The sequence below is a fragment of the Lissotriton vulgaris genome, chromosome 5 (assembly GCF_964263255.1).
Source record: "Lissotriton vulgaris chromosome 5, aLisVul1.2, whole genome shotgun sequence".
NCBI lineage: Eukaryota > Metazoa > Chordata > Amphibia > Caudata > Salamandridae > Lissotriton > Lissotriton vulgaris.
In genome coordinates, this window is record NC_141693.1 from 99,849,559 (window position 1) to 100,132,488 (window position 282,930).

Sequence of the window (282,930 nt, forward strand, 5' to 3'; positions counted from 1 at the left end):
TCGAAGTTGCAGTATTGCCGCCAAGAAGTGACCTACTTAGGTCATCTCTTGTCGAAGACCCCTTTGAGAGGCTTCCGGTTTCCACAGCTTCATTCAAAGCTGTCTTCTGCCACATATTGAAGCCACAGCTGCAGAGGCTTTAAAGATGTGTAGTGTAAAGATCATGTTAATAATTAAATTTTTAGAAAGGATTTCCATAGGATCCGGCTTTTCTTGTCAATATCCTGTTCTTGTCAAAATGTTGTGGCCAATCCATAAATGCATTTGTGAGTACGGGAAGTGGTACTACAGAAGTACTCTTTAACATACTCTTTGACGCCTTTGTGAACAGGCCCCTAAACAGCCAACTCCCTAAAAGTAAAAGTTAAAAGTGCTTAATTTGTACTCATTGCATATGAGCATTTCATAAATATTTCCATGATAAATGTTAATGGGCAAATTCACAAAGTCATGTAACAGTAATAATTTCCTTACTACAAAATGCTTTAGGGACTAGGCCCCCACAGACTTACTTATCCACCAGTAATTTAGGGGTGAGAACATAAATCAGCACTCATCCACACCTGAAGGCTGGGAGATAGGTCTTCAAATACAGGGTTTGGGATACAAATAAAGGACTTTTCTGTCCTTGCATACATTATGCCTTCGCCTGCATGAGCCCTGTCCTGTGCCAGGATTGGCACAGATGAATGAAGGTGCCAGGCACACATTTCAGAGCATCTTTCTGCGAGTCTTGAATCTATCCCCGCCATACTATGGTAAACCACAAGAGTGCAAAGTATCCATGTTAGAAAGGCGACCTTCGGGGCTCCCTGCCGGACCACCCCAAGTCTCACCCCTCCTCTGAGAACTGGCCGAGCGCGGTCGAGAGGCCTCTGAGGGAGGTTCCCCTCTTAGGATCGTACAGGTGGAACCCTACACCACCACAGACGGACACCACACAAGGATAGGTTCTCAAAGTCTTTATCAGGAAACTAGGCAGGTTATCTTAGCAATACAATACAAGGGGATCGAGGGATCCTCGAAGTCTTTGGTAGTTGGGGGGATCGGGTAGCGGGACAGTCTTGGTACCAGTCGGGTACGGGAACACCCTGCGCTCAGCTCTCAATCCTCGAGCCGGGAGGTTACTTAGGGTCGGGCCGCGGCAGCGCCAGCAGGGCTCCAAAGATGGTTTCAGCGAGGTTGGACCGCGGCAGCGCCAGCAGGTCTCCAAAGATGGTTTCAGCGAGGATGGGCCGCGGCAGCGCCAGCAGGGCTCCAAAGATGGTTTCAGCGAGGTTGGACCGCGGCAGCGCCAGCAGGTCTCCAAAGATAGTTTCAGCGAGGATGGGCCGCGGCAGCGCCAGCAGGGCTCCAAAGATGGTTTCAGCAAGGTTGGACCACGGCAGCGCCAGCAGGTCTCCAAAGATAGTTTCAGCGAGGATGGGCCGCGGCAGCGCCAGCAGGGCTCCAAAGATGGTTTCAGCGAGGTTGGACCGCGGCAGCGCCAGCAGGTCTCCACAGATGGTTTCAGCGAGGATGGGCCGCGGCAGCGCCAGCAGGGCTCCAAAGATGGTTTCAGCGAGGTTGGACCGCGGCAGCGTCAGCAGGTCTCCAATAAGTTCTTCTCTGTGTCTCTCGACTCCAGGATACAACTCCCGACCCATTCCAGGGCTGCCCCAGATATAGGTCTGAAGTCCTTTGATGTCCGGACCCTCACACCTGGGGGCCAGAGGGGCCGGGATGAGAGCGACCAGACACTCAGCAGGGGGGTGGAGCCAGCGCCCAGGGAGGTAGGAGGGTGATCGAAACCCGGCGTCCGGGGGTGGCTGAAGGCCCATCGAAACTCTCGTCCTCCGTGAGGTGCCAAGTGGCCGATTTACCACCTGGGCGGATCTTGGTGCCTCGATGTCGGGGCTGCGTTGGGGCCGCGGCCGAGGTCGGGCCGAGGCCACGAGGCCTGGATTAGGGAGGCCCAAGATGGAGTCGAGGCCTGTGAGGGTGGCCCAGGATAGGTATCGGGCCCGTAGTGTGGGCGAGTCGGAGTCGCCATGTCTGGATGGGGGGAGAGCGGGGGTCGCCCATGGTGGCGGCCCTCATGTAGGGTTAGAGAGGGTCTCTTCAGCCCGGAGGACAGGGGCGATGTTGGCCAGGGTCCGCCAGGCGAGGGGAGCGGGACCACGCCAGGAGGCCGGTTCCAAGAATCCATGATTAAAGTAATTGAAAGGACGCATCATCTTTTGCACACACACACAAATTCCATTTAATTCTGGTGCATGCAGCGTAATGCCATTGAAAGTGAGCCCCCCTCAGAGCACGGAAAGGGACACAGCAATCATGTCTCGTTCACAGAGCAATGAGTAAATGGTGTGTAAGGTTAACTATAATCTAATTTACCAATTTTTTCTTCACACGTTTTTTTCTTCTTTTTTTTCGTCCTTTGCCATTCAACAATGCAAACAAAATTAACTGTAACTGTGGATAAGTGATTTTAGTCATTTCGTTTCAGCCGCAATACACAATGCTGTAATTAGCCTTTTTGGATCATCATATTACATCTTGCTTTTTTCATTGTTCATCGAGCACGTTGTTTACACTGTTATAGTGCATAGTAGGTTTGCTTTTTCTTTTCAACCGATGCATAGAATGACATCGCAAAACAAGTATATTGTTATTATATATAGTTAGTTCATACATTATAAATGAATCTCGACATGATATCTCACCTGCTGCATCAATTGCGAATGAGCAATACATTTACCTATAGATTCATCAAGCATCCATTTTGCGATTCCTTATTAGCGAAAAACAAGGATTCGCTAATAAGGAATAGCAAAAGGCCTAGAGACCCATAGGAATGAATGGGAAGACAATCTCAATTTGCAATTCTCAATTAGAGAATCACAAATTGAGATTGTAATTTCAAGGCCGCCAGGGTGTCAAAAGGACACCCTGTTGCACCCCTGAAATCTGCATATGGGTACATCTTGCACACACACATGCCCTAAGGGCATGTTTGTATGTAAAATGAAACTTTGAAAAATGCACTTTAGTGCATTTTTCAAAGTTTTTGCAAATTACCATGAAGTTTAAATTCATGGTAATTTCCTCCCCCTATTAGCCAAATCGCTAATTTTTTCACTTTAATGCATTGCATTTAAGGAATCTCAATTTGAGATTCCTAAATGCAATAGCAATTTAAGTAATCGCAATTTTGAAATTTCTTAAATTGCGATTTTTGCATTTGGGATGATACATCCCAAATGCAGAAATACTGGTCGCAAAGGGGCAGATTCTGAGAATCTGCCCTTTTGCGAGCGGTTTTTAGCTTGCTGTTAGCGAGTCGCAAATGGATACGGAGTCGCAATCGCTATTAAGAAAACGTATTTAAGAAATCACAAAATTGCTATTTCTTAAATAAGAAATCACTAATTGACAAGTGGCCCAAACTGCAGTGAGAGCAGGTGGATGTTGTCAGAGGCCAGGTAGAAGATGATTGCAGGGTGTGGCTCACAGAGACAACACACCCCTACAGGAAGCAGAGAGTGGCTCAGAAAAAACATTTGGCAGCACAGGGAGAGCTCTGCTCACCCACAACATGGCGGCAGAGGAAGGAAAGTAAGGTGGGAACCCCAGAAAAAGCAAGACCACATTTTCAGAGCGGGAGCTGGAGATGCTCACTGAGGAGTGTGTGGCCCATATGGACCTGCTTTTTGGGAAGGCGTCCTTTCCTGTCGCAGCTGCACAGAAATATGGCATTTGGAAAGGAATCTTGGAGAAGATAAATTCCCTGGGGTAACATGGTGACCATCCCTGAAATCAGGAAGAGATGGTATGATCTTGGCTCACGAGCAAAGTACAAGCTGGCCACCAGGAAGTCGAATGGACAGAAGACCAGAGGTTGACCATCCATACATCCCCCTCCTAACTGCCATGGAGAGGCTGGTTGAGGGGACTCTTGAGCCAGAGAGTGTCAGTGGGCTTGGGAACATCAACACCTCCATTGAGGCAGGCACCAGCCAAGGCAAGTCATTTATGTTCATGTCCAGCCCACAAACTATTCCAAACCACAGCATATACAACGCAGCTAGCAAAACTCCATTGAGGTACTAGGCCCACCCAGGCAATGCATCATGGCAGTTGTAGTGCACTCCATCAGTGCATTGTACTGAGTGCTGATGACCAGACCAAAATCATGTTCACATCACCTACATGCCATGCACACGTGCAGCAGTCACAATATCATCGTGCCAAACGTGTTTCCCATTTATTTATAATAAATGATGTACAGATATATCCCACAGATCACAACCTGGATGCGACTGCACCTGGGACACCTGATGGGGATGCAGAGACTGCCTCCCAGCCAGACCCTAACACACCAACATCAACCACACCTGAGACATCAACACCAACCCGTAGGAGAGCCACCACCACCCCACGGCCCCACTGTACAAATAGTGAGGGCAAACAATCCACAGTAGTAGACCTCGGCACAACAGAGGTCAGGCCTTTGAAGAGCCACACGGACACCATGGCTGGAACTGCAGGAACACCTTCCTTCTATGGTGGTCTTGAGCGATCCATCTTGCGTACGCAGTGACTACAGAACAAAAATATTGGTGGGGTCATCTGAGAGGTGCAGCACCTGAGCAAGGCAATTGAGAAGGGGCAGGAGCAATGGTAGATGTAAATGGAGTATGAGCACAGGGCATACCGTAAAAGTCACAGACAATTTAATAGGGCGCATTGGCACATTCACACGGTCAATCAACCACCTTGCAAATGCCACTTCAAGCCTGGCCAAGCGTACAGTCAACATCCAACCGGACATGTCCCACTGGTGTCAGGAAGTTGCTCGTGGCCTGGTGCAAGTCCCCACAGCCCCGGAAAGTATACAGACACACAACCAGTGTCTGCCCCACATTCCCCCATCACCTGTGAGTGAGGTGAAATCAAGTATAAATGGTGTCTCTGCAGAGGAACCTCAGCCACCAAGGCAAACAAGGCACCATGCATTTGGGTCTGACATGGCATCTGCCACCTAAACCAGCACATCAGTGAAGACCACCCACACAATAGGTTGCAAAAATAAACCCTATGCTGAGTTCCTGTGGTGTTACCTTTTTCTTATTTTCACACTTTTTTTGCACTATGTAAAATTATGTTTATCCTGTTGTGGTAGCCACCTGAAGAAAAAGAGACCACTGAGATGTGCACCCAGCATTTCCCCTTTGTGTCGCATCTTTTTTGCTGTGTCATGTCTTCACTTATTTCACATCCCTCAGCCGCATGTGTTCTATCTTGCTGCCCCTGTGGTGGTTGTTGGTCATCATCAGAGTGATCCTCAGAGTCTGGCTCAATGGTGACATTGTGCAATTTCCTTCTCATGGCAATTTTGTGCTCACTGGCACAGGTTGCTATGATTTTGCAGCATGTGTGTGGCTTGTAGAAGACTGCTAAACCTGTCTTGTGTAAGATACATAAACTGGACTTCAGGATGCCAAATGTGTGCTCAATGAGTGAGCTTGTTGCCCTGTGTGTGCTGTTATAATGTCTCTCCCTTGATGTTCTTGGGGTCAGATAAGGTGTGAAAATCCAGGGTCTCAATGTGTAGGCGCTGCCACCTGAGGGCAAGAGGGGGAATATATTAGCTCACATCACACATACACTCCTGGCCAGGCATTCATTGCTTCTCTGGTCGCCTTACCTAGCAGGAAGCCATCTCCTAACTCGTCCTGTACCACCTGGGTGTTACTGCTCCTGTGGCGAAAGATGAAGGAGTCGTGACTGCTCCCTGAATATCTGGCCTCAAGGTCAGTGATGGCACAGAAGGCATCGCACACCATCTGCACATTCAGGGAATGTGTGCTCTTCCTGTTCTGATAGATGTGTTCTGGGGTGGCACGGGGGTATAGGGCTATATGTGTCCCATACACACAACCAATTACACTGGGGAAATGTGTTACCCAGTAGAACTGGAGTTTTGTCTGCTACAATGATTGGGGTGTTTCAGGAAAATAAATATGCTGGTTTACCTTTCCTACCATTATGTCAAGAAATTTGTTGAGAAACCTAGAAAGTGTGTTTTGTGACACCCCCTGACACTGCTATCAGTCGCTCCCTGATACTAGGAGGTGCAGGCAACACAAAACCTGCACATGGTAAGGTATGGTGTTGCTCCGCAGTGTTGATGCCTGTATCTGGAGATGTAAATCAACAATCAGGCCAAGTATGACCTGACTACTCAGTCTATACCTATCTCTGATCTCCTTTTCTGTCAGGTTAAATAGGGTGACCCTCAACTAACCGTAGGTGGAGAACACTGTTCCGCCCACAAAGTGGGTGGAGTTTTGCCTACTCCTCGTTCCGCGGAGAACGAGGAGTAAACAAAACTCAGCAGTTCCACAGTGGAGCAGAGTTGGCCCGCCACCCGCCTCCACCCCCTAGTATTAATATAACTTAAAAGTATATTTAAATGACTGACCTTTAAACCGCAGCGTTGCCGGGCTGTCCTCTTCTTCAGCGTTAGAAATGCTGATAAGAAAACTGCATGCGCGCACGCTCCGCATGGGCATTTCTCATAAGAAAGGCGCATGTGCATTCTTGTCTTGAAAACGGAGTGCCAATACAGCAATAAAATGTTGTAAGGTAATATACAAATTGTCTGTTGTAAAGAAAGCTTAAAAGTATTACTCAGATTGAGTAACATATACCAGCTATTTGGGAAAGATGGATAAAAAAAACTTTCTCACAATCATGAGATATGCACAAATATCAACCCATATTTTAAATGCAATATTCAATACTTTTTTTTTAAATAGGATGTTAATGAGAAGGTCATGATAGGCAATTTTTATTATATATAACAATGACCATTTTGACAGCATATTTATCTATATGGAAGATTTTTATGATATGGAATATCCTAATGAACTAGAAAACTGTGATGTATAGCAAAGACCTATGAAAAATTGAATGATACAAATGCAAGGCATAGAATTAATATGATGTATCCCTAACAGGAGTAATATCAGCAGGCAACCAACCAGTGCCAAACAAGAGAGACACATTCTTGTCTTGAAAAAGATGGAACAATAAGCTGAAGCCATCGAAACGCGTCAACGTCATTGTTTGACACAATCCTTGGGACAGTAATCAATTCGTTAAGATAAGCTAAGAAAATGTGCTACTAGGATTGGTTTTAAAAAAATACTCTGACCCTGATGTGTCGTTGAGTGACAAATTGTATTGTCTATTTTTCTGTCTCTCTATTTCAATTGTTTTTGTTTAAGATAGATACAGGGTTTTAAATGTGTTCCTATTAGTTTCCACATTTGACAAATGTGTTTCGCTTACTTGGGGGCTAGGAAAATGTTGTTCTCATGCACTTTGTGATCAATTCTCTAGTAGGACATATGTATAGGTTAATATAAATTGTGTTATGAATTGTGCACCTTATGGTAATATATGTTTTTAGCTGCAAACACCACAACAACATTCTGTTTGTTAATAGAAATACTTTGAAATAGTTTAATTTAGACTTGGACTGATTATATTTTAAATTAGGTAAGATGTCACAGTATGGGTTAATATTGTGTGATATCCAGTACTGCAGCTAACTCTCATGATTTAAATTAATTTTCCGCCAAGGGATAACTTTATATCTACTTACGATATTTCAAGCAATGTGTACGGCAAATATGAACTTTCCTTTAAATATGTGACTTCAAACAATATCAAGATAAGCAATCACTTGTTGTGTTTCCAGTTATAACTAGATCAAGTACTTGCAATGGGATGCTTTGTTAACAACTCGACCGATCACAGTCTGCTTTCTATATCCAAGAGGTTTAAGTGAACACATATTACAACATTTGTACTTGTATATCTACGATTAATAGAGTGGTGATTACCAAGAATGTATTTAATGGGTTGTTGCATTATGTTACAGACTAGTAGTTAATTCGCCATCAATTACTATGTATTTGCATTGGATTGAGTGTGATGGGGCCTGGTTTCCTGATCCAATTTACTCTGGAACCCTTGGTCAATGGACCGTTGGTGCCTGCTTAGAAGTGTGGAGGGGAGAAATAACTTTTCACATCAGGTTCAAAAGCACAATGAATATGACTCAGAAGAATCACAGTCTCCAGGTTCTAGGTTAGTTGCTTTATTACAAAGCCAAAAATAACTGAACATACAAGCACCTCAAGATGAGGTTGTAGAAACACATTGGAACTAATACAAAGCCAAATCTCTGGAGCATGTACAGAACAACGAATTCCAAAATATGAACACAGCCAATAAGTGCCCCCACAACAAGATCAGACTTCATTGGGGTTTCGTAAGTAAAAAGCATTAGTCCAGCCCTACTCTACCACTAATGTGACATCCCTACTTAGCATTTCCCCAGGTAAGTCGGGAAAAGGAATCAGCGTGTGCAGACTTCCTAAGAAATGACTCACGTTGTATGGCTCAAGTAGCCAAAGGCAACAGAGCTCGTTGTAAGATGCTCCTTTCCTCACCATCGATATCCTCTCTTCTCCTGACTCAACACCGGGGCACTGTCCCTAATTCCAACACCAAAATTAGAGAACACGCCCATTGCTCATCTTCCGATACCCTCATCCTGCTGGACAACTCCTCATAGGTGATGTTCCGCTCAGTTTCGATACTCCCAGCTCCTGGCTCGATGACCTTGATTCCAAGGCCTTCTTCAGTGAGAAAGAACGCCATCTCACATTATCAGCACTGCTTGTACAAATGTATCCGCTCCTTCCTAAGCCTAACTCCTAAAACAAAAGCATTGTTCAAACTAACAAAGACGATTTTCTCCACCTGCAACAGAAACGTGAGAAAAAAACAAATCCAACAAGCACACAAAATTCAGCTTGTTAAACCTAATATGAGAGCTTCCAGGGAGAATGCAATTCAGGCCTACAGAAATCGGCCAACATAAAAGAATAGCACATAGGCCTCATGAAATTATATATAATATAAATGAACTCTTTTACCGAGCATTTCTGAGTCAACACATCACATGAGTACATCAAATATATGAATAAGTGTAAGCATCTGACAATTCTACACGTTAATGTTTTCAGGTAAACACACCTGTATTGCAACTTTAATTTCTTCACGTTTATATGGAAAATATACATAATGCATCACTTTTCATATTATTACAGTACACATTCTACTGTCCCGTGTTAATACGACAAAAGAATAAATGTAGGTGCGAACCACTCATGATTATAATGCACCCCTACAAATGAAAGAGCACAGTCACCCTCTATGAACTATGTGTCACATAACAAGTCTATTATCTAGATCTACTATTTGAAACATCATTTTAAAAGTGGTTGAGTGCATTTGTTGTTTAGTTTGATGAAGGCATCTCTGCTGAAAATGTTGCAACTATTAAAGCAGTATTACTTTGCTGGACTGCCATTCTTGTTCTACGTGGGACTTGTGAGTAAGCGCATGCTGTATTATTTTGAGACAGTAACTGCAACCGCCCTACGATCACCAATGCTGCAAGTGGAAGTGACTAGGTTATCTCTCAACATTGGTTCTGTTTGATTAAATAAATATTTTTGCATAGATTTCACTTCCGGTGCTAATTCACAAAATAAGCATTGTGAACTCATGAGGAACCTCTGCAGTGTGATAAGTACATGAGTCTTCACAGCTGCCTGTGTACACAGACAGATGCTGTGCAGTGTAACCTGCGTTTGCAAGTTGGAAGATGAGACCACCACAGAATCAGCTAATTATACTGATGAAGATGGCGACCATGCCAGGCTTTGAAGGTAACATATAAGGTTAGAAAAATTGACTCCTCCCAACCGTTTAGATAGTTGGAGACGAGAAAGTGAGATCCTGGGCTTATGATTGTTCCAAAGAAATTTGGACAAGGAACTATTAATGGGACTGAAAAAGGAATTTGGGAGAGAGACCAGAAGCATGGGAAGCTAAAAATTGATAACTGGGAGAAGCATCATTTTAATCATAGCTAATCTACCCCACCAGGAAAGGAAAAGTGGAGACCAAGTATCAGTGAGAGCGGAGAGCTTTTTAAGTATGTCAGCAAGGTTAATTTTAATAGTATCCCTAATATTGTTAGCATACCGAATGCCTAAACATTTTACACTTCTGGAATTCCATTTGAAACCTTTTATCGTGAAACATATGAGGAAGGCAGATCTTATTTAAGGGCATAACTTCGGATTTGTCTACATTCAATTTATAGCCGGAAACTATAGAATAATCTTGTAAGAGAGAGAAGAATAGCGGCAGGGAGGTGGATGGATTGGAAATATAGAGTTGAATATCAGCTGCATATGCAGCACATTTGATGTCAATATTATTAAATTGAAAACCCGTATAATGTGTTGAACATCTAAGTTTTTCTAAGAAGGGCTCCAGAGCAAGAATATATGAGAGGGAAAAGAGGATAGCCCTGCATTGCCCCTAACCCTGGGTATAGTACTACGCAACGCTCACGGAGCGTGCGTAGTTTGCGCTACTATGCACTACGCAAAGTGCATGTAGCACAGTGCAAAAACGCATAACATAGCTGCCATTTTTTGCTTGATCGTGGTCCTCAACGTCAAGTTGGCGACCGCGAGCGAGCAAAATCAACATCCCGGTGAGACTTTTTCCCCGTTCGCGATCAGCAACATCAAGTTGCCGATCGCGAGCGTGGAAAATAAACCTCCCGACGAAATTCTCAATGCGGGGAGGTCAGGTTTCTCATTGCGAGTGGTCGCGTATGCTTGTGAGCGCTCGCGATGAGAAACCACCAGTCCACTTTGAGAAAGCTGCCGCTCGAGTACAAATGTATTCAAGCAGCAGAAAACGACCGCTTGCACTGTGCAAGATGCCGTTTGCAATGATTGCATAGTGCAGACAAGCATCTGGCACAGTGCAATCAGTGCGAACAGCATTTCCCTACCGCACTAAGTAGTTCGCATAGCTACGCGTAGCGTGCGTAGTGCAAAGTGCACGGTGCGTAGCTACGCGTAGCGCTACTACGCAAACTACGCCCAGGGTTACAGTGGTCCACCTAAGGAGTGGGAAGTATCTAGATTGACAACCATTCACCCAAATGGAAGTAGTGGGGCAGAATATGACAACTGGATATATTTATTACTAGGAGGGCTAAATCCATGCCACTTTAATGCACCAAAGAAAAATTCTCAATTAACCCCATCAAACGCTTTTCCAGCATCTAATGTAAAAGCGGCAATAGGTGAGTCAATTTTAGAGGCCAGATGGATGATATTAAGACAGGTTCTTGAATTGTCTGTGGTAGAACATCCCTTGACGAAGCCTGACTGGTATATATTGATGAGGTCAGGGATTACTTTATTGATGCGAAGGGCCATCAGTTTAGCGAAGATTTTACAATCAGTATTGATCAAAGAAATGGACCTGTAGTTTTTACAAAGAGAGGGATCCTTATCTTTTTTGGGTATTAAACAGAGGATTGCCTGAGTGAAAGATCCTCGCGGTTCACCAATGAGAAAATGATTAATCAATGAGAGTAACTGAGGGACCAGAAGTTGTTTAAAATGAAGAAAAAAACGGATGGCAAAACCATCAGGGCCAGGTGTTTTGTCTTTGGGCAAAAGGGTGATGGCATCAATGATTTCCTGTTCAAAGATGGGATTATTCAAAGATGTAAGATCAGTGTGATTCTCAGGGGATTTGAGAATATTTTGGAAAAAGGTGCCAATTTGTTCGGGAGAGGGGGGGAATCTGGGGTGTACAGGGAAGTATAATATTAAGTGAAGCAATCAAGGATCGTCTGAAATATGCCGAACTCCAGAGTTATCTGTAATGGACGCTTTTTAGGATTTTAGTTTTTTGAATTTGAGATAGTTGGCTAAAGATCTTCCTGCCTTGTTCTGCCCGCCGTACATCTTAGCATTGAATTTGAGGAGTTTATTACAAGCAGAATCCCAAGACTGTTTATTGTATTGTATTTTTGCTTTGATAAGATTTGACAATGTATCAGGGCAGTTGGTGGTGAAATATTTAGGTTCTACAGTTTTAATTTGCTTCAGGATAGATGTTGAGTCCAAGAAAGTCTTCTTTTTTTCCGGGACACCAAATCAATTATGAAACCCCTGGCAGTAGCTTTAAAAGCGTCCCAAATAAAATGATACTGAGAGACAGAAGAGAGATTATTATTAAAGAATTCTTGAGCAAAAAGCATGAATTGATCGACAAATTGAGAATCCAAAAGGAGGGAATTGTTGAAACACCAACGCCGGGATGTAGGGGCCAATTGTAGGGGCATATCTAAAATAACTGGGGCGTTATCTGAGATGAGAATGGAGCCAATCTCTGCATTAGTCATGAATTGCAAGGCTGGTTGTGTGAGAAATAAATAATCTATACGAGAGTGAGATTTATGAACAGGGGAGAAAAAGGAAATTCTAAAACGTCAGGGTGAGAGGTTCTCCATGTGTCTACCAGTCCTCTAGAAGTGATAACCTTAAGAAAAATCTTTTGAATCTTGTTAGGGACATATTTCATATGAGATTTCCGGTCGAGGAAGGGATCCATAAATTGGTTACAGTCACCACCCACAATCAAATTTTCAGCAGCGTGTGAGGAAAGAAGGTCAAGTCATTCCAAAAAGATAAATCAATACCATTAGGGTCATAAACATTACATAAAGAGAATTGAGTGTTATTAACTTTAGTATTTAAAAAAACAAAAAGACATCTACCATTAGTATCTTTAAGTTCATTTTGTAAGATAACATTCAGTGATTTATGAAATAGAATAACTACACCTTTCTTATTATTCACAGCCGTGGAGCAGAAAATATCTGCTACCCATTGTTTACGCAATGAAGGCAGATCTTGTAACTTGAGGTGCGATTCTTGTAACAACGCTACATGACATTTCAATTTGGCAAGGTGAGACAATACACAGTGTTTTTTGACAAGATAACGAATACCTTTAACATTCCATGAAATTATAAGGAGACCATCATCCATAAAAGTTATGCAAAATTAAACACAAACAAAATATAACACCTAAAGAATGAATAATAAAAAAAATGTCAAAGACCACATGAAGAGAAGATAAACCACTGAAAGGAAGAGAAACAAATATAGTTAAAATATGACCTGTAGATTCTATATGGAACAAAAAATAGGAGATTACCAAGAGGAAGAAAAATAGAGAAGCTAGCTTGATGTAACCATAGAGATAAACGAAGGACAGAACAATAACGTACTATAAAGGGAAGGTGGAGAAAGATATGTACAATAAAATAAATAGCGGAACCACGAGGGAGAGAGAAGAGGAAAAAGAAAAAGAAGAGGAAGAGGAAAAGAAAAGAAAAGGGGAGCATAGTCGCCCAATAAGAGTTATCAAAGAAAAGATGATCATAATGCTCAGCAACAAGAAGAACATTAATGAGGGAGGGGGTGAAAAACAAGACGGTCACTCCAAAAGGGGGACACCGAGGGGAAACAAGTTTACTATAATAGAACAAGGTAGAGATGAGAGAAAAAATCCAAAGACAAAGTAGTAAACATATAAAACCAAAAGGAAGGGAACTTACCAAACATTAGGGTAACAATGCAGCGGAGTGAGCCATACATGACAGACATAAGGAGAATATGGGTATGAACATCAGCAACGAAACTGCACAGAGACATGAAACATGAAAGAGAACAAACAAGACAACAGTTAAGGCTTGCTCAGTTCCATATCTTCTCCTTTGTGTACATGGATGAATTTCCGAAGTTCAGCATGGTCTTCAAAAGTGAAAGTTCTATCCTTATAAGACACTTTAAAGAAGCATGGACGGATGATACCGTAACGAGCATTCATGGATCTCAATGTTGGCCTGAGGTCTAAGAACTCCTTCCGACGGTTGGCGGCTTGCTTTGAAACATCCTGACTGAAAAAGATTTCGTGGTCGGACCATAGCATCTGTTTGTGCTGTTTAGCACCATTGAGAATTGCCATGAGATCAGAGTACAGTAGAAAATAAGTTATGATGTCCCTTGGTTTAGTAGCGGAAGATGAGTTCGGAGGTCCTAATCTATGCACCCTTTGAATGTTAAATTCCATAGGTTTCGGGAGACCAACAATTTACAGAACTTGAGACTTCAAATAGGATATCATGTCCGAGTCTTCAGAATCTTCTGGGAATGCATAGATTGTTGAGCCTATTACGATTTTCTAAATTCTCTGTAACCTTCTTAAGATGAGTAACTTCTTTAGTGAGGATATCGACTCTGGCGACAACATCCTGTGCATCACTTATTTTTTGTTCCACGTCTGAAAGTCTTAATTCAAGGCCGGACCATTTATTTTCCATTCTCTGAGGTGAAGCTGTAGTTACCGTCATGAAGGGTCTGATGTGGCGCAATTCTTCCATAATATCTTCTAACGTCAGAGGAAGAGGTGGTTTCGATGGGGAAGACGGATGTTTTTTGGCACGCTTTTTGGTATTGACAGCTGAATCTTTGTGACCTCCTGTGGTGGACATTTGCCCCATGGGTCTTGCTTGAGTGTGGAGAGTCCATGGCGGGGCACAGTGTACAATACGACAGAAGATATATACTCGTTGGACCAAATAAGCACAAGGGAACAGTCAATGCCAGCCAGTATAAAGGAGTGCCAACAAACCGCGTGAAGAGAATGAAGTATGCTGAAATGCCTTAAAGGGGCAAAATAGGAAGAAAAGACAAAAGTGCAGATGCCCGGTGAAAAATGCATAGAGCTTCATTTAGAAATGACATCCTCCAAAAAAGACAGAGGTTAAGGAAAGACTTACATTTTAGTGACTCTGAGGCGTTGAAGCTGATGAGGCAAAGAGCCGATAATCAAGGACGACAAAATGGCGGCCGCATCAGAGCCCTGTCAGGCAGAAGGTAATTAAGCAAATAAATGGTAAAAAAGATCAAAAGGTCAGAGAAATTAATTTTTTCTCCACCTGCCTCGAGCGAAAAAACAAGCCCTTCGAAGAAAGAGGCTCCTCCGTGTCGCGGAGCTGATTCAAGGAGCGGCCATCTTGAATCACTGCCGCCACGCGCCTTTTCCTGTGTGACTTAATTGAAAGTTTGACTTAATGTCTTGCTTTGGAGTCATAGTGGTTCATTCACTTTCTCTTTTTATTGTGACCAGGGTGTAAGCCCCACATGGGGCTTGGTAGCTAGTACATAAGCTCTAATATTCTTACAAATCATACCTCTGGTGCACAATTTAGTAGGCTGCAGACTTATCCAGAGCACCAGGAGAAAGCCAGGTTCATGCCAAAAAGCCCATGGATGGGTGAATTGTGGCTACAGTTTTCGAAAGTCTACGCTTTCAACAACCCAACCATGTTTTTCATAACAATCCCGTATGGAATTAGAATTGAGACTCAAATCCCTTTTTTTTAAAGGTCCAGTGACTACCTTTTGAACACTTTTCCCTACCTTTTTCTTAGCCTGTATATCTCACAACCTCTTATCGATTCTACGGTGTTTCAGGTGATTGCTCACAAGTAATCCCAATTATCTTTTCCTCTTTCCACATTACAGTGACCAGATTTTGACACCAAAAAAATCAGGACATGCCACAGACACTCTCATTAGTTGACAGTACCCACTGAAACATTAGGCACATGAGTTTTACAATGGCAAATTATACAGGTATTGTGGGAAAGCCATTAGGATTCACCGACTCGAGAGCTATTGGCTTTTGCCAATCTCTATTAGCCATGTTGCACTGCAGCGTGGAGTGGCATAGAGTATAGTGGTGTAGAGTGGCTTGGAGTAGCGCAGAGTGGCTTGGATTGGCAAAGGGTGGCGTAGAGTAGCACAGAGCAGAGTGGCATACAGTAGAGTGGTGTAGACTGGAGTGGCATAAAATGGGCTGGATTAGCATAGTGTGAAGTATCATGGAATAGAGTTGAGTGGCAAAGAGTAGAGTGGAGTGGACTGGCATAGAGAAGATTAGCGTGCAGTGGTGTAGAGTGGATTGGCATAGAGTAGAGTTGAGTAGAGTAGCGTACAGTGGTGTGGGGTAAGTTAGAGTGGCATAGAGTGGAGTAGGGTGGAGTGGCATAGAGTGGAGTGGAGTAGAGTGGCGTAGCGCAGAGTGACATAGAGTGAAGTGGGGTAGAGTAGAGTGGCATTGTGTGGAGTGGAGTGTAGAGGAGAAGAGTGCCATAGAGTATAGTGGAGTAGAGTGGCATACAGTGAAGTGAGGTAGAATAGAGTGGGAGAGGAGTTGGCCTAACGGCTAGGGCGGTCGACCTCGAATTTGGAGAACTGAGTTTGAGTCTCGGCAATGACAGCTGAACATCCTGTGATTCTGGGCAAATCACTTAATCTCCCTGTCCCTAACAATCATCCCCTTTGGTATCGCTTTGTTCACCCTGAGTTGGCAGGGTATGCCCAGACGTGGGTCCCTGGCTCACTCTACCACTGGATTTAAGATAGCCTGGCTGATGAGGATTATGAATCCGAAACCAGTCCCAAATGCTTGTTTCTGGTCCAGAGAAGACATGGCTTGGCAGTTCGGGCTGGACTGTTCCCATGAGGCACAGGGCCAGACGGATTTGCATACAGCCATGTCTGAACTGGGATGGTGGAGTGAGCTAAAGAATGATGATGGATTAAACCCAGATCAGTTGACTGGGGGTGATTGTTTGATTTGCTCAAGCACTCCATCCATCATCCTCTTTGGTATCAAATATGAATGTAATGCAACTGGTGCTATTTAAAGTGCTCTGAGACCTGATTCAGGTCCAGTTTGCGCAATATAAAACTCTGTAAAAAAAAGAGTGGTATTGTGTGAAGTGGAGTGTAGTGTAGTAGAGTACAGTGGAGTAGAGTGGCATTGTATGGGACAGAGTGGCACTGTGTGGCATGTCGAGGCAAAGAGTAGTATGGTGTAGAGTGGAGTGTCATGGAGTGCTGTGGAGTGACAAAGGGTAGAGTGGAGTGATATAGAGTGGACTGGCGTAGAGTGGAGTTGCATGGAAAGCAGTGGCATAGAGTTGAATGGCAGAGAGTAGACAGCAGTGGTGGAGAGTGCAGTGGCATAGAGTGGTAAAGAGTAAATTAGAGTAGCGTATAGTGCAGTGAAGTAGAATGGAGATGAGGGCAATGGTATTGAGTACAGTGGTGCAGAGTAGATTAAAGTGCATAGAGTGCTGTGGCATATAGTGTAGTGGCATGGGGGCATGGCTAAGCGCACGACAGGGATGGACGCCTGCGGGTAGAGCTCTGTGCCGAGCTCCCCTTCCCGGCGTAATTCTCCGCAATATTGCCCTGCACAGCCGGCCGAAAACCACATGCGCGGGGACCACACACCGAGACCCAGCACCTGTCCGACTTTGGTGAAGATCGGAACTGCTGCCCTGCACCGCGGTATCCTGAGGAGCCGCGGCGGCACACGTCGACCCTGGGCCCGGCAGACGCCTAGGACACACCGGGGCTCCAGCGGAAGTGGTAGGCCCGAAGGCACGGCCTGCAGCGGACACTTGCGGCACGAGTGCGCCCACGAATAATTCACCCGCAGCTTGCCCTCGACAAGAGGTGGGCGCCGCGTCCTGTGTGCGGCAGGACCTGGGATCGCCCCGACCGACAGGAGGCAGAGGAGAGGAGCTCTGGGGCCGGAGGCTGAGACCGGACGCGAGTGGAGGCCCGGAACCGGACCCCCGTTACCAGGCACCACGAAGCCGGCACCGAAGAGTAGCAGAAGGTGAGCGGTAAGGGCTTGGGTGATCGAGAGGGCCAGAACTGGGAGAGAGGCTCACACACAGCTGCAGCAGGCCTCCACCGAGGGCCGCACACACACAGATAAATGGCAGCGGCACAAAGCGCGTGAAACCCTCACCTCCAGCAGCGACCGGGGACACGAAGTCACCCGAGGAGCGAACAACGCATCACGGGATCGGCCACCACAAACACTCTCTGCCTGGAGTGGGATCCCAGAGGCCATACTGTGCACGCAGGACCGGCACACACAGACACCCGAAACTGGACCCCAGGCAGGAAAATAACATGGCGCCCGCAGCGCTGCACTGGTGAGCGTAAGCGACAGCGACCTGGGTGAAGGGGGAAGCCAGAACCAGGAACACGACCCACTGGCCAACAACAGCATATGCGGCCACAGGCGACCCGCCTGACCACTGCTCACGTGTGAAGAGCCTCAAACACACCTACGGCAGGGGCCCGATCGGGCAGGACAGCAACGAAGCCACGAGGTGAGCGCAGCCCACCCCACTAGCGGTGCCACGAGGTGCGGTGCACCAAGAGGGTCCACTGACAACCGGCGAGTCTGGTCAACACACAACACACTGTCTGGAGATAAAACTCTGTGGCCGACCAGCACACGTGGACCGGAAAGAGTGATCAACTGGCTCTGAGCACCACCATCCGCCAGCACGCGAGCGAACACACTGACCGCTGACCACTCGCTGACCGCCACCATAGAGTCACCACCACGGCCTCCCTTCCCCCACTGACTCGTGCCTCCGACCCACCTCCCAGGGGCCAAATCGCTGCAGATCTCGCTGAAGGAGCTGGCCGCAGACCAGGGCACTGATGTCTAACGGGACCAGGGCGCGAACCGGGACCGGAGGAGCAAACCACAAAGGCAAAATGGACAAATCCGGCAAGACCGCCGATCAGGACCAGACAGCGGCCAAGCTTGACACCATGCTGGCGGCCATGGAAAGGCTGGAGGAGTCCATCCAACTCACGCGCACTTCCCTAGCCACCAAAATTGACAGCGTGGCCATAGACCTTACGCACCTACCGGCGGATCATAAAAAACTGGCGGACCGCACCACATCTCTGGCAAGCAATATGAAGGAGCTCCAGCCCCAAGTATGACAATCGAGTAAGCACATACAGGACCTGCTGAATAGGGTGGAATTCCTAGAAGACAGGGCCGAGGATGCGGAAGGCAGGGCGCGAAGAAACAACGTGCGACTGGTCGGAATTCCGGAGAAATGGGAAGGAAGGAATCCGGAGGAACAAATGGAGCGATGGCTGAAAACTATCCTGCTGGAGGGATGGCTCTCGCCGCACTTCGTGGTGGAGCATGCCCACAGGGTTCCCACCAGACCCTTGATGTCAGGCTCTAACCCGAGACCCATGCTTCTCCGCATATTGAACTATAGAGACAGAGACTCAATCCTACGCGAGGCGCGCAAACTCCAAGAGGTGCGGATTGAAAACGCGCTGGTGATGTTCTTTCCGGACTATACAGTACAGGTGCAGAGGCAAAGGCACTCCTTCCTGGCGGTGAAACGACGTCTGCGACAACAAGGCCTACAATATTCTTTGTTGTTTCCAGCAAAACTAAGAGTGGTGGCCGGCGAACGGACACATTTCTTCACTGACCCAAACGAGGTGGAGGCTTGGCTGGACAGTGGCACAGACACGGCCCCCAGAGCGGCTGCGGACCCCGCTGGCAGACACCAACCTGGCGGGAGCCGGAGACGGCGCTGACCTCGACAGAGAACGCAGACAGGCACAAGAGGACCCATGTCTGGGCATACCAAGCGCACTTAACTTAGGTTGCTTCTGTCAATGGAAAGCATACTTCAATGGCCAGAAGGAGTAGGACATTACCCTGTCTGCTTTATTTAGCGGGACGGTGTGAAGTCCTTTTTTCTGCCCAAAACCTGGTAGTGAATGACAGAGAAAAAATAAACACCCCATCCTCGTGGAAAAGTCCTTCAGTGCTTCCCACCGTCACACATACAGACACCAAAAAGGTCTTCCTTGAACTAACTCATTTTACTTTAACACTGGCTCAAACAAACCATTTCAAAGAATGACGCTCAGCAAAATCTACACACAACTAAACACCAACTACAGAACTGGTTGTATGTCAAATATCAAGTATCTAATAATGCAAGACCATCATATCATTGCCAAAAGATTTACAACCAAAATATTGAAGACATAAGTATATATAGGTGAGCATAGATTTGCTACATTTAACTCCATATCTATGTACCTTGATAATACATGTATAGTCAAGGTACATAGATGTGGAGTTAAGGGCCTGATTCAGCAGTCGGTAGAGGGAACAATCGGTCAGAAATGTGATGGATATCCTGTCCACTGTATTACGATCCCAACAGGATAGAATGTGATTGTAATACGGCAGACGGGATATCTGTCACATTTGTGACTGAGTGTTCCCCTTCACGACTCCTAAATCAGGCCCTAAATCAGTACTTTCAAGTGTACACTTACCTTGTTGATATATTGGTCATCGATATTTTGACAACGATATTGAGGTATCATGGAATTTAGCACTTCACATTCTGGTACTATAACAAAAAAAACACTATAAAAAATGGCTCCTCAAGTTTGATTAACGGCCTCCCCAAATCCACATGTAATTACACCCAAATAGAGAATATGCTACAACATGTCAAAGGTGGTAGCACTATACTAATCATCATCACAGTACATCATTGTCCATCAAATGTAAAAAGCAAGCACAGACATGGGGGTCTGCTGTCCCCAGCAGGCCACCATCCCTGTGTTATTGCCCATTCCCAATGGGTCGTAAATTGCGCCCTGCCTCATGAATATTGCTGAGGCAGGTCATTTGCGACCCCATTGGAAATTGCTAAATGTGTATGAGAAACATTAGTAAATTGTCTTTTACGACTCGCAAAAGGAAATGGTAATACATGTGGCCGTAAATAACTACATGAAAGATGGAAGCGAGCACCTGTTCTTAGGAGGCAACCTTTAAATTTCTGGTTTTCTGTCAGATTTTATCTTTCACTGCTAAGTACTACCCTCTTTACATGCCCCTGGCCACACACAGTGAGCCGTACCTACTTCACTACAGTTAAGAATGTACCCATGGCACACCTTAATATATGGGGCCATATTAGAAAAAGTACATCTTGGGAGCAACAGGTGTTTGCACCCGATTTGTGCGCCCCAGGGCATATCAATATTACAGAAGTGGCCATAGACGCTTGTGTGGTCCCTTCTGAAATACAGATACCATTGGTGCACATGTAGCACCAGCACTCTCGAGAGGCGGGGCTCCCTCAATTGCATGGGGGCACAGCTCCATGCAAATGAGTAACTCACTTTGCCTGTGCACCCGCCCGCATTTCTAGTATTTTGCTCAGAGGTGCAAATGCCCATAGGAGGCCACAAAATGTCAGTGCGCTCTGAGTGCATCCATCCTAAGGGATAAAAGGGGGTCCCTTGGATCTCCAGACATCCTGCTGCAGGAGGATGCAGACACTCACCACACCCGCCTGCAGGGGGATCTCTAATCCCTTTTGAAAGTGCAGGTGGGTTACCGCCTGCACAGTGAAGCACGGAGCAGCTTCTAAACAAGTGCTCCGTATTTCGCTTAAATTATATGCACCCATTGCACTGCGAGTTCACGGCTGCCCTGAGGCCAGCCCATTCTTCATAATAGGGAGCACTTTTGCTGTTTGCACATGGTGCTCCTGCTTAAACGTGCGATGTGGCACAAACAGGAAAATGTGCTCCCTTTCAGTGATACAGCCCATGGATTTTCAAGATAGCCAAGGGGTCTAATTTACTCGTGGGGCTGATCAATCACTATCTTTTGCCATAAAGTCTTTCTGAAGCAGTGACGTGAATCCATAAATGACGTCTCCTTTCACCTATAGCATCCCTCTGCTTGGTAGCCTACTCCAACAAGTAGACATTGGGTTAAGGCATCGAATAGGTGATTAACCCTAGTGTATCTTCACCCTCCCATTACCATAACCCACTCTCCTTACTAGGTTGCGTCAGATCCATTTGTGGGGTATCCAGATTACTTTCTACAAACTGACTGTGTGTAGTAATCTTCTTCTTACGTAATGTATTTTTTTATTTATTTTTACTAGGAGGTTTTGTGTTTTCTTATCAGGAGGTTACTGTGCTTTAATGCGTGTGTGGTCCTGCATCAGTATGCAGATGGAACATTATAATATGTGTATTAGAGGGTGTTCTTGTTAAGGGACAGTATATTATAGCGTGGACAGTATATTATTTGTGTGTGCAGTAGAGGGTGTATGGTATTCCCTGGTCCTGTTTAAGTTGTTTAAGTTTACGACTTTTATATTTATACTTTATTGCTTACAGTACTATTATTATATTTTCTATGCCATTATTATCATTATTATTACATACATTACATTTCTCATTATTGCTTACATTATTATTACTATTACATTGTATTTATTATTAGTACATAGGCAACGACATTTTATTACTTACATTTCTCATTATTGCTTTACTTTTACATTATTATTATTATTACATAAGAAGAGTTGGTTAATATTATTATGGTGTTCTTTTATGTGTACTTTTGGGATGTTTATTTTCTCTTCCTATGTTATACTATTTCGTTTTGTTGAATATTGTAAGGAGGAAGATGTGTAGCAATCTCCTGCTTATGTAATGAATCTCCTTGGCTCTGATGCTTTTGCTATGTGATGTCTTTTAGAATGTTTTGGAGATTTGTACTTGAAGTGAGAGCAGTTAGAGAAGATGGGCTGAGCAGCCTGGAGGGCGCTCCTGGTGGGGCTTACATTTAGGCTTATATTGGAACTTCCTAAGCTGTAACCTAAGGAATAAACTACAACTACAAGAACTGTCTGTGAGACTTCCTTATTTCTACACTGTGAAATGCCATATGCAAATAAAGTTGACAGATGAAATTGCTTGTGAGAGATGGTGGGTGGGAAGGGTAAAGTGTACATGGGGAATAAAATGCTGTAGACCAGGGGTCTTCAAACTGGGGCGGGCCCCCCTAGGGAAGCCTCAAGTGACCCCGGGTGGGGGGGGGGGGGGGCGCCTAGCTCTGGCTAAATGAAGCATTACGCTAATAACAGTACTTTGTTTTCAACAGAAAAAAAACGAGCAGCAGTAATTGGCCATCACTAACCACTTTTGTCATTTATATTCTGGCTAGGAGAAGGTGTCAAAAGGAAAGGGACTTTAAATATTCTTCAAAACCCTCACCCCCTTTTCTAATAATCGTATTAAAACGTTTGAAGACCACTGTTCTAGACAATTTCAGCCCCATGGCCTCACTTTTCAAACTGCATTGGAACAGTTTCTTAATTGAACGCAAGGTGGCAGCAGTTGCCATAAAATGTGAAAAGAGAATTATCAGACTTCAAACACATGCCTGCGCCTCGAATGTTATGGTGAATCAGCACGGTTCACGTAAATCAGAATCGGGTTTCCTGACGTTGCCTAGAAGGGCAACTGATGAGCCAATAGATGGCAGGTGTGGCTCCCTCAACAATAACTTCCCGTACTACTACTGTCTGTTAAAGGATAGTTTCTTGTATAATCGCAAAATATTTCATAAAAAGCGAGAGTTACAACTGCACAAAATATGCATGATTCACAAATGTAAAAAAAAAGTGAAAGATGCACAAGGCACGGCTTGCACTACACTTGTGCAAACTACGCACGTTCGTATTGTAAGCATCCACAAAATGTGGGCGCAAAATGTACTGGTGCAGGAAAAAACCTTATTGAGTTTTCAGATATGGGAGTGAACTAGTGGCCAGACCACTCGTGGGGGCAGGGTGGAGGGGGTGCCGGGGATGGCTGACTGGCCCTGGGGAAACACTGTGTTGATAATCCCATTTTGCGAGTCGGAAACTCTGTTCTGACCCACAAAATGACTTTCGTACGTAGCTAAAATCATTTTGCAGTCCCAAACACTCTGATTTTACAAACTTTGAAATCGCAAAATGGCTTTGTACATCTGTCCTTGGCAGTGGCCAAGGGCAGGCAAAGTAAATTATATAAACACCCACAAATATGCAGATCACACAAAGAAGTTTAGAGATTCACAAAAATGGATTGCACGTGTTTACGCTGTTCTACAGTTGCCCCTTTTCAGACGTTGAATTGTTATAGCCAAGAATGTAGAAATTCTTATTTTAGTTCTTCATTACATTTCCATGTACAGGCGCCCTTTCTCATATTTTTCTTGTGCACTTCAGTGGCAGCGTCATTCCATGTTTTTCCATTTGACTTGTCAGTGAAAAAGGCCTAGCTTGGTTCTTGAGCATGTGGATGATTTGTGCAATTTATCAAAAATGCGTGTTAGTTCTGATCCCTGTGGAATCTATTCCAGGAACAGAATAACATTTTTGTGAATCATAAAAGTATGAATAATTTGCTCCAAGTCAATGTGCTTTTGATCGATCTCGCTCAGTCGTCAATGCTTTTTGAAGAGTCTGGCCCTCTGTTACATAGACCCAACATGCAGGCATCCTGCCACTCTGGAGAATGCTCATGCATCGCATGCAAACAGAGGGGCATATTATCAAGAAACGGTGTTGAAAATATGGCCGCTTTAGCGCCAGAAAACTGCCTCTAAAGCGACGATAATGGGCTTGATAATATGCCCTTGAGAATTCCCATAGAAGCCCATGTTCTGGTGTCAACATGGGCTTCTATTGGAATTCTCTACGGCATATTAACAAGCCCATTATCGCCGATTTAGTGGTAGTTTTTTTTTTTAACGTCGTGCTTGATAATATGCCCCAGAGAAAGTAAAGCAGAAGCAGCTTTCAAGCAGTCACAAGCCATCGAGCAAACCTTTTGCATCAAATGCATTTACTTAAGTTCTATTATATAGAATATATATAAGTTCCAATATAGCCTTATAGCCCCCCTAAGCCCACTCCAGAGTTAAAGGCCCGAGCCGAAGGTGGGAGCCTTGAACAAGGGAGCGGGCCTTTAATGGCCGGTATAACCCAGCTGCGGAGGGCTATAAGGCTATTAGAAAATTCCACCACTAGACCTCAGGAAGCCTGAGGGGATTTAAATCCCTGTGTATCCCTTCAGGCCTTTGTTCACAGCAACAGCTGTGAACATCAAACATTGGAATGTTGGAGCTCCAGGCCTTTACCAGCCATTAGAAGCCCAGTGCTACGCTATTGTCTTCAAGGCAGTGCTCAACATTCCAATGTTCTAATATAGCTTTGTAGCCAAACTTAGCAGGCTGTACTGGCCATTAAAGGCCCCATCCAGCATTTAAGGCCCGAGCTAATGGCGAGGGCATTTAACAAGGGAGCAGGCCTTTAGTGGCCAGTACAGTCTGCTACGGATGGCTATAAAGCTATTAGAACATTCTGCCCCTAAAGGGCAGAATGTTCTAATAAGTAAAACAAAGGCCACACGAAGCCAGAGGGGGTTCAAATCCCCTTGGGCTCCATGAGGCCTTTGTTCACAGCAACAGCTGTGAAAGGAAAACATTGGCATGTTGATTCTTCAGGCAGTTGCGGGCGACATGACTTGCGGGTAAGAGGCGGGGGTCACGCAGGGAGGGGGTCACGCGGGAGAGGTTTAATCTTAATTATATTTAAAAAATAACTTACCTTAGCCGCCTGGTCCGGTCCCGCGTTGTCTCTGCTCCTCGCAGCCACAGGAAGCAGGCAACCTCCCTCCCCTCCCCTAAGCCAATCAATCACAATGCTACAATATCAGCGTTGTGATTGGCTGGGAGGCCGACCGCACAGGTGTCTATGGGGAGGACGTTTTCCCCATGCAGGCTGCATGCAGCCTATATGGAGAAAATGGCAGAGTGCGCATGACTGGTTTGGTCAGAGGGCCTACCAAAGAGTCAGGGTCCGCAACACTGGGCTAGCACTCCTCCCCCACCCTGTTGCAGGACCGCCCACCCGCCTGCCCCCAACCAAACCCTTCTGCTTTCTCGCAGTGTGAGAGGCAGGAACATAAAATGGTATACTATTTTATGTTCCTGCTTTTCGCACTGCGAGAAAGAAAGTGGGGCAACGCTCCTCCGCCCACATGGAGGAGCCGCCCCTGGCTCCAGGCTTTTACCAACCATGAGAACCCTGGAGCAGTCCAATATTTCAATGAAGCGCTCAACATTCCAATGTTCTAATGAAACATTATATCATGTTTCCTCAGGCTATAAAGGTTGTTAAAGGCCCTGAGCCAGTTTATAGGCCTGGGCAGCAGGTAAAGGCCTATAATGACAGGTGTAGCCAGAGGCAGAAGGGCTATAATGCTATAAGAGCATTCCACCCACTGAGGACAGAATACTCTACTTTGAACAGGAAGAAAAAGAAAGACAACCCTTGGAACATTGGAGCAGAAGATCTGTACCAGCCATTATTGGTGCAGAGCACTTCCTTGTTTTTAATTCCACTTTCAACATTCCTATTTTTTAATAAGATTTATTGAGCACTAGCTTAGTGCCCAATGTCAGCTTCAGAAAACTTTGTGTTCAGTCCATGTTCTTTCAGTACCATTAGTTGGGAATTGCACAGTTAGGTAGGTCAGGCCAGTTTCACAGTCCTGTCCTTCTCTTTAACCAATCATGTTGCTCTCTGGCTAGCAGGATTGATTTGCTTCAAATGAGCCAACTGAAATAAGACACCCGGTAATCACACCCGTCGAGAGTTACACACCACAAAGGTGGGGAATTGTCAGGCACGGTTTTTCGCAAGAGTCGATATGCTGCATTTAGAAAAATTCTATCCTTTCTTTTCGATGACCCTATGACCTGAGTTTAGCCATTAAACACAGAGTGCCCCAAATCAGTCTTTTTGACAGATGGCAAAAGACAGCTTCCATTAAATCTTTGTTCATGTACACCATCTTCTCAAAACGAAAATCAAGTCAATCCTACTTTTGTGACTGCAGACATTCATTATACATTTGACTGAATGAAAGTAAAAACGAATATTCCTCAATACCCCTCCGTAGCAGGCTATACCAGCCTTTAAAGGCCCGCTCCAAAAGGGAGTTGGCCTTTAATAGCCGGAATAGCCCACTACTGAGCACTGTAAGGCTATTAGATCATTTCGCTCTGAGAGAGTAGAATGTTCTAATTAGTAAAGCAAAGGCCTCATAGTGCCTGAGGGAGGTTGAAATCCCCGAGGGCTCCATGAGGCCTTTGTTCGCAGCAACAGCAGTGAAAGGAAAACATTGGAATGTTGGCGCTCCGGGCTTTCACCAGCCATTAGAAGCCCGGAGCACTCCATTGTCTTCAATGGAAACTCAACATTCCAATGTTCTAATATGGTCCGCTGCCTACTCTTAAAAAATTAAACTGAAAAGTTTCATTTTCTTGTTCCTTTCTATGATAGTTCCCATTCTGGCTCGTGAGGCCTACTGAAAAATGGAGTCTCTCGATTACTGTGACAGCGAGAGATATGCACGGCTGAAAGACGAGAATGAATGCGAGCTGTCTGTGCCTGAACGAAAACAGTTCAAGGCCAACATGCCCTGGAAGTCCTGATGACTGCCAAAAAAATGGACGTTTGAATTACTGAACGTGGGAAAGATCCGTAGAGTTGCTAGTTGAGGATGTGACTAGGCCAAAGACTTTCTTAAACAAAGGACCCTTTAAAATCCAGCTGACACAACGGAAAGAGAATATTAGAATGATGAGGTGATGCTCATCCACCCCTAAATTGTCCAATCAGAACTCAAGTTTATGCTGATAGGTACTTTTGTAGATAGATAAAGTTAGTGAAAAAGGTATACAAAGTGCTGATTTTACTTAAGAAAAAACTCCTCTTCAATTTCCTCCACAGATGCTGTCGGAATGCTGATTTTCCTGAGATGGAAGACTTAGAATTTTTTTTCTATTTCCTTTGAATGAGAACTGATCTTTAGATGAGGTTATTAGAAATTAATTTTGGGAACTATCTGTCTTTTGCTAATACTTGTATCTCTAAAATCTAAATAATAATGTCTATTTCTGAATTTTCTAAAATAAATTAATATAACTGTTTGAGATAAAAATTCTTATTCCTTTAATGTTGTTTTGAAGAAAGAAAATAAATAAAGTGAATACATTTTCAGACATGCTAAAGTTTGCTTTTGATAAAAATTAGATAAATGGAGAATTAAGCTGGTCTTGTATTTTCCTAAGCCTAATTTTTTACTAGCAGATTTGTCGACCATAATGGTGGCGTGTCTAAATAAATGTTTTATTAATAAAAACCATGGTAAACTCATTTAAACTGCAGGTGTAAATAGTATAAATATCCAGTTTTTAGTTTAGACACCCCACTATGATTCAGCAGCTCTCCTTTGAATCTCTCTGATCCATGAAGTAGGATGGAAGTGTTTTGTGAGTGACTCGCGGTGTTATGGGTCCCACTGACGAGTAAAAGTATGATTTTTGTACTTCAGAGAAAGGTGACATGGTTTTAGAAATTATTTCTGGAGTAGTGCTGCATCACAGCATGCATTAAAAAAAGGACTTTGCTGTATTTACAAGCAGTCACAGACATGGAGGTCTGCTTACCCCAGCAGGCCACCATTACTGTGATAGTGGCAATGCCTAACGAATTGCAAACTGCGACCTACCTCATTAATATTCATGAGTTAGGTTGATTTGCAACCCATTAGGAATAACGATTTAAGACCTGTACATAATGGCGATTTGGTAACAATCACCCATTGGCCCATATTTTCTAAAATGGTGCCTTTGATGCACTCATTGCACCTACCTAGTACTACTACTAGTACAAAATATATTTTAAGATTGAAAAGAAGTGGATTTAAAACCTATTTATCCATAAATAAACAAACAGGGATTTTCAAGAGCAACTTTGTTTTAATAAACACTGGGGAAAGAGGCGCCAGAGTGTCTCATGGACTTCCTAAATTAATCCTCCTTCCCTGCACTAAAGTCTGACTCACAAGCAATAAAGAGTTACCTTACTAGTCCTCTATCTCTTCAGATCAGTATTATGAAGTCTGTCTCCTCGCCTGATCCCTCCAAACCAGTCTATTTAGTCTGTCTCTCTCATCTGATCCCTCTAGACTAGTTTGATGTAGTCTGTCTCCCCCTCCTGATCCCTCCAGACCAGTCTTATGTAGTCTGTCTCCCCCTCCTGAGCCCCAGATCAGTCTTATGTCGTCTGTCTCCCCGTCCTGAACCCTCAAGACTTGACTTATGTAGTCAGTCTCCCCTCCTGATCCCTTCAAACTAGTCTTATGTTTCTGTCTCCCCAGCCTGATCCCTCCAGGCCAGACTTATGTAGTCTGTCGCCCAGCCTGATCCCTCCAGACTAGACTTATGTCGTCTGTTCCGGCCTAATCCCTCCAGACCTGTCTTATGTCATCTGCCTCCCCCTCTTGATCTCTTCAGACCAGTCCTATGTAATCTGTCTTCTCGCCTGATCCATCCACACCTGTCTTATGTAGTCTGTCTCCCCTCCTGATCCTTCCAGCCTTGTCTTATGTACTATGTCTACCTCTCCTGATCCCTTCAGACCTGTCTTATGTAGTTTGTCTACCCCTCCTGATCCCTCCAGACCAGTCTTATGTAATATGTCTCCCCCTCATGATCCCTCCAGACCAGTCTTATGTAGTCTGTCTCCCCAGTCTGATCCCTCCAGATCAGTCTTATGTAGTCTCCCCTTCAATCTAGTCTTATGTAGTCTGTCTCCCCCTTCTGATCCCTCCAGACCTGTCTTATGTAGTCTGTCTCCCGCTCCTGATCCCTCCAGACTAGTCTTATGTAATATGTCTCCCCCTCCTGATCCCTCCAGACCAGTCTTATGTAGTCGCCCCTTTAATCTAGTCTTATGTAGTCTGTCTCCTCGCCTGATCCCTCTACACCTGTCCTATGTAGTCTGTCTCCCCCTACTGCTCCCTCCAGACCTGTCTTATGTAGTCTGTCTCCCCCTACTGATCCCTCCAGACCTGTCTTATGTAGTCTGTCTCCCCCTCCTGATCCCTCCACACCTGTGTTATGTAATATGTCTCCCCCTCCTGATCCCTCCAGACTAGTCTTATGTAATATGTCTCCACCTCCTGATCCCTCCAGACCAGTCTTATGTAGTCTGTCTACCCCTACTGATCCCTCCAGACCTGTCTTATGTAGTCTGTATCCCCCTCCTGAATCCTCCAGGGCTGTCTTATGTAATATGTATCCCCCTCCTGATCCCTCCAGACTAGTCTTATGTAATATGTCCCCCCCTCCTGATCCCTCCAGACCAGTCTTATGTAGTCTGACTCCCCCTACTGCTCCCTCCAGACCTGTCTTATGTAGTCTGCCTCCCCCTACTGATCCCCCCAGAGCAGTCTTATGTAGTCTGTCTCCCCCTACTGATCCCTCCAGACCTGTCTTATGTAGTCTGTCTCCCCCTCCTGATCCCTCCACACCTGTGTTATGTAATATGTATCCCCCTCCTGATCCCTCCAGACTAGTCTTATGTAATATGTCTCCCCCTCATGATCCCTCCAGACCAGTCTTATGTAGTCTGTCTCCCCAGCCTGATCCCTCCAGATCAGTCTTATGTAGTCTCCCCTTCAATCTAGTCTTATGTAGTCTGTCTCCTCGTCTGATCCCTCTACACCTGCCTTATGTAGTCTGTCTCCCCTCCTGATCCCTCCAGACCTGTCTTATGTAGTCTGTCTCCCCAGTCTGATCCCTCCAGCTCAGTCTTATTTAGTCTCCCCTTCAATCTAGTCTTATGTAGTCTGTGTCCTCGCCTGATCCCTCTACACCTGTCTTATGTAGTCTGTCTTCCCCTTCTGATCCCTCCAGACCTGTCTTATGTAGTCTGTCTCCCGCTCCTGATCCCTCCAGGGCTGTCTTATGTAATATGTCTCCCCCTCCTGATCCCTCCAGACCAGTCTTATGTAATAATAATAATAATAATAATAATAGGGAGACTTGTAAAGCGCTTGGTGACGCACAACGGCGTGTCCCGCGCGCTGAGAGAGGTGCGAGAGTTAGCAGAGGAGAATACTTGAGCGTGGGGCAGCTACCGGGCGTACAAGAATGTCTTTAGCTTCGCTCTGAAGATGGACTCTGAGGGTTCCAGACGCAGCGCGGTGGGGAGTTTGTTCCAGCTTGAGGCTGCCAGATACCTAAAAGATCTGCCGCCCATCCGAGCTTTGAACACTTTAGGAATGGACAGGCGCCCTGAACCAGAAGATCTAAGAGAGCGGGAGGGTTCATATCGTGTCAGCAGACCTTGCAGAGGCCGAGGTGCCCTGCCATTAACAATACGATGGCAGGTGCAAAGCGCTTTAAATTCCACCCTGCTTCTCACCGGAAGCCAGTGCAGGGCTTGGAGCGCGGCTTTAGACGCTGATCTTCTGGGCAGTCTAAGAACCAGGCGGGCTGCGGCATTTTGCAAGACCTGCAGGCGACTCAAATTCTTCTCCAGAGTCCCTAGGTAGAGTAGGTTGCCGTAGTCCATTTTGGACGTTACTAGTGCATGCACTAGTGTTTGGCGGGCTTTAATGTGAAGGAGCTCCTGAACCTTCCTGAGACTCTTAAGGATCCCGAAGCAAGTGCCAACCACTCGATTAACCTGGGGACCAAAGGTCAGATTGGTATCAAACCAAACACCTAAATTCCTCGCCTCCTGGCAGGGAATTGGTGCCGGGCCCAGGCATGGTGGCCACCACGCCGACGTCCAGGCCGCTTGGTCTCCACCCACCACCAGCACCTCAGTCTTGCCTCCGTTGAGCTTGAGGCAGTTAGCGGACATCCAGGCAGCAAGATCTTGCATGCATGCTCTGAAGATGTCCACTGCGAGACTGGGTGCGCGTGATAGGGAGATGACCAACTGCGTGTCGTCGGCGTATGACACCAAGCGCAGACCGTGGCTCTCCACTATGGTAGCCACCGGGGCAACGTACAGATTAAAAAGGGTAGGACTCAGGGACGAGCCCTGCGGCACTCCCTAGTCCAAGGCTACTCACTTGGAGTAGCAGTCGCCCTGTCTGACTTGGAAGCCGCGGTCAGCCAGAAACGTTTGAAACCACTTTAACGCTGCACCTCCTACCCCTCCTTTGTTCAGACACTGTAGCAAGGTGGAATTTGCTACAGTGTCGAACGCTGCCCTCAGGTCCAGAAGAATCAAGGCCATAGTATGGCCCTCATCGGCGCCTTGCCTGATGGTTTCAGATGCCATAAGGAGCGCTGACTCTGTCGAGTGCCGTGGGCGGAACACAAACTGGGTGGGATGTAGAAGGTTGGTATCTTCCACAAATTGCATTAACTGCAAATTAGCCACCTTCTCTGCCACTTTGGAGAAATAAGGTAGTAAGGAAATGGGGCGTAAATTCTCCAGCTTTTCGAGGCTGATGTTGGGCTTCTTACGAAGGGGGAGCACCACAGCTTGTTTCCATTCCCTAGGCAACTTGCTGGACCTGAAAGAGACATCCAGCAGGTGTCTAATATAAGGTTCAAGTGCCGTCAGACTGTTCCCCAGCCGTTTAGGAGATACTGGGTCCCGTGGAGAGCCTGATTTCACTGACCTACATATTCTGATCAGATCTTCTGCTAGAGGGCAGGTCAGATTGAGCAGCAAGTCCTGGTCATCTGCCTCTTTTATTAATTCTTCAAACTCACCCCCTGCAGAGGGTGGAGCAGGGAATGCCAAATAAATTTTGGCTACTTTGTCGCCAAAATATTCTGCAATGCGATTACAGGTTTCTACTGTGCAGTCCTCCGTACCTGCTGAGAGCTTGGGGATGGTTAAGGATTTGTAAACACAGAACAACTCTTTCGATGAGTTCTCTGCACCCAGGATCCTGTCGGCATAGTGGGCAGCTTTCACTATCCTAATCAGGTTATGATATGCCCGTCTATTTACGAGATATCTCTCTCTTGCCTGATTGTCATAGGCTACCCTCCACTGCCTTTCTGCTCGCTTGCAGTCCCTCTTAGCTCCGCACAATTCCTCGTTAAACCAAGGTGCCGTTCTCTGTTTCCGGCCACCCTCCTTCGTCTGGCCAAGAGGGGCCGTGCGATCCAGGGCAGCCGTGATGCGGTCATTGAGTAGTATTATGTAGTCTCCCCTTCAATCTAGTCTTATGTAGTCTGTCTCCTCGCCTGATCCCTCTACACCTGTCTTATGTAGTCTGTCTACCCCTACTGCTCCCTCCAGACCTGTCTTATGTAGTCTGTCTCCCCCTACTGATCCCTCCAGACCTGTCTTATGTAGTCTGTCTCCCCCTCCTGATCCCTCCACACCTGTGTTATGTAATATGTCTCCCCCTCCTGATCCCTCCAGACTAGTCTTATGTAATATGTCTCCCCCTCCTGATCCCTCCAGACCAGTCTTATGTAGTCTGTCTCCCCCTACTGATCCCTCCACACCTGTCTTATGTAGTCTGTCTCCCCCTCCTGATCCCTCCAGGGCTGTCTTATGTAATATGTATCCCCCTCCTGATCCCTCCAGACTAGTCGTATGTAATATGTCTCCCCCCCTGATCCCTCCACACCTGTGTTATGTAATATGTCTCCCCCTCCTGATCCCTCCAGACTAGTCTTATGTAATATGTCTCCCCCTCCTGATCCCTCCAGACCAGTCTTATGTAGTCTGTCTCCCCCTACTGATCCCTCCAGACCTGTCTTATGTAGTCTGTCTCCCCCTACTGATCCCTCCAGACCTGTCTTATGTTGTCTGTCTCCCCCTTCTGATCCCTCCAGGGCTGTCTTATGTAATATGTCTCCCCCACCTGATCCCTCCAGACCAGTCTTATGTAGTCTGTCTTCCCTCCTTGTCCCTCCAGACCTGTCTTATGTAGTCTATCTCCCCTCCTGATCCCTCCAGACCTGTATTATGTAGTCTGTCTCCCCCTTCTGATCCCTCCAGACCTGTCTTATGTAGTCTGTCTCCCCCTCCTGATCCCTCCACACCTGTGTTATGTAATATGTCTCCCCCTCCTGATCCCTCCAGACTAGTCTTATGTAATTTGTCTCCCCCTCCTGATCCCTCCAGACCAGTCTTATGTAGTCTGTCTCCCCCTACTGATCCCTCCAGACCTGTCTTATGTAGTGTGTCTCCCCCTCCTTATCCATCCAGACCAGTCTTATGTAGTCTGTCTCCCCCTACTGATCCCTCCACACCTGTCTTATGTAGTCTGTCTCCCCCTCCTGATCCCTCCAGGGCTGTCTTAGTAATATGTATCCCCCTCCTGATCCCTCCAGACTAGTCTTATGCAATATGTCTCCCCCTCCTGATCCCTCCAGACCAGTCTTATGCAGTCTGTCTCCCCCTACTGATCCCTCCAGACCTGTCTTATGTAGTCTGTCTCCCCCTACTGATCCCTCCAGACCTGTCTTATGTAGTCTCACTCCCCCGACTGATCCCTCCAGACATGTCTTATGTAGTCTGTCTCCCACTTCTGATCCCTCCAGGGCTGTCTTATGTAATATGTCTCCCCCACCTGGTCCCTCCAGACCAGTCTTATGTAGTCTGTCTCCCCTCCTGATCCCGCAAGACCTGTCTTATGTAGTCTGTCTCCCCTCCTGATCCCTCCAGACCTGTCTTATGTAGTCTGTCTCCCCCGTCGGATCCCTCCAGACCTGTCTTATGTAGTCTGTCTCCCCCTCCTGATCCCTCCACACCTGTGTTATGTAATATGTCTCCCCCTCCTGATCCCTCCAGACTAGTCTTATGTAATATGTCTCCCCCTCCTGATCCCTCCAGACCAGTCGTATGTAGTCTGTCTCCCCCTACTGATCCCTCCAGACCTGTCTTATGTAGTCTGTCTCCCCTCCTGATCCCTCGAGACCTGTCTTATGTAGTCTGTCTCCCCTCCTGATCCCTCCAGACCTGTCTTATGTAGTCTGTCTCCCCCTTCTGATCCCTCCAGACCTGTCTTATGTAGTCTGTCTCCCCCTCCTGATCCCTCCACACCTGTGTTATGTAATATGTCTCCCCCTCCTGATCCCTCCAGACTAGTCTTATGTAATTTGTCTCCCCCTCCTGATCCCTCCAGACCAGTCTTATGTAGTCTAACTCCCCCTACTGATCCCTCCAGACCTGTCTTATGTAGTGTGTCTCCCCCTCCTTATCCATCCAGACCAGTCTTATGTAGTCTGTCTCCCCCTACTGATCCCTCCACACCTGTCTTATGTAGTCTGTCTCCCCCTCCTGATCCCTCCAGGGCTGTCTTATGTAATATGTATCCCCCTCCTGATCCCTCCAGACTAGTCTTATGCAATATGTCTTCCCCTCCTGATCCCTCCAGACCAGTCTTATGTAGTCTGTCTCCCCCTACTGATCCCTCCAGACCTGTCTTATGTAGTCTCTCTCCCCCTACTGATCCCTCCAGACATGTCTTATGTAGTCTGTCTCCCCCTTCTGATCCCTCCAGGGCTGTGTTATGTAATATGTCTCCCCCACCTGGTCCCTCCAGACCAGTCTTATGTAGTCGGTATCCCCTCCTGATCCCTCAAGACCTGTCTTATGTAGTCTGTCTCCCCTCCTGATCCCTTCAGACCTGTCTTATGTAGTCTGTCTCCCCCGTCGGATCCCTCCAGACCTGTCTTATGTAGTCTGTCTCCCCCTCCTGATCCCTCCACACCTGTGTTATGTAATATGTCTCCCCCTCCTGATCCCTCCAGACTAGTCTTATGTAATATGTCTCCCCCTCCTGATCCCTCCAGACCAGTCGTATGTAGTCTGTCTCCCCTACTGATCCCTCCAGACCTGTCTTATGTAGTCTGTCTCCCCTCCTGATCCCTCAAGACCTGTCTTATGTAGTCTGTCTCCCCTCCTGATCCCTCCAGACCTGTCTTATGTAGTCTGTCTCCCCCTTCTGATCCCTCCAGACCTGTCTTATGTAGTCTGTCTCCCCCTCCTGATCCCTCCACACCTGTGTTATGTAATATGTCTCCCCCTCCTGATCCCTCCAGACCAGTCTTATGTAATATGTCTCCCCCTCCTGATCCCTCCAGACCAGTCTTATGTAGCCTGTCTCCCCCTACTGATCCCTCCAGACCTGTCTTATGTAGTGTGTCTCCCCCTACTGATCCCTCCAGACCTGTCTTATGTAGTGTGTCTCCCCCTCCTTATCCATCCAGACCAGTCTTATGTAGTCTGTCTCCCCCTACTGATCCCTCCACACCTGTCTTATGTAGTCTGTCTCCCCCTCCTGATCCCTCCAGGGCTGTCTTATGTAATATGTATCCCCCTCCTGATCCCTCCAGACTAGTCTTATGCAATATGTCTTCCCCTCCTGATCCCTCCAGACCAGTCTTATGTAGTCTGTCTCCCCCTACTGATCCCTCCAGACCTGTCTTATGTAGTCTCTCTCCCCCTACTGATCCCTCCAGACATGTCTTATGTAGTCTGTCTCCCCCTTCTGATCCCTCCAGGGCTGTGTTATGTAATATGTCTCCCCCACCTGGTCCCTCCAGACCAGTCTTATGTAGTCGGTATCCCCTCCTGATCCCTCAAGACCTGTCTTATGTAGTCTGTCTCCCCTCCTGATCCCTTCAGACCTGTCTTATGTAGTCTGTCTCCCCCGTCGGATCCCTCCAGACCTGTCTTATGTAGTCTGTCTCCCCCTCCTGATCCCTCCACACCTGTGTTATGTAATATGTCTCCCCCTCCTGATCCCTCCAGACTAGTCTTATGTAATATGTCTCCCCCTCCTGATCCCTCCAGACCAGTCGTATGTAGTCTGTCTCCCCTACTGATCCCTCCAGACCTGTCTTATGTAGTCTGTCTCCCCTCCTGATCCCTCAAGACCTGTCTTATGTAGTCTGTCTCCCCTCCTGATCCCTCCAGACCTGTCTTATGTAGTCTGTCTCCCCCTTCTGATCCCTCCAGACCTGTCTTATGTAGTCTGTCTCCCCCTCCTGATCCCTCCACACCTGTGTTATGTAATATGTCTCCCCCTCCTGATCCCTCCAGACCAGTCTTATGTAATATGTCTCCCCCTCCTGATCCCTCCAGACCAGTCTTATGTAGCCTGTCTCCCCCTACTGATCCCTCCAGACCTGTCTTATGTAGTGTGTCTCCCCCTCCTGATCCCTCCAGACCTGTCTTATGTAGTCTGTCTCCCCTCCTGATCACTCCAGACCTGTCTTATGTAGTCTGTCTCCCCTCCTGATCCCTCCAGACCTGTCTTATGTAGTCTGTCTCCCCCTCCTGATCCCTCCAGACCTGTCTTATGTAGTCTGTCTCCCCCTCCTGATCCCTCAAGACCAGTCTTATGTAGTCTGTCTCCCCTCCTGATCCCTCCAGACCTGTCTTATGTAGTCTGTCTCCCCTCCTGATCCCTCCAGACCTGTATTATGTAGTCTGTCTCCCCCTCCTGATCCCTCCAGACCAGTCTTATGTAGTCTAACTCCCCCTATTGATCCCTCCAGACCTGTCTTATGTAGTGTGTCTCCCCCTCCTTATCCATCCAGACCAGTCTTATGTAGTCTGTCTCCCCCTACTGATCCCTCCACACCTGTCTTATGTAGTCTGTCTCCCCCTCCTGATCCCTCCAGGGCTGTCTTATGTAATATGTATCCCCCTCCTGATCCCTCCAGACTAGTCTTATGCAATATGTCTTCCCCTCCTGATCCCTCCAGACCAGTCTTATGTAGTCTGTCTCCCCCTACTGATCCCTCCAGACCTGTCTTATGTAGTCTCTCTCCCCCTACTGATCCCTCCAGACCTGTCTTATGTAGTCTGTCTCCCCCTCCTGATCCCTCCACACCTGTGTTATGTAATATGTCTCCCCCTCCTGATCCCTCCAGACTAGTCTTATGTAATATGTCTCCCCCTCCTGATCCCTCCAGACCTGTCTTATGTTGTCTGTCTCCCCCTACTGATCCCTCCAGACATGTCTTATGTAGTCTGTCTCCCCCTTCTGATCCCTTCAGGGCTGTCTTATGTAATATGTCTCCCCCACCTGATCCCTCCAGACCAGTCTTATGTAGTATGTCTTCCCTCCTTATCCGTCCAGACCTGTCTTATGTAGTCTATCTCCCCTCCTGATCCCTCCAGACCTGTCTTATGTAGTCTGTCTCCCCCTTCTGATCCCTCCAGACCTGTCTTATGTAGTCTGTCTCCCCCTCCTGATCCCTCCTCACCTGTGTTATGTAATATGTCTCCCCCTCCTGATCCCTCCAGACTAGTCTTATATAATTTGTCTCCCCCTCCTGATCCCTCCAGACCAGTCTTATGTAGTCTGTCTCCCCCTACTGATCCCTCCAGACCTGTCTTATGTAGTGTGTCTCCCCCTCCTTATCCATCCAGACCAGTCCTATGTAGTCTGTTTCCCCCTACGAATCCCTCCACACCTGTCTTATGTAGTCTGCCCCCCCTCCTGATCCCTCCAGGGCTGTCTTATGTAATATGTATCCCCCTCCTGATCCCTCCAGACTAGTCGTATGTAATATGTCTCCCCCCCTGATCCCTCCAGACCTGTCTTATGTAGTCTGTCTCCCCCTCCTGATCCCTCCAGACTAGTCTTATGTAATATGTCTCCCCCTCCTGATCCCTCCAGACCAGTCGTATGTAGTCTGTCTCCCCCTACTGATCCCTCCAGACCTGTCTTATGTAGTCTGTCTCCCCTCCTGATCCCTCAAGACCTGTCTTATGTAGTCATTCTCCCCTCCTGATCCCTCCAGACCTGTCTTATGTAGTCTGTCTCCCCCTTCTGATCCCTCCAGACCTGTCTTATGTAGTCTGTCTCCCCCTCCTGATGCCTCCACACCTGTGTTATGCAATATGTCTCCCCTTCCTGATCCCTCCAGACTAGTCTTATGTAATTTGTCTCCCCCTCCTGATCCCTCCAGACCAGTCTTATGTAGTCTGTCTCCCCTCCTGATCCCTCCAGACCTGCCTTATGCAGTCTGTCTCCTCCTTCTGATCCCTCCAGATCAGTCTTATGTAGTCTGTCTATCCTCCTGATCCCTCCAGACCTGTCTTATATAGTCTGTCTCCCCTCCTGATCCCTCCAGACCTGCCTTATGTAGTATATCTCCCCCTTCTGATCCCTCCAGACCTGTCTTATGTAGTCTGTCTCCCCCTTCTGATCCCTCCAGATCAGTCTTATGTAGTCTGTCTCCCCCTACTGATCCCTCCAGACCTGTCTTATGTAGTGTGTCTCCCCCTCCTTATCCATCCAGACCAGTCTTATGTAGTCTGTTTCCCCCTACTGATCCCTCCACACCTGTCTTATGTAGTCTGCCCCCCCTCCTGATCCCTCCAGGGCTGTCTTATGTAATATGTATCCCCCTCCTGATCCCTCCAGACTAGTCTTATGCAATATGTCTCCCCCTCCTGATCCCTCCAGACCAGTCTTATGTAGTCTGTCTCCCCCTACTGATCCCTCCAGACCTGTCTTATGTAGTCTGTCTCCCCCTACTGATCCCTTCAGACCTGTTTTATGTAGTCTCTCTCACCCTACTGATCCCGCCAGACATGTCTTATGTAGTCTGTCTCCCCCTTCTGATCCCTCCAGGGCTGTCTTATGTAATATGTCTCCCCCACCTGGTCCCTCCAGACCAGTCTCATGTAGTCTGTCTCCCCTCCTGATCCCGCAAGACCTGTCTTATGTAGTCTGTCTCCCCTCCTGATCCCTCCAGACCTGTCTTATGTAGTCTGTCTCCCCCGTCGGATCCCTCTAGACCTGTCTTATGTAGTCTGTCTCCCCCTCCTGATCCCTCCAGACTAGTCTTATGTAATATGTCTCCCCCTCCTGATCCCTCCAGACCAGTCGTATGTAGTCTGTCTCCCCCTACTGATCCCTCCAGACCTGTCTTATGTAGTCTGTCTCCCCTCCTGATCCCTCAAGACCTGTCTTATGTAGTCATTCTCCCCTCCTGATCCCTCCAGACCTGTCTTATGTAGTCTGTCTCCCCCTTCTGATCCCTCCAGACCTGTCTTATGTAGTCTGTCTCCCCCTCCTGATCCCTCCACACCTGTGTTATGCAATATGTCTCCCCTTCCTGATCCCTCCAGACTAGTCTTATGTAATTTGTCTCCCCCTCCTGATCCCTCCAGACCAGTCTTATGTAGTCTGTCTCCCCCTACTGATCCCTCCAGACCTGTCTTATGTAGTCTGTCTCCCCTCCTGATCCCTCCAGACCTGCTTTATGTAGTATATCTCCCCCTTCTGATCCCTCCAGACCTGTCTTATGTAGTCTGTCTTCCCCTTCTGATCCCTCCAGATCAGTCTTATGTAGTCTGTCTCCCCTCCTGATCCCTCCAGACCTGCCTCATGTAGTCTGTCTCCCCCTTCTGATCCCTCCAGACCTGTCTTATGTTGTCTGTCCCCCCCCTCCTGATCCCTCCCGACCTGGCTTATGTAGTCTATCTCCCCCTTCTGATCCCTCCAGACCTGTCTTATGTAGTCTGTCTCCCCCTTCTGATCCCTCCAGACCTATCTTATGTAGTCTATCTCCCCCTTCTGATCCCTCCAGACCTGTCTTATGTAGTCTGTCTCCCCTCCTGATCCCTCCAGACCTGTCTTATGTTGTCTGTCCCCCCCTCCTGATCCCTCCCGACCTGGCTTATGTAGTCTATCTCCCCCTTCTGATCCCTCCAGACCTGTCTTATGTAGTCTGTCTCCCCCTTCTGATCCCTCCAGACCTGTCTTATGTTGTCTGTCCCCCCCCCTCCTGATCCCTCCCGACCTGGCTTATGTAGTCGGTCTCCCCCTACTGATCCCTCCAGACCACTCCTAATTAGTCTGTCTCCCCAGCCTGAGCTCCCTTACAAGGCTTCTGTTACTCCGTCAACGTCCTATGCACTGTGACACCCAATTCCATTGTATACGAGCGCTGTCTTCTTTGGTTCAACATTTGTAAAAGCAAAAAAATAATGTATCCAGTTTCTCTAGCACCCTAAACAGGCACACCCTGGGCAGTAATAAGATATGCTTTCCTGACACAAAGAACAGGGGCAAGGCCAATGGCAGCAGTAGTTATAGTAAAAAGGTTCACAGACACACAAGTACACACACACACACATAAAAAACAAGTAGCAGCAGTTCACACTTCCTCACCTGCATAGCTCAGATGCATCCTGGGGCGACACACACCCTGCAGCCCCTGTGGCGCAGGGGGTCCCACTGCCCTTCAGGCCCCCTAACCTGTCAGGAGTCCCCCATCCAGATAAAGGTTAATGAGTATCAGTGAGAAATGGAGATTCATGGACCCCTCATCAAATTCTGCAGCGAGGCGGGGTCTTGTTTGTTTTGAAATTGGTCAATTATTTTGAAAAAGGCTTGTTTGTTTTTATAGCCTCACTAGTTTTGAAAAGGGTTACTTGTTTTTACTAACTTTCTGAAACAATCTCAGTTTTGCCAAATTGTTTTTATTAACCTTCTTAGTTTTGAAAAGGTCTTCTTTGTTTTGTAAAAGTTTGTTTGAAAGACCTGTTTTGATTATGTTTTTGCAATATCATAACAATACTTCAGAATTTTGAGTTATTTTTTTTAAATATAGTTTTGTGGAATAATTAAACAATGACTAAAGGACTTAACATAAGTGAGAAGGGTGGAGATGCCTTGAGACCGACTATTGACAAGCTGATTTAAGATTAAATCCAACAAACATTGACATGGCAAATATATCTCGCCTTTTGGACCTTACAAGTGTGTAGCCAGCCGGCACATATTCTGGAGTGCTCTGCCACCAGGGATGGAAGAGCTATACTGCATTGTTAAATTGCATTCTTAAAGTGCCTGTTTTTTGTGCAGTGTTGGTTGGGAAATAAGCAATTGTGGAGTTCTGTAAAAGCCCTGAAATGTCCATGTGGGAACATCCCCATCCCTCTCATGGCTCACTTTTTTCACAGACTCCGCTCACTTATAATCTCCCTTGTCTGGGACGGGCACCAGCCCAGAATCGCATACAACATTTTGGTTGCACCCGACACTTTTTCAGCCTCACGCTGTGGTGGAGGCTGACATCGCTGCCACCTGGCCAATCCTGATTGCTCTCTTTGCCCCTCTAAAACCCCGCACGGCTAAATAGACACGGTGGAAACCTTGCGCTGGGCCTGGGATGAACTCAGTAGATTCTCTGGCTCTAGTATGCTCTCCGCTAATGCCATGCCCATTGCACACAACCCGGCATTCCCCCCTCTGCAGACTGCCGGAATGATTAAGCATGCAACCCGCCTTGGTTTAACCATGGTGTCGGACCTTTATCCTGATAATACCTTCTTCACTCTTGCTTCCAAGTCCGGCCCCATGGACAGGCTGCTATATTATCAGCCCAGAGCGTCCTGCAGGGAGATTCACCCCACGTTTCCCCAGCCCCACCTTTGATGGCTGTCCTTGACTTTATGTGCACATCCAGCTCCCCCCCGCAAGCTGGTCACCAAGATCTACGCCCTCACGCTGGCGGCGTTCCCGACTACTGCTGATCATGCCCGCGTCACCTGGAGCGAGACTTAAGGGGAACATCCTTTACAACGCAACTTTTACCACGCAGAGCCTTTACGACGCAACTATAACAACGCATTGCCCTGGGGGGCGCTCTAGGATAGGGAATAGATTTAATTTACTATCCAACACCTTCCCTACTATCCACGGGGACTGGAGTTGGAATACTAAATTAAACTATTCACTATCCAGCACCCCTCAACACTATGCGTTGTAAAAGCATGCGTTGTAAAACTTGCGATGTAAAGGCATGCATGGTAAAAGCATGCGTTGTAATGTCATACATCCGAGACTTAAGCACCAATCTTTCTAAAGAGGTCTGGCTGTACTGCCGTAATCAGACTAAAAGCCTGTGCCCCAATTACCGCCTGTGCCTAATACATTTTAAATACCTACATAGATTATACCGTTCCCCTGTCCTGCTGCACAAAATGGGCCTCATTCCCAGCGACAGATGTTTACGATGCTCCGCTCCCGCTGCCGACTTTTCCCACCTAGCCAGGCTCTGCCCAAAGAAAGGTCTCTGCCTACTGGCACGATGTGTGTGCTGCCATCACCGAGATTGCCTCCTCGCCTGTCACGCCAGACCCACTGCTCTGCCTCTTAGGCTTTGTGAAATACTGCCCAGATGTCTCCCGCAAGCTGATCGCCATGCTGCTCGTCCATGCTCAGCGTAGGGTCTCCATGCTCTGGGGACGAAGGTCTGGACCCAAGGTCAGCGCTTGGCTCGAAGACGCTGCACATTGTCAGACACTTCTGTCGGAATTCTGGGACCTGGTGCGGGCAACCAGCCGTCCGATTAACATATGGGGTCCCCTTGTTTCTTACCTCCAGTGACAGAGCGACGTGCCCTCTGTGGCCTCTCCCACGCCCTCTGCTAGCACTCCGCTGACGGCGACGGCTGGGGATGGCTCATGATGTGCGGCCCCTCCATGCACACACCCTACTGATTCCTTGCTACCATTTTCATCAGCACTTGGTCTCTCCCTGGTGTTCCTCTGTCCTTCCTGCCTCGTTCCACATATCTTTTCTCCATGTAATATACCGGGTTGTTTATGTATGGTTGTCCCTACAATGTATGTAACAGATGTGGCCTTCTTTGTTGATTGAGGGATTTCCTCCTGCATATATTGTAACATGTTGCGCAACTTCTTAATAAAGATCTTTTTTTTAAAAAATAGTCCATGTGGTCACGCAATAACACGGCAAAATTTAGGGGTTCAGTCCTGAGTAGAATTTATTGTCATTATGTTCAGTTATTCTTAAAAAAAATTTTTTTTAAAAGGACAGCAGAATTGTTGCTCTCTCGTAAGCTCATCGAGGTAGGGCTCCTTCCTAGGATCTTCTTTCGGTCCCGCAATGAGAAGTATTTTTTTCCCTTAAAAAATAAACAAGACGGGAGAAGTGTTTGGCTTTTGCAATGAAGGTCTAATCTCCTATAGTGCTATAACCACACCCGTGATTTATGGTGCTTGTGATCTATTATCTGTGACTTCCAATCTGTGAAAGTGCCCTTTTTAGGGCTCGGCCTACGTCAACCCTGCGTCAGCAGGGGAGGCGGAGCTCCGAGCTCTCATGCTATAAAAAAAAAAAAAAGTTTCTTTAGGGGTCCGGGCTGCAACATTCTTTAGTGCGCGCGCGTTTTTATGTCATCTGCCTAGTGATTCGTCTTCGCTGTGCTGTCTATTTAGTAGCCTTGACGTGAAAGGCTATAATTACTTTTCGTCCGACCATTTTTTTCATTTTCATGGCATTTTCTGTGTGGTTACGCGCACAGCAGACTTATTAATCTTAATTACGAGCTGTCAGAGTGCCCGTGTAATGCAATCCAGATGGTCTGAGCGGTGCAAGTGCTTCCAGACTAGGAGCAGGGTAGATCCGCGAAGATGAGAAACACTGAGCGCGAGACGGGCGCGAGAGGTGCACCCCGGGCCGTCTCAGCAGGAGGCGTCCACAGGAGCGTGTTTTTGTGCGACGGGTTCGATTCCCCGCCTGGCACACCACAGCTCCTCGTGCCCCATGCGTGCACGCAACGTTGCACATCCTAATTAGCAGCGCTTGTGAGCAGAGCTCGCTCGCATCCCAAGAAACTCGAAAGTCATCACTTTGGGATTTGGGATTTCCTGGCACGAAGCAAATTGCCACCGATGGAGCGGCTGCTGGAGGTTGCCAGCACCAAGGGGCCCTTTGTGCGCGGTAAGCAGCTCTCTGGTCTGCATGAATGGGCTCAGCCGAGCATGGCGCTGGCAGAACACCCCGGTGGTCGTCTCGTGGAGATAGGAGCCGCAGGTGAAGGTGTTTTGGAGATTTACACATTTCACAGAGAAATGATTTACTTGTTGGTATTCTGCCCGTGTAGTTAGGAAATCGGTGCTTTTGCCATTGTGTCTCAGAAAGAGGGCCGCTCTTGAACTTTTGAACTCATGATTCACAATTTCGTCGGGAACCTGATTGATTCCGAAGTGATTGCACATCTGAAACCTCAATTTCAGCTGTGTGTGAAATATTTTCCCACCATTTTCACCCCAACACAGTGGGTCCCTGAAAGCATCCCATTTTAAAAATAGATTTTCTCAGATTGACAGGGAACAAAGAGGTTCCTGGGATTTTGCCTCGCGTGGGTCAAGTCAAGACATTGTGTTGGAAAGCGCTGTTACTCGGTACCACACAACAATGTGAGTGCAGAGTGAGTGTGCAGAGTAGTGAGTAGTGAGTGCAGAGTGAGTGTGCAGAGTAGTGAGTAGTGAGTGCAGAGTGAGTGTGCAGAGTAGTGAGTAGTGAGTGCAGAGTAGTGATTGCAGAGTAGTGAGTAGTGAGTGCAGAGTAGTGAGTGCAGGGTAGTGAGTAGTGAGTGCAGAGTAGTGAGTAGAGTAGTGAGTACTGAGTGCAGAGTAGTGAGTAGTGAGTAGAGTAGTGAGTGCAGATTAGTGAGTAGTGAGTGCAGAGTAGTGAGTAATGAGTAGAGTAGTGAGTGCAGAGTAGTGAGTAGTGAGTGCAGAGTAGTGAGTAGAGTAGTGAGTAGTGAGTAGAGTAGTGAGTAGAGTAGTGAATAGAGTAGTGAGTAGAGTAGTGAGTAGTGAGTAGAGTAGTGAGTAGAGTAGTGAGTAGTGAGTAGAAAGTAGTGAGGTGAGTAGAGTAGTGAGTAGAGAGTAGTGAGTAGTGAGTAGAGTAGTGCGTAGTGAGCAGAATAGTGAGTAGTGAGTGCAGAGTAGTGAGTAGAGTAGTGAGTAGTGAGTAGAGTAGTGAGTAGTGAGTAGAGTAGTGAGGTGAGTAGTGAGTAGTGAGTGCAGAGTAGTGAGTAGTGAGTAGAGTAGTGAGTAGTGAGTAGAGTAGTGAGTAGAGTAGTGAGGTGAGTAGAGTAGTGAGTAAAGTAGTGAGTGCAGAGTAGTGAGTAGAGTAGTGAGTAGAGTAGTGAGTAGAAAGTAGTGAGTAGAGTAGTGAGTAGAGTAGTGAGTGGAGAGTAGTGAGTAGTGAACAGAGTAGCGAGTGCAGAGTAGTGAGTGCAGAGTAGTGAGTAGTGAGTGCAGGGTAGTGAGTAGTGAGTAGAGTAGTGAGTAGTGAACAGAGTAGTGAGTGCAGAGCAGTGAGTGCAGAGTAGTGAGTAGTGAGTGCAGAGTAGTGAGTAGTGAGTAGTGAGTAGAGTAGTGAGTAGAGTAGTGAGTAGAGTAGTGAGTAGTGAGTAGAGTAGTGAGTAGAAAGTAGTGAGGCGAGTAGAGTAGTGAGTAGTGAGTAGTGAGCAGAATAGTGAGTAGTGAGTGCAGAGTAGTGAGTAGTGAGTAGAGTAGTGAGTAGTGAGTAGAGTAGTGAGTAGAGTAGTGAGTAGTGAGTAGAGTAGTGAGGTGAGTAGTGAGGTGAGTAGTGAGTGCAGAGTAGTGAGTAGTGAGTAGAGTAGTGAGTAGTGAGTAGAGTAGTGAGTAGAGTAGTGAGGTGAGTAGAGTTGTGGTAAATTTAAATTACCTATACTTAATTTATGCGGTAAAGTTCAATAAGAATAACTCAGTCAAAAATAAGAGGCAGAGTCCGTGGCATCTGAGTTTATGAAGGTTTTATTCCTTAAAAAGGAATTGGTTCGAACCAGGTATCATGTTCCATCACCACAAGGGTTCAGGAAGGGAATGGACATGGACATGTACAATGCTTTATTAACAGAATATCATATATATATAGTACATACATACAATGATGATGAATGCAGAAGGCGTAACAGCTGAGAGAAACGAGATAAGAACACATGTGCGTAACAGAAGGCGTGCATGAGGGCGTACACGGAGGTGTGTGCTAGACAACATCATATGAAACGTATCACAGGTGGGTGGATCCATAGAAGAATCCTGCAGTGTCAGCAGAAATACATGGCAGAGATGCGCGCGCAGCAGCATGACGTGTGATTGACGTGGAACTGGAGGGTGAAGGGGACTTGACATTTAGCCCTACATGAGGAGACAGAAGTCTGGGGTGTCAGAACAACCTAATCCCAAATCATATCTAATATCTGGTGTTTGAGGAACTGTATTATCTAGAAGGAAAGGTCTCTCGGGCAGAGGCTATTCTATACTGACTGCTAGTGCGTGCATATGCGACTACGTGTCTACGTGTAAAGCAAGGGGGCCATGGGCCTACCATGGTAACAGGAGCTATGAATTACTTGCACGGAGACAGGAAGGCCGGGCCCTTTGCTCTGCAGCTGGGGAGATGTTTTCCTAAATCACTAGACAGGAATGAATTTTCGAGGAGCGGAGCAGATAACTTGAAGGCTGAATACAGTCTTGGCAGGCAAGCAGGTCGAGCCAGGCACCGCTCGCCGCACAGGGAGTAAGGCAAGGGTCAGGAAGCAGCAGACTGCAGCTTTCAGGGACAGAAGGCAGAAAGGGCTCGATGACAGGAATCAGGGCCTAACTCACCAGAGCCAGGAAAACATGAAAGTGCAACATGTAAAGACGGTGGCAAGGCATACTTAGGAAATGAATATCCGACCCATTCATGGTGGATCTGAAAGAGGACATGTTAACGTTGGACGCAAATGTATTTGCGTCTTCATAGCTGGTTGTGGAGGGAACATACATGTACTTGAAGCACGTACATGGAGCCGTTGGGGTCTACGTTAGGGGACACAATTGACCATAAAAATTCATATTACCTCATTCCCTCCTTGTCCCCTACGGACCCTTCATGATATATCAATCCTCATTAATCTATCAATCTGTTCATGTAACATCATTTGCTCTTCTTTCTTCTTACGGTGTTTTGAACGTGGACTTGAATGAGGAATACCTGATGTGGCGCACAAGCCGCAAATCGCTGGCCCACATTGTAGACATAGTCAAGTCAAAGAGTCAAGTCAAAGAACTTATATAGCGCACTACATACCCAGAGGGTCTCAAGGCGCTTAGGGAGGGGAAGAGGATTACTTGTCAAATATCCACGTTTTAAGTTGCTTTCTGAATGCTAGGTGGTTCTGGGTAAGGCGAAGGTAAGTGGGGAGTGAGTTCCATGTTTTAGCAGCCAGGTATGAGAAGGATCTGCCTCCCATGGTTGTCTTGTTGATGCGAGGTACAGTGGCGAGGGCTTGGCTGGAAGAACGTAGTTGGCGGGAGGGGGTGTAGAAGGACAGTCGTGAGTTGAGGCATTCTGGTCCGATGTCGTAGAGTGATTTGTGTGCGTGGGTTAGCAGTCGGAAAGTGATCCTCTTATTGACAGGTAGCCAGTGGAGGTCTTTCAGGTGACCAGAGATGTGTTCGTTACGCGGGATGTCTAATATGATCCTGGCTGAGGCGTTTTGGATTCGTTGGAGTTTCTTCTGGAGTTTAGCGGTGGTACCTGCGTAGAGGGTATTTCCGTAGTCCAGTCGGCTCGTGACCAGAGCATGGGTGACTGTTTTTCTGGTTTCAGTGGGGATCCAGCGAAATGTTTTTTTGAGCATGCGAAGAATGTTGAAGCAGGATGAGGATACAGCGCTGACTTGTCTGTTCATTGAAAGTGAAGAATCCAGGATAACGCCTAGGTTCCGTGCGTGGTCTGTCGGGATGGGTGCTTTTCCAAGGGCTTCCGGCCACCAAGAGTCGTCCCATGCAGAGGGGGATGTACCTAAGATGAGGACTTCAGTTTTATCTGAATTCAGTTTCAGACGGCTGTGTTTCATCCATTCGGCGACTTCTTTCATTCCTTCGTGTAGGTTAGTTTTGGCGGTGCTGGGGTCATTGGTGAGAGAAAGGATCAGTTGAGTGTCATCCGCGTAAGAGATGATGTTGAGGTTGTGTAGGCGTGCAATGGCCGCGAGGGGGCTCATGTATACGTTGAAGAGGGTGGGGCTGAGTGAAGATCCTTGTGGTACGCCACAGATGACTTCAGAGGCCTCGGACTTGAATGGTGGAAGGCGGACTCTCTGGGTTCTTCCGGTGAGGAACGAGGTGATCCATTCGAGTGCTTTTCCTTGTATTCCGATGTTTCTGAGGCGTTGTAAAAGGGTGCTGTGGCAGACTGTGTCGAAGGCTGCGGAGAGGTCGAGGAGGATGAGGGTGACTGTGTCTCCATTGTCCAGTAGAGTTAGAATGTCGTCTGTTGCTGCGATGAGGGCGGTCTCAGTGCTGTGTTTTGCTCGGAAGCCAGATTGTGAGGAGTCGAGGGATTTGTTGGCTTCGAGGAAAGCGGCGAGCTGGTTGTTGACAGCTTTCTCGATGACTTTGGCCGGGAAAGGAAGGAGTGATATGGGGCGGTAATTTTTGAGTTCGGTGGGGTCCGCTGTGGGTTTTTTCAGAAGGGCGGTGAGTTCAGCGTGTTTCCAGCTTTCCGGGAAGGTGGCGGAGTTGAAGGAGCAGTTGATGACGTCTCGGAGGTGCGGTGCTATGACGGAGTCTGCTTTGTTGAAGATGTGGTGAGGACATGGGTCTGTGGGGGATCCTGAGTGGATGGAGTTCATCAGGCGGATGGTGTCTTCAGTGGAGATTGGGTTCCAGTCGTTAAGGGTGTTCAAGGGGGGAGAATGTTCATCATATGGTTGGGTGGGTTGGTCTCCGGGTTGGTTGTCGAAGCTGTTGTGGATGTCTGCAATTTTGTTGTGGAAGAATGAGGCTAGGGAGTCGCAGAGGGCTTGAGGGGGGGTGATGTCGTTGGAGTTGGCCGAGGGATTGGTAAATTCCTTGACGATGTTGAAAAGTTCCTTGCTGTTGTGGGCGTTGTTGTCTAGTGGATCCTTGAAAGCTGTTTTCTTGGCCTTTCGGATTAGTTGGTGGTGTATGCGGGTGGCGTTTTTGAAGGCGTCCTTGGTGCTGGTGGTTGGGTCTTTTTTCCAGGCCTTTTCAAGGGAGCGGCAGAGTTTCTTGGACTTCTTAAGATCATCGTTGAACCATGAGGCCTTCTTGCTGCCAGGTTTGCTTTGACGTTTTTTAAGTGGTGCTAAGGTGTCGGCGGTGTTGGATAACCATAGGGTGAAGTTGGCGGCGGCTTGGTCTGGGTTAGAAGAGTGGGCTGGGGTGTTTAGAAGGAGCGATGAGAAGATCTGGTCGATGGTGATTTTGTTCCAGTTTCTTTGCAGAGTTGGTTGGAGGTGGTTGATGGGTTTCGGCTTGTTGTAGGTGAAGTGAACGCAGCTGTGGTCGGTCCAGAGGAGATCCGTAGTATGGCTGAAGGAGACATGATTGCTGGAGGTGAAGATGGGGTCGAGTGTGTGGCCTGCGATGTGGGTGGGGGAAGTGACCAGTTGTTTAAGTCCGAGGTTGGCGAGGTTGTCTAAGAGGGTGGTGGTGTAGCGGTCGTTGTTCTTTTCAAGGTGAAAGTTGAGGTCTCCCAGAAGGATGTAATCTTTGGAGGGGAGCGCGTGTGGAGTGATGAAGTCCGTGATGTCTTCACTGAATTTTGCGCGGGGTCCTGGTGGTCTGTAGAGGAGGGTGCCTCTGAGTGTGGTCTTGGGGTCGATGTGGATCTGGAAGTGAAGGTGTTCAGAGTTGGCGAGGTTTACGTCAGAGCTGGTTGAGATGCGGATTGATTTTTTATGGACGATAGCGATTCCTCCTCCTGTGTGGCCGGTACGGTCCTTGCGTGTGATCTTATAATCTTCAGGGATGGCAATGGTGATGTCTGGGGTGGAGGAAGCGTTCATCCATGTTTCTGTTAGGAAGGCGACGTCTGGAGAGATGGTGTCTAGTAGATTCCATAGGTCGATGGCGTGTCTGTGGACCGATCGGGTGTTGAGAAGGATGCATTGTAGGTGATTGGGGTCGGGAATCTGTGGTGTGGTCGTAGCGGGGATGTTGTCGGTGCCGATGAATTTGCAGGAGTGGCAGGAGAAAGGTCCATGAGTGTGTCCTGGAGCGGCTTGGACGCAGTTGGGGGCGCGACCGGGGTTAAGGGCTAGGAGGGTGGCGGCATCGTAGGTAATGCGGGAGGGCTGGGCAGTGCGAGGGGCAGGGGGTCTGGCGCTGGGCGCGGTCCAGGCGCGGACGGGCGTAGACGGGCTTACCTTTGGCGCACCTTCGGCGCGGATTGGGCACGAACGCTGCGCGTAAACGCTGCGCGTTGGGACATAGGGCATAAATGAGAAGTGGTAAGGGGAGGGGCGAGGGCGTCTCAGCTGGGAGGCGGGGCGGGCTGACGAGGACAACAACAATCAACAAAATGGCAGCAGAGGGGAGGGCAGAGCACAGCGCCGGGGGTAAACTCGCTCTGAATATAAATTAAAAATCAATGCAGTGGAGGCGATGCAAAGCGCTAGCAAACAACAACAGAAGCAGGCAACACGTGGGAGCGAGGCGAAGCGCTACAATGTAAACAACAAGTGCAGGCAACACACGAAAAAGCAATTTTAAATGAAGGCAGCACACGATACCAGGTCTCTCAAGAGAGACTAGGGGAGCGACCTCTCAGTGAGCAGCAGTGAGGGGATCACAGCGCTTCCTGCTACGGGAGCGCTGTATATGCTAAGTGGGAGGGCGTCTCAGCTGGGAGGCGGGGCGGGCTGACGAGGACAACAACAATCAACAAAATGGCAGCGGAGGGGAGGGCAGAGCACAGCGCCGGGGGTAAACTCGCTCTGAATATAAATTAAAAATCAATGCAGTGGAGGCGATGCAAAGCGCTAGCAAACAACAACAGAAGCAGGCAACACGTGGGAGCGAGGCGAAGCGCTACAATGTAAACAACAAGTGCAGGCAACACACGAAAAAGCAATTTTAAATGAAGGCAGCACACGATACCAGGTCTCTCAAGAGAGACTAGGGGAGCGACCTCTCAGTGAGCAGCAGTGAGGGGATCACAGCGCTTCCTGCTACGGGAGCGCTGTATATGCTAAGTGGGAGGGCGTCTCAGCTGGGAGGCGGGGCGGGCTGACGAGGACAACAACAATCAACAAAATGGCAGCGGAGGGGAGGGCAGAGCACAGCGCCGGGGGTAAACTCGCTCTGAATATAAATTAAAAATCAATGCAGTGGAGGCGATGCAAAGCGCTAGCAAACAACAACAGAAGCAGGCAACACGTGGGAGCGAGGCGAAGTGCTACAATGTAAACAACAAGTGCAGGCAACACACGAAAAAGCAATTTTAAATGAAGGCAGCACACGATACCAGGTCTCTCAAGAGAGACTAGGGGAGCGACCTCTCAGTGAGCAGCAGTGAGGGGATCACAGCGCTTCCTGCTACGGGAGTGCTGTATATGCTAAGTGGGAGGGCGTCTCAGCTGGGAGGCGGGGTGGGCTGACGAGGACAACAACAATCAACAAAATGGCAGCGGAGGGGAGGGTAGAGCACAGCGCCGGGGGTAAACTCGCTCTGAATATAAATTAAAAATCAATGCAGTGGAGGCGATGCAAAGCGCTAGCAAACAACAACAGAAGCAGGCAACACGTGGGAGCGAGGCGAAGCGCTACAATGTAAACAACAAGTGCACGCAGCACACGAAAAAGCAATTTTAAATGAAGGCAGCACACGATACCAGGTCTCTCAAGAGAGACTAGGGGAGCGACCTCTCAGTGAGTAGCAGTGAGGGGATCACAGCGCTTCCTGCTACGGGAGCGCTGTATATGCTAAGTGGGAGGGCGTCTCAGCTGGGAGGCGGGGCGGGCTGACGAGGACAACAACAATCAACAAAATGGCAGCGGAGGGGAGGGCAGAGCACAGCGCCGGGGGTAAACTCGCTCTGAATATAAATTAAAAATCAATGCAGTGGAGGCGATGCAAAGCGCTAGCAAACAACAACAGAAGCAGGCAACACATGGGAGCGAGGCGAAGCGCTACAATGTAAACAACAAGTGCAGGCAACACACGAAAAAGCAATTTTAAATGAAGGCAGCACACGATACCAGGTCTCTCAAGAGAGACTAGGGGAGCGACCTCTCAGTGAGCAGCAGTGAGGGGATCACATAGACAACAACTGAACAACTGAACACGATGAGAAGGGCTATTCCGAGGAAGGATAGGACTTTCCATCCCCAGGCTGATAGTACACTCCTGGCCTGAGTGTGACTCGAAATGGTGTAATGTGCATACAACCTACATCAGTGGGGCCTTGTGCCCATAAATGTGCAGGAACATTCTGTAATCTGGGATCAATATCTCTCAATACATAGTGACCCTTAAAGTCACGTAAGAACAGTCTTACTCCTTCCGGAGAACAGCAAATCACAGCTCCTAGAGCTTTCAGTGTCTTGATACCTAACAAGTTTTCTGGACATGATTTTGTTAATAACAAATCTGTGGTGCGAGACAACGGACCAACTAAAAGAGGTACTGGTTTCGATACTTCATTTACAATAGGTTTTCCTAAAAATCCAAGGGAAACATTCTGTGAGCCTGAGAGGGGTGCCCCTGGAACCTCGTCATGACTTATTGTTGTTCTGCTTGCCCCTGTATCAATCAAAAACTTTCTATCTTTTCCTAACACTTGGCTATGTACGTAAGGACCCTCTTGATCTACAGGAACCTCTATAAGAGGCAAGCCAACTTCCCTCTCTAGGCTGTTTCATGTGTATCGCTGATAATCGGGATAATCAGTTTGGGCATACTGGTACATCTGTTGCGTTGCATGTTGTGTTGCGGCAATCGGTTGTGGCTGTGGTACCGCTACGGTCTGTACTGTCTGTTGTGAAGCCTGCATAGGCTGGATATTCTGTGGTACTGGTTGTTGGACCTGGTCCTGTCTAGGTTGACACGGTCTTTCTTTAGTTTTACCTGTAGCTATATTGTGTTTCAAAACTGCACAATCATTTATATAGTGACCTGGCTGTTTACAATAGTTGTATGTCCCTTTAACAGGAGCTGCTGAATTATTGGACTGTGTCATACCCTTTTTCTGACCGTCAGCTGGAACTGACTGGGCTACTAACATTTTCATTTTCGTGTCTTTCATGCGTCTTTGTTCGTGATCATGTTCTTCTCTAATTCTGTTCTGGTGGTACTGTAACATTTTTAACATTTGGGAAGGCGTGTTTGCTTGCCATGTGCTCTCGACTTTCAGAACACGATTCTTGACTTGGGGCAGAGAATTCTCGACTAACTTGGATACAAAAAGGTGTGGATATGACTCGCTACTTGCTTTCAGGCCACTATTAATAATAAAACATTTCTCAAATCGGGAATAAAAATCACTAGTGTCTTCATCAGGTTTCTGTTTGCAGGCTGAGATTGCATCCCAGTCCTCCTTTTTCGTTGCTAATAAACGTGGCAATACTTGTACTAACAATCCTGGTAATGCTTTAGTTTTTGTCCCCAAGCCCTAGGCCTGGGGTTCTAGTATTCTCTTCGTTCTCTAATGCAGCCCAATCAATCTTTTGCTCTCCCACCTCCCATTCTTTTTCTTTGAGTTTCTCGTAAATACCGGCAGGCAATAATACTTTCAATATTTTCATGATGTCAGGATAGGTATAATCACCCATGAGTAACATGTCTTTTATTTCACGGTGGAAACCTGCAGGGTCTTTATCGTGACTGGGCACTAGTTTCTTCATTTCCAGTAATTCCATTTTAGTTATGGGCGTGTACACAAACACACGTCTAAAGGTATTATCATCATTCCTGACTGGGTGCACTTCTCGTAAGGGATTTTGTCTGTCTATGTAAAACATTTTTCTTTCTGGGGGTGGAGCTGACACAAACTGTGGATTCAGGAAAGCACTATATCTGTGTCGATGTTCTAGAATTACCTTAATTAAATCAGTACCTAGGCCTCTCCATTTATTCATGAGTAGCTCTATTAATATATCAGGTAAGGGACCTGGATCAGAATGTTGGCTCTTATACAATATAAGGAGGTGCTGTATCATATACATACTCGCTAGTCGCTGTTCGTCTGGGGAAAGATTCAAAAAGGTCTGCGCTAATGCGTCATCACTATATTTATCAGAATTGTCAGCCCATTGTACTGCTGACCTGGCTAATTCTTGTTCATCCATGGAATCGAGTACATGGTACCCCATTCGTTCTTGAAGTATTTTATCGGTAGCCTGAAATAGATGTTCAGGAGTCTTCGGATTTAACATAGCGGAGTGAAAAAGTCTCTTACTTTCTGGACGTATCGGTTTATTAAAGGATCTACCCCTTCCTACATATGCTATCATTCCTCTATCTTCTGTCTCTGTCTCTGGCTCATCCTCTGAGGATTTATTTGCATCTGATTCTGCTTCCCTTTCAGCTTTCGCTTTTGCATGGAATACTACTACTTCTTTACGAATTTTTCTGTACATGCTTTCTATACAACTTTGTCTATCATGTTTTCCGTCTGAAATATTCTGACTCCATGCAGTTAGTACCTTCATCTCTTCTTCATTTACACCAGGCCGGTCTCGTTCTCTTATGAAACAGTTTATGAAAAATCTTAATAGTAGGCTCTGAATGTCTACTTTCTGATGCGCCATGGCGTCCTGAATACATTCCGGACCCTCCCCTGTCTGAACAAAATGATATATCCTGTCTAGATTAGCTTTTATTTCTGGAAACAGAACTAAAAAGTCTGCAGCACGTCTTATACGTATTGAGGCTAATAACATGCAACCATCTTTGCCTGGTATGGGGTCATATCTACAGTATGTGATAAGTTCTTTCGCCTTTTCATTGCTAATCGGTCTCGGAGTACGTTGCATTGCTATTTCTTTAGTATTTAATCGATGTACTGGTGGCGGGGTCTGGAAACCCCCTGTTGCACCTCCTGAAGCGGAGGCTTGACCATGATCTGTCGGTAGGGCCGAGTCATGCCCAAAAGGATTGGGCGGATTAATAGGGTTAATGGGGGATGCAGGAAGTGGCGGAGGAGTGGTCTGTCGTTGGGGAAGTATAGGTGCAGGTGGAACATTTGTGTATGCGGGTGCTGCATTGTCTAAATAAGAAGAAAGGAAAATCTCTGCTGCGGTCTTGTGACGTGATTTAGTCGGAGCCAATGGAGGGGGCTGATCTTTCGGTACTTCTGGGGTCGCCTTGGGCAGGCCCTCGGCCAGGACTGGATACAATCCTGTCATAATAGCATTACTACGTCTATCGTGTTGTTCTATCCTAACTTGTTCTCCTTCTTCTAGTAGTTCTTTTTCTTTGGCTTTTTCAGAATCCTCCTTACTTCTCTCTGCTTTTCTGAGTGCTTTCTCTGTCCGTCTGTGCGATTCTTTACGCCATAATTCAATGGCATCTTTCTGTGACTGTCTGGCTTTCTTTTTCCATAACGCTTCTTCTACTCTCATGATGCACTCGGCATCCCATGTCCCTGTAGCGGGCCATCTCTGATTCTCTGCTAAATCTTTGGTGTAATCCACCCATAAGTCGAGATATAATACAGCATCTAAGCCGTGTTTGTGGTACATAAAATATCCGGGAGTGTCCCTGGGTGGGATGGGAACAGCTTCCTCGAGTATCCCTTTCCTAGTTCCTATCTGTTTCAGTTTAGAAAACAGCGGCATCTTTCAGCCGTGATACTTGGTACTTGATACTTACTCGTATTTGGACACCACTAATACAGTAAACACAGTAACGAAAATCAAACAATCACTCATACCACGACATTAAAACATACTAAAAACATTTCGGAAAACGAACAATAACTTGATAGCGGAATACTGGATATACTGCTAAACAGTACAGATACACTGCTAAACAGTGCAGACCGGGTCTGTGTACCCAAACCCGCCTTGACCGGACACAAATTAATGCACCCGTCTAGATACGTCCCCAGCAACGGTACTCACCGGGAAGCACGGAAACGGAAGGCCTCGGAAACTCGACACTGGACTGGACCGGACTGGACTCGACGACTCGTGACGTAGGCACTTCGGAACTTCGGAACTGGTGGGCCTCTGAATACCTCGGACCTTGCTCTCTCAGCTAGGCTATGGTCGGGATCCTCCGCACTCCTCACCGCCTCGTCTGGGTGTCGATCGCAGCCTCAGTCACCTCCGTTGGCCTGAGGGAGGTACAGGAAATCCTGTGGGTACGCATAGTTGTCCGTCCGGCTGTGGCAGGGGACTAGGCCTGCAACGCACCGCCGGCGCGTAAGGTGGGGGAGGGGTCCCTATTCGGGCGCCAATTATGTGGTAAATTTAAATTACCTATATTTAATTTATGCGGTAAAGTTCAATAAGAATAACTCAGTCAAAAATAAGAGGCAGAGTCCGTGGCATCTGAGTTTATGAAGGTTTTATTCCTTAAAAAGGAATTGGTTCGAACCAGGTATCATGTTCCATCACCACAAGGGTTCAGGAAGGGAATGGACATGGACATGTACAATGCTTTATTAACAGAATATCATATATATAGTACATACATACAATGATAATGAATGCAGAAGGCGTAACAGCTGAGAGAAACGAGATAAGAACACATGTGCGTAACAGAAGGCGTGCATGAGGGCGTACACGGAGGTGTGTGCTAGACAACGTCATATGAAACGTATCACAGGTGGGTGGATCCATAGAAGAATCCTGCAGTGTCAGCAGAAATACATGGCAGAGATGCGCGCGCAGCAGCATGACGTGTGATTGACGTGGAACTGGAGGGTGAAGGGGACTTGACATTTAGCCCTACATGAGGAGACAGAAGTCTGGGGTGTCAGAACAACCTAATCCCAAATCATATCTAATATCTGGTGTTTGAGGAACTGTATTATCTAGAAGGAAAGGTCTCTCGGGCAGAGGCTATTCTATACTGACTGCTAGTGCGTGCATATGCGACTACGTGTCTACGTGTAAAGCAAGGGGGCCATGGGCCTACCATGGTAACAGGAGCTATGAATTACTTGCACGGAGACAGGAAGGCCGGGCCCTTTGCTCTGCAGCTGGGGAGATGTTTTCCTAAATCACTAGACAGGAATGTATTTTCGAGGAGCGGAGCAGATAACTTGAAGGCTGAATACAGTCTTGGCAGGCAAGCAGGTCGAGCCAGGCACCGCTCGCCGCACAGGGAGTAAGGCAAGGGTCAGGAAGCAGCAGACTGCAGCTTTCAGGGACAGAAGGCAGAAAGGGCTTGATGACAGGAATCAGGGCCTAACTCACCAGAGCCAGGAAAACATGAAAGTGCACCATGTAAAGACGGTGGCAAGGCATACTTAGGAATTGAATATCCGACCCATTCATGGTGGATCTGAAAGAGGACATGTTAACGTTGGACGCAAATGTATTTGCGTCTTCATAGCTGGTTGTGGAGGGAACATACATGTACTTGAAGCACGTACATGGAGCCGTTGGGGTCTACGTTAGGGGACACAATTGACCATAAAAATTCATATTACCTCAGCGTAGTGAGTAAAGTAGTGAGTGCAGAGTAGTGAGTAGTGAGTAGAGTAGTGAGTAGTGAGTAGAGTAGTGAGTAGAAAGTAGTGAGTAGAGTAGTGAGTAGTGAGTAGAGTAGTGAGTGGAGAGTAGTGAGTTGAGTAGTGAGCAGAGTAGTGAGTGCAGAGTAGTGAGTAGTGAGTGCAGAGTAGTGAGTAGTGAGTAGAGTAGTGAGTAGAGTAGTGAGTAGAGTAGTGAGTAGTGAGTGCAGAGTAGTGAGTAGTGAGTAGAGTAGTGAGTAGAGTAGTGAGTAGAGTAGTGAGTAGTGAGTAGAGTAGTGAGTAGAGTAGTGAGTAGAGTAGTGAGTAGAAAGTAGTGAGGTGAGTAGAGTAGTGAGTGGAGTGTAGTGAGTAGTGAGTAGAGTAGTGAGTAGTGAGCAGAATAGTGAGTAGTGAGTGCAGAGTATTGAGTAGAGTAGTGAGTAGAGTAGTGAGTAGTGAGTAGAGAAGTGAGTAGAGTAGTGAGTAGTGAGTAGTGAGTAGAGTAGTGAGTAGAGTAGTGAGAAGAGTAGTGAGGTGAGTAGTGAGTAGAGTAGTGAGGTGAGTAGTGAGTAGTGAGTGCAGAGTAGTGAGTAGAGTAGTGAGTAGAGTAGTGAGTAGAGTAGAGTAGTGAGTAAAGTAGTGAGTGCAGAGTAGTGAGTAGAGTAGTGAGTAGTGAGTAGAGTAGTGAGTGCATAGTAGTGAGTAGAGTAGTGAGTAGTGAGTAGAGTAGTGAGTAGTGAGTAGAGTAGTGAGTAGAGTAGTGAGTGCAGAGTAGTGAGTAGAGTAGTGAGGTGAGTAGTGAGTAGTGAGTAGAGTAGTGAGTAGTGAGTAGAGTAGTGAGTAGAGTAGTGAGGTGAGTAGAGTAGAGAGTAAAGTAGTGAGTGCAGAGTAGTGAGTAGAGAAGTGAGTAGTGAGTAGAGTAGTGAGTAGAGTAGTGAGTAGTGAGTAGAGTAGTGAGTAGAAAGTAGTGAGTAGAGTAGTGAGTAGTGAGTGCAGAGTAGTGAGTAGAGTAGTGAGTAGTGAGTGCAGAGAAGTGAGTAGTGAGTAGAGTAGTGAGTGCAGAGTAGTGAGTCGTGAGTAGAGTAGTGAGTAGAGTAGTGAGTAGTGAGTAGAGTAGTGAGTGCATAGTAGTGAGTAGAGTAGTGAGTAGTGAGTGCAGAGTAGTAAGTAGTGAGTAGAGTAGTGAGTAGCGAGTAGAGTAGTGAGTAGGGTAGTGAGTGCAGTCTAGTGAGTAGAGTAGAGTAGTGAGTAGTGAGTGCAGAGTAGTGAGTAGAGTAGTGAGTAGTGAGTGCAGAGTAGTGAGTAGAGTAGTGAGTAGTGAGTGCAGAGAAGTGAGTAGTGAGTAGTGAGTAGAGTAGTGAGTGCAGAGTAGTGAGTCGTGAGTAGAGTAGTGAGTAGAGTAGTGAGTAGTGAGTAGAGTAGTGAGTGCATAGTAGTGAGTAGAGTAGTGAGTAGTGAGTGCAGAGTAGTAAGTAGTGAGTACAGTAGTGAGTAGCGAGTAGAGTAGTGAGTAGGGTAGTGAGTGCAGTCTAGTGAGTAGAGTAGAGTAGTGAGTAGTGAGTAAAGTAGTGAGTGCAGAGTAGTGAGTAGAGAAGTGAGTAGTGAGTAGTGAGTAGAGTAGTGAGTAGTGAGTAGAGTAGTGAGTAGAAAGTAGTGAGTAGAGTAGTGAGTAGTGAGTAGAGTAGTGAGTGCAGAGTAGTGAGTAGAGTAGTGAGCAGAGTAGTGAGTGCAGAGTAGTGAGTAGTGAGTAGAGTAGTGAGTAGAGTAGTGAGTAGTGAGTAGAGTTGTGAGTACTGAGTAGAGTAGTGAGTAGAGTAGTGAGTTGAGTAGTGAGTTGAGTAGTGAGTAGAGTAGTGAGTAGTGAGTGCAGAGTAGTGAGTAGAGTAGTGAGTAGAGTAGTGAGTAGTGAGTGCAGAGTAGTGAGTAGAGTAGTGAGTAGAGTAGAGTAGTGAGTAGGACATCACAGGCAGGAGCTGTGCAAGCTTCTTACACTCACAAGGAGACCACAGGCAGCTGAGGTGCAATATTCTCCCACTCACAAGAACGACATCACAGGCAGCAGCAGTGCAAGCTTCTTACACTCACAAGGAGACCACAGGCAACAGAGGTGTAAGCTTCTCACACTCACAAGAAGGACATCACAGGCAGTAACGGTGCAATATTCTCACACTCACAAGGAGATCACTGGCAGTACACACCACAGGAACACACTCCATAACACACAGTAACAATACATTGGCATTTACAATGCCATTAGCTCAAACTCAAATAAATCCGAGCCCGATTGCATTTCTAATGCTTGTTTTGCTAAGCTTTTCCCTCCCACCACCTTCATAATGGAAGTACTGAAATATTGGTACTTGCCCCAGTCAACGGTCCTCTGGAGTTATGGCAGGGGCCGTCACATTTCCTTCTCTCCGCCAGAACCACTGGACTCAAGAATGTTGTGGGTGAACAAACACTGGATGGTCAATGTTTTGTTTCAACGAGGCAGCAGCAGCGGTCATCTTGGAAGCCCGCGGACTGTGAGGGCTGGATTACTGTGCCTCTCTTCTAGGCATGGACGTTCGGGCAATGTTGAGCACAGACAACGGGAAAGAAAGTCCACGTTCCCCTGTAGTTTTTCTGGGACATGGTAAGCCTGAAAAGAGAAAGGCTGCATAGCAAGGAGCCATGGTAATATTTTGGGATTGGTGCTTTATGAGTGGCTAACCAAGTGAGTGGGGTGTGGTCTGTTAGAAGGATGAATGTTCGACCTAACATATAGTATTGAAATTTCTCCATGGCTCATTTATTGGCCAAACATTCTTTTTCCATGGTTGCGTAATGAATTTCCCGCAGAAATAGTTTCTGACTGATAAATAAGACAGGCCGTAAATCACCTTGTTGGTCAGGTTGGGACAACGCAGTGCCCAAGCCTTGACCGGAGGCATCAGTTTGAAGAACAAAACGTTTGTTGAAATCAGGACATATGAGTAAGGGAGCATGAGAAAGAGGTATTTTAGTTGTTGGAAACAGTTTTCTTGTGATACAGTCCATTCTTTTTTCGTGCCAGGGTATTTTTGAGTGATGAGGTCAGTGAGGGGACTGGCAATTTCCAAAAATTGGGGTATAAACCTATGATAATTCCCGACAAGGTCTAGAAAGAACTGAATTTCTTTATTTGTTGTAGGGCAAGGAATATTTTTGTAGCTTCGAGCTTAATGAGTTGCGGTTTTATCGTACCTGCATCAATGGTATAGCCCAAATACACTTTATGGTCAACAGCAAGGGTCGCATTTTTAGAGTTTAATGTCAGTTCTGTTTGTTTTAGGGTATTGAGAACCTGGTTTAAATGTTGTAGATGTGTCTCCTAGTCGGGGATATCAACAACTTTCTCATCTAAGTAGGTGACAGCATATTGGTTGTGTGCCTGTAATACTATGTCCATGAGTCTCTGAAAGGCGGCGGGGGTGCCATGACGACCAAAGGGCATTATTTTAAAGTTGTACAATCCCGAGGGAATGGAGAAAGCGGTCTTTCTCTAGATGTCCATGTAAGGGCCAATACACCTGGGTTAGTTCTATTGTTGACATAACTTTGTCTCCTCCCAACATTTCAATTAACTCATCTACCCTCAGCATTGGATATGTGTCGAACTTGGAATAGGCATTCAGTTGTCAGAAATCAATACAAAATCGAAGACTCCCATTCAGATTTGGAACAAGTACCACAAGAGAACACCAGGCACTTTGAGAGGGGTCTATTATGTCGGCTCTTAGCATCGCCTCTACTTCTTCGCTACATCCTGATGGCTGAAGGCAGGGATTCTGAAAGGTTTTAGCTTGACAACTCGCCCTTTTTCCGAGATAATATCATTGGTTATCAGAGAGGTTCGCCCAGGGTTACTAGAGATACGGCCAGGATACTGTTGCTGGAGTTGGAGTACTTGTCTGTTCCAGAGTCAATTTGGTTCCCATGTTAGGTGTTTCTCCTGGTGAAGACAAAAAAGGTTGAGGAAGGTTAGCCTGCCCTACCCGTACCACCTGATTTTTTTTTTTGTTTAGGGCGTTCTTCCTATTTTTTTAACAGATTTCTATGGTAAATTTATCCTAACCGTCCTTTCTGTGGTACTGTTATCCAATATGTTACTGGTGTTACTTTCTCTATTACTTGATATGGTCTTGAACAGGTTGCTAGGAGCTTTTTTTTAAGAACTGGGTAAGAGAACAAGGACTTTTCCCCCATAGCTAGTTCCCTGACTTTGCTTCCTTTGTCATATGCTTCTTTTTGATTTTGTTGGGCCTTTTCTAAGTTGTTATGAGCCTCCTCCTGTAACGTAGCCAATGTTTCTTTCAAAGATTCACTACATTCTCAGAGGGGTTCGCCCTCATCCTCTCATTCAGACCACTGCTCAGCTGCCATATTCAATAGGGTCCAGGGCTTCCTTACGAACAATAGTTTGAATGGAGTGAAGCCAGTAGATTTCTGTTTGTGTGTTCTTATGGCAAAGAAAACAAGAAGTTATTTAACGGTCCCAGTCCTTTCCAGTTTCTGTACCCACTTTCTTCATCATAGTCTTAATAGATTTGTTATATCTTTCTACCAGTCCGTCAGATTGTGGGTGGTAAACAGTCACCCCAATCTGGTGAACACCCAGGAGTTTTCACACCTCCTTCATCAATCAAGACATAAAAGGGGTTCCTTGATCTATTAGGATCTCGTGAACCCATCAGAAAAAGGAGATCATAGTATGAGCAACAGAAGGTGTCGTCATAATCGACAGGGGGATGGCTTCTGAGTAGCACATAGCGGTATCCACAAGTACCAGTATATACTGGTGACCTTGAGATGACAGGGTTAAGGGTATTTCGATTTCTATTTTGATAATAGGGAGGGGATACAAGGGTGCTTTTTTTTTATTTCTGAAGGATTTATCAGCTTCCCTATATACCCCAGAAGAATTGAACCACTCTAGAAAATACTTAGGGGTGTTTTCTTGCCCATAGTGCCTACCCCCTGCTTTGCTATGGGCAAACAGTAAGGCTTGCTTACAATAGGCAAGGGGTACCAACAGCTGTTCTATTCATTTATTTGGGCTCCCTGTGATTCCATATAATATCCTTTGTTTATTACAGATAAAAGGGTCCACCTTATCTGGGTCTTCTTCCCGTGCTTGTTTCCAAGTATGATGTCGTCTTTTTGGGCCGTTCGGAAATTTGTGAAGTAGAGTCCTCCTCTGTGATTAAATAAAACAAGTAAAATAAGGTTTGGACAACATTTGACATCTCTCTCGGTCCCTTCCCTGTTTTTGTTTTGGGGTTCCTCCCTTCTGGGACGGTTATCTCAGTTGCACAAAAAGGGGCTTTCCTCAAACACTCAGTAACCATGTTTTCTTTTGTCATTCCTACTAAATATTCATTGAAGCGAGGTAATGTCTGTTCCCAGCAAAACATTTTCGGCCAAGATGAGACTACCCTGACTTTATGCACCTGGGGTTCCTCGTCAATCTCGAACAAAACTTTCACCAATGCATAAGAGTGTATATCTCCGTGGACACACAACACCTGTACCATTTCTTTATCTTTGACTTGGACCATGGGTATGAGATACCTGCTAACTACCATGTGATGACATCCCGTATCTTCCTTGATCCACAAACCTTACAGGTTTGTAGATCGTGTGTCAGTTTTTATAGCCCTCCCTACCTTCATCTCCTTGCTGCAGATGCCTCAAATTCTTCTACTTACACCTGCTTGCTTCTTCTCCCAAAGTGTTGTAAAGTAGTGTTCTGCCCCTCATGTAGGGAGTAGCCAAAACATAAAATACCCCAGTGTAAAAAATACATCTAGAAGCACTGAGCCCACGAACCAAGAATTGTTCTCTCGATCTTACATTCTTCCAGTGTTTATGCTAGTTAAAAAGATGTCAAGCAATGGCAGGTCTAACCCTCCGCACTTTACATCCCTGCATAGATCCTACCTGAACACAACAAAATCGAACAAAATAAACCCTGGGCACTTGTTGGAGTGTCCCAGGTGCTTAGAGACAGATCTGGGACTTTCCCATATGTCCCTGTCCTATCCTAAAATTAGAGAACATTGGGCAGAAGCGAGGCTTGATTTATTTAGTCACTGAAGGAATGCCTGCACTGGACCCAAGCATGGGATTCTTGGGGTGGTCCCAAAAAAACAGGACAAACTGACACAAATTTGCAATGCAAGAGGTGACATTGGCCTGGAGAAGAATTGCCTGGTACCAGCTCCAGCCACTCAGATCACAAACAGCCAACTGGCTGACGGACACGCGGGAACGGGCTGTGGCCAAAGAGGGTCAGGTGAAGCTCACTGGACTGATGACAAACTGACGGAGCGCCGGGTGAACTGAAGGAAGCAGCCTCAGAAGTGACTGGATCACCAGAAACTAGGCCTCTCCAAGAGGGACAATGGCAGGATGATGGAATCCACCTGCAGAAGACACACCAACATCCACTGGGGTGAGGAAAGCACCAGAGATGACCAAGGTAAATCCAGGTCATAATGAGTAAAATACCTGAGACAGGTGGGGTGGGAAGATGAACTTTGAGGATAGCTAGGGGTGAAGGGAAGACTCAAGGTCCTCAATAAGTAAGGACCCCAAGACAATTTGAAGAGCAGTTATTGCAGGGCAGGCTGTTGGATTGGGGACACTACCTTGCATGTAGCCGGGAACAACTGAATATGTACGCTGAATTGTACCTAGCTCTCTCTCTATTATGCGCCTGAATAGCTTCTTATTTGTGCACTTGTTTTTGTTTTATTTACCTACAGTAAAACTGAAATTAACTATTTTTTAAACATTTTTTTTAAAAATGTTTTATTCAATTTTGCACAATAAGACATAACATTCTCCAGAAATGAACTATTTTTTAAATTGAAACAATAAAATCATTCCTTCCTTCTGTTAATCCATCTTTTTTCATCCATTCATTCAGTTATCCCTTCACCCTCCCTCCATCCTACCATACAGCCACCTATAAAGTCACTTTATATCTTTCCGTTATTTCTCCCTTGGATTAGTTCACTCTTTAACCTTTCTTTTCACGTTTCCTGTTAATCTCCCTTCCATTTATTTTTTTTATTTTTCAATCTTTCACCCTTTCTTTCTTTCACTCTCCCCTTTCATTCTTTTTTCCTTTTACCCTTCTTCCTTTCACCCTCCTTCCTCTCACCCTTCTTTTCATCCTTCCTTCTATTCTTCCTTCAATTAACCTTTCTTCTCTTTCAAATGAATGAAATGAAATGAATGAATGAATGAAATGAAATTTGATTTGTAGAGCGCATGGCTGACCGAAAGCGTCCCAGCGCTAGCTTAGGGAACCCGTCCTGGTATTCCCCTGCGAGATAACCCATTACTGGGCATCCCCAAGGTGAAAGCCAGGCATCCCGCTGCGAGGGGCCGTTGTGGAGATTAAGCAAGCTATTGCCCAGAGTTGCAGAGTGGGACTCCTTGATTGGAATAGGCACCGAGGCGAGAATTGTCAGGTCCGGGGAAATTTGAGCCCAAGACCCGCCGAGGCGGGGAATTGAACCCTGGTCCGGGCCAGACCTCTGCATCAGGGTCTGCCGCTCCAACTACTTGAGCCACACTTCTCCACAATTTCCTTTTACCCCTCTTTTTACCGCTTTCGCCAATTTTTTTTTTCTTTCACCCTTTCATGGTGCTGGCAGCAACCCGGCCTGAGTTTGAAAGAGTGACAGAGATACCCCTGCAGATGGGTGTAGTGACTGACTGCACCTGCCTGAAGTGAGTCAGCGAGACACCCTTTCTCCCTTTCTTTTAAGGGGCATTCTTGGAGGACGCACTGACTGTGCCCAAACTCTAGGTGGCAAATAATCAGTGCGCCTCCTGATTGCCTCTTTGCCTCTGCACCTGGCTCTGTAATATGGTGTGGGCTCAAAAACAAAGGAGGCATTTCCATGGGGTCCCTGCACCCATGCATATGATGGAACTCCACCCCTTTGAGATCTTACCAATGCACACATATAGCCCCCGCATGATCTGTGTTACAGAAGGGGCTGAGCAATAATCTGCAGTGCCCTTCTGCAATACCAAAGTGACCCAGGGGTGGTAGAAATTAAGCACATATGTATCTTGCACTCCCAGACCACTTTCTATAATACAGCCTCAAGTGCATATGGACTTTGACAAATGATGGTCCTAGGGAGCTTGCAGCCACAACCCCACACCACAATTGAGAATAGATCTCAACTTTTTTTGGGGGGGTGCAGTTTTATATAGCTCAAACTCAACCCGAAGGTATTGGAGCGCTTTACATGAGCATTATTCTTTACATCCAGACATTTGTTGTTTTGTGTTGTCAGGGCACGTATAAAAACGCAATCGAAATGTCGGGTTAGGAACGTCAAACTCACATATTGTCAAGCCTGGTTGTATACAGGGTTCTCTTCGGTTCACATACTCCTGGGAAACAGTTATATATTATTGCGGAGGGTCCATGCTATATAAAAAATAGTTTGCTCATGGACATTGCTTTGTTATGTCTCAAGTCAAGTGAATGGCATTTTTAAATATTATACCAGATACTACTCAAAATCCTGTTCACAGCTAGGAGTGTGCGCGGTACAATGTTTGTATCTTTTAAACTCTTACAGTAGGGAGGTGTGCTGACATTGCGTAGTGCAGAGCCTGCTTGCTCTCTTTATTGCAGTACTACCCTTTTACCTGTGTTTGGTACTCTTTTGTAACATGCACACGTCACTTTTCTCTTGTAACACACTTTTTGCTACCTCTTACTTTTTGTTTGCTTTCGATACTTGCACAAGTGCCACCATTGCCTACGTAACGTTTGTTTTTGTGTTTGAGTGTCCTCCATTTATTGCAGTATTATACCTCTACTTGTACTTTGTACGCTTTTGTAACCTGCACACGTCACTTTTTCCTTCTGTAATGCACCGTTTGCCACCTCTTGTATTTTGTTCGCTCACGATTGTCACTTTTGCCTCGTGTAATGTAACTTTTTCTTTTGCAATTTGTTCACTTGTAATGTTCTCTTGTATCAGTTCTGTTCCTTTTGTGAAGCGCTCTTACACCTTGGGGTAAAGTCTGCGCTATAAAAAAGTGCATAAATAAATAAATAATAAATAAATTTAAGCGACTCATTCAAGTTTGAGTCCCAGAATCGGCACCAGGCTGCTTTGCAGTGCAGGTAGTAGGGCCATGCATGCAGTGGACAGGCCAGACTCTGGTTGCGCATGTGGGGGGCGAGTGCAGCTAGGGGCGAAGAACCGCCCGGCGCCGCATGCTCTCACCTAGCACACTCTATAACTCTTGGCCAACCTAAGAGGGCTACCTCCTGGTTCCGTGACACTAAAAATATTGACACTGTTTCCCTCTGTGAATCAGCTTTGCTGTCACTTCCAAGGCTAGACCCGAACCTAGATGTTGACGATCTCACCTCCCAATTCCTCTCAGTCCTTGCAGTCGAAATCAATAACGTTGCTCCTCTCCAAAGCAAAAAGAAAAGGCCCATTCCCTCAGCACCTTGGTTCAACAAATCTCTCTATGAAGAAAGGAAGCACCTAAGACTCCTGGAGAAACAATGGGGGCAAGCACCCTCCCCGATAATTTGGCCGCGCTTAGTTCAGCAAGATCCAAGTACCACAAGCACATCTTCCTTGGGAAAGCGTCGCACTTCAGAACTGTCCTGGACTCAGTCAAAAATAGACCCAAAAAACTATTTGATCTCATCAAGAATACTAACTGCTCTCCCCCAACCTCCAAGTTGGAGGATTCTACAAAGAAAGCTGCAGATTTCGCTGTATTCTTTGATGAAAAAGTGAAATCACTGGTGGATCAGGTCGCTCATCCTACCCCTCCAGAGGAGCGCAAATCACTAGCCATTTGGCAGAACTTCGACCCCATCTCTGAAGATGTCCTCCTCAAGTGCATCCTCGAAACAAAGCCCTCCAACCATTCTCTTGACCCCATCACTAGTGCCATTGCCATTGACTTCTATACCCATTCTCTTCCCTATTGGACCACTCTGGTCAACCTCTCCCTCTGTCAAGGCTCCCTTCCTGTTCCCTTCCAAACTGGGCAGGTCACCTCTCTGCGTAAAAAACCCACTGCTGATGCGAGTGACCTCAACTACTTCCGCCCCATCACTAACCTACCCTTTCTTGCGAAGATCACAGAAAGATGTGTTGCGAAACAACTCTCTCGTCTTATCAAGGACAATGATCTTTTTGACAATTTTCAATCCGTCTTCATCCAAAACTGTAGCACTGAAACAGCCCTGCTGCAAGTGATTGATGACGCGCTGCAGATACTCGATTCGGGGGGGTCTTGTCTTCTAATTCTTCTTGTCCTTTCGGCAGCCTTTGAGACTGTCAATCACATCACCCTTGTCAACACTCTTCAACAGAGAATGGTCATGGAGGGCACTATGCTTAAATGGTTTGCTTTCTTCCTCTCTGATAGATCCCAAATGATCAAAACAGCGGACAGTCTTTCATCTCCTTTGGCGGTGAGTCAAGGTGTTCCTCAAGGCTCTATACTTGCACCCACATTGTTCAATCTCTATTTGGAACCACTGGGAAATCTCCTAAGTAAATCTGGGGTCCACTATCATCTCTACGCAGACGACACTCAAATCTACCTCAAGGTTGCCTCCACTCATGATCTCACCGTCCTAAGCTCTACTTTGGACTCCATTCAAAACTGGATGTCAACACATCAACTGATTCTGAATCCCTCCCAAAACTGAATTCCTCCTCCTCTCCTCCTCACTTTCTCCTCCCCTGGTTCAATCATGAATGGACCAGATGAATCTACTGAACAAAAAAACCATCATTGTCGACAGCGCAAAATCCCTTGGTGTCATACTCTACACAAAACTCAATCTACTCTCCCACATTAATTCAATTGCAAAGTCTGCTCGATACCAACTGCGACTTCTTTGGGGGATTTGTCGCTTCTTCCTGGAGCATGACCTTAAAACACCTGTCCAATCGCTGGTCCTCTCCAGACTGGACTACTGCAATTCTCTTCTTACTGGCCTCCCCAAATCCCACCTGTACCCCCTTAAGTCTGTTCTCCATTCAGCAGCTCGTTTCACTTATGGGGCCAAAAGAAGCGACCACATCACACCCATGTTATCCACCCTCCGCTGGCTTCCCATCGAGGCAAGATCTATCTACAAGACTGCCTGCATTACCCACAAAGCCTTGCACTCCTCCTCTCCTCGCTACCTGGCGAATAAACTGAAACTCTCTGGCGGCTCTAGACCATCACGAAATGCGGAAAATCTACTGCTTGAACCTCCCACTTTAAAGAAGGAAAGATCGATGGCCCAATCCTTTTCAGGCAGCGCAGTGAGAATCTGGAATTCACTTCGGCATCAACTCCGGACCACCACCTCCTCCCAGGCCTTCAAAACTGACCTCAAAGTTCTCCTCCTTCAAAGACACTTCCAAACTTAATTCACGCCCTCTCTATTACCTGAAGGAAGACCTTCCATTATAGAAAATTCTACTTTACATGACTATGGAAGTGCCTTCCCAGTGTGTTCTTGTGGTTTGAGAGTCTGCCATTTATTGCAGTATTATACTTCTACCTGTGTTTGGTACTCGTTTGTAACATGCACACATCACTTTTAACCAGGGCCGGACTGAGAACAGGAACCGGCCCTGGCAAACTGCTCAGCTGGCCCCCCCTGGGGTCAGGGGGAGTGCAGGTGAGTAGTTTGCGACGGCCGGTTTCGGCCGATTTTGTTACCGAGGGCCGACATTGCCGACGCCCGGTAACAAAAACGGCCCCCCTGTAGAAAATTAGAAATATTGATGTACATAAGCAACGTTCATTTCCCTTTTCCCACTCCTCTCCCTGCGCGTACCATGAATACCGTAAAGCATTAACTACATCCTACTGCCAGCAAAGGCCTGTACCCATGTATACATGACAGCCATTTTAGGCACCCTGGCCCTTTTGCCCGCCTAAGATTAGAATCACCGGCTCCCCTTCTGCGTGTACACGACCCTGCCCTGAAAGGCAGCCCCTTTTGCTCGACCCACGCAAACCCCCCATTCCCTCTTGAAGAGGCATCCTTCGCCTTAGCGGACATAGCCCTCCCCAGCTGCACCCGACTGCCCCCGCTCTCTCATGTACGGGTCATAAGATCTATCTCTCTCTCTCTCTCTGTGTGACTCTGTCCCTGTGTCCACCCTGGCTCCCCCCTCCCTTCTCCTCACACAGGCAAGTCATAAACCTTCTTTTGCAAGACCCTGTCCTTGAGAGTCGCGGCCGCGCCTGACCAACACCTCCTTCCCTTCCATGAATGCCCCTCTGTTGACAAGCCTTCCCTCCGCGCTCGATTGTCCACGCGGCATGAATACCACTCCTTTGATGACCCTTTCCCCCGAGTCCGGCTGACCACACATGTCCGAGGCCATCGCCTGGGCCAGGAGATACCATTTACTGCCCTTATTGTACGAAGTCACTCCTCTTCAAAGGATCCTCTATTGGTCTTAGCCACCCCACCCCCCGGGCTATGATCCGGCGTACACATCCTACAAAACACCCAGCTGCGTGATTGCCCTCCCCTCTTATCAGCAGGTCAAGGGTCCCCATTGTGAATGTATATGGGTAGGATCACCACGAGGATTATAGGATCACCACGAGGATTATAGGGATGTCTTTCTTTTGCGTCATACAGTCCTGATTGTGTTATCAAGTGTTCTGTAGAGTATAAAAGCCAGAGTCTCAGCTCACTTGTTAGAGCACCTCCCGAAAGACACTGTGTTTCGTGTCCGAAATGACATGCTCTCCTCATGAGAAATAAACTCTGCTCTTGATTCCTGCTTCCAGCGCCCGTCTCTTTATTTTGGTAACTGATCAACATGGGAACTAAGAGGCGGTTTGCGCCAGCGGCCTGGGCATCGATAGGATTATGGGCTCGTGTTCCACAATTGGCGTCCCAACGCGGGGTCCATCAGTGACATGGGGTGCGGTAAGAGAGATCCAGACGAAGAAGTGAACATCTAAATGATCGGAGCATGCCTGCCTTGAGAGGGCTCTCGCCCGGCTGCCGATCGACAGAGCTTCACCAATTCTGAACGGACCTCTCTTGAAGTGACCTATTGTCCTGACTGGAAACCCACAGGAATGCTACATGGAGTAAGAGAACGAACAGGCGCTGGAGGAGGAAATCGAAGAACTGTCCGTATGGTCCGGTCCGGGTAAGATTAAGTAGGGCGTTTTTACGCCTGATTGGTAGGGTGGTTCTATCCACCTGATTGATTGATTGTTTGTATTGAAAATCGGTATTTGTATACCGAAATTGTTGGCATTGGTTCATTTAGCTTTGAGGGCTACTTGACATATTGGTTCTCTTCTGAGAACGAGACATTCTCTGTTTTCAAACAGCGGCGAATAGGAACGTCGTCCCTCTTTGCAGATAGAGAAGGGTAGGTAATGTAGACTTTTGTCCCCGGTATTAATCCGTCATGCCTACTTTTCTCCCCACTGAATTGTTTGAAGTCGATTGATAATCGATTGTTGTTCTTTAAGAATTGTTGAAGTCGATTAATAATCGATTGTTGTTCTTTGAGAATTGTTTGAAGTCGGTTGATAGTCGATTGTTGTTCTTTGAGATCTTCCCTGTCTACAAACTGAGACGAGTAGAAATATTCTGTCTTCCTTTTTGGATAGCGAAGGGCAGGTAATGCAGACATTTGTCCCCGTTGTAATCCGTCATGCCTGTTTTTCTCCCCACTGATTGGTTGGTTGCCTGGACATTGTTGTTCCAGGAATTGTTTCGTTTGAGGTATTTTCTGCCTGCAAACAACGTGGAATAGAAATATTCTATCTAGTCTTTGCAAGTAGTAAAGGGTAGGTTATGCCCCTTTGTGAATTCGTCAGTCCTACCCACTCCCCACTGTTTGGGGGGTAGCTCGCATGGTCCGCCCAGGAGACTACCCTTATGGAGGACATATGCTCCCCGCTCATGGGCCATTTAGTGGAGGTAGACCATCTGGTCCGTCCAGGAGGCTACCCTAGTAGATGGAAATACATCGCTCGGTCTGTCCAGGATGATACCCCAATGAAGGAATATATGTCCCCCTTTTTTTTGATCGATAATCTCGTTCCACCCCGGACCATTTATTGGAGGGAACTCGTCTGGTCCGCCTAGAAGTACCCCCTAGTGAAAAGGACACATAAAAATATGAAGTGATCACCGTTCCCTACTAACAGAAAGCCTTAGCTCGAAACACGCTAAGGAAGAGAAAGAAAACTAAAAAGAAATCAGGCTAAGTCAGTAACCCCCTGATGAGCTTTTGACTTCACTAAAAATAAGAAACATTAGAAATAGTTCATAATAAGAAATATAAAATGGCGAAAAGTTTGGCAGCAAAGATAGCCACGAGGTAGCTAGGCTTCAACGCCTGTTCCTGCTCCCAACATGCCTGCCTCATTGCCCGCCACGCCCAAATAACGATCACATGAAATAGAAACAATCCGATAGGTACCTACCCTCATTCCGGAAGCTCCCAAAATGCAACAGGTCCGCGGTTACGCCCATCCGGAAGGTGAGGCCTCGAGGCACGAGGGGCTCGCCTGACCACGGTCGGGAGGAGATGATGTTGGGCAGGCGGTCCAAAGAATGGCAGAGTCCTCTCCTTCTCTCCTCTTCCGCTGCCCTACAGGCCACGGGGGGGGGCTGTCTTGCTTCAGCCACCGACCACCCACCCCCCCCTTCTGTCTCTCGCCTGGTCCGACCCACGAAGAAGGCAGAAGCCGAAGGCGAGAATGGCGGCGAATCAAGTAGTCCCGCCACATGTCAAATTCCCTGGATAGTTACAGGTAGTGCTACCACATGTCGACGCCTGGACAGTTCCAGATAGTCCCGCCACATGTCAAGGGAAAGGGGGGGCTGTCTTGCCTCAGCCGCCGACCACCCCCCCATCTTCAATAGCCAGCACGGCCAATATCGAGACGACGGAGCCGAGTAACGGCGCGGGGTCGCTGGAAGGGGGAGGTGACGCGAACGAGCCTCCCCCACCTCCCTCCAGGTGGAGGCTTCCAGCGACACCCCAATGCTCTTACTTAAAGAGGGTCAACATCATAAAGTGGTCTTCTGCCCAGGATGGGCACACGCTCCATGCCTTCTCCCCTCAACCTTGAAGATTCTATAAGAGCCGGGGGGCACCTCGATCCCTCCGCATGGGTGCCCCCGCCCCCTTCACTGGGAACCACGACACCGGTGCAACTCCTGTCGGCACCAGCCTCGGATTGGAAATGGCTAAAATGAAGTCACGGCACGGGCTTGTTCAGTTCCGGAGGAACGCCAGGATGACCCGGTAGGAAAATTATTGCCGCCCTTCCCACTCTTTTGACTCATGGTCCACATTTGCTAAACTATTAACAACATAGCGCAAAACTTTTTGAACTACCAACGGAAAGTTCTGGGCCAACAACGCGAGACTAGAGACTCTCTGACTGTACTGGAACTTGCCTGACCCCACCTAAAATGGCGCCGCCGCAAAATGAAAAGTACTTTGAATAAACTTTGTTGCACCCAGGTTGCGCAGCTTGTTGTCCCGAGATCTATGTGCAGTTTTTGGGATAATGAAAGTAGATATGAAGGGCGTTGAGTATGTGCTTGGATAATGAATTGACTTAGGGTGGGTACTGATTATGATTTGGAAAACGAATTGGTGTAACTTAGATAACGAATGAGTATTGGATAAATGAATTTTTGAATTAATTAAAATGAATTCTTGACATGCATCATGTTTGCTCTGTAAGGAAATTTTAATACGATTTTATTTGCACTGCTGCACTTTATGCAATGAACTGCCACCAATTTCGTTTATTAAAAGTATTTTGAAGAAGAAAGCATGGTCGTAGCAGTTGCATTAATGAGTTTTGGATGCCTTACTACTGTGAGCGAAGAGTAAGTATGATGAAGGATGTAGATCAAAGGGGATCAGACATTTAGCAACCACCTTATGTGCCACAAGCAGCCGGAAAAGTGTTTCAGATACCCTTAAAATGATACCACAGAAAATGCCACCTGACCATCACCCTTGCACCCGATAAAGAGGGTTACGACCAAGTAGCTCATGTAGATACTCAGGTCGTCAATGATTATCTATCTGACACCACTGGTCCCTCTGGGCTGAAATGCCGAGATGGCAAGGGAATGCAGTACGAGGAGATCGGGCGAGTATATGGTAGGTAAAAAGATTTTCAAACTACTGCATGATGATGTGCTTTGAATGCTGCCCCCCACCCCTTCTTTTCCTCCCTTCTGCAGGTCACGTCAGAACGTCGGCTGAGGTGTGGAAGAGCGACGGTTGGACCACCGACGAAAAAGGGAAAGGGGGAACATGTGTTTAGTCGTTGTAACGATAAGTTTTTAAAAGACGTAGGCTTAACATGACTGTTCCTCCTTAGGACATAACGACTGAGAGGATGGACTGACATAGAAATTGGACAGGTACTGAATGACGAAAAAATTGACTAGAAATGACGTGTTAAAATAATGTAACTGGACGTTTGACTACGTAGGGAAAGGACAAAGAAAAATTATACGGGCAAGGGTTGCCACAGCACCACCCGTCTAGGAAGTTCGAAATGTTGCTGATGTTCAAAATGCGCTACCCCCTTTTCTCACACTCTTATAGATATAGCCAAGCTGTCCGACTGTTTCCCCGATCAATACTAGCCGTTGCCTCAGCCTGAAGAACTTCCCACCAAAGGAGGAAACAGAAAGATGGCTTAAGATCCTACCATGGGTAACTAGCACGACCAGGTTAATTACTGATCGACCAACCGAGGTGTGAGTATTGGTAATAGGGAACGCTCGCAGGCGTGACAAGCGAGAAGGGAAAAGGGGGGGAAGGGTAGAAAGAGCTAGGCACGTAAATAAATAGGATAGTAAAGATACGTGGGATATATATATATATATATATAAACAGATCTTGTAGGCTAACAATTGTTTCCTGTCTTATCGTGAATGTCTTATATATGTGTAATACATGTGCCGTCTTCCCTGTCTGAGTTTGTGTATAATGTACGGATTTATGTCTTCCCTCTGTTTGTATCTGCACGTTACCTAACCTTTGCTGTCCTGTGTTGTGAGCGCACTAAATGACCTATTTTTGTACACGTCTCTCTCTCTCTCTCTCTCTCTCTCTCTCTCTCTCTCTCTCCCTACATGTCATACGTGTACCGAATGGCTCGTTTAGATTGCGGACGACTCTCACTCTCTATGAGAGTCTCCCTATTCTCTCTCCCTCATTGGTAAAATTGTGCCCCACCGGCACCAGTCTGATTTGATACATATTGAACGCGAAGGTGTTCAGCGAAATTGGCCGAAACTAAAATGATTGTATCTCGCCATATTACTGCCTCTCCTTTCTGCAAAAATGAATGAACTTGAATTGGCTGAGAAGGAAAGGACAGGTAAGACGACTAAAGTCCCCCAAATCTGGCCATTTATAGGGGAACTGTATGTCAATGGCACCTTATGTCTGTTTTTCAGAGACGAACGCCAACGTCCAGATTGAACACCCAACGCCCGGATTGCCCCACCCCCTTTCGATTGAACACCCAACGCCCGGATTGCCCCACCCCCTTTCGCACCCAAGCGCAAGCGCCCGAAGCATCCCCGCCCCATTTTTTTGATAAACCCCAATTGCTGTCCCGAATATAAACTTGATGCACATGAGTAGCTGTTGACCCTCAAAACGCTGTTTTGCCTGACTCTCGATAATGGCACCCCCGCCCTGTTCGAAAAGGTTAGCCAGTCCTGATGGGAAATGCTCTGTAAAATGCTGAATATGATGTAATGCACAGTTGATGGGAACCTCACTTGATTTATAAATAAGACAATGAATAGACCTGCCATGAACCCAGTAGGAATACTGACGCATGCACTGCTTGGTAATGGACCTCTGACTGTGACCAATGAGCGTATCTCCCAAATGCGTAGAGTTGAGGGAGGAATTCACATGCATAGATATCTTCTTTTGCCATTTCACTGAAACCTTGTCTTGTACCTATTCAAAGATTCACGATCACCGAAGGAGATGGGTCAGAAGTGACGTACAGCCTGGCTGCGGATCTTGGGACTCGTGTGACCTCGACCAAAGGTGGAGCCGCAGGGCAACAGGATACGGGACGAGACCGCAACTTCAACGTGGAAAATGAAAAACGGCGGGCCACCTCGAAGCCACCCGCCTGCTAAACCCACGTGTGCCTGGAGTCTCCGTCCCCCTTCCTTGAGCCCGATGGATGGGCCTGCCTGCTTGTTATCCTTTGCTCCCTTGGTCCCTTTTGTGTGTCCCAGGAACTCTGACCCAACTCCACCCTCTCCCCTATCGACTATTTGGACCACACTCACCCTCTTTTCCACGTGACTTTTTGCCAAAGGAACGAACAGCATCCCACTGGGAATAGGGTGCTGCCATAGAACTATGGGTGCCGAGCATGAGGCGCCACCAACCGGATTGTTTCGGGAACAGGACTGTGGTCTAACAGCAGAGGACTGACCGCACCCTGCAACGCGAAAGGATAGAACAGAGCTGGACCTATAGCTCCACCGCCGGTGCTCAACAGCGCCAACGAAAGTACTCGGACTAGAGCCTACCAGTGATGGCTCACTGACAAAAAGACACTGGGACGAAGAAATATTGTATATTGAACTGAATTCCGCTCTCAACTACCTGGTCAAAACTGTTCATTGGTTACATTTTTTTAATCAGAAACATTTATGCTATGTAGTGCTTTGAAATGGTAGGAACTCGACAAATGCAATATCCTATGTGCCGTATTCTACCAAACACATCAACTGTCCATGATTATATACCATATGCTAATATTGACAATGCTAATTCTGCGACCGTGCCTGTTTATATGTACCATCATCGATCACGAAAATGAACTTTTGCTATGTAAAAAGGGGCGACTGTAGAAAATTAGAAATATTGATGTACATAAGCAACGTTCATTTCCCTTTTCCCACTCCTCTCCCTGCGCGTACCATGAATACCGTAAAGCATTAACTACATCCTACTGCCAGCAAAGGCCTGTACCCATGTATACATGACAGCCATTTTAGGCACCCTGGCCCTTTTGCCCGCCTAAGATTAGAATCACCGGCTCCCCTTCTGCGTGTACACGACCCTGCCCTGAAAGGCAGCCCCTTTTGCTCGACCCACGCAAACCCCCCATTCCCTCTTGAAGAGGCATCCTTCGCCTTAGCGGACATAGCCCTCCCCAGCTGCACCCGACTGCCCCCGCTCTCTCATGTACGGGTCATAAGATCTATCTCTCTCTCTCTCTCTGTGTGACTCTGTCCCTGTGTCCACCCTGGCTCCCCCCTCCCTTCTCCTCACACAGGCAAGTCATAAACCTTCTTTTGCAAGACCCTGTCCTTGAGAGTCGCGGCCGCGCCTGACCAACACCTCCTTCCCTTCCATGAATGCCCCTCTGTTGACAAGCCTTCCCTCCGCGCTCGATTGTCCACGCGGCATGAATACCACTCCTTTGATGACCCTTTCCCCCGAGTCCGGCTGACCACACATGTCCGAGGCCATCGCCTGGGCCAGGAGATACCATTTACTGCCCTTATTGTACGAAGTCACTCCTCTTCAAAGGATCCTCTATTGGTCTTAGCCACCCCACCCCCCGGGCTATGATCCGGCGTACACATCCTACAAAACACCCAGCTGCGTGATTGCCCTCCCCTCTTATCAGCAGGTCAAGGGTCCCCATTGTGAATGTATATGGGTAGGATCACCACGAGGATTATAGGATCACCACGAGGATTATAGGGATGTCTTTCTTTTGCGTCATACAGTCCTGATTGTGTTATCAAGTGTTCTGTAGAGTATAAAAGCCAGAGTCTCAGCTCACTTGTTAGAGCACCTCCCGAAAGACACTGTGTTTCGTGTCCGAAATGACATGCTCTCCTCATGAGAAATAAACTCTGCTCTTGATTCCTGCTTCCAGCGCCCGTCTCTTTATTTTGGTAACTGATCAACATGGGAACTAAGAGGCGGTTTGCGCCAGCGGCCTGGGCATCGATAGGATTATGGGCTCGTGTTCCACATTGTGGAACACGAGCCCATAATCCTATCAATGCCCAGGCCGCGTGGAACACGAGCCCATAATCCTATCGATGCCCAGGCCGCTGGCGCAAACCGCCTCTTAGTTCCCATGTTGATCAGTTACCAAAATAAAGAGACGGGCGCTGGCAGCAGGAATCAAGAGCAGAGTTTATTTCTCATGAGGAGAGCATGTCATTTCGGACACGAAACACAGTGTCTTTCGGGAGGTGCTCTAACAAGTGAGCTGAGACTCTGGCTTTTATACTCTACAGAACACTTGATAACACAATCAGGACTGTATGACGCAAAAGAAAGACATCCCTATAATCCTCATGGTGATCCTATAATCCTCGTGGTGATCCTACCCATATACATTCACAATGGGGACCCTTGACCTGCTGATAAGAGGGGAGGGCAATCACGCAGCTGGGTGTTTTGTAGGATGTGTACGCCGGATCATAGCCCGGGGGTGGGGTGGCTAAGACCAATAGAGGATCCTTTGAAGAGGAGTGACTTCGTACAATAAGGGCAGTAAATGGTATCTCCTGGCCCAGGCGATGGCCTCGGACATGTGTGGTCAGCCGGACTCGGGGGAAAGGGTCATCAAAGGAGTGGTATTCATGCCGCGTGGACAATCGAGCGCGGAGGGAAGGCTTGTCAACAGAGGGGCATTCATGGAAGGGAAGGAGGTGTTGGTCAGGCGCGGCCGCGACTCTCAAGGACAGGGTCTTGCAAAAGAAGGTTTATGACTTGCCTGTGTGAGGAGAAGGGAGGGGGGAGCCAGGGTGGACACAGGGACAGAGTCACACAGAGAGAGAGAGAGAGATAGATCTTATGACCCGTACATGAGAGAGCGGGGGCAGTCGGGTGCAGCTGGGGAGGGCTATGTCCGCTAAGGCGAAGGATGCCTCTTCAAGAGGGAATGGGGGGTTTGCGTGGGTCGAGCAAAAGGGGCTGCCTTTCAGGGCAGGGTCGTGTACACGCAGAAGGGGAGCCGGTGATTCTAATCTTAGGCGGGCAAAAGGGCCAGGGTGCCTAAAATGGCTGTCATGTATACATGGGTACAGGCCTTTGCTGGCAGTAGGATGTAGTTAATGCTTTACGGTATTCATGGTACGCGCAGGGAGAGGAGTGGGAAAAGGGAAATGAACGTTGCTTATGTACATCAATATTTCTAATTTTCTACACCCCAGGGGCCCAAAACCGGCCTCCACCCTAGCGGCCTACCGGGGAAACGCCCTGCTTGCAACACACTGTTTGCTACCTCTTACATTTTGTTTGCTTTCGATAGCTGCACAAGTGCCACCATTGCATACGTAACGTTTGTTCTTGTGTTTGAGTATCCTCCATATATTGCAGTATTATACCTCTATGTTTACTTTGTATGCTTTTGTAACCTGCACATGTGTCACTTTTTCCTCCTGTAATGCACCGTTTGCTACCTCTTGTATTTTGTTGGCGCACGATTGTCACTTTTGCCTCATGTAATGTAACGTTTGCTTTTGTAATTTGTTCACTTGTAATGTTCTCATGCAGGGCCGGCGCTAGCATGGGCAGCGTGGCGGCTGCACAGGGCCTCGCACTCAGCCCACCAGCATGGGGCCACGCACCAGTTATGTGTCCTGTTGTTTCCCTGGCGATCTATTACAAAGAAAGATGTTGCCTGCAATTAAGGTCCATTGGAGGGGGCCCCCTCCCTGGGCCTCTCATGGATGGTGTCCGGAGGCATAGGGGAGGGAGACGGAGACGCTCCCTCAATTGCAAGGAGACCATTCACAGACACTGTTGGGGGCCCATTGCCCAGCATTTTGGCGCCCCCACAGTTTTAACTTTTAGGTTTAATGCATTTTTATTAAGAAAAAAGAAACATGGGGAAGGGGAATAGGAGGTTAAGTTTACATACAGTATGATAAGGAAGTAGTGCATCTCAGGAGCGTTGGCGAAAAGTAGTCCAGTGGTCCAGAGGAAAAATACAACAAATGTAAGGCAAATAAGCAACCTGAGTAACCCTCGCGTGCACCTCAACACCCCATCCAAAGCCGAGCGCGGATAGCCATCAGCGATTCATCAAAGCACCACCCAGCCCCTCCGATCCCCCCACCCCCAATAAAGGAAGAAGAAAGAAAACAACACCCCAACTCCCCCGTCCAATGGCCCAGCAATAGGATAACCCGCCCCAAGCAGCCCACCCCCCATCCCCTAAGATCCTGTCCCCAGTGCAGTCTAATCCACCGGGGTCGCCGGCGGCGTCAGCCTGAGAAGTCGAAGGTACCTCGGGCAGGTGAGCTCCCGGAATTCCGTGGACAGTAGTGCTAGGAAGGGTTGCCATAGCTCCTCAAATTGATCCACATCCCCAGCCACTGTAAGCGACATCTTCTCCATACCCAACACCTGCCAGAGCCTATGTAACCAACCCGTAATGGAGGGGACAGTGGTGGTGCTCCAGTGGACAAGAATATTCTGGACCGCGGAGCCTAGCGCGATTGCAATCTGTCTACCCCTGCGGGACTTCAACGGGTACATGAGATCATTGGGAAGGCCTAACAAAACATACGCTGGGAAGCGCTGCAGCTCAATCTCAAAGTGCCTATCCACCTCATCCAAGACCTCCTTCCAATAAGCGGTCAGCACCGGGCAAGCCCAAAGAATGTGTGAGAGGGTACCCTCCTGTCCGCATCCCCGCCAACACCCCTTGTCAGTGTGTCTGTGCATTTCATACAGCCTCTCCGGGGTGTAGTACCAATAAGTAGACACCTTAGTGAAGGTCTCCGTAAGTCCCGTGTGGTATGCTGAGTGCCGCGCCCGATATGCAATTTTGTCCCACTCCTTATGGCTGAGTGTCCTACCCAATTCTCTGTGCCAGCGCTCCCTCCCCGGATTGTGATAGTGGAACGTCGGGGGCTGAAGGAATTTATACAAATCGGTAATTAGCTTGGCGTCCGAGGTCCGGGTCACCAACCACAGCTCGTATGATGTGATTTGGCGAGCAGCGGTGTCGCGAACCTGGGGTTGGAGAGCCCAGTGTCGGACCTGCATATAGCGCAGTCTGTCCATCTCCGTCAGGCCGAATTCCTGTCGAAGTTGTTGGAAAGGAATCACGCCGTCCGGCCCGTAGATCTGGAAAAGTGCCCTACAGCCCGTGCTCACCCAATGGGAAAAGGCTCCCGGCTCCATCCCTGGGGCAAAGTCCGGGTTACCCACTATGGGTGTGAACGGCGAGGGAAAGGTGGTCAGGTCATGAGTTTCGCAAACCGCATCCCACACCCTCAGGGGGACCCGCGTGAGGTTCCGTGACAATTGTAAGTGGTGCTTTCGACTCGCACGAATATGGTCGAGTCTGGTATCTACGAACCGCAAATGACGAGTTTAGTAAGTGTGCGCAGTTTCGCTGTGCTAACTTAAACCGTTCGTTTGTTACGTGGGTTTTTCATCTGTACCCACGGGTTCCATCTTAGATACGGCATCCATTTTGTCTCTTGCCCTCAAGTAGCCAGCGAACGGACGTTGTCCGCTTCGCGACCCTGGGACTCCCAAGATATTTGCGGAAGACACATGTTCTTTGTAAGTGTCTTTATGACGAGGGGGTTGCTGCTGTAGGGCAGGTGGCGCCGCTCGAGGCTCATCTTGCCGCACGGACTTATTGTCTCAGCCGTGCATCTCATTAGGCACGTCCCTTTGATGCCTGTATCTCGTGCTTCCCGATACCTCCCCTTTTACACCCTTTCCGATCTCCCCACTGTCTCCGTCTTCCTCTGCACCTGTCTTCGTTCCTATTTTCGATCTACTTTACTGCTGATTGGAGTTTGCTAATGGTGGGAAGATGGGTTTTTACAGTTGGGAACCGCCAAATGTTTCCGCACTTATGTTCCGGACCTTGTGTGTTTCAAAGTGACCAAAGCGACCCCTCTGGGGGCTAAATGTGGGAACTGGGTTGTAAACTTTTGTGTTCAATGTTATCCTATGGGTAAAAACTGTATAAAAGGAGCGATCCACAGAACCAATTTGAAGCAGTCTCCCCGAACTACACTCGATGTACTTCCTGTGACTTCTGTGTTCCCTGCAGCAAATAAACCTTGAATCTTTGACACCCAAGGAAGTGTCCCGTGTCTCTGTGACTTGTACGCCGGAGCAGGTTACCCACGAAGGTTTCAGGTGTTGTGCCCTGGCACCGCTGGGTCCAAAAGAACCCAGTCCTTCAGTTGGCGCCCAACGTGGGGCTGCATCAGTGGTACCGGTCCAAGCCCGACGATCGTGAGGAACTTCGTGTGAAATCTCCGAGGGAAGGTGCACCCCGCTTCATCGATCCTGTTGTCGAAATAAGTGGCCCGAAGACTTTTCCCGCGAAGATTCCCGCCTCCGGACGGCTGCGACGGACTGCTGCCCTGACTGTAGACCTGTTTTGGCGCCTGGCGTAGACCTTGGTATAGCGAGACGATTGACGGGCCTTCCTGGGGACGCCATCGATCTTTGAGTTAAGTATTTGTGGGTCGCTCCCAGAGTTCTTGGTTGTTGACACTTTAGCGAGTGTCTTTGTTGTAAACGCTGTGTGAGTGTTTTTGTCGGTGACACTTTGCTAGCGTACTTTGTTGTTGTATTGTTTGACGACTGCAGCCGCCAAAAACCGAGGGTTTTGTTCTTTGCTGGGACTTGGTAAATCCCGTAACCCTTGAAGTTCGTGAAACTCGGCTAGCGTGCAAGATGCCTGGTCGCAGTACTTTGTTCAGTTGTTTTAGACCTTGTGGTGCGGATTCCCTGCTGGAGGACTCGTGTCCGATACCTCCGGTTGGAACTCCTACTTATGACTTATATAGCAAACATGGGCTAGGCCCGATTGCTTTTAACGATTATTGGATTAAATATACAAAGAAAGACGGCGACCTTCGTTGGCCACCTCACGGTAGCTTCGAGGCGTCGATCTTAGACAATCTAGAAATAAAGTTGTTCGAACGTAAATCAAGGCCGGCCATGTTTGATGCCTTTCGGTTGTGGCGCAAAGAAGCCCGACAGAAAGAAATCAGACAGAATAAACGTAGTCAGCGAGATAATGTTGCTACCATAGTGAAGAAAGCTGAGCAGTTCCAGCGTGATAAGGAGGATAAGGATAAGGAAGTGTTTGAGAGGCTACAGCGTATGTCCATAGATAAATGCTATCCTGCTTTGCCTACGGAGTCGGATAAGAAGGAAGAGGCAGTTGAGGATCCTTTAATGTCCTATCTTATGAAGTCGCCACCTCCGTACGTACAGGGTACCGCAGCTCCTGTGGTCCCTGCCGTACCTGTTCTTCCACCTATTGTTCCTCCACCTGTTCCTCAACCTGCACCCGCTCTTCCGACTGTTCCTGCTCCTTTGTCTGTTTCTATTCCTACTGCTCCTCCGCTTCCACATACTCCTGTTCCCGCTACTGTTCCTGTTACCGCTCCTGTGTTGTTAACCCCTGTTGCTGCTACTGTTTCTACTCCTTCTCTTGTTAGTCCTGTGTCTTACTCTTCCCCCTCTACTCGTAATCGTAATTCTCCCCTTGCGACAAACTTTTTTCAGTCACTCGGACCTGTTTTTGGGTCTGCTGGATCTGACGGTCCTCAGAGACGTAGTCAGCTTCCTGGTAACAGAGAACGCGTTGCACTATATAATATGGCGATGGGTTGGATGGTAAACCCTCTTAGAAATCCACCTCGTGTTGTCCTCGAAACGTTTGATCAATTCAACATACCAACTCAGAGATACGTGTTTGACGAAATGTGCAAGTTCCTACATGATCAGATAGCGGCCGTTGCGCCTGACGAGGTGCTAACCGCCCTGTCTGAGCTTCGACTTCAGTTCGCAACTGGACTGATAGTAGATACTAATGTCCGACGTGCTATTGAGCGGTTACTATCTTTCCGTCCCGCTCCAATACCTCATGCATTGTTCGTTGAGGATATTGAAAAACAACAAGACGGGTCTGGCCAATACCCTATGCGGGAAGTTCCACCAGTGTGGATGCCTGGCGATGCCGCTGCTATTCCTATTGTTCTGCCGCATTTCCAGCGAGTATGGATACATCTCCCATGGAAACGATCGGAAGTGCTACAGGTGAAGCAATCTTTGCCTGACCCTCGCAAAAATCCTACAGGGTATTACAAGGAATTATCGCAGCTCGTAGACGCTACGATAATGAATCTTGCCGATATCGACATGTTGTTCGGTAATGTTGTACCGCAACCGGTATGGGCTAAGATTCGTCACGAAGATCACGCAAATGAATTAGGTGGTGATTGGGCTGCCATTACCGCGGCGGACGCTGGACAAGTGGCTGCTACTAAACCCGATCAATTGATTGCTGCTCTTCCTCAGCGAATAATAACGTTAATGAAAACGCTTATGCCAGCCATGAGAGTCAATTGGGACAAACTGTCAGCTTGTAAGCAAAAGAAAGATGAGAGTGTTTCCGACTTCTTTACGCGGTTCGAGGAAGCATTCATTGATCATAGTGGACAGGATATGGGTACTGAGGGTGGACAGAGGTTGTTTGTGGACAAATTTGTGTCGAACTTGTTGCCTGATCTAAGCAATAAATTAAGGAATTCAGAAAGTGCATGGGCCGTTTCTACCTCAGCTCAGATATTGGCTACGGCACAATATTATGAGAATAGAGAGAAAGAAGAAAATGACCGTGCTGATAAAAGGACGAAAGAGCTGAAAACTAAAGTGTTGTTGCAACAAGCGTATCCGCCACGTTCTAATCAGAATGCGCCCCAACAGAATAGATCGCAGTCGCAATCGAATCGATCGCAGCCGCGTAATGATTCCTCCTTCCAAAGATCGTCGTTAGGGTACAATCAATGTGCTTATTGTAGACAGGAAGGACATATTAAATTCAATTGCCCTGCCTTAAATGAACGTAATAGTGGTAATTCGTCTAAAGGAGGCCGTGGTGGTTCACAGCACGCATCACGTGGTAGAGGTCGTGGTGCTCAGAATGATCGCTCTGATAATTCATCGAATTCTAATAACTGTTTCGATCAACGTGGATCATCGCAAGGACGATCTGCGCAGTACAATGTAGACGATTATTACGTCGATCAGGGAACTGACGACAGTAATTACTAGGATAGCCAAAGACAAGGAGAGGGAGTGGTATCAGTTCCGGTTGATCAGAGAGGGCCTTACGTCGCAGTTGCTACATCGGGCGTCGTTGAGCCTTTTCTGTTGGACACTGGTGCAGCGAAAAGTTCTATCATGCATTCGAAACTCCCTGGCGCACCTTTGTCTGGCTTAACAAATGTTTCCGTTGGATTCTCTGGCGCCCCCGTTAGCAATCCAGTTTCGCGCCCTTTGCCCCTTCAAATTGGGCCTCGTGAGCTCGAAGCTCCACTGATTTTGACCACTGGTTGTGGCGAAAATCTTTTGGGTCTGGATTTGCTCAAACGTTTGTATGCAACTTTGTATTGTTCTCCTGCGGGTGTAAAGCTTACGTTAGGAGAGAGGGTTGTCTCTCCTATGTATTTGTCCCTCGATAAGCTTCCACCGGAATTGAGTTCTCTTCCTGCGTCTTTGTGGGCGACGGGTCCAAATGACGTGGGCCTACTTGATATCTCCCCTTATGTTGTGCAGTTGAAATCTAATGTGCGATTGCCACGTATTCCCCAATATCGTATCTCCCTTGATGGTGAACGAGCTTTGTTAGCGATCATTTATGATTTGATCGAGAAAGATGTTATTGAGGAGACTCGGGGAAACGTGTGCAATAGCCCTGTACTGCCCATTCTTAAACGTACTGATCCTACCAAACCGCCTGTTTATCGTTTTGTTATCGATTTACGGGAGGTAAATAAAATTGTGGTTCCTCAATTCCCTGTTGTGCCTGACATCACGGCGCTACTGACTCTGATTCCAGCTACTGCTTCATGGTTTTCGGTGATTGATTTGAAAAATGCATTTTTCAGCATCCCGATTGCCGAAGAGAGCAGGGACCTTTTCGGTTTCTCTCTTGGTGGACGTAGCTTCCGGTTCAAACGCGCTCCTCAGGGCTACTGTGAAAGTCCATCGATTTACAGTCAAGCCTTGAAGGGTCAACTGGATGCGTTTCGGTTGCCGGTTGGTGCGGCTTTAATCCAATACGTCGACGACTTATTGGTGGCTGCTGATACTCAGGACATTTGCAAAATTGCTACAGTGTCGTTGCTGCAACATCTCTGTGAGTTAAATCACAAGGTGTCACCTTCTAAACTCCAATATTGTTGTCAAGAAGTAACCTATCTAGGTCACTTATTGTCAAAGGAGGGACGGAGATTGACCCCAGAGAGAATTGCACCGATTGCGCGAATGGCTGTGCCACAAACCCAAAGAGATGTGCGTGCCTTTCTAGGTATCACATCGTACTGCAGGCAGTGGATTCCTAATTTTTCATTGCTAGCGAAACCATTGGTGGCTCTTACGTGCAAGGATGTTTCAACTCCTTTACCATGGACGGAAGAATGTCAGAGAAGTTTTTCTGAACTGCGTGATTCATTGTGTTCGGCCCCTGTGTTAGGTACCCCTGATTACAGCAAGCCGTTCACGTTATATGTTCACGAGAGGGAAGGTTGTGCTTTGAGTGTTCTAACGCAACCTTTTGGTGGTAAGCAACGTCCATGTGCATATTTTTCCTCGACCTTAGACCCAGTAGCTAGAGCATTGCCGAGTTGTTTGAGAGCAACTGCGGCAGCTGCGGTCTCCATCCGACAATCAGCAGGATTGGTCATGGATAATATGCTTACAGTGATGGTTCCGCATGCAGTCGATACTCTGTTGAATCGAACGAAAACTCAGCACTTGACGAGTGCGAGGTTGTCTGGGTACGAATTGACGCTCTTGGCAAGCCACATTCAGATAAAACGTTGTAATGTCCTAAATCCGGCAACTTTGTTACCAATTAGTGCAGAGTCAGATGAAGTAGCAGAACATGACTGTTACTTGCGGACAGAAGAGGAAACAAAAGGTCGAGTGGACCTTAAAAACACCCCATTGGAAAACTGTATAAAAGGAGCGATCCACAGAACCAATTTGAAGCAGTCTCCCCGAACTACACTCGATGTACTTCCTGTGACTTCTGTGTTCCCTGCAGCAAATAAACCTTGAATCTTTGACGCCCAAGGAAGTGTCCCGTGTCTCTGTGACTTGTACGCCGGAGCAGGTTACCCACGAAGGTTTCAGGTGTTGTGCCCTGGCACCGCTGGGTCCAAAAGAACCCAGTCCTTCACGCGTAACAAAAGAGGCGTAGAGATTAGCAGGGCGATGCGCGCGGCGTAAGAACGGAACCTCCTGGAGGGTGCGGCCCGCCACCGCCTGGTCTTGAAAAAGCCAGTGTTTGTCGGACTCCCATCTGCTCCACTCCACCAGATATCGCAATTGCGCCGCCTGAAAGTATTTACGGAGGTCCGGGATGCCGAGACCCCCCGCCTCCGGAGCGAGCGTGGAGAGAACCCTCTTCATCCGCGGCTTGCGGCCTTGCCAAACGAAGCGGGAGATGTCAGCCTGCGTTTGCCGTATCCAGCCTACAGGGGGCTGGAGAGGCAGAGCGCGAAAGAGGTATAGAATCTGGGGCAGCACCGTCATCTTGACCGCCGCGATGCGGCCCAGCCACGACAGCAGGCCCTTGCTCCAGCGGCCAAGTTCCTCCTTGATCTTCCTGCCGAGGGAAGTGTAATTGGCTGTGACCATCTCAGGCAGTGTGGGCGCGAGCAAGATCCCCAGGTAGGGCACCGTAGACGAGGACCACTGCATGGGAAACAGGCGCTGAAGGTCTCTCCTGGTATCCGCCGCCAGTGACACATCCAACGCCACCGACTTGCTCATATTCATTTTAAAGCCGGCCACACGCGCAAAGGCGTCCAGTTCCCGGACGCAAGCAGGGAGCGACCTCTTGGGGTCGTCTAGGGTCAGCAGGACATCGTCCGCGTAAAGGCTAACCGTGTGGACATATTGGCCCATCTTGACCCCAATGGCGTCCGGGTTGTTGCGAATCCTCTGAGCAAACGGCTCCATGTAGAGGGCGAACAAAAGCGGCGAGAGGGGACAACCCTGTCTCGTACCGCGTTCGATGGCAAAACTACCGGAGCTGCACCCATTGACCCGCACCGACGCCGAAGGACTTTTGTAACAGTTGAAGACCATGGTGCGGAACTTCTCGCCGATACCCAGTTTCCTGAGAACCAGCTCGAGGTACGGCCAATGAACTCTGTCGAAGGCCTTCTCCGCATCAACTGATAGCAACATTCGCTCCCCCGGAATACGCAAGGACTTCTCTAGTACATGCGTCACCCTCTTGGTGTTGTCCATCGTCTGTCTACCGGGCACAAAGCCAGCCTGGTCCGCCTCCACCAGTCCCGGTAGGTGTAGGCCAAGCCGGGACGCCAGAATCCCCGTATAGAGCTTGAGGTCGACATTTAAGAGTGAGATGGGCCTGTACGAACCACACAAGGCCCGGTCCTTCCCGGGCTTCAGGATGACCGATACCGTTGCGTTCAGGAGGTCCGGTGGGATAGCGCCAGGCTCGGAAAAGGAGTTAAACAGCCGAGTCAGGATTGGGGCCACAGCGGTGCAGAAGGTCTTATAGAACAAAGACGTGTAGCCATCCGGGCCCGGGGCCTTACCATGCTTCAGTCGCGCAATAGCGGAGATGACCTCCTCAACATGGATGTCCCTCTCTAGATGGTCTGCCTGGGCGGGATCCAGCACCGGGAGGGCCACTGACTCCAAATAGTCCTCAGTGTCTCGCGGCGAGGAGGGCTCCCCTGCATACAGTGCTTCGTAGAAGCTGCGAAAAGATTCCGCCACCTCTGCGTCACCAGAAACAACAACCCCGTCCGTGCCCACCAGTTCCTTCACGACACTACGCTGCTGTGCGACCCGGAGCCGGTGGGCCAGGAGCTTACCACACTTGTCTCCCCCTGTGTAAAAGGCATGTTTCAGACGTTTCTCCGCCCTATCAAGATCCAGTGCCGATAGGAGCTTCCTCGCCGCTTTCAATTGCCTCCAAACTCTCGGAGCCCCTGTGCGGCGATGGACCTGCTCGAGCTCCCAGACCTGCGCAGTCAGTTCGTCCCTCTTACGTTGCCGTTCCTTATTGTCGGCAGAGGAGATGGAGATAAATTCCCCCCGGAGGACCGCCTTCAAAGCCGCCCACTGCGTTGCTTGGGACGTTTCAGAGTTGCCATTGTGAACCAGATAATCCTGAATGACCTCCCCTATGCGCTTCACAACAGACTTCTTATGTAAAAGGGGATCGCGAAGGCGCCACGTCCCCCGATGGGGAGAGGCCCCCGGCCACTTGAAAACGCCGGAAACTGGCGCATGGTCGGACAGAGACAGGACCCCAATGTCCGCCGCTGTGGCGGCAGTGCACAGTGGGCCGCTCACCAGGAGGTAATCCAGCCGCGAGTAAGTGCGGTGCGCATGGGAAAAGTAGGAGTAGTCCCTATCAGTGGGGTGCAGAGAGCGCCAGAGATCGTGCAAATCCATCTCCACAATCCGATCCTTCACCGCGCGGGAAAGTTCCCCCGCCTGCGGGGAGCGTTGCGCCGACCTGTCCATAGCAGAGTCGAAAACAATGTTAAGGCCCCCCCCCCAGGATAACATGGCGGTCGGGAGAGGCAGTGACGTCTACCAACACTGAGTCTAAGAAACGATCCTGGTGATCATTCGGGCTATAAACTGAGCCAACCGTAAAAGCTATTCCCCCTAGTCGCATGCGATATGCAAGGAGCCTCCCCTTTTGTTCGGCATACTTGTATAGAACCTCACCTCTAAAGGAGCTCACTAAAAGAATGGCCACCCCCGCAGTCTTGTTCGCCGCTGAGGAGAAGAACTGGGTGGGGAACTTGGCGGAGCGCAGCCTATGACAATCCCTGGGCAGCAAATGGGTCTCCTGCAAGAGGCATATATCCGCCTGCGTCCCATCCAACAATGATAGGATCGCCCTTCGCTTCACTGGGTTATTCAGACCCTTAACATTAAGGGTCACTACTTTTAAGGACGGCATTCCTCCCGGGGAACAGAAGCACTATGTAGCAAGCAAGGGATCCGCGGGCGGGGCGCACGGGGCAGGCGCGCGGGAGAGGCCCAGACAGGCCAAGCGTGGGCATGGACAACATCAGACGGGACCCCCCCAACAACAAAACAACCCTTACACCCTCCCAAAACACACTCAAGGCAACTAGCCCAAAACAAATGTAAACACCCCATTGTCTCAGTCAAGCCCCAAAACGGGCAAGTCCGTAGGAAACAGCAAAGTGGACGTTCAGCCACTCACCTCCAACCGCCCCCCCCCCCCCCTGGCCCCCGGCCCCAAACCCAGCATCATAGAGGCTAAGAATCTCTCCCCCCGGAGTGAAGTTAGGCCGTCAAGGCCACGCCATTGGAGTCGGCCAAGTCCCTGGCCGCCGCCCTCAAAGCATCAGCCATGTCCGCCCGGATGGTGGGGGAATCAGGACGACCTGCACTCGCCGGCGACTGTCTCCTCGTTGACCTCCGTCGGCTCCGTCTCTCCGGGCGCCTCCACGACGGTGTAGCTCCGTCCTCCTCCGTGGCCGTGAGCCCCAGTACCCCACAGATGTCTTGTAGGGAGCGCAGTTGGTGCAGCACCCCGTTCCATCGAAAGATCAGATGGAAAGGGTGTCCCCAGGAGTAAGGCGTCTCGTGTTCGCGCAGAAAGTCAGTGGTGATCCTGAAGGACCTGCGCTTCTGCAGCGTGATGGCGGACAGGTCTTGGTAGAGCGCCACAGGCCGTTCCCTGAAAGTTAAAGGCTGCTTCCTGCGGGCCTCCGTCATGATGCGCTCTTTCAGTGGGAAATCGGGCAGGAATGCCAAAATGTCCGGGGGGGGCGCCGATGGCTGGCGCTGTCGACCAACCCTATGCGCTCTGTCAATGCGTACAGGGAAGTCCGCATCTTCCCCCAGGATCTCTCGGAACAGGTCCTGCAGATAGGCCACCAAGTCGGACCCCTCGGCCACGGATGGGACACCCCGCACCCGGATGTTATTCCGCCGGGACCTGTTCTCAAGGTCTTCAGAGTGGGCCTGGAGCTCGACACATTGCTCCCGGAGGCGGAGAACGTCCTGCTGAAGATGGACAATCTCTTCATCCCGGCGCTGGCCCGCCGTCTCTGCTGTTTCAACTCGCTCGCCAAGGCCCTCCACCTCCCTGCGTACTTCACGGACCTCACTGGCCACTTCTCTCTTCAGCGTTTGAAAGTCTTCCTTGAGGGAGCTAAACAGTTCCTCCATAAAGGACCTCGTGACCGGTGGCTCGCCCCCAGCCGCATCCGCCGAGGCCCGGGAGGATCCCGGCGACGGCTGTGTTCTGTCCCGCAGCTGCTGGGCCCTGCCAAGCATATCCGGCAGAGTGCGGTCCCCCTTCCTCGAGCTGCCTTTCCCAGCCATCGTAGTCGCTGCAGTGGACGGGCGGGCTCAGGTCCGGCCGCCCCAGAGTTGCCCAGTCGCCGGTGGGCGCCAGACGTGGGGACCACTCCGCAAGCAAGGGTGCCGCGCCACAGGCGACAAAATGGCGGTCCGGTCCGGGCACTACCAGTCGCGGTGCCCGGTCAGGGCGGCGATCGGGAGCCAAAGCAGGGGTCCCCCCTCAGCACGTCCCACAGGAAGTTAGTTCAGTAGCGGAGGCGACAGCAAGCGCCCGCCAGCCAAAGGCACTGACGGAGGCCACCAACACCAGCTCTTCGGGGACAAGATGGCGGCAGGGCGGGGCCAGGTAGAGCGCCCGGGCTGGCGACACCGCCGGGGCCCCCTCGGAATACAGCGATCAAAGAAAGTCTGCAGCCAATGTCCCACAAGTCCACCGAAGGGCCTAGGTGGCCCGATCCCAGCGTTGAGGCCCCTGATTGTCGTGCATGGGGCCGGGGCCTGCACAGCACAGTGTATCGCTGTCGCTAGACGGGGGGCCAAGGCGCAGATCTTAAATCCCCCCCCTTAGGGCTCCGCTATCCTCCGGCACGCGGCGGGTTCGATCCCCTCCGGATCATCAGCGTTCAGCACCAGGCCCAGCCGAGGCGTCCGGACAGCACCGCAGTTCGCTCCGCCTCCCAGGCTCTCCTCCGTACCTCGATCTTTGACCAAACTTTTGAAGCGCTTCCTCCGAGGCGATTAGGGCCAAAGTGACATCAATGTGCGCGCCAGGTCCTCCGGCACACTCCTCTCACTCGCTGAGCATCAGCGGGGGGAGAGAAGCGAAAGAAAAGGGGCTCGAGCTGAGCCGGGCCGGAGGAGCTACGGGAGGAAGCGTCCGCTCACCCCGCCATCTTGGCCACGCCCCCCACAGTTTTAACTTTTAGACCACAATCAATTCTCACACCTATCGGACTGAAGGTGTGAGAAATGCTTGTGGAGTAAAAGTTAAAACTGTGGGGGCGCCAAAATGCTGGACAATGCCCCCCCCCCCACAGTGTCAGTGAATGGTCTCCTTGCAGGGGGCCACTTATCTAAATTAGAGGGGGCCTCGCAGGTTCCCTTTTAGCCCAGGGCCTCGCAGATCCTAGAACCGGCCCTGTTCTCATGTATCACCGATACACTGCGAGGACAGTGCCTCTGGATTGTTTTGGTTTTCACTGGAACTTGTTATGTCCCGGCTGCCGTGGCAGCGCCCCACGGCCAACGCGTGACCGCACTAACACCTTCACCACCTTGCGCACTCTCACGCCCACCGAGCCGGATGACTGCAAGCTCTCCAAGATGGCGACGCGCCTGCGGCTGGCCTCCAACTCCATCTCCCACCTGGGCTCCCACCTTCTCTCCTGGACTTCTTGACTTTTGTGCTGTCCTGACCGACACTTTGCTGCTGTTTTCGGACAGTTTTCTCTGGACTCTAGCCCTCCTCCCACTCCCTCGTCCTTTAAATCTTTTCCCCTTGGATGATCCTCAAATGTTTCCTCCCTTTTCTGCTTTCCCTTCCCTCCATACCCTTGCATCCCACCCACCCTCCCTTTGTGCTGTGACTGCATCCACACTTATGGAACTCTGCTCTTTGACTTATTGTAATAACTCTAATCATTGGTATTTGCTTTAGTCCTTGCACCATCTACCATTCCTATGCGACTCTTAGAGTATACCCAGTCATATCCCTTCCTATGTATATAGAGATAACTCTAACTCTAATGACTAGTCACCTATGAGACTCTTAGAGTATACCCAGTCTTATCCCCTCCCTATGTATATAGAGATAACTCTAATCACTAGTGTATGCAGTAGACCTTTGTACTCTCTGCCTTTCCTATGTGACTCTTAGAGTATATCCATGTGTATCCCCTCCCTGAGTAGATAGAGATGTCACTAGTACATGCCTAGAATGTATCCATTTGTATCTCCTCCTTGTGTGACTTTATCTCTTGTACATTTGCAATTTTTTCTGTTTGTACCTTTTAATAACGTATGTAATCCTAAATCCGTATGTTTTCAACTGGTTTTTATGTAAGTCAAAAATTTGCAAATTCTTTTGTCCGCTTGTAACCTTCAGTCCTTATGTTTGAAACTGGGTCCTATGTAAAGCGCTCTGACACCTTCGGGTAAAGTTCGCGCTATATAAAATCGCACAAATAAATAAATAAATATCAGTTCTGTTCCTATTGTTAGGCGCTCTGACACCTTCGGGTAAGGGCCGCGCTATATAAAAACGCTTACATAAATAAATAGGACTCAGGGCTGTACTGGGGGCTGGAAGAGGCTTTAAAACCCTCGGTTGCCCCTGGCGACAGTGGAGCTGGCGGAGGGGGGGGGGGGGGTGGGGGGGGAAGGGGGGCACTGACAGGCCCCGAAGGGAGCGGGCCGGGTTTAGGATAGGACGATTCCCGGCGGCGGGCGCATAGAAGCCCTAGTAGTGAGTGTAAACTGGCTGGAGCGACGCTTCCCAGGGCCGGAAGGCTTGAGGAGGGGGGGGGGGAGGGGGCGAACCCAGGGCCGTAAGACAGCCGGGCACAGCCTCTCTGGGGCTGAAAGGGGACAGCTCGGTGACGTGTGGGACGGACCCAGGGCGGGGTCACTCCGGCTCATGACATCTGGGGCGGGATGAGCTCTGTCCCTGGGAGGGGCACAGTAGGGCAGAGGCGGGTGACGCCAGTCAGTGGGCAATTAAGCGTGGTCTGGGTGGAGACACAGCTGGGGGCGACAGACACCTCCCAGGTGGGGAATTGGACAGAGAGGGTAGGGGCGAGTGCGCCCTGCTGCCGGCTTGAGGGTGGGGAACTGGGCATGCCTGGGGTTGGGGTGAGATAGGGCCGAAAAAGGGTTGCCGTAGCACCCAGGGTTTTGGGGAGCCCAACGTGCGGGGTGAGGTAGCGTGGCGCCCAGAGGGAGTTAGGGCACCCCCTAGGGTTTGGGCAGGGCTGTAGGGGGGTGAGGTAGGACCTGAGACAGGGTTGAAGTACTCCCTGTGGCAGTGGGCGTGTTGAGGCAGGAAAGATAGAGAGTTGAGGTACGCCCCCGTTGCTGTTGGTGGGCGAGGCACGCCCAGGAGACGTTTGAGGTACACCCCGGTAGTTGTGAGTCACGCCTGCAAGTGTTGAGGTACGCCCCTGTAGTGGAGGGCGTTGTGAGGCACGCCCAGGAGAGGGTTGAGGTACGCCCCTGTGGGCCTGGTGAGGGACGCCCCTGTAGTGGAGGGCGTTGTGAGGTACGCCCCTGAAGCGGTGGGCGTGGTGAGGCACGCACTGAGGAGGGTTGAGGTACGCCCTTGTGGGGTGTTGAAGTACCCATGCAGCAGTGAGTGTGGGGGGGCACGGAGGATTGTTGAGGTACGCCCCTGTGGGTGTGTTGAGGCACGCACGGAGGAGGGTTGAAGTACCCATGCAGCAGTGGGTGTGGGGGGCACGGAGGAGTGTTGAGGTACGCCCCTGTGGGTGTGGTGAGGCAAGGAGGAGAGTTGAGGTACGGCCCTGTAGCGGTGGGCGGGCCCAGCACTGACACCCAGGCTCGGCCCCCTTGCTCTGTATTGCTCGCGGCGCTGTCCGTGCTGGAGCTGCTCACAGTCACACACCCCCTGCAGCGGAGCCGGGACTCGGACGGAGGCAGCACCTAGGCCATGGCGGACAAGGATCCCGAACAACCCAAGGCCCGCAGGGCGAACGAAGGCGTGGGCCACTTCGAGGGTAAGAGGGGGCGCGATCTGTGGGAGATCGGAGAGCTGGAGAGGGGGCCTGGCTGGGGAGGTGTGTGACGGGGAGAAAGGCAGGGGAACGGCCAACGGGTGTGTTGTGGAGACGCGCAGTTGGGGTGGTGTGTGGAGCAGGGTTCAGAGGAGGAGAAGAGGGTCTGAAGTGGGGAAGATGTGTCTGTGGGATCCCCACGGGAGATCAGAACTGGGAAAGGGGCGGGTGATATTTGCAGCAGGGCCCAGGGGGCGAGAACGGTCAGTAGTTGGTAGGGTTTGCAGGGGGAATGTGTGGGATACTCTTGGAGACGAGTCATGACAGGGCACGAGTCGGGGGTACACATGGGTGGACGGCGTACACCCACTATTTTCACAGGGTGAACGCCGTCCACCCTGCCAAGATGTTGGGCCCCACTAAACAATGTGCTGAACTCCCTGGTGTCATTTCCAGACACCGGGACACTTTCTTCTGCTTTCAATAAGCTACAACGTGCACGCTGGGTGGGGATGGGGCTTCCTTAGTTCAGACTCCTGCTGGGCCCATAACAAAGGCTGGGGTCATCTGGCCTCCTTATGTTCAGTCTCTTGGCAGGCAGCAGTCTGGAGCCTCACACCTGAAGCAAATTAAGCGGAGGGGAAACAATGGCTCACCTTGTTAGCACTTTCAGAGGCAGCTTTTCACTTTGTCCAGGCTCTGTTTACTAGATTTGCATGCACTGTAAGAATGGCAGATGTGTTGCTCTCCCAGTATTTACACACAAGAAATGTACTTTTTTATAGAGCTTACTACCCCTGAGTAGGCGTTGAAATAATTTAAGTACCACTGTTTTTTTCTTGTATAGCGCTATTCCCCCCAAAGCTGTGTCGGTGCGCTTTAAATATTAAAGTCGTGGCTTGTAATGCCACTTCCTATAGTGTCAACTCCTGTGATGCCACTTGAAACGTCATGCACCGTATGTCACATGCCGTGATGTCACGACTAGGTCAGCCCCCCCCCCCCCACTTCTGTTTTTTTAGGACTTGTGCCCTGCTGGTGAAGGAAGGGACGTGGGTTGTGTAGAGCAGGGATCAGGGGAGGGGAGACTAGGGTCTGAAGTTGGGAAGGAAGGTATGGGGCAGGTGCGGTTCTAGCAGGTGGGCTGGGTGGGCCAGATCCTCGGAAACGTGATCTCTGGCCCATCCAGTCACAGCACAAGAGGCCGTGGAGAAGGCACCTGTTAAGTGCTTCCTCCCTCCACCTCGGACCCTGTAATGTTTTTTCACTGTCTTTAAAATTGTAAGTGGACGGTGTGTGCCAGAAGTAGTGGTGGGTAACCAATCAATTAACAGCGAGAGCCGAGCCAAGGGTCCGGCTCGACACTCGTGGAAGGGTTCAGGGCAGAAGAACCGGTCTGGATTGGGGCCGGGATTAGGGGAGGAGAGCGGGTCTGGATTGGGGAAAGTTTGTTTGGTGTTACGTTACGGGGTCATACACGTGTGTGCACTGATGAAGTGTTCGGTGCGGAGGGGGCGGCAGGAGGAGTGTCGACCACTCAGGGTCGAGTGTGTAGTGAAAGTCCCACAGAGAGTGGATAAGTGGGGATGTGACTTGCACGAGGGCTGTGGTGTACGGACGCAGAATCCCTTACCAAGAACTGGGAAGTTATTTTTGGAGGGAATTTGGTGAGGTGGACCTGGTACTGGCATTTCAAGAGGGGATGGTTGTACTTTAAGGGAACTCGAGGTTGTTGAGGGGAGGGTTCGGGCTGCCGCGCGGGGGGGGGGGGGTGGAGGAGACCCCGAGGGAGTCTGGAATGAGTACAAAGCATGCAAAGACTGTACAAAAAGATCTGTTTTCAATTAAACTTTGGAAATGCTTGTGTTAGGGTGACCAACTGGCATAGGGGCAAATTCAGGACAGTGAGTGCAAAAATTCAGAACAAAAGGTCAAAATTCAGGACAAAACTTCGGGACAAAAGGTAAGTTTTACAGACACATCAGAGGTGGTCGCGCAATAGTAAATAAGTAAGTAAATAGACAACCACCTAAGTAAAAGTCAAAATAAGTTTATATTGGGTTGAGACATCTCGCTCCAGAAGGTACATTAGTCACTAAACACTGGTGAACCACGCCTGAATATAAGTGAGGCCGCTTTTATTGTTGATCAAAAACTACTGGATACAAGGAACTTTGGAGTGCCAGCCCCCAGTAACATAACTGCTCCCCCCTTTTTCCAGCCTCCCAAGAAAACACCTGATGCCTGGTCCGGCCAATCCGGCTGCTACAACCCTCCAATGGTGCCCTTCATCTTCACTTAGACCATCTCTCATGTGCATTTAATTTCTTTTATAGTGTTACTCATCCGAAGTATGAAGGGCAGGGTGTCGAAGTACATTACTTCACACACACATTATATAGAGACAATGACTCATATTAACGTGAAAGTCAATGTATAGGAAATGTTACTTAAGATAATGGATGCTACAAGGTGTATTAATTCTTTCATCCATCATTCAGTCTTTCACCATTCATTCTGTCCTTCCATCTGTGTGCCCATCTATATCCAAACATATTCAACCATTTGCAAACTTATCCACCATATATCCTTCCATCCATCATTTCACTCATCCATCCCTCCATCCACCCTTTCACTCATCCATCCATCATTCATCTACCCACCCTTTCACTTCATCCATCCGTACAGTCATCCATCCACTCTTCCACCCATCCATCTATTCACTCACCCATCCAGCCATTTACCCTTTCACCCATCCAGCCATCAATTCACTTACTCATCCCTCCACCCAGTCACTTATCCTTCCACCCATTCACCCTTTCAGTCATTCAATCAATCAATCAATCATTTCATTTGTAAAGCGTGCTACATATCCGTGGAGAAGTGTGGCTCACCGATTAGAGGCAGACCCTGAGGCAGAGGTCTGGTCCGGGACCAGGGTTCAATTCCCGACGCGGCAGGGTCTTGGGCTCAATGTCCACGGACTCTATAATTCTCGCCTAGGTGCCTACTCTTATCATGGGTCCCGCTCTGCAACTCTGAGCAATAGCGTGGAGGCGTGCTGTTAGGGTGTGGTGGCAGACCGTGTCGAATAATGCTGATAGGTCCAGAAGGATGAGGGCGGCTGTTTCTCCTTTGTCCATAAGGATCCTGATGTCGTCGGTGGCAGCGATGAGGATGGTCTTGGTGCTGTGGTTGCTGCGGAAACTGGACTGGGATGGGTCCAGGATGTTGTTGTCTTCGAGGCAGCGAGTCAGCTGTCTGTTGACTATCTTCTCCGCAACTTTCACCGGGAAAGGGAGCAGGGAGATGGGCCCTTTCTCTCTCCATCCCCCTTTCACTTATTCATCCATACACCCACCCACCCATCTACTCATCTATTCATGAATCCATATATTGATCCTATTACTTATCCATCCTTTTACTCATCCATCCATCCGTTCTCTCATCCGTCCACCCTTTCACTTCTTCACTCATTTATCCATCCTTTTGACTTTCTACCCCTTTCACTCACTCATCAATCCTTACATCCACCTTTTCACTCATCCATCCATTCACCCCTTCACTTACCAATTCATCAATCCGCATCCTTTCACTCATCCATCCACCCATTAATTCGCCTATCATCTACCATTTCACTCATCCATCCTTCCATCCTTTCACCCACCCATCCACCCTTTTACCCATCCATCTATCCTTTCACCCATACATCCACCTATTTACCTTTCTCTCATCCATACTTCCACTCATCTATCCATCCTTTATTTCATTATATATCCATTCACCCTTTCATTCATCCATTCATCCTTTCAGTAATCCATCCAGCCATTCACACATTCCTTCACTTATTTACTCACCCACCTTTTCACATTATGAGCTAAGCCTTTGTCTGCAGAGTTGCAGACAGAAGAGGCTCATCAAGAACTCTACCTTGCTGTAATTCCTAAAGCAAGGGGTGGGGTGCGGGAAAGTTCACTATGCCCCTGCACATAGGCAGTCTGAAAACATAGAAGTCATGCATGATGCACAGTGCCAGGATGTGAGGTGATTGTAACATGGTGTTGTTTCCAGGGCTTTAAGTGGTGTAAAAAAAACTGGGGGGTCTCTTCAAAGGGGATGTTTGATGTAATTAAAGGCACAGTTTAAAACAAATAGGCAAAAAATCCGCGCTTAGCATAGTGTTCTGCCCTACTGGTATTATGTTGTTTCTGTCATTGCATCCAGATGTATAATACAGCAAGTATCATCACACCAACAACAAGCCAGGACTATTGGCTTTGTCAATGGGTGTTAGTTGCTTAAAATAAAAAAAGCAGTAACCAGGGCTTTGTTGATTATAATATTGAAAATACTTCGGTTCTAAAATGATGGGAGAGTAAAGAAACTATAACCCGTTCTTTTTAACTTGTTTTTCAGGCTTCTTTAAATAAACTATTTTTTCACATTGCAGCCTGGGCATTTTACCTTTTATCTAACAGAATGCCCTGCTGCACACTGAGGCAGGAGGAGGCCATCACATGCTTTAACACCCCGGACTGCCCCATTGACATTCTGTCTGTGGCAATTACCCGGCATACAGAATGACAGTGGGAAGGTGGGGCTGCTCTTGTGCCCCAGGAGGAGTGCGAGGCGGCCCTATCAGGGGGGGTGAGGCCTCTTGCAGGGGAGCAGTGCTGCTCCCTGTGATGGCAAAAATGACGGACAAAAGGCGTCCGTAAAAGGGATCCTCACGGACAACGGAAGCAAGGTTCCAATTACGGACGGTCCGTGAAATTTACGGATGGTTGGTCACCCTAGCTTGTGTGTGAGTGCCAATGCATAATTGTTGTACTGTATCTGGCGGAGAGAGGAGAGGCGCACGTGGGGTATCCACACGGGGGTGGGGAGAATGGGGGGCAGGGAGATCGGAGTTCAGGGGTGTAAAAAGTTCCAGCAGGGCTGGGGGGAAGGCGAGCGGAGGAGAAGATGCTAGAGACATCTCGAGGCAGCGCGGAGGGGTCTAAGGATCCGAGTACTATGGGAGGAAGGGCTCCTCAGAGGCAGACCACCCCAAGGGGGCACTGAAGCAACCAGCTGAACTGAGAATTAACCCAAAAAGCATAGAGAGGGACCGGGGTTGGGTACCAAGTCACAGCGTGAACTTGTCCAGAAGCAAGGCGAAGGAAGAATAGAGCCAGTCCTATGGGACAGCTGTGGGAAGCGCCATGGGGCGCAGGCGCACCGGATCTACGTTTAAATAGTTTATTTCAGGCAATGTGTCCAGAAAATCATTTTCACAAAAAAGATAAGGTCTTGGAGGGCTTGGCATGTCAGCAGAAGTCAATATACCGAGATAACCCGCATATTTATTAATAAAAAATGTATGTATCTCATCACATTTCTGAATTTATCAGACCGCATTTTATGTTACAAAAATCATAGATTAAAAATGTGTACCTCAGAAAGTTCGCCCCGATACCCACCGCCATCCTAATATGTCGGGGGGTTCCTTGTTACGCCATCGTAATGAGCCTCAAAGTCGCAGTAATACAATATTATGTTTGAGCCATACAGCGACATAACTATAGGTCCACCCCTTGGGGTGAAGTCTTTAGTGACCTTGGCATGGAGTGAATTTTATTTGTATGTGTTTTTTAATCGTGTTGTCTCGTCAGTTTAATCACAGCACGCTTTAGGAGAGGAGACCATACCTAAATTGTAGACAAAGGACAGCTTTGACACTTTACTAATACATGTTTGCAGATTATTTTACAGCATTTACATTTGAGATAGAATGGGCATCCCAACGAAGCTTCTTATGAGTTGTATTCTTTGTCGCAGGGCCTTTTCGTTTGAGGAACTGTCATCACGTTCTTAGTTGAAGGGGTCTCAGTCGCTTCAACATCCGTTCTTTTATTCCTTTCTTAAATCAGATGTAGAATGGGCTTTTCTCATTTTTGGAGGGATGCTGTTCCAAAGTTTGGCATCCGCCCAAAGAAGGGTATTTGTTTTTTGATTATTACTTTTTTTGTAGAATTACCCAATCTGTGCTCTCGGAGTGGTTTTCTCCCCAGGAATTTGAGCTTCTGAGCTAAGTCAGTAGAATTATTGTGTACTGCCTTATACATGATGCCGGCCGTCTTCAGAATGCAGAAGGTTTCTATTAGTAGCCCATTCTGAAAGCTTGGTGCTGGTTACATTTTGTCAGTATTGTTTATTGTTAATGATTAAGCTTATAGAGGAGTTAAGGGCTGCTTTTAGGAGAGCCACACTAGCTTTAGCAAGGCATGCGAGCTGGGCAATCCCACAATCCCAAATTAAGACAACAAAGAATTGGACCAGTGTTATTAGGTTTAGTTCACTGGCTAGGTGTTTAAAGTTTCAATGATACACAGTTACCAATTGGCTTTTTTGCAGTATTGTTGTTAATAATTCCTTGCAGACACAATGTGTTGTCAAAGGTGAAACATAGAAAGCTTATAAATAGTCAGTTTTATTCTTAATGAGTTCAAGTCAATTATCTACTTGTGAGTGAGGGGAGGGTTTTCATTAGAGGTGACAAGAAGGATCTGTTTTATTCAAATTCAATTTTATTAAGTATTTGACATAACCACACCCTTCTTGTTCAGTACTAATTTTAAAATATAGCTTAGTATAAGTCAGCCTACTTGTGCATTTTAGCCCTTGTTCTTAAATTTTCATTTAACGGTCCTACATGTTGGTTGAAAACTGACCACAAGGATCAATTTTGGCCTGGACACATAGTGGATTCAGATGTTTGTTTACTCATTTTCACCGTGTAGGATATGTACCGAAGGAAGAAGTCCATCTAGTTCAACATAATAATGTCAATTCCCATCCTTTCACGGAGAGTCGATAGGAGGGTCTAGTGGTTGGCAGTGCTGAATGCAGCTGCAAGATCCGGAAGGACTAGTAGCCAAGATTCTCTTGTCTAGGATCTTTATTGCGTCCTCTATTATCAGTAAAGTTGGCATTTCCGGTTTACGGCCGCAGCACAAGCTCCCATTGGGAAATGGGAGTATGCGACTGCAACATGTGCGGTCACATTGTAATTGCGGTGTCGGGTCTGACGACTGGAGGTCTGTTGGTCCCCCGACCTCGACGGTGTTAGTCGGAGGCAACTCCGACCGACATCAATTCAAACCCATCAAGTTTTTCTGCATAGATGGTCAATCAATCAATCAGTGACACTTATATAGTGGGCTACCTACCCGTAGGGTCTCAAGGCGCTGGGGGGCGGGGGGGTGCCGCTACTGCTCGAACAGCCAGGTCTTCAGCTTCTTCCTGAAGGAGAGGTGGTCTTGGGTCAGGCGCAGGTCGGGAGGGAGGGAGTTCCAGGTCTTGGCGGCCAGGTAGGAGAAGGACCTTCCTCCCGTAGTCGCTCTTCGGATGCGGGGGACGGCGGCGAGGGCGTGGTTGGCTGATCGGAGGTGGCGTTTGGGAGCGTAGAAGTTGATTCGGCTGTTGAGGTAGCTCGGGCCCTGGTCGTGTAGGGCTTTGTGTGCGTGGGTGAGGAGGCGGAAGGTGATTCTTTTGTTGACGGGGAGCCAGTGAAGGTCTCTCAGATGTCCGGTGATGTGGCTGGTTCGTGGGATGTCGAGGATGAGTCTGGCTGAGGCGTTCTGGATCCGCTGGAGTCTCTTCTGGAGCTTGGCGGTGGTACCGGCGTAGAGGGCGTTGCCGTAGTCCAGTCGGCTGGTGACGAGGGCCTGGGTGACGGTCTTCCTGGTCTCGTGGGGGGTCCACCAGAAGATCTTCCGTAGCATGCGTAGGATGTTGAAGCACGCCGAGGAGACGTTGTTGACTTGCCTGGTCATGGAGAGGGAGGAGTCCAGGATGAAGCCCAGGTTGCGTGCATGGTCTGTCGGTTTGGGTGCGGTGCCCAGGGCGGGGGGCCACCAGGAGTCGTCCCAGGCGGAGGGTGAAGAGCCCAGGATGAGGACCTCCGTCTTGTCAGAGTTCAGTTTCAGGCGGCTGGTCGTCATCCACTCGGCTACCTCTTTCATCCCTTCGTGCAGGTTGGCTCTGGCGGAGGCGGGGTCGTTGGTCAGGGAGAGGATCAGCTGGGTGTCGTCGGCGTAGGAGATTATGCTGAGGTTGTGTTTGCGTACGATGGCCGCGAGGGGGCTCATGTAGACGTTGAAGAGGGTGGGGCTCAGAGATGATCCTTGAGGGACGCCGCAGATGACTTCGGAGGCCTCTGACTTGTACGGTGGTAGGCGGACTCTCTGTGTTCTTCCGTCGAGGAAGGAGATGATCCATTCCAGCGCCTTGTCCTGGATTCCGACGTTGCTGAGGCGCTGTACTAGGGTGCGGTGGCAGACAGTGTCGAATGCCGCGGAGAGGTCTAGGAGGATGAGGGCCGCTGTTTCTCCATTGTCCATCAGGGCTCGGATGTCATCGGTGGCGGCGATGAGGGCGGTCTCGGTGCTGTGATTGGCTCGGAAGCCGGACTGTGAGGGGTCGAGGGATCCGTTCGTCTCGAGAAAGGCGGCCATCTGCTTGTTGACGGTCTTCTCGATGACTTTGGCTGGAAACGGGAGGAGCGAGATGGGGCGGTAGTTCTTGAGTTCGGTGGGGTCCGCTGTTGGTTTCTTGAGGAGAGCGCTGAGTTCGGCGTGTTTCCAGCTCTCAGGGAAGGTGGCGGTGTCGAAGGAGGTGTTGATGATGTCCCGCAGGTGGGGTGCGATGACAGCGTCGGCCTTGTTGAAGACGTGGTGAGGGCAGGGGTCGGTCGGTGATCCGAAGTGGATGGAGTTCATTGTGCGGAGGGTGTCTTCGGTGCTGATCGGGGTCCAGGCGTGGAGGGTGGTGGTGGGGGGTGGTTGTTCGGTCATGGTGTGCGTTGGTTGGTTGTTGAAGCTGTTGTGTATGTCCGCGATCTTGTTGTGGAAGTATGAAGCGAGGGAGTTGCAGAGGTCTTGCGATGGGGTGATGTCGTTGTTTCCTGCGCTGGGGTTGGAGAGCTCTTTCACGATGTTGAAGATGGTTGAGAGGGCTTGTATGTTTTCTGATTATGTCACTGACTATGTCAATAGTCTGTTTTTGCTTAATTAATTCATGAAATAGTTCTTTTTTACCTTAATTATAAATTGTATGTATTTTTTTAAAAACATTATTTTGTTCTTAACTGCTTTTAGGGTGTTTTAAGTTGGCACACAATTGATTTTCCCATCATATCAATGTTTGCCTCCTCACTGACTTTCTCCCTTCATTGATGTCTTTGGAGAACCACAATGCAAATTGTTTGTCTTTTTAGGACTACTGGGATTATGGAATACAAGGAGGATGTTGCAATGTGGTAGTCATTTGTAGCTCAGTGCTTCACTTTGTTGTTACTTGCTTTCCATAGTGATTACCTTGCTATATCCTCACCCACCTTTTGTGGGTAAATTATTTTTGAAGGGCTGTTTGGGTTGGCCTTTAATAGTTGAGGTGAAGAAATGGATGTTAAATTGTATTTATAGTTAGGCTGACAAATAAACTAAACTATAGTTTTCTTATCAGTGTTTGCCCTTTCTGGTGAAGATCAACTCGAAATAAGTACTTATTGAAGTTCCTCTCTTCCTTCCAAGAATGATTCTATAGTTTTAGATGTTCTGTTGTTTTTGTTTGCCCAGTGGTCGCTTAAGGCTCTTACAAGACAGACATTTGTGTTTTGAGCCTTAACAGGATGACCTTTGTGGGGAGATGAAGTGTTCTATGATTTCCGCAAGGAAGTTAATGTTCTACCACATGCTTCTCCAGACCCTTTCACCTTCCTGCCAATGTTGCTGTTGGCAATATCCCCAAACAAATATTTAGCAAAATGATTTGCCATTCTGGGCTGGGAAAGTGTGTAATAAATGTTAATGTAAACCACCCCTTCTCAAGATGGCTCTGTATTTTTTTTTTAACACATTTTTCAAGTGTTTGGACACCATCGTTATCCATTTTATAGTGTTTACACTTGAAGTAGCATTCTTCACTGCTTCGCTTTGTTTGCCCACACGCCAGAGCTTTCAGCTTGAGGAACCTTCGGTCATGCAAAACCATAGGCGGTTGATAGTGGTGATAGTTGCGTATCAAGACTGACAAGACAGGTCTCTAGAATCCATGCTGCCTTTCTTTATGAAGTGTGAAGGATAGCAAGACCACATTAGATTTTAGTACAGTTTAGAACTTTGCGTAGCAGGGCTCTAGCCAGCAGTGGCCTTGTAGAAAATACATAAACGAGCTCCCAGAGTCATAAGGCTCTGGCCTCCAGCACTAGATTTTCAAACAAGAGAAATTATGAGAAAAAAAAACCTTTATTAAAAATGTGATGTTCTCCCACAAGATCAGTTTATTTTGCAAGTAAATTAGAGCAACCATAACTACACTATTGTGCACTAACCAAACCCTTTACTTCGTTCCTGACATTAGCCAGTGCAGATTTATTTTTTAGCTTCAAAAACCTGGTTTCTGCTTTTTATCCCAACCTTTGATTGGACCCCCATCAACCCAAAGTCTTGCTCTCTAAGTGCTGTATACTCTTTGTGTAGTTAGTGTTAGTTGACTTCGATTCTCACTCAAAAATCTATTTTCTTGGTTTGCGAAAGTCGGTGTCCACTCAGCATTGAAGAAAGGAGTACATCATTTGCTTGGTGGAAAGACCACTGCTATATATTTTAATACATACCACGCAAACGTTAGAAGTGATAGGACTCTGTTACCAAATGTTTTTGCGCAAAACCAATTGGATGCATTGAATGCAAATGATATATATTTTGCTTAATATTTCTTCCCACTGTGGGGTATCTGCAAGTTTTTAAATTAACACAGTTCATCAGGGCGATCGAGCCGTGATTGAGCCTTATTACATCACTCCCAGCAATGAAAACACAACAATATGAGCTAGCCTGGCCTAGAGCTGGTAGGGAGAGGCCTGTCCCTTAGCACTCACCTTAACACAGCTTTTAACCCACACGTAAGATCATTTAAAACCATTTTCAGTCAACAGAAAGTGCAGCAGACCTGATTTCAGCATTTCTTTTGAACTCTGCACAACAGCCGCGTTGAAATAGTAAGGGTGTATATGTGGCCTAGTGACTTACTTTGGAACCTGAGGGCCTAAGTTCGAATCCCATTGTTGATGCTGGTCTCAACATCATGTGATTCTGTGTAAAACACATACAGCCAGATTCATCAAAGACCCGTTTTGCGATACATAAGAAATCGCTATTACAGACTCGCAAAACGGGATTCTTGTAGGAATCGCAAAATAAAATGCGATTCCTACACATTCCTTATTTGCGATTAGCAAATTGCTAATCGCAAATAAGGAATAACTCCCCATTCATTCCTATGGGCCAAAAGGCCCATAGGAATGACACATGCAAAAGAAAAAAATGCACTAAAGTGCTTTTTACTCTTTTTTTCGCAATTTACCACGAAGTCAGACTTCGTGGTAAATTGCAACCAAATATTGCGAATTCGCAATTTCAAATTGGTTGATGAATTGCATTTAAGGAATCTCTATTAGAGATTCCTTAAATCCAATTCCTCGCAAATATGCGATTTCGCTAATAGCGATTTTTGCATTTGGGATGAATCCCAAATGCAAAAATTGCACTCGCTAAGGGCCAGATTCTCAGTATCTGGCCCTTTGCGAGCGCAATTTCGCTTGATGAATCGGGCTGTTAATCTCCGACTGCCTAAAAACCGGTGGAATGTAATGTGTGAATAGAATGTGTGTGATCCCATTCCAGCAAGTAATGTACAGCTCTCTGTTGCTTCCTAGCTAGGTTTGTGCGATGTTAATACTATTATCTGCTTTTGGTAGTTGGGAACACACAATGACCCCCCTACGTTTTATTCTGTAAAGTGCACCCATCATTTCTGTGATTCAATTTTTCGGAACTGTGCATTTGTTGAAGTGTCACCAAATCTTCACCTAAATTTGAATACCTCCTGTCTCTTGCGAAAGTTGATGATTTTATTTCTAAGAATCGAGCTTCCGAATATTCGCACATTTTATACAACTCCAGGCAGTAACTCATCAGAGAGGGTCAGGATTTCATGTCCTCAATCCCTGGGATACAGTCACTTTACTTTTGGTCATCTTTATCATAGTGACATTTATGAAATAGCTCCATCCAACTCTGCAGACCTTCAGTTTCTACTGATAACACTGCGTCATGGATAAGTGAAAGAAGCTGGGCTCAGTTCTTGTGCATCACCATCCGTAGTTAAAGTAATTCAGATTAGGAGCAGATTGAATTTGTATGGGGTAATTCGCAAGATATTCATCCAGATTTATCAAGAACCACCAAGTTACTGATACCTCCCCATACTAACGTGATCCATGGCTTCAATCTTCCATGGTTGTCCTGATGCAGTCATTGAATAAAGATGTTCTGAGACTGGTGCCAATTCTGTTTGTTCAGAGCTTTCCAGCAATTTTTATTTCACTAGAATCAAAATCAGTCCTGAGTCCACCAGCTCACATCCTCCCCACCCTTCCTCTAAGTTCGACATATTTCCTAATTGATACCATTGACCTCAAACACTGTGCTGAGTTACTGGTGCTTGTTTGATCCAATTTCCTGCGTTGGTGAGATTATATCATTGCCTTCGATCCATACCCGACAACGCCCACCATCGTAGGTGCCTGCTAGACTTTAAGGGAAGGAGAAACAGGGCTAAGATGCAGGTGGGAAACCTTCATTCTGGCGGAATTAATACGGTGAAGCCAGCACCGCACTGCAGAGAGCAGCAGTCATGAGACTTTGCTTCCAGTTGATTCTCTGTTTCCACATCTCTGAATTGACCTTTTCCTTCTTCAGTGTATTTATTCCTAATCATCTGAAGATGTCCCACCTTTCTTCCCTTTCTAAAATCCCCAGGCTGTGTGCAGGTTTCTTCCTGGCTGCTCTCCACAGCTGCTGGTGACACATTCACAAGGCCACTTGCCTGGTGCTGGGTTGTGGCCAATTTCCCAGATCCATTGCTAAACAGGAAGCTTGCACCGCAGGCATATTCCCAGCACGGCTTACTTAACAAGTGTAACTCCAGTGTGTGGTTGTGCAATGTTAGAATTCCCCCAGGATGTGCAGTTTTCGAAATCCTGTGATGTTTTGAAGTTCCTTATGAAATATTCTATTATGAATTAAATATTTGGTGGCGTGTATTGTATATATGTAGTGCATTTTATTTGCTTGCTGTATCCTTCTGTTTAATTTTCACCAAAAGGTCGCCAGTCAGTGTGCATGCTGGCACACAGTGCACTGCACTAGCATGGAAAAAAATATACAATTTGTTTTCAAATTTAGGATTATGGACCCTCATGCACGTAGATGCAGATCGCAAATTGTAGGTGTAAATTACACAGCGACTTTTTGCGACCTTTCTGAAATGTTGTGATGCAGCCTATGTACAAATAGGTTGTGTTGCCAAGTCGCATTCGCAGGAAGTCGTACAGCAATATCCTACAGAATATTGGCTCGGCAGATCACCGTTTGCGATCCCTTGTGATTGGTTATGAACGCAGGGGTAGTGGCCTACAAGGGAGCGTTGACTACCATCCCTCAATCCCTATTCTCAAACAAGAATATTTTTTGAAAGCATCTTGTGTTCCTGAAAGGAAAGTCATTTTAAAATAAAAATAAAAAAATACTTCCTGCATGGGAAGTGGGAAGACTTCATGGTCACAGACTGGGTTTCCCTGCATTTTCCCAGCAGCTGCCCAAAACAATTTCCGAGTAGCAAGCTGTCCAACGGAGATGGCATCCCCTATGTGAGCAGGAACCATTTCAATGGCTTGCACCAGCGAGTATGGTTGCAAACCATTGGTACACACTGTTGCAAACCAGAATTAGGAGGCAACATCTCTTGCACTACCTTTCCCAATCGCTATTCAAAATGACCCTCAGGATGCCCTTTGTGTTAAAGAAAGGGTTTGCTCCCAAAAGGTATTAAGTACATTGTCAGAAGTCTATGATTTTGCACATCACAGAGTTTGCGGCCACAACAGCGCTTTATACAGGAGGCTCCTTGTTCGTTTATGTTCAGCGAGTACGACAACCGTTGTGATTTGAAGAGATTTTTTTTTTTTACTTAATCCTGTTTGCTTTTTGATCCTAATTTAATATGGTTGTATTAGTTCACTGTGACATTTAAAAACGCATCAGGTCATTTGTAATTTTGCAAACAGGATTTAAATGTTTTATTGCCTATTTGATTAGATTATAGTCCATATAAACTGTAGCACAGGGCGCCCATTTGGAACTGTAAACAGCAAAATGAATGGAACAAGGTTGTCGATGTTGGCCGAAGTCAATGACGGAAGAGTCCAGAAATAGGATTTCTGTTTTAGCTGACCCGTTGTGACGCCCAGTTAAAAAAAGACGGCTGTTCCACACCTTCTCCTAAAGTAATGTCAAATGCAGATATTGACTTTAATGTTTGTTAAAGGATCATATGCCATAGTTTTGAATTTAACATGGTCTATTACTATTTCTCAGTGTTTTTAAGTTGCAAATCTTGGCCAGAAGCAGGAGAGTGCTTTAAAGCAGACATTTTATTTTTTATTTTTAAAAAAATATATTTTTATTTCTGCGTTGATACATATTCATACAATCTTTATCTTCGTATAATCACTTACAATTCGCCTTGTTATGCATTACAGATGTGAGTATGTTGTACATTGCAGTTTTCTTTTTTGTAAACTCCCATATGTTTATAACTCCCCTCTCCCTCATTTCCCTAGCACTTAAAGTTTTGCACACATATTGTCTTTTCTGGTAACGTCACATAAGTCCATCCTGTGGTGTATTCCTGCCTGTACTGCTTTAAAGTAGACATATATAAAACCCTACAAAAATTGTCAATGAGACAAACACTTGAAATAACTAAAGAGAAGCAAAACACTCATATGTTTTAATGATATGGGCGCCCTAAACAATGCTCCTATTTCATGACTGTGCTGTTAAATATAAGATACAATTGATGAGTTGATTTGACAAATCTACATCTGCAAAAGCAATATGTGGCTTCACAGAGGCACTAAAATAGTAACTATCATAGATGTCAGAAAGTTCCATTTCTAGTTTGATTACATTTCTGTTAAATTGAGAAGCAAGCAGGATGGTTGTGTTTTAGTGCTTATGCAAAGCTCATTATACTATTAGTTGGGAGATCTTTGAATGTTGTTGAAAAGAAGTGCTAAGTGCAAATACATCATATTAATTAAGGAGTGTCCCGTTACCACCAGCAGCATAAACAACCATGTGCCAGAGATCTGCCTTGGTGCGGTTCTCCTCTACCATCGGCATCAGCATTTATTAACAAAATGCCTTGTTCCCTCCAATTATCTGACATCACTTGTTATGTGCTAAACTGAACCATGTCATATCTGCACCATGTCATTAGCTGCTTGTGGTTCCTCCGCAGCTGATCTGTCCCTTTGCGCGGATTCAGGTAATCATTCTGAAGTCGTTTCCATTCGTTGCATAAGTGCTCATGACCATTTAAAGTCACTTCTGAGATCTTTTACAGTTGGGGGGATAAAGAGGCGCTGGAGTTAGTCTGTGGACTTTCTTTGGTCTGTTTCAGTCTAGTGGCAAAGAGGGCCACATGTGTTGCCAGCACTTCACAAACCTTGGTGCTGTCAACGTTATATCTTAGATGGAGAGGGAAGGAGTTTGAGAAGTTGGGAGTTTGAGAAGTTGGGAGAGAACCCACCAGAAGGTCCATACTGAGTCTTGCGTGAAGCCAGTAGGATGCTCGAGGCTGACCATGGAGATCTGGTTGGCTGGAACAGTGATACCATGGTGAAAAGCCCATGGCCCGGCTGTACAGACCTTTGTGTAGTCTGTGGCCTCAAATTGCTGCCTTTCCCTTTTCAGGTGCCAGTGCACATATTTCGGAACAGGTGAACTATTGAACTATGTATATTGTGATGAAAGCCCTTGCTTGGGCAAGAAGCAGGTCTCTGCTGTTATCTTTTGTATATGGATTGAGTGGGAAGGACTGTTTAGGTTGTGTTGCAGTAGAACAAGTTGGACAGTAGCACAACACAGACCTAGCTATCTTCTGTGGTAAGAGCAGCAAAAGTCTTTGTGCAGTTAGCGTAGATCGTAAAATCCATATTTTACAACTACTTTCACAGGGGGGGATAAAGGATTAGTCAATTTTTTTGCAGAAGGGACATAGTGACATTTGCCAATCAGGCGATCATGTTGTGAGACATACTGGAGCGATGGGTACCATCAATTGATGCCATCTGTAGTAATACAGCCAGTTTTAACACATCTATTTCTATAGAAATGTTAGGCAGTTCACCACGGCGATTGTCCCAACATCCGTCCCGCGTCCACCTTTGAGTTGAATCTGGGCATTGTTTGTGTACATGTGGTAGCCATTCTTGTTGGGTAATGTACAATGTGACACACACCACTATCACCCATGGAAATACAGTTGTTTTTAGAGGGGCTCTGGAACTCCTTGTTTTCTTTGGATCCTGATAGGCAGGCCATGTTAGTCACAGCAAATTTCATGCTATTTGATTGAAAAGTTCGTGCAGATTCATCAAACAATGCCAAAGGTATAAGGCAAAGCAAAAAAAGGCCTTTTCAATAGAAAGTCCAAACTAACCATAACTAGACAGTCGCAAATGCTATAACTTCCATTTACACATATCATATATGACCACATTTTGAAACAAAAAAATGGGAGATTTTGGAAAATAATCTGTAGAATTACTTTTCCCCATTGACTAATAATGAAATGGAGGGAATTTTAGGTGGGATGTAGCTAAAAAGTCATTTTTGGCTTCAAAAGTTGGGAGTGACCACCTTGAATCGGGTCTGTTCAATGTAAGCCTTTTGTGAGTAATTGCACCTCCACGCATTTGCAAATCTTTAACCCTTTCTGGGTCCTGCTGAGCTCCCTGGGTCTTCAGAGTCATGAAACCGGCCGGTGAATTTGTGAATCCTGTAATCTTTTTTTTATTTTATTAAATAGAATTTTGTGCATTAGATATGGGCTTGGCCCCCCTCCACCTGCATGGTCTTCATGCTTTGATGCATCGTTGTTTGGCCTTGGTGGGTTTGGCATAGGCTCTACCCAGGCCGACACCCAAACCCAGCTGCGCATGGGGGAGGCGGACTGATCACGAGTAGGAGGTTAGCAGCAAAGAACAGTTGGATGATGTGATATATGGTAAAGAAAACTTGAAAAAAACAAAAGGTAAAAGTGAAGCTATGGTTAGCTTTGATTATAAGATATAAACATCCATTGAAGAAACTCATAGAAAAACAAAGTTAAAGTGTGGGTATGGCTACAAAACTAAAACAAGGTCTTGAAAGTTTTAGACTTAGTTGTGTACACTTGCACCCTGTTTATATTATCTATCCATTATGCATTTTTTCAGCCAAGGGCTTGTCTTTTCTTGCAGGGTGGATTGTGTGTGGGATGTTAAGTAGTATGAGGTAGCCAACAGGCTTGATAACATCATCCGCTATTTGGTCATATAGAAGACTCTTGCATGTAGATAAATGATTTCTGTTTTGTGTTCAGTGTGTTTATTTTGTGATATTTATATTTGGATAGTGCAAGCATACTGCCTTGCACCTGCTGAGAATCTAAGGGGCGCAAAGTCCGCCCGTCATCCTGTCGTGTGTAGGGACCGCCCACCGTAAGGGCGGGGGTCCCGTTGGGGGTATTTGGATGCACCCGTCACAGTGGCAGGCGCATCCTGTATCTTTAGCATTCCTGCGGGCGGTGCTGAAAGCACCGTCAGCCGCAATGCTAAAGATACATGTTGTGCTTTACGAAGCACAATGTGACAGGCACTGCGCGGTGCCTGCCTCGTTGTACTTGGCAATGCTGGGGGGTACCATAGGTACCCCCCCATGTGCATCCCCCACCCCCCGGAGTACCTGAGGGTCCGCAACGGGCCCCCGCAGGGTGTCTCCGCATTCCTTTCCGTGGCGGCATTGCCGCCACGGAAAGGCATTGGAAAATGACCATGCTAATATGGCTGGTGGTGTCTGATAGACATCACCCCCATATTAAACCTTTTCCGCCCCAGCCGCAAGGTGACCGGGGCGGAAAAACGGCGGACGGCCCCCCCCCAGCCATACTAATATGGCGGGGTCATTCCGGGTAGGATGGCGGGCGGATCGCCCCCGCCAGGCCGGCGGTGACTACCGCCAGCCTGGCGGGGGCGTTCCGCCCACCATCCTAATGGGCCCTTATGTGTTTAGAGTACTTGATCAACCTCTGATTACTAGGGAGTGAGGTGCTTTGGAGCCGGCTTCTGTGTTCTGCCGCATTTAAGTTCAGATGACCTAACTCTTGTGTCTGTTCTGTGAGATCTGGTGCCTTCAATAGGAGGAGTCGTCCCTATGGGAGTAATATGGTGTACAAATGATGGTGTACAAATGAATCCATTACTAGTTGTGCCTACAGGGCTTACCTAAAGGATTGAGGAGTGGGGAAGATTCTCATGGAAGATTCTGTCTGTTCCAGCACCATGAGACTTTTTCCTCCATGTTCTTGAGTTGAGTTTTGAGAACTGTTTTATCCTTATGAGATCCTACACCTCAGGATGCACCATATATTTATTTAAATACTACCTCATGCAGGTGTTCTTGGCCTCTTCTTTTGAAAGCACTGTAAAGGACATACAGTAGTTTGAAGTTTATGTTCCTCCACAAGCCAAAAGAGCTCTTTCCAGGGAATAGGTGATGTAACAACGCAATCAAAATGATCGTGGTATGTTACATCGCAGTCTTTACAACGCAAGGCACTGGACTTGGGAGTAGTAAGATTTACTGTTCCAACACCAGTTTACATACCGTAGGGAAGGTGTTGGAATAGTAAATCTTACCATTCCTTAGGTTATAGCGCCAGCCAGCGCAAGTCGATGTAACACTTGCGTTGTAACGGCTGCGTTGCAACTACATCGCGGTGTAATCACCGCAGTGTTACGGATGGGATGGGGCCGAATTACCTAAGGTTCTCGGTTAGGCCTGCAGCTCAGTTTTTATTCCATTTGGTGTCAAGGTACTCCAGAAAAGATGAAATCATATCCCTGATGAGTTCAATTTGATATTTCATCCGGAGGACAGCATGGTTAGTTGAACAATGCTGTTTGTCCTGACCTCTGTAGGCTACGATCATATCCTCAAAGCCTTCATCTTCTGTGGCAGTAGAAGTGGGCTTAGGTTTTGAGTCCAAGGTGGGGGGGAATAGGCTGGCCTACCAATTGCCATGATTTCGTCTATGGTACCCTTGAAGCTCAAGAGCTTTTTCACCCAGTAGTAGATACACCGAAGGCATTTGGTAATTTAACTCTTGTATTCTGCTGTGTTTTGCTTCCGAATATAGTGTTAGGATCAATCCACAAACTCTAAATCATAGTTGCTTTTGTCTCATCGGTTACAAGTGCGGCATGTAGATATTTGCGAGTGAGTTGCGGATTGAGCCTTGTTGAAAGATGGTGTTATCAGACTGACAATGTCTTGTATCAAGTATGTGGTGTGGTCTTTGGTAGTTGATGCAGAACAGGGCTCAGTCTGTATGTTACATGTATGTTTCATGCTTTCATCTTGCATCACTTAGCACAAGTTTCTTGGTTAGCGATAAGTAAATTCTGGGGTGCGTGATCATTCAAATGGGGAGTTCCCCATGATATTGTTACTTACTTTCTTAATCTTTGATTCAAAGGAAGTCAGAGGGTTATCAAGTGTTGGAGTGATATGCATAGAACATTCTTAGTTGATTCTGCTTCACTCCTTCCTATAAAAGTTTTGAAAAAAATGCATTTGCTTAGTTTGAGCGTGGTCAGTCAATGAGGAGTGGTATGTTTTATGAACCCTATATGTGCCGTGCAGTATCCGCTTATGGGGTGACCTAAAGTAGTCTCTGGAAGAAATATCCAAAGTTTTCTCCAGCATTATTCACTGTTTTATCCTGGTCTTCATACTGGGGCTTGTCTGTCCTGCTTTGGTGATGAAGTTTCTCAGGAGCTGTTCTAGGTGAGCACTCTCCAATTTTAGAGATGGGCATAAGGTGATATTACAGAAGGGGCTGTGCAAGCGTCTGCTGCCCTTTCTGCAATCGCTGGAGACCCCAGGGATGTAAGAAAAAAGCTCACACGTCGGTTGAGCCCCAGGGGCACTTTCTTTAATAAAGCCTCAGGAGTTTGGTGGGATGATAATATCCCAGGTCTGCAAGACATGCGACAGTGCTTAATTTGTGCCTGTGGCTGCTTATGGGCGCCGGCACTCTCTTTTTGTGGGGACTGTGACTTGTTTATCATCAGCAGACTTTGACACTGGGCAAGAGAGAGAGAGAGGCAGACCAGGGAATAAAGAAGGAATAGACGGGACAACTTGTCAAAAGATGAAAGCATGGATGACGAAGAACCTTCAAGAGTTAAATAAAGAGCAAGGGAGTGGTGAACATTGCCCACTCACTCGTTGGTGGTGCCCAGAAGTGGGCGTTGTTTCATATATGGTGGTCGAGCGTGCTTTCCTCTCTAACGTCGTCTTCTGGAAGACGAAGAAATGTGCAGGGGGTGGAATCAAGAACAGGCAGCCTTGGTGCCTGTCTATTTTGCAAATAAAGCACTATATCTGTGCGTACAAGGTTTCAGTGTCGTAGGCTTTGTGAGTAGGGCTGGAGATTAGCGCTATTATCCCAGGAAATTCCAGGTTACGTCCACTTGCTAGGCTAGCCTATTGCAAGTTTGATGAACCAACGTTTCAAATTTATTACCAGAAGGATATGTTTTTGACTAGTTTTTGTAGAGGTAGGTAGTTTGACTTCTGTTTTTATTGTTTTCTTTCCACCCACTTCTACTTTTTGTTGAAGATGTTTTTTTTATTTTTTTACTCTGCACCTACTTTTCAAGTCGGCCACTGAGAACCACTGTCTCGTACAGCTAACCCTGCCTTCTGCCCTTTACATGAGTTCATACAGCTAATTATCACAACTCGCGCTTGTCAACAAAACACATATTAGACCCATGGGAGTGCCAGCTCTAAATCCATTGGCAATTCTCCATTTGATGCCAGCAAATGATATGTTTGTCTTGGCAGTGCCAATGCTCTATTTTATTTACCTTTTAAAATGAATCTCTGATGATCACTGTGGGATAGGCTGGTTTACAGTTGATTTTCCATCATCATCCTTTGGTTAATTCTTGCATCAGTGGAAGAAGGATGATGGGCTGAAACAGCAAATAACTGTGTGAAATCACATTCGACAAGAAAAAAAAAAGTATATGCCTATGTTATGTGATATCTGTATAGCGCGACAGACAACCGTGTGCCATTAGAGACCCATTTACTGAAGAACAGAGACATCCAAAAGTAAACATGAGCCAGGTCTAGTGGCACAGTTGACTCGTGCTTCTCTGCAGAGACCTGTGTTTGACCTCAGTGGCTACTGCATCTCTGCAGGGACCTGTGTTTGACCTCAGTGGTTAATGCTTCTCTGCAGAGACCTGTGTTTGACCTCAGTGGCTACTGCATCTCTGCAGGGACCTGTGTTTGACCTCAGTGGTTAATGCATCTCTGCAGGAACCTGTGTTTGACCTCAGTGGCTAATCCATCCCTGCAGGGACCTGTGTTTGACCTCATTGGCCACTACATACCTATAGGGACCTGTGTTTGACCTCATTGGCTACTACATCCCTACAGGGACCTGTGCTTGACCTCAGTGGCTAATGCTTCTTTTCAGGGACCTGTGCTTGACCTCAGTGGCTAATGCATCTCTGCAGTGACCTGTGTATAACCTCAGTGGTCTAATCCATCACTGCAGGGACCTATGTTTGACCTCTGTGGATTAATGAATCTCTACAGGGACCTATGTTTGACCTCAGTAGATTAATGCATCTCTACAGGAGCCTGGGTTTGACCTCAGTGGACTAATTCATCACAAAAGGGTCCTGTGTTTTACCTCCGTGAACTAATGCAACCACTACAAGGATTTGTGTTTGACCTCAATGGACAAATGAATCCGCACAGGGACTTGTGTTTGACCTCTATGGATTAATGCAACTCTCCAAGGGCCTGGGTTTGACCTAAGTGATTTTATGCGTCACTACTGGGCCCTGTGTTTGACCTCTGTGGACTAATGGATCTCTACAGTGACCTCTGTTGGACCTCTATTGACTAATGCATCCACCACAGGGACCTCTGTTTGACCTCAGTGGACTCATTTGTCACTACAAGGACCTGTGTTTGACCTCCGTGATCTAATGCATCATTACAGGGACCTCTGTTTGACCTCATGATCACAGGTTCAAATCCGGCAGGTCCACCCAGCCTTTCATTCCTCCGAGGTCTGTAACAGAGTAGCCTTGAATTGGGCAACAGTAAACATTAGAGCCCAGATACCTTTCTGGGTGAACCTGCTCTTTACAGAGTGCTGAGACAAAGTTAATACCCGGCACTCTTTGGAGAATGTTCATTTGTCTTTAGGTATTTCATGCTCTATTTTCTTTTAGTTCTTGTTTACTGTTGCACACAAAACATTGACAGATCCTGCCTTAGATCCACAAACACATGAATGCAGCTTCCAGAGCCTACATGTGCGCTGCTGGAGCTCGCTTTGTCCGGTGGGCTTTGCATCCTGTCTGAACCAGTAGGACGGAGAGCCCCAGATGTGTTAGTTGTCATAGGCATGTGCCAGAGGTAGCTGAAGAGGTGCACTTGGAGCAGGATTCACTAAGGATGCACAGGGGATTCTGTGTGAGTTTCTGTTACTGTAGAGGGGGCCCGGGCCCTTATAAGGCACTAGGAGCTCAGTGTTTCGCAGGATGGCAAATAATATGATGGCTTCCACTTTCCCACCTGAGGGGGGGAAGGAATAATTATTACAGAACTCCTTCTTGGATTCCTTCACTCACAATACTTTATCCCCATGCAGTGAGCTTGTGGCCTATGGATAGGCACTGAGAGGGGCTTGTTCTAACATGGAGGCATGTAGCCTCAAGGACCCTTAATCTGGGGAGAGGATGTGGTCTCACAGCTAGACGGACGACTTCGGAGCTGGTAAACCAAGGTACGAGCCTCAGGGTCGACTCCACATCCTGTGATTCTGGGCAAATCACTTAATCTTCAGTGCCTACCAAAAAATGAATCTGTCCTTGTGTAACGTAACTGGTGCTCATGTAAAGCGCTCCAATACCTTTGGGTTGAGTTGGCGTTATTTAAATCTGCAAAAAAAAAATCTGTCGATGCTCATGGAAGAGTTCAATGCACCTAGAAGCAGTTCTGCTTGTGAGATCCTTGATTAACAGTGGGTGAATGTTAAGCTCCTAGTAGGTTCTCTTCAATATTGTCACGGGGCACACAAAGCTACCCAGAAACTGGACCGGCGAGTGCAGTGGCACAACTCCAACTTGAAATGGAATGCTACGATGTTAAGGTATTCCGGCAGAGTTATTCTGTAAATTCATAATTCTGGATCTTCTTTTCTGTACCTCAGGCCGTCTTTAGTTCACTTGACAGCTCCTCCAGGCCAGCCATGGATCCACCTCCCATTCTGTGGATTTCAGACAGATGAATCTTATTCCACGGGTTGCGGCCTCTTTTGGAAGTTCATGATGTGTAATTTTCAAATGCTCTGTATCCAATCCTCCCCCTAAATTTGCTTTTTGAAAGTATTGCACCCCAGTTTATGAAGAGTGTTGACCGTTTAGGGCCATTGCCTCCTTCGGAGTTGGAAAAACCTCCTTGAAATTCCAGGATTTAAGAAGCCTTAATCTCCAAATCATTTGATCTAATGATGTCCATCTAGTGTGTGGCACTCGTCCCACTGCGCATGAGGCCAAACCCGTCCCATGAAGCTTTGAAAAAAAAGAGCTGATATCAGTCTCCCCACCCCACGCAACTGTGAAAAGATTTTTCTTATTTTGAACTAGGCACTATATTTGACAATCCTTTGATCCTACGGTTTACTATGGGATTATTACTACATATTATACCCTAGTATTTTTTGGTTTTTAAAATCACATTATACACTGCATTGCAATTTACTGTTTGTTCAACATTGAACATCAGTGTTTAAGCCACACGTCATTTTCCTTTGCAGATGCTATATATTCCTTTTCAGCAAGCATAATAGAAGCTTCCCCAACGAGTAGCTCGTGAGCTACTGGTAGCTGTCCTCCTACCTGTGAGTAGCTCTCCAGTGTACCGTCCACTCTACTAAATTTCACATTTTTACTTGATTGAATTAGCATACGTGTAGCAAAATTAAGAGTGTGTATTTGAGATAAAAAATATGTGCATTTTCAGAGCTCAGTATCTAATGCTTTGAGAAAAATGGCTCAATGTATATTAATATATTTAAAGGTGATATTTGAGTGATAAATCCTGTGGCGTTGGGCAGACTTATTACTAATATCAGAACCTTGGTGCCCCGGGTTATGCAGTTATTGCTGCTATGGAATACCCCACTGAGGCCTTGGAAATTGTTAAAGCCTTTCGTACATTACTGCTGGCAATCCGGCCTGAGGGGATCACTGCTAGTAATCTTGTATATGGTGGCCACTAATGAAATCTGGTCCTGTGGTCCCTATTACAACACTAATAATATTAATAGCTCGGGATGATTTTCATTGAACATAATTAGCTCGGTTACAGAAACAGTTGAGACCCGGGGATAATTAATATATGTAAAAAGGTAGAGACTTTCAAAGGTAAGAGCTTGGGTGTAAGTGGAGGAAATGGAAATAGAAATATATAATTCAGAACCACCCAGTCACTAAAGAAAAAGAAAGCACCAAGATAAATGATAACATGAAAAAATAAACTATATACAAACTAGCTGTAAATACATTTGGTAACAGTGGGTGTCCTAAGAAATCTTGTATGATCCGATCAAAGACAAAAAAGCCTAACTAACATTCAGTTCTGATTGTTTTTAAATAAACCCCACCAACTAAAAATAGTCCCAAAATCAGAACACGCATTGCAAAGCCTGTAACTTTGAGGTTTCTGTAGCATGAAGGTCAGCAATCATACACACTCCATCCAAATGTCAAACCTTTTGTTTGTGCTAATGCTTTTATGCACGGAAGCACTGAACAGCAAGCACAAGGAAAAATGTCTGAAAATGTGTGTTGCAGCATTCTTTTTTTTAAGACACTTTAGTCGTCTATACAGGGGTGACAAAACATGTGGCTTATATGTAGCTAGTACGTTTTACCCTTAGAATACATATGCTTCGTCGCCCCTGCATTATCTCTATAACAATGCTGGAAAAGCCAGCCTGGAAAGAGATGATGCCAACCATGGGCCAAGTCTTGTCTGACCAGGTTGAGACTTTCTAAACTCCTTATTCTGTTGATTAAAAATAAAACATCTTATTCTATCCAACTATTGTGGGTAGGAGATCAACTACCAGGTTCCTGAAGTCCCAAGACAGCATAAACTACAGCCAGTCGATGGATAGAGGAGGACATAGCGGTGTCAGCCTGGTGAGGACGCAGCACTCCCCGTGGGATGGTGATCGGACTGGGCCATTACTAATTAGCCGGCCTTTGGGGAAATCCAGTTACAGGTGGATACTGTCGGTAGCACTGAATTGGTTCAAGGCGTAAGCAAGTAGACCATTTATGGTGCCGTGTCACTGGGGATGTCGGCTCCTCTTTTACCAACCATTGTACGCTGGTAGTGTTCTGCGCGTAGTTCCATTGAAGTAAAGCAAACGTTCACCCGCAAGAAAGCATTGAGTTGTCATTATTTTTTTATGTACCTATTTAGTGTTTTTTCAACGTGATTCCTTCCGGTTGCTTCAATATGTGGACTATAGAAGTATAGGGCGCGGCTCATTTGTTTCATCCAACAATTCACAATACACGTTGCGTGTGAGCATAATGTGCTATGTACTTGCAGTTTGCCGTATCTGGCTCTCGTGCAAAGCTTCCCCATGCTCTTATTCCAGGAAGTGTGCAAAGCGCAGTTTCCAGAGCCTCACTTGTACAAAAAGGGGGTGCACCGAAATGTGCTCCTCATGGAACTCCTTTCCCCTACTGTCCTTTACTTCAGGGGAAGTGGCATTGCAACCAGGGAACAGAATTGACCCCTGCTTGTGTTTGAGATGCCCATGCTCTTCCAGTCACTGAATCCATGAAATGTGTACTGTAAATGTACTTTTCAGCACATAAAACTGCCCATTGCCCTCCGGATAAGTCATTAAATTCCATATTCAGTGAGAATGAATTAGTGCTTCAATCAACGCCAGCCTCCTCAATACAAGCAAGAGAAATCTCTTTTCCAATATAACAAGATGTGGCAATGTCCCCATTATTAGCATTTTTAAAAAGTTAACCAGTCTGCTGCAATTTGTTTAAGTTACTGTACAAAAATCTCATGAAAAATTGTAAAATAATAGCGATTAATTAGCATAGAAACCTTTTGCTCTTAAATTCATTTACTCCATCTGCTACAAAAATTCATTTTAAAGATCCATCATGTCATTTAACAAACAGCACCGTAGTCAGTCATGAAAAGGACCATGGGCAGCTTTCTCCATCCAATGCTTATGGAGCTAATACAGTGGACCTTGGTGCAACGTTTCGGTGATTCTGTCATTTCTGCTACCTTCGTCAGGACAAAACATGTTGCTGAAGGGCTTGTAGGTATCCCCTCTCTTTATGTACTGGGTTCTTACTTTTATAAATTCTCCACTCCAGATTCCTGTATTTAGATAAATCATTGGCCCTTCACATCAGAGTTTTTATATCAAACACTGATGCTAAGAAGCCCATTACTATGAGATTGATATCTGGAATAAAAGTAGGACTTTTCAGAGGACTCCTATCTAGTGTTCTGTTGAAGAACACACTTTTGATATTTAGAGAAGTATTTATTGCTCATGCTGGGTAGAGCATTATACACAACTGAACAGTGATTTACCAAAACAACTGGCACCAGGAGTGCTTCTGAATGACCAGCATTCTAACAATAAAAAACAGCAATTTAGCTACTTTTAAATCTTCATATATTTTATACAATGACCCTTGCTAGCATAATATAACAGTAATAATAAACCAATTCTGTTTCAGAGACTTGGTAAAAAGGCTTGAATTCATTTTCAACGTTGGCTTGAATTCATTTTCAACGTTTTTCAAAACTTGTTCTTGTAAAATGTACAGACTTTTTCATCTACAAATGTGTTATGGCTTTATAAAATCTATTAATTACAGGTATGTTTTAACCAACCATTTACAACTTAGAATAGAATGGTTAGTTTAGCAGACATCATTTGACTTTAATACATGTTTGTCAGCCAAGTCCAACTTTGGGATTGTGTGGCAAAAATAAAATTCATAAATTACAGTTAAGACTTTAAACCACCTGCTTTATAAATTGCATAAATCTGAAAATTAGTTTAATTTTTTTCCCTACACAAAACATATTTTCATATTTATATTTTAATTTGCAACATGTTGAGTTTTTAAAAAAAGCCATATTTCATGACATTTTAAATATTTTTGGCCCTATTTTGCGACACTTTTTGTTGAATTTTCCCTCTTTACGCATCCCATAAATTTGGTCTAATTATATGTATTAATTCATTACACTTCTTGCATTCATGTTTAGCACATTTTAAACAGATAGCTAGTTAAATAGAAAGTGATTCCAGAAAAAACACAAACATGTTATCACCTTTTGTTCAACCTGGCCACCAAACTTAGCAACTGGTTTTACCAGAATTCCTACTACATTAGGAGAATTGAAAGTATTTGAGGCATGATTCTTATCTTGCCACTTTTGCCTATGAATTTGATTTTGGGATCACCTGCAGAGTGCTGCACTAGACTTATTAGGGCCCTATGTCATGATCTGAGTCAGACCTTGATTTGTTTGTCTTCAGTGAGACAGAATATTCTAAGAAAGAGAGTGGTCCGCTGCTGGGATCCCAGTACTACGAAAGACATACCACCAGGGCACTGGATGGGTGGGATGACCAAGAGGCCGTGGTTGGCAGACTTAACTTGTCAGCAAGGAATACACAATGCGAGTCGGTGTCTGGCGTATGTCAGACAGTCTTCAGCGGATCCAATTTTTGAATGATGTCACAATACTACTAAAACGATCAGCAGACTTCATCCAAAAAAGCTACATTCTAGAATGGCTATGGATCATTGTTAGCCAATCAGGATTGTTGAAAGAGAACTGCATCTTCTATATACACAATATGATGAAAAAAACAAATTAGGAGAAAGATCACGTGCAGGGTCAGTAGACTAATAAGCAAGTGATTACCACATCATTGACTTGGAGTTATAAAGACCAAGGGTCAGATGTATCAATTTTAGGAATAGTAATTACCAAATTACCATTTTCTGCGAATCATAATTAGGAAATCGCTATTCCTAATGTATAGAGTTTCATTTAGCGATTCCTAGTGGATCAAAAATTGACCTACCTCATAAATATTAATGAGATAGGTTGCAATTTGCGACCTATTAAAAATTAACGTCCTCACAGGGAAGGTGGCCAGCTAAGGTCAGCAGACCACCATGTCCGAGACTGCTTTTAAATAAAGCAAATTTTTTTAATGCAACACGTTTACCCTAAAAATAAACAAGATTTGTTTAAAAAGAAAAGTTTCTTTAAAAAAAATAAAGATTTGTGTTTGTTTTAAGAAGACGCGGTGGTCCGTGAAGAAATTCAGATCAGGCTGTGTACCATATCAAAACCTTGCATGTAGGGTATAATGTACAATAATTTTGCTCCACATACAACAGTGAATGCCATATGTGCAGTGCGCATAACAAACAGGTTTATTCCTTACAGCATTGTCTAAACATGTAGGGGGAAAAGTGTCAATTTAAAAAAAAACTTCTTTTAACTGATGTCAGAGTACTGTAGCGAACCACAGGCATTCAATAAATGGCCCATTTTTAATTTGAAAGTGCTTTTAACATATTGTTACTTGACATTTGCTGTATCATTGATTAGGTGACTTTTTATGGCTCGGCTCGAGTTAGGACTGTTGGAGCCACACCAGAGCCCTGGCTTGGCTCTCCCAAAGAGCTTCATTCCTCGTCCATCTGTGTCAACCCCTTTGATCACATGTTTGACACACCAGAGCACACTGCGTCCCATTCTGTAGAGGCCAGTTTCAAAATTGTGTTCAGTGCTGGTTGAGACACATTTGTTCAGGGTAATTTCTTCCTTTGTGATTCCACCGCAGTCCCTTCACTTTGTTACATATATTTTGTATAGCGCATTGATTGCTGCCCCAACACCGGGGCGTCCCAGTGCTGGCTGTGAATATAAAATATATATATATTTATATATATATATATATATATATATATATATATAACACACCCAATTCAAGAAACCACGAACTCCCACATCCGTCGGAGCACCTTGAGGCGAGGAAAGATATATATATATATATATATATATATATATATATATATATATATATATATATCCACAGAATCCTCTCGTTTTGATCAAGGATGACAAGCCACACCATCAGGTACTTCAGAAGGTTGTTTATTTGGGCATAAACAAACGACGCGTTTCGAGCTCACGGGCTCTTGGTCACATGACCAGCATTTTTTTACTCATGTATATATACTGTTGCATTATCATGGAAAGGGAAGAAAGGTCTCCCTGTTTACAAACATCACACGGAGATCCCTTTAAAAGCAATGCGTTTTATCTCAGCAGAAATAGAAACTCAAAGAGTATCTAAATTAATGCATTTTCCCAATTGTTTGGTTTTAAAGAAAAGATATTTTGTAAATGACAACATAACATTTCAAGTTAACAATGTCACGTTTCAAACTGCACATTAAGGGTGTAGTACCCATGGTATGTTTACCAAAAAGAACAGGTTGTAAAGCTAGGAGAAATTAATCAAGAAGGGATGAAAATTATAGTTAGAGAGAGGATATAAATATATCTATAAAGACTAAGATCACTTGGGTATAGTACCCTCTATATCAACATCTGATGTATTCCAATCTCATTTCATTCATGTTAAGGTAAGTGAAAAAAGGAGCTATGTTCTATGTCTAGTCAACAATGTCAGATAGTGAAAAAAATGATTTAACTCTACCCTCCCCTAGAAAGAGAAATGGGAGAAGGATCTCGTGCTCATAGTTGTATTTAATATATCCAAGTGAGGCAGTGGTGCTCATAGCAATACTTTCTATCAGTGGTTTGTCGCTTCATATCAAGACGAGGTCTTATACTCTAGGGAGAGGGAAAAGTGAAAACAGAACATATTAGTACATTGAAATCAACTGTACATTTTTATTTAAGAGACAACATAGCAATCTTCACGAAGTCATAACTTTCCAAAATTACAACCTGTTTAGAATTTTCGAGATAATAAAACCTATATTCAGCAAAGAACCAAACAATACTGAAAAACAAACAATATCGGTTAAAAGACATATTTGAAGAGATATGTCATGAAATCAGAGTACCTTAAGAGGGAGGTTGGGAAGCCTGCCGAATAGTAGTTTATAAATGTACATACATTTCTTCGTCAATATTCATCCCAAAAGGAAAGATACACCCTGCCTGTAAAATGAATTTGGACTCTGCTCTGCGTAAAGCTGTCAAACGATCCCCTCCTCTGATATGTTTGGGGATAGAATCCAGTGCGAAAAATTTCGCCTTGGTCCAATCTCCATCATGGTATTGGTGGAAGTGTTTGGCCGTACTGTATGCAAAGTCCTTGTTTGTGATTGCACGCCAGTGCTCCAAAATTCGCTTCTTCACAGGGAAAGTGGTTGAGCCTATGTACCATTTGCCGCAAGGGCAGGTCACAACATAAATGACATGGTCAGTGGTACACTGGATGTTTTTAGTTATTTTCCATTTCCTTTTTATTCTTTTAAGCTCGACCTCCCTTACGTTAGAGCTGTGGCTGCAGGCCTTGCACTTCCCACACTTAAAGAACCCACCTTTTGCTGACAGCCAGGTCTTCTTTTTTTCTAGGTGACTCTGTACTATTAGGTCTTTGATAGACTTTCCTCTTCTATAGGTGATGGAGGGATGTGGATCTAGCCTTTCTTTTAGTACCTTGTCTTGTAAGAGGATGTCCCATCTTTTCCTTATGATCTGGCTGAAAGCTGAGGACTGGGTATTGTAGGTGGTTATCAGTCTTATAGGAGCTTTTGGGTTGGGGGGACTGGCTCTGGAGTCTTTAAATAATGCCTCGTTTCTCTGGATGAGGGCTACTCTGTCTTCGCCTTTTTTCAACATATTGGCGTGGTAACCTCTCACTTTGAACCTATCATGCATTATTTTCTTGTGTTCCTGATACTTCTCTTCAGTGCTGCAGTTCCTCCTGGCGCGTAAAAACTCGCCAAAGGGGATTGCCCACCTAAAGCTAGGAGGGTGGCAGCTATTCGAATGGAGCACAGAGTTGCCTGCTGTTGTTTTTCTAAAGATCTCTGTTTCGATCGTATTGTTCTTAATCACTAGTCTGATATCAAGAAAATCGATCGTCTGTTGACTATGCTGCATAGTAAATCTTAGATTCAGGTTGTTCGTGTAAAGTGCTCCTACAAAACCCATTAGGTCTCTCTCGCTCCCCTCCCACACAAAAAAGACATCATCTATATAGCGGAGCCAGACATTCACGCATTTGGTCCAATGTTCCAGTTCGTCGTTCCTGAGCACCTGCTCCTCCCACCAGCCCACCAAGAGATTGGCGTAGCTGGGGGCAAAGCAGGTGCCCATAGAAGTCCCCTGGATTTGTTTGTATAGAGACCCATTGAACAGGAAGACATTTTCATCTAGGCACAGTTCAATCATTTGAAGCAGCATTTTAGAATGAGCTTCCAAATGCCTGCTCCTTGTCTTCAGAAAATATTCACAGGCCTTCAGACCGTCTCTGTGTCGAATAGAGGTGTATAGACTTTCAACATCTAGACATACTAGCCAAAAATGTGCCTCCCAATTTATATTTTCAACTTTCTGCAAAAAGTCTTTAGTATCTTCTAGATGTGAAGTTAGGTCTTTGACATAGCTTTTTAGGAAATGATCGACATAATGTGAGACGTTCTCTAAAAGGCTGTTTATAGAAGATACAATCGGCCTTCCTGGGGGTTGGGTCTGATTCTTGTGCACTTTAGGGAGTAGGTAGAATGTGGGGGTGGTGGGATTCTCATTAATGAGGAATTTGGTCTCATCCCAACTGAGTAATTTCTTTTTTTCTCACTCTCGAATGTTTTGGTGAACCCTATTCAGTAGTTTGCCTAGATAGGAGTGATCTACCTTTGTGTAGCATGTGGTGTCAGACAGTTGTCTCATCGCTTCACTGATATACAGTTTCTTGTCCCACAGAACTACATTTCCTCCCTTGTCAGAGGGTTTTATGACGATCGAATCATCATCTTTAAGCTGATTAAGTGCCAACCTCATCCCCGCTGTTAGGTTCTGTCTTTCCTGAGGTCTATTCAATAGTTTCAACATGTCATTGTTTACAAGATCATGGAATACATCTATATTGTCTCTAGGTAGCTGGGGTCTGTATCTGGATTTGGGTCTGAAGGGCGTGGTCACAGTGCAGGAATTAGGTTCAATATCACTAGATGTATCAATAAGTACGGGGATATTATCTACAACCTCTTGTGTGGTAGGGACCTGAGATTGAGTTAGATCAACCATACCTTCTTCATGCAAGGAGACTAAAGCATCAGGCAAATTTATGATATTGACAGGAGAATCAGTGGCAACGTTAGGCAGTTCCGCGTTAATCTTTTTGTGAGTGTGTATTTTATGCAATTTGAGCTTTCTCACAAACATATACATGTCAATACGTGTTTGAGTATAATCAAAATTCAGATCAGGACAAAATGTTAAACCAAGTTTAAGAACTTTTTCTTCATCTTCAGTTAAGGGTCTATTAGACAGGTTCATTACCGTAAGTTCTGGAGTCTGTTCATCCATTATTTGCCCTTCTGTGTCTGGCCTCTGTTTCCCACACCAGTAGTTCCTGAGGTTGTTGCGTCGCTGCCGTCGCTTTTTGCTTTTACTTTGCCTCCTCGGCCTTGATAACGGGTTCTTCCCCGTATAGATTGTTTGTTGGCCTCTGTTACCAGGAGCAGTTCGTCGGAAAAAACCGTTACCCCTAGGTTTTCTGCTGTATTTACATCAGTTAAGCTTGCTTCAGAGCTCAGGCTGGTCCCAGATTGCCACCGATCTTTATCTGCCATTCCCAATGCCTTGTCCCTTAATAGGGTGGAACGTGCTTTGTCAAATTTCTTTGCGAATGTTAAAATTCTTCCAAGCTTGTAGTCTCTCTCATCGCGTTCAAATTTGCGTTGCTTCCTTGCAATAAGATCCTTCTCAAATTTGTTTATTTTTTCATCCACATTCTTTAGAATCTTTGATACCTCTGTTTGTTCCTTCTCAGTGGCTAGCTCGTCTAAGAGTGTTTGTATTTCTTTCACTAAATCCTCATGTTCCTCCCAGGCGTTTTTAACCAAGATCTGCATCATCGTTTTGGAGCAGGCATTAGTGTTCTCTCGCCATGCTTTTAGTACTTCCGGTTTTGGTTTGTTCAGGGTAGGAACAATAAAGATACGCAAGCCACGGGGGACACGATCCACTTCTATATAGTTTTGTAGGGATGTAGCTTCCCACCATCGGCTCAGTTCTTTCTTTCTTAGACGTTCCAGAGTGAATCCTTTCTGTTTCAATGTAACCACGCCAGGGGGAGTGGTTTCTGCTGACCCGGCTGTTGTATTTCCATCGGGTCCCTTTTGTTTCTTAAATACATTTTCTGCAGAGGCTTCCCGCCCCTTAAGGTACTCCATTGCCCACAATGCAATTCGGTCCTCCGACCGTTCCAGTACCTGAATGCGCGTCTGACAATCGTTGTCACGCGTACCCTGGCTGCCGTTTCCGCTGTGTCTACTGCACTCTGCCTCGTACCACTTTTCCCGCGGTCAGTGCGACCCGCTCCGTGATTGACACCACGGCCCTGCGGCTCCACGTTACCGCGGCGGCTCCCCGGCGTCTCAAGTGCAAATACTCGCGTTGTGTCTTCTCCCAGCGGGTTTCAGTTCTCAGCGCAGCCGGCGGGCGAGGATATTGACTCCACGTCAAAATAGATTTTGCGCTATTCCTCACCCTTCCAAACGGGTAGGGGCTGGTCACTCGAGCGGGCGCCACCGCTCACGAACATCCACAGAATCCTCTCGTTTTGATCAAGGATGACAAGCCACACCATCAGGTACTTCAGAAGGTTGTTTATTTGGGCATAAACAAACGACGCGTTTCGAGCTCACGGGCTCTTGGTCACATGACCAGCATTTTTTTACTCATGTATATATACTGTTGCATTATCATGGAAAGGGAAGAAAGGTCTCCGTGTTTACAAACATCACACGGAGATCCCTTTAAAAGCAATGCGTTTTATCTCAGCAGAAATAGAAACTCAAAGAGTATCTAAATTAATGCATTTTCCCAATTGTTTGGTTTTAAAGAAAAGATATTTTGTAAATGACAACATAACATTTCAAGTTAACAATGTCACGTTTCAAACTGCACATATATATATATATATATATATATATATATATATATATATATATATATATATATATATATATATATATATGTGACTCTTTCTGCCAAATAAAGATCTGTGAAGCACCTCGAGGTCCGTGTCCGGAGTCTGCTTGCTGGCTGTGCGAGCTGCGCGAGCTTGGAGACAAACGGAGTTCAGGATATATATATATATATATATACACACACACACCTCTACACACACACCGACACACACCTACCTACACCTACACACACACCTAGGCCCTGTATGCCTAGTTTGAGGCTGCAACCTTCATTCGTGCCGCTTAGGACTGTTAAGAGCCAGGGCTTTCTTGCTCCATAACAAATTATTTTTTCGGCCTGATAGCCCTGCTGGTTAAAACATCTGCTACAGAATTCGTGTACAAATTGGCGTAACGTGGGCAGGGGTGGTTGCCCCTGGCACCAAAGTCATAGGGGTGCAGGGGCATTCTTAGGGTCGCCAAATTTTAAAACCAAGTCGAAGGATACTTCCTTGACCTGGGACCAGGCAACCCCGCCTCACCGCTTTGTGCAGTGCATTACATGCTGCCAGTGGGGGCATATGGCTCACAGCCAATACTCAGACCAGTCAACGGACCAGTGTGTTTGGACAGGGTACCACCCAGCGTGGAACACTACCTTGTAAGGATGCTCTCGCCTCTCTCCACATCGCTGGGGCCTTCAAGTCCTTTGGTATCTCGATCCTGTTTAAAGGGGAGGTCGCGACTATTTACATTAACAGGCAGGGCATTCTTTCTAAAAATGGTTTGCACCGTCCAACCATGGAATACCGCAGCAGAACCTGCGCTTGGTTCACGCCGCTCGGTGACGTTGTGCCTAATGCGGCCGCCCCTTCTCAATGCTTCCAGATAGAAGAGCACAGTTGCAAAACCAGCATTGGTCTGTGGGTGAGAAATAGAAACATTGTATCATTACATTACTAGACAGGACCTAATAAAGTTACTTTTCACAGTTTAGTTTTTGTATTCATATCCACAGGTTGAATTAAAGGGCAATACACTGATTTACCCGAAATCATATGCTGATTGGTCACTTATCACAGCTGGGATTAGAACCCGAGTCTGCAGGTTCCAAATTTAGAATATTTATATATGAATATCGCTGTAATAACAGAAGCTTGGGAGCAAAGGCATTGGAAGCCTGTGGCAAATTAACATGTTGCCTCTTCCCCCTCCATTCTCCAGGAATTCAAAAATGTGAATCTGAGAACCTTCAGGTAGCTGATCAAGTGTTAAACAGTGAAAAAGTCTTTGGGAAGCTGCGTTTAACAACTGTAAGTGTGTGGGAGGGGAGAAGGGGTCAACATTAGCACTTTGACGATTAGTGGGGGGCGTAACAAATTAGGCATCCTCATAATGCGCATATTCTACCCAAAGGGGACATCTTGGCGCTATAGACTGATACCATATGTCTATTCTTGCCCAACCCAGTGGAAGCCATATTATTGACCTCTGGAGGGAGGAGTTGACCCTCTAGGGGTCAGACCTTGTGTCAATGCATCGGGTGCATTAGTCCCCTACACGTGCAGCTGTGCATTGAGCGCTGCTGATCCGAGGTGAAGCTTGAGCGGGGACACAGACACACCCGAATCTAAGGCTTGTACCGGACACCCGTCACAACCATTTATATCTGGAAGTGGGTGACATCTAGCAGTTAGGCCCCGCCTACATGTCATAGGTGCCAATCCCGGGTGGGATCTTTCATTCTTTCAAAGTACATCAAGCGAGTGTCGTCGAACTGAGCAGCGCTTTTGACTCACAGCGCTACGACGCAACAGGACTGTGAAACCAATTTACTGGAATTATTATTTTCAAACAGTAAATTTGTGGAAAGTGTAATCCGAATATTGTATTTTTAACACCAGCTTCTGTGGATGATTGATTTGTGTGATGCTGGGCAACTTTTTCTGTGCGTCCCTTTCCACACCTGAAGTCATTGTTATCCATTAGGAAAAGAGAAACCCACTGTAGGTAGCAAATCATAGACGTCTATACATTTACAATGAATTCGTCAATGCTTCATTTAAATATCATAGGAAATAACTTTACAGGGGGAATTTTTCATTGTGTCTGTGCAGTAGTGTAAATAGGCCACTGTAGGTGGAAATTTAATTATAGTGAGAACATTTCTGAGCTGGCTTAACCACACACATAAACACTCACACAAGTTGTGATGAGTCACACCTGGAAATGGACCGGACATCATATACTAAATGGGGTCAGAACCATGGGCCTTTGGGAGAGGGATAAAAATCACAAATGCATACAAAACGACCTCCCCAAACACACATGGGCCATAAATTCAAAACAGCGTAGTCTAATGCAGAAAGGCTTTAATCATTGCATATAAATACCCTTACTTTTTTGGTGTTCTAACGAGAAAAGTCTCTCAGCACATAACATGAGTGATTAAATTCATACAACAGAACATAAATTAAACAGTTGACATAAGACAGTAAAGAAACACACTGTAAATAATAGTGTTTTACTGATTACACTCAGATTTTACACTTAATCAAGCACTTCTAATCTGCACTACCACCATTATTACCTCCTTCAGTACTGTTACCATTATCAGTCCCTCCACCTGCACTGCATTTGCGCGTGACTCGTGTTTTCAAGCTTTGCTGCATTAACGCCTGACCTATTAGCTTAGCCAGTGTGTTTAACTTGTTGTTTTTTTTTATTTTGAAAAGCTTGAAAGATGATGTGTTGTGATTTTTACATGGCAAACAAAAATCCGCTCCTAGCAGCAGTTAAGTTTGTTGTGTTTAATGCACAATAACATATTTTTTCAATGAGCCTTATCATAAACCTTCCTTAAATTTAAATGTACTTACATGTTTAGAGCACAGGGGTCTCTCTCGCATTCCCATCTCCCCACTGACAATATGTTCAGCTCAGTTCAGGACCAGGAATACCAGTCAAAAAAATCCCAAAGTATGTTTTTTTTCCATTTAAAATGCCTCAAACTCCATTAGTACAATGGGTTTTTGCTTTTATAAGAGTAAAATATCCAATAGTGGTGGTCTTTTCTTCGAAAAAACTATACACTCGGATGCGTTTCAACCTGAAGGCGAGACAAAAAGCGCCCCCATGCACAGAAGATCCAGCCCATGTAGAGCGAAAAGTAAATGGCCGCACTATCACTTGTCACCACCACGAATGAACAATGGAATGGGCAGCACAAATGTAAATCGTCACTGTGCAAAAGATGGATGCTGGCAAAGACAGCATTTAGAACCCGAAGAGAGGAAACTTCTACACAGTGTACCAACAGATCAGTAGAACACCCGCGATCTCTGCCACAATGAGATGGAAAGGGAACAAACGCAAGAGGGACCCAGACTGGGCCTTCCCAATTCTGTATATCCATGCACACTGCAGCAAGCAGTAATTCAGTAAATGATACAACTAAATCAGAATGCAAGCACTTTGGAAAGACTTTACCGGTGCCCTACCATGAAAACAGGTTATCACCCTGAAGAAGACCTCTTTCTAAGATTGTCTCCTACTTTCAGGGGGTCGAAACTCTGTTGGTGTGCAGAACATCAAAAAGTAATATACTATACTCATACACATCTTGATTGAAAGCCTTTGTGTACTAGACAGAGTTGTTTTTTAATTTATGGCCAGTGGGGAGAAATGAACAGGCAGCACCAGTGGGCTTGTGACCTGGAACGCATAATATTCTCTCAGCATCCTTGGTATGCTATGATTCGCCACTTTGTATAGCTATTCCACGTGATATATTATATGTACCATGGCTCCACGCCTTTTTTAGGCTTGATTTGGCAGGGCAACTGTCTGCACGATGTATTCTTACCATTTTTTAACAATAATATACTATGTATCCCAGTCCAGAGAAATATTACTCTCTCACCTCATTCTATTGGTTGCTTGATGAAACATTCCGCCTCCTATGAAGTGTTTCAATGCACGAAGGACTATTTAATATATGAAAAATACACTCAATCTTCACAAATTTTAATTATTTCGCTCACATTAATTGTATACAGAAAAAAATCCATGGTTTTATATTTTTGCCGAGTGCAAGCCATTATCACCACCCCCTTTACACCCAGTACCATTACCTCCACCAATCATTCCACTACCACCATCACCTCCTTCAGCACTGTTACCATTATCAGTCCCTCCACCTGCACTGCATTTGCGCATGCCTTGCGTTTTCAAGCTTTGCTGCATTAACGCCTGACCTATTAGCTTAGCCAGTGTGTTTAACTTGTTATTTATTTTTATTTTGGAAAGCTTGAAATGTGATGTGCTGTGATTTTTACATGGCAAACAAAAATCCGCTCCTAGCAGCAGTTAAGTTTGTTGTGTGTGATGCACAGTAACATATTTTTTTTTAATGAGCCTTATCATAAACCTTCGTTAAATTTAAATGTACTTACATGTTTAGAGCACAGGGGTCTCTCTCACATTCCCATCTCCCCACTGACAATATGTTCAGCTCAGTTCAGGACCAGGAATACCAGTAAATAAATAAAACATGCATGAATTTGCGCATCATGTGTGTTCAGTGCTTCTACTGCTGTTGCCACAAGCAGCAATGTATGACTTTTTGTTATGGTGTAGATTTTTTTTTAACTTACTTTGTCCAACGACCTGTTATTTTATGTATAACTTAACCGATGGGTACTTGCAAACATTTTCCATGGGGACAAAAAGTATGGTCTGTATTGTCACAGAGGGTCGGGCTGATGCCAGCGGGATGTATGTTTGGCCAGGAGGAGCGAAGCATCTACATTGTGTGGACTGTGAGTCATTAAGTTATTTTGAGTGTTTCATTCCCTACTGTTCTCTAAATTAAGCCCCTGGTCTCTCGAAGAGACGGACGATCCTGTATTATCTTCTATGTGACTTGTTATCCCTCTGCCAATCCTAGAGTCAGCCTTCTCTGTTTGCTGTTCCTATCTTTAGCGACTCAGGAGCAGAAAAGAAGCAAGTTGATTATTGAACTGGAATAAATGACTATCTTAAGCCTCACAATCTATCACCTGTAAACATTAGGTCGGCTTAGGCACAGGCTCAGTTAAGATAGCGAGCACTATAAAAATTATTGGCAAAGATTCCCCTCCCCCTCCACAGAGGTGTGCAATTCACTGAGGCAGGCACAAAGACTAGCCAAGTAAGGATGGAAAGGCTTAGCCGTGACACAGGGAGACTTGGCGTTTAATCCTGGCTTTACCAATTTTTCCAAAATACGCTGGTTGTAAACTCTATTAAAAGTCTGGGCAGGTTGCACAACACCAGGGCATTTCTTTGGCGAGGGTAGTCCCTGAGGCACACCATTGGAACAGTTCACACCCGAGTTGTTGTGTAATGAGCTATGACGCTAGAAGACATAGTTTATATTAATCCTGGCTACCCCTTGTGACCAATTGTGTGCTCTTGGGCAGTCCCAGTTTGAGCATATTTATCTGCTCCTTTTTTACAGAGCTAGAAAGAACTTAAATCAAACTAAACACTATAAGTAAGTATATGATGATAAAACAGGCTATACAATGAACTATCATTTGATATTATTCACGTGAGAGAGAGCACCCAGTCTGGTATCCCACTCACTAAGATGTGGTGTAGTGAGAAAGTCCGAGACCTTCAAACATGAAGTACCGGACTGTGCCTGTGTTCCCTTAAGTAAACCTTCATATGCCTCTGTTCCCTCACTTACCAATATGTAATGCAGATGAGTGAGCCACAAAAGGCTGAAGCCACACACAAGCCACATGGTTGGTTCTGGCCCAACCTGAGGTCCCATTGGATCCTTGACCTAAAACAAGCTGACCCTCCATGAGTCTTTTTTTCTGCCACCCACCCTCTAAAACTCATGTGCCAAAATCTAAAGACAAAGCATTAGCTTTTCTGTATAACAGGAAAAGGGTGAAGATTCCCATCCGGTGGCTGAGTTGCACAGTCAAACCGGAAAACCTGGGATCACTCCCGACTTCTACACTTTATTTACTACATTGTGTGATCTTAGGCAACTGTTTTATTTCACCTTGTCTTCTTTTTAGGTCTCGCCAGAGCCAGTGCGCATGCGCTCCTCTGTGAGATATTTAGTAAGGGCTTTTGAACTCTAAACACACGCTTGTGTGTGTGCTTTTTTTTAATTCACCTGAAATTGGGCTGTGCATGCGTCTTTCTAAAAAAGACAGCACGCAATTGGTCCAAGGTGGGTGCATGTCCCGCCTTCTTTGTTCCCTGGCCTAGGGTGCTCGGGAGCGAGCAGCAGCGCCATCTGTTTCCAATTTAGCGGTCAGCGCTGGTCGCACTGGTTATCTTGTTTTTTTTGTTACTTGAAGGTATGGCAGGCATTCAACCTCTTCTCTGCGGTGCCGTCTGTTGCTGCGCACATTTTCTGCACAAATTGATTTATCCTGTTCTTACTGCCAGAGCCTTACTTCTTGGTATGTGGCAGGAGACCCCCCATTTGATCAGCAAACTGAGGAACAGCTTCAAGCGGGTCCAGTGCACTTCCTGGCCATATGTGAAGTATCAGATCACCGTTCTAACAAACAACAACAAAATCCCGGCATCTCCACCACAGCTAAATATGATGTGCACACCCTGGGGCAGATGTCGTTCAATGTGCAGCTGCTCTATACTTGAGACAAGCCAAGCTGCACTTCGCACCCCCGCATTTTTCCTTGCAACAAACATAACGAGGCGCAGGGCAAAGATGGGCTTCTCTGGTGCTGCTGGAAATAGCAAGGCAATGAAGTTAGCATTGCTGCCTTTGCTACATAATATTCTGTGTCATACATCTGTTTCAGGTTTCCTTGATGCCAGATATGAAACCATGATTCAGAAAAGGGGGTGGTGATGGACAGAGTATCTGAATTAAGCAGACTACTCCTGCCCAGTCCAAAGATCAGGGCTTGATCCATCACCGTTTTTTAGCTCACTGCACCATCCCAGCTCAGAACCTGGCTATATGCAAATTAGTCTGTCCCTGGCCCAGTGCATCATGGGAACAGGGCAGACCAAACTACCAAGCCAATTCTTATACTGGGAAGGAAACAAGCTTCCGGGGACCGGTTTCTGGCATTACAGCCGTCTTCGGCCCGGCTTGCTTGAATCCTGATGGTGCAATGAGCAAGGGACTCACATCTGAGTATACCCTTCCACGCTTATGGTGGACAAAATGATTCAGAAAAGGGGGTGGTGATGGACAGAGTATCTGAATTAAGCAGACTACTCCTGCCCAGTCCAAAGATCAGGGCTTGATCCATCACCGTTTTTTAGCTCACTGCACCATCCCAGCTCAGAACCTGGCTATATGTAAATTAGTCTGTCCCTGGCCCAGTGCATCATGGGAACAGGGCAGACCAAACTACCAAGCCAATTCTTATACTGGGAAGGAAACAAGCTTCCGGGGACCGGTTTCTGGCATTACAGCCGTCTTCGGCCCGGCTTGCTTGAATCCTGATGGTGCAATGAGCAAGGGACTCACATCTGAGTATACCCTTCCACGCTTATGGTGGACAAAATGATTCAGAAAAGGGGGTGGTGATGGACAGAGTATCTGAATTAAGCCGACTACTCCTGCCCAGTCCAAAGATCAGGGCTTGATCCATCACCATTTTTTAGCTCACTGCACCATCCCAGCTCAGAACCTGGCTATATGCAAATTAGTCTGTCCCTGGCCCAGTGCATCATGGGAACAGGGCAGACCAAACTACCAAGCCAATTCTTATACTGGGAAGGAAACAAGCTTCCGGGGACCGGTTTCTTGCATTACAGCCGTCTTCGGCCCGGCTTGCTTGAATCCTGATGGTGCAATGAGCAAGGGACTCACATCTGAGTATACCATTCCACGCTTATGGTGGACAAAATGATTCAGAAAAGGGGGTGGTGATGGACAGAGTATCTGAATTAAGCCGACTACTCCTGCCCAGTCCAAAGATCAGGGCTTGATCCATCACCGTTTTTTAGCTCACTGCACCATCCCAGCTCAGAACCTGGCTATACGCAAATTAGTCTGTCCCTGGCCCAGTGCATCATGGGAACAGGGCAGACCAAACTACCAAGCCAATTCTTATACTGGGAAGGAAACAAGCTTCCGTGGACCGGGTTCTGGCATTACAGCCGTCTTCGGCCCGGCTTGCTTGAATCCTGATGGTGCAATGAGCAAGGGACTCACATCTGAGTATACCCTTCCACGCTTATGGTGGACAAAATGATTCAGAAAAGGGGGTGGTGATGGACAGAGTATCTGAATTAAGCCGACTACTCCTGCCCAGTCCAAAGATCAGGGCTTGATCCATCACCACTTTTTAGCTCACTGCACCATCCCAGCTCAGAACCTGGCTATATGCAAATTAGTCTGTCCCTGGCCCAGTGCATCATGGGAACAGGGCAGACCAAACTACCTAGCCAATTCTTATACTGGGAAGGAAACAAGCTTCCGGGGACTGGTTTCTGGCATTACAGCCAGGGACAGACTGATTTGCATATAGCCAGGTTCTGAGCTGGGATGGGGCAGTGAGTTAAATAACGGTGATGGATCAAGCCCTGATCTTTGGACTGGGTAAGAGTGGTCTGCTTAATTCAGACACTCTGTTCATCACCACCCCCTTTTCTGAATAGATATGAAACCAGACAACGCAGAAAGTAAAGTGAACAAGCATTGGCATTGCTAATAGGTCTGGCTTTTTATAGGTGAAAGCAACCTTTTTTGTAATTGATGTATGTTATGTGAAATTGGGAGTGGGTGTACAGATTGCTGCCAGGGCCTGCAGCCAGTGAACAAGGAGAGGCGGCACTCAAAGTGGTCAAGCAAGTAGCTACCACAGTTGTGGTCGTGCAATTCAATCAGAAGCCCACAGAGGAGAACTCTGCCCAAGGGTCAGCCATTTTACTTACAGAGCCAGGAAGGGAGAGAAGAAGCCTGAAGAGTATTGCTTTGGTGCAGCGTTTTATGGTGGGGCAGGTCATGCCATGGTGGGCTTGAAATCACTCGACTAAATGAGGGTGGCCAGCTCAACAAGTGAAATAATTAAAGGGTTACTATGCAAGTTGCAAATTCACAATTCCATCATGCAGATTGACTATAAACCTGCAAGCTATACTAACTTCTTATTTATGCTACTTTTACTAGCATTAAGAAAGCCCATTCTTCTATCAAGCCCGTTTGCGGAACATGTGACATTTGTAGATCACTGCATACATGAATTTAGCGTTTAGCTGTGCGTCTTCACAAAAAAAATTAATGCAGTGTTTCCTTCACAATATAAGAACTGAAAAGGAATAATAACACGAGGATAAGTCAAAATCAACATGGTACACAAAACAAGAGGGCTCTGCATTTTTTAAACTAAATTTACTGCCTTCACCAATAGCTGCTCAATGACACCATATGACAGTGACCCGAAGGTCATCGGAGGAAGGGACGTGCAAGTGATCACATTTGTATTGCAACATAAATACACATAATACCACTCAGTACCACATAATTACAGGCCACATAATTACACACTACTCAATGCAACATAAATACACTCCACATAATATATCTAAGTGCCACATTATTACACTCTACTCAATGCAACATAAGTACACTCCATATAATACCACTAAGTGCCACATAATTACATGCCACATAATTACATTTTACTCAATGCAACATAAATATACTCCTCATAATACCACTTACTACCACATAATTACATGTCACATAATTACACTCTATTTAATGCAACATAAAAACACTCCACATAATAACACTGTGCCACATAAATAGCTGCCACATAATTACACTGTACTCAATGCAATATGTATGCACTCTACATAATACCACTCAGTGTGCCACAGTTACACGAGACCTAATTACACTCAAATCAATGCAACATAAATACACACCATATACCATTAAGTACCACATAATTACAAGCCACATAATTACACTCTACTCAATGCAACTTAAATTCACTCCACATATTACCACTCAGGACTACATAATTACAAGCCACATAAATACACTCTACTCAGTACAACATAAATACACTCCACATAATACCGCTCAGTACCACATATTTACACAACATATAATTACACTATACTCCATGCATCATAAAAACACTCCACATAATACCACGCACTACCTCGAAAATTACATGTCACGTAATTACACTCAACTCAATACAACATACCACTAAGTACCACATAATTACAATGCACATAATTACACTCTACTCAATGCAACATAAATATACTCCACATAATACCACTAAGTGCGATATAATTACACGCCTCATACTTACACTCTACTCAATGCACTCCACATAATACCACACACTGCCACATAATTACATTCTACATAACTAGACGGCACTCAATGCAACATACACTCCAAATACCACTAAATGCCACATAATTACACACCACATAATTAAACACTACTAAATACAACATACACTTTAAACAATTCCATTCAGTGCCACATAATTATATACAACATAATTGCACTACACTCAATGCAACATACACTCCAAACAATACCACTTAGTGCCACATAATTATATGCTGCATAAATACACTGCATTCAATGCAACATACACTCCAAATAACCCCAAGTGCCACATAATTACGCATCACATGCAAGTACAAAAAAATAGAAGTCATTTTTTATTTAAAATCTTTTTTTAATAAGGTTTTTCAGTTATATATAATGTCAACTTCGTTGCTTTAAAGTAACAAAAATGCTTAACACTTTTTATTATAACTTTTCAACATGATGCACAGCAGCCACAATGCTCTACAACATAACCAAAAATTCTGCCTAAACACATAAGGTCCCAAAGGCGAGACCTATTGGCTATGCCAATGCTTGTTCTTCGTTATCACATATGAGAGCACTTTGAAATACATGAGCTCATGATGACCACTGCACGAAAACATCTCTTCTATATCATTTAATAGACTGTAATATTGTTATATAACATCTCAGGCTGCACAGAGGGTGCACCTGACGTACCTCTTTGTTCACTAATGGCATTAACATCCGAGATGAAGGCGGGCGCGAACATTTCTAAGTTCACTTTCTAATAAATGCTTCTGAGTGCAGTGATGTAATCTGATTTAATGAGGTGTAACGCTTCCACGTGTTTGAAAAATACACTTTTAAAACATTGAAAAAGACACTTTTAAAATGTTTTAAAGATGTTATCATTTAACATAATTGTTGCACAATGTCTTTCAACATGAAACTATTCCTAAATATACGTGGTGGAGGACGCCTTCTGTGCTTTCTTTACTTTCCCTCAGCTAATGATTGCTCTTCGTTAACATATTTTGTTCACCAGGGGCCACAAGTCGAGGTCCGGAGGACCCATGCAGTCCCCGCACCATACACTGCCTACCCCTGCCCTGCTTTAATGTGCATTTGTAAAGAACAGGCTTACCCCTTGTCAGTAAATAACGAATGCTTGTTACCCAAATCTGTGGTGCTTGTTTTATCGCCCTAGGAAGGAAGAAAGGGGGAGTGACTGTGTCAGAGAGTTGAACCTGTGACCGTGAGGCCCCACACAGTTCCCTGGAGAGGATGCATTAACCCACTGGGCCACCAGACTCGGCATCTCCAGTCCATTTCTTTAAAGGAACCAATGTTCTCGCCTCCCTCCTTTACCCAGAGTTGTTGCAGCTAATGGTAATTAGCAGAGCTCTCTCGTCAACAAAGTACACCCGGGACCGGAGGGAATTGTGGCGTGGAAGCCATTGGCAGCCACCACATCGCTGCCAGGAACCGAGGGTGTGTTTATAAGCGCAAACCGAAGCGTGGCCTTTCTGAGGAGGGATCGAAGCTGATAGAAATACAGCAGAGTTCTCATATTAGCATTACACGGATGCAGAACAGGCAATAACTGCTGGACATCCAGATAAGACCTATAGGAAAGATAACGTGTCGTCAGGTAGCACTTCAAACCGCACGTCTGCATTCCAAGCTTTGTAAATAACAGGTGTTAGTTTTACACAATTTAATGTTTATTCAATTTTCCGACACAGAAAAAAACACAAGAACTTAACAGAAAATAAATATTTATTCGTTGGCGAGTGTTTAACTTGCTGAGCTATATGGCCGGATCCAAAGTAATCGTGTATGCATTCATGGCTTGTTTCGCAGAGCTTCCTGTCCTTTATTTTCTTTGTTGGTACATTCATACAGAGCTCGGGATGATGTCGGGACACTTTATCAAAATGAGATTGATTGAGGCAAGATACATGATTTGGAGAATAAATGGTCTGCAATTAATATAGAACATTATTATTGTCGTTGTGGGTGTTTCGCTGTTTGCTGCTGCACAGCCGGGGTGGGGGTGTCTCTGGTGTGTTTTGATGGTGGTTAGTATGTGCATATCATGGGGTTAGTGCTATTGTGTGCACAGATATAGAACAATTTCGGCCTAATAATGACTTTCACTGTAATTTTGGGTAGGAGGGAGTGACCCCCCCCCCTGAAATTACAGTTACAATGTGTATCACCTGTGACTGCTGTAGTAATACCAATTTTGGCTCACAATGGGGAATACCATACTGAGTGCGAAATTACTGGACCGCTTGCTGCTGTTTTCCCACCGTTACTGGGTCAAATACCTGCTTTTGGCAAGTGGATCTATGTCTGGGTTTTACTGTACTCAGTAATACCAACTTGTATGTCCATTTCAGCCGAAAACTTGAGTTTTGATGGAAATAGAATTACCACCCAACTCCTAATCTGGCCTTAACCGGTATACCTGCTCAATGCAGTTCAGTCCATCAATATGCCTATGAAAATCAATGTCCAAAACAAACCTTTCTAAATATTGCAATGTTTTTGCCAGTCCTTATTGCACCTATGGACTCCTTCAGATCAGACACCCATGTCATATGGGTATTGCGTAGCATAGACACCCCCATCCGGTCCATTAGAAGGATTTTGTAAGTCACTTTGGAATTCTGTGTTTGTTTTAAACACTCAGCATGCAAGTGATTGATAAAATATATAACCGCGCACAGGTGGGGCACATTATTTTATATATTAGCATCCTACCTAATAGTACTTGAGTGACCATAGAAGGATGAAGGGTTAAGCTGTCCCTCAGGGTTTTTTAACCTGTAACATGCAGATTAAAATCAGTTCGCTGCAGCAACGCAAAATCCACTGGGGTGTTGCCAATCTTTCAGAATGGGAAAGGGTGACATGATGGCTTATCATATTGGCTGACTTTCTTGCAGGTCTGTCTTTAACGTTGAAGCTGCGTTTTTAGGTTTTGCGTTAGACAATGCGTACTCTCTGTTGCGAGACATACTGTAGCTTTCCAAGAACATATAGCGACTTGGAGCCTGCTCGTTACTTACTATTGGTTGGCTTTCCTGTCATTCTCGTTTGCCTGCTTCTTATTCGTGTCACAGCTTCTCAATCTTGCATTTGTTCCTCCCTTGAAGATTCGCTTCTTTACCATTAAAATTGATTGACTGAGCTCCAGGGGGCCCCCTGAGCAAAAGTGGTGGTGGGCCTCAGTGTAATTTGCAGGGTGGCACCCTCAAGTTTGGTTACGCCACTGCCCCCTCCCACTCCGCCTGCTGCTTGTCTTCCCCACCACTGTCTTCCACGTTCCTTACCCCAGCTCCGCCCTCCTCTCACCCACTGCTTCCTCTCCACGACTGTATTCACCCTTTGCCCTGCTTGCCCTTATGCAAGTTCTCCATTGCTTGCTCCACATTTCTCTCTAGACTGTTGCTTCGCTGCGTCTCTGTATTATTTCCACCCCAACCCCCCCAGGTAGCTTTCACTCTCCCTGTTGCTTCCCTTCACCCGCTGGCCACGAGAGAGGCCACGTCACAGGCTTTTTAAATTCTTTTATTCTTTAGTTCCGCTTCACTGTATGAAGGATGCTGTGCAGCTTGACTGAAAAGCATTGACCAAATCGAATAGGTCCCAAAAGCGAGGCCTATTGGCTTTGCCAGTGCTTGTTATCCTGAAGTGATCTTTGGTTTTGAGCCAGGCCCCTAGAGTTTTGGTTTTGCATGCAGGTGTATGCCTCCACCGCGGGCCTGCTAGTGTTACATTTTCCCATGCAAACGACCTTTCAGCTTTGAATGCGGATTACTGCAGATAGAATGATGTGGTTTCACTTAATGGAAAGTTGTGAGTCAGAAACGAGCCCGGATCTTTGCACTTCTGAAATGCACAAAGAAAGGCCTTAGAGCCTTTCATAATGCAGAGACCTCAGTGGCCACAACCAGATGCTGGCAACCTTTCTCTATCTCCTGATGCAAGTGAGAGCATAGCTTGTGAGTTGATATCGCCATAACCCCTTCGATGCTCATGACGGAACCGTTCCGTCATGACCACGCCCGTTTTCATTAGGGCCCAGCACTGGCGGTCAATATGCACCGTACGGATGAGGGGGGCTTTAGAGCACTTTAGAAATAGTATGTTTGTTTTGCTGTTGTGTCTTACACACCTGATTGTAAAGGAGAGGGCCAGGGGCAGTACACATAAATGTTGCTACACATGTACATTGCACTTTTTTACAATTTCAAGCTCGTGAGAGCGGGTGAAGCGCCTAGAATCAATGGACTTTTTAATCTAGCGCCTAAACCTGGATTAGAACCCATGATTTTTAGGTCGAGCCTGGGCAGCCCATGTTCTGCTCTGAGGCATGCTGTATTCATGTATGGACTTGAAGCTCCACCCACTCTCCTCCGATATTTTTCATTGGCTTGTGTCATTGTCCTCTAAAAACTGCTGCTTTTCATTGGTCAATAGGTTTAGTTGTCCCTCCAGGGGCGGCCTTAGGCATGTGCAAGCTGTGCACCAGCACAGGGCCACCAAACCCCAGGGGGCCACCACGCCAATATATATCCTTAATATAATAATCGTCTGAGGATGGATAAATGTTTGCGTGGCGGCCCCAGGCAGGGATTTGGCGGCCTCCGGCTCTGTTCCACTTCCAAACACGCTGACCCCCCCTTCTTCACTGGCCTCCGCGCTCTGCCCCACCCGGACCCCTCTTCCGGGGCCCCCTACCTGCACTCCCTGCCCAGGGCCGCCATAAGCCTAGAGCCGCCCCTGGTCCCTCCTTAGTACTGCCTTGTCTTATTTTGTAACCCCCTATAAGGACACCCCCTGTTATGTGTGTTGTTACTCTGGAGGCTTTAATTACAGCTTCTGAGCACTATTTTCACAAATGGCTTTGTTCTGCCTGCTGTTGCTGGCAGGATACGCTGTCTCCTAATGTTTTTTTTAAAATCTTTATTTCGCGGGCCCTGAACGCATTTGCAATGCAATAGGTCTCTATTAAACTATTGGCTTTGTAAATTACAATGCTTTTTATTTATCTGTTTTAAATACCACACATAATTAAAAGGCATTGTCATTTACAATGCCAATAGCTCAAACTCTTGTAAATGCGAGACCTATTGCATTGCAAATGCTTGTAACAGTACCATGTCCTTCATGAAATGCTGCACTTATGGGAAAAACAGAGTGCCTGTGTGTGTGTTGGGGAGGGAGGGGTTGGTTAGGGCCAGATTACTGGAGTCAGGATGTAACAGGAATGGGGCAGTATGAGACCGCAAACCAAACAGTTTTTCTTATTCATTTACACATATTTCCAATTTTAGGGTTAAGGAGTTGAAACTACATGCCCAAAATAACAGGGTTTGTTGGTTGAGGGTAGACGCTGGGATTAGATTCCACACCGGTTACAAATTCAGTGGGTTGGAAACGCGTGGCTGCTAGAAACAGTTATTTCCATGCATGGACCAAACATTTCTACAGCATTCGTTTTAAACCCAGTCTGGGTATATAAAAAGCCTCATGGAGGTCATGTAGCTATAGCTAAATTTACATACAGTGGATCAACTTGAGAGTACTTCACGAGGTAAGTGCGCCAACGAGCTGCTGCTATTGTGGAATGGCTAGGACACCAGTGCTGTAGTGCCTTGTGCGCGCACGCACAGTTAAGGAAGCGGTCCAGTTATCAACAATTTGACGTTGTTTCTCAATGTGGGCGCAATTGTGGCTGCGCATGACCGTGTCACAGTGCTTAATTTGAGCCAGTGGTTTTAAGTGCTTGGCACCGGCACCTAATTGTCAACACGGGCGCTTATGACAGTTTGCCACAAGGTGGCGCTGCCTGGCTAATTTAGCGAAGACCACAACAGTCAATTACTAATTCAATAAAAATAAAAAATGACTATTACCTGTCACCCAAGCCATTCTTATAGCTTTGGGGTCCTGAAATTATCACGGTTGTAGGACTGTGATGGTTAGTAGTTGTGTTGTTACCAGCATGGCAGGGGCAATGTGTGGTGCAAGCTGCAGTGGCCTAAGGACGAGAGCCCTGGCGTGTATTTGTTTACAAATTAAGCACTGCATTGTCAGTATTTGTGTCGTACATGACAGCGCAAGAAGTTTAACTAAAGTAGGTACAGCGCCTAAAAAGACCATGGGGGAGAAGGAAACATTAAAGCCCGACTATACACTGGAGGAGAACATGCACAGATTTTACCAAAAGAATTATGCCCTGGGAGTATCCTGGTACGAGCAGATGCACCTAATGCATGTAGTTCTGTCTTTAATTTTGGGTTTGTTGAGGGCGGGGGGTTATTGCAGGTCTTTGCTTTTCTAATTTGTTTCATTCGACCAGTTTTACTGCTAATTGAACCATTTTAAATGTACTTCCTGTGAGATGCGATTGCTAATTGACAGCAGTCTTCCACCACAGAACCGCGGAGTCCCCGGTGAGCGCCTCCGTGGAGCCCAGTATGGAAACCCGGGCTTGTTTTGTTTGGTTACCGTGCGGTGTTTGCGCGCTTCCATGGTGGCTGGAGTTGGTTGTGCCTGCTGTGGTCTCCATAGTGCTCATGTTGAGTCACCAGTCCCAGGCCACCCTTTGCCAAGCACCTCACCCCATGTTGTTGGCCTCCAGTGCCTCCTTGTGTCTCTGCTGCAGGGGGTGGTTGGTTTGTTTTGCTGCTGCTGCTGACAGTTTACAGTAGAGCAGCCGTCGTGGTGTTTTACCTGTGACTGTTTGCCCAGCACCTGCGTGCGCCACCTGAGAGCCAGCTTCCAATCTCTTTGAGGGTTTATAATCCATTACTTGTGATTTCTTGGTGTGATAGTGAAACCACACTCTTGTGACGATAATGAGGGTGGCAAGGCCTGCAGGCTTCTTGATGGGCAGAAAAGAATAACATTAACCGTATTGCCATGAATACAGCGCCCACCTCAAACTGAATGGCCACTTGGCACTTTTAATTACTGGCATTGTATTTACCCACCTCGTTGGCTATCATTTTATTTATCTATGAAGGATGAATGGTTATGTCCGTGCTGCCAGGATTCAAGCATGTGGTTAGAAACAGGTCTCTGGAGTGGGTGCACAAACACTCAGGCCTGTTACTGGCCTGGTTATGAGGGGTCTTTTTAAGCTCTTGTGTTTTCTGTTGGGAGCTGCAGAATATTTCTGATCCCTGGAGAGATTTTAGCCATTCTTACTTAACTTCCACAGTAGAGAATATACTCGCCAGCTGCATGTCATGAATCGTAGACTCCTTCTATTGGTTTGCATTGCAGGCATTTCTTACGCTCAACTCCGAATCTGACCAGAGGCTGCGCATTGTACAACATATATATTTGGAGAGGGCGGAGGCGGGGTACTTAAGGGATTATACTTGTGTTTATTTTCATGACAATCAAAACCACGTTACCTCAGGGAGGCTCTCGTTTCTACCCAGCCCCCCCTATATTTCATTCATTTTTTCGCAATTCCCCAAGAGAGATTTATTTTGCGAAGAAAAGGAGCACGGAGCGTGGTGTCCCCATTTTATTAAATTGGGCCCACAAGGCTGTGCAAACTCTCTGGCTGCAAAACAGCTATTGTCAGTTTCCAAGGATCTTACAGTGGGCTTAAAGGCCCTCCATTTCTAATCATTGGTTGGCATTATTCTCGCTCTCATTTTCTTGCTACTTATTTGATGACTTGCCTTGTCCATCTCAGCTTTATCCATACCCAGGAAATTAACCTCTTTACTTGTGTCCATCCACTGCTCACTTTCAAGTAACTACTTTTTTCTTTTTGCTTAAGCACTCCTCAAGAGTGCATATGTTTTCCAGCTGTCTCCCTTGTGTGCTTCTCTCCGCTCTCTGTATTGCTCTCACTCATCCATGTGCTTCTCATTCCCGCTCATGCTGCTCTCTCTCATTGTGTGCTTCTCTCTGTCCACCCGGTACTCCCTATAGCTCTCTCTAGACCACGTGCTTCTGTTGTGTGATGCCCTTGTTGGGCTTTTTCCCCATACCCTCCATGGACTGCTTTTCTACATACTGTACTCTTTTTTTTTTTTTTACTTATTTGACTCCCGTAAAAAAATGTTTTATTTACTAATCCAAGTGGCATCTGCCAATATGGATTTATTCATAAAAATAAAGCCATAGCACCTGTCTCATTGCGTTGGGGACCTCTTTAGGCCTGGTCGGAGTTTGCACAGTGACCAAAAAACTCCGCCACTCTAAGCTGAGTTCCGCAAGCATTGGAGTACGTTTGGCCACACCATTCAAGTTGATTTTCAGCGGCAGGTGTTTGTCCCATGCTGTAAAATCAGTGCAAATTACACCATGCGCAGCGCAGGAAGACGCTGCTTCTTTTCTGCTACTCGATTTAGGTTTTCTACTTAAGCAGCAGCTTTATCAACGCGAACGGAAGGCTTCTCAACGCGAACGGTCGCTACCATCCACAACTGCCCACGTCGAGAAATCCACCTGCATTGAGAAATCTTGCCGGGAGGAGGATTTTCCTCACTCTCACTCGCCAACTTGGCATTGGCGAGTGAGGAAAAAACTCTGCTCTGTGTTTTTCAGCACTCTGCGTGCTCTGCGGAGTGCGGAAAACTAAGCAAACTCTGCGAACCGAGTGAAATTCACCACCCAGTCCTAGCCCACGCGTGTTCTGAATCCTGCATTTGTCAAGTGACTGACGCGACCACCATCTACTCTTTTTTTTATGTTACAATGCTGCACAGTGCTCAAGGCAGTATAGCACTGCCTAAAGCAATTGGCAAAGCTAATAGGTCCCCAGGGCGAGACCTGTTGGCTTTGCCAATGCTTAATGACTGAGGGACGTTTTTACCTCTTTAAGGGGGACTTCCTGTTCCGCTGTTGCAGGACAGGTCATTGCACGCTTGCACCGAAACATTCCGCATTAGATCTGCTCTGTCTGAACTTCGATTTGCAAGACACGCCCTTTGCAATATTCACTCATTGAATATGATGCTGGGCGACTTTTGTCATTCAGAACGTTTTACCAGGTCAAAGCCCCTCGATGGGTTCTAAAAGGAAGGGGTAGCCAGCCATTAAAAATATCTCTCGATTTCGACCTCGCGCAAGAAATCATTGTCCACCTCTTTCTTTTAGGAGCAAAAAAGGCCACTTTATTTTAGGACAGGTGCATCATCATTTCACGAAACACATTTCATTATTTATTTATTTACAAATTCCAACTGTACAATGATCTTGCAAAAACTGAATCCCAAAACCCAGAACGAAAACTCCTACCTACTACCCCTAACCTACCCACGCTACCCTTCAGGATGGCCAACCCGCTCCAGGCTGCCCACCCCCCCTACAAAAACCCCGCCTCTAGTTAGCACACCTGCACCCATCCTAACTGTGGCAAGCTAAGGAAAGGAGCAGCACCTAAAGTACCGCAGAAGAAGAAAAAAGACCCCCACCCAAATGTAAAAGAAAAAGAGGGAGGGTGGGTGGGGCAAAACAAACCTCCCTAATAGCCACCCGCTACGCAGTTCCCAACCGTCAGCCTGACCCCTTTATATCTGTTCCCTAATCAGTCCCACCTGATTTCCTGATTCTCGCGCGAACCTACCCAGGAAGAGACCGGCTCGTGCCTGGCTCTCCCTGGGTCCCCCCTCGCGCAAGAAATCATTGTCCACCTCTTTCTTTTAGGAGCAAAAAAGGCCACTTTATTTTAGGACAGGTGCATCATCATTTCACGAAACACATTTCATTATTTATTTATTTACAAATTCCAACTGTACAATGATCTTGCAAAAACTGAATCCCAAAACCCAGAACGAAAACTCCTACCTACTACCCCTAACCTACCCACGCTACCCTTCAGGATGGCCAACCCGCTCCAGGCTGCCCACCCCCCCTACAAAAACCCCGCCACCCAGGAAAACCTTTAGTGTTTTCCTGCCCCACCAAAAGAACAGGAAGGGGCACACCATAACTGAACTTGAAGAACTTTACTAATCAAATCCCTGAGCTCCAACAGGTAAAAAGAAAGACCCAAAGCTGAAAGATGCACTCCGTCCTCACAAAACAAATGATGTTCCGAGACCTGTAAATGATAATGATTCAAACAATATATACCCAAATTATGACAAAAAGGTCGCATCGTCCTGTTCACTTTTCTCCGGGCCTTTTCGAGAGCAGAATGGTTCCTCGCTCCACGCCATTGTAGACGAGGTACAAATTCAGTCCATATCAACATGGTGTTCACCCATGTGGTTCTTATAATTTCCAGGTCTTGCTTCATGAGTTTCAACAAAGTCAACCCCGATAAAGTAACCAGGTCATTCTCTCCCAGATGTAGCACCAGGAGATCCGGAGGGCCCCCCAAACACTGGGAAACCAAAGCTGCCAAGGCGGGAAAAAGCCCGCCCCAGCGCATGCCCCCAGTTCCATGCCAGGAGACCTCGTGTGACGTGCTGTTGAGACCCAGCGATCTCCCACAGAGCTGATTGGCAGCGGCTAAAGCTGCACGTTTAATAAAAGAGTGCCCCAGTATCCACACCCTCCGTTTGCCTCCGGCGACCGACGGCCAAGGACCTAGGAGAAAAAGAAATGTTAGACAAGCCAAAAATGCACTACTTTCGTACATATTTCTCACAGCATTTGGAACGCCAGCGCCCAATGCGCCGGATCTGGGACCAGTCCCACCCCAAACGAGCGGCCTCCGTTGCCGCACCAATTCTAAATGAATGTGTACCAAACAGAACCGGATCCTTCCCCAGGCGCAACAACACCTTGCGCAAGACAGCCAACAATTGGGATGCCACAATGGGACTCCCATCCACATGACAAAATATAGACCCTTGTACAAAATGCGGAGAGGAGACAAACCCTTCCCATTCCCCAACCGGGCAACATGCAGAAACTCCACTCCTGCCAAGGAACACCCACTTACCCCGGCCCAATTGGTCAGTTTTGGAGGCCCGCAGCCACAGCCGCAACCTCTCACTTTCCAACACCACCTCACTACTAGTCATGCCTACCCTACCCCGTAACCCCAACAATTCAGATGCCCGGAATGCCCCAAAGAACAACCAAATGAAACACAAACGGAATTTGGCACACTCAAAGGCATCGTGACAACACACCTCCAACCCTGGTAACAACAACTGAAGCAACTCAAAAGTAACAGGCTGCCGGAGCTGGGGACCACCAGCCCGAAGCCTGGCCAAACCTTTCAACATTTTACGAACCAACACCCCCCCAACCGGATCCCTTCCCCACCAAAGCTGCCCATAAAAAGAAATCCCAGCCAATTTGCCCGAAATGGTAGTGGGCGATAAACCTTTGTCAGCCAAATGCAACACAAACTGCAAGATGCCCTGTTCGTCAGACCAAACAGCCCCAGGCGATCCCACCCAATCCTTACCGAACTGCAGAAATTCACTCCAAGCCTTCACATACCCCCGCCTCGTGGAGGCAGCCACCGACTGTTCGACCAGTTGGTGAACCCTCAATCCCCCAGGTCCCATACGTACTGTGGGATCGCTGTTGGTTCCAGGTCCGCCCCAGGAGCTAACTTGCGGAACTCTGCCCACTGAAATCGAGACAAAGAGTCAGCGATGCAGTTAGAGGTACCGGGAACATGCCGTGCTTTAAACACAATATTCAATTGCAGACACCGTAGCATGAATGCGCGCAGTAAGCGCAACACCCTCAAATCACGAGCCTTCTGGTGATTGACCAGATGTACAACTGCCAAGTTGTCCACATGAAACAGAACTGATCTATTCCTAAACTCATCCCCCCACAGATACAATGCAACCAGTAGTGGGAAGAGCTCAAGAAAGGCAATGCTACGGCCTTGTTCCTGCCAGTGCGCCGGCCATCCGGCCGCACACCACCGACCGTCCCAAAAGATCCCGAAGCCGTGAGCCCCGGAAGCATCAGTGAACAACTGTACTTGCCACACCATGTCCTCATCCGCAAAAAACAAGGACACGCCATTGAAATCCTGCAGAAACTGAAGCCAGACTGTCAGATCGGAACGGACAGCGGCGGTAATGCGAACCCGATGATGGGGAAGGGTCGCACCGGACATGGACAACCCCAGACGCCTGCAGAAAGTCCTACCCGCCCGCACCACCCGACAAGCAAAATTGAGGTATCCCAACAGCTTTTGTACCATTTTCAAAGCAACTTTCCGTTCCCCCAAGACCAGTTGTATGAAATCTGACATTTCTTGCACTTTAGGTGCAGGCAATCTTGCCATCATAGATAGCGTGTCAATTTCAATCCCCAAGAAAACCAGGGACGTACAGGGGCCTTCAGTCTTGTCAGGCGCCAAAGGAACGCCCAATTCCTCCGCCAGTGCCTGAAAGCCGTTCAAAGCCGACTGACACTGCCCGGAGCGACCTTCCCCAATGAAAAGAAAATCATCCAAGTAATGACAGACCAGGGAGTGGCCAGTGACAAAAGTGAATCTCCACTGCAAGAAGGTACTGAAAGCTTCAAAAAGGGAGCAGGACACGGAACAGCCCATTGGCAACACTCGATCCACGTAGAAACAACCCTCAAACTGCATTCCCAAAAGACTGAAATCCCAAGGATGGATGGGCAGTAGCCGAAAAGCCGACTGAATGTCGCTCTTCGCCAGCAACGCCCCAACGCCTGCCAGGCGCACGAGCCGTAAGGCATCGTCCACTGAGGCATAAGTAACGGTTGAGTCAGCTGGATCGATGAAGTCATTAATGGAGGTACCCTCTGGCCAGGACAGATGATGGATAAGACGAAACTCCCCTGCCGCCTTCTTGGGCACCACGCCCAGGGGCGAAACAATCAAATCAGGCAGAGGACAAGACACAAAAGGACCAGCAATTCTACCAGCCGCAAGTTCGGCGTCCAGCTTTTTTCTCACAACCTGGGGACTCTCCTTCACAGACTTCAAATTGTCCGACCACCTACCCACCCTGGGCCCCTGGTACCCGATCCGAAAACCAAGTTTGAAACCCCAAGACAAAATCTTAGCGGCTTCAAAATCCGGATAATCCACTAGCCAGAGATCGAGAACCGTCTGTCTAATAGGAGTAGGAGCCCTTGTGAACAGACTGCTGCGGCTGGCCCCTACCCCCTGAACCTCGTCCCTGGTCGCCCACTCGTTGTCCAGGAAAACAGTGGGTGAGGGGGTGCTTCCCTCCACACTGAGAACACTCATGCTTGTACCGACAAGCTGGCCTGTTGCAGGAACCCCGGTTAAAGTGCCAGCAAGTGCCAGTGGCGGCTGATTGACCTCTGCCCCAAACCCCCGCCCCAGACTGAGCGGGGCGAGCTGGAAAGGGCCGATAATACACTGGCTGTCCGCTAGCCGTGTGGGTCGTAGCAGACGGATTAGCCGATGCCATCCACTGTAACCATAGTTCAGAATCAACCTCACCCCATGAACGCTCGGGAAAGGCGCTCATGCGGGCCCTGAATTCATCATCATAAGACAGCCAGGCAAAACCACCAAAATAACTGTGGGCCTTGCGGACAATATCAGCATATTTAAACATATCAATAGCTTTGTCAGGATGACGTTGACAATAAACACTGGCATAAATCAAAAAGGCTGAAGTCCAGTTCTCTATAGATTTCGGAACACGAGGCCTCCGAGCCAGTTCCAACTCTTCCTCCTTCGACCCCTCTTTTGCCTGAACATCTCTATGGAGGAGACGAAAAACATCCACAAAAGCCCCAGACCAAATCAGATTCTTCGTTTTTTCGGACAAATGAGATCCCAAAGGCATCCCCACCCCAGAATAAGGTAACTTTTTCGGTAGGATACTATCCTCCGCAACCTGTGTGGCAACCTTTCCCCCAGTCCCCCCAGTAGAAACTTCATTGGCAACTTGCCCCACAGGAAAATTCGAAATTACCGGCCGCTCAAGCCTTGGTGCCAGAGCGACTCGCTCAACCACAACCCCATCCCCAGTAGAAACATTCGAAAATACCGGCCGCTCAAGCCTTGGTGCCAGAGCGACTCGCTCAACCACAACCCCATCCCCAGTAGCAGCATTCGAAAATACCGGCCGCTCAAGCCTCTGTGCCAGAGCGACTCGCTCAGCCATAGCCCCATCCTCAGTAGAAACATTCGAAAATACCGGCCTCTCAGGCCTTGATGCCAGAGCGACTCGCTCAACAACCCCAACTTCCGTACCAATAGACCTTGTACTCTTCACAGGGAGACTCTCCCTAGGTTGCCACACAGACCACCACCCATCCTTACCTTTGGGCAACTGCTCGGACGGCAGCGTGACAGCCCCACGATCTTTCTGCGAAGGTCCAGACCTCACTGCCCCTCGTACACCTGCATGGTCCGCTCGAGACACCTGCAAAACACGAGAAACAGTGGGTTGCCCCATCCCACCCCCTTGGGCCCGTGCTGCCAAAAGCCCACAAGTTGAGTCTCTCAATTCCCCCTCCTCCAAATCCTCAGCATGAAAATTCCCGCAGAAAGCTTGATCAGAAAAGAAAACTTGGTCACTGCCACTGGGCATAGCCCCATCACCAATACCCCCGTCATAACTCTGCCAATCAATAGGCTGAAAGCTGTTTACATTGAAAACTGTAGAAGAGCTATCCGCTCCAGACAGCCCCCCGTGAAGCCCACCACTGGAAACAGCCGTATGGACAGTTCCCGGGCCCGCAGATACAGCCGACAGCCGCCCAGCCGACGGCGCAGCATGAAAACCGCGGCCGCTCAAGCCAGACAAAGAAGAAGATCCCGTAACCTGGTCCCCGAAAACGAAGACGCCATCCTCCCCCGAGGAACGAACCCCCGACGCCAAACCATGGTGACCCATCGACCCATACGCAAGTCCACCCGCACTGGCACCCGGCCGACCCCTGGGGACCGGGAACAGGGAGGGACCCGCGCCAGTGTGCGCCCCCCGGGGCAACGGACCCCCCCCCACGCGGAGCCGAGGGGGTGGAAACGGCGGGTCCCAGGTCAGACACCCCGGGGTCCAAGGACTGGGCAGCCGGGGGTGGCAGCCCAAAAGCTGCAGCACCCGCAGCATGAACAACTTCAGCAGGGGGCGGGTCGTCATTTAGGGAGCAAGCCGGCAACTCGCCCGACAGGAACCGGGCATCAGCCCCACCCTGGGGAGTGGGGGCAAAAGAGGGGTGGGGGGCAGTACCGGGCCCTGGTACAGCGGGAGAGAGCAGGAAACATTGACCGTTCAGCCACAGGTAAGGCGAGGCCCCGGCCGACAATTGGGGAACCTCAGAGGCGGGGGCGGGGGGTACCCCCAAAGGGGGGGGGAAAAGGCACACGCCCAGGCACATCCAAGCTCCGCCCACGCTTGGGCTTGGGGCCCGCCTGAGGCTTCCCCGACTTCCCTCGTACCAGCCCGCTGGGGCTCGGAGCCTGCCGGCCCGCCGAGCGACCCCTCCTCCCCCCGGGCGCCCCACGTGTGCCAGCACTAAAATATGGTAACGCACATACCTGCTGGGAGGCGCCCGGGGCATCCGGCGGGGGTTCCACATCAACGGCGGGCAACACTAGCCCAGGCCCGTCAGCCGGCATAGCCGCATCTCCGTCGTCCTCATCCTCCAGGTCCTGCGATAAACAAGCCTCCACCGCCCGGGATACACCCTCAGAAGCCTTGCGAGGTGGGCGAGCCATGCCGACCCACGCCTCCGCCGGGACACCCGGCCGCAGCAAGTCTTCACGCCCTGCCTCACAAAGGATTTGCACCGCCCTCCGGACCTCAGCCGCTGCCTCCATGACCCAGGATACAAGGGAAACCACGAGCGTCGCAAAACAAACCTCCCTAATAGCCACCCGCTACGCAGTTCCCAACCGTCAGCCTGACCCCTTTATATCTGTTCCCTAATCAGTCCCACCTGATTTCCTGATTCTCGCGCGAACCTACCCAGGAAGAGACCGGCTCGTGCCTGGCTCTCCCTGGGTCCCCCCATGTGCACAAACAAGTTCAGTGGGTTAAAAAACAAATAAATGCTGCTGTTTCAAAGACCTGTGTTTGGCCTCGCAGGTTTGATCACTGCTAAGGCCGATTTACGGAAGCAATGTATCCAAAAAAACTATCTTTAATATAATTTACCTTGGGCTACACTGCCTGGTGGGGTCTACGACCTCAGCCCCTCCCCCCGAATCCCTGTGACTGGCAGGTGTGTCGGCGCCTCGGTGATGACTGCGGAGCCGCAGCTAAAAGGAGTGCTTAGCAGGCTAGCAGCTGAAGGAATGTGAGGTGATCTGAGGCGAGTCATCCTGTGCTCCCAAAGATTAAAGAGAACAGAAGAAACCCGAAGGGGGAGGGGCGGGGGGGGGGGGCGATAATAAGCCGTCTAGTCTCAGGAAAACATGGGAGACAGGAAACGCTTTAAGTGGTTCTTGTTCTGTGGGCCGGAGACACCTGGGGGTGGTCCTCGAAGCCTCTTCAGGGGGTCCGCGGATGTTTTACAAAGTGAAACAATATAAAACATATAAATGAAAATGAATAAAGTATATCCAAATAAAGATTGAAAATTTGAAAAACTTTCTAAATGTGTTTGTGAATGAAACTCTTATTTGGCCATTTGTTTGGTGTCTACCTGTTTTTTTTTATATTTTATTTATTTAATTGGATTGTTTTGAGGTTGACATTGAAATCCTAGAAATTGCTTAGGAGAACCCTGTGCGACGGCCCGGCCCCTGGTGCCAGAACCACTACCGCCACTAAGAGGTGTCCGTTTCCGGCATTAACCTTCACAGCCCAGATGGAAACTCCGCGAGTGGCGGCTTTACTCCGCACTTGCACCCACGGCTCCAGTGTGTCCAATGTGGACTGTGGCTATTGGGCCATAAACGTTTAAAGCAGCGGTTGCTATGGGTTAACGTTTTAATACTCACACTTTCTTCTGTTTTCACATGCTCTCTGGGTAGGTTCGCTTTGTGCACATACAACATACAATTGTAGCTGTTATCGAACAAGTACCCGAAATGTATGTGAATTAAGGAATTACTTCGGAAGTTTAAACTTTTGTGTTAGATTAATCAAAAAATGTGAAATACGTTAAATGTAATTTCATCTAAGTATTGTTTTACTGCACATTTTCTGCGGACTGTAGTTCTTTTATTTTTTTATTTTGTTTAATTTAAGTACTTCTGTTTTTATTTTGTATTTTTTTCACACAGTGACGGTGTTTGGTAATCCATATTGAACTTTTGTACAGCTCATTGGGGGCTCAGTGTGCCTGGTTAGTTTCTGGGGTTTTCTTTGTCCTGTGATGTCTCCTAACACACCTGAAGGACACACACCTGCCTGGGTGCCACAGACGATTCCCAGAGGGCCACCGTGTTGGTTAGTTCGGGTCGCTCCATGTTCAGGCCATTTCTTGGGGTACAGAGGCTTGTTGAAGGCCCTGGAGACATCAGGGAATGCAGCATTATACCATTAGGAAATGAGTCTCTGGGGTCACCATGTGACTGTTTGTTCAGAAGGTGTAGGGCCCTAGTGGTTATTACTCAGTCCTATACCAGCCGTGTAGGCGGTTGACTGGAGCCCAGGCAGATAAGCATCTGTTAATCTGGGACCTATGTGAGCAGAAGAGCAAAGTCTGAGTACTTCTCACTCAACGTATCCACCCACATACAGCTGTGGCAGCTGTGGAGGGTGTCATGATGTTCAAGGGCAGTGCCATTTCATTGTATAACTTTATGGTTGAAGGCACACCCTCTCCACGGGTTGCACTTGAGTAAACATGCCACATTACAGGAAATAACAGACAATATTAATTCATCTCATGCTTGATGACGTCAGTAACAACTTCCTGAGCTTTCCCTAACCAGAGGCAAAAACTCCTTCTGGCTTCCTGATTCCAGCATTGCTACCTGAATAGAAGGAGTGAAAAAGAGTTTGTGCATGTCCCAAGCGGTGAGATCTGTGACTCCGTTGATTGGACATATGACTTCAAGCCCAAGCAGATAATATTTAAGAGAGGGTTTGACAGGATGTAGCAGGTTGGTTTCCATCATCTTGGGGCGGGGTGCTGTAACTCTACGGTTGAGCAATGGCAGCTGCACCCTGTTGTAAAGTACCTTTGGAAAGATCACCCGCTTGCTCCGGCAATGGAAAACCGATAAGCAGCGAAGATAATCTCTCGGACTCCTGACCAGTTGTGTTTGTACACCATATACTTAAGGTTATTCCATTGCAAAGCATGCTAGACTATCTTTCAAAACAACTTTGCAATCACATGATCCTGTGTAGCAAGATCCTGTTTCTGAATGAGGGATCATGACCATTTTCATCCCTCTACAAACATTAATCAGGATTATTAAAGACCCAGGCGATCGTCGTGAGTAAGCAGTGCTGCAGATCAGCATCCACACTCAGATGCTGGAGGAAACTAGCCTCCCAAATTAGGACAATAATTCAAGCTCCATTATTCGACTAAAGTTGAATGATGGGAATAAAACGAACAAGGGATTTTCGATCTTCAGAATTTCGAGTTTCTGAAGCGGGTTGATTTAGCCAAAACATTGTCGCTAAATAGAATTTCAGGTATTGAATGATCCCTTCCTCTGTTACCTCCAATTAAACTTTTTGTTTTATCTAAGACCAGTGACATTGCACATCCAGGCAGGTGCTGGCTTAGCGAAGAATTCCCACCCCTAATGCACAAAATGCCTCACGTCTCATGCATGCATGCTTGTGTGTGTCTATTTGTCTGTGGCGGAGAACGTTTTTGGATCCCTAGGACTAAGTGTCCAACGTCAGCCCTAAGGTAGACGATACTTGATTTGATTTTCAAGATAATCACAAAATAAATCTACATTACTTAAAGAACCCAAATGGAAGTAATTTGAATAGTTGCAATTATTCTGAAAATCGGTTGGACTGTTCCTATTAGAGAAAGACAAAGACTGATTTGCATATGGCAGTTATCTATATAAAGTGGCATAGTGGGTAAAAAAACGATGGATTGGAATGCGACGTGAGGGATTGCCAGTGGCAGAGATTTATTCAAACGCGTTGTTGTTTGTTGCACTAGATGCTCTGAATGCGACGAGCATGCCCATACATGGGTCCTGTCCTCACTGTGCAACAGGACTCGAGCATTATCTCAGTGATGAGGTATAGGTAGGCCAAAAAAGGTCTGGGGTTGTTTTTGTTCTCATCTGGAAGGATCCTGGTCTGGTAGTATGGGCTGAACTATTGCTATTTGAGTAGGAATAAAACTGATTTGCATGTGGCGGGTCTTTAACTAGAGTGGAAAAATGAGTGAAAATATTGGACCGTAATATGTCCAGTGCAGTCAACAGTGGCTAGTTCAAGCATTCCTTTTTATCAACTTGTTGTTTGATAGTGTGAACATCTGGCTTAGATCTCCCATATTGACGAATGTTGAACAACCCATTCCATATGCACAAGTGATGTCCCTAGATGTTTGCAACCCGTGGCATGTGTTACCCTATGGCAGCATAAGGATAGATCAGAAACATGGTGGCAGGTACAGAACACAGCCACTTGTTCCTCTATGTACCCTCAAATAGAAGCATTATGGAAATCTCTAGATATTAAAGATAGGCTTGCAGCTAGTGAGGACTGAGAGTTTTCATGCTCCCCTACAACTGATACATATTGGAAAGCTAGCTTAACCACCAGACATGCCTTACTTCTGTGGTTGTCACAATGCAAACTACTGTTGCCGTAGTTGACCTTTGCCAGATACCAAACCTGTGAGACGTGAACTGCCAGATTTAAGGTGGGTTGAAACGTGTCATCATCTTTAGAGGGCCACTGTAATGCCCACTTTGCCCTCTGTCCTTCAAGCTGCAGCAGAGCTCTGGTGTATCTGCGGGCAGGAGCCATTCAGAAGGCACACAGACACAGATTGCTAACAGGTTACGATCAGATTGGTATACTCCGGTTGGTGGGCTTCGCTGTATTTCATGTAACACAGCCCAAAATGTCTTCTCAAAGACTTTAGTTTTTATGATTTGATTGTAAACTAGTTGATAGAAGGTGATTACAATTCCAGCACGGACTATGACTTTCTCGGCTCACACATGCAGAGATAATCTACATGAAGTAGATCAGTGGATATGTACCATTGATACGACTGCACGGTTAGAACATTTGGATAATCCAACCTCCTCTTCCCCACCACCAAATTGCCTGCCAATGGCCTTGCCAAGAGCAGAATGGAGCACTGTAACACCTTTGTCATGCTTAGTAATTAATCTCTCCTCTCCTTGCCGAGTGTGGTCTCTCCTTGCCGAGTGTGGCCTCCTTGCTGAGTGTCATCTCTCCCTGGTGAATGTCACCTCTCCTTGGTAACCTCTCTTTGCTGAGTGGCGCCTCTCTTTGCAGAGTGCCGCCTCTCTTTGCAGAGTGCCGCCTCTCTTTGCAGAGTGCTGCCTCTCTTTGCTGAGTGTCACCTCTCTTTCCCCGAGTGACAGCTGTCTGGTTGTGTATAAATCACTGGGCCGTCAAAATCTACTAATTTAAGTCTTTGTTATGTTGTGTTGTGTTATGTGTAGTTATGAAGCGTGGCTATCGCCTTTGTAAATGACAATAGCTTAAACTCTCGTAAATGTGTGACCTATTGCATTGCTAATGCTTGTTTTTTTTCTTGACTGTGTTCTTTGCAGGGCGCCCTGTGTGAGGAAATGTGGTGTTTTATATGGTGTGGTTGTAGGACTTCACTGTGGAATACATTCACATTACCTATTTGGGTCCAGTCAGGCTTGTTTGGTACACCTCACCTCAGCCCTGGGTAGCTGTGGCTTCAAGCAGTCAGGCTGAAACAAACGAACAAGTGCAAAGCATCTAGAAGTACCAAAGCAACAGAATGAGAAAGTCCCGCACATGAAAGGAATCCGACAATTAAAATACATCTTATTTTTAGACCCCAAAATCCACTGGAGGGTTCTAGAAATAATGACTTAAAAGTGAATCGTAAATCACATTTTTTTACTCAAACGTGAACAAGCATTGGTAACCGCAAAGTTTGGAAATGTTTTAAAGAGTTATGTTCAGTTATTCTGGCCCACCTTGGGCAACAAAATCTGACTGGAGGATGGGCAGGGGACACTGAGAGGTAATACCAGCAGCATCTGTCCAAAACTTTTGGGGTGATCCTGCATAATGAGGAATTTCCTTACGCCCTATGTCCACGGTGAATCCAAGTGACTCACAATTTGAAAGTTGGGATTCAAAGCTTCCAGGGCTCATGTTATTAAGTCAGGTTTGGGTTAGTTATTGACTGTTGTTCTTTTGTTCTTGGAAAATAACAGGAATTCTGACTTGGTGGGGTTGAGTGTGGGGTAGGTGGTGGATATCCAGGTATGGATGAGGTGCAGGTAGAATTTCAAGCACTGGATATCTGGATTTGCGAAATGTTCTGCTATTATCTGTCTCTAGAGTCACTAGCAGCTCCATGTAGAGGTTGATGATTACGGTGGACAAGATGGAACCATGGGTGACTCTGCAGTTGATCACCATCTTCTTGTACCTGGAGGTGCCCATGTCAATGAACCTTTGTTGGTTGCCTAGGTAGGAGGAGAACCAGTAAAGGACATTGGCAGTGAATCCAATTTGAGACTTAAGGCTGTGGACGAGGGTGGGATGGTCAACTGTGTCAACGGTGGCTCAGACAGAAGTCTATAAATATCGTGAGGCAGTGGTCAGGGGCCGTCATCTATGATGTGCAAGGTAGCTGTACTTTTGCTAGAGAGTGACATAAGCCATAATAATAGTTGTGCAGAAGATGACTGGTGTTGATATGATCTTGGAGTTGACCATTACCTGTTTTTCTTGGTGATCGTGCCAAGAAAGGGTAAGTGAATTTTGGGCTGGAAGGTGGTGAGGTCATCTGGGTCCAGTGCGGTTTCCTCTAGAGTTTGTCTAAGAGAAGTAGAAGGCTTGGTGTTGTTGATATGCTGTCAGATCTTCTTTATTTTTTCACTAAAAAGGTCTTGACTGTTGTCCAGAAGTTCACAGGAGGGAGGAGGGACTGTGGTTTGTGTAGTTACATAAGCTGAAATCATGCTGTTTGTATTTTTTTTCTTTTTCAAGGAATGATCTTTCACTGTGAAATCCTAGGGATTTTGTGGTAAATTACATCTTAAGTTCATGTTGTTGATTCACTCCTGTATAACTGTTTCAATCTCTGTAATTTTACACTGACGTTTTCATGTTTTATAATATTCAGCTAACCTTGAGTTTCAAGATATCTGTAGCCGACAACACTTTAAAGTGCAGTTGAGTGCTTTCAGCACAGTGCTTGATAGTTATATTGTTGGTTGAAATTTCTCCCACTAGTTCCATGTTCAGGTTGAACATCTTAGTGGCTGATTTGTGGAACTCAATCCCTGAATCCTGTTTCTGATGAGAAGCCGACTGGGGGACATAAGACCAAAGCCAGACGAGACTAGATGAGATTTGTAATGTTCAATGGAGCTTTGATACGAGCGTGACTCATGGGGGACAAAAGACCAAAGCCAGAAGAGACAAGATGAGTTGTGTAAGTGCTTGAATACGTGGGGTGAATCTTGGGGGACAGATGACCAAAGCTAGAAGAGACAAGATGAGTTGTGTAAGAGCTTGAATACGTGGGGTGAATCTTGCGGGACGGATGACCAAAGCCAGAAGAGACCAGATGAGTTGTGTAATGTTCAATGGAGCTTGGCTACGTGGCGTGGATCTTGGGAGACAGATGGCCGAAGCCTGAAGAGATAAGATGGGTTGCAATGTTAGGGTTCGAGTTGTTCAACGTTTGGGTTAGGGATAATGGAAAATTGACAAATGAGGTAAGTAATCATTTTAGGGGATATGCGTAGGGCTAGTGTAAGGAAAGGATAGTGTAGGGAAAGAGATCACGTCAGGTCAAGAATTCTGGAGAGAGTAAGGAAAACGTAGGGAAGTTAGGAAAATCGTAAATGAAAGAGAAAAGCTGATGTTTAGGATTAGAAATAGAAAAGAGTGAAGAATTCTCCCCATTTAAAAAGAAAAAATAAGCAGATTTTCTTAAAACAAAGCTACAAAAGTAATACAAAAAATGCAAGGCCAGGCATAGGACCCCCAGACTATTCCCCACATTATTGACCTCCATGTGGATTTGTTTGAAAATGATTAATGCTCGCAATAATCCCTATTGTAAATCTGTTGGTTTCATCTTTGGCAGACTGTCAGGGCCTTTCTACCGCTCTACTATTTACTATGGCTGCAGAGTAGGACATTGCTTTTAGAACTGAATTTACTGCAAACCCTTGTGGCCATATTCTTGTTGTTGCTACAAATGTGGTAGAGACTTCAGGACCTAATACTCAAATAATGCCTTATCCAAGTACCTCCGATAAGGATGTAAGTGCAACCCCTTGAGGGCAGAACCCCTTCCCCTTACCATGTATTGTAAAAAAAAATCAAATTTTAGGAGATACAACGTCACACATTTAATAATTTCTCGTAATTCTTATATACATCAAATGGCAAAATAGTTTTCCACAAAATAGCTTATATAATTGTATAAAAGATTATATCATTCATCATTTTTGCAGAGATGATAGTTGAGATCCAGTTCATGATGGGGAAAAAGTAACAAATGCTTTTATTCTTGTGTAAAATCATATAAGCTGTTTCGTGGAGCACTATTTTGTTATTTGATATATATAGAAAATACGAGAAATTGTTAGATGTTTGGCGTTGTTGCCCCTAAAATTTGAAAAACTGTTTAAACTGTTCAAGTCGTTGCCTACAGCAGGAGCGTGGGACAGGTAATAGTTTTTTAAGTTTATTTTTTATACTTTTTTTGGTCGAGCAATTTATTGCTCTGAACTATTGGGTTGAAAACAACTCTTTGACCAAGCGGATTTCTCACAATGCATGTTGTCAAATAAAGCGTGAAGCTTCGCCAGGCGCGCGCTTGGCCTGCTCATTCCCTCCCACTCTTGCTTGCTCCCCTGCTCCCCCTCCCCCGCCCCCCACTCCCCACCAGACTTCATTGGAATGCGCTCCCAAGCTGCTCCCCAGCCGCTCGCCATATGCTGATACCCTCCCACTCGTTCTTCCAAAACTTGGCTTAAATTGCTTTTATTTCGGATGGAAGGGCTTTTGTTTTCCTGTTTGGGACGGACTGTGTTTTTCTCTCGAGAAGGAATTGTGCTTTGTTTTAGGAATTGTTTTCCGTTTCTTAGCTAAAACTGGTCTTATTTTGTGTTATAGAGAAGTTGGCAGTAAAAAACGGTGTGCTTTTTATGCAGCTCTCCCCTTAAAAGTGCTTGGCTGTTTTTTCCAGAATGGATTCTGTTGCTTTGGTTGAAACGGACCATTGCTTTATGTTTAACATTATTTACAACAGTAACCAGTAGGTACATATAAACAATTAGCAATTCTTTACCCCCACCCCAAAAAAGACTCGCATGTAAGCAATTTAACTTAGCTCGCACAACACCAACAACAACTTTTAAACCTGATAAAAAATAGCACATAAAGGCAGTGCACACATAGTTAATACATAAGGTCCCCTGACTGCACTCCGCTCGTTCCCTCCTACATGCCCCCCAGCCCTCACCATGTGTTTTCGGTTGACAAAACACAGACATGCTTCTTACAAGGACGAAACAAAAGCATCTTTAGAGCTCCGCACAACTACAAGCCTTCTACCTGTTCCCGCTGCTCCGCCCTTTTGTTTTGCTAATTTACTATCTTTGCAACCAAAGCTTCCTAAGTTTACTTGCAAAAGTAATTTGGTATTCAAACACTTTTAGGCTAAAGCAGTAAAGGACCTTTTTCTGTCCTTACACCTTCATTTTTTCAAACAAAAAACGCTACAAGAATCCATTTGCATCCCCAGGACATGGTGGAATAGCCCCTCTGTAGCCTCTCCCCCCCCCCCCGCCCCCCACACCCCCTTGGATGCGAGCACTTTGTTACGGGAACTTTTACTAACACGTGCTCAGGGTGCAATAAAACACAGATGCTTCTTTCTACACCGATAACAATCTGTACTGCGTGGCAGACTTACAAGGGATTGTACCATCTCCTACTACTTCGCTAATGTACCGTTTTTTGTGCAATTGCTTTATTTATGGTGATAACAAAGCACAGCAGCCACAACATTTACAAATTGCATTTTAACTACAAACTAAGGTTTCAGTTTTTGTGAACGTACAATAAAATGTAATTCAATCTCGAAGCATGGCCATGTTTTTTACTAAAATAAGTATGGCCTGCGATCGGGCCATTTTTCGCTCTCCAAGCATCTATTAATCCTAGGTCTAGCAACATATTCTTCATTGCATGTTGTGTCTTTGGAGCCACTACCACCTGACAGTGGTTGGAACGATCCTGCCTAGGGTCAAGAAGAACATTGAAGTCTCCGCCTATAAGGGACATTGAACTGACTCCTGACAGGTTGTCCTGGACCTTATGTATATATGCCGGATCGTCTATATTGGGGCCATAGAATGAAACCGCAGTCAGATCCCTCCCCCTGATATTAATCAGAGCCTGGACCCATCTGCCTGAGTGGTCAGTTAAGAATGATTTTATTGAGCCGCCAGAGCCACCCTTAACTAATATCGCTACACCTTTATTAGTGACGGATTGATCTGAATGGCAAAAAGCATCAATCCATCTAACTCTCCCAAAGGCCTCTTTAGCTTCTACTGATGTCAGATGGGTTTCCTGGAGCAAGATCACTTTAGCTACTGACTGCTCTAGATATTTAAATATCAATCTTCTACGTCGGACACATCTGAGCCCATTAACATTCCAAGATAAAAAAACCTGTATCACCCTGCACCATATTTTGTAATCCCCTACCCCCCGCTTACTCCAGCAACTGACTGAGCGATACAATAATAGGATGTTGCTTGGTGTGAATATTTCTTGTACAGTTCGTAGAGATAAGGACACATTTTTTTTCTTTTTTCCCCCGCTGCACCCCCCCCCCCCATGACCCAACAGCCCATCCCCCCATCCCACCCTGGGGAACCCTCCTTTTCTTCTTGAGCAAACATGCTCTACGACAACCCCCCCCCCCCCCCAACACGGTGTTAAGAAATAACCAATAAAAAAGAGAAAATGAACCAGCAGAAAGAAGAAAAAGAGCATTACTACATTACTACATAGAGCATCTAACTTAATCAATGGATGTACTAAACTGGTCTAATTACTACCATTAGACTTCATAATAGACCCATCAGGGAAAATCAGTGTTATCGCTCACCCTGACCCTGACCCAGCTGCCCCGGATGACATCAACCCCTGCGAACCTTCTCCACTCTCCCCTTTACTCCCAGCTTTGATTTTTTCTATCAGGCAATCTGCATCCTCCACCTGGCGAAGGTTATACATATGGTTATTCCACATGACCCTCAAGGAAGCAGGGAATTTCAATTGCACGCGAGCCCCCAGAGAGTTAAAAGTTGCCAGTCTCTTGCCCATCTCCCATTGCTTAGATGCCGTGATGCGAGAGATATTTGATCGAATAGTGAAAGTGAAGGGGGTATGTTGTAAATAAGATGGCCATAGATGACAGGATACTTCTAGTTGATTACATGTAGATTTATTGTAGGACACAGCCGAATACACAAACCTCGCCAGCTGACCAGACCACCAAATGACACTAGTGGAATTCTCCAGGTAGAAGTCAGAACATACATAGGCATTGTGGTAGACAGAGAACAAGAAAACACAAAGAAAGGACTAAGACAAAAGACAACCATATTACATGAAGAATCGATGTACAACACATCTCCCTCCTTTATAGAAAAGAAAAGGAATAAAGGAAAACAAAGATTACAATACAAGAGACTGCAACGACAACCACAAAGACAAAAGAGTAATCAGAGACACAGGATGAAGAGTGAAGAGTGAGGTGAAACAAAACACTCAAACGACCAGACAACACCTACCCCATGGTGTACAATAACAAGATACACAACACCAATTAAGAACCATGCCAGGTATCCGAAATATCATTACACTCCATCCCCCTCCCTCAGATACACCGGGTAGAAACCCTATTAACAAAGGTAGGTAGAAACATAGACCCTTGGGAGAAACACAACATACCCCAAGAAAGTAATAACACAACTTTCCTTAAACAGGGTACACCTCAGGATAGACAACCTGGGAACTGACATGGGCAATGACTAATAAGAGCAGCACTAACACTACTACCCATTTCAGAAAAACTAAACCAGTCAACCTGAGAACTAATATAGGTATTGATTGCTCACCAACTCCACACCCTCCAAAGTAGGCTACACCACACGACCGCACAGGATGGTTAACTTGGAGATTGACTAACTTCCAACACTATTTCTCCAAAGAAGGGTACAACACAGAGTTCAAACCCTGAAACCAAACCTACAACATGCCCTACAAAGGGTAAACCATGGGTACCAACAGGCCCCACCCCCTCCCCAAAGAAGGGTACACCAATGGGTAAAAACAGCGCCATAGGAAAGTACAACAACAACTCTCAATACACTTTCCTCACCAACCCCAATAACACACAACAGGTTGCACAGGGTTCACACCCTGGAACTTATACACCAACATGCCCTACATGGGGTATACCATGAGTACCAACTGGCCCCACACCCTCCTCAAAGAAGGGTACACCATTGGGTAAAAGACACCGCCATAGGAAAGTAGAGCCACAACAGCTCTCAAAACACTTTCCACACTGACCACCAAAATGCTCAAAAGGTTAAACACACCAGGAAAAAACACATAAGCTCTCCTAGATAGAGTACATCGGGGGAAATGGCCCTGCAGACTAGAATGAGGCACCAGATGTCAGTGCAACCTCATAAAAAAAAAAATACGAAAGGAGAACAGACCCATGAAACCGTCATCACATACCTGGTGTTGATCTAGTTCAAGCATTCTCATATCACAAACATGCAACATTTACTAACAAACTCGGTGACCTAACCACCAACAACACAACAAAACAGGGTGACAACAAACATTGCACAAGGCTCACGCCTTGGGATGTATACTCCAACACGCCCTACATAGAGTATACCATGGGTACCGACAGGCCCCACCCCCTCCCCAAAGAAGGGTACACCATTGGGTAAAAGACACCGCCATGGGAAAGAACAGCCACACACTTTCCACATTGACCCCCAAAATACAAGCTAATGAGCTGCCTAGCAGCAAGACACAACAGCTCGTAGTCCTGGTTCCTCTCAGAACCTCTCTGTAACAACTCGCTGTCACAAATCCTTAGACCTGGAAGATCTTGAAGCCCTTCAGTCTCAAATTTACCTCTTGGAATCGTTCCGACAAAGAATCCTTACCTTGCTTCAGTGACATGCTTCAGGACTCACAGTTCAGATTTTACTAAGTTTTGAAGTCACCATCAGTACAATTTCAGTCCCGGCCACTTGACGGTAAACTTTGTCCTCTCCCAGCTAGACACTGAAATCCATGTCTCTTTCCAGTCCCGAGGCACACATCGACCTTTCCTTGTAACTAACTTGGATTCTTCATCAATGTTGTGAACCTGCAGACCAGAGACTCACTTAGGAATTGCGGATTTACTGTCCAGAGACTCACCTTGGACTTACAACTACGAAGGCAAAAGAGCATATTGGGTCAAAGAGTGTAAAAGTGAAGTGTGAGGTGAGACACAACACTTAAAACAACTAATAGGCCGGATAAAGATAGTGCACTCCCTCCAAACTGTCTTTGACCAGCAAAACAGGAAGAGAAAGTCCACTCTCTCAAAAACTGTTCAGTCCAGCAACACTTAACGCTCCGAGTTGAAGATGGACAGTTCAACATACGCCTTCGTGCTTTAAAGATACCACATTCATAGATAAGATTACTGAGTGCAGTATAACAAGCGATGTGAAAAGATACATTTTTCCTGACCAGGAACCTTTGTCCCCACTGCGGACCTTCTGTCCAGACTCTTACCTGGGACCTTTGTCCCCCATTGTGGACATACTGTCAAGAGTCTCCTCTGGGACCTTTGTCCCCACTGCGGACCTTCTGTCCAGACTCTCACCTGGGACCTATGTCCCCATTGTGGACATACTGTCAAGAGTCTCCTCTGGGACCTTTGTCCCCACTGCGGACCTTCTGTCCAGACTCTCACCTGGGACCTTTTTCCCACTGTGGACATACTGTCTAGAGTCTCCCTTGGGACCTTTGTCCCTGTTGTGGACTTTCTGTCCATGCGCCCAATCTTTTGTGCTGAGACATTCCGCTCCTTGATCCGGGACAACCTTGTCTCCACTAGCACAATGATTTCGCCCTTTGTCCATTTCTGCTTCCCCTTGTAGACCGAGAACAAGAAAACACAAAGAAAGGACTAAGACAAAAGACAACCATATTACATGAAGAATCGATGTACAACAGGGTAGAAAAAGAGGAAGATTTGATCTGGCCAGCTTTCAGTTCCAGTGATAAAATACTCTCCTTAATAGAATAGGTGAGAAAGTTGGCCAAGATCTTCCTAGGTCTTTCTTTACTAGGATTCCGCCGGAAAGGGTCACGATGCACTCTTTGAATATCCACCAATAATTCCTGGGCCGTATCGGGGGAGTCCTTCAACACTGTAGTCTTAAGTAAGGCCGTAATAAATGCTTTGATGTCGTTGCCCTCAAGATCTTCCGGGATATTTAGAAATTTTATGTTTTTCCTTGAGTGGTTTTCAGCCTCTCTATATCTTCTCTCATTTCCCGATTCTGCTTGACCAGATTGTCAATGTTAATTGCCGACGTTCCTAGCGCTTCCTGAATCTTGGGCAGTTCTGCTTCCAGGGCATCCGTTCTTAATGATACATTCTCGACCTTACGGGCTAGCATCTCACACGAGGCCTGAATAGCTTGTTGATTAGCCTCCGAGGTGGCGAAGCGCCTCCCCAGAATGTTTCAAGCTTTATTACAAATGTCACAAAAATATGTTAACACTTCACTTCTGTTCAGTGTATTTTATTGTGATGAAAATCCAAGAACATAATCTTCCCAAAAGTTATTTACAAAAGTTTAAGCTATTGCCATTATAAATTACAATAACTTTTATTTAAGTATTAATTATTAAAAAAAATAAAAGCCATTGTTATTTGTAATATTGATACATCTTAGTCATGTAAATACAACACATATTGCATTACAAATGCTATAGGTGTCACGTTTGCGAAAGTTAAAACTATTGGCATTGTAAATGACAAAACTATTAATTTTGCTATTTTCAAAAACAACACATAAATAAAAAAATGTGTCATTTACAATACCAATACCTCAAACTTTCATAATGCGAGACCTATTGCATTGCAAATGCTTGTTTTACGTGGGCTGGTGTACTTTTCCCGTCCGGCCACGTTACTGGGCGCTTGCCACTGGATGTGTTAGGTTACGAGCGGTGCATTCACACGGCTTTACAGTAAACAACAACTTGTGATTGTGTAAACTGGCCTCGTGGCTCTAAGGAACGAGAAAAAGCCCCGTTAGCCAACCAAGCAGGAAGTCAAGAAATCTCAGCTGACGTGCCAGCATGGGCGCGCGCTCACGAGTTACCTGCATAGAGACGGCCGCGCCCCCCTCTGACGCTGAAGAACAAACCCAGTCATGAGTTTGTCCGTGATCCCACCTGTTTCTGGCATTCCAAGTTCAATTCTTGAACGACATTGAGCTAACAGGAAGTCTATGGCACTGCCAAGTGAACTGCTGGATTGAGAGTCACGCCGGTTTCCCGCTCTGAATTAAGACCTGGTTGCAGTATGCCACATGACTAGATTTAGTCTAATTGACCGGTTTTTTTGCCCTTAGGAAGTGATTTTAAATATTACGAAACACATTTGCAAAAACAGAGTGACACCGCCAAATTGCTATTCCGAATTTTGAAATAATAGAAGTCCTCACTGTGAAACCCAACGAATTGTGCAAGACTTCTCTATTTCATTGTAGAGCTTCTGTGTATATCTCACAGAAAAGTGCACTGTTAGATTACGTAAAGTAGTCTCTGGTTGAGTGTGAAGTAGAACAATGCTTCACATTTATAGAGCACGCAGTCATTGCACAGTTTGGGTGTTATGTGTCATGTTCTTTCACCTACCCGCATTGAAGGTTTTTTCCACTGGGTGGCCGAGAAATCCGCCTAGAAAGAGGTCACGTGACCTGCATGACAATTTCTGTGTGTCATGCAATCGGTAAAATGCATTCCAAGGTACCCGCAGTCCAGCTGAGACCGCGCCCTTTACCTGAAGGGGAGAGATATTTCCAGCTCAGGTAAGAAACAAGTCGCACCTGTCTGTGTTTGTCATGAAAAAAAATTATCAAACTTTTATTCCCACACAAAAAATAAATGTTTGCAAAAGCAATGGCGACCATTTGCTTCAATTTTTGAAAACTTCAAAGCAATAATATTCTGTGTATTGCTGGACATGTGCTCTCACGCCTCATAAAGTGAACGTCTCACCTGGGATCACGGTTCTATTGAGGTGAAATTGCCCCTCTATACATTCACATCCTTCTTGTTTGCTCCAAATAAAATATTAAATACCAGCATTTGTGAAGCGCACAGCTACCTCCGGAGAGGTGTCCCGGCGCTGGGGCCCTCGGGAAGATTAAGCGAGCTATTGCCCAGAGTCACAAGGTGATGGGATAACCTGCCGCCGGCACCGGGGATCGAACCATAAGCCTCTGTGTTCCGGAGTCAGCCACCCTGGCCGCTGCACCACACCTCTTTTGAGTGCCTCACGAGCACCACCACCAGAATTCTCAAACCCAATCAGAGGGCTTCCTTCCGTAGCTCCACCCATTCCATGCTTGGTCTCAAATTGTGTCTTTCTGGTCCGTTCTGCTGAAGACTGAACGCCTTCCTGGCGAGGAGACTGAATTTAGTGTAGATTGAAGGAGTACCAGTCCTCGCTCTGGCGTCTTGATAATTGGGGTGTGGCCCTCACCCGTGCAAGAGATGTACAATACTGCGCCATCAGCAAATATCCCTGGATTGAGGGAGGTCTGCCCTGTAGCCCACATTTCGATGGTGGTCGTGGTAAAATATATGTTAGATAGCTCTCTTCTGTAATGATGTGTAAGCCAGAAGCCCCCAACACCGCTGATGTCCTAGACCCCTTTGAGTAAACTGTGAGCTTACCTGGGCCCGCCCTCATCCAGGCAGCCTGTCCTCCTGCCCTACTCCTTTTCGGTGGCGGTTGAGAGCTTCAGAGGGTTCAGCACAACTCTCCGCATACACCAGTACTCTCCTGGTGAGTCACTATGTGATCAAGTAAATATATTAGTACCGAAAAAATGATGGGGGCCCAGTGCAAAATGTGTTGAGCGACACCTGAAATTTAACTTGGTCTGTCCCTGCAAAAATGTAGAAAGGCACTTACTGGAGCTCCAAGAGGGGTTGGCCCCCCCTTTCCGGTGCTGGAAGGGACTGTTCCCATGAGGCACAAGGTCAAGCCTGATTTGCATATGGCTGGGTTCAAACTGGAATGGCATGGTGAGCAAAAGATTGATGGATTTAGGCCCAGATTTCTGTACTGGGGTGAATGTATGACCTAGTTCTGCATTCAGTCCATCAACTGTTGTTTTTGGTAGGGTCTACCTTGCCTCACTGAGTTGAAGGCTTCTTCGGGTTGCACACACTTCCACGACTGTTGACTGCAGAGGGTTGTGACGCTTTGAGCTTCACAAATGACGCTGAGCTTCTCACTGTGAAGGGCAACAGAGCTATGATGCGTTGCCTTCTGAATGACTTTCGACTGTGTCCAAATCTGAAACACAAAAAAGTGGTGCATCCTTGAAACACGGTCACTAGACAAATTTACCTTTTCATAAAATTTAATATACACAAAGGAGTGATCTCTCTTACCTACAGCGAATTAGAAAGTTCTGATAAGTTTGCTTCAGAAGAAACTATTGCTTCTGTTACTATTTATCTTGCCCGGGTTCCTGGGACTTAGCAGGTATGGCCTGTGGCTCTTTAGAACATCTCATGAAAGCAGTCCTTGGCTGAGGTACCAGCCACCACCTGCATAGTCCTCTGAGTCTCCCCTGAGAGCAGGATCTGGCTCAACCATCACCTGCACAGTCTTGGGTCTCCCCTGAGAGCAGGACCTGGGTCAGTGGTGAACCATCACCTGCATATTCCACTGAATCTCTTCTGATAGCAGAACCTGGGTCAGCCATCACCTACATAGTCCCATGAGCCTCTCCTGAGGGCAGGACCTTGCTCAGTGGTCAACCATCACCTGCATAGTCCCCGCAGTCTTCCCTGAGAGCAAGACCTGGCCCCATTGGTAAGCCATCACTTGCATAGTCCCCTGAGTTTCTACTTAAAGCAATGTCTGGCCTAGAAGTCAGCCACCACCTGCATAGTCTGCTTTGCCATTTACAAAATATACCTAAAATAAATTGTGAAATTATAGACGTCAAAAAGTACTTGCGTGTGTTCTACTAGAACAAGAAGCAACAAACGTGAAAATAAGCTGTGGCAAAGCCAGGAGTTTAGGTCTTCGCAAGCCTTTGAAGTTTACATTTTTTGTGAACATCTGAAATAGGGATTAATATTTAGACATAATAAAAGTAAAAATGCTGATGTCAAAAGGATGTATGCATATGTTTGCAAAAAAAATGAAATGAAAAAAGCAGAGATTAGCCTCTCAGCACTGGCACTGAATTGGACTACATTTCAGGAGAATCTGCAAGTGAAATGGTCATTCACAGTGTAGAGAATCCATGCCTGAAATGAGCTGACCAACTAAAAAGTGTGAATGACCCTGGATGCCATGGCAGCAAACACACATGTGGACCAATAGCATTTTAATTAGGGCACGTATACGAATAAATGCGCATTGATAAGTGCAAAGGTCAAATTCAAGTTTAGTACCACAGTATTGCAGAATTGATTTGAGAAAAATGCCTTTGACTGACTCGGCTATTGTAACAATTACTTAAAGGTAAACAACTCTACTTCTAGTCACGGCTGCTTTAATGTTGTTTAACTTTACTGAACAAATTTAGCCCATTGTATCCTGAATTTGGTTAAGTATTTTTTGTTAAAACAAAAACACAAAATGACATGGCACTATATATGCAGTTGCGCTGAGTATAACATGATAATTATTACTACTGCTGAGGAGGGTGGGGGTGGCATCATAAGCCACTTTAGACAATAATCTGTTCTATACTTATTCTCTGGGACTTTGAGTTAGCATTTCTCAAGCATTGGCTTACTCCAGAACCTTTATCTATTAGCTTGAGACATTGTGAATCATGTGCAGCTCAGCCAATAGGAGTATTTCAGTCTCACTCTTTAGGGCTCGCCTAGGCAGCAATTGTACTGTCTCTTTGAGATATGCTGTATTTAGGTATGGACTTTTAGCTCCACCCATTTTCCGTCCATCTTTTCAATTGGCTCCTTTTACTGTCCTTTGTGAATGGCGGCTTTTGATTAATTATTAGGCTCAGTAGTCCCTCCTTAGTACTGCCTTTTCTCCCGTTGTAACCTCCCATGAAGACTGCCCCTGTTACATGTGTTGTTACTCTATATGTTTTAATTACAGTCTGTGAGCACTATTTTCTTCAAATCACTTTCTCCTGCAGGACATGCTCTCTAGCAATTGCATTTTTTTATTACAGCGCAATGCACACCATGCCTTATCTTCTGTTTTTGGGCTTCAGCTGCAATATTGGCGACCCCGCTTTTGTTTTCTTATGTGTGGATCGCAGAACTTGAGGTTGAAACTGCACAAAACATAATTCTTTTTTGTCACACATTCATTGTAATGCATGTACAACCACTTTGCAGTCAGTAGGCAACCCAGTAGCACTCAGGAGCAGGAATTTAAAAATGCATGCCACAGAAAACAAGCTTTGGCATAGCCAATAGGTCTCGCCTTTGGGAACTAAACGGGGTGGTATAAATAATAGGAGAGTGAAGGTTAGTTAGTTATGTGGTTAGTTTGTTAGTTAGTGAGTTAGTGAGTGTGATAGTTAGGGAGAGAGAGAGAGAGAGAGAGAGATGGGGCGGAGACCGTTGGGGATATAGCAATAATTAATGCTAGTGAAACTACGTTTTAGGATGTTGACATCTACAAAATGTTGTCGGCTGATATCAATGATGATAGACAACCATGTTCGCCCATGCCTAAAAAAGAGCTTTCTAAAATCCCATTCTGTATATGTATCTGTATTTATGTGGGAGATGTGTGATGTGTCAATAGCTCTCGCCAACAGCTAAAGCTATCTGTATGCAAGACCTAACAATGGTAATGAAGAGGGCAGGTCACGTGAGTGTGTAGAAAGGGCACTGCTATTTGTCCTGGTCTGCCTCTATATTCCAATTTTTGACTGAGTCTCGGTAAATTTCTAGGGGCCACGCGCTACCGCTTTCAAATCCCCATTGTGTGACCATTACAAACGTCTTAAACAGTCGTTCAGATCGTTCAGCTACTCCAATCGTAAAAGCTACGCAAAGACCCTTTAGTATCTAACAATTGCACTCCCATGAATGGGTTGCACACCTATGCCTTGTTCAGCTCTTGATTGCAAGATAAATGGAGAGCCCAGCTGTGCCCTTGGCAGCCAGCGTCTCCCCCATCGGCCCCCTTTACAGGGTGCGAGGACACACACATCCTGCCACAGCTGTCCTACAAGGACAATATATCAAAGTCAATACATTGGCAGCTTCAGTTACCTTCTGTATTTTGATAACATCATTATTAGGATAGGCGCTCTTATCTGTCTCAACAGGAGACTTCTGTTGGGGGGAGAAAACTGAAAAGAAAAAAAAAGCTGACCTCTTTCTATCCCCAGGTTCGGCTGTATCTCTTGCATGTGGCAGTAACGCGCCTCTCATTTCTCCTGGCTTACTAAGAGATGATGAAGCCCTGTGTAAAACAATGAAGGAAACCCTATCAATTATTGTCTGCTTGTTTGTGTTTCATGCATATTTAAAGCTAGACAAAAGACCACATCGGGCGCTAACAAGCGGCGTCACAAAGATACTACATCTTGAAGATGCTTTGCACTTCTGTCCACGCTTGCTACTACAACTGGCTTCCTGCTCCGGCTGCAACGAACGCGTTAACACGATAAAGCATTGCCCATCAAAAAAAATAAACATTGTGTCCTCGTTTTCTGGACCACCACCAGAACGTGATATTTCTTTGTTACTATCAGTTGTGTCAGGGCACAAGCCCTAAGCAAAGCGTGGGAAGAGTCTGACCCGCAAGCTCTGTATAAGCTCAACCTAATCAAGCCCGGGAGTGTGCGCGGGCGCTCAAAGGAATTTGAGGAATGCAGCAGCCGCAGTGCGGGCCGCTGCTCGCTCCCGAGCTCCCTAGGCCAGGGGAGAGAGAAGGCGGGACATGCACCCGTCTTTGGCCAATTGTTTGCTGTCTTTCTTAGAAAGATGCAAGCAAAGCCCTCACTAGAAGCCTCGCAGAGCAGCGCATGCATGCTGGCTCAGGTGAGACTTCAAAAGAGTTGCTCCAGAGGAGACTTCAGAAGCTGGGACACATTCAGAGCCTGCGCTGTGATTGTGTACTCGAGGCGGTTTATAATCCTTGGCAAGTACTGTTCATATGTCACACATATGCATAACTTACAGCTGGTTTTATCGTAAAGTCCACTAGAACTACTGAAGCAGCAGTGATTTTTCAATTTTCATTAAAGGCCCTTCCTTGCATTGCTTAAGCTGTGGAACTATATTGTAGATAATTATTTAGCTGCTGTGTATATGGATTGTAAAGTCTAGCTAATCGTAATGTAATATATAAAACATGTATTCACCTAAAACATTTTGCTGAATATTAAAAATAATTCTTGCAGCATTATTCGGAATTGATGTTGAAAAATTGTGTGAACTCTCCTCGCGTTTCCAAGCACTGTAAATAACAACTATTAATCAGTTTATAGTACTGAATTTACTAAAAGATGAAGGGGTAACTGCGCCCTGTTGGTTTCGGTCTCAAAGCTTCCAGAGCAGAGCCCTTGTCAGTTCAGCTCACTGAGCCACCCTACACTGCTAGTAATGTGGTAGTGGTTCACGGCCCCACAGGGCGCCCGCCCGGGCGAATATTTTCTGATGCTGTAGAAGACAAGGATGCACAATCCTTGGTGTGTGGTCCTGGCAGAAGGCCTTACGCTGCTTCAGTGTGCTCTCGCCACAGTACTGCGCCTCTCTGCTTTTCCTCTCGCTTCCGTCACAGTCTCCGCCCCCTTTCTCTCGGCCCAGGCTCCCCGCCCGCTCCCTTTCTAGTTCTCTGCGTTTAGTTGCTGTTTATTCTGTGTACACAGCACGCATAAACTCTCCACAGATCATCTCTGAAAGCCCTGCCGAATATAAAATAGAATAATGTTAACAGCCATAAAATACAGTCCCTGCATTAACTATTTCCGGTTCGAAAGCTGCTGTCCGAGCTGAAACCGGGGCCGGGCGCCGCTTCGCAGAATGTCTCCAGTCCGAGTTCATCAACAAAGCGTTACCACGCCCCCTCCCCATGTGTTTGATTACTCACCGGTAACCCAACACCCGAGTCTTCCTCCTCGCGCCAGCACTCGCCCTCTGACAACTTCTCCCCACATCAGCTCTTTCATTCCAGTACAAGTCTACTAACCCTTCTCTGCTGGGAGGGACGCCTTGAGACTATTGCCACTAGCTTTTCCTTTTGCTCCTGTGGAGAGGATTTATTTGGTGTTTAGTGAAATTATGCGGTGTGGGGTAAAATTGTGTGGCATGGAATTGTTGCGCTGAGTGGAAATTTGTGGAGTGGGCTTTTGTGGAGTGACATTATGTTGTACGGTGTAGAGAGAAATGATGTGGTCTGTAAGTATGTGGCATGGAATTGAATGATGTGGAGTGGCATGGATTGGGATTATGTTTTGTGGGGTTGAATTATGTTCTGTAGGGCGGAATTATAAGGGGTGGGGTGAAATTATGTGGTATGTAGTGGAATTATGTGGTTGGCATGGAATTGTGTAGGATAGATTTGTGTTTTGTCAAGTGGGATTGGGTGGAGTTGAATTGTGTGGTGTGGAACTGTGTGGCATTGTGTGGAATTATGTGGTATTGAGCAGAGTTGAATTTTGTGGAGTGCAATTATGTGGTGTGGTGTGGTGTAGAATTATGTGGTATGAAGGGGAGTGGAATAATATGCTACGGAGTGGATGTATGTGGTGTGGAGTTTAAATGTGTAGTGTAAATATGTGGCATGGCACAGAGTGTAATTATGTGGAGTGTAATGTTGCATGGTGTGCATTTACATTGAGTAGCATTGTGTGGTATGTAGTATTATGAAATTATGTGGCATATTGAATTATATTGTGTGGATTGGAATTATCTGGTGTGGATTAGATGTATGTGCTGTGTAGTGCAAATTATGTGTTGTGGAGTATAACTGTGTGGCGTTAAAGTCTGTGGCATTGAATTGTGTGGCACTGAGTGGAATTGTGTTGAGCACAATTATGTGGCATTATGTGGAGTGTATTTATGTGGAGTGTTGCTATGTGACATGGAGTGGATTTATGTGAAGTCTAATTATGTGGTATGGTCTGGAGTGTAATTATGTGGTGTGGTATTCTGTTGCATGGTGTGGCATTATGTGGCTTTTTGTGGAATTATGTGTCATGGTGTGGGGTGGAATTAGCTGGCATGGTGCGTAGTTGATTTTTGTAGATTGTGTTTTGGAGCGGATATATGTGGATTGCAATTATGTAGCTTGGAGTGGAATTATGGTAGTGGAATTACCTAGAGTTGAATTGTGTTGTGTGGAGTGTAATTATATGGATTGGAGTGTAATTATGTTGTGTGAAGTGGAATTATGTGACATGGAGCGGACTGGAAATATGTGGAGTTGGATTGGGATTATGTGGAATGATGTGTAGTGGAATTGTATGAAACTGAATTGTGTGGCGTGGACTTGTGAGAAGTTGAAATGTGTTGTGTAGTGCAATTATGCAGTGGGAACTTTTGTGGCCTTGAATTGTATTGCATTATGTAGAGTTGAATTATGTGGCATGGAGTGGGGTTGAAGTAAGTTTAGTGGCATTTTTTTACATGGAGTAGAATTATGTGGAGTGGATAGGGGCATGTTGGCATGTGGCAGAAGAAGAAAGAGGGACAGCAGAAGGGGATGGATGCAAATGTAAGTATCCCAGTGCCAAAAGAAATACCGTCAGCAATATAAACATATGTATCTGCCATCTGAAATCTGCAAGCAGGCCAGGGGAGAGGATGAGGCATAATGGCTATAGCTACCAACCTTGGAGCTGGGTGCCCTGCACAAAATGAATGTGTCCATGCGTAGAGCGCTCCAACACCTTCGGGTCGAGGTTGCTCTATATAAAAGCTGCAACAAGAACGAAAGTCAAAGGATCGGACAAAGGCATCTGGTCTCCCAGCTCATCTGTTGTGCTGGGTGGGGGCATAGGAATGAGAGGGAAGGAGGAGAGAATATCCAACAGAATGGAGCAAATGACCGAGCCAGCTACAAAAGATGCACTCTGTGGAGTGGCTCAACAAACAGAAAAAAGTAGCTCCCAAAAGACCAAGCAGTATAAGGACCCAAGTACCAGGGCCATACTCCAGGGGACAGACACATGCGAGAAGAGGTAAGTGCTGACCGCAGATCTGACCTGCAGAAAGTAAGCAATTGAGAGTGGCTTTAAAGCCCAGCAAAGGTACGTAATGGGGGCCTCCAAGCCCACGAACAGTAAACAACATGTCTTGAAGAGACCGCGCACGCGCTGTCTTCGCTAAACCTGAAAAGCAAATCCTGCCTCCTTCCAGTGGCCAGGTGTGATGGGACTCCAAAGGGTGGTCATAGGGCACTGTGTTCTGTCCACGCGTTCAAACCCCTTAACCCAGCTCACCAGGAAGGCCTACGTGTTGCAGCTATTATCATTATCATTATCAATTCTTTAAACATACACACATAAAGTGGACTTTTGCCTTTGCACCCCAAGAATATTACCCTCATACCACATACTACTAGCAGTTGGTGTATCATTTCGCCTCCTAAGCAGTCTACATTGCAATGCATGAGGGGACAATTTTACATCTCAAACATACACACCGAAGCATCACACATTATCTTCTTTGTCTCACAGACGCATACACTGAAAGAAGTTTTTTTGTTCTGATTTTTAACGCAGCAGACTTTAAAAATATATATATATATATTTTAGTCATGGCGTGAAATGCAAGCCAGACCTTTTGACTTTATCTGTGCTTGTTTGAAACAAGTTATACTACCCTGAACTTTGTATAGCCCTTTTACTGCTACGAGTGCTTGAAGAGTTTCGGAGAAGGGTTCGCACTATCAGCTAGCTGCCACCACTCTGAAAGTACTGTTATTGGGAAACAAGGGAACCCGAAGGTAATTCACTAGGATCCTCGGGCGTTAATTTTTTCAGAAAACAGTGGACCCCAGTTTTTTGAGAGATCAGAAGAAGAATAGACATACACTGGATAGTTAGTATGTCTTTTGTCCAGCCGGACAGGAATTTATTTGAGAATTACACACAATTAGAATCAAATCTTAAGGTAATGTCAAGTGGGCACGGCCCGTGACCCACCGTGAACAAGACAAAACGACAGAATCCAGGTGAGAACGAACAAGGCGGTCTGTGTACTTGTAGTCAGTGAATAGACTTGAATGCATTTAAGGTACCATTGTACAGAACAATTATGAACATATTAGTAACATATGGTACTAGTGTGTCGACGTCGTTTCGATGCCGAATACTCAGATACATGGCATCATCTTCAGGACAAGTATATAAATCATGTTTGTCTTGAGAATTAATAACATTTGCCTTTCATTCAAGGCTGTGTATGGTCAGGAGACCGCAAGTCCAGTCAAGGCTGTTTTTTGGTCAAGAAACTGGCAGTCCAGTCAGGGAAACGAGTTTGGAAGGGGAGAGCCCTTCAAGGGCGGGTCTGAGTGTGAAGATCCCGCGTTTCAAAACGAGGCCGTCTATATGGTGGCTCGTGGTATGCCGGTAGCCGGATCGCTGTATACGGCGTGCCAAGTGGGGATCCCCGCGTTTTCTGTGTGTTGTGTCTAGTTCCTGGGCCTTGGTGCGAAGGTGTGGTGTCCTGCTGCATGCATGTCTTCTGTGTTTGTAGTGACTCTTAAAAGCCAGGAGCATCCCACAGTGAATAAAGTACCACGGTTCATTATCCAATAGGAAAGCTAGGGGTGAGCTCTTGCTGGTTGCATCAATGCATAACACAACAAATTATCCACAACCCTTGTTTTTATAGAAGAGTTTAGAATTATCAATTTAATCACTTCTAATGAAAACAGGAACACATTTCAGACCAGCAAGCCTGCGTGTCACACGCTACCGGCATGTGTCACATGAGGACCAGGTGAACAGACGTCATCATATGGGGACGTGAGGGTGCGATGGGAACACACATAGAGTATGTTTTCACCTGGTGTCTGGAGGATGTGCCTTGCCATCATCCGTTGTGGGTTTTTACCAATGCTTGATGACATGGAATGTCCTTGCGCTGTGGGGGAAGGGTGGGTGCAGTTTCAGCTGGGTGTACAGAGTGGTCCTTTCAAAGTCCCTCGATGGACCACACCCCTCTTCAAAGCCCCCCTAAACTCCCCTGCCTGCCCATGGATGGGCCACAGTGGATGCTGCCCGGTCTGAAGGACATGGTGGGAGCCGCACTGAACTCAATGGCTATAATGCATACAAGCACGCGGACCACAGCCACTCCCCCACTAGACAGATGGCTTACCCGAATCAAGGGCCTTTTCACAGGCTTTCACGATAAGAAGAATGCTCCTGAATTGCTAAACACTCATACCCTTTCGGTGCCAAGAGACATGACGTGTGTGCGCTATATACACTATAATGTTCTGAGTGGCCACATTTGTTAAACCAGTGTAATAAACAGATTTACGTTTATCACATTTCCCATCACTGCTGACAGTATCCTCGCCTTCCTTGCCCCTTCGGTTCTGGGCCCGTGGTGCGCGCGCTGTGTATGTTTGAGGCTGATTCGCTGCCGTCAGACATGGCATCTACTAAGTACTGTTTTGCTCGTCCCAGCTTATGTGCTCGGCTTGAGATCAAAACAACTGTGCGAACAATTACATATCCCGGAGCTATTTTGAGACCGACAGGCCTCTGCCCGTGTTGAGGGTGGCCTGTGCCAGAGTTGAGGGTGGCCTCTGCCCGTACTGAGGGTGGCCTCTGCCCGTACTGAGGGTGGCCTCTGCCCGTGCTGAGGGTGGCCTCTGCCCGTGTTGAGGCTGGCCTGTGCCAGTGCTGAGACAGGCCTGTGCCCGTGTTGAGGCTGGCTTGTGCCAGTGTTGAGGCTGGCCTGTGCCAGTGTTGAGGGTGGCCTCTGCCCGTACTGAGGGTGGCCTCTGCCCGTACTGAGGGTGGCCTCTGCCCGTACTGAGGGTGGCCTCTGCCCCTACTGAGGGTGGCCTCTGCCCGTGCTGAGGGTGGCCTCTGCCCCTACTGAGGGTGGCCTCTGCCCGTGCTGAGGGTGGCCTGTGCCATTGCTGAGACAGGCATGTGCCAGTGCTGAGGGTGGCCTCTGCCCGTGCTGAGGGTGGCCTCTGCCAGTGCTGAGGGTGACCTGTGCCAGTGCTGAGAGCCTGAGACACGCATGTGCCAGTGCTGAGGGTGTCCTGTGCCAGTGCTGAGGGTGACCTGTGCCAGTGCTGAGGGTGACCTGTGCCAGTGCTGAGGGTGACCTGTGCCAGTGCTGAGGGTGGCCTGTGCCCGTGTTGAGGGTGACCTGTGCCAGTGCTGAGGGTGACCTGTGCCAGTGCTGAAGGTGACCTGTGCCAGTGCTGAGACAGGCATGTGCCAGTGTTGAGGCTGGCCTGTGCCAGTGCCGAGGGTGGCCTGTGCCAGTGCCGAGGGTGGCCTGTGCCAGTGCCGAGGGTGGCCTGTGCCCGTGCTGAGGGTGGCCTGTGCCCGTGCTGAGGGTGGCCTGTGCCGGTGCTGAGGCAGGTCTGTGCCACGGCTGGGCTGTGCCAGTGCTGAGGTCGCCTGCCCCAGCGCCGAGGCTGGCCCGTGCCAGATCGGTTGTGGTCCGGTAAAGCAGCCAGTGCTGGACTTGAGAAAGCCCTCGCAGAGGGACCTGCCGCACGAGAGAGGGAGCGGGTTATAAACAGTTCCTGCTGCCGGCCTCCGACAGCTGCTGCCTGTGCCCTGCGCCGTGACTGCCAGGAGCCGGCATGTGTCCAGCATTCTTGAGCCGTGAGCGGGGAAGGGCATTTATATAGCATTCAGAATAAGCAAATTATAAGCATCGCTGCTCCAAAACGGAAGTGACGTCGCACACAACGTGACGACAGAACAGGAAGTGATGGCAGTGTTTGAGTCGAAGTCTTTATAGTTACGTTAAAACAGCTTTATTTAAAGCGTAGTTCAACAACAGCTCTGGAGTAGCAGTATCCTTTTAGTTAAGAAGTTTTTATTAAAGAGTTAACGTATATAACGTGCATACAAGATGGGTGGATGGATATTCATTTTACAAACGTACAGGGGAGAGAATATTAAAGCAACCTTGCTTTACGTATTAGTTGGTAATGACCAAAAGAGAACCGGTTTCCGTAATAGATAGGGGAAGTTTGCATAGGAAAAAAACTGATGCTCCAGCTGCCATGTCTGTACGGAGAACCTAATTGCTGCCATGTGTGATGTCCTTGACTGGGCGTGCTAACTATGGTGTGTTGACAAAACATGTTGTGTTGTTTGTGCACACCGCAACTAAACATACGCCAATTTCTCTGTCTCTTCGCACCTTGGGTAGGTGTGTGCTATGATCTTAAGGTTGAGGGTAGCCTCATTTACGTAGGTGTAGCATAGCTCGTGATAGGTCACTGCCTGGTGATTCGCTGTGGTGGTTCAGGGTTTGCATTCACAACCGAAGCAAAGACACTGAATCTACAGACCACCACCTAATCAGAGATACCCAACCCTAAGACCACCAACTAACTAGGGATACTGAACCCACTGACCTCAACCTAACCCAAGATACCTAAGCTACAATCCACAACCTAACCACAAAACCGAATCTACAGACCACCATCTAACTAGAGAGACCTAAGACCACCACCTAACCACAGATACTGAACCCACAGACCACAACCAAACCAGAGATACCTAAGCTACAATCCACAACCTAACCACGAAACCAAATCTACAGACCAAAACCTAGCCAGAGATACCGGATTTGCAGACCACCATCTAACCAGAGAGACCTAAGACCACCACCTAACCAGAGATACTGAACCAACAGACCACAACCAAACCAGAGATACCTAAGACCACCACCTAACCAGAGATACCCAAGCTACAAACCACAACCTAGCCAGAGATACCTAAGACCACCACCTAACCAGAGATACCCAAGCTACAAACCACAACCTAGCCAGAGATACCTAAGACCACCACCTAACCAGAGATACCCAAGCTACAAACCACAACCTAGCCAGAGATACCCAAGCTACAAACCACAACCTAGCCAGAGATACCTAATTTACAGACCACAACCTAGCCATAAAACCAATTCTACCATGAAGTTATGAGGAGTAGAACTCTGTGTTATTCACTTCACACAAGACAGTGTTTAGATCCTTGGTGGCATTTGTGGTGGTGGCAAACACCCCGGGTCATTAAATAGAGCCATAAATGTTGGTGTAATATTGAAGAGCCTGACCAGGTAGGCATTTGTGCTTAGAACTTTAAAGCCCTTCTCCCAACATCTTTTTCTTTGAGGATTTTAGGGCAGTTTGTGTCTAGAAAAATATCATACTTCTAACACACAGGGGTTTTCAGTCGACCTTCTTCAACCATTGGCCTGTTGTGTCACTGGGTCAGCCCACTTCTGCCACTGGCGAACTTCTCCCTGAGTGATGGCCGTCTCCTCTTTCACAAAAAAGTTGCTGCAAACACAAAGTAGTTGCTTTCAGTGACTGGGACTTCTATGGCAATGCATGCTTTGCTTTTAGGCAATGTTTTTCTTCTTAGGGCCGCAGATGCCCTAACAGTAAAGGCATACAGTAACCTGGTCGAAACTAAACTACTACTGACAACCCTAAAAGGTTCTCAGCCAACTCCCGGCCTTTTGCGTTAGCCGATGCTTGTTTATCAGTGTAGTAGCCAATCTTTCTATCACAATGCATAAGAAAAAGCCCCTCTTTCATTTGGAAGTTCATATATAACTTAGATGTTTACTCGATGTAATGGGCGTTATGATGTTCCTAAATATACAGCAGTATTAATGGTATATATTCATTACATCGGTACATGTCAATATTGAACTGTCGTCCTAGTTTTTTCTGTTTAACTACTCAATGTTTTTTGCTTCACAATTTTTGCAGGCTGTTGTGATAAGTTTGTTTGAGTTGAGCGTATTACTTATGAATATTTCACTTTGATATGCCACGTTTATATTTTACATATACTCATGTGTTATATATCAGATTGTAAAATGTATCTTGTAAGCTCCCCGACAGCCAGTGAAGATTGTGCTGTAAAAGTTTATGATTTTCTTGTATTTGTTGCAATCGTAACAACCAGTTTGATATGTGTAAATAGGCACATCCATATTATTATACAGAAATAGAACCTGAAAGGGAGAGATTTTTAAAAACAAGAGACAGGGTGGTACTGTCGGACTTCTGATCACTGTCACTGAGTGGGGAGTTTTAGGTGACAGTCACGTCTGGTGCAGGATAGTGGGTGTCTTTTTTTAGGTCTCGCTAGACCTATTGCTATGGAGTCGGCTTTCAAGGGAGATCGACTGGTGCACGAGCGCCAATTGCACATTGTGGGCGCGCACGCCCAGCCCCCCCGGAGCCGTGCACATCGCCTATCTCAGTCAGCCATGCCTCTCTCAGTTCTCAGTCGCGCGCGCGCGCGCGCACACACACACACACACACACACACACACACACACACACACACACACACACACACACACGTGCACACATCCCCCCCGCCCCCAACCTACTCACGGACTCACACACAGTCACACACACGCATCCACGCACTCGAAGTGGCCATCTCCTGTCTCGCTAGCCTGATGCACCCAAACACAGTGTTTACACAGTGTTTACATGTCCCCCTACTCACCGGGCTGACTCTGGACTCCCCCGCTGCTCTCCAGGCCGGTCTTTCCTCCGCAGGTGTGTAGGGTCAGCGGCTCAGGCTCTGCAGCATCGGGGCTATCCAGGACGAGTTTCCTGGACATCCGAAGATGTGCACGCTCACAGCAGCGCGTGACTGAGTGTGCGCCCGTACAGCTGAGGTGTACGCACGCGCTGCCGCAGAGACCAGGGCAGGTGCACGAGAAGAGCAGACTACAAACCCAGCTCGCTCTGCGATATCCACCAATGGGAGGCCGGATGACGTGTGTGGCTCTGGGCGCATGCGCGCAACTGGAAACACCTCTCGTCACAGCGTGCGCAGACCGGGTGAAGCCAAAATGCACAATAATGGGACCCCCGCCCTGCCCGTGGACCAGCCTGCACCGGAGAGCCCCGCGCCAGGAGCCCAGGCAGGGACAGCATGGCATCCATAGAGCACTTTGACCCGGTGACCACCAACGTGACGGCCACTAAGATCGGGATCACAGTGTCCTGCAGGTAAGACCCCCGTCCGTGCAGCTGATCCTCACACGCACCCCCTGACACACCCAGCAGCGGACCCCACACACACGCACCCCATCAATTCCCCCTGAGATATAAACTGCCAGCGCCCTCGCACACAGCCCCCGGCCGTCGTCTGCTCGTCTCAGCCATATTTACTTTCGTCATTAGAGCTGGGCTTAAAATCCAGTGATGTGTTAGTTAGCTTAAAGCAGTCCCAGGGAGTCCTTTAAAACATTCAAAGGAGCATCCTGTTCACAGCGGAGAAAAAAACCAATGGAGCGAGGACCCTCCGGCGTCGAGGTAGTAGTGATTTCATAAATGACGCAGTTACATCAACGTTTATTGATAGTCAATTAGGATTTAATGTTGGTGTTTTAAGGTGAGATGTTTTTGTCCCTTACTGCTTTTTTCAAGACTTTCAGCACTTGTTTCTTTCCAATCTTCCACCAATTTAACGAATTCACAAACTGCAGATCCTCTCTGCAAGACATGAGGCTCTTCCAACAATTTAACGAATTCACAAACTGCAGATCCTCTCTGCAAGACATGAGGCTCGGAAAGAAAAGGTGTAAAGCTCCCAGAAGCCCTGTATCTTGTTGCAGTGCCAGCTATGACGACAGAGTGACCAAACTTCTAGAAGCCTTGTAGAGTGATGTCACCATACACATAGCAGTGTTAAAGCTCCTTGAAGCCTGTAAACTGTTTCATATTACATGCACCATTATAGCGCTACGAAGCCCTGTATGCTATTGTTAAATCACATATACAATGCCAAAGCTCCAAAAAGTCTGAATTATAGTGTAATATCAAGGGTGTTTTAAGTCTTCTGTTATGCTGGGACATCACTCACCAACTATTAAAGTTCCCAGAAGCCAGTGGGTTTGCTGTGATGTCAAACCGCATGGTTCAGCTCCTAGTCCGTTTCTATCCTATTCGGATATATACACACACATCACAGGCGTGTGCAGGGCTGACACCTGTGCACCAGTTTCTATGTGCATCCTGCTGAACTGCTTGTGTTTACTTATGACGCAAGAGCCCGTGACATGGGGCAGGCTCTGGGTCCAACCCACACGTGGCTTTGTAATGAGAGCAATCTCTTCGCACCGGTGCGGTCTAGCACCTCAGTACTTTGTCATTGTAATTACAGTGAGGACGACCCCGCCTGGTTTCAGCCTCACGTGTCTCCCAGCTGCATTCTATCAATTAAGCCAATAAATACTTCATGTTGGGGAGAAAAAAAAGGAGCTGCGTACTCCCCTCACATTTGTGGCTGGGTGGCTCCCGCGTACACCTGTTGGCAGGGGGCCCTACTCTACACTACTCTCATTGTGCAAAGTCTGTACATCGCTGTAGCATTCCATTATGCACAGTGTGCCTGTTCCACTATGCACGGCTGTCCTGTGATCACAGTAGGCAGAACCCATTTGGGTACTGTCCTGTCCCGTATGCACGATCTTCTTCGTACCTCTCTGTGCACTGCTGCTCTGCATGCACAGTTGTATTCCTACTCTCTGTGCACTGCTGTCCTAGGTGTTGTGTGTGGGGGTGACAGTCGTGTTCCTGCCCCTCCGTGCACTGGTCTGCATGTACCGGTTTGTCGACCCTGTCCCTCCTTGCACTGCGGTCCTCGGGGTGTTAAAGGGGCGGTGTGAACAGTCAGCCCCTGCAGGTGTGAAGTGTTTTACACCTGCACTTCCCGTCAGTGCTGCCCTGAGGGCGGTGCTAATGGCTGAACACTACAGACCCTCGTTGCACAGTTGCCTGGTGTGTAACATGTTCTACTCGGTTAAAAGGTTGACTTTGGGGAACTTGCTTTGATTTTAAACATGTTCATTGCGCTTAGAAATAAACCTCGAGTTCTGGGTCTGGGCATTTCAAACCCCATCTGGGAGGGGCGAGCGGGCTCTGAGTCATCAAGCCCACAAGGCAAGTCACGTAAACTCTCACCTGAGTGAGCCAGAGATCGGCCTAAACTGAGCCATCTCGGGCATTAAGATATGACAGCACCTTTAGTTTTACTCAAGTGGTCAATACGTTCACCAGTGAAGTGGAAGGGCCCCGACATCTCAGAATTAAAGATACCCAATCTTCGCCTCTTGGACTGGCAGCTCTTCGCAAGGCCTGTCCATGTCCTCGTTTTCAACATTCATGCTGCACGCTGCAATGAGGCCAACCCTAACTCTGTGAGGCCCGCCTCACTGTGGGCCAAGAGGAAAATACCATCAATGCTGATGCTCTCATGCAAAACATCTCCAGCCTTAAATTTCACCACATCCCAAGTGCACACCTTTGCATCTCCTAGACCAAATATGAAATGGTACACACGCAGCATTGCCCACATTGTTCATTTAATGATACAGAAGGTCAAATTGTCCAATACTCTCAAAAATAAGTCATTAACAATTGCAACTTACAGAACCATCTCAGTGGCAATTTTGGTAATGAAGCATTTTGGATGGTGTAAAAACACAAATTACCTCACCCACTGCAGTTGCTGTATGCTTACACTCCAGTCCTGCATCTCTGACACTAGCGATCCCTCCCAAAATATGCAGCAAATTAATTTTATTTCTCACAACAATCATCCTCTTCAGTACCCCAACAGTACCAATGAATTTCGCTTGAGCCATTCTTCAGCCTCATGTTTGTCCTATTCTTAACCAGTCTTGGGTCAATCTGCCTCGGGCTCTAAACCTTTTAGGGAGGGTTCCAGAGACAAAGCCCTGGTACAGGAGGCAACTAGTAGATTGCACAATACCACACCTAAGCTAGAAGATAGATACTGCTTCATTAGCCCTGGTTCAGTGGTCCAAAGAAAGAGGTCCTATTCCAAGGCCCTGCTTTAAATTGAGATCCTTCTCCTGGGTCCTGATGACTCTTCCTTCCAATTTTATCCATTGACTTTGGATTGGCTTCATCCCACTCCATCAAAAAAACAGCTCAATCTCTGAGTCTTGTTCTAACCGTAGGATTTACAAAAGCGCCAGTTCATTGCTAGTGACTCTATTTTATTGCCGACTTTGTGTTTACTCTTTTGGGAATTTTCGAATCCGGTTCCTCTTTAAACCTGCATACTACTAAAGCAAAATATTTCCTTTTTTTACCGTTGGAGGAGATTGGTTTTACAAAAGCGACTGTTCATTGCTGGTGACTCAGGTAAGGGACATTTTCGGTGATAACAAAAATGTTATAAATGTTAAACTATAGTATGTTTAAAAAATACTTGTAAGCGCGATTTAAAATTTCTTGGTGTACGCCGCTGCTCATCGCTCACAGACATGTGCTGTAGTACCTCCTGCTTACTCTGCTTATTAATCTACTAGGTCTGTACCTTTCACTGTAAATAGCTAGTATTTTTCTTGTCTCTCTCACTACCTTATAATTGTTGCTCCGTACAAACATTGTCACTCAGCACCACCACAGCTCCACTCAGCACTACCACAGCATCACTCAGCATCACCACAGTGTCACTCAGCACCACCACAGCGTCACTCAGCACCACCACAGCGTCACTCAGCACCACCACAGCGTCACTCAGCACCACCACAGCGTCACTCCGCACCACCACAGCGTCACTCCGCACCGCCACAGCGGCACTCCGCACCGCCACAGCGGCACTCCGCACCACCACAGCGGCACTCCGCACCACCACAGCGTCACTCCGCACCACCACAGCGTCACTCCGCACCACCACAGCGTCACTCCGCATCACCACAGCGTCACTCCGCACCACCACAGCGTCACTCCGCACCACCACAGCGTCACTCCGTACCACCACAGCGTCACTCCGCACCAATACAGCGTCACTCCGCACCACCACAGCGTCACTCCGCACCACCACAGCGTCACTCCGCACCACCACAGCATCACTCCGCACCACCACAGCATCACTCCGCACCACCACAGCATCACTCCGCACCACCACAGCATCACTCCGCAGCACCACAGCATCACTCCGCACCACCACAGCATCGCTCAGGGGCCCACAACATCACTATGCGCTACCACAGCATCACTGAACGCAACAGCCTCACTCGTCGCCACCACAACATCACTTTGCACCATCACAGCATCAATCTGTTCAACCATTCAACAACAACTGGTTCAAATATGTTCTCTCAATGTTTTAAGCTTTATTACAAATGTCACAGAAAGATGTTAAAATTTCACTTCTGTTCTTGGATTTTCGTCACAATAAAATACACTGAACACAATCTTCACAAGCGTTATTTACAAAAGTTTAAGCTATTTCTATTATAAATTACAATAACTTTTATTTAAGTATTAATTATTCAAAAAAATTAAAAGCCATTGTTATTTGTAAAGCAATAAAGCTAAGTCACGTAAATACAACACATATTGCATTACAAATGCTATGGGTGTCACATTTGCCAAAGTTAAAACTATTGGAATTGTAAATGACTAAGCTATTAATTTAGCTATTTTCAAAACCAACACAGAAATAAAAAAGCTTGCCATTTACAATACCAATAGCTCAAAATTTCCTAATGCGAGACCTATTGCATTGCAAATGCTTGTTTAATTCACTGTATATACCCAAGCCTAGTTCAACCACCTTTCTTCTAGACTCTGTGTTTATTTGAACCCCTTGCATGCTTGTGACGGAACGGTTCCGTCACGGCCCACTCGCCGCGCCTACGCGGCGCGAATTCCGCGCCTGCGCTGACAAATTAATGGGCGGGCGGGTTCATGACGGAACCGTTCCGTCACAAGCACAGCTCACCCGCGAGCCGTGACGGAGCGGTTCCGTCACAAGCACGTGACCGCCGCGCGGCCGCCCTACCCCCTTAGCGCTGCGGCGGAATAGCCGCCGCAGCGAAGGGGTTAAGGTAATTAAGGACCTCCAGGTAAAAAAAAAAGCTGTTTCTTCAAGAGATGGAAACCAGATGCCAACTACAGGGTGTACAGTCATTCAATCAGTCAATAGGGGATTTGTAAAGCACAGCAAATTGCCCGTGTGGTTCTCATGGCGCTGGAGTTGCTAGCTGCTTCATGGTGATCTGTTCATTCGAACATCCAGGTTCTGAGTCCTTTCCTGATTTGCTGGAGCGATGGGGTATTCCTGCGGTGCAGGGGAAGGTTGCTCCAAGCTTTGGCTGCCTGGTGTGAGAAGGAGTGTTCTCCTCTGTTGCCTCAGCAGATCTGGGGGATGTCTGCGAGGAAGAGGGAGGCGGATTGTTGGTGTCTGATCGGTTGGTGGAAGGTAATGTGTTTGTTGATGTATGCTGGTTCCTTGTTATGCAGGGCTTTGTATGCGTAGGTTAACATCTTGAACTGGCATTTCTTCTCAATCGGGAGCCACTGTAACTTCTTGGGATGGGGTGTAATGTGGGTTCGGCAGGAAAGGTCGAGGGTGAGTCTGGCCTCTGAGTTTTGTAGTCTGTGCGGTAATTTCTACGTAGAGTGTGTTCCTGTAGTTCAGCCTGCTGGTGAGGAGGGCCTGGGTGACAGTCCTTCTGTTGTTGAGTAGGAGCCACCCGAAGATCTTTAGTTCCTCTTTTGCCGAGCTGGACCTACGTCAAATGCATTTGATCTAAATGCTTTCATTAATGCAACGCTTTCAAAATTGTTTTCATTTTTCCAACACTTCTCTCATTTTGAAAGGGTGGATACACTCTAGGAGCCATATGTACAAAACATTTCTGCAGTCCGACACGGCCCATTCTGGCCATTTCTGACAGCAAAAATGCCTTTTCATATATACAAATGCAAAATTAAGATTCAGCGCAGTTTGGTTTAGCGATTCGGTATTTGGAAGGAGAGTGTTTAGGGAGTCCCTTCCTAAAACCGAATTCCAGTACTATGTATGTATATTTTGCGAGTGAATTATGGTTGCAAGGCATTCATTTCTAACTGACTGCTAAAAGGTAGTGGTAACCATTCACAACTAGGAAGATGTCCCTAAGTGACCCCTTCCCCTTTGAGAATGTAAAAAAAATGTACTGCCTACTCTTAAAAACTGGAATTTCAAAGTGTCATATCTTCTTTTTAAACATATCCTGTTTTCCATTAAGTGTGGTCTATCAAAAATCAATCACAAACATGGTAGTCTGCTGACCCCAACTGACCACCATCCCTGTGATGGCTATCATTCCTAATGGGTCACAAATTGAGACCTACCTCATTAATATTCATTTGGTGGGTCACAAATTGCGACCTACCTTATTAATATTCATGAGGTAGGTCGATTTGCGACCCCTTAGGAATCACTATTTAAAAACTTTTACGTTTTCTTACATTACAAATTGTAATTGTGATTTCCTAACTGTAAATCTGTAAGAATTGCAATTTGGAAATTGCAATTTCTAAATTTTGACAATTTGGTCTTCATCCCTAATCTATGTCTCAAAAAAGCTAAATATTCTTAAAGTAGAAAGATAAAAGTACCAAGGGTGAAAATCTTCACCGGCTACTGAAGCTCACTGATTAATGCAATCCTTAATTTTGTGTCACTCTCTAAGATTAAGCTTGTGTTTGTCTCTTCTCTCCAGATCAACCTGATCCTGGGCTTGGCTGCTGCGGATGGATGTTGGTCATTATATCGTTTTTCTTCACGTTGATCACATTTCCCTTCTCTATCTGGATGTGCATTAAGGTAATTATAATCATTTGCACCTACACAGACCTGGCTATGAAAAAATATGCTTGCATTGTGCTTCTTCTCATAAAGGACCTCATTATCTGCCTTTGAAGACTGATATTTGTGAAAATTATAGTCGACTTCTCCAAGACACGGAAACCAGCGGAACTCACAAAATCGCACGAGGAGTCTGTAAGTGCCCCCGTAACGCCACAGCAGAGGCTTAGCTTAATGACCCTCTTCCAATAGCCCCTAGATTAGTCCTCAAAATAAAAGGACGCTCAAACACATCTTCTTGATGCAACATCAGACCCATAAGCTCAAGAGTTCATGTATGTGGACAATATAGCATGGGTGTGGAAGTGATTGATTGACGGCAAATGTAAAGAAGATTTGAAGAGATTTTTGGTGGGATGTTGTAGTGGGCGGAAAATGGTTTAAGAAGTAATCCAGAGAAGACCCCAATCAGCTTGGAACAGGTCCTTGTTTAATTGCCAATAAAAAGAGTCCACTAGACCGGTCCGAGAACTGCTCGGCAATGACCCAACCAGCAGCCCTCAACCTGCTCAGTGTTCCATAGAATACACATGACATAGGTGGTACTTATAGGTGTACCAACATACCATCCACGTAGTAAACTCCACCCCACACCACATATTCCCCCTCCCATACACAAAGAAAGAAGAGAAGAAGATTGAGAAAAATACTCATATACAAATGAAGAGCTAAAACAATAATACTAAAAACACATCTTGAAAGGCAAAAGTTAACCTAACTGGTGAACAATGCTAGAGTCCTGGAAACATGCTGTACTTATGGTGTAGATCAGAACAATTCGAAATCCTGTATCCTTCCAGATAACTTCACAGCTCTAGAACTACGAGTTCTTCCACAGTCGTCCTTCTTTCCCAAAGAAGTCCTGTTAGGAACTTGGCTTTGGGCTAGATCAGGATGACATTCCAAACATCTAGGAAGATCATTGTCTCCTTGAGCCATGTCCTTGACGGGACCACACACACGTCAGTAGGTAGCATAGAGTCACATACACCAACGCACATGCCAAAGTAATGGAGAATCTCAGCTTGAGCATCAGAAATGGGAACCACAATATCCCTGTCCCACCACCCTCTGCCTTGTAAAAGCAGTGAGTGCACCAAGCGTGGATCTACGGTGCTCGAACATGCACCAGGGAAGAGGTGAGCTGCTGCTGAGTGCACGGCAGGTAGGTGTGCGGTGCTCTAGAGTGCACGATGGGCTGACGTTAGCTGTTGAGGTGTTCATCACAGGTGGACATGAAGTTTTCTTTTATGCACCACGGGCAGATGTCACGTATTTTACTGCTACAAGGTCTACACTATGATTAGATATGAGGTGCTGTAGTGTTTGCAAGACCAGACTTCTCCCGGTGTAAACACAAACGGAGTTGAATCGTTATGACATGCACCAAAGGCAGAGGTGGGCTGTAGAACAGTGCACACTGGGTAAGATGACCCAGTATGCACCAGTGGCAGATGTGAGCTATTTCAGTGCAAAAGACATGAGGTGGACTAGTGTGCACACTATCCATTGCGGGGCGTTCTAGATTACGCTAAAGGCAGATTTCAGCTTTTCTAGCGTGTTAGAACTGGTCGAGTGTGCACCACTTGTAGATATATGTAAGGTGCCACATAGTTCAACACTGACAGACCTGAGCTGTTATGAGGTGCAACACGTGAAGATGTGACTTCCTATAGTGTACACTGAGTAATGTGTGAGGCATTTTATGTGCACACCCTCTCTCTAATGCAAATTCACTGCGTTATCTCTTATGTTAACATACCCACTCATACACACACACATGCAAGCATACTCTTTCACACACACTCCCATAGTTATTCACTTTCTCTCGCTTAAAAGCACACACATTCTCACTTTACTCCCCCTCTCTAGCACACGCAGTGTTCAGTCTTTCAATTCCACAATCTCCCTCTCTTTTGCACGCACAAGCATGTGTGTACACAAAAACACTACACATAAACTCATCCACATGATCACGTGTAGTCTTATCCTGCAAATTGTTTTGTATACAGTTGCAGGAATTTATTTTAATCCTCGGCAAGTTTCTTTGTACATTAGTTTTGAAGCTTTTTTTAATTAGCATGGGAATCACTGCATGCAAACTGCACTGAAGTGACCAAATGCAGCAGTTACTGTTGCAACTATACCATGATGCGGTGCCGGTGCTCTTAAAAATGTAAGCTACTGAGCGGGCTAGAAATCATGAAGGGAAGATGGCATTCCTGAACCTTCTGCAAACATCTGAACCTCCGGCACCACGTGGTTTTGGCAAAGGCTTTTTCTGACTTCAGAATTGTATGCCCTCCGTCTACTCCCAGGATGGCACCATCGCCAAAACCAGTTGTAACTCGCAGCACACTGTAGTTTTATATATTTATTTACCAAAAAAGTACTGAGTCAACTGTACCTCCAAGAATTCGCAGGTGGCGCCCAGTGCGACAATCATTTTTGGTGCCCCCACAACCCATGACTGCCTCCTTGGATTCTCTCATTACCACTGGGCAAAAGTGTAATCTCTGTAATCATAAACTATTGCTAAACATTGTTCACCCCCTGAGGTCGGTGCCCCCTCCACAGGTCAGTGCCCAGTGCGGGCGCACCAGTCGCACTGCCCTAAATCCGGCCCTGTATACACTCACTGTGATGATTTATATGCCTCATTGCTTCCAGTTTTAATGCCGACCATTACATTTGCGGACACAATGCAGTTGTCTTGTTTAGATTTTTTTCTGAACGGAATAGTGTACATGATTGCCGGCATCTGAAATAGTGAATACAGTGTGGAACCTGCTTTTGGCAATATTGCCACAACAGGAATCTGTTTCTGGTTAGGGGCATCTTTAATGCTTAAATGGATATTCAAGCGTCTCTTTTTGAAAGTCCAAACAAAGCTGCACATGGTGCAGTGTGCGGTTGAAAGGAAAGACGGGAGCCTTTTAATTTCATAATCACTCAAATTAATTTTGGTCCTCCAAAAATGGCGTTGGTAGCAATTATGAGAAAACAAGAAAAAGGCATGCAAGGAGCGTGCGCGTCCCTGCTCGCTCACGGGGCAATGCTCCAGGGGAGTGAACTCACAAAATAAGGTGGGACATGCAGCGACCATTAGCCATTTGCAGGCTACGATTTTTAAAAGACAACCTGAAAAGCCACTTGAGAGCGTGGGAGGAGTCAGACCCCACAAAGTAAAGATAACGCTGTTTAGGCTCGACCTAAAAATCAGCAAAGCAGGCGGGGGCGTGGCGCACAGCCAGTTAACCGCTGCTTCAGATCCAGCAATGCCTCGTTCAGTCTAAAAGTTGTTAACGGTGACAGTAACATTTTTTAAAAAAAAGCTCAGGCCACAAACAAATTTGACCAAGCGTGACAGCGCTCCCCGAGTAGTTTGCTGAATGCTGTCAGTGGGCTCAAGTGCTGTCCTGCCGGCAGGTTTATTTATCTTTCCTGCTTTGATTTTCTTTCCATTCCCCCACCGTAGAAACTTCCTGAAAGCACCCCACTCCTGGAACCAATTGGTAGTGGACGGAGAACGGTTTAAGAAATAATCCAGAGGACACCAACCATCTTGGAAGAAGTCCTTGTTTAATTGCCAACACAAAAGAGCCCACAGCAGCGGAGCCACCTTGACCGGTCAGAGAGTATTGCTGGTAAACAGGGCCGTTTCTGCCATTAGGCAAGACTAGGCGACCGCCGAGGGCGGCATAAAACATTAGTTTGGGAATCCTGGCCAAGTGAATAGGGAGTGGCACCTCTCCTATATTACTATTTTTCAGAAATGAACTGCGTAGTGCTACCACACCCACTCCTCCTTACTGTTAGTGCCACTGACATGACACCTTTTGACGGCCCTGCGGCATTATTTGCAGAAGATCACAATGTTCTTTCATCTTGAATTGGCGCCCTCCGCCACAGGTGGGCGGCTGGCACCTGTCAGGTCGGTGCACTTGGACAGACTCAGAGTATAACCCACCTCCCACACATGACTGCGCCCCGGAGACTACTGACTTCGTAATAGTTGCAAACGTGATGCAGTCACGCAGCGCACCGTGTTGGTACAAAGCGCGCTTTTATTTCAAAATGCCAGCCTGGGCTGCTGCCTGAACCAAACCCCCTGTCTCTTCAGGCCTGGCAGAGCCCCGAGGGTAAGGTCGGCGTATGGAGGTTCGTCCCCCTGGTGAAGCACCTCACCATCCACTACGTTGAGAGCATGGGCGTGCGGGGTGTTTGGTACCCGAAAAACTGGAGCCACAACTGGGAGAAGGCAGACGCAGACCTCCGGCGGGTAGGTGAGTCCAGGGCAGAGGGGCACACAGTGTAAGTTTGTCCAGGTTAGCAGGCGACACAACGCAAAGTACACAGTGTGCACTAGCTGGACAAGCAGTGCACTGTGTGTACAGGATAAGTGTGGCCTGCCGTGCAATTGTGCAGTGTACGTCCAGGATAGTAGGGCCTGCTGGGCCCGCAGTGTAAGTGTATCTAGGACAGCAAGGCCCGTAAATACAGTGTGTGTTCAAGATTACCGGGAATGCCAGGCAGGGTGTCAAGTCCCGCAGTCAGTGTGTGTCCGGTATAGCTGGTAACGCAGGGCAGAGTGTGCTCACAATATAACATGTATTGCAGAATTTGTCCCGACTTGGAGGATAAACGTGACAGCGGTATTAAAACGCCCTTGCATCCGGACAGGGCTCTCAGGGGACCTCTTTAGCAGCACTGCTCTGCAGAGAACCCTCTCGCATCTCACTACCCGGATCCGGCAGGACTTCCAGTCTTGAGAGCTCCTCAGCGTGTGCAGGTCGGAGTCCCTTCCCAGTGTGACACGCTCACCCCCTCCTTCGGACGATGTCACTATCCCTGTCTCACCTTCTGCCCCTTGCCCTCCTGCCAACTAATAGCCCAGTCAGACCACCTCCTTCTAGCCCTGTCACACCCATCTCGCTCTTGCTCCCTCACACCGTCCGCTTGCTGCCTGTCATGCCTCCCTCCCTCTACCTCCTCTTATTCTGTGATGTCCTGTCGGGGCTCCTTAGGACTTTTGTAATGGGGGGCTCTCCCTAGGGCTCGCATTATTGACATTTCTGCATCCTGTCTATCCTATCTGGACTTGGAGTACTGATTTTCACCTTCCTTATCAGGCGCTGCGTCCCATCACATGGTAACCGCATGTGGTCATCACACATAATGGGGAAATACTTCCCACATAGGATAAAGAACAAAGACAAAACTCTTCCAACTACATACCATACATGGCTTAGTTTATGCCTTCTAGATGAGTGACTCAGTGCCCCACATAAGGGTTGTAGGCGCCATATATTGGGGAGAGGATGTAGCCTTATGGCTAGAGCGGTCGACCTCAAAGCTGACAAACCGGGTTGAGTCTTGGCAGGGACGCTCAACATCCTGTGATTCTGGGCAAATCACTTAATCTTCCTGTGCCTAACAAAAACAAAAATGAATGCATCCATCTGTAACGAAACTGGTTCTCATGAGAAGTGCTCTGATACCTGATATCCTCGGGCCTAGTTCACGCTACATAAAACTCTAAAAAAATATATATACATATATTTATATCTGTTACAATACAGGATCACTGGAGCTCTTCATCTGTGTTCCCTGTGGTTGTGTTTGTCGAGTCCGTGGGGCTCCTGAGATCGCTGAGTCCTGGGTTCCTCTAGGCGTCTGTTTTGGATCCCAAGGGCACTTCTTTTGGGTCACTTTGGGCCCTACTGCAGGGTCTTTGAAATAATCTAATCTTCTGTGGTGACCTCTGTACTTACACTGTGGAGTCCTCCTGTATGTTCCTTTTTTGAGGTCCCACTGCACATCTCTTCAACAGCCTGTGTGTTCTTAGTGTAGGTCCCCTGTCTGCTACATGTCTTCAGTTCCCAACATATTATCTTATGTAATGGTTATCTGTTAAATAACCTTACGTAGAACACTGGTTAAACCTTCATAATTCCAACACGTTTTTGGGGGGAGGTCCTTCTTGCCAGGATGACAGGGGAGAGAGTGATGGTAGTAAAAGGGAGAGGGCGGCATTTTTCAATTCTCGCCTAGGGTGGCAAAACACCTAGAAACGGCCCTGCTGGTAAATGACTCAACCGCCAGCCCTCAGAACCTGCTCAGTGTTCCAGAGAATACACATGACATAGGTGGTACATAAAGGTGTACCAATACTAACATACTACTCCATGTAGTAAACCCAACCCCACACGACAGATGTCATAAAAAGTCTAGAGGAAGATCAGAGATTGCACCATTTTTATATTTTCAAGATCTGGGAAAAAGTATGGTTTGGATCGGAAGTGACTTTTGCCCCTTCCTGCTCCCACCCCCACCATGCACATATTTAACGAGCCTCATACAGACCATAGGTATTCTAGGACCGTTTTCGAAATTCCCTGGATGCCATAACAACCGGCTTTAAATGTCTGCTCCGTTTGTGACAGACCCCGTAGGCTGATTGTCCCTATTATTTACAGCTGGTTGTTGCAGTTTTCTGCAGGAAATGTTGAACCAGAGGATTGACAAGCTGAACGTCCTTCACAGGACTATCTCTCTGGTGGAGGACATGTCTCCTGTGTGTTCTGCTCCGGATTTGGCATCTCCTAAAGGAAGAGGAGCATGTTTGTAAACACTTAGCAGCAGCCCCTTTAAAGAACTGATCAGAGGAGTGGTTGGTTGCCTGCTCCACTTCTGCCATTCACTCTGCATTCTCTTTGCTGTGTCTATTGGTTCCCAAGCAACACACAACAAAGCTCCCTGTTCATGCTGTGTAATCCCTGCAATTCATCGTTCGTGTTTCTGTTTACCAAGCCTGCTCTGGAAATAGTCCTGGCGAGGGGGGAGGGGGGCTCGATTGCGTTACGCCTCTGCACAAACATCATTCGGTCTAGTATTTTATTCTATTTGCCCTTCTACAACGCTTTAGGTACTTTAGGTAAATACATTAAAACGTAACGTGAGCAAAGACATTGGGAACTTGGTGCTGAGGGTTTTCTTTCTTGTAAAGCACACATGCATCTTTTACAGTGCGCCGATGCCAGCAGGTGTGCAATAAGAACCAAGTCACTTAGCAAGATTAACTCCATATACCTTCCCTATATCCTCGTCCCTTCCCACATCACCAATGTAAGCAAGAAACCATGCTTTGCAGCATGGCTTTCAGAAAAGAAAAAAAAAGCTTATATGTCGCCAGCAGCATCATTTTATAGGTGTACACGCCACGCTGGCACACGCCTACAAAAATGACACATGCTGTTTTTTCTTTGTTTGCCAATGCAAGTTGGATTGGTAAACAAAAAGTAGTTCGGGTGGAAGGAAGTAACATGGAGGACGGAGGACGGAGAACCACAGAGCGGGGGGTGCAACGCCAAGGATGGAGCAATACATGAGTGGGTGTGGGTTGGGGAAAGCAACACAGAGGGTGCGGGGAACAAACACGGACTGCAGCGGGAAGCAAACGAAGAGGGAGAGAGAAATTTAGAGGGAGCAATGGGGCAATAGCGAGCGCAGTATTGGGGTAGAAGCACATGGGCGCAGAAGCAATGTGGGGAGTGGGAAAACACCTTAGGGCGTCACGGAGGAGGGCAGGGGTGAAGCACATGGGTAGAAAAAGTGCAAAATGAGCGAGTGCGGTGGAGGGGGATACACACATAAGAAAGACAGCTGGAAAACACTTGCACTCTTGTAAAGTACTTTTTTTTAAAAAAAGTAGCGCATCAAAGCAGAGCAGCGGAAAGTTGCAAGAAAAGGGTCCATGCTCCTAGGTTGGAACAAGCACAACAAGAGGAAATGAGGCCCACATGCACCAACAAAGTAGCGGCAAGCAAATGAGAGTAACAATGAAGCCAGCCAATGATCCGTAACAGGCGGGCTTTAAATCCACTACAAGCTAATAAAATATCTCACAACAAACAGCGCATGCCCTGTCTTAGGCGAGACCTGAAAAGGAGACATGCCTTACAGGCTCAGTGTAACCCCAATATTGCATATTTGTGTACACTAATCACCCCAGTAGTCCAACGTGTATCCATAAACGCAAACATCAACATGCACACATACGTGCACCTACATGGTGCAGGTTTACAGGCATTCATTTTGTTAATGTTTGAGAATTGTGCAGGGCGCTGTATTCTGCCATCCAAGCAGTGTCCTCCGATGAAATGTGCAGGTTTCAATCTGAGGAATTGTAGAGGGCAGCTTTACCTGAGGCTGACTATGAGTGGCTGGTTTGCACATGAGATTACAGTGTCACAATTATACATGCTCATGTGCATGTGCAAAGTCAAGCTCACACATGTGCCCATGTGCACTCTCTCTCTCCATCTTTCCTCAACCCCACACCTGGGTGTGAAACGGAGGCGGGAACTAGCAAAGGGGAGCCTGTTTCAAAAAGAGTCAACATAGTCCCCAAATGTTAGAAGTTGCACCAACCGATATTGCATGCTCATCCGCGTATGAGGTCACTTCTCTTGGTAGTGGGCCACACAAAAAGGGGCAGGATCAGGAGAATCCTAGGCTGACTCAACAGGTGATGGCTGGTGAAGCTCTGCGCCTTCAAATGGAGCTCACTCTGGTTCCTCATTTTCACGAATGACATCTAGTTTGTGCTATGTGCAGATGACTCCCTCTCTGGCAAGTTAACACAGGCCACTTTATTTCTGTATTGTAAGTTCAATGTCTACTTAGGAATAAAGGCGACTGAGTTTTCCAGTATCAAATGGTTACAAAGGTCGGATGGGCACTCGCGCGATTCAAAGGAACACGAAAGCTTTTGCCAATTCACATGCAGTTGTAAAGGAACATCTGTACAGCGCTAAATTGCAGTGTCACGTGAACGTCCGTGTACATTTTAGTAAATGACAGCCACGGTGTCTGATATAGTCAGCAGTGTTAGTGAATTGACACAATATTTTAATATTTTAGAGAGTAGTCTTGTGCTGTACCAAGGAATTAAAATCCAACCAAGTTAAATAGTCTTATTATCTTTACTGAGTGCTATGAAGATGCTTAGTGCAAGAAATTGGGTTACTGGTTGACTGGGGAGTAAACCATGGTCAAGTAGCTACCACAATCCTTGTCAATGTAAGGTACAAACAAGCTCTAAATTAACCTGTGCTCAACCCCCTGGTAGATTGGCACATAGTAGTCCGGCTTAACTTGGAGGCAATGTATAAAGTATTTGTGCAACTCTTCAAACAGTGGCACAGTGAAAATACACCACAGTATTAGAAAAATAGTGTTATTTATAATAAATGAAACTAGACCAAAAAGGCAAAAATCCAATCAGTAGAACCAGATTTACGAGTTCTTAAAAATTTCAGTGAATAAAAGTGCCAAAAGCGCAAAGGGCCAGCTGGGGAGATCTGGTTGCGCCAAGTGGAACAATGTCACATCTTGAGGCTGACGGCAAAGGAGCACCGGCCGGCTACAGGGACCTAATTAAGTCCGCTAAACAAAGTACCGTAAATCCTGGTTGTGGAGCTTTACGAAGATCCGTGTCAAACAGGCATTGTGCAGATAAACCAACGCATCTGAGATGCAGTAAGGCTACAATACAAGGTCATGCGCTGTCATAGAAGATCCCATTGACGAGGGCTTGCGATGCAAAGTCTGGCGTCAAGGAGGCAGTGCGTAGTTGGGGCGAAGCCCCAGTTCCTAAGAGCTATGAGGCTGTGGGCCAGAATTCGGCTTTGGCGTCAAGGCTGCTGTCAAATTGAGATGTGATGGCCCGCGTCCCAACTGCGGCAGTGATGCAGGTCTTTGGGACAGGTCAAAGCCATGCAGCAGCAGCAATGCATGAGTTCTACTCTGAGATGTGCTGTGCAGGAGAGAAGATGTTTTGTTTCCAAAGGGTCCACGGAGGTTGGCAAGCACCTTAGGCTCAGTTCCAAGTGTCCAGAAGTTGGGTGGTACCACTTGGGAGAGTAGACTATCAAATGGTACAGTCCAGGTGCAGAGGCTTCAGATCAGGAAGCCAGCTAACTAGCCCTTGGAGGCACACTAGGTTCAAGAGATGGAGGCTCAGTCCTTCTCACCCAGGCAAGAGTGCAGCAGGTGAGCAAAACAGGAGTCCAGCAGAATGCAATTCAGCAGAGTGGCAGTCCTTCAGCAGCCCAGCAGTCCTTCCTAGCACAGTATCTACAAGTCCAGAAGTGTACTGAAGAATTGGTGTCTGAGGTGCTTCTTTTATACCCTGGTGCCCTGTTCCTGAAATGTGGGATACGCTTCTAGGCAATGTCTTTAAAGTGCATGGAATAACCTCTCCCTCCTCCCCTGGCTACAAGCTGGCTAAGGTGACAATGCAGGGTCATTAGGCCCTTTTCTGTGAAGGCAGGGCACAGCCCATTCAAGTGTAAGTGGGGATGTGCCCAGCTCCTCTCCTGCCAGGATGGCCCATCTAGACACACCTAAGCTCCCTATTGTTTGTCGGTCTCTAGGAGGAATTGCTAAACCCAACTGTTACCCATACCCAGGCAAGTGTTCAAAGACCTGCTATAGGCACTAAATTGATAAGGCAGAAAATCTTCAGCTTTCTAAAAGTGGCTTTTTCAGATGGCAGTTTAAAATATGACTTCACCATACGTTAAGATTTAAAATTGTGATTCCAGAGACACCAAACTTGAACTGGTTATCACTTTCCCATTTATAAATAAGACTATAAAAATAATAAGGTAACTCCAATGTTATCCTTTGGAAGAGGCAGGTCTTGCAGTAGTAAAAAAACAAATTTGACAGTTTTTCGCTACCAGGACATGTAAAACTTGAAAGTACATGTCCTACTTTTTTTTCCTTGCACCCTGCCCTCTCGGCTATCCAGGGCCCACCCTAGGGGTAAGTTAAATGTATTAAAAAGGAATGCTTGGGCTTGGCAAAGTTTTATTTTGCCAAGTCAAAATGGCAGTTTAAACTAGACACATATGCTCTGAAATGGCATGTTTAAAGGGCGATTTGAGTGGGTGTCACATTCAGTGATGCAGGCCCACTAGTAGCATTTAATCTACTGGCCATGAGTTCATATAGTACCACTTTACTAGGGATTTATAAGTAAATAAATATGCCAATTGGGTATAAGCCAATTCTACCACATCTTAAGGAGAGAGCACACACACTTAAGCATTGTTTAGCAGCGGTAACGTGCACAGGGTCCTAAGGACAGCAGAAATGAATTCATCAAAAAGTGGAGGGCAAATGCAAAAGGTTTTGGACCGACCCTGATCAGAGGGCCAGGTCCAACACTTAGACATGGTGTGATAATCCGACACAATGTCTTTCGGATGCAAAAGCATTGCAAGTTTGAATTGTATGAATCCATATACTCTGATCAATTTGGTATTTTGAGTGTTGCTACAGTTTTATCGGACTTTCCAACCAAATTAACATTATTCAGTAAGGAGTTCCCAACCAGTGTGTCAGAATTATTCATATGAAATGAAATGAATTAGTACTTGTATAGCGCACTTATACCCTGAGGTGTCTTGGCGCTGTACGCATACCGCTGTGGAACCCTTCCTGGCTTTTCCCTGTGAAATGCCCACTCCTGGGCACCCCCAAGGTGAAGCCAGGCATCCCAGCGCAGTTGGGGCCGTTGTGGAGATTAAGCAAGCTATTGCCCATAGTTGCAGAGTGGGACCCATGATTAGAATAGGCACTGAGGCGAGAATTATCAGGTCCGAGGAAATTGAGCCCAAGACCCGCCAAGGCGGGAATTGAACCCTGGTCCCGGGCCAGACCTCTGCAACAGGGTCTGCTGCTCTAACCATTGAGCCACACTTCTCCATATAATGGCTTTTCAGAAATCCAGTAATAAGTCTTTGGGGCAAATTGGCTTTGCTAGTGCCTTCTTGGGGTGCTGTACAGCATCAGAAAAATGTTGTACAGCATGGCTAAAAGTTCAAAAATAAAGAGCAAAAATTCAGCCTCTGTAGCTGCATCATTTGGTGGGAATGAGCGTGTATCATTACGCATGCAGGTGTTCAAAATGATGCGGATGCTATTTTTGTAACTAGTAGGGCAAAAGCACCTCCTTAAGGATGAGAAGCCAATTGCAGGTTGATGCCTGATCCTCCCTAGGAAAAATAATTTTAAAAAAAGGATGGTGGGCATGTGGGCCAAAGGAGGAGGGGTGGATGAAGCAATGAAGAGTAGCTGGGGGAGGGAAAAAGCTGCTCATCAGGCCGAACAACATGGGGGCGTGGGGAGAAGCATTCAAGCTAGAAAGCAACATGGAGCATTGGGGACATGGGGAACACATGAAAGAGACCTTGTAACAGAAGGGGGACAGCAACGGGAAGGGATTTGCCAGTGTGAGGCGCGGTGAAAGACATGAGGGAAAGAGCTAGAAAACATGTGCGCCATCATATCAACAACCTAATTCTTTCACAAATGGTGCATGCAACCAGTGGCGGCTACTGCCAATCTGACCTGGGGGAGGGGCAGAACGGGGGAAATAAAAAAAATACACCTACCTTTCTCTGCCAGCTGCTGTGATCTATTGCTCCCGCACCACACTGCTCCTCTCATCCCGGCACACCAATTCCCCAGAGCACAGACTCCCCACACATTCCCAATGCTTCTCGCATGCTCTTACTCCCAGCATGGGAGCAGCGCTGGGATTGGGCGGAGCGGGCCGGTCTCACTCTCCAGCAGGCAGTGGGAGCCTGTGCCCTGGGGACTGCGGGTAACTCCAAGGAAAAGCTTAGAGCTATCCAAGTGCGCATGTCTGTTTGGCCGGCCGTGGACGGCTGGCCAAATCTAGGTGCAGTTTCAAGTGCCTACCACTCCTCCTCCCCCTGGTAGTGAAGCGAGATGGCCCGCCTCACCCTAAACTCGTGGATTGGAATAAAATAGTTTTATTGTCATTTTATTTTTCTTCTGCCTGCTGCATTTCAGCAGTGGGTGCGACACTTCTTGCCATAGCGGAGGAGCTGCCCCTGCCTACAACTGTAATTTGTAAATATGTAAGAAATATAATGCTTTTGTATTGTGAAATGTAATGTCATTGTGCTGTTCAATTGTGTAATTCCCTCGTTGCTGTACCCAATCGTGCATTGTTTCCAAGCACCATTATACTGGGATCCATTGCTGCTCAGCTAGGCTTGTACTGAGTAAACACCACTGCATAGACAAATGCATGCATCCATGTTTTGTTAAATTATTCAGTTTTGGCACATCAATCATTTCAGAATATACTGTTGTTGCTGACAAATGTACCGTCTCTGATTGATGATGTGTTTATAGCTGCCACAGCTAGGAAGCAGTGTTCTCTGAAGTGTCACAAACACACAAAATCCATGCTGTGAGCTCTCTCTGGCTTTCGCCCACCTTCATGAAATGACTTCTCTTTGCAGATTGTCAAGGAGTATGAACGGGCCATTATCTTCAGGCTGGGCCGCATCCTGCGGGGAGGCGCCAAGGGACCCGGTGAGTGCAGCGCGCGACATCCACAGATGGGCAAGATGGCTTCCGTCCTTCCTGATTGCTCATTGGTCAACCAGTGTTAGTGGAGCAGGCTTCAAATGAGATTCTTTGGTCCGCTTATTACAAAATAGGGAAGATTGAAGGAAAAACATAAAAAGCAGAGCGTGCCAGGCCCATGTCTAGGTGGACACACTCAGTAAAAGATGCGGATACATTCGTTTGCAGTCACTGCAAATCATTGTCACTTCTCTGTCGGGTCATACATAATTTACCTACATTCTCCCCAGTGTAGCCATTTTGTAATGTCGGTCATGCAAGAAAATTATATGGGAAGTGCTAGGAAGCGGAAAGTGTTGTCTGTAGTGCAGTATTTCCGTTTCTTTTTTTGGACCTTCAACTACATACTCTAGCCAATATGGTGCACAGATTCTGAAAGACCATTTTTTCCAATAAATCCACACTTTGCATAACTCTGAAAGTCGATGTTTCTTTAAAAGTCTGTGCATTCTTTCTTAAAATTAATTTCCAAGCATGAATTGGTGAGTATTGTTTCGGAAAGTGGCGTAACATCCCTCTTATCACTGCTTGTAGGAGACATAACGCAACATAACCATTGCCTTGGCCCTGTGACCATGTATTCAATGACTCCACACTCCTGACTCGGAGAGCGGCTGTCCACCTACCCAAGGCTGACCACAACGGTTGTGTTGAGAGTCTGTGTCGATCCACAGTGGGGCCAGCATATGTCTCTAAAGGAGTCAGACAGGAATAGTCCATGTATTGTATTGTAATTATATAGCGCTTGCTACCGCTGACGATGCGTCAAAGCACTCTTTCAGTGAGTAGCATGCTACTCCGGAACCCATAAAGGATTAGTGATGAATTAGTATAGTGAAATATGAAAGTAATGTGAGTGGTGGATATGTTAGTCAGTTATTTGGATTGAGAAGACTAGTGGAGGGATAGAAGAGGAAAAAAGGTTTGCATATATATAGCGCTTGCAACCCCTGATGAAGTGTTGAAGCGCTTTTCCGGTGAGTAGCACGCTACTCCGGAACCCATAAAGGATTAGTGGTGAACTATTATCGTGAAATATGAATTTAATTGGAGTATTGTAGATGTTAGTCTGTTATTTGGGTTGAAAAGGATAGTAGAGGGATATAGGAGGAAAGGATTTAGAACATTATATATTTTTTGTTTTGTTTTGGAGCTCATAGCCGTAGGAGGAGGCTTGGGATGAGTAAAGGGGAGGTTGAGGGAGAATAGTCAGAGGGAAAGGGTTAGAAAGGCTCATTTTGGGAGTTCAGAATAGTAAAATATGTATGAGATGATGCAAGGAGGGCTAGAGTAGGGAAGACTCTATAAAGGGTTATTTTGGGGATCATAGTAGTGGTATGGGGTTTGAGATGGATGAATGAGAGAGTGGAGGTAGAGGCTATATTGATAGAACTATAGGGTGAGAAAAAAAGGTAGTGCTTTGGAAAGAGTAGTAGAAAGAGGTTGAGAGGAGTCGGAGCTGAAGTGAGGAAATATTGAGAACGGTATAGGGTGAGAAATAGGGTAGTGCATTGGGTATGATGAATTAGAAGAAAAGTAATAAATATAAAGATCCATAAGTTCATTGAAGGTGTATAGATGCATAAAGTAAGGTAGTATATGTAGATTAAAGATGCATTAAATAAACTCCAGCTTTCAAGTGTTGTCTGATTTATGCAGTCACTTATATACATGTTAAAAACATAGAATAATGTAACTATCAGTAATATGTACATTTGTTAAGCAGAACTAGTGAATTTCTGTATTTTGTAAACACAATTATTCTACACGTTTATACAAAGCAATGCACATGTATAGGTATACTAGCAGCCCGTCCCGACCTTGTCCGGGAGCAACAGGCTTCCCCGACCCCCACCCGCCCGACATTGTCCAGCAGCCTGGGCCCCCGCCCGACCCGTCCCCCGCCTGCCCCAACCCCCGCCTGCCCTGACATGGGTCCCCTTACCTCAGCTGCCGCTCCTCCCACCTGTCCGCTGCTTGCACCGCCGCTGGCCTGTCCACTGCTCCTCACGTCACCGCTCCTCCCCGCGCCATGTCCGCCGCTCCCTTACCTCAACCGCCACTCCTCCAGCCTGTCCGCTGCTCGCACCGCCGCTGGCCTGTCCGCTGCTCCTCACGTCACCGCTCCTCCCCCGAGCCATGCCCGCCGCTCCTCGTCGCGCTCCTGGACGCCGCTCCTCCCCGCGCTCCTGACGTAAGCACGCACGTCGCGGCCGGCGCTACTTCGGAGGGACTACTTTTTTTTTACTGTAAATTTTTTAAATAACGTTTTTTTAAAAATTTATATAGCCTATAACCATCTGCACACCCTGACGATTCCAACGGTGTATCGGGTGTGTGGATTAGCGCTGTGGTTCCCGAGTTTACCCGCCTCAAAGGCTGAAAGTTCTTCCTTTATTATAGTAGTATAGATATGTATAGTACAAATGAATGCTTATAAACAGAGGGATATGCTGTATATTTCTGTTTGGGTATGGTGGTTATGTGGGGAAGGGCCAATATTTGAGTAGTTTTCTGAAGATAAGGTGATTGTCTGTGGATCTTATGTTGCAGGTAAAGAGTTACATAGTTTAGCTGCTTGACAGAGAAGGATGTGTCACACACAGTTTTTTCTTGTACTTTGGGATTTTGAGGTGAGGTGCCACTCTAAAGCAGAGGTTCCTTTGTTGAATGCGTTTGGTGATTTTATTCCTGATGAAGAACAGTCCTGTTCCATGTATCGCTTTGTGGGAGATATAAAGCAGCTTGAACGTGGATCTTCTGTCGACCGCTAACCAATGCAGGGGCGATGTGGTATTGCGGTTTTATATGTAGGAGTATTCTGGCTGCCTAGTTCTGAATCCGTAGTATTTTCATGGTCATTAAAGGTGATCCGTGGTAGAGGCTATTGGCATAATCGAGTTTGGACAGAACAAGGGAGATGGTAGCCTGAACCTTGTGTGGAAATCCCAAATGGGGAAGATTTGTCAAATTTGCCTAGGTTATCTGTCCCCAGCATTCTAAAGCCAGGATTATTTTTATGTGGTTAAGCTGTGCAGGTGGCGGTATCAACACGTTATTGCGCCTGATTTATTTGCATAGTGGTCTAGGTAGAAGGTGTTCTGCATGAGGTACATTTGCAGGCGTTTGTAGATGGGGTGCATTTCATCATTCTGTTACTTTATAAAGGCACTTATGCTTCTGTGCAGGCAGTGACTTAACAGTATTTGCATCATTTGTGGCTCTGGTACCTTTAACAAGACAATGAGGATACTGCTTGCAGGTTCTTTCTTGTGAACTACCGAGGATATATGCTGAAATTAGCGTTTCCATCATGTTTCGTTCTTAATTAACGTTCCATCATCCATCCTAGATTTGTCATGTGTCATCAGTTATTAGCATTCCATCATCCATCCTAGTTCCATCATGTTTTGTCTGTAATTAGCATTCCATCATGCATCCTAGTTCCATCATGTTTTGTCTGTAATTAGCGTTCCATCATCCATCCTAGTTTCATCATGTTTTGTCTGTAATTAGCGTTCCATCATCCATCCTAGTTTCATCATGTTTTGTCTGCAATTAGCATTCCATCATCCATCCTAATTCCATCATGTTTTGTCTGTAATTTGCGTTTCATCATCCATCCTAGTTCCATCATGTTTCGTCCGTGGTTAACGGTCCATCATCCATCCTAGTTCCATCATGTTTCATCTGTTATTAGCGTGCCATCATCCATCCTAGTTTCATCATGTTTCATCTGTAATTAGCACTCCTCCATCCACTCTCGTTCCATCATGTTTCGTCTGTAATCAGCGTTCCATCATCCATCCTAGTTCTATCATGTTTCGTTATTATGCAGTCGAGGTTATCCACCGATCACCGGATTATCCTAAAAACTCCCCTCAAATGTGCAGCCCAAAGCTTGGTCAAACCATAGATGACAAGCAACCATAGAAGCGCGACCACCTTTTTTAGGCACCATCACTAAGTCTTAAATTGGGGCTCATGTTACCATTTGCTTTGATCTTCCCACACAAAAGAACAAGGTCAGGCTGTGTGTTCTTACATGTAGGTGGTTTTTGGTTGGCAGATCGGACTAGACTGCATCCTTTGGAGTGATGTCAGACACATGAGTGCTCTGGTTGGCCCGATTCTGACCTAAAGTATGATGCAATGTTGTATTAATCTGTTCTAGAGCGCGTAAGTGCCGTCCGTGTTCACCTTATAGCACTTTATCTTGGTTCATCCTGTCTTCTCATTCGGATCTGTTCTACGACAGAGCAGGAGTGATTCATGTATTTGTACATCAATCAATCAAGGGTTTGTAAAGCGCGCTACTCACCCGTGAGGGTCTCAAGGCGCGGGGGAGGGAGCAGCTCCCGATCAGTCGAAGAGCCAGGTCTTGAGGTCCTTCCTGAAAGTGTGCTAGGTCGGAGCCCGTCTGATGTTCACAGGGAGATCGCTCCTGGTCTTGGCCGCGATGTAGGAGAAGGCTCTACCCCAGTTCTGTTTCTGCGGATACGTGCCAGGTCAAGTTCGGCGGAGCGGAGGTTCCTCTTAGTTACGTGGAAGGATACTCTCTGGTTGAGGTATTTGGGCCCGATGTTGTTGAGGGATTTGTAGGCGTGGGTGAGTAGTTTGAAGGTGACCCCCTTCTCGACGGGGAGCCAGTTGAGGTCTCGTAAGTGTTGGGTCATGTGTTTGTGGCGCAGAGTCCCGAGGATGAGTCTTGCTGCATCATGTGTAGCATGGGAGGGAGAGTTTGCTGGGTTTTAGAATAGTGCAATGGGGGTGACCCATCACCCTTGTCCTTGATTATATAATTGATCCCTTCTGTCGACAATTTGCATTTTGTTTGCTACATAGCAACAGGATGCCTTGTTTGTGGCCTTTACTGTTGTGATGTTTGTAGGAAAGTGTGTTTCAGGTGTTCTGTTGTGTTTACTGCCTTGTAAAGTGACGCACTGCCATGTGTGTCATAGCTGTCATTGCTGTTTTGTGGCAGGTGTTTGGATGGCTCTGTTTAATGTAGCCAGATGTGCTAAGGAGCATTTTGCATACGTAACAACAAACCCTGTAAAACGGATGGTGATATATGGGTAGAAAATATGCAACATTTTATGTGTATCCCCTTCCCTGATCCGGGGTAAGCCCTCGGCCTCTCATATCCTCCTCCCCTCTGTTCCACCCAAATGTCCATAACTTCATTTTAGATCTCAGAAGCCCTTTTGTTGTATGTATTCTATGGTGACATTTATATAGCGCTTAATACCACTATGTTGGTGCTGATAGTCATGTCCGCAATATTTCCTTTGAGATATTTTCTCTATCCTGTTTGAATGTTGATATAAAAAAGAATGAACTAAAGGGCAGTGATGGCAAAACATTTATATTTTTATCGTCTAGTACCATGAAAAGCTCGGTCCCCCTATTGCACCAAAGGCGCTATTGTTGAGAGCCCTTGCTCTGTTAAGGCCATTGTAGGCAGAATGCATCAAAGGACCTCAGGGCAGAGCGAGCTCCCAAAAGAAACCAGGATTAACAAAGCCAATACTTCTGGCGTTGGCTGCCGACGTTTGCTTTACCAATGTTTGTGAAATCTTTTATATAAAACTGAGCGGTATAAGTGGCTTGTTTTTCTGTGGAGGTGTGCATTGTGCCAGAGCAGAACGCCGCCACTCACAGAAAAGTAAGCCGCTGTTGGAAATCTGTGCTGAACCTGTGTCTCCTTCTGTTTGCTGAGGTGGACCTAACAAAAATATGATTGACACACAACAAAAATGATTGACACCCCTTCTAAAAATATGATTGATAGTCCTAACAAAAAATATGATTGACACGCCTACTAAAAATATGATTGACACTCCTACTGAGAATATGATTGATAGTCCTAGGAAAAATATGATTGACACTCCTACTAAAATTATGATTGACACTCCTACTGAAAATATGATTGATAGTGCTAAGAAGAATATGATTGACACGCCTACTTAAAATATGATTGACCCGTCTACTTAAAATATGATTGACCCGCCTACTTAAAATATGATTGACACATCTACTGAGAATATGATTGATAGTCCTAAGAAAAATATGATTGACACTCCTACTAAAATTATGATTGACACTCCTACTAAAATTATGATTGACACTCCTACTGAAAATATGATTGATAGTCCTAAGAAAAATATGATTGACACGCCTACCTAAAATATGATTGACCCGCCTACTTAAAATACGATTGACACTCCTACTGAGAATATGATTGATAGTCCTAAGAAAAATATGATTGACACTACTAACAAGTGATTGACACTCTAATAAAGATATGATTGACATTACTAACAAACATATGATTAATTTTCAAGCAGACGGAGACAACCAGCTGAAAGCCCCTATGAACAAGTATAGAATATATAAACACCAGACTTGCGCTATACATGACACCGAACTGAGCACGCGCTCTGCGCACCATCTTTTACCATCCTCTTTCTTCCTTCCATCCCAGGCCTGTTCTTCGTCCTGCCCTGCACCGACAACTTCATCAAAGTGGACATGAGAACAATTTCGTTTGACATTCCGCCTCAAGAGGTACAGATGAGCCTAGACTCGACTACTGTGGGCGCTATGCACAGGGGGTTTATAAAATGCTGCCCATGATATTCACTGGGTTCAAATAATTACTGCTGGCAACCTATTAATAGAGTCTGCATAGGTCCCCTTCCTGGAGGCAGGTCTGACTTGTGCAAGACTGCAGCGCATGAGCACCACAAACTGTTTTAGAATCCTTTCACACTATTCACTATAAACTCTGCAGCCCTAGAGTGAGTTACTGTGCACGTATAGAGTAAATGCAGAACATTGCAGGCTTGGCATTTTTTTCATTTGCCAATTTCTTTTCCCTGTTACCTTCTCCTGCACAGTTCCTGGATTTAATTAGTCTGTACGGGCCAATGACAACAATGCTTCCCGCCAAAAAATGGATGTGTTTCCTGTATGGCGTGCTGTTGCTTATGTTGTGGACTTTGAGATCAAAGCCGGGCTGCCCCACGTGTTCATACTATGTGTTCCTGTGCAAACCTCCCAGTGTGCCAGAGCCTCTCTTCATACCTGCAGCTGTTAAGAGCACTTTCAGAGGTTTGATGCTGAGGTTAAGCTCTATGTATAGAGCACTGTATCCACATTTGCATTTACCCTGCATGATGAGTCTCCAGAGTTCTTGAATGCTCCCTTTGTTCCTAAGATGCTTTAGTGTACCTTACTAGGCTACATTTGAAGTTGTCCTGTTTATCTGACAGTGTAACTGACTTTTCCAGGTATTTGTGATGGACAGAAACTGCTAAAGTACTGAATATTTCCTTTATCCCCTCCAGATTCTCACTAAGGACTCTGTCACGGTCAGTGTGGACGGCGTGGTTTACTACCGAGTCCAAAATGCCACCTTGGCTGTAGCCAACATCACCAATGCAGACTCTGCCACCCGGCTGCTGGCACAGACCACGCTGAGGAATGTTCTGGGAACCAAGAACCTGTCCCAGATACTGTCCGACAGGGAAGAGATTGCCCACAACATGCAGGTATGTGACACTTTAGCACAGTAGAGGACACCAGGAGAACCCCGGTGCTGTCCAATGTGGTCCCCTTCTGGGCTGTGAGTGAGTGAAGCATTGTCTGGATTCCTAGAAACCTTCGGCATGACACCAGATTCATGTTGTGACAGCAGGTTGCCCACCTCTGCTAGAGACACAACTTGGGCTGAATCTAAACCCCTCTGCATGGAGTCTGAGCTACATGGACTTCATTCAGGGGTCGCAGCTGCGACCCCCAGTTTGCCCCTTGCGACCCCTGGCACTGTCTTTGGAACCCCTAACCTCAGAGGGGGCCAAATCAGTGCCAGGAGCTCAGGAGCAGCTCATCATTATAGAGGTCGGTTGGGGCTCTACTTGCTTTGTTTTCTATAAAAAATGTATTGCATAAATAGAGAAAAATGAAATATCATTCACTATTAGTGTAAAAAAAGGAGTACAATAAGATGGACTAGGATATTCCCTGGTAGTTGAGGTATGGGAGGGACAAAGACATGCTGGACAGTCTAAAACAAAAAATCCAGCAAATTGAAAACAAGCAAATGTGAGTTATAAACCACAACGCAAATATTAAGCAATGAGTGGAAGGCATTCCTATGTCAGCTTTCAGAATTACCCCAAGAAGTCTTTAGCATCCAGACAGCTGTGATGTCTGGTAGGCCTCAAGCTAAAAATATTCAGTAGTGACTCACTCTGATTTTTTGTGATGAAGAGGAACGGGGAAACCCTAGCAACCTTCCCTAATTGAGTTAGGACACAGATTCCATTTACATCTTCTATCTAAAAGCTAGATAGATTGCCCCAGATTGGTTGTTGGAGAACTGGAAAATCCTAAAGCTGTTGAGTCTCCAAGCCTTAATCCACCTTTTCAACTGTGCTGTGTTTTGGACACAAGGACAATGTTTTGATTAGTTAAATGAAAAGTGTTTTGTGAAACATAGCATCTTCATTTATTATATCTAATGAAAGTGTGTGCTATAGAGATGCCGATAGCACTACATAACGGATTGGGACGGATTATATGCAGATCTAGCTAGGAAGCAATGCAATGATATTGTCTTGTTCTGCCTTGGTAGGTTATGTGATGTTAGGCAGCCTGATGTTCCATTATGATATGGTTTTGGAAGGAAATGCGGCTGCCGAGGAGGAGCCTAGTGACATTGGGCCTCATTTATGAAAAGTGACGCATCGCTGCGTGAAAACAGCGATGCGTCACTTTTCACTGCGCACTCCTTGCGACACCAATGATGCGTCATATTTAATGTATGACGCATCATGTCGCAAGGACTTACAGATACGTCAGTATTTCTGACGCATCTGTAAGCGCAAAAGTGGCGCATTGTTGGAGTGTGTCACAAAAGTGACGCAACTCCAGCAATGCGTCCTTTCACATGGGGAAAGCCCCATGTGAAAGGGCTTGCGTCAGTCTTACGCCTGCTGTGAGGCAGGTGCAAGATTTTGATGCAACAGCATCCTAAAAGTGACGCAGTGAAATCTCATAGATTTCACTGCATCACTATTACGAGGCTTTTTGCGGGGGAACGCCCCCTCTGCATACATTATACCTGACGCAGGTATAATGTGGCGCAGGGGTTTAAAAAGTGACGCATCTACCTAGATGCGTCACTTTTTAAATATGGCGCAACGAGGCGCATTTTTTACACCGCTGGTGCGTCACAAAAAGTGACGCACCGGCGGCGCAAAACTGACGCAAGGCCTTCATAAAGAAGGCCCATTGTTTTTTTGCTAAATTGAAATATAAATACTTAAAGTTTTTCAGGGAATGCCTGTTTGTTGCTTTTGGGAAGGAGAATGCTTTGGTTTTTATTGGGTTCGGTTGAAGGCCTCCTTGCGATGTCCAATCCTGGATGAAGTTGAGTTAGTCTTCACTAATAAGACTTTTAGATAGAGTTCTGTTTTCTGGTAGCCCATGATTTTGTTATTTACCAGTATTACTCCTTTAGCCTTCCTGTGATGGTTAACCCCTTGCGTGCTCGTGACGGAACCGTTCCTTTCACGAGCCTCGGGTGGGCTGTGCTGGTGACGAAACTGTTCCGTCACGGCCCGCTCTCCGCGCCTGCGCGGCGCGAATTCCACGCCTGCGCTGAAGGTTCTATTAGGCGGGCAGGGCCGTGACGGAACTGTTCCGTAATAAGCACAGCCCACCCCAGGCTCGTGAGGGAGCGGTTCAGTCATGGGAGCGCCGCGCGGCCCCCCTCCCCCTTAGCGCTGCGGCGGAATAGCCGCCGCAGCCATGGGGTTAAAGAGCACATGCATAATGATTGGTTCCTTGATGTGTTCCTCAAGGCACTCATGAGGGTGTGGATGCAAGTGTTCACATCTGGGCAAGTTGGTGTCAGCTGTAGAGATGGGAATAAAACAAATCCATGATGTTGTTATCAATTTCATACGCGTTTAAATGATATGGATCCGGGCTCCCTAGTCAATAGTTTCAAAACTTGCTCAGACAAAGTAAAGCAGCCATCATGGAAAAAAAAGTATATAGAATGTCGTTCCTCTATGGCCACCATTATTATAAACAGTTGGCAATCAGCGTGGCCGCCCTGGGGAGTGAGCTTTGACAGTTGCATTTAAAAATGCCACAGAAATTAAAGCAATTTCCTTTTCTCTAACACCCAATTCTCAGATGCTTGCATCAACACGTGTCCCCTGTTGCTAATGGGCTGCTTAATGACTGATTTAAGATCCAAAATAGTTGGTGATGCATTTCAAACCAGGTGGAAGGACACATACAAATAGCCAATAAAAAAACGGTCAGACCAAAAAAAGTCCTGGGGGAAGATCCAGGGTGTGATTGACAACGTCTCAAGCCCATGGCTGAAAGTTCTGGTACAAAAGGAACCAATAGCTGAGGAGAATTACTCAAAAGCCCTTCGAGTAATTATCGAGCACAGTATGTTTGGTCACACTAAACGTAGGGTTGGTCACAACATTTCTAATTGGGTGAGTGACTTGGCCACCTCCTCTCTTCATATAGATAGACCTGAGTGGTACAACCCTCCAACCACATCACAAAATCCCCAATGATTGTGTGATCCCAAGCAGGTACCAAGGGTTACACTGATAATGCTAAGGCTGTTAAAACTTCAAACATTACTGATTGGTGCACTTGTCCTTCACACAGGACCTAGTTCAGGTCATGGATGGCCGCAGTTTGTACTTTGGCTTGTTATTGTCAACTTGTTAAGTGCTGCAGATGGTCACATGCTTAAACAAGTACTGACTGTGCATTAGAGCTTCGCACTCTACGGTTCTGCTAGAGAGGACTTTACACTGTGGAAGCGTTTGCGCTGGTGTCATCAGAAATACACACTCTGTAATTCCTAACATTTTCCTTGTTTACTGAATGCAATAGTTTACTTTTAAATCAGTCAAATTTAGTTCCTTTCGGTTTCTTTGTATACCTTAATCTTGAAATATTACTAACATTGTATACAAATCATATCATAAATAAGGACATGTTTATCAGAATTAGCCCATGTAAAGTGCTGCAACACAGCATGCCTACATACTTACTTACATTGGTTAAAAAAAAACACCCAAAAACACATTTCTTAATTAGATTTGAAACTGGTTTAGTGGCCAAAGAGACTCGTGTGGCTCGGGGGTAGCAAAGCATACAAACGTTTGTATCCTCCTCAAGTCAGGAATCTACTAATGTCTTTATTAGGTTACGGAAAGCAGGTTGCCTTCAACTGTAGCCCATTAACCACTATTGAGGTCTTATTTATTTCTGTCTATTTGTGGGGTAGCACTTGTACATGAATAGAAAATGCACGGACAGGTGCCGTAAGTTACTCATTTCTTGCACTTGTGGATTTTTCAGAGGGGCCAGAAACTTGTAGTAAGGTCTAACTGCAAGGGGCAGTCTATCCAAAAATTGATGTATGTGGAATATCCCAAAAAAGTAGATTCATTTGTAGTTCCCAGCGTTGCTAAAATCCGGAGAGCAATAATGGGAAGCCCACTTCTTATTGCATAGGCTGGGGATGCAGTACCGAACCCGCCCCCTGTGCTCAGATTGTAACAGAATAGGAGCTGGGTCCAAAGTTTTGTTCCGAGCCCCACAGCCTTGCCTCTTGCCTCTTTATTCCATTTCCAGGCATTGCCTCTTCCTCCTCATCTCACTCTTTCTTGTTCTTTTGATCCCCTCTTTCCTTATTTGTCATTGTTTTTCCTTCTTTCTCTTTCTTTCCCACTTTTGTTTTTTTTTCTCTCCCCTGCTCTTGATTTTAGGAAACTAAGTGCCGGTACCCAAAAATGAGTGCCGGTGGGCCCCACCTTCATCCATCGGTTCTGCTGATGTTGTCACTTAGTAACATATTTCACATTAAATAAAGCAAATAAAAGCCTCACAAACGTTCTACGTTGGTGTGGATCCAAATGTGCTTCTCTGTAAACAAGTCTCAGCACTTTCTCAATTTCTTTGTTGTACTGAAGTGTTTGCACATTTCAGTGTATGAGCGATCTCTCGCCTTCTAGCCCCCCACTGACAACATAAATCATAGAAGGAGACCTTCAAAGTATGCCCGCTGGCTGCCAGCCACACTATGAACTGTAGGACAAACCATCATTGTAAGAAAGTGGGTTATTAGTTGGGAAGCATATGGGTCCTTCTAAAGTAGCAAGTCTGCAACTTTCCATCTACTGGGACCCAGGTACCTTGTGACAGCGCTCGACTCTCTCAGGGTAGCGGGGCAGAGCAGTCCAAGCCCGACTCCTAGTCCACAGGCACTCAATGAACAACAATCAATAAATCGGATCCAGTCCGTGTTTTTACTTATAAAAAGGAAAAGTATTTTATGTTTCACCCACTGCTCAATATGACCTATTAATATACAAATTCATACATGATGGGAGGATGAAGTACTTATGGTGAGACCCTCTTAATAGTTCGCACCCCTTGTAAGCCCTGAACCTAATAGCAACAATACTCCCCTCGTGTAGTAAAAAGAATAGGGTAAGATGTAGTTATCAAAAGGCTTTGTTAGGGGGTCATCATATTAATAAAGCAGAACTATGCCATAATAAACCCACACAACAACATTAAAAGCACTAAAGATGGTACCATCTTCCGGGGACATTCCTTAATATCTGTAAAGATTCAGTAGACGGAATAGGTCACACGTTTGTCCTTGTGGCACGCTCCAGCCTCCAAGAGTGGGGTCTTTAGGCCTCCTTCGGTTCTGGAAGAACCACTTCCCCAGATGTTTGTTCAGCCCACGTGACGAGGCGCCTCCCCTACTGAGTAACTGTTTGTGTTACTTTCAAGCACTCCTAAGAGTTTGCTCTCATTTCTTTCCATTTCCACAGAGTAAACTTTGAGTTTGTAGATAACAGACCAGTGAAACGGTCACTTATAACCCAGAGATTCCAACGGAGGCGGGGATCAGCCAGTCACCTGTGGAGAGAAGTTTCTACATACCATTATGTTGAATGTTTGTGCTATTTAAACTGATATCGTGAGTAATACTTTCTCAGAAGTGCACCCTCCCCTACAGTCCCACGACCTTTGTCCCATGACCCTTCACCCCTATGCATAAAGAAAGGTCCCCTCCTATCACGTGCCCTTCTCTCCTTCCTGCCTGAACCCAATTGTAGTATGAAAACCTCTCCTGTAGGACAAATGCATTATGAGCATGTAGAGGATTTTTTAATTTGTACTGATTGGCCTTTTAAATTCGGTGGCATACATGTTAATCTATTTTTATGGGAGCCTTTAAAAGTAAACAAAAAAAGGAGCTTTGTTTACACCCGTGTGTTTTGGGTCCCTCTAGAGCCCACTTGACCAATCTGGGAAAAGCTTAACAGAGGCAGAGCGTGGTGGGTTACATGTTATTTAGTATCGTTTCCTGCAGGTTTGTTAAAGTATGCGAAGGTCAGCAGAAAAAATATTTGTCAGAAGCGGAATGTGATAGAATTATAACTGCTTATGAGCTGGTGATGCTCACAGTGAACCAAATTCTTACTGGGTGATGATGTTGCCAGTGTCACCAACATAAATTGGGTGGGCATCCACCATGGTGGTGTGCTATTGAACCCTGGTGCAAACAAAGAAAGTGCTCCTCTGATAGTTTGCTATTGAAATACTGCTGGAGAGTAGAGGGACCCTTGCACCCCTCTGCCACTGCAGCTCTATCGATAGCTACCCCACTGACATTCCGTCTTGTGCCTTTCACCGTGGCAAATGCACGCAACTTGCATGGTGCACTTTTTCGAACTGCACATCGATAGAAGAGGCTTGGTTGAATTAATTCCTTCGCTTCCTAATCACTTTCCCAGGGAGTGCGGAATTTCAGTTTCTATTTTATGTTGCTATAAAAGGTAACGCCCACATGAGCAAAGGTCTTTAGAGCTTCTACCTTGATTCCTTCAGATTTCAAAACGAATGCATTTATTTGCCACTAATATATAATTACCTCTGTTTTATTGAAGTTGACTTTTAATCACTTCTCTTTGTGGAACGTAGCAAGAACCCCCAACCAATACTGAACAAACTTAGGGCCATATGTATCAACCCATAGACACAGAACGGGCAAACCCCTTTGATACATCTGGCCCTTAATAGACAGCAGAAGTTTTTGGTGGGGTGGTAGTGGCTGTACCCGCTCAGTTGCTTTGGCGCGTGAATTTGGCACATCCGATCCACTCGAGTTCTAAATCACTCGAGAAACTACATCTCGCCACACAGCATGACCAGGAACCCCCTACTCCGGGCCAGTTCAGTGAGTGCACAAGCCAAAGTTATCAGCAGCGAAAGTGTGCAAGCATATAAAGCACAGTACATGGTCCAGTGGAAGGACTCTTCACCAGCCACTGGCCACCTCATTGCCTCGAATCCCTGCCAGCTATCACCTGTATACAGGTATGCACCTAGGAACCATGTATCCAAGAGTGAGTGGAGTGCAGCATAGAAGAACATGCTGTAGGCATAGAGAAGTGCATAAAGTCACAAAGTAACGATCAACAGATCTGGCCTTTTATTTCTGATCGCAAACATGCGATGTCTCACTTGTATGCCAACATCACTCATTCGTTTACACACACACAACACTATCAAACAAGCAGTGTTCTCCACACATACAAACACACAAGAATGTTGTGGAAGTGTCCGTAGTAACGGTGATACCAGTAGTATTGGTTACTGTAGTTGTCGTCCTGTTGGTGGTTGTAGTGAGATAGTTGCAGTGGTGATTGAAGTACCAATGATGAGGATGGTGGTGAATGATTGTGATGGGAGGGTGGTGACAGGGGGTAGTGATGGTGGTGCTGATAGTCACAGATCATAGTAGTATGAGAGTAATGTGAAAGTGATGGTGTTCATGGGGATGTAATAGTGGTAGTAATGATGGTGGTCGTAATGTTGGGGTGGTAATGTCAGTAGTAAATGTGGTGATGAGGCAGCAATGATGGTGTTGGAGTGATTGTAGTGGTAATGCTGATGGTGGTAATAATTGTGTAAGGGTCGTGGTAAGTATTATAGTGGTGGTAATAATGATGGTGTTAATGGCCCTCATGGGAATGATGTCGGTAGTCTTAGTGGTGGTGATCAGGGTTGGAGAGGCCGTGCTGAGGGTGGTAATGGCATTCATGGTGGTAGTAATGGTGGTGGTGGTAATGTCAGTGGCCATAAGTGCTCCACAAACAAATGATGGACAGAATGCTGAATGAATCATACATTCACCCCGTCAAGAGATCTGGGTTAAATCCATCGTTCTTTTGCTCACCATGCCACCCCAGTTTAGACCCAGCCATATGCAAATCAGTCCTGAACCTGTGCCTCATGCGAACAGTCCAGACCGAACTGCCAAGCCAGGTCCTCCCTGGACTGGAAACAAGCATCCTGGGGCCGGTTTCAGGGTGTGTCCCCCTTTTTCAGCCATGCTAGCTTGAATACAGTGAGCAAGGGACCCGCGTCTGGGCATACCCATCCCACATAGGACGAAAAGTGCTACGCAAACAAATGATGTGTTGCAGGGATTCTGCTAAGACACAGAACTGTGCACAGAGACCCAGGACCTCACTGAATTGTTGTGGACCAAAAAACTCACCTCAGTACCTAGAACGCCTAACCGACTAGCATCAGTGTCACATTAGCTCTTCGTCCTATAGCAAAGGAACCAATGATTAGACAACCCAGAACATGCGACTTAGGTTGCTCTCAGGAATGGTGGTAATCAAGAACACTCTTTTGTTCATACTCCTACCAGTCCACAACATGGGTAAGAAAAGAGACACAATAAAGTTTAAAATATTAATTTTAACGACATGCTCTAAGATGCAGTATTTTTGCTAACATAAGCAGGCATATGATTAAAAATAATATGATCAGCATTGTTACAATTCCATAAAACACAGAAGGAGAAATCCTATTATAATGATGGCGGGAACAGGTCCTATAGTGCCTTGTATGTCACCCTCTCTAGCAAGGAACTATCAGCCTGATTCATCATTGTTAAATCCGGTCGCAAAGGGCCAGATTCTGAGAATCTGGCCCTTTGCGAGCGGTATTTTTGCATTTGGGATTCATCATCCCAAATGCAAAAATCGCTATTTAAGAATTTGCATATTTGCGAGGAATAGCATTTAAGGAATCTCTATTAGAGATTCCTTAAATGCTATTCTTGAAACATTTTTAAATTGCGAAATCGCAAAAATTTCCCGCTATTTACCGCGAGGTCAAACCTCGTGGTAAATAGCAGAAACTTAGAAAAATGCATTTAAATGCATTTTTCTAAGTTTCATGTTACACACACACATGTCCTTGGGACATGTGTGTGCGCAACACCAATGTAGCATACATTTCAGGGGTGCTACAGGGTGTCCTTTGGACACCCCTGCACTCTTGAAATCGCAATTTCAATATGCGAATCGCTAATTGCGATTCGCACATTGAAATGTCTTCCCATTCATTCCTATGGGCCTTTGGGCCCATAGGAATGAATGGGGAGATATTCCTTAATTGCGATTAGCAATTTGCTAATCGCAATTAAGGAATAATTAGAAATCGCAATTTATTTAGCGATTTCTTGGTGAATAGCATTTTGCTATTCCTTAATAGCGATTCCTTAATAATCGCTATTAAGGAATAGCAAATATTCACCTTGATGAATCAGGCTGTAAGTTTTATAAAAAATAGAAGATCTCTTAGGCTTGTATAGGGGACCCCATACCTCCAAGATCAGCAAAGGTGAATCACATCAGGATTAAGCATGAGCGAATTTTGCGGATCTCGCGTTCGCGAATTTTGCGGATTTGCGGATTCGCAATCCGCAAAATCCGCGAATTCCCGCGAATTTGCGGATTTTTTTTTTTGTGTGTTCGCCCGTGTTTCTGCCAGTTCGCGAGGGTTTTGTACACTTTCGCAAATTGCGAACTTACCTGTCGGGTCGCAAGTTTCGCGAACTTGTTGTTTCTACGTGTCCAGCCGGTTTGGGACACTCTTCTTCATCACTGCCACTCTCTGTCACCACTGCCACTCTCTGACTACTCATGCCACCCTCTGGCCCACCCATGCCACCCTCTGTTTCATCACCACACCCTCTGGTTGTCCAGTGTACATTATTTTCGGCAAAGCAAAGCACACCTTCCCTGCCTCAAGTGACCTGAATTAATTTGGGGCTGATTAATGTGTCACAGAATATTTTGTTAGCTGGCACCTGCTTCCTTAGTGCGCCCTGATTAGTGATCTTTTGCACTTGCTAAGTGCTTTCATTGTTGCAAAATTAGTTACAACACCTGCCCTGCCCCAACTGACAATAATGAATTAGGGGCTGATTAATGGATTTTAACTTCCAGCCTGGCTCCTGCTTGTCTCCCTTAGCTGTAATTCAGGACCTTTGTGGCATATGTGTAACTATTCTGAGGTTCAGAGCAGGGTCACATAATAGTTTCAACTGGCAACTGAACTCTGGAGGGGCCCCTCAGGAAGCACTACAGGAAATGGCTACTAATGATGAGCCTGAACTTTTGAACCTGGTAAGTAGTTACTTTCAGTTTTGCTAAGATCGTATTTCTGCAATTTTGCACTTATTCGCGGGGCGCGAACTCACGCGAACTCACGCGAACAGTGCGAGCAGCGCGAGCAAAATCCGCTGCTCGCGGATTTGCGGATTTTGCGGGAGATTCGCGAATCTCGCGGATTGCGGATTTCCCGAAAATCCGCAAAATCCGCGAGCGGAACGGATTTTCCGCCCATGCCTAATCAGGATCTGCCAAAGCTCTCTGGTAACTGATTTTCTCCAAGTGTCTAAAATCATGCGTGCAGTGCAATATCAAAGACGCCAGAAATCCAACTTGCTGCAGCTGCATGCACGTTATGGCTAGCGTATGAGCCGATCAGCCCGAACAAGACCTAACATTTGTTATGATAACCTTGGAGGCTTCAGCACTCACTGTGCAGACTAAGATCGAGCAGTAAGTCTAGGAATGCGGGAAACAAGCCTTCCTCATGTGAAGCAATTCGGGCAGCCTAACTTACAACAACAGTTGCATGTAGTGTTGTGTGAAAAAAGCAGCAATAAGGTAAAATGGCGTTTAAACTTCTAATAAGCCTATGCTAACATAGCAATGTGCGAAACTAGGCCTTGACCTCACTACAGATGGAGGAAATGCTGAATATCAGTGGCGTGACGCAGTTCTGGAGTAATGATGTGGCAGTGGTAATGGTGGTTGTTATTTTGGTGGTGGTAGTAATGGTGGCGATAATAGTATCGGTTGTAGTAGTAACAGTGGTTGCTATGGCAGTAATTGTGGTATTGTAATTGTGGTGATTGTGGTAGTAGTGAAGTACTCGTAATCAGGGTACGGAAGAGTTGGATTCAAACCACTCAGAGTAGCAGCAACGCCCAAGGCAGTCAAACTTACAGGTAACTGTTACTACGGAAACTTAGTCTAGACAAAATGCTTCTGTGGTCAACAGCTTAGACAAAACATTTGATTAGAAGTTTTGAATCTATTTTAACAAAATGAACAATGACAAACAGGTATACAGGCTACAAAACGTTGATTTTAGCCAATCAAAAACTACTCTGGTGTACATAGTCAAAATGCTTTCAATGCTGTGACTCAACTTAAGTGACACAGTAATCATCCATTGAAAATCTTTTTAACACATGTATTTATTTAGGAGTTTTTTTAAAGTGCTGGCAAGACCCGAGGGTAATACATGTTCATAACAGATCACTCATATAATCAATACAGCTGAATTGAAACAAATCAAAGTATGAGCACAAATTAGGACGAAAAATAGCACGGGGTGGAATAGGTCTTTTGGGCGATGGTTGTTCTGCTAGTTTAGATGTCAGTTGAGGAGGAGGAGGAGATCCTTTAGATGTCTCTTGAAGCTCAAGAAGGAGGGTCGTTGGTCCTTATACTTACTGGTATGTGGTTCTAGATTTTAGGGGCATTACTTGAGATGGTGCGTGCCAGGGTTTTTTGTTTGTCGGCATTAGGCGGAATAAGGAGTAGGATGTTTGAGCTTTTTAGTTTTCTTGTCTGCCCTGCCTGTTCGAGTTTAGAAGTGAGGTAAGCTGGTTATCCAGTAGGAAGAGCTTTGTGAGTGAGACAAGCAGATCAGAAGATGAAGCGAGCTTCCATTGGGAGCCAATTCAGTTTTTAGGGCAGGAGCGATGTGATCATATATATTGATTCCGGTGACCATTCTGGCTGCTGTTTTGAGAGTGGATCTAAGGGGTGCAAGATGGGCTTTCGCGGTGCCTGTGAGGGTGGCAGTCCCATAGTCTAATCTGGGCAGCACCAGTGCTTGCAAAGCAGGTTTAAGATCCTGTGACGGCAGGTAGGGTTTGTTTTTGTTTAGAAGTTTCAGGTTGTAAAAGGCACTCTTCGCAGTGTTCTTTATATGATCTTTCATGATCAGTTTGGAGTCCATCGTGAATCCTAAAGATTTGATGGAATCAGGTAGGGTTAGATTGCAGTTAAGAACTTCTATGGAACGTATCCAGTCATGCATCTGGGGTGACTGCTCTGTCTTTGATATGAAAAAAAATTCTGTCATAACTTGGTTGAGTTTTAGGATGTTTCAAGATAGCTATTGTTGTACTTTTTGAGGATGACATTGAGCCAGTGTACATTCTCTAGTGAGGAGATTTCCATGTATAGCTGGGAAAATGTTAAACACACCAAGAAAGCCAGTAACTCCCACAGTCTATGTATGGTACGCTGTAGGCAGACCTAACTTTATATTGACAGTCCTGCTACCCTGTGTCAAAAGAAGACTTACCCAAAGAATTTTTTATGTCCTATTGTATATTATGATATATATATTTTTATATAGAAAATAAGTGTCTACAGATAGCTAAAGCTGCTGTTTCTAGGCCAGAAGTAAAGCTAGAGAGGTTCTACAACATAGGGTCTTATTACCGCCACGCCGCTGCCCCGCTCCAAGACCTCCAAAGCCATAAGAAAAAGCCAGCCAGATGACAACTTTCTTTGCCTCTGGCGGGTGGTTCTTTGGCGGTCCCAATGCTGTGCCTATGAAAAAGGCATAGCAATGGGAGCGTCAAAGGCTGTTCCAGGAGGGCATGGACTGTCAAGTTCATGTCATGCAGGAACTGGGAGTGAAGGCATCCAGCGGGGCCCTCCATGTGCCGTCCCCCCCCCCCCCCCCGCATGCATCCCCTGGGCAACAGGGGGCCATGTGGTTCCCCTTTGTTTCTTCAAGGTCACACTTTTTATGGCTGGCTCACCGCCATGAAATCTGTGGCGGTGAGGAAACTCCCAATGAGCTTGGCAGTGCTGCATCGGCTCAGCCAGCGTATAAGGAGCCTCAGACGGCAAGATGGCCATGGATCAGCGGTCCCATGGCGGTCCGCCCGCCCTACTTGTAATAGGATGCTTGAAACACCGGTGCTGCGGTAGCCGCACCGCCACCGTGGGTTTGGCGGTCCAAACTCATAACAAGGCACATAGTTATTTATAACCATGGAGAAAAAATACCCATGCTGCCCCATGCCCAAGACAATTTGACCTCAATACACAAAACAGAATTGTTAAAAAAAATATATAAAGCCGGGATCTGCTCCTTTAGGTTTTCCTAACTGTAGAGTCTCTATCCCTGGCCAAGTGTATTCTCCGCTAGTAAGAGTCTATATAACAGAGTGTGATGGAAATGTGTATTATAACATTTAAAGTTATTACGTTTTTGTTTCTTTTTTTCACAAAGGGATTTTTTTTTTCTCTTAAGGGCAGACCCTGCCTCTACACCTACTGCAATAAAATGTGTTGGGATGCCCATGTAAATTATTTCTGAATGTCTACAAAGCAACACCTTTGCTGGTATTCACAGCATGTTGTATGACCTACCTCCTGCCCCACATTCCCAATTTCCTACCCCTAATTTTACAGAAACACAGTTGTCCTGCTGGTAGATTGCCATCACTTTAAAACCCCTAATATTCTTCATTTTGTGAATCTGGATGCAGAATTTGGAATCCTAAATACAACTTCCCAACTAATTCACACTTGGATGTTATGTTATGTTATGTTATGTTATTTATTCTTTTGTATAGCGCACGGCTACTCAAAAAGAGTGTCCCGGCGCTTTATTGGAAAAGGAAGGCTGCAACACAATAACATAACACTGATAAAAGAAAGGACAGAAATGCAGAAAAAGTACATACAGGAAAAAACAGACTACTGAGTAAACAACCAGGTTTTAAGGCCCTTTCTAAAAGCAAGGAGACTGGTAGCTCCCCGCAGAGCAAGCGGCAGAGAGTTCCACAACTGTGGCGCCAGCAATCCAAAAGAGCGGCCTCCCAGGCGAGCTCTCTTCACATGCGGGACAACCGCCAAAAACAGAGATTCCGACCTCAAAGACCTGGTCGGTTGATAGAAGACCAGTCTCTTTTGAAGGTATTTTGCTCCCACCGCGTGGAGAGCTTTATAGGCCAGAGTCAAAGCCTTGAAGGCGATCCGTTTCCGGATAGGAAGCCAGAGCAAAGTTTTCAACAGGCCCGATGCACTGGCCCGTCTATTTAATCCAAAGATTGCTCTCGCTGCAGCGTTCTGCACCACTTGAAGCCGCTGCAGCAAGTACTCTGGTAGGCCCAGGTAAAGAATGTTGGAATAATCCAACCTGGACCCAATCAGAGCCTGCACTGTCAGTTTCCTGTGCTCCTCGGACAACAGGGGGAGGAACCTCCGCAACATCCTAAGGATGCCGAAGCAGGTGCCCGCCACCCAAAGGATCTGGGATTTCAATGTTAACCCCTTATCCATCTTGACCCCCAGATTCTTAGCGACATGGGAAGAACAAGACGGAGGAAACATATTAATCGGCCACCAGGCCTGCCAGTCTGGCTCTGTGTCGCACCCGAAGAAGAGTACCTCGGACTTATCGGAATTGCACTTGAGGCTGTTCAGTTGGAACCATTGGAAAACAGCCCCAAGGCAATCCCGGATACTCTCCTCATCGAAGTCTCCTCCTCTCTTACAAGAGAAGAGGAGCTGGGTGTCGTCAGCGTAGGACACGATCCGGGCGCCATACGACTCCGCCAACGCCGCCAATGGGGTCATAAAGATGTTAAAAAGGGTCAGGCTCAAAATAGAGCCCTGTGGGACCCCGACTCCCAGAGGCGGCATCACGGCGGAATCTGGCGACGCCCAGACCGTTTGCCGGCGGCCGGCTAGAAAGGAAGAAAACCAATCGAGCACCGTCCCCCGCAGACCTATCTCAAAGAGTCTTGCGAGAAGGCCATCATGGGGGACGGTGTCGAATGCCGCCGACAAGTCCAACATCACCAGCATGACTTTGCCCCAGAGTCCAGAACACCTTTATTGGTTTCTGAGACCTCAAGGAGCGCAGTCTCTGTGCTTAGATGGGGACAAAAACCCGACTGGGTGGCATGCAAGATCTCGTTGGTCTCAAGAAAATTGGAAAGCACAACCTGAACGTGCTTTTCCACAATCTTCGTGAAAGCCGGCAGCAGAGAAATGGGCCTATAATTAACAGGGGCCTTCGGATCTAGGCCAGGTTTTTTTAGCAATGGGATCACCATCGCCTGCTTCCAGGCTTGCGGGACCACTCCCTGACTCAGCGAAAGATTTAACAGCGGATTTGCCAGAGGATTGATCACCTCCGCACCTTTCGCTAAAAAATTAGCAGGGCATGGGTCGAGGGGCGACCCCGATTTGAGATTGCCCATTATCGCTAAAGAGTCAGGGGCAGAGATCGGTGGAAACACACTCAGCGTCACACCTGGCCAAGCCCGCGGGGATAAGGTGGTCTCAGGATTAGTCTGGCCCGTGGGCCCAGGCGATGGGAAAGAATCCTGTATGCGTTGGATCTTGCTCGTAAAGAAATCAGCAAGGTCCGAAGCCCAGGTGCCAGATGGTATTTCGTCCGAGGTGTTAGACCATGGGGAGATAAATTCTCTCACAATGGAGAAAATCTCCTTGCAGAAGTTGGAAGCAGCTTCTATTCTCCTAGCTAGATATGCTTTCTTTTCCAGGCGAATGTGCCGGTAATAGGCCTTGACCACCGTCTTATAGGTCAGCTTGGCTACCGTATCATATTGTGCCCGCCAGGCTCTTTCGGCTACCTTACACTGCTGCCGCAAAGCCGACAGTGCTGCGGTAAACCAAGGCGCAGAGACCCGTTTCGGTGTCAGGCGTGGTGTCAATTCCGGGGCAAGATCCTTTAGCCTGTCTAGAAGCCACTCTTGCAGGGTCTCCAGATCCCTGTCCAGATCGCCCGAGAGGGGACACGGGTGATCCACAGCAGCCTGGGCCAGCATCTCTGGGGTCACTCGATGATATGCTCTATGGACACGACCCTGTTGCTGTGCCAGGGCAGCCACCGGTTTAGCTATGCCTTTGATCGTAAATTTGGCAAGCATGTGGTCTGACCAGAGTACTGGTGTAATCTCAATCTCCTCAAGAGGGGAAGACGAGAATACCTGGTCAAGAGTGTGCCCCTTCTCGTGCGTAGGCTCCTGCAAATAAGGGATAAGTCCCAGCGGGGTCATAGCCTCGGAAAGTTTGATGGCAGCAGGGTCGGACGGATCATCCATCCGAAAATTAAAATCCCCTGCCACGATACAATGTTCCGCTTTCAGGGCCAGCCCCAACAGCACAGAGTCCAGATCTTCAAAGAACGTGCCGGGTGAGCCACGGGGTCTATACACGAGCAATCCCTTAACAGATTGATGTGGAGACAGAGTAATAGAAAAAGCGAGGGTCTCCGAACCTCGGATGTCCTTCACTGGCAAAATCACACAGGGGGTGCCCTTCCTGACCACCAAAGCCACTCCACCCCCCCTTCCCTTAGCTCTATCCTTCCTGAAGATGTTATAATCAGGCGGGATTGCCGTAACGACACCAGGATTGGAGAAATCACCCCACCACGTCTCAGTTAGCATAAGACATAGTGGCTTCACTGTATCTAGGAGCTCAAAAATGTCTTGCGCATGTTTACCCGCTGACCTGGTGTTTAGTAGCATGCAGCGATAGCCCACACTAAGGATATTATAGTTGGGACGTGATAACTAAGAGCGGTCAGGGCGCCAGCCACAGCCCGGGCAACAGGATTTCCCGCGATGACGTCTGGGAAAGACAGTGCGACAGCCTGTGACCAGAATGTCAAAAGAGCGAAGTTCCACAGGAGAATAATGCAGCACCAGTACCCCAGGAGGACACATCCCTGGTGGAGGAGCCCCACCCGCCGCTCCGCTTGCCTCCGGGACGCTGACGGGCAGGACTCTGGCTTGACTCCGGCGTGAGTCCGGCGCTACCGCTGCGCGTCACCGCTGCGCGCAGAAAGCGATCATTAAGTAGGGCTCACCTGTGGTCCTAGTGAGCGCTAGAACGCTCAAACAAGTGGCAACTCGCTACTCGCCACCCCCAAGATGGCGACCAGGCGCCAAACACGAAGGCAGGATGAAAGGTGAAACAGATCCGCGAAAAGCGCGGTGGGGGGCCCAATTTAAGGTGCAAGTATGAGGGCACAGCAAGATCGAGTTAAAATCAGGGGAAAATACAATTTAGAACAAATAAAATACAAAAGCGGTATTTTTAAAATATGAGCAGCGCTGTAGATAGTAATACCAGCAGCATAGCGCGCGTGCGTGCTATTGCCTTCTCCAAGGTCGAGCTACTGCCAAGCTCACCTTAAGTAGGGCTCACCTGTGTGAGGAGGCTGTGAATCTGGAATGCTGAACGGTGCTCGGACTCTCAAAGAATCTGAGCTTCGTAGGAGGTCCAGCTGCCCAAGCGGATCATATGATCAGAGAACCAGCACATATTTCGTGGCGCTACTCCTCTTAATTCAGATGCCAAAGTTGGAACTGCATCTGGCACGGTGGACTGCTTGGCTCACCCCCCCCTTGAAACAGCTGAGCATTGCTGACCAGTGCAGTTGGACCCATGACCTCAGGTCTCCCCCAAGAGAAATGTAGCGTCAATGAAGGAGGTGATCAGTTTATTTAAATTGCACGCTAAATCTTGTTTTAAATAGCGCTTACTACTAGAGTATTCCACTTAGAAGCGCAGTAAATGGGAGCTGTTAATATCATTGGTTATCAGTTGAGCGACTTTGCAAGGGTGAAAAGATTAACCTGGCCCTGCTCTAGATCGAAAGGGCTGGTATGAGGGATGCAGCTAGTTACACAAACTGACATACTGCTTCCATCTGCTGTTCCATTTAAGGACGGGTGATGTCTATTTTATATGTGAATATACAAGCCATGTACACAGTTTAAAAACATACGTTGTCATCCATCCACTGAGGTTAAGGAAAGATCGGGGGCAGCAACTTGTGCAGTCGCCTGGATCTAAAGATATTCTTGAAAATATAATGTTTACATTTTGATTTTGGAGTTATGGGGCCAGCTTACACAAATGTCCTCAGACGAAAGAATGTTACAACTTTAAGAGTGCCTATGTTACAGTAACATTGTCTAGGCGTTTAAAAGGTCGCACGTGCTCAATAGGGGAGACATTGTTTACCACACATCTATTTCAACGTGGTACTATTACATCGTGGTTTTCACTACGCAAGTCGTTACACCTTCCTTACTGTATGTATGTAGACTGGAGTTGGAATAGTAATTACACTATTCCTAAGTCCAGCACCCCTCCAGCGCAAGTTGGTGTAACGACTTGCATTTTGAAATTGGCGATCTAACAGACCGCATTGAAATGGCCCTCGTTGTATTGTCATACATACCAGATCAATAGCAATGCAGGGTTTCCTCAAAAGGAAATCTGTGCACAAGAGGGTATTGGGAACTCTGAGGAAGAGTGAAGGATACGGTGACCAGATCTTGTGGCAAAAAAGCCGGGATATTTCGCAAAAAGAGGAAGGACTACAATTTTACATAAACTAAGGGGCAAAGAATAACAGCCATCATCAACATAAAAACGCAGAAGGGGCACTAAGAAAAATAAATAAAATGTAATTTTTAAAACCTGCATCATACCGGTAATAAAAGTGCTTGTTTATAACAGCTGCTAACAGCCCTGCTTTGGAACACCCAAAAAAGTGCCTCTCACGGTTTTTAGTTGACCCGCTCTAAAAACAGGGACATGAGCCAAACATGTGGAAATCTGCTGGGACAGCTGTTGACATCCGGGACTGTCCCTGCAAATCTGGGTCACTTTAATGAAGAATAATTTTAGGGCTACAGTGGAAGCACTTTCAGGACTATATTCCGGTGTTTATGTACGGTGAAGCTGTCCTGAATTTCCATTTGGGGGAAAAATGTTCACCACACCCACTAATGGAGTCTTTTACAGAATTTCAGATGATTTTATGGCATACTATAATTCAGTAATAAAGTTACCACTACCAGTTTCCTTGAGATTACCGAAAATTTTGAGAAAAAAATACAGGCATGGTTTCTGTATCTTTTTCGCAAATATTGGTGTAAAAACATTTTTGCTTATGCTCTGGTACTAATAGGCTCAATACTTTTCTCTTAGCGCAAAAGTAGCATTAACTACACTGAAAATTACTTACTACACATTTTGCCAAATGTACTTATTTTACTTCCCACACAGTGTGTCCGTGAATGACAAAATACAGCAAATATTAGCGAATGACTTTTGTAACTTTTTCCTAATAATGGCTTGTTTGAACTTCGCTTTTTATGTCTGGCTTGAATGTTTATCTGTCTTGATGGCATTTTGTTTGCATTTCTTTAAAATATAATTAAAGTGGGCTTTGGCTTGGTCCCAACCAATAGAGTATTACTTTCTCAGCTCATGCTATCAGCTGGGGATGTATCATTCTGCCTCACAGGAAGTTAGTATTCACGAGGGTTTAATCTAAATCTGAAGCATAAACACACCCTTGCTTTTGCTCACCTTTGAGGAGCATAGGTGTCAAGACTTTTACCATCTTTTAATTCTGGCACTAAAAAAAGGAATGAACAACCCTACACACGCATTTTCTGCTCACTCATGAGATAGTGCTATGAACCGACGTATTTGTGGTTCACTCAAACCTTACCTTTCTCTTCACAGTCCACCTTGGACGTCGCCACTGATGACTGGGGAATAAAGGTTGAACGAGTGGAGATCAAGGACGTGAAGCTGCCCGTCCAGCTACAGCGCGCTATGGCTGCAGAAGCGGAGGCCTCTCGGGAGGCGAGAGCAAAGGTAATGCTTCTGATAAAGAAGACGTAGGTCTCTTCCCAATTTTTACCACCATGCCAAATGTCCGCTTCATTGCACAATATCCTGGCATCTGCCATCTTGAATCTCTTTTAGGACCTGGACTTGCCTTTCAATTCATATATGGTCTCAGATTCTTTTACAAACTAAACATCCCAGAAATACGTACACAACCCTACATCCTCTGGAAATCATCGGTATCCCAACTTGATGGTTTCAACTTTACCAGTTATTAAATCTTCCTTAAATTCGTCACAGTATGGGGCTGTATAGATTGTGTTCCTAGAGAGAACTTAAACTCTACATGTCTATCAATTTTCTAGACAGATGGCATTTTAATTAATAATTTGCTTATGTAAAAGGTGGTCATTCCTTTATAACAGTGCTTTTAATTGTTTAAAATCCTCAAAAAGTCAAGAAATTGTGTCATTAACTGGGGGCACAGAATGCTACTCTTTATGGGTTAGTGTTTACATTCTGTGCATTTGTGTCTAAAATGCCATCTATTGCATTAAATATTTTGAAATATTGCACCTGCTAATAAAAGAAATGTCTTGAATATTATGCCCCAGAAGTCACAAGAATATTATTTTTTTACTAGAGATGTGGTTCAATCTCTTTGCAATATTTTGACCCTTTACTATGCAGAGATTTGTTTTCTCAAGATCTACAATAGCGCTTCCGAGTATTTGACCACATAAATGTTTGCTCTCTTACTTCACTTAGTAGCATTCTTTTATTAGGTATATTTAATTTACACATAATAATTTGTGGCAGCAACCACCAAGAACATCGATAAACATTACCAATTGTGAGATACTGAGTCCTAAAATTTTAAATCTGCTCCCTCAAGTTTTTTGGCCTTGCATTGGTGTAGATTTATGATTGTCAGGAATTTACAAACGTTTCCAGAAACATATTTGTGGGCTGCAAAACTGGTGGAATGCTTTTGTAAATTCCATTGTCGCAAGATAAAATACATCCGGAAATTACAATTGCAAATCTAATTTTTACATTTTTTATTCTTTTATCTCCACCGAGAAAGGTGATACACACCTTTACTCCTGCGGCCCCATTAATTTTGGGGTGTTCCTTTCCACTATTCAAAATTGATTTACTCCTGCTAGCATCAGGAGTATTGCTGACTTTTCCTATGGTTGGATGGGTCAGAGAGGTGTTTGGGAATACCCACAAAAGTGTAAGTTCGTGAGGGTTGGCAAACCGACAGGACATTCAAACCTTTGCATGCCCACTGTCTAGTCCTATGAGTAGCTGTTGTCCCACAAAACTCTTCATGTGAATACATCCATTTTGATGGCAAAACCAACTTTTTGGAGTTCTGAAAGTGGTTTCTCACTCATAGGAAAGGTTATTTTCACAGGTAAGCAGAACATACCCATGCAAATAGCCCTATGAACTTGGCCAGTAGTGCCTAGACTTATCTTGGTATAGCGCGCCACACAGATTGTGATTTTCTAGCGCTCAACTATTTTAAAATATTAAGGCCTCTAACACCATCATTGACTCTCCGCTTTGGTCAACCCAAAATATGTACACATCCTCATAACTTTCAATATTTACCGGGTTTGCGAATGTCTGCAGCATCAGAGTAGTATCACAGTACTGACACATAACGGGAACCAGGATGCGCATTATATGTAATTTTACTTCAATTCACAGAGATGGCTACAAAATGGCTTAAAACTAATCGGCAACCTCAAAAATTATCTTTTGTAAGAAAAAATCAAAGTTAAAGCTAAACAATTCACGCAGAAAATACTACGGTATACAGGAAAATCCAATTCACCACCAATAGAATTTATCCTCAAATCATTTTGCATGCTAAGAGATCATTTTATGTTAGTTATTTGAAGACACTTTCACTTACGGTGTCTGAGAGAATCAAAACAGTCCACTCACTTACGATTACAGGAACTCAACAACCGGCGCAACTATATGAAAGGTATTTGAAATAACATATTAAAATGTTTTAATAGTCTTTGATAGATTTGATTTGTTCTGGTCTCTTCAGACTCGTGGAAAATATTTCAGCATTTACAGCTGCCCCTGTACTGTGTTTCTATTCCAGAGCTTAATTTGAGCCCGTTGTCCCTTGCAGGGTCCACCATTAATTAAATGGGATAACCCACCTAAAGTCCGTGGACCTGGGTAACAAATGCAGTAAAGAAAACAATGGTTCTGGACCAATACCTATTTATCCATGAATTAATTCAACAGTACGGATAATCTCAACAGGAGCTACTATTAAGTCAGCTCACATTACCAGGAAACTAATACCAAAAACCAGATGTGCACCAAACATAGCCTTTTCAATACAGTTTTTTAAAAGAGGGCATATATTTTATTTCACATGTGTGTATAATACAATAAAAAAATATCATATGATTCAAAAACAGTCAAGAAAGGGAGGGGGGGAAAGAAAGGGTGCTCCAAAGAGGAACGTGAAGGAATTTTTGTGCTCAAGTGTAAAAAGATTTAGAACAGGGAAGGATTCCCAAAAAGAGTAAGAAGCATATATTTACATAATTCAGTGTGTCTGGTAATTATTAACCAGTCATCGGAAAACTGGCCCAATAATAGTACATGTCTTGTGTTTACAAAATTAATTTATAAAAATTAGAGGATTGTGTCTCCTTTGAGGGAGGCAGGGGGTCGGGAGCGAAGGTCCAGGTTTCCAAATTGGAGGGGGTGTGATGTCGACGTTTCGACCAGACTTGACGGCAAGAGAGGGAAATTTTAACCTCAGCCCTGCGGATCTTCTTCAGGACAGGGACGGGACAACCCTCACAAGGTCATGGGTAATGCCAAATGTTTTGAACCCGCCTAATAAGTGCGTATGGTGCCCAAGGAATGGTAGAAGAACCCCGCAAGGGATTACGCTGGGGTCATTTAACATGAAAGGGGCCTGTGTAGTCCAATTCTACAGGGCCCGCATTTATTGCACGATAGAGAATTGATAATTAGTAGATTCTCAGGAGGTCGCAATGTCTTGATCTACCGGAGCTTGAGCGCCATCAGTCGCTGGCTATCTCCACGCGGTATCGAGCAACTAGTGGTGACTGTTTTTGAGGCCTCTGAACAAAACTTTGGTCAAAGGCACTAACAGCCTGATTCATGTACGGGCCGTTTTGCGTGTCCCTAATAGCGAATCATAGCGATTCGCTATTGAGGACACGCAAAACGGCATTCATGTAGGAATTGCTACTTAAATAGCGATTCCTACATGTTCTTTATTTGCGAGTAGCAATTTGCTACTCGCAAATACTCCCCATTCATTCCTATGGGCCAAGAGGCCCATTGGAATGAATGGGGATTTGCGAGTAGCAATTTGCTACTCGCAACTGAGATAGCGATTTTAAGGGTGACAGGGGTGTCCAAAGGACGCCCTGTAGCACCCCTAAAATGCACTTTTGGACAGGTGTTGCGCACACACATGTCCAAAGGACATGTGTGTGTGCTACATGCAACTTTGAAAAATGCTTTTAAAAGCATTTTTCTGAGTTTTTGCTATTTACCGACAGGTCTGACCTGTCGGTAAATAGCGGCCCCAAAAGTCCAAAATCGCTATTTTGTTGTGTGTCATGAATAGCATTTAAGGAATCTCTCTTAGAGATTCCTTAAATGCCATTCCACGCAAATATGCGAATTCTTAAATAGCGATTTTTGCATTTGGTATCATGAATACCAAATGCAAAAATTGCGCTCGCAAAGGGCCAGATTCTGAGAATCTGGCCCTTTGCGAGTGCAATTTAGCTACATGAATCAGGCTGTAAATCTTTTACAAATAAAGCCTTGTCCATCTCCATAGATTATACTTTTTTGAGAGTTATCCACACGAATACCTTGCACCACCATTATAGTCGCTTACCTGTCCCCCTTCAGCGGTTATCTTGTTTTACAAGGCTTTGGGCAGGAATATCTCCTGTCAGATTGGCTGAGCCCTTCCTGTCCAGGCAGTCAGCTGTTCCTGGATCTGAGATGGGTGCACTCACTTTTCTTGACTGAGAAATAAGCTCTTATGTGCTATGTTCCTATTACACTAATAAGACAATGAGCAGACACTTTTGCCTGATCAATAGGAGCAGGGTACCAGAGGATCTGCCAATTTTGTCTGCCACAGCAGTGGATGGCAATCAATAGATTAGGAAATGTTTTCATGGTGGCGGTCTCCTTCTCTTTACCATACCATATCTGCCATGCAAGGGTACTAACTTCACCATTGGCAGGCTTTCTCTAAATGTTGAGTGTTGTTCATCCAACAAGTTGAGAAACATGCCCTAGTACGGCACAATATGTGGACGCTGGCGATATACTCCCACTTGAACGCGCTTCCAGTGTCTATGTTGGTGGAGTAAGTGACACCATCCAACACAGACAGCCACAGAATTTCCACCAAAGATTTCTTCCTTACTGTAGTTTCTCCCCCATAAGAGTGGCACTCACTTTGAGGGAAAAACGTCAGTCGCCATGCTGGAGATAAAAATATAAGGAGGAATATCCAGGGCCGGTTTGGTTGAAGTCAAACATCGCCATTTTGCCAGATAGCACTTCCACGGGCAAAACTCTGAATCAGTCCCTATAGGGTTGTATGTTTGCTTAGCCTTTTCGCTTCTTGTCCACTGTGGCACTGCAGATAAGAAGCAAGCAGTGTCACACCGAGTTGAACCCATCCTTCTTTTGTCCTTGAAAAATCTTTCACATGTGGCTTTAACCAATTTACCCCTTCTAGCCGAGCAAGGATTGCCACCCTGACACTAAAAAGTTCTTTGGAGAAGCTTGTGTTTGTCTATGGTTACCATGCTTCCTTCAGACTGGAGCAAAACAATGAGATAGCATGACTGAAAGATCAGCTCTGCGTCAAGTAAGAGCAGCAGAGCTTTGTGCTGCCTGGTCTCTCTGTTTGGTCCTCTATCATGTCTTGCTGCACTGTCTTATTGTCCATTCCTGGGTGGGTGATGGTGGTTCCTACAGAGAAGATGCAAGGGTCTTTCTCCTTACAAGATATGCTGGTTCACCAGAAAGCAGAGTGCAATTGTAACAAAGGTGACCCCGGTTTTAGGGCAGAGAGTTAGCACTTGTTAAAAAATGGTCTCACCCTAAGATTCTTAAGCCATTCCTCTGTGTTGTCTCCTTTGCAGGTGATTGCGGCAGAGGGGGAGATGAACGCCTCCAGGGCGCTGAAAGAAGCTGCAATAGTGATATCGGAGTCGCCAGCCGCCCTTCAGCTGCGCTACCTACAGACTCTGACCACCATTGCAGCGGAAAAGAACTCGACCATCATTTTCCCGCTTCCCATCGACATGCTGCAAGGCATCATGAGTGGGAGGAAGTAGGCGGGATTTCAAACTGAGTGGCAGGACTTGATTTTTTTAAACAAAGGCCTAACATCAGCGAATTTTAGAGCCAATAATTGTGGAGTCTTTTTATGTTTTCTGAGCCCTAGGAAGGTACAGGCTGTGAATTAAGAATGTGTATTGCAAAGTATCCAATGTAATTTCACTTCAAGTTCTTTGAAGTAATATTTAAACCACTGTTTTTGTAATTTGTATGAAATAAGGATTCTTATGTCCGTAATCATTTGCATTTTTTGGGGGGTACTCCAACATATCAGCATAGGGTGACTACATCACTCCAGGTCATTACAGACGCTGTCCTGAATGTTTCACTTACAAATCATTGATTTAAGGTATGTTAATGTAGTTAATTTTGTTGGTGCAAAACAAGACTACAACACCCATAATTCATCGGGCTATCTCATAAAAGTCCAGGATTCGAAACAGTGTATATACTAACGTGGAAAGAGGGGGTGAGCCTACACCAACCTTTGCTAAAAGCCATTAAAACATTATAAATTGGTGTGTTTGTATGATTTCAGTCAAGCCTCACGTGAGAGACCGAACTTTTCCTAAAAAAAAAATAGAGGCACATGCATCAAGATTTAGGAATCGCAAAAACCTATGCATGTAGAAAACGCTAAAAAAATAGCGATTTCTAAACATTCCTTAATTGCGACTCGCATATTGTGAGTCGCAATTAAGGAATGTCTTTCCATTCATTCCTATGGGCCTACAGACCCATAGGAATGAATGGGACTTGCATTCGCAATTTGCGAGTACCCAATAGGTACACACAAATTGCGCATGCAATTTCAAGGGTGCAAGGGTTCCAAAAGGATACCCTGCTGCACCCCTGAAATCGGTATATGCGTCCATGTTGCACACTCACATGGCCCAAGGGCATGTGTGTGTAACATGAAACTTTGAAAAATGCACTTTAGTGCTTTTTTCAAAGAAATCACAATTTCCCATCACCTTTCATTTGATGGTAAATTGCGAAATCGCAAATCTTTTTACGTTATTGCATCGCAATTTAAGTAATCACAATTTTGCGATTTCTTATATTGTGATTTTTGCATTTGGGATGATGCATCCCAAATGAAAAAATACTGGTCGCAAAGGGGCAGATTCTGAGAACCTAATCGATTGCGACCGGTTTTTCCATTGATGCGTGTGGGCCATAATGTTGGCCAAAGCTACACAAAATAATTATTTATCCTTCACAAGCCTGTAAAGAAGGAAAATTGAACTTTCTGAAATGTTTTATTGTAGCTGTAATGTCTCAATGACAAGATAGGGCTTATGCAGTAAGAAAGATGATTTTAAAATGTTTTTCATCCATATCTGGATTTACATGAAAGTTTTTACATATCATTTTATTTTCAGTAAACTTTAATGAAACGTGTCCTGATCCTCTGTACCCTACCTGGGTGCTTACATTTACAAATTTATATATTTATATGCACTGTTAAAATAACATAATTGCGTCCTTCACAATTTCTATTTTTCTGTAAATAAACGCTATTTCTACAGCTTTTCTAAATGACTTGCAACAGTTTCTCACTTGTTAACTCACTCACTACAAGCACAAAATATGTGCTGTGTTTCTTCATAATGTACCATTCTGCTCAAACACCCTAGAAATATCCTACTATTCGCCAGATCCACTTAGCTTTTTGGAGTTCATGGTGCGTCTAATCCCCATGAACATATGCAACTGTGTGTTCTTTGCAATGCTTGGAAGTTGTTTGTCACTGCTCCACTTACACACCCTAATACTCCAAGATGGGCCTGAAAGCTTACCATTCTGCAAGGGTCTCCCAAGGACAATTCTATCATGTTCCATCCATATCTTTGGAGCTTGGACACCTCCAGTGTCTTCTACTTTGAAGTTGTTTGGAATGCGAGAGGTGCCTGAAAGATTCCCATGAATTATATTGTAATTCAATCCCGTGTTCTATGATAATATTGACCATAAGTTGATTTTAAGCCTTTCAGAGGTCTCACTACTTAAATGCTTATATGTCCCATGTATTCAGTGAGGCGTGGGTAGTTTCCATGACCTAGGTAGCGCAAACCTGGCTTGTAAGCCAAAGGGGTACTGTAAATAGGAGGAGGAAGGTTCAATTCAGGAGTGTGGCGAGGGAAGTGTCTTTCCTCATTGGGCCACAGTACAACATTACCTGTAATAGTTGAGATGTACGTTGATATAAAGATGCTTTTCTAGATCCACCCTGGAATGGAGAAGTGAGGAAAAAGTGGCCATCATGTTTAGTGCAATAATGTTCCATATGTTTGGTGTCATCTTGAGAAGGCTTGTTTCCTGTTTTTTTATGTTCCTATTCTGGAAGGTAAGGCTTTCTTTTAGGATAGTATAAACATCAAAAGAGTGTGACTTCTTAGCAAGAAGAGCAAGCATGAAGAATCTGTCTAGATTTTTAAAGAAAGTCCTCACTCACCAACCTGGTTGGTGACATGCTTCATCGGGCCCCACCGGGAGAGGCCGAATGCCTCCCTGTTGTGTTGCGACGCCAGAATTACTGCGGAGCTGGATTTTTTGGATGACAAGTGAAGGTGTTTTAAAAATGTCTGGATTGTGTCCAAAGAAACTTTATTAAATGGCCAATCAGACACACTAAAAACAGTGTGGGAAAAAGGGAGCAGAGTAAATTGTTCAGCTATTTCCCATGGAGTGGGGTCGACATGTTTCTGCCCTGGTGGTATAATTTACCGGGCATTCATCAGGACCTAAAAGCAATACCTCAGCGGTATGGGTGCACTTAGGCCCACCCTAAGCGGAGGATAGCCTCCTAAAACAGATTAAAAAAAATGTTTGACTTTGAATGATTTCAGAGGATACTCCCATCCCAAGGTATAAGTGGCGCTTGGCTGCTGCTTTTGATTTTCTTTCAAGTTGTGCAGCTGTCAAGCTGCTTCCATGTCCAACAAAATCTGTGAAGCTTAGGCATTGCCTTTAACTTTAGGTTCTGCATTTGAATTTTATTTTGAACCAGTTCCAGGAACATGTTGTCTCCATGTCCCATAAATAGGAATATCCCTTCAATAGTTGTTATGACTTTATATGAAGCTCTTCTGCACTCACATGGCTTCTTCCTCAAATACGATCAGTGATTCTTGGATCTTTCCTATGACTTTTACTTAGAAATTGTCCCAAGGGCACAGAGCTTCCACTTCCCCTGAGTAGGAGTTTGGTCTGTTCCTGCTATTATGAATTGGAAGTTGTTCAAAAGGCTGGCTGATTCCTTGTTCCATGAATACAAGTGGAACATGGAATCATCCTAATTAGTTTACTCACAGGTTATTTTATGGTCATGCGATTTTGACGTTACATGAATATCTTTTGAGTTGATACCTCTAATAGCCTTTTCCCCAAATCTTTTCGGTAAACACACTGCTACCCTGTCCTGTGAAACCTCCTTCAACTTTAGGGGTGGCCAACATTGGTCCATGTGTCCTGAAGCTATTCCAGATTTTTTAGATATCTAACCAAATATTATAAGATTCACAAGAATTAGCAAATTTATCGTGTGGCGCTCTCCTGAAAATCTGTGGTGGCTGAAGCCCAAATGAACCAATGTTCGATACCCTTTTTTTTTTTCATCGTTTTGAAGGTCATATGGTTTCTACCCTGAACATGCAAGTTAAACTCACATCTCTTAGCATTACTAGAAGACACAATCAAACAAAACTTTGAGTGCTGACAATAGCAAGTTCTGTGACAAAGGAGGGTTCTGTGGGTGATATATATTTCGGCTGCATTGCCCATGTCTTCACAATCTTGGCACGCAAGAGTGATGACTATTGTCTCTTGTAGCTATAAGTGTGGCTCCAGAGTCCTAACCTAAGGGACTGCCATTGCTAGGCCTTTCTATGTGTGCTGAGTTTTATTCACATCTCTTCATCTAACTGACTGAAACCTTAGTTTTGTATTTAATCAAGTTGCCTTCCGCAGCACTGCAGTGCACTTTCTACTGTAACTGAATGATATCTAGCAAGATTTTTATGTTAAAATGTTATCTTGCTTTTTCATATAATTGTTTTAGCAAATAAATAACGTGTTATAAAAATGCTACTGATCTCTTGGTCCTTATTTTTTCAGAGGCCTTAGTACCTCTAGAGAGAGAAAGTGTGTGTGTGTGTGTGTGTGGGTGTGTGTGTGTGTGTGTGTGTGTACACACAGGGATCCTGGATTAGGCGTACATTTGTGTGGGAAGACTATTTATGTCATGCCTACCTTCATCTGACGTGCAATTACTAGCCCCCATTTACACCTAGTTTATAGTCTTCAGCCCCCAAGGAAAGTCTTCATGTAAATTCTCCCAAAACGTGTGGTTTTCACAATAGCATGTCTGTGGTGGTGGAGTACATGCATGTGGTCAGGCTGTGCCCCGCGTACCACAACTTTCGGGCCAAGCAGTCCAACAGTGAGATAACTAGTGCACCCCATGTCTCAGGGCTTCAGGTACTCGTACTGCGATGAAAAGGTATCTTGAGTAAGCCTCCTTGATTCACCGGCTACTTGACGATGGCCAGTCAAGGCTTGCCTCAAAAGAGGTGGTGAAGGGGGGATCTAGGTAACCTAGACCACAACTATCCCAGTGGCAATAACTATGTGAATGACCATCCAAACATTGAAATATACATTATATATATATATATATATATATATATATATATTCACACACAAATTGTTACTCAAATAATAGAAATTACGCATTACAATATTCAATAAACTACGAAAAGTGATATCACATGATTTAGCTGCTGGTCTAGGGCTACTGGCTATAAATACTATATACCAAACTGCCTTGCACACAAAGAATTGCACGTGGGCTGAACCTGTTGGGTGAAACTTCTCCTGCCTTTGCAGCGGAAAAGGACACAGCGCGCCACGGATTACCTGCCTCTGGGACGCGGCTCTGGACACCGAGCGGCCACCGTTTGTTACAAGGACCCGCCCATACCGCCCACACCGCTGCGGGACTGCGAGGCACTCCCAACACCTGAAGCCTCTTCCCGCAGCGGCCCCGCCCCCTGCCCGCATAAACTTTCGCAGCACCCACTGCGCGGGTGCTACTCAATCTAAACGTGGGCTGAACCTGTTGAGTGAAACTTCTCCTGCCTTTGCAGCGGAAAAGGACAGCGCGCCACGGATTACCTGCCTCTGGGACGCGGCTCTGGACACCGAGCTGCCACCGTTTGTTACAAGGACCCGCCCACACCGCTGCGGGACTGCGAGGCACTCCCAACACCTGAAGCCTCTTCCCGCAGCGGCCCCGCCCCCGCCCGCATAAACTTTCGCAGCACCCACTGCGCGGGTGCTACTCAATCTAAACGTGGGCTGAACCTGTTGGGTGAATAGAAATTACGCATTACAATATTCAATAAACTACGAAAAGTGATATCACATGATTTAGCTGCTGGTCTAGGGCTACTGGCTATAAATACTATATACCAAACTGCCTTGCACACAAAGAATTGCACGTGGGCTGAACCTGTTGGGTGAAACTTCTCCTGCCTTTGCAGCGGAAAAGGCCACAGCGCGCCACGGATTACCTGCCTCTGGGACGCACTCCCAACACCTGAAGCCTCTTCCCGCAGCGGCCCCGCCCCCCGCCCGCATAAACTTTCGCAGCACCCACTGCGCGGGTGCTACTCAATCTAAACGTGGGCTGAACCTGTTGAGTGAAACTTCTCCTGCCTTTGCAGCGGAAAAGGACAGCGCGCCACGGATTACCTGCCTCTGGGACGCGGCTCTGGACACCGAGCTGCCACCGTTTGTTACAAGGACCCGCCCACACCGCTGCGGGACTGCGAGGCACTCCCAACACCTGAAGCCTCTTCCCGCAGCGGCCCCGCCCCCCGCCCGCATAAACTTTCGCAGCACCCACTGCGCGGGTGCTACTCAATCTAAACGTGGGCTGAACCTGTTGGGTGAAACTTCTCCTGCCTTTGCAGCGGAAAAGGACAGCGCGCCACGGATTACCTGCCTCTGGGACGCGGCTCTGGACACCGAGCTGCCACCGTTTGTTACAAGGACCCGCCCACACCGCTGCGGGACTGCGAGGCACTCCTAACACCTGAAGCCTCTTCCCGCAGTGGCCCCGCCCGGTGCCTGCATAAACTTTCGCAGCACCCACTGCGCGGGTGCTACTCAATCTAAACGTGGGCTGAACCTGTTGGGTGAAACTTCTCCTGCCTTTGCAGCGGAAAAGGACACCGCCCGCCACGGATTACCTGCCTCTGGGACGCGGCTCTGGACACCGAGCTGCTACCGTTTGTTACAAGGACCCGCCCATACCGCCCACACTGCTGCGGGACTGCGAGGCACTCCCAACACCTGAAGCCTCTTCCCGCAGCGGCTCCGCCCCCTTCGCTAAGAGGTCATAAACAGCCCACCCGTCTCGCGCAGCGGGACGGAGCTCGGGGCGAAGCCCGGGCAAAGGGCGGGTCCTCATAGGCCAACGTAGGCCGGGCTCACTTTCTTTCGCCTACGTTTTTGAGACTGCACCCAGTGATAAGGGAGGTGGATATGGCATTGATGCCTGCTGAGGGCCGCATTGAGAAGGTGGGGGCTATACGAAACGGGACCCTGGACAATTACTTCTCTAAGGCCATGTCTGATAGTGATAGGGAAATCTCCTTGGCTGAGCATAGAGCGGAACGCCAGCGCTCAATCGAGATTATAAAAAATAGACCACTCATGGATACCTTTTCTACCCCTGGCTCTCAGGAGGGTGGCCCTCAACACTTGAGGTTCTAGCATCGCTGGAGGATGTCCCGCTCTTATTACGGGACTGTCCCCTCCCCCACCCCCCCCTCCACATGTCTACCTACCGAACAGGCGGGAGGCGCCCCCCCTCCTGTCAGCCCCATTTGCACCTCGGTGGATTTAATAACCCAGCCTTCCACTGCAGTGAAACCAAGGAAGTCTGGTTTGAAACAGAGAGTTGTAACCGAGACGCACGCCCCCCCCCCCCCCCCATGTAAGAAGAGAAGGAAACTAAGGAGTGGGCAGGGTAAAGCTAGAATGCCCCATTCAGACTTTGGGAAAGTCACCAAGCCCCTTCCCACCTCCGCTATGTCAACCAAGGAGGTTGTAGAATTTCCTCCACCCCGACATTACCACAAACAGTGACTCCCTCTCTTTCGGGCCCAAACACAACAGATCATGACATCCATCCCTCTGCCACTTCACTGGGTAATCTAGAATTCCTACTTAGATCTTTACTCCTCCCTATAAATGAGAGTATCAAAAAAGTGGAGATTAGGCTCACCATTTTGGAGACGGCTATAAGCAGCATGGTTACTTTAGCCAAGGCCCAAGCGACAGGGGTCACTCATCCATCAACCTCTGCTAAGCAACCCCCTAATAATGGCTCTACGGTGCAAAATCAGCCCCCCAAACCCAAGCCACAGCCCTCTGGCACGGCCCCCCTCGATCATCAAAGACCTCCTCACCCAAAGCCACAAAATACCACAGCCCCAGCCTCAGTGGGCGATTCACAGAAGGGACCATCAGGAGCACCCTTAGGGAACGTACGGGAGGACAAGGGTAGCGGCAGACCATCTAGAGCCCCTGTTGTTAAAAGGCCGCAAGTGGAGATTCCTCCACAAGCAGTCCCTTTTGTGGTCGTTTTGACAGGGGTCCCGCCTTTACCTGAAAATAAGAGAGGGATATGCCCAGCTGATAAACAAAATAATGCACTGGCTGCGCACCTATAGGCCCATTGCATATAATATCGATGGAGAAATAGTGCACGTCAGGCGGCTTAATTGGTTGGGCAATAGACGAAAGGACATTGAGGGTGATCTGGTGGTGGTTAACTTTAGAGACCCACGGGCAGTGGATTATATATTAAATTGGTCCACCGGAAATGGAGACACTTGCATTACCCAGAGGGCCCTGACATACTTCTACCCTAGAATTGGGATGTTTCCGCCACCCTACATAAACGGTCTGCCCCCTCCTCATCCCACCCCCCCCTCCTTTACATAACATCAGGTATGCCACTTATGGACAATACCCCGCACAGGCGGCTGACTTCTCGGGCTGGTCCTCGGTACCCCAGAGAAGCGCCAGGATCGCCGACAGAAGAATGGAGCACCTGAGGCCCTTCACCCCTTTGGAGACGGGTAACAGGTTCGCATGCTATTGGGGCTAGAAGACTGCGACTGAAGTCTACAGTCAATGGGGGATAAGGGTGGATGCACAAGTAGTGTCCACTCCCAGGGCATTGAGCTTGAGGAACAAAGGGAGATAAGAGGGAAAGACAATAGACAGGTGGGGGAGAGTGATTCACTACCGACACCACATGGCTGTGTGGATGCCCCTCCAACCATCCACGAGGGGGAAAGGAGAGGGAGTAAGGGTGACTCGGTACCGACTTCCATAGTCCATAGAGATATTCACCTGATATCCTGGAATGTGGCAGGTTTAATAAGGAAGATGGAGCTCCCGGAATGGCACTCATTCATCGAGAAGTTCGATGTCTGCCTATTGCAGGAAACTTGGTGTCTCCACCCTTTATATAAATCAGGATATACTACATATTCTGCCCCTGCAGTAAGTGGTGGGAAGGGTAGACCAGCGGGGGGACTATTGGTTTGGATCAAGATTGATCTGAACTGGGATGTTGCCACCAACAACTTTGTATGTAGAGACCTCCTTCACTTATCTTGTAGGGGATTGGCGGGGGGGAATAGGTTGGAACTATTTAATATTTATGCTAGAGGGGCACCGGGGGACACATTCTCAGAAACACTAACCAGCCTGGACTTACCACTAGCGAGGTGTCCACACTTGGCAAAAATTATTGTGGGGGGTGATTTTAACTGTACATTTGAGCCCTTGAGCGGGGATGATCCCCTGGGCACCGAGGGAGAAGACTCTAGATGGTCCATCCCAGCCTTGTCGTTGCCCCCTATCCGAAAATGGTCAGCAAGGGCAATTCAAATCAATGCCCTAACCAGGGAACATAACTTAAGAGCCCTTAATGGTAGGACCAACTCGGATAAGGATGGTGCAATGACATTTAATCGGCTCAGCGGCCCATCTAGAATAGATTATATCCTGTTAGACGTTAGACCATGGAAATACCTTCTAGACATGGAGGTGGTGGCTACACAGGATAGTGACCACAACCCCCTCTGTACAAAGCTTAGGTGGGGCAATGTCAAGACGGGAAAGTTACGTGCTCCCTTGAGGCTAACCAAAGAGGTGGTCCCCTATAATAGTAATCGCAGGCTGAAATGGGATAAGGCCCAATTAAATGAAGATCAGCTAGGGAGTATAAAAACCCTTGTGGAAGATCTGACCCTGGACCTGTTACTACGGGAACAGGAACCGAGAAACGCGCTAGAATTACCAATCGCCTTAGAAATGGTTTACAAGAACACAATTGAGCAGGTGAGCCATTATTTAAAAAAAAAGGGAATAGCTCTAAGGCCAGCAACATATCTCCCATCTCCACCAACCCCTGGTACAATGCCCGGTGCAAGGGTAAAAGGAAGGAGTTAACAGCTGCACTGCTCAAAAAGGATCCCTCACTAGTTAGAGCGGCTAGGAAGGATTATTCGAGGGCTGTAGCAACTGCTAAACGAGAATGGGAAGAAAAACATTGGCAGGATCTGTATGGGGCAGTCTCCATGAGGAACTCAAGGTTGTTTTGGGACCTAATTAACAAATCTAGGCAACAGAGCTCACAACCACTAGCCACCCATATAACGAGTAAGCAATGGGTCGACCACTTTTCTGCAGTATATGGCGGAAATGAAGCTGACCTTCCTCTAATGGTAGAAACGGGGGGGAGAAGGGGGGATACGCAAGGGAGCTCGAGGAGCCATTTGTGCCCCTAGAAGTATTGGCGGCAATTAGACGTCTGACCCCGAAGAAGGCTGCTGGCCCAGATGGGATTCCGGGGGACCTTCTGATAAAGGAACCTAAGGCTTGGGCAGAATTAATTGCCCTTATAATGAATTACATTGCAAGGGGGCACCCTGTGCCGGACTCTTGGAAGGGAGCTGAGGTGGTTACGGTGTTTAAAAAAGGGAACAGAGAGGACCCTGCCAACTACAGACCTATCAGTCTGATAGACGTGATACAGAAAGTGGTTGGCAGGGTCATCATCTCAAGGGTTGGAGTCTGGATGGAAGAGGAACAAATCCTCTCCCACCTACAAGCAGGTTTTCGACAGAGGGTGGGGACGATGGACCAGGTCTTCCGCTTTTTCGGCATCTATTGGAAGTCAGTTACCATCAATAGAGGCAGTCTCTATATGGCTTTCATTGATCTCAGGATGGCTTTAGACCTGGTCCCTCGGGCAAGGCTGTGGGAGACATTAGAAGAGATGGGCGTACCGGGGCCGCTTCTGAGCTTCATCGTAAGACTCCATGAGGGGAATTACGCGAGGATCAGATGGGGGACCCAGGGTCAACTAACGGAAAGGGTGCCCGTGAAGAGAGGAGTGCGACAGGGATGTGTCATGGCACCGACCCTCTTCTCCCTGTTCGTCAATGGGGTGGTCGAATATCTAAGAGGGGAAGAGGCTGACGCACCATCCCTGGCGGGGGAACGTATCCCCACCCTACTCTTCGCGGACGACACCCTATTAATCTCCAAATCCCCGGTGGGCCTCCAAAGGCTTTTAAATCGCTTTAGCACCTTTTGTATAGATAGAGGACTTACTATTAATACCTCCAAAACTAAACTCATGGCTTTTTCACCCTCTAAAAGATTTAGGAACAACTTTACACTCAACGGGGCACCCTTAGAGCTGGTGGAATCCTTCGACTATTTGGGGGTAAGGGTCAACAGTCGGATGAGTTGGAAGGACCACCTGGCCAAAATGTTACTTAGCCACAAAAGAGTGGCAGGGGTGACTGAGGGAGCATCAGGAATCAACAAGCAAACCCGTGGCCCCAGCTATAGCGATATATGAGGGCAAGGTACTCCCGTCTGCACTATATGGCTCAGAGTTGTGGGGGTTCGAAAATGTGTCTGAGTTAATAACTGCAGAAAATAAGTTCCTTAGGGATTTGGTGGCTCTTCCCGTCTCCACTCCATTAATCCCCCTGCGATTTGATCTAGGTTGGAGACCCATTAAAGATCTGGTGCGGTTGCGCCCCTTACTGTTTTGGGTGAGGCTGCGGAGGATTGAGGAGCTTGCCAAGTATGCTGCCGTTCTGGATGAACTAATATCGTTAGACACTGGCAACAAGATCAGGTGGCTTTATAACTTGAGGCAGCTGCTGATGCATTTGGGCTTAAGGGACATATGGGAGAGCCAAAAGCCTCCTCCCAAATCAGTGATTAAGAAGATATATTGGGAGTGGGCACAGGCTGAATTAATACGCAGTGGGGCTGGGGGTCCACTTTCCGCGCGGTTTTTAAAGATTAAATGGTCTAGGAAGTTAGAACCCTTCCTTGACCTCATAACTAAGCCTTTAGATAGAACCCTCTATTTAAAGTTAAGGTACGGGACCCTCCCGGTACATGATTATACATCGGGGTGGTCTATTGTTGACGGTCCTGCACGCAAATGCCCGGGGTGCGCGGCCCCAAAGGAGACTGTGGCGCACCTACTGTTTGCCTGCCCCGCATATAAAATTGCTAGGAAGGTCTGGATTAAACCAGTATGCAAGGGGTTGGGTTTGAGGTGCCATCGTATGGCTTTAAGAGTTCTTGCCTCTGACCCAACTTCAACTGTTATGGTGTGCGGGGTGGCTAAATTTTTGGGCAGCGCTTGGCTGACCCGCATCAGGAGGTTAAAACAGCAATCCCCACCCTGAATAATAGACCTCAATCCGCTGTCCCTGGGCCCGATGTAAACCTGGGTTAGCTCTAGCCTGTTGTATTTTCAGCACATTTGCTAACACTGTACTGTTGAGGAATTTGATTATTAGTAACATCTGATGCATAGTGATTATGTAATGGTTCCATTTTAATCTTGATATATATCTGTGTAGGTTTTAATTAGTGTTTTATCTTTTAATGGATTTTACTGGATTGTATGTAAAATTGTCGGAAATGTAACTCTTTTATGGTGAATTTTTTACCGAATAAAGATATTCATTCATTCATTCATTCATTCATTCATTCATATACCAAACTGCCATGCACACAAAGAATAGCACTGTTTGCACTCCATATTGAACTGTCCTTTTTAAAAATGTAAATGTTGGCGATTAGCTAAGGGTACCCCTGATGGAATCTGCACTGGTAATAGTCTGTGAAGCACACATCGAAAAGGTCACTGTGGGAGCTGAATCTCAATAATTACCTGAAGGCCAATAATTGATCATTTCAAAAACATTACAAATATAATTTCTCCAGTTGATCTAGCAGTTAGAGACTTCATTCCTCATCAGGAAAACACAATTTAGCAGAGTTAAATGGAATAAAACATTAGACTCATAAAGGACTAGGTTCTAGAGCAAAAAGGGTATTTATTTCAGAATAATGAAAATGCTGTACAGAGAAAGAAATGCATGAATCGCCATGCAGGCCCACATTACAAAAGTACAGGCCAGTACAAATTCATAAAACTATATAATCCCTAGTTAGAATTTTCTTTTGATTAGATTATGCCTAAGTGTTAACTGATAAAGAGAAACAACAGCATACAAGGAAAATGGTAAAAGAATCCCGAAAAATCCCTCGCTAAATGATCTCACAAAAATCCCAACATCTCCACAAAAGACAGAATCCTAGATGTTTTATAGAGAAATCACACAAACTGATAAATTCTGCAAATTCAGCATGGTATGATCATGGTTAGTTGGGTCGCATTCGGCAAATCAGACACAACAACAACATAATATTTGACTAAGCAATTATTTAACACTAATGTAAGAGAAATCTTCCCCTTGCTTCCTCAGCAACTGCATTCCGGAGATGTATAAAACAAATAAAACATTTCGTAAACAATGGCTCATAGAACGAACAGCAGAATGTCTCCAGAGGAACTTCCAGCGGAAGTCCTTAAAAATGATAGTTTGGGTACATCATGAAAGACTCAAACACAATACACACTTTCTAACAAATGTTATACACTGCTATTAAGTTGATGTCATTCACTTGATGCTCTGCAGAAACAAGAGGAGAGATGACTTTGCAGTGGGGCACGGATTGTGAGGGGAATGTGCAGGAGACACTGAACAGAACACTAGAAACTTCATCCATTTTAGAATGGTGTTCCTCTGTGGAAATGTGGCATATTCATAGCATTTATTGTACTTTCAAAAAACCTGGGTAACTCATTTCAGCTGCAATTTCATCAATTTATTAGCTACGACTCTATGCATCATTAAAACTCTAATAATTCAATAAGAACTTTGACAGGGTGCGTGGCCAACTCCGTGGAAGAGGGCTGCTGACTGAAGTGATGCAGATGCGCTGCGTTGTAAGTCATGGTTTTTGCGTTGCGCAGTCAGTGAGCAGCGACCACGGGTTCAGTGCAGACAGCGGCGATATTGCAGAGAAAGGAGGCAGTTCCGATAGACGCGTCAGTGTTGACGTATTGGTTCCTCAGGTTGCAGCACCAAACACTCACGTCCAAGGGCCCAGTGCTGGATTTGGCACCCTTTGGCAGAGCAGGACTCACAGCAGAGGAGCCTAGGTGCTAGTAGCAAGATGCATGTTGCACTTGGCCCTTTTTGCAGGGTCATCCCAGAACCTTTTGCCTTCCTCCTGTATGTTTTTCTGACCTGTTGGTGGTTTTTTGACTCTGGGCACTTTCACTGCTGATCAGTGCTAGAGTGCATGTGCTCTCTCTTGTAAACTTGGTAAGATTCCTCTACACCGGTTTGGTATATTTAATTTACCTGCGAGTCCCTTGTACAGTGGTATCCCATATACCCAGTAAATTAAACGCCACTGGTCGGCTTGCAGCACTGCTTGCGCCACCCAACTTAGTAGCCTTTCAAACCTGTTTCAGGCCTTTGCAGGGCCTGCGTGCAGTTTACTGCCGCTGTAACGTGGCATTAAAAGTGGTTGCCACATCTGCAACTCCCCTTTTATTACGTATCAGTCACCCCTGAGGTAGGCCATAGTTAGCCCTATGGGCAGGGTGTGGTGTGGTGTAGATAAAAGGTAGGACATGTGCCTTAATTGTGTGGCATGTCTTGGTAGTAACAAAAAGCCTATTTGGTTTCTGACTGCTCTGAGGCTGCCCGCTCATAGTTTTGCATGGGGGATTCCCTGATCTGTGCTTCAGTGGTAATTCCTGACATGAGAGGGGTAGCGCAACCGTGTTTGGAACAGTAGTGATAAATCCTGCTTATTGGTGAAATCAGATGTATTATTACTATTTTAGAAATGCCACTTTTAGAAGTGGGCATTTCTTTGTGCTGATGTGTCTTTGTGCCCTGCCTAGATGTGTATTGACAGTCTGGTTCTGACTGACAGAGTAGAAGGGGCTGGGCATTTACTCCAACCAGTCCCCGGGTTGGGAGGGGGGGGGTTGAGGTGTGTCCTGCCCTACCTGGGTGACTCATTGCTAGGCTGTATAGTCCTTGGCTGAAATTCGAGGAGCAGGAGAAGTTGTTCCTTGCACCTGAATAGGCCTGGTCTGGATTTGGAGTGGTGGTAGGAGTTGCACCTGAACAGGGCTGTGCCCGCCTTTGACAATGCTGACTTTGCTCCCCTGTGGTGTGTCTGGGGCCAAGGCTTACACTGTGAATGGGGGGGTGTTGTGCACTTGTAATTGGATTTTATGTACCCCCAGTACAAAGACATTGTGAACTATAAGTAAATAGGGCTGTGACCCCATCTAAGGAGAGCAGACAAAGCATGGACTGCTGTTTGCCAGGAGTTTACTGACTGAGAGCTCAGGAGGTGCTCTCATTGGCAGCCGTCAGGAGGGAGCAGCCTGCCTGGGGTGCATCCAAACTCACCGCCTTGGGCCCTGGATTGGGAAGAATCCATGCCTCGCCTCGTTCGGCAAGCGCCAGGCAACCTGCAGCGTCAACACTGGTTGCCCAGCAACTTCCCCGAAGCCAGGAAAGGCGGGGCTTCATCAGAAGTGACCAGCCCCGCCCAGAGGAGTCCTCAAGGCGAGGCAGCAGGAGGCCTGAGGCCTACAACACAGCTGCCCGATGAGACGGCAGCCACCAAGGAGAGAGGGAAGCAGACGAGAGGCAGGAATCCTCACTGCTCCTGTGTATCACAATCGACGGCGGCCCCAGGACCTTTTTGTTGTGTCTTGTGGTGAGCGGGCACGTTCCCACTCCCTCAGGGGTCAACATTGTGAGAAGTAGCTAGGGGCGGGGCAAAGCCCCTGCAAGCTCGGAACTGGCAGCCTCCTAGGAGCCCCGGTGCACTGTGTTCCCGGATCCAACGGGAGTTGATGGTCTTACCGTGAACTCTCCTAGACCCACGAAGAGTTGAGGTACCATGGGCATATTCTTCTGGAGATTCAAATATCCCTGCCGGCAGCAGCTGCCACGCTTATTCATGAGCACCCGCACTTTGTACCAGAGGCGGATTTTGGTGAGACCACGTAAGGTCTAAGTATGGGCGCAAAATCCGCTCCGCTCTTGAAATTTGCAAATTTTCGGCAATTTCGCAATCCGCAAATCTCGCGAAATTGCCGAAGAATTCGCAAACGGCGGATTTTTTTTGGGGCCCACAGGAAGCACAGTTAAGGCAGGTGCTCGAGTTGAACTTTGTAACCATTTTAGAAGGGTGCCGGCAAGCTGCCAGAGTGCTTGCTGGTGCCCATTCTAAAATGGTTACAAAGTTAGCTTCAACTCGGGCACCTGCCTTAACTCTGTAAGTGGTTCCTGTGGGCCAAAAATTCAACCTCAACAGGAAGCACTTACAGATATAAATAAAGCAGGTGCCTGAGTTGAAGCTCAAATTCAGTAACCTTTTAATCAGCCCAAGTGTGCTTTAACCTCATATCTGCCGTCAAAAATTATCTGTAATACCCAAGGGAGGTCTTTGCATCCCTGAGTTTCTCGAGCGCAATCCCCGTTCCTGTGACCAGGAGGCTGATTTCTCCTCACCTGCTGCCCTGCTCGCTCTCTGACCCCAACTATGATGGACAGCTCACTCAAGGGACCTCGGCACCTTTTGGCGTGGTGGCAAAGTTACAGGCATCATGGTCAGTGGAGACAAATCTTCTGGCCCTATGCAGCTGCAGTGTAGGAAAAGCACTATCATTTACCCAACGAGGTAGCACTTACTGGATTAGCCAGTAGAAAGTACTCCAGTTGAGTAGAGGTATTGCACAAAACGGTGGCATCTTCGTGGATAACTATGCAGGGCAGGATTCATTCTGGCACGAGTCTCCTATCACAAAAATTAAACCTCAACAGGAAGCACTAACAGATATAAATTAAGCAGGTGCCAGAGTTTGAAGCTCAAATTCAGTAACAGTTTCTCGAGCGCAATCCCAGTGTAGTTCCTGTGACCAGGAGGCTGCTTTCTCCTTACCTGCTGCCCTGCTCGCTCTCGGACTATGATGGACAGCTCACTCAAGGGACCTCGGTGCCTTTTGGCGCTGTGGCAAAGTTACAGGCACACATGGTCAGTGGAGACCAATCTTCTGGCCCTTTACGCAGCTGCAGTGTAGGAAAAGCACTATAGATTTACCCAACGAGGTAGCACTTACTGATTAGCCAGTAGAAAGTACTCCTGTTGTAGATGGAAATCGCAAAAAAATAGATTTAGCGTGAAAATTCGCGGACTTTTTTTGCCATTTCGCGGCCCACAGATCCGCAAAATTCGCCCATACTTCGTAAGGTCTCTCTAAGTTGAGTAATTTACACCGTTAAAGCGTGCCATACTTGTCGTTTTATGTGAGCAACGGTATTCTGACGGAAACTGGTGTTCTCTCCTATTTAAAGCTTATGTATGTCATCCTCTTGACACTCAATTGAGCTGGTCCATGGAGCGAGGCGGAGCAGGTGAGGCGAGCAAGAGCAGGCATGCAGGCAGGCAAACTGTTTGCGGCTTGTTTGTGGCTGTGGTCGCGGCTTGCCAAGGAGCAGGAGTGAGCCGCGAGGAACCACGGGCTGCGACCTCCCGTGACCGCGAGTGCTTGCAGGCGCTCGAGCGGCGACGGAGGCAGCTGGTGGACGCAGTTCGACTGACGGTGGACGGGCACAGCCAGGGCCAGAACTGTGGGATCACCGATTACTAACAGACTCCTGCGAGTACCTGCAAGGCCACTGCGGCAGGGCTGTGATTCAGACTGGTTTTTCCCCGGTGGTGGTCGTGGTGCCTGCCCACCTTGCGCGTGTTTGCTTGTCCCTCTGCCTCTGAACTTGTGTTGAGCCTCAGTGCCCTTTCAAAGGACTTCTAAAGGACTCTAAAAAGTACCCATTAAGCATCTATCAAGCATCTGTGGAGCATTGCAGTTGTGCCTGCCCCCCACTGTGTATTCAGTTACTGAGCCTCCTAAGGCCCCTTGGGAGCAGCCGATTCGATTACGTGGGGCCACTACTTTGTGGTCCACTGCTCGCTGTTGGCTCCCCCGGCAGTTTTGGCCTCACTGATCAATTAGGTCACTCCAGCCCGGGTCTTTTGATTGTCTGTTTGTTCCTGTGGTTGGAGAGGAGAGGACGCAGAGGCAAGCAGGGAGCCAGAGACCAGTTGGTATATACTGGGCTCACTGCATTTACTGCATTCTCACTGCCCACTGCACCCCAAAACGCTACAAGTGCAGCAAAGAGTAAACCTAAACTGCTACAAGCACAGCAAACAGCAAACGTAATCTATCTCACATGCTTGTCTACCCAGGTAACGGGAGCGTCCAGTGTATGGAAAGACTTGCCAAAGGGCTGCAGGACTTTTAATTTAATTACAATCTCTGCACCTTTAGGCGGACTTCAGGCGAACTCATGAGGTCAGGAAGGACTAGGGAGACAATTGCATCAAAACCAAGGGGAAAAAAGGGCAGAAACAAAACCCCAGTGAAAAAAACATCACTAAGCCAAACCTCATCACAACGGAGCAGGGTCCGGCAGAGGACCAGGGTTTGGCAGCAGTAAGTCACAAGCACAACAAGCTGCTACCAACCAAAGATTGACACAAAATTCAGCTTTTTAAAGGATGCAGGCTCGGCTATTTTTTCTAGCAACAAATCTTTGCAAGGCCTGTAAACCCTATTGTTACCAGCATTCCCACCCTCACAAATGCTAGCATTTGTCACAAGCCCTCCGCTTCCAGACAAACCAATGGTAGTACAGCACCAAGGCGAGACTTTGAACCACAGAACCAGGGCAGTTTCCAGAGGACCCTGATTAAAGGAGAGAAACCCCACGCAATAGTCAACGATCGGCCATTACCTCTGTCACAACCCGCATACAGATCTGAAATCAGCTGCCTGGGCAGCAGCCAGAGAATCCCATCAGCAGAATATAAAGTGAATAAAATAGTCACCACATCACTACAACTAGATGACAAACCGGGAAACTGGCCCACCAAAAGGATTAAAGCCAAGTAGGAGCCCGGGGTTGCACTAAGGATAAAAGAAGAGGAACAAATTAGGGAAACAAATTTCAGTCCCTCGACGAGCATGCTGACCAGAAGCCACAGTACACCAATCAAGACAACAGATCTAATGACCAAGTGTCCACCATCAATCTCAGATCCGCACGGCTATGCCCAAGGTAGCGTGCCTATCAAACTGAGAGGATAAGGGGCAGCTCTCAAGACCCAAGCCAGAAAGAAGATGGTAGGATAATGGTGTCTTACCTAAATACACTTGAATGGGAAGACACGCTTGCAACTTACAACCCAGACCAGAAAGAGCACCCTCATCAAAACTCACAGGAGTCTCCCTGGGCCATTAACCAGGCAGTTCACAATGCCAATAAAAGTAAGAACGAGAAAGAGCTCAGGAAAGAACACAATTCTGGTACCTGGATTTCTCTCTTAAACACATTCCAACTAGCTGTCGAAGCATTGCAATACCAATCAGAAAAGTTGGAGTTACAACTAACACTTCTGAATCCATTGGCAGTTTTTACAGTCGGTATTGACGAAAAGCTGGGTAAACTGAACTGCTTGATAACGAGAGCACAATCAAATACCTATCTCACTCAAATACCTATCTCAGTTGCAACTGCAACAAGGTTGTCAATAAATTAATGATTTATTTTTCTTTCGGAAAAAACGTAAGACCCTGCTCTTTCAGTAGATCTGTCCTTTCGCACTAGCTGGCTCATTGCACTGTGTTGAGTTTTCTTTTTTCTTCTTTTGTCTATCCCTGGCACCGGGAAACCCACTGCGGGTAGATGTTGCGCATTATAAGTTCAAATAAATAAACAAATAAATAAAATTAGCTACTCTGCCCTCAATGCTAACTGGTCTTATAAGCGATATAAAAAATTCAACAGCAGAAAATGCAACAAAAGTTCTGGGCACCACCGAAAGCAAAGAGGGAACATCCAGCATGAAAAACCCAGCTAAAGGGTCAAAGGACAACATTGAGGACCACAATGAGGAGATACAGACTGTAAACGGGAAACTACAAAAACGTAACGCCAAACATCGCCAACAAAAAGGAAAGGGCGCAATCAAAAATTACAAACAATAAAATATTTTTCTATTTTCGCAGGAACTCAGAAAAAACACGCAACTAATGCTAGTGATGCCGGGCCAGCACATCAGGCAAACCTGGTACCAAATACTCTCGAACAACAGCAAAAACTGAACAGAGGAAGCACGGATCATTGTGAAATAATGGACCAAGATTTGCAAACAAGAGAAAACAGAACAAAATGAAGAACAAAATCTAGAAATACTGAAGATCCGTCGGCCTTTAAAAGTCGACAGTTGAAAGATCACCCAGGGGAAACACAGTCAAGAACTAAGGAGAGAACCAAGACTCCCATTTAATGGACCTGTACCTCTAGGGCAAGCAAGCGGACAGATGTGCAACTCAGAGGCATCAAGCCCACTTGAAAGCAAGCAAACAACCCCTACCTCAAATCCCTACATAGGGGACAGAAGAATCAATGGACCAACAATGCGGCCAAATCATGAAGTATCATTAAGGGACACAGAAACTAGGAGTGCACACACTACGATCAGACCAACGGGGAACCCACTGGAAAAACGGCCACTCGAAGAAAAACCATACAATAGAATAACTGCTACAACACACTTACTACCAGTAAACCAACAAATACCAGAAAACAGACGTCAGTCAACAGAGGTCCTGGTTTTCCATCCTGAATATACGTCAAAGGAACAACAGGACTTGCTAAATTGTGGCAACATCCTCAGACTAATGAAAACCATCCCAAAGCTGGAGGGAATAAGTTCAAATGATTTAGTTTCTGTAAAATTCTTACCTGCTGTCAATCCGCAAAGCTCGGAGGCAACTAAGACAACTTGGACTTCAAGCAACATTGCAGACTATCTTAGCTGAACAGGAGCTTTTTAACAATTGGGGCATCAGCATCCCCACCCTTTCAAAAACCAGCCTACCCTCTATCATTTGAGAATGACGAGCTCAGCATCAAAGACACATCAAGCATATTCTATCAGTGTACTTAGAGGCGCACAGGGAAGTTCACCACAAAGGAGCATAAGTAGCCTACGGGACCGACCAGATCTACAGTCGAAGGCAGCAGCTGAGTCATATCAAGGCCCAACAAGGGAAGCACTGTCTCGCACCATCATATGCTCCAAGGAGGACTGACCCTACTTACAAGATAGTGTCTGCAGTGGGGGAAGGGAACCAACCCTAGGCCTATGCTCTTGGAACATTAACGGATTAACCACAAAAATAGACTATCCAGATTTTCTGCACTATGTCTCCCTTTTTGACATAACGCTCCAAGAAACTTGGCTCAAGGACCCACAGCACATCAAGGGCTACACATGTTTTGCCACACCAGCCTCGAGGACCAGTAGGTTCGGCCATCACTCTGGTGGATTGGCTACCTATGTCTCAACCACAAGAATAGAATCAGTAACCCTTATGGACTCAACTTCAAATACAATACTAGCAGTTAAAATAAGTATTGTCCTTGAGGAAAAAGAAGTGGAGGTACGCATAATCAATTCATATGCACATCCAAAAAATAAAGCGAAAGATTCAACTAAAATCACTAATCAACTGGCAGAGAATGTTACCCTGATGGAAAATCCTCTTTTCCTTCTGACAGGGGACCTAAATCAAGATCTTATTGGCTCAGCAGAATGGGAGGAGGTACTGGCTTTAAACAGAATTTACAATATACCACCACAAAGCGTCCTACTAGTCAGGAAAAAACGTTGCAATAGTAGCTTTCTCAACGACTTAGAACACCAAAACCTTCGGGCACTGAATGGAAGATTTCCGGCAAACTCTCCTCCAGTTAATTCCTTTTACTCAATCACAACGAGCTCTATTCTGGACTTCACCAAACTCTCCTCCAGTCAATTCCTTTTACTCAACCACAACGAGCTCTATTCTGGACTACACCTTCACAAGCCTTGTGCTGTTCTCTCACATCTCTGGGTTCAGAATGGATGATATGGGTGACAGCGATCATCACCCCCAAAAATGTTATAATAGCAAATATGCCAACTCTAATTAGGCCAGATACAACTATGGGGCCAATCCACCCCTTGAATCAAAAAAGGATCAAATGCACGACTGCCAATACGAACCTTCAGGCCGAAGCTGCAACTTTTTGATATCTAAGCATCATCTACAGCCGGCCACATTACTTATTGGGCTCACTTTACTGTAACGCTGCTAAAAAAGCTTGCAGCTACTTCCCTCTCAAAAGAAAACCTTCACAAAGAGGGTAGGAAAAACAATTTAAAGAAAGAACAGAGTACAATTGAGGAAACTTAAAAGATCAGTAAACTCGACCCTAAGCAAGCTGAGAAAAGCCCCTGGAAACATCAGCTCACAAGTATTTTTGAAACACCAAAGGGCAACGCTTAAACGACTAAAGTGGAACATCAAGAGAGATGGTGAAAATTAAGTTTGGGCTAAACTCCTATATGACATCAACAGTAACAGTGCCCGCTTTTGGGAAACCGTAAATGGGATCATGCGTCCGCAACGCAAAGAAATAGGATCTCACATCTGTGAAGAGATCTGGATAAAATCTCTCACCATTTCAATGACCTCACAGCATCCAGGAGTCCAAACTGGGACTAGCAAGATTCCAGAGAGAAATCGGAAAACGTGCACGCCAGAGACACGGGGACATGCCTATTCAGGCATAAAAACCAACCTCTCAGAGAAATCGGAGCACCAGCAGTTCGACTTAATTAAAAAGCAGATAGCCAAAGGCAGGAAAGAAGGCGCCCGGCGGACTAAATGGCATTCCACCTGCCCTCTATAAAGCAAAGATCAAAGAGTGGGTGGACATCATGCAACCTTTATTCTTGGAAATCAGGTTACTAAACAGAATTCAAGAATCCTTGAGGGGATAGACGATTGTTGCAATTTACAAAAAAAAAAAAAGACGAGGCTGATCCAAACAACTGACTTTACACTCTGGGCTGAGTCAAACCTGATAATACCGTTGAATCAGACAGGCTTTCGAACAAAATGACTGGAACATCAACAAACATTCTTGCCATCTCTTTAATAATCGACCAGCAAAATCATCTAAGATTCCCCTACACCTGAGTTACATAGACTTAAGCGCCGCATTTGATAACAGAGAGGTAGACTGTGGGGGAAGCTGGTGCAATGGGGCCTACCACAGTCGACCCTAAACATGCTGATGCTCCTCCACACAGACACCTGGGTGCAGGTGAAACTAGGAAGTGGTACTCACCTGTCCTCAAAAGTACCAACTACTAAAGGGTTGAAACAAGGGTGCGTGCTTGCGCCAACCTGGTTTAATCTTTTTATGGCGGAGCTACTGAAAGTGCTAGATCCCACTCACAGAGAATAGGAGGGAAAACCTTGAATGACCTTATGTATGCAGACGTAGTGCTACTCAGTCACACCTACATTGGACTTCAACGACTTCTGACTGAAATGCAGAAATACGCCACGGAAAATAACTTAAAAATAAACCTCCGCAAGACACATACCATATCAATAAACAACAACAAAAAACAACAGAAGAGCTGGTCTCTTGGTGGCATAAAAATTGATTCAGCTTGGGAGTATAAATATCTGAGAGTCATATTTGACAAAGAAGGTTCTTTTGCGCACCAGAAGCAGGAAATAAGGAGAGGCTCATTGATCACCCCAACGATGAAAAACCTGGCAACCCAACTGATGGGTCCGACTATGACCCCGTTTTTTAAGGTAATTCAGTCGGAATTGCTTCCCTCGATCACTTACTGTAGTGAGGCAATGCGGGGAAGAGATTCTAAAGACCTGGATAGTACACAGGTTAAAGCCTACAGAACAATGTTCTCTCTCCCGCCTTACACATCTCCGGCTCAAATAAGACTGGAGTTCGGCCTGCAAAAACAAGACTTAGCCAGGTACGGGGCATACATCTGTTGGCATAAACTAAAAACACCCACTACAAACACACTAAACTCTGCTATGGTGCGACATACAACGCAGGGACGTTAGAGGCAAGAAATTACCTTCAGCTAGCCTTGGAAGTCACTAAACTCTGAGCTCTGGGACATACAACTTGGGCATTGCAACTTAAAAAAACTAGTCTGGAAAAATGTTAAATCACTCCTTATTGGAGGATAAGGCACTATTATCCAAAAGATCGCATGCATGGATGACCCTAAATTCCTATTAATCATTAACTCCACAAATACATTTCAACCAGGGTTACCATAAAGCCACAAAAATGAACTTTCTAAAGTACAGACTAGGGATTCTGCCATGCACAGGGCACCTACCACCATGGTTGAGATGGACAATAGGGCCTAATGACATCTTACTGAACATGTCCATCTAGCACCAGTGGGACAACTTTGTGTAAGTAGAGTCCATGCGGTAAACACAGTATATGGTTGAACAGGAAAAGAGCAAATTAATACGGGGATCAGTACTTTCCAACAGCTAGCGTAAAAAAGTGCGCTTCAACCAGTTTTACTGAATTATCTTTTTAAAGTTGTAAGGAATTTCCTATTTCATGACCTATTTTAAGGGTTTTAGACAATGATTTAAGAATTTTGTACTATGTGTTGCAATGGTTTTAATTAACTATGCAAATAAAATAAACGTCAAACTCTCTGCCAATGGGGGAATCTTGGTTTGTGGAAATTACCGGGATTTGCCCGGGTAGGAGTCCAGGGGGGTCCTGCACTCCCCATTTTATGATGCCGGGGGTCTGCATTCCCGAAAAAACTTCACTGGGAGTGAAGCTGTGCCTGCCTACGCGGTGGTGTGATTTAGGCACAGAATTGTAGTGGTTATAGCCCCAATTGTGTTTGGGGTATGTGCCTAGTGGCACAGTGACCAATGGGATTGCTGCCTAAAGTGATCATCTGCATTTTTGGGTGACTTATGTGCCTCTGGCCTCATCTGATGCAAAGCGATTTGTGATTGATGTAATGTTTATGAGAGTGGCCTGATTGGCCAATCGATGTACGTAATCCCTGTGACATCATGACAAGTGCCTAGTGGCACAGTACTTTATGTGATTGTGTTCTAATGCGTTTAGTCAGTAATACAAAGGATATGTTCATATAAACTTGTGTGGAGTTTCTTTTGTGGTGTGCCTAGTGTGTCACTGCTGTGTGAGGGTGTTGCGCAAATGCTTTACACATTGTCTCTGGGATAAGCCTGACTGCTCTTTCAAGCTACCAAGGGGTGAGCAGCGATTATCTTTGGTGTGTAACTCCCTTACCTTGACTAGAGTGGTGGGTTCTGCCTGGCTTAGGTACATACCCTAGCCAACCAGAAACCCAATTTCTAGCAATGCAGCGGAAGTCTTTGATATCCCTGAGACTTCAGAAACAGGAGGCATGCCCAACAAGCCCTTGGAGAACCTCTGGCTGTAGAGAGTGAAGTCCAGTCCTCTCACAGGCAAGAAGCAGCAGGAAACAGGCCAACACAGCAAAGCAAGCAGAAAAGTGGCAGTCCTTCCTGGTAGCACAACAGCTCTTCTTCTGCAGAATGTCCTCAATTCCAGATGTGTTCTGAGCATATAATGTCAGAAGTCCAGAACATATACCCAATTTAGCCTAAGAAGTAGAGACTTCAAAGAAAGATCTTTGTAGTGCACAATACCCTGCCCTGGCTTCAGACTCACTACAGGGGGTACGCAATGAGTTGTGCAGGAATAGGCACAGCCTTATTCCAGAGCAAGTGTCAGCTCCTCACTCCCACTTCAGCTCAGGAAGATCCATCAGCCTGGTGAGGGCCATCAGGATGTGAGTGGCACGCCTCAACTCTGTGTGTGACTGTTTAGAGGGAATGCACACAGCCCAGCAGTCGAGATGTGTATTCCAGAGACAGACAGACGGCACAGAATGGTTAAAGTAAGAAAAAGCTAGATTTCTAAAAGTGGCATTTTCAGATCTGCAATTTAAAAATCAACTTCATTAAAAGATATGTTTTTCAACTGTGAGTCCAGAGACGCCAAACTTACTTTTCCAATCTTTTCCCAATTGAAACGTGCACTTTTAAAATGTTATGAGGCAGCTCCAATGTTTACCTATGGCAGCGATAGGCCTTGCAGTAGTGAAAAACGAATTTCAGTACTAGGACATGTAAAACTTAAAAGGCACATGTACTACCTTTTAAGTACACTGCACCCTGCCCATGGGCTGTCCAGGTCCTACTCTAGGGGTGGCCTATGTGTAATAGAAAGGAAAGCTTAGGCCTGACCAGTAGGTTATCTTTTCAGGTCAAAATGCCAATTTAATTAAAACTGCACACACAGGTTCTACAGTGGGAAGCCTGAGTCAGGTTTGAAGGGCTTATCGTGTGGGTGGCACAACCAGTGATGCAGGCCCACTAGTAGCATTTCTTTTACAGGCCCTGGGCACATGTAGCATAAACAGCAGATCCTGTGGGAAAATGAAAAACTATCTTGATAATTATATGCACAATTGCAATCGTTAAGGGTTACTGACAACCAATCAAAGCGAACCAATTTGATCAGCCCTGATGATTGTACACAGAGGCTGGGATCATTGTAAAATTATTTATGGTCGTCTTTGAAAATTGTGGAAACCAAGTCACATATTTACAAGTTTTTCCTTTTTTTGGTTCCATTCACAATGGGGACACCTAGCACTATTAAGTTTTTTCCTTTTTGTATAAATTCATACATTGTTTGAAATATATAAGTAACATTGGAAATACAGCCAGAAGTATCCTGGTAGCCTTTCTTTCGGACGTCACAGTAACCCTTAACTATTGCAATTGTGCATAAAATTATCAAGTTGGTTTTTAATTTTCCCGCAATAACCACTGTTTCGGTTACAAGCTATTTACCATGGTTCCTAGCGAGTAGGGTGTTCCTTGTTTTTGTTCTCGACTGGGCACATGTAGGGCACTGTATTGGGGCCTTATTAGTAAATCAAATATGCCAATCATGGAGAAACCAAAACCAAATGCCATTACATTTTAGACACAGAAAACTTTAGCATTGGTCAGCAGTGAAAATACGCAGAGTCTCTTATATAAACCGTTTGGGCGGTGCGAGGTTAAACGCTCTTGATCGGCTAGACCATGTCACAGTAGTCTTACATGAACCATTTGGGCGGTGCAAGGTCAAAAGCTCTGCCGGAAACAGCAAGACTAATTTGTTTCTTTTGTTGGTATCACAAGATTGTGTTGAGAGCGTAGTTTAATCCAGGCTAACAGAATGCAAGAGCATATTGGAATGCCAGATCTCTCCGGGACCCCAGCGACTCAAAGTTAGATACAGTGGTATTTGGTCAGATTCAGGAGTCATGGGGCCTAGTTCAGGTAGATCTGTTTGCGAGCAGGTTGACCTTTCAGTTTGCCAGGTACTTCAGTTGGAGGCCAGCCCCTGCGGTAGCAGCAGTAGATGCTTTCTTGCAGGAGTGGGACAGAGGGGAGATTATGCCCCTCCCCCGATTTCCATGATCCAGAGGGTCTGAGAATGGTGAGGTTCGAAACCAGCAACATCATTCTAGTGACTACCAGGGGTGATGGAGCTCGCAGGAGGGGAGATCATGACTTCTCCCCCCATTTCCATGATTCAGATGGCTCTGAGAAAGGTGAGGTTGGAAACCAGTAACATCATCCTGGTGACTCCCAAGGATGACGGGGCTCACAGTCGCCATACCTCAGTTGGTCCCAGGATCCTTGGGTCTACTGGTTGGTTCGAATGAAGAGAAGCATCTTTTAGTTGTAGAAGGGAAAATGAATCTTCTTCTCTGGAAGATTTCAGGGGTACAACCAGATATTCAGGCATTTTGGGAGAAGCTAAAGGTTTACTGACCAAGTCTTGCCCTCCCGGGAACAAGAAAAAGATATAGGGGCGTGTGGAAGAAATTGTGTAGTTTGAGTATGGAGAGGAGTCTCAATCCTGTGGTCGATCCTATAGCAGAGGATGCCAATTACTTAGCGAACTTGTATAACTCAGGCCTCACTTTTAGGACCAGTACCCGTTATAGATCTGCTATTTCCATAGGACCTACCTTGGTTAATAATTTTGCGTTTGGGAGTGATCCTCATATTAGAAGAGGGATGAATGGTGTAAGATTAAGGTGAACTCCCAGGGCTCGATATGAGTCACGTTGGGATATTTACTTCATGACCAGGTAATAGTTAGCAAACCCTAAAACAATTACCATTAAGTCAGTGACATTACTTCTTTTAGTCTTGTTCAGAAGGGTTTCAGATGTGAAAGCTCTGGAAATATCTAACAGGTTGGATTCCCCTGATAAAGTGCATTTCGATATTTGGGAAAGAATGAAGACTATGTATGAGCCACTTTTTAAAACTTTTTTTCATTGTGAAAAGTTGTGTGTGGTAAGTTGTACAAGAGTGAGATTCTGGATTTTAGGGTGCATGGCATAGATCAGTCACTGTTGTTGTATGTTAAACCATACAACGCAGTATTGACTGCTGCTTTAGCCAGAGGGGTACATATGGTTATGAATGATGCTGGTGAATACCTTTCCAGGTTTGGTGCCCAATCTTCGAGGGGCAAAATGGCCAGTAAGGTTTTTTTGGGCTGGTGGATCTTTGACCAATCTGCTGACTTTAAGATCCCTGGTAAACGCAAATACTTTTGCAAAATTCTATCTAAAACCTGTGAAGCATGTAAGTTATGTGATATTAGATGGCTTTAAATGTGCAGAATGGTAGCCTACGGACTAGTAATGAAATGGAGATTCTCAAATTAACAAGCATAAATAATTTTGATTTCATTAAAGACAACGGAGTCTAACATGACCCCACCCTCCTCACCCTTGAGGACTGGATATAAGTAATGGGGAGCATAATAGATTTGCAGGGAAAGTTTTTTTAAACGTGAAGTGATGTTGTGCAATAATTAAGATTATATTTAATATTTTGAGGTTTCTGCATGGACCCTTTATTATATGGTTGTATGTTAATTTGGAGGTCTATGGTTTCTTTCAGACAATGCTTTGTAAAGTTCACCAGCTGTAGAAGCAGTCTTTCGGTTTTGAAAACAGGAAGCAAGCCTACAAAAAGGAGGATATTTGCATCCCCTGGATATTCTAAATCTTCTTTTGCTTTGTGATGTATTGATATTCTTTAAAGGGCTGCATGTTGGGGCCGCAACAAAGGATTGTTGCGTAATCTTAGCCTCAGTTGTCTTTAATGAAATCAAGATTCTCTATGCATGTTAATTTGAGAATCTCCAATCTGCCACGGATCGGAGCCTTCGTCTACTCTGGTGTACACGGTTTCTAGGACCAAAAGGTGAATCCTGGAGGCTCCGGCAGGTCCACCTTACACCAGTGGAAGCGAGCCTCCAACCAAATGACCACCTGCATTCGAGTGCGCCCCAAAGGATCAGGGAGAACCAGTCACATCGAAGGGCATTTTCCTTTCAGATGTGCCACGGCTCCATGCCACTCTTTTATAACAAGGGACCCCAATACAGTCAGCCAGGGACCTCGGGGAGCAATTTTCTGAAACAGTGGTCCCGTGCATGAAGCAGTAAACAGCCAATGAATATAGACGCAATCAAATCTATATTTTAGAAAGACTTGCCCAGCCGGACAGGGGTCCTTCAAGTTTACTGAATAAACAGAAATTTCAAAAGTAGAACAAGGATACCTTCCACAAAGCCCCTGTGTGGTACACAAGCCTGTGCCCAACACTAGCGGGGTGATTACCGTTGGTGAAAATAGGAAAGGTTTAAAGGCAAAACAAGCGTTTTTCTGCTTACATATACATTGTACAGAAAATATCAATTACCACCGTTACATCAATCTATACAATCAAACATCTGTATAGGGTGCATGAGCAAGTCAACGGCGTTTCGGTTCCCCTAAAGGGTCATGGGAACCATCATCAGGACAGACAGTTATATTGCCTTTTTCATTAAACCTCAAATTGCCGAGGCAGTGCGCGACAGGTCATTATATAAGAGTCAATGCTCATTTAGTTCGATCCAGCAGCCCCAGTTTGGACGGCAGTTGCCGTGTTACAGAATCGTAACCGATCGACGCCAGGGTAAGCCGGTAATTGCGGTCATCGCGATGTTCCCTGGCGTCCCAGAAATAGCAAGACTAATTTGTTTCTTTTGTTGGTATCACAAGATTGTGTTGAGAGCGTAGTTTATTCCAGGCTAACAGAATGCAAGAGCATATTGGAATGCCAGATATCTCCGGGACTCCAGAGACTCAAAGGTAGATCCAGTGGTATTTGGTCAGATTCAGGAGTCATGGGGCCTAGTTCAGGTAGATCTGTTTGCGAGCAGGTTGACCTTCCAGGTTGCCAGGTACTTCAGTTGGAGGCCAGACCCGGCGGTAGCAGCAGTAGATGCTTTCTTGCAGGATTGGGACAGAGGGGAGATTATGCCCCGCCCCCCCCCCCCCCCATTTCCACGATTCAGAGGGTCTGAGAATGGTGAGGTTGGAAACCAGCAACATCATTCTAGTGACTACCAGGGGTGATGGAGCTCGCAGGAGGGGAGATCAAGACCCCCCCCCCCCACCCCCCCAATCCCGTGGTAGATCCTGTAGCCGAGGATGCCAATTACTTAGCGAACTTGTATAACTCAGGCCTCACTTTTAGGACCAGCACCCGATCTGCTATTTCCATAGGACATGCCTTGGTTAATAATTTTGCGATTGGGAGTGATCCTCATATTAGAAGAGGGATGAAGGGTGTAAGATTAAGGTGAACTCCCAGGGCTCGATATGAGTCACTTTGGGATATTTACTTCATGACCAGGTAATAGTTAGCAAACCCTAAAACAATTACCATTAAGTCAGTGACATTACTTCGTTTAGTCTCGTTCAGAAGGGTTTCGGATGTGAAAGCTCTGGAAATATCCAACAGATTGTATTCCCCTGATAAAGTGCATTTCGATATTTGGGAAAGAATGAAGACTATGTATGAGCCACTTTTTAAAACTGGTTTTCATTATTGTGAAAAGTTGTGTGTGGTAAGTTGTACAAGAGTGAGATTCTGGATTTAAGGGTGCATGGCATAGATCAGTCACTGTTGTTGTATGTTAAACCATACAACGCAGTATTGACTGCTGCTTTAGCCAAATGGGTACATATGGTTATGAATGATGCAGGTGAATACCTTTCCAGGTTTGGTGCCCAATCTTTGAGGGGCACAATGGCCAGTAAGGTTTTTTTGGGCTGGTGGATCTTTGACCAATCTGCTGACTTTAAGATCTCGGGTAAACGCAAATACTTTTGCAAAATTCTATCTAAAACCTGTGAAGCATGTAAGTTGTGTGACATTAGATGGCTTTAAATGTGCACAATGGTAGCCTACGGACTAGTAATGAAATGGCGATTCTCAAATTAACATGCATAGATAATTTTGATTTCATTAAAGACAACAGAGTCTAACATGATCCCACCCTCCTCACCCTTGAGGACTGGATATAAGTAATGGTGAGCATAATAGACTTGCAGGGAACGTTTTTTTTTTTAAAATGTGAAGTGATGTTGTGCAATAATTAAGATATTTAATATTTTGAGGTTTCTGCATTTTTTTTTGTCCTCATATATGCCACCAGTAGATATTAGCTCTAAATGGGCGTACTCCAGGCCACTGACACAAACCAACCTTTCCAACCCTTGAGTTTGTGGATAGCCGATGAAGGTTGCCCAGAGGTAATGCTGTTTCCAGTCCTACTCCCTTTCACGAGGTTTCTGCATTGACCCTTTATTATATGGTTGTATGTTAATTTGGAGGTCTATGGTTTCTTTCAGACAATGCTTTGTAAAGTTCATCAGCTGTAGAAGCTGTCTTTGTTTTGTAAACGGGAATCAAGCCTAAACAAGCATTTACAATGCAATGGTTTTGCCTTTGTTAAAGTTAGAGCTATTGCCATTGCTCTTGACATTATTTTTATTTATGTTTTTTTAACATAAATAAATGGCATTGTCATTTACAATGCCACTAGCTTTATCTATCGCAAATGACACACACAAACACACACAGAGCCGCCCCACACACACCCCCACACAGAGCCCCGCACACACAGCCCCCCACACACACAGCCACACAGAGCCCTCCACACACACAGCCACACAAAGCTTCCTACACACACAGCCACACAGAGCCCTCCACACACACCAACACAGCACAAGCAGGCAACAGGGGCAGACGGAGGCACAAGCAGGCAACAGGGGCAGACGGAGGCACAAGCAGGCAACAGGGGCACACAGAGGCACAAGCAGGCAACAGGGGCCCACAGAGGCACAAGCAGGCAACAGGGGCCCACAGAGGCACAAGCAGGCAACAGGGGCCCACAGAGGCACAAGCAGGCAACAGGGGCACACAGAGGCACAAGCAGACAGCAGGGGCACACAGAGGCACAAGCAGACAGCAGGGGCACACAGAGGCACAAGCGGGCAACAGGGGCACAAGGAGGCACAAGCGGGCAACAGGGGCACAAGCAGGCAACAGGGGCACGAAAACGGAGGCACAAGCAGGCAACAGGGGCAGGTGGAGAAAACACAATTTTCAACAGCCCACTTGGCTCTGCAACAGTTGCCTTTGAAAAGCAATACGGCGTAATGGGCATGATCAAATCCCGTCCCCTGCATAAAAAAAAACAACAGCCTGAGGCGACTGCTAACACAGATGTAGTACAAGGCATTACACGGCAAGGGTGCTGCTGCCGGCAATTATCCTGGTAATTAAACAAATCTCTCTCTCTCACACACAGAGCCGCCCCACACACACCCCCACACAGAGCCCCGCACACACAGCCACACACAGCCCCCCACACACACAGCCACACAGAGCTTCCTACACACACAGCTACACAGAGCCCTCCACACACACCAACAGCACAAGCAGGCAACAGGGGCAGACGGAGGCACAAGCAGGCAACAGGGGCACACAGAGGCACAAGCAGGCAACAGGGGCACACAGAGGCACAAGCAGGCAACAGGGGCACACAGAGGCACAAGCAGGCAACAGGGGCACACAGAGGCACAAGCAGACAACAGGGGCACACAGAGGCACAAGCAGACAACAGGGGCACACAGAGGCACAAGCAGGGGCACACAGAGGCACAAGCAGGCAACAGGGGCACACAGAGGCACAAGCAGGCAACAGGGGCACACAGAGGCACAAGCAGGCAACAGGGGCCCACAGAGGCACAAGCAGGCAACAGGGGCACACAGAGGCACAAGCAGACAGCAGGGGCACACAGAGGCACAAGCGGGCAACAGGGGCACAAGGAGGCACAAGCGGGCAACAGGGGCACAAGCAGGCAACAGGGGCACGAAAACGGAGGCACAAGCAGGCAACAGGGGCAGGTGGAGAAAACACAATTTTCAACAGCCCACTTGGCTCTGCAACAGTTGCCTTTGAAAAGCAATACGGCGTAATGGGCATGATCAAATCCCGTCCCCTGCATAAAAAAAAACAACAGCCTGAGGCGACTGCTAACACAGATGTAGTACAAGGCATTACACGGCAAGGGTGCTGCTGCCGGCAATTATCCTGGTAATTAAACAAATCTCTCTCTCACACACAGAGCCGCCCCACACACACCTCCACACAGAGCCCCGCACACACAGCCACACAGAGCCCCCACACACACAGCCACACAGAGCTTCCTACACACACAGCCACACAGAGCCCTCCACACACACCAACAGCACAAACAGGCAACAGGGGCAGACGGAGGCACAAGCAGGCAACAGGGGCACACAGAGGCACAAGCAGGCAACAGGGGCACACAGAGGCACAAGCAGACAACAGGGGCACACAGAGGCACAAGCAGACAACAGGGGCACACGGGGGCACAAGCAGGGGCACACAGAGGCACAAGCAGGCAACAGGGGCACACAGAGGCACAAGCAGGCAACAGGGGCATACAGAGGCACAAGCAGACAACAGGGGCACACAGAGGCACAAGCAGACAACAGGGGCACACACGTGCAAAAGACACCCACAAGCTGACAGCCCAATTATCTTGAGCCACAAAATGTATACAGACCCTTAATTCAAATGTCATTTTTAATTTCAAAATTCCCACTGGCCAGCAGATCCCATTCTGCTTCAGGATCTTAGAAATCTCGCATCTCTTGCCCATCCACAGTAAGAAAATGGTGGCCCAGCCTCCAATTAAATCCCGTTACTTTATGGGAATTCTTTGGACATGGGGGCTTTTAAAACCTCTTCAGGTTACACTTCATATCGTTAGAACATGGTTCACACATTTTATGCCTCAAAAGTAGATTCATTGGGGGTGGCGTTGCCAACAGCATGGCCGGTAAAGACTCACATCTCCGCTCTGAGTGGAAGCAACCTGAATCTTCGGCCAAGCACAACACACGTTTGTCGGATTGACGGGTTAGGTTTGTCCCAGTCCTCCACAGGTCTTTGGAGCCAAAGAGTTATTTTAAGTCCCAGGTTTATCAGTATGTTAGGAGTACACTTGGACACAGCCACGGGTCCCAGGACCTCAGAGACAGCGCTTGGGGTCAAGGATGTCGTACAACAGCTAGAGTGGTGGACCTCAAAACTGGAAAACTGAGTTCGTCGTCTCAGCAGGGAGGCTCAACATCCTGTGGCTCTGGGCAAGTCCCTTAATCTCCCTGTGCCTAACAAAATGAATGTGCCCATCTGTAAAGCCACTGGTGCTTATGTAAAGCGCTCTGATACCCGATACCTTCGGGTCAAGTTTGCATTATATAAAACGAAAAAAAATGACTCACTCCAGCAGAAGCCAGGACCAGAGTCCCGGGCAGGCCCAGTTGGAACAGGTCAGCTGGGCTCTTCAGAAAAAGAGCTTCTTGCAGCTTGTTGTTGCTGTGTAGCTTCACAGGGAGCTCACCCAACTTACTCTTGGGGTTCACAATTTTGTCCTGGGAGTAGGTCTAGCACTTCAGGTCTCCTCACAGGTCTTAAACAGTAGATGCAGTCCATCTTTTGTTCTCCAACAGATCCAGAGTGTTCTGAAATGGGTACCTAGGGGGTCCCCGGAACTAGCTCATGGGTGGGGGAGAATCCTGCCCCCTCCCTGACTAATTGGGAAAAATGTTCAGAGATAACCATACCCACTATCTCAGCAGTTCCTGTTTGCCTTACAGTACTTAATCTCTGGTTAGCAGAGTCCCAGTGAACATACTAAAAAAACGCTACCAGCATCAGTCTACAAAAAATTGGGGGTGATCATGCATAAAGAAGCATTTCCTACATGGCCTATTGGTGTTATCAAGTTTGTTTTAAATAGTGTTTAATTTTGCTGTTCTACCTATGTTTAAGAACTCTCAATTCTGTAGAACAGAAAGTGAACATTGGCAATAAAAGCTGCTCAATCTTAGTCCACAACTCGGGTAAGATCCACACCAGGTTTTCAAGATATCTACGAGGTACATTAAAGTATATTTTATTTAAATATTATATTTTACATGACCAGTGCTTACTTCTGAAAAAACTTGCAAGGTTCTTACCATGACAGAAAAAAATAGCTATTTTAGGGATTATGTGGCTCAGTTCCAAAATCGGTAATTGACCCGCAAGATGAAACCTACTTATAAAGAATGTAGAATATAATGTCTAATGTTTACATTCCTGGCATCTACAATTACACACATTGACCAATCCATGACCAGCTTTACTAAACCACATAAGAAGCGTTGCCACATGCCTGCATGGCAACACACTTTCTTCCTAGACCCAAAGCAGTGCACTATGGGAACTGCACTCTTTACTTGAGTCACTTAAACCATAGGAACGGATGCACCATGTCATGATATGTGAAGGAAAAGTCTATGGCTGGTAATAAAGGTGACCTGCAAAGATGGAGCCATCCGGCAACCCTACATTCACGATATTCTGAGAGGAAGCTTACCAAGAGGCAATCCAAGTAATATTATAGCTCCACGTGGATACAATAATATGCACAAGACATTTGCATACCTTTCCAAGGGAATTAAAAGGGCCATTCCTTCAATAAACTCGTAAAGTAAAGAAACTAAATGAAGCCATTTTACATCTCATAACATCAGCAAACAAAGTAACATTCTTGAATGCCTTTAGTTGGCGATTGTTAGAGATACCAGACTGTGGAAAGAGAACTGCTTTTTTCTCTACGCTATGGTCGGATCAAACTCAGGACATGGCCACCGAAAATGCCTTTACAAAGCTGCCTATCCCACCCTTGCAATCATGCATCGTGTACAAGACACACAGCATAGTAGGGTTACTAGACATAAGGAGAGATGGGCCACAGGCCGTCTCTCGCCTACCTCTTCTGAGCAGCGTCACGGTGCTGTTAGCACTGAAAAAACAAAACACCCACTGGCTTGGATGAGAGCCCGAAAAAGAAGCACCGCGACGGCTCGCAAGCCCTCTTTAAAGTGGGAGAGAGGTTGGGGCAGGAAGGCAGGGGAAGAGAGGAGCTATGGTCGGATCAAACTCAGGACATGGCCACCGAAAATGCCTTTACAAAGCTGCCTATCCCACCCTTGCAATCATGCATCGTGTACAAGACACACAGCATAGTAGGGTTACTAGACATAAGGAGAGATGGGCCACAGGCCGTCTCTCGCCTACCTCTTCTGAGCAGCGTCACGGTGCTGTTAGCACTGAAAAAACAAAACACCCACTGGCTTGGATGAGAGCCCGAAAAAGAAGCACCGCGACGGCTCGCAAGCCCTCTTTAAAGTGGGAGAGAGGTTGGGGCAGGAAGGCAGGGGAAGAGAGGAGGGGGGAAAAAAAACAAAAAACCGACTCACCTGCACCTTGCGACGGCGGCACTTCTCCGGTCTCCCTCTTCGGCATGGGAGACCGGCAACGTCCTCCACATCTCCCGGGGTTCCCTCCAGGCCACGGGAGCCCCGCGGGCGCCGCCATACTTCTTGAGAGACGCAGAAGTGCCGGCAATGCCGGACCAGACACGGGGGCGTTCCCGGCGTCGCGTGACGTCGGCAAAAGCCAAAGAATGTCGGGAACGCCCCCGTGTCTGGTCCGGCATTGACGGACAGGCCCCTCGTCCAATGGCAAGGCTCCGTTTACGGAGCCAGCCAATCAAGGATGAGGGCCGAACCAAGCCTCACTATTCAACTCATCAGGTTTTCGCCTGCGCCGAAAAGATGCGCAGAGCGCATCTTCGGCGAGGCAAAACCTAAAAAAGGAGTATATTTGCGTGCCCTGGATATTCTACATATTCTTTTGCTTTGTGATGTATTGATATTCTTTAAAGGGCTGCATGTTGGGGCCGCAACAAAGGATTGTTGCGTAATCTTAGCCTCAGTTGTCTTTAATGAAATCAAGATTATCTATGCATGTTAATTTGAGAATCTCCAATCTGCCACGGATCGGAGCCTTCGTCTACTCTGTTGTACACGGTTTCTAGGACCAAAGGGTGAATCCTGGAGGCTCCTGCAGGTCCACCTTACACCAGTGGAGGCGAGCCTCCAACCAAATGACCACCTGCATTCGAGTGCGCCCCAAAGGATCAGGGAGAACCAGTCACATCGAAGGGCATTTTCCTTTCAGATGTGCCACGGCTCCATGCCATGCAGACTCATGCAGACTAGACGGAAACTGTTCCTCTGCTTCTGTGGATTGGGGTCAGATAGCCTCTGGGCAAACAGACACTTTTGCTGGGCTCTGGTCTCCCAACAGAAGAGGAAAGCGATATTTTTGTTGCAAGTGTAACTTTCGCGGCCATGCTGCGTGCCAGTGTCCTGATTTAAGTATGTACCTCTCTGGTGACCGGTTGTTTGGCTGAAATTGGCTTGTCCCATTACAGCTAAGTTTAGGGAGTGTTTTCTGCTGCATTCAGAAGATGTGAATTAAAAAGTAGACAAGCACTTGTTTATACAGTAGACTCTGCAGGGAAGGGCGGGGGAGTTCAGGGGGGCAGGCAGGGAAGAGGGGAGACAGCAGCACCGACTATCACAAAACCTTACGGTTCGCCCTTCTACTTCAGAGAGCACCTACATTTAGTGAGGCCTCCCCCCTAGGGAGCCTGCTTCTACTCGTTCCTGTTAATAAGTTGCATGTCTTAGGTTTAGATACCCTCATGTTAAAAATAAGCTCATGAGGTAATCACACAGTGCCCTAAAAACCAAAATATATGGTCCTTCTGGGCATTGGCTCATCGGTGCAATTTAGTAAATAACTCGCATCTGCCTGTCAGATTACTGCAGCTGCTAATAGACAAATTGTTTCTGAATGACAAGGCAATGGCTTTCCCTTTAAATCATTTACACAGTGGTCATTTAAGAAGGTTTAGATGGCAGAGTCACGTGATCAGTGGACTTTAGATCACTTCTGCCCTCGTGTCTGTTGGGACGCCTGCAGATTACCCTCAAGAGCCTTACTCTTGAGCGAGGCGTGTGTTGCCACCTGTACTCCAAGCGGGGACTAGGCTTACATAAATGTTATCTAATCTTCCAGCAGCAAACCCTTACTCACAGCCATCCCTGAATAAGTAAGAGAGCACACTAGCCATACCACAGCACACCCTTGCAATAGAAACACCAGTAATGTGTTTGACAAAGAGTTTCTACTTCAACAGCACTCCCTCACGCAACTGCTCAACAACGGAAACCGTAGGCAATGCAATCTAAAAACACCACAGTAACACACACAACATAATACAGCAGTGCAAACAAGTGATCAATCAACGATCTAAAACTTCAGGTTGGGCAACGGTCAATCGCCCAACCGGGTGGTATGAATTAAACGCTAAAACCATACTTCAGCGACTTACACTCTTAATTCATTGCCCCCAAGTAATATATCTAGCAGCGCCATCTTGTCTTCGTGGCAAACACAAGGGCTCCAGCGGACACTGACTGCAGCAACAAGACACCCCACAAGCATGTGGACTCAACAGCAAGTTTCCCAAAACATCACAACGTCATACACATTGTAGAATTGTTCTACACAAGTGTGACTAATCTAATGGGTATCCATCTGCTCAAGTGTACTCTGATGGCAGTTTCTTGAAAGTTGGCACACCAGCCTCACAATAAATGAAAGAAATGGACAATACACTCATCACAAGAAAAGCCTCCCTTACAACTCCAAAATAAAATGAATACTTTAAAGGGAGCAGCCTGCATGAGAAGTGTTGGGCTTCATTAATACTCCGATCTCAACAAACCCTGTGTTGTTCCATGTGCTTTGTGTAATGCAGTGCCCTCCTTGTGAAGTGATAAGCGAGTCCGGGAGGGAATGCCTGTGTGATGTCTGGATCTGGTGCTATGCAATGAGATGGGCGTTTTGGGAAGTGTCTGTTTCAGTGTTGGCGGGAAAACAAGATGTAAATTGAACCAAAATTCAGCATCTCCGATGCAACTCTTGACATATTGTACTTGGTAAATGTTCAATCAAGTAGCGCTCAACTTACACTGCACGTTACTTTTATGTTATTGTGAGACAATGCCTTCACCACCTGAGTTTCATATTTTTAAGGGTGGGTGTAGTTGGCGGAGTACCAATACAGGAATTCTGGGGAGTTGAACAAAAACTCAGTGAACTCCGCTCCACAACTCCTTTTTTCTCATGTAAATTAATAAAACAGACACCTCGCATACCTTTGATAATAGTCATCTCACAAAAGTGAAAATGAAAATACAGCAAGCAGTGAGAGGTGATGATTTTGGGGTCCTCCCTAACCTAGGGAGAGAACCAAGCAGATGCCTTTAACACAAAGAGCACATCATGCTGAACGATTCGGTGGGGGTCCAATCCTCCTAGGACCACCTCAAGCACAGTTATGGGCAAAAATACAATCCAAACCAAAAGGCACTATAAAGCATTATGAGACAAGATTCTAGTGTGCAGTGAATATTATAGTACCCAATAGCAGAACATTTCTCAAGGGGCAGGCTTTCTGGCCTAGCTGAGAGTTATTTCTATAATAATACACCACTCTAGGGGAAAAAGTGGATTCTTTCAATTTAGAAACATTGTTCCCTTCCCGAAGGCGAGTAAGAAATGGGGGACCGCACTACACCATCCAATGGTCAAACAAGGCAGAATGGGGCATACTCCACCTTCACCCTTGGGCAAGATGTGACAAGACATTCAAAACCCCCTGCCACCAGTAGAGGCCTTTACTGCATCTTCTACGAGTTTAGATTAGCCATTCCCCCATACAAAACATTCAAACATGGAGGACAAAAAAAATTAAACTGAATGGCTATTTGGTTGGTGAAAGAAACACCACACTGAGCCCCATTCTCAACTTTAAAAAAAAATCCCTTTGGGGTGAGGGGTGTGATGCCTTACTTTCTATGGTTTACCGAAGACAAGCACCACAACCATTGCACCATCATGATCACTTATCTTAAAACCTACCTTCACCATTACCGTGATTCCCATCCACATAGTTCACACCACAATTATCACCATTACCAAAAGCATTACAACACCCATTACCACCACCGTCATAATTACCATATCACCACATTAAACTTTAGCAGCCATAACCACAGTGAACCCCATTATCGCCACATACTCCATTACCGCAACCAAACCCAGTATTAAAGGATTGCTCACCAACTATCATACATCCAGTCCTCTTACACAAAATTGCTGTAGTACAGCAGCACAATCATTCATTGACATGCCAACATAATAAACACACCCACCATTACACACCCTCATAGTCACATGCCAAAACTAAAAATGCACACAAAAAGGGAGTGAAATTCCTTTAAAAAAAAATGCTACATTTGAAAATTAATAGCTGCCTTCAGTGTCAATAGTGGGTTCTCAATAAAAACCAAAAAGTTATGAAATTGAAGAGTGAAGGACGGGTTTTGCCTCATATTCCAACTCCACTGTACAAAGTGAATCTTAATCCCCAGCATACAGTCAAAATTTGAGAGCTGGTAGCGCCAATGGTTCCACCAGGGTATTATCTAGTAAGCATCGCATCACAAGACGTGCCCGGTAATATTAGAACTGCGCGAGTACAGTTGGTGTGTCGCACTGTGCGCTGACCTGTGCCCAGTGCGAGTGATTGGTTTCCTGCAAAGGACTCAGGGGTGCTCAAGAGAATTGGTGCTTAAGTTCTTGAACTTAATATTTTGCATCGGGCACATCCCAAGCCTAGATGATGTGTCGGCAGATGCTTGGTCTCGTTTCCAGTAGTTGCAGTTCTGAGGTTTGGACCTGGAGGCAGACCTGCATTGGAGAAGGTACCATAGAATCAATAGGCGCTAGAGCAGGAGGAGTGTGTGGAATCTGGGGAAGGGTCCTTTTTGACAGACCGGTAGCAGGCATGGACAGAATTCATTAGAGCCAGGCGGAAAAAGGAGGATAGGGCTGGTTTGGAAGACCAGAGAAAGGAGGCAGTGCATTTTGTGAAGTTCTTAGTCAAAAAGGGGCCATCATGTGTCACAACTGCAGGGAAATTGGCGAGTGTAGCCTCTTTGAGAAACTGTTTCTGGAAAGAAGAGCAGAGTGGGGTCAGTTTATGCTGGTTGCAGATATTGATGGCGTGGAAATGGAGCGGGGGGGGGGGTGAGAGGGGTGAAGGGGACTGAGTTTGAATAGCCAAAGAGTCATTTAGTTGGAACGTTACGAATAATGAACCTGGAGAAGTTGTGGACACATTGGCCTGCGAAACGGTTGTTCAGAGCAATATTCAGTAATACTATTTGGGGTATTCAGGGCATCAGAGGCAGCATGGACAAAGTCATAAAAGGGTCTGAGAATAGATCATTTTCTGAATATAAGGCCCCTGGCCCCAGTGTAGCAGGGTGGACCAGTAAGAGACAGGAGCGCGAGTGAACTCTGGGAGGCCCGTCAGGTCAGAAAGCTCTGGAGAGAACCTGTGAAAGTTACCAGAAGAGGGATGTGGTAAGGACCAGTCGGGGCATTTCTACATGAAGCTGGCAAAAGAGTGATGGATAGGTATGTTGGGTATGTTGAGAAAGTGCTTATGAAGCCCTTCGGTCTCCTAATGGGCAGGCAGCGGGCGAAGAATAACCATGCCCTAAGCCAATCCTGGCGCTGCTGGCAGCGCCCGGATTGACTGAGGGGGGTTGCCAGTCCCTTCCAGGGTCGACGTGAAGGCGCTAAGGGGAGCAGAGGTGGCACGGACCGGCTGTGAGGCAAGTAAGTTTTCCTTTTTATATTTAACTTTAACTCCCCGCTCCGCGTGATTCCACCCACCCACCCACCCACCCCCGCAAGCCACGACTGCAGAAGGGATGTGTGTGGTGATGGGTGCCTTTCCCTCTGATGGTATGTACAAGTGAACATGCACTCCTCAAGAAAAGTATTGTTACATTAAAGGTCTGAGCTGGGGTGGCTGAAGTGGAACGCGTGTGCAATTGATGGCTCCAATAGGAAAGGAGTAACATTGTCCAAGACTGGAATAATTACAGTAGGCACATGTGCACTGTTGACATTTTCAGCAGCAGAGAAGAGTCCTGTTAAAAGTGCTAAAGCCAAGGTATGTGTAATTAAAATAAGGCTGTGAGGTGATTCACTTCTCTTTTGAGTAAATGCAAGGTAAAGCTGTAGCATGAGCGAGGGAGCATATGCAATACATCATAAACCTTAATAACGTTCAACTTATTGTGGTAGCTTTTGCATGTTCTCCTGCGACCTGTTGCAGCTCCTGTAATAAAGTGTAGAGGTTTAGCAACTTTGAAAGCTCTTCTGCGGGGTCCTATTTACAGCAGAGGCACTTCTTATCCCCTTGCTTTTTGTCTGTGTCGGGTGGACACGGGGGCCGCAACAGCTCCAACACAAGGGATATTTATTAGATACAGACAAGCAAAGAGAATGTAAGGTAGAGCGGAGACACTAGCTGGCTTCTTTGAGTCAAGGGATAGGATCTCCGTTTTCCTGATCACACATTTTGTATTGAACCACAGGATGTTGATCTGAATTTCTCTGACTTGGCAGCATTAGGCCAGGCTTTGTGCTGGGCACTGCCTGATGCTGAAAAGCAATTTTATTTGTTGTTTTTGCGAAGCTTTCTGCGCAGGTAGACCCGCTTTCTTTTACACTATTGTGCAAGTTCAGTTGGCATGATGGAGTGAGTTGTAAAATGATCCCAGACCTGGAAGGGTTGAAAAGTACTGGCAGACCCGTATAGGGTGCCTAGCACTGTACATGTCGCTGTGTACTTGTAAAGTAGTGCATTCTGCAATGGCGGATCATTGCGGAGATCCCTGGTCCTTGGTGGGTTCAAGTGCAACGGCAGAGTGCTATTCCTAACCCTTGATATGTGGGTTGAAGTGAGGGAGTAGCATTTAGGTTCCAACTTTAAGAGGTATGAGGTGCACCGAGAGGTGTGGGAGTTGGGATCTCCACCTTGCTCTAAGTGTTACAGTGCACTCACTGAGTAGTATGATGTACCCAGAACAGGAAGTTAAGCATACTTTGGCAGAGCAGACAGGGTGGTCTCTGTTCTAAAGTGCATAAGGTGCATTTGTCAAGCTATGTGCTTATCCTCACGATTAATGGACGGAGATCCATTGGTAGAGCAATAAAGTGCCGTCAACACCAGATGGTTTCAAGGGCCTTGGTAGGGTAGTGCGGTGATTCCAGCACTGGATGGAGTGTGTAGTCCCCAGAATTGGCTGAGCTCAACTCCACCAGTAATGCAATATAATCGTGTCATCCGGGACGTTTTATGGTGCTCTGTCAAACCAGTGCTGTGGGAGGATGGGTTCAGGTTCCCTCGCTGCCATGTCAGTGCAGAGGTTCATCCCAGCCTCTAGTAGCTTGACCTCTACTTTTAGATTAGTGCAATGATCAGGGCTTGGGTTTGTTTGTGGGATCGGTCCAGGATGGGGAGACATGAGGCTCACTGACCGAACACTGGCCTAGTTCATATCATGGACAGATAGCATAGCAGTTCTGCGCTGGGTTGGGTCCATTAATTGGGAGATTGGGGGTGGGGGTGGGGGTGGGGGGGGGGGGGCAATGCATTTTAAAAGACTTAATGGGATTAAGGCATCGGCTACATAAAACCCGGTGTACTCAACCTGTTCCACGCAGTACCAGCAGTGGAATACCCATGGGGTGAGTGCACTTGCTGATGAGATTTATGCGAGGTCTAGTCACACCTTTAACTTGTCCTAAAATAGCGAAGAGCGATAATGCACCCGCTACAAAGCACAGGCAGGGTTCAACTGTTGAAAATATGTAACACTGCAAAATATAGGTCACTCCCGTTCACCTGAACTTTCAACCTTTCAGGTTTTTAATTAATTCAAGTACACACC

At 46.3% G+C, this 282,930-nt stretch overlaps 1 protein-coding gene across 1 annotated transcript; it reads left to right on the top strand.

Moving 5' to 3' along the window:
• The first annotated feature begins 94,588 nt into the window (after positions 1-94,588).
• Positions 94,589-243,288, top strand: STOM (stomatin). Its single transcript, XM_086920974.1, has 7 exons — positions 94,589-95,050; positions 193,002-193,105; positions 206,497-206,569; positions 213,111-213,193; positions 213,976-214,179; positions 233,692-233,826; positions 239,001-243,288. Exons 1-7 carry the CDS (start codon positions 94,984-94,986, stop codon positions 239,193-239,195), a joined length of 861 nt encoding a protein of 286 aa, XP_086777100.1. The 5' UTR covers positions 94,589-94,983; the 3' UTR covers positions 239,196-243,288.
• The last annotated feature ends 39,642 nt before the right edge of the window (positions 243,289-282,930 follow it).

What these genes read in the sequence shown, in the direction of transcription:
- STOM (XM_086920974.1), top strand. Translation starts at nt 94,984, where the DNA reads ATGGCGGACAAGGATCCCGAACAACCCAAGGCCCGCAGGGCGAACGAA. An exon ending in GGGAGGCGCCAAGGGACCCG is followed by an intron (nt 206,570 to 213,110) that starts GTGAGTGCAGCG and finishes CTTCCATCCCAG; the next exon opens with GCCTGTTCTTCGTCCTGCCC. An exon ending in CTCGGGAGGCGAGAGCAAAG is followed by an intron (nt 233,827 to 239,000) that starts GTAATGCTTCTG and finishes TCTCCTTTGCAG; the next exon opens with GTGATTGCGGCAGAGGGGGA.